The sequence below is a fragment of the Pagrus major genome, chromosome 17, assembly GCF_040436345.1.
Source record: "Pagrus major chromosome 17, Pma_NU_1.0".
Taxonomy (NCBI): domain Eukaryota; kingdom Metazoa; phylum Chordata; class Actinopteri; order Spariformes; family Sparidae; genus Pagrus; species Pagrus major.
In genome coordinates this window covers 21,294,670-21,534,359 of record NC_133231.1, presented here as the reverse complement: position 1 = coordinate 21,534,359, position 239,690 = coordinate 21,294,670, and the positions used below count along the sequence as shown (strand labels likewise).

General features: G+C 39.8%; 18 protein-coding genes across 22 annotated transcripts; 7 read left to right on the top strand and 11 right to left on the bottom strand.

The window, feature by feature from the left end:
• Positions 1-60,640: 60,640 nt before the first annotated feature.
• On the bottom strand, positions 60,641-64,363 carry LOC141011418 (uncharacterized). Its single transcript, XM_073484571.1, has 3 exons — positions 64,344-64,363; positions 63,481-63,950; positions 60,641-62,773 (listed from the first exon to the last, which is right to left on the bottom strand). The coding sequence occupies exons 2-3, from the start codon at positions 63,914-63,916 to the stop codon at positions 61,389-61,391; spliced, it is 1,821 nt and encodes a 606-aa protein (XP_073340672.1). The 5' UTR covers positions 63,917-63,950; positions 64,344-64,363; the 3' UTR covers positions 60,641-61,388.
• Positions 64,364-64,940: 577 nt separating this feature from the next.
• megf8 (multiple EGF-like-domains 8) lies at positions 64,941-87,576 on the bottom strand. Of its 2 annotated transcripts, XM_073484745.1 has the most exons (44): positions 87,230-87,576; positions 86,348-86,537; positions 86,086-86,249; positions 85,784-85,993; positions 85,438-85,618; positions 85,074-85,162; positions 84,528-84,741; positions 84,234-84,417; positions 83,670-83,815; positions 83,467-83,577; positions 83,212-83,363; positions 82,122-82,223; positions 81,824-81,971; positions 81,279-81,442; positions 80,690-80,893; positions 79,807-80,004; positions 79,369-79,629; positions 79,133-79,251; positions 78,890-79,021; positions 78,506-78,619; positions 78,029-78,112; positions 77,040-77,279; positions 76,707-76,891; positions 76,330-76,543; positions 75,099-75,339; positions 74,843-74,975; positions 74,491-74,741; positions 74,163-74,273; positions 73,950-74,068; positions 72,752-72,989; positions 72,490-72,661; positions 72,127-72,290; positions 71,910-72,045; positions 71,590-71,821; positions 71,359-71,485; positions 71,066-71,276; positions 70,710-70,924; positions 70,432-70,627; positions 70,151-70,319; positions 69,838-70,030; positions 69,585-69,755; positions 69,314-69,444; positions 68,417-68,549; positions 64,941-68,196 (listed from the first exon to the last, which is right to left on the bottom strand). In XM_073484745.1, exons 1-44 carry the CDS (start codon positions 87,251-87,253, stop codon positions 66,697-66,699), a joined length of 8,673 nt encoding a protein of 2,890 aa, XP_073340846.1. In that variant the 5' UTR covers positions 87,254-87,576; the 3' UTR covers positions 64,941-66,696. The 2 variants fall into 2 exon arrangements, with proteins under 2 accessions (XP_073340846.1, XP_073340845.1); XM_073484744.1 differs by having other exon boundaries at positions 71,910-72,290.
• Positions 87,577-88,668: 1,092 nt separating this feature from the next.
• On the bottom strand, positions 88,669-92,821 carry LOC141011569 (multiple epidermal growth factor-like domains protein 8). The gene is made up of 12 exons (XM_073484746.1): positions 92,523-92,821; positions 91,817-91,942; positions 91,597-91,715; positions 91,278-91,482; positions 91,015-91,186; positions 90,652-90,815; positions 90,435-90,570; positions 90,115-90,346; positions 89,893-90,019; positions 89,599-89,809; positions 89,243-89,457; positions 88,669-89,154 (listed from the first exon to the last, which is right to left on the bottom strand). The coding sequence occupies exons 2-12, from the start codon at positions 91,928-91,930 to the stop codon at positions 89,047-89,049; spliced, it is 1,803 nt and encodes a 600-aa protein (XP_073340847.1). The 5' UTR covers positions 91,931-91,942; positions 92,523-92,821; the 3' UTR covers positions 88,669-89,046.
• Positions 92,822-93,569: 748 nt separating this feature from the next.
• trim35-28 (tripartite motif containing 35-28) lies at positions 93,570-99,056 on the bottom strand. The gene is made up of 6 exons (XM_073486018.1): positions 98,403-99,056; positions 96,961-97,056; positions 96,587-96,817; positions 96,477-96,499; positions 95,655-95,773; positions 93,570-95,471 (listed from the first exon to the last, which is right to left on the bottom strand). The coding sequence occupies exons 1-6, from the start codon at positions 98,823-98,825 to the stop codon at positions 94,936-94,938; spliced, it is 1,428 nt and encodes a 475-aa protein (XP_073342119.1). The 5' UTR covers positions 98,826-99,056; the 3' UTR covers positions 93,570-94,935.
• A 10,922-nt stretch (positions 99,057-109,978) lies between these two features.
• Positions 109,979-112,682, top strand: cxcr3.1 (chemokine (C-X-C motif) receptor 3, tandem duplicate 1). The gene is made up of 3 exons (XM_073485981.1): positions 109,979-110,045; positions 110,935-111,330; positions 111,433-112,682. Exons 2-3 carry the CDS (start codon positions 110,944-110,946, stop codon positions 112,180-112,182), a joined length of 1,137 nt encoding a protein of 378 aa, XP_073342082.1. The 5' UTR covers positions 109,979-110,045; positions 110,935-110,943; the 3' UTR covers positions 112,183-112,682.
• A 1,410-nt stretch (positions 112,683-114,092) lies between these two features.
• Positions 114,093-118,665, bottom strand: LOC141012487 (C-X-C chemokine receptor type 3-like). Its single transcript, XM_073485982.1, has 3 exons — positions 118,144-118,665; positions 117,128-117,478; positions 114,093-116,785 (listed from the first exon to the last, which is right to left on the bottom strand). The coding sequence occupies exons 1-3, from the start codon at positions 118,144-118,146 to the stop codon at positions 116,066-116,068; spliced, it is 1,074 nt and encodes a 357-aa protein (XP_073342083.1). The 5' UTR covers positions 118,147-118,665; the 3' UTR covers positions 114,093-116,065.
• A 3,163-nt stretch (positions 118,666-121,828) lies between these two features.
• On the bottom strand, positions 121,829-126,155 carry cxcr3.2 (chemokine (C-X-C motif) receptor 3, tandem duplicate 2). 2 transcript variants are annotated; one of them, XM_073484527.1, is made up of 3 exons: positions 125,662-126,155; positions 124,778-124,855; positions 121,829-124,475 (listed from the first exon to the last, which is right to left on the bottom strand). In XM_073484527.1, the coding sequence occupies exons 2-3, from the start codon at positions 124,811-124,813 to the stop codon at positions 123,378-123,380; spliced, it is 1,134 nt and encodes a 377-aa protein (XP_073340628.1). In that variant the 5' UTR covers positions 124,814-124,855; positions 125,662-126,155; the 3' UTR covers positions 121,829-123,377. The 2 variants fall into 2 exon arrangements, with proteins under 2 accessions (XP_073340628.1, XP_073340629.1); XM_073484528.1 differs by lacking the exon at positions 125,662-126,155 and having other exon boundaries at positions 124,778-125,478.
• Positions 126,156-130,428: 4,273 nt separating this feature from the next.
• Positions 130,429-131,027, top strand: cnfn (cornifelin). The gene is made up of 3 exons (XM_073484751.1): positions 130,429-130,552; positions 130,640-130,776; positions 130,938-131,027. Exons 1-3 carry the CDS (start codon positions 130,429-130,431, stop codon positions 131,025-131,027), a joined length of 351 nt encoding a protein of 116 aa, XP_073340852.1.
• Positions 131,028-133,538: 2,511 nt separating this feature from the next.
• Positions 133,539-137,305, top strand: tlr21 (toll-like receptor 21). The gene has a single exon (XM_073486188.1). The coding sequence runs from the start codon at positions 133,606-133,608 to the stop codon at positions 136,543-136,545; it is 2,940 nt and encodes a 979-aa protein (XP_073342289.1). The 5' UTR covers positions 133,539-133,605; the 3' UTR covers positions 136,546-137,305.
• A 693-nt stretch (positions 137,306-137,998) lies between these two features.
• prr19 (proline rich 19) lies at positions 137,999-143,163 on the bottom strand. The gene is made up of 4 exons (XM_073485866.1): positions 143,027-143,163; positions 140,456-141,642; positions 139,217-139,356; positions 137,999-138,707 (listed from the first exon to the last, which is right to left on the bottom strand). Exons 1-4 carry the CDS (start codon positions 143,083-143,085, stop codon positions 138,066-138,068), a joined length of 2,028 nt encoding a protein of 675 aa, XP_073341967.1. The 5' UTR covers positions 143,086-143,163; the 3' UTR covers positions 137,999-138,065.
• pafah1b3 (platelet-activating factor acetylhydrolase, isoform Ib, gamma subunit) lies at positions 142,910-146,918 on the top strand. 3 transcript variants are annotated; one of them, XM_073485867.1, is made up of 6 exons: positions 142,910-143,166; positions 143,715-143,808; positions 144,313-144,402; positions 144,547-144,663; positions 144,834-144,956; positions 145,378-146,918. In XM_073485867.1, exons 2-6 carry the CDS (start codon positions 143,728-143,730, stop codon positions 145,636-145,638), a joined length of 672 nt encoding a protein of 223 aa, XP_073341968.1. In that variant the 5' UTR covers positions 142,910-143,166; positions 143,715-143,727; the 3' UTR covers positions 145,639-146,918. The 3 variants fall into 3 exon arrangements, with proteins under 3 accessions (XP_073341968.1, XP_073341969.1, XP_073341970.1); XM_073485868.1 differs by lacking the exon at positions 142,910-143,166 and adding an exon at positions 143,350-143,406; XM_073485869.1 differs by lacking the exon at positions 142,910-143,166 and having other exon boundaries at positions 143,423-143,808.
• Positions 146,919-149,319: 2,401 nt separating this feature from the next.
• Positions 149,320-155,833, bottom strand: LOC141012657 (cell adhesion molecule CEACAM5-like). The gene is made up of 8 exons (XM_073486184.1): positions 155,576-155,833; positions 154,623-154,898; positions 153,435-153,686; positions 153,042-153,317; positions 152,674-152,925; positions 151,233-151,520; positions 150,747-150,998; positions 149,320-150,022 (listed from the first exon to the last, which is right to left on the bottom strand). Exons 1-8 carry the CDS (start codon positions 155,817-155,819, stop codon positions 149,934-149,936), a joined length of 1,929 nt encoding a protein of 642 aa, XP_073342285.1. The 5' UTR covers positions 155,820-155,833; the 3' UTR covers positions 149,320-149,933.
• Positions 155,834-155,893: 60 nt separating this feature from the next.
• Positions 155,894-164,763, bottom strand: LOC141011478 (cell adhesion molecule CEACAM1-like). Its single transcript, XM_073484639.1, has 5 exons — positions 164,709-164,763; positions 164,283-164,591; positions 161,406-161,687; positions 161,045-161,311; positions 155,894-156,216 (listed from the first exon to the last, which is right to left on the bottom strand). The coding sequence occupies exons 1-5, from the start codon at positions 164,761-164,763 to the stop codon at positions 155,894-155,896; spliced, it is 1,236 nt and encodes a 411-aa protein (XP_073340740.1).
• A 1,940-nt stretch (positions 164,764-166,703) lies between these two features.
• On the bottom strand, positions 166,704-172,410 carry LOC141012531 (uncharacterized). Its single transcript, XM_073486038.1, has 5 exons — positions 172,289-172,410; positions 171,034-171,291; positions 169,358-169,648; positions 169,000-169,275; positions 166,704-168,888 (listed from the first exon to the last, which is right to left on the bottom strand). The coding sequence occupies exons 1-5, from the start codon at positions 172,338-172,340 to the stop codon at positions 168,797-168,799; spliced, it is 969 nt and encodes a 322-aa protein (XP_073342139.1). The 5' UTR covers positions 172,341-172,410; the 3' UTR covers positions 166,704-168,796.
• A 2,545-nt stretch (positions 172,411-174,955) lies between these two features.
• Positions 174,956-188,251, bottom strand: LOC141012530 (cell adhesion molecule CEACAM5-like). The gene is made up of 10 exons (XM_073486036.1): positions 188,236-188,251; positions 187,214-187,531; positions 185,643-185,921; positions 185,094-185,351; positions 183,255-183,527; positions 182,879-183,130; positions 181,858-181,975; positions 179,357-179,403; positions 179,202-179,239; positions 174,956-178,045 (listed from the first exon to the last, which is right to left on the bottom strand). The coding sequence occupies exons 2-10, from the start codon at positions 187,464-187,466 to the stop codon at positions 177,821-177,823; spliced, it is 1,743 nt and encodes a 580-aa protein (XP_073342137.1). The 5' UTR covers positions 187,467-187,531; positions 188,236-188,251; the 3' UTR covers positions 174,956-177,820.
• Positions 188,252-194,866: 6,615 nt separating this feature from the next.
• LOC141011441 (cell adhesion molecule CEACAM5-like) lies at positions 194,867-210,382 on the top strand. The gene is made up of 11 exons (XM_073484599.1): positions 194,867-194,946; positions 195,314-195,631; positions 196,805-197,083; positions 197,375-197,619; positions 204,268-204,286; positions 206,884-207,156; positions 208,164-208,430; positions 209,068-209,182; positions 209,866-209,906; positions 210,006-210,081; positions 210,181-210,382. Exons 1-10 carry the CDS (start codon positions 194,901-194,903, stop codon positions 210,062-210,064), a joined length of 1,662 nt encoding a protein of 553 aa, XP_073340700.1. The 5' UTR covers positions 194,867-194,900; the 3' UTR covers positions 210,065-210,081; positions 210,181-210,382.
• A 7,393-nt stretch (positions 210,383-217,775) lies between these two features.
• Positions 217,776-221,285, top strand: LOC141011477 (cell adhesion molecule CEACAM5-like). Its single transcript, XM_073484638.1, has 6 exons — positions 217,776-217,821; positions 218,485-218,805; positions 218,925-219,203; positions 219,332-219,595; positions 220,489-220,770; positions 220,978-221,285. The coding sequence occupies exons 1-6, from the start codon at positions 217,776-217,778 to the stop codon at positions 221,283-221,285; spliced, it is 1,500 nt and encodes a 499-aa protein (XP_073340739.1).
• A 918-nt stretch (positions 221,286-222,203) lies between these two features.
• On the top strand, positions 222,204-224,626 carry LOC141011475 (cell adhesion molecule CEACAM5-like). Its single transcript, XM_073484637.1, has 5 exons — positions 222,204-222,216; positions 222,375-222,653; positions 223,001-223,267; positions 223,348-223,626; positions 224,364-224,626. The coding sequence occupies exons 1-5, from the start codon at positions 222,204-222,206 to the stop codon at positions 224,624-224,626; spliced, it is 1,101 nt and encodes a 366-aa protein (XP_073340738.1).
• Positions 224,627-239,690: the final 15,064 nt, after the last annotated feature.

Sequence of the window (239,690 nt, the reverse complement as noted above, 5' to 3'; positions counted from 1 at the left end):
ATGATAAAATCTTTTTTTTTTAAATAAAAAAATAAAAAAATGAGCAATAATATCCGCAGCACAGATCCATCACGACATATTTCACACACACTCACTTCTGCAAACACAAACACAACTTTTCTCCTCGAGAAGAAAAACAAAACCAAACAAATCACACATTTCTGTTACAAAATAAAGATAAATATTATATGTAATAAAATGTCCAAAGAGGACAACATACCTCCGGTTTTTTATTCTCTGGAAGTGGCGTTAAAGCGCTCGCCGGCTGAAGTGCGACCAGTCTATCCACACGCATTCACTCTGACGGCGCAGCGAGCGAGCGACCGGAGAGGCAGCACTACTACCAACCTGAACCCGGGGAGGAGAGCAGAGGGAGGGGAGGGGAGGGGAGGAGGAGGAGGAGGGAGGAGAGGAGGTGTGCATCTCTCTCTCTCTCACACACACACTCTCTCTCTCTCTCTCTCCCTGTGAGTGTGTGTGTATGTGTGTGTAAGTAGTTAATTAGTAAATCCCCATTCGCTGTGCCTCGGGTCGGTTTGTTTTCCCCGGTCGACAAGCCGAGAGGAAAGAGAATTTGAAGTAGGATTCGACCCGTTTCCGCTCCTGTGTCTCATATATGAGGTGTGTGTGTGAGTGAGTGTGTATGCGGAGTGTGTGTTTTCTCCTTTCAGGGCTCTCTGCGCCGCCTCAAGAGGAGCCTCTCCATCCCATCCGTCTCACCTCTCGGCCACCAAGGAGTCAACTGTTCATCAACAATGTTGACCCCCGAAAAGTTGCTCAACTTGAGTCACACAGCAATTCCCACAAACAAACAATGAAAGTGGTCACTTGAAGGAGCTGCAGCTGGGATTCATTGTGCCTGACTGTGTTTTCTCTGAGAGAAAACCTCCAGCTAAACCCCCCCGAAGCTGGATTCAAGTCGGACACTGGAGGAATCACTGCTATTTCCTATCTTTACATGGAGTGTGAAGCCACAATATTTTCTTCTTCTTCCATGAATATAAAGGAAACCTCAAACGCCGCTCACTAAAGGTCGAGCTCTGCCTGTCAGTCTGGCTTTACTAGAAGAAGAAATTCACTGTTTTTATCAGCAATTTCCCTGCAGCGAAACCCACATCACGATGAAACACATTACCTTCAACTCAATAGCATCACTTCTATCAACCGTCTGCATAGATGAAATCACACACACACACACACACACACACACACACACACACACACACACACACACACACACACACACACACACACACACACACAGAGAGAGAGAGTGGGGGAGAGCATGCCCTGGCTCCCATGCCAGTAAATCGACCCTGCCCTTAACAAACTTTAATTATTTAATTGATCTCCAATCAGCAACTTAATAATCAATTAGGTAAACCTATGGAACTCACTTGAGCGCAGAGAGCCGGAGTCTATGACAAGGGAATCAAAAGGAGAGGAAAGGAAAGGAAAGGAAGAAGAACAGGATGCTGTGCTCTCTGCTGGTAGTTATGCTGATTTAGTCTGACAGTGGAATAAGGTCAAATTCTTGTATTGCTAACATCACATGTCCTCACGGCTACGGAGGTTAAGGGGTCACATCAAGTACGAAGTAGTTTTTTGGAGGCAAACATTTTTTGTTATGTCTTGGAGCGAGCAGAAGTAACATGGCAACAAGAAGTATTTTCACTGGGCTGACTGAAAAGAGAGCTGATATGATATTAGTCACCTTGTCATTTAGTCAAAAAAGTTGATTTTTCATTTAAATGCCAAAACACTTAATACATCACACACATCTTTTCAGCATGTCAGCTGTAAGGATTTACTGTTCCTTTCTGTCATTTTAAATAGATTATCCATGGGTTTGGGGCTGACTGTTGGCCAAAAACAGCAACTTGGTTATTTTTCGCTTCTTTTTAAAAATGCTTGAGGAACTAATCAAGAAAATAATCAGATTAGATTCCTCAGATATTGTTTTGTAGCAGTCGTGGCCGGGGGTAATGTTGTGGTATCTGTTCCACGTCCATTCCTGATGGCATTATGCACAGATGCAAGTTCGTAGTTGAAACTTCGTTCCAGGTGCATGACACCAAAAGTAAAACAAAATCTTGGCTGACCCGTCACAAAATCATGTTTCTTTGGCAAGTGTACACAGAATTGAACCCTCTTCAGGTCAGCCTCCGTGCATTATAAATGAAACAGAGGAGGAAAACAACACATGAGTAAAACAGACACCATTATATATTTTATTTTACGGCATAACTGCTATTGTTGTGTGCCCTGAGTTTACAAGTAGTTCAAGTGGGGTTCCATTGTACTTTTTCTAGTAGGAGTTCGGACATTTTCGAGTTTTGAGTTGTCTGAAAGGCATCATTTGTTTTGGTTCTAGTGCACTGAGTGGTTGCTGCACCAATATTGTTCAAATTCGGTTACTTGATAATGATTATCAGGCTACTTGGACTCACTAGCTTTTTTGTTTTGATCTCTAGATTATATGTTTATTTTCCCATTTTAACTTAGCTGCGGTGATAATGTTCTTCCACTCCTAAATGAATGTGGAGCACTGCATTATGAAAATAATTTTTAAAAAAGGTAACGCGCTCTTCAGTCTCTTGCATTTCTCATGTTTAACACAGTCCTATTTCAAACTAAAAGCTGGTATAAACTGTTGGGTGCCAAAGGAGAACGTATGGAGCAATGTTGGCTCAACATGGCCATGGTCACAGCCACAGCCATACATCACCACACACTCATGCACCTCTTTATCGCCCTCTAGTGTCGACTCATCTCAGGCTTCTCTTGCTGCTTGTTAAAACCTCCTGCTGACACTTTCCCAACTCCATACTCTGATTTTTGGCCTCAAATCTACAGAAAGCTACAACTGGAGAGTATTTGTTTGTGTGTATTTTATCTTTACTGTATGTCAAGCTTGTGTGTGTGGAGAGCAGGGAGTATCAGACACTCACACACTCAGCAGATGAAAGCTTTGCCAATACTGCGAATCCCCTGAGGGTCATGGCAATATTGATGTGACCACTGGTGTGTATATGTGTGTGTGCGTGTTGCCGGTGCATGTCAGTATTTGTACATGTATGCAGTGTCTGTTCCATGTGTGCATGTAACCTCTAAAATCTGAAAAGGGCAAAAAAAAAAAAAAAAAGCAGAAGCAGACGGACTGAAACATGCCAGTAACCTCTAACCACTGATCTCAGACCAGCTCAGTCTAACATCCACCGCGGGGTGTTTTTTTTCCCCCTTGCTGATCCCTGCTCAGCAGCTGGAGCGTCTGAGCCTCTGACACCTGGGAGGTATATGTGACAGAGTGGGGAGGCACTGGAAGAGGATGAATAACTGACCTATCACATCCACATTGACTGAGTTAATTAATATAAGTAGAGCAGGGGATTCTTAGCTCACTTTTCACTGTATGGATTTGCTGTCTCCTCACATTTGGTATGTTTTATGTCTATTCAATGCAAATCCAATGTGTTCTGTCCCGCGGCCCGATCATGACAGCTAATTTTGGTATGTGAGCTGTCCTGATAGGGCAGATTTTAATTGTGGCACAACACAGAGTCTCTGTGTGACTGATTGGTAGAAAATCTCATGTGAATGGATGTCAAAATGCAGCGGAGATAACTGTTAAAAGCCTCACATTGTATGCATTATATATTTCCGCTCAAGGCTACTGTATATTTCCTAGTTTCTGTGCATCTTTTAGATTTGATAAAGCTAAAATATGACGTTTTAAGAGAGTAGAGGAGGTTGCATGTCTGCAGGGAAATCAGGAGAGGGAAGCAAGAGAGGAGGGACAGCGAGGAAGGACAAGGAAATCCTCATAGACTCTTAGACTCTCTTATACATGCAAACACTTTCTTCTCCTTTGTGGGTGTGAAAGACAAGAGCAAGAGGGATAGAGGAGCACAAGGGGGGGAGATGACACAAGCAGGACAGACAGGAAGACAGGCAGAAGAAGGTGGGAAATGGAGAGAAAAGGAGGGGAAAGAGAGCAAGAAAGAGCTCCACTGCCTAGTCTTAATCTGAGCTGTTCTGATCAATAGCCCATTTCCCATTGTTGCCAGAGCTGTTCGATCGCTACACCACGGAATTAACACACCCACTTTAATCTAGGGGGAGAGGAGCGAGGGGAGGGGGAAGGGGAAAGGGGGAAGAAGGGGGTTAAGGGGGTGAGTGGGGAGCAGCTGTGGAGGCATTCTCAAATGAAATCAAATCTAATTGTTATCACTGTAGCCGCTGCACTTATTACCACCACTGTTACAATTATCCACCCACCATATAGCTCTTTTTTTCTCCCTCTCATACCTCGCGTCATGTGGTGTAAACTGGACGTAAATAATCCGAATTAGTGTTTATTTGTTTCATGTTGCCGGCTGTAGATTGGATTGGGTTGGGAGGTCGAGGGAGGGGGGAGGCGGCGGTGTGGCTCATTCCTCTGTGACAGGGAATGGGGTTTGTGGCCAGGTATATTGTGCCGGATACACTCCAACATCTGGGTGTCTCAATTCAGCTCGGCGGCGGCTGCCGTGAGACTGTTCCAGCAGTGAGATAATGCTGTTATGTTACAAGAATGTGTTCATGATCACGGTGTAACCTTATTAAATGTAGGAGCGTTTGTTCTGGTGGCAACAATCAGCCATTTTTTTTTTAATCTTAGATCACGTGTTTTCATGTGTAGCAACCTACAAACATGATTTGAAATGTTGGTTCACACAAATTACAAATATACATATTTTCACGTACCTCTAGTGGAACCTATGCAGATTTTTGTTTTATGTGGCCACAGTTTGAGATAAAATGTATCTGAGTCCACTCCAACACAATGGAGGTGAATGGAATTTCAACTGTGGTGCCCACGGCAATAAAAAGTGGAAGCTATAAAATTCAACATCAATGTATCTTTTTAGCCATGCTGTCGGCATTGCTCTTTGTTGTTTGGTCAGTCAACAACTTTGGTGTAGACTTATACATCAAAACAATTTTTGAATGGATAGCCAAGACATTTTGAACAGCTGTTCATGGTCACCATGGGATGAGGCTTTAGTGACTCTTTGAGTTTTCCTCTTGCACCTCCATGAGGTTGACATTTGTGTTTTTGAGTGAAACGTTTCAACAGCTACTTGATGGATTTCCATGAAATCTGTTAAATATATTAATATCCCTCCTCAGGATGAATTGTAATTACTTTGGTGATCCCTTGAAAGTCCAGTGAGTAGGATCTATCAGAATCTAGCGGTGTACCGCAATCCTTCGTCTCAATTCAAAATGCGTAAAAAAGCAAAAGGCCCTCTCCAGAGCAAGTTTTTGGATGGTCCGTTCTGGGGTACTGCAGTGACTTGGCGGTGCAACATGGCAGATTCAGTGGAAGAGGAAACACTTCTTAGCTTCAGGTGTTAATAACATAATTGTGAATATTATATTTTATTTCTGCCAAATGATCCCCTGAAAGCCAAAACAGTGGATCTTTAACTTTTTATCTGCAACATCATCAGGTCAACTGATTGTTAAGGACCAAATGTTTGCTAAACTAATGACATTTCCATTAGCTTCAGGTGTACTGTGTTTAGTGGTAAACAGCATGTTAGCATTAGCGTTTTTTTCAATGGTAACGGCAGCATTAAGCTTGAAGCACCACTGTGCTTAAGTACAACCACACTAGCATGACAGTAGATCCTTAGTCTGGCTAAATGAAATTTCTAATGCTGTGAGCATGAACATTCAACTTCCATTCACCTCCACCATATTGGAATGGAATGGCTTAAATTTCAGAGACAGATAATTTGGGCCAATAAAAACAAAATGTTTTACATCGCCAGATATGAGAGGTACGTCAGAAAATGTTTTGGGGTTCTTTTGTTGTTGTTTTTTTTACAGACTTAAATTATAGTCAATATTAAACTTGGAGATGGAGTTGTATGCGTCTGCAAACTGCTGACATGTTGAAAATTCACATTTACTTACATTTAAAATGTCAATTTTATGTTGTGAAAAAGCTGTGCTTAAGGTCCAGTTAGGTTTAGGCACAAAATCATTTCGTTAGAGTTGGGATTAGATCTTTTTTTTTTGCTTCAAATACCCAGTTCTCTCGTAGCAAACGCGTCTGTAAAATGTCCCGACGGTTGCCAAACCAGAAGTGAACGGCGGTCTCGAAGTGGTCGAGAACAGTGATCTCTTGCTGGGCAGCCATCTCACCTTGCCACCATCCCTTCAGTCTCCTGATGTGAAAGTCAGCTCATATACAAGTAATCAAAATGTAAAATGATTGTATCGTAGAATTGTTGATATGATACGTATAAATCGTTAAATGCCAAAATGTTTTTCGGGGGGTTTTCAAACACTATTGACACACTTTGGTATTCACACTTGAAACCGAAACTCACCTTATTAAGCAATATTGTATGTGCTTTATCATAAATAAATCATCAGCAGGTGTGACTTCTCTTTGAAAAGAAAGTCAGTAAAGACCATGGCATGTACAGTGATTACAGTTTGCCACTATCATTACACGAAATGTAATAAGCATCAGCTCAGCATCAGCTCAGAGAACAGACATAATTTCATATCATACAGAGTGCAGGCAATCTATTTGAAAATTGGTCACACCAGCTCCAGTGGCTGCCATTATATCTCTTTAGTCTTGAGACATAATGTAACATATAGTTCTTTAAGTGAGATACATGAAATGACATACATCATACATTACGTGCTGCTGTGAATAAAAGACCAAAGTCGTCTCCCCTTTCACAACAAAGCTTTCAAACATCCACTCTGCCATTACTAAAGTGAACACTTGTGCTTTCTCAGTACCAACACTTGAATCGAGCTGTTGAATATTATAATCTACAGCTTTGGGTGTTGCCAACGGAGTCTTTGCTTACTGCCTTCCACTGAGACAGCTTGAGGGGAAAACACAGCACAGAAGCTCTTCCCTGCCACCCGGGGCTATACCCAACTTTTCCTCCAATCCATTCTACTTACTCTAGTCCTTTTGAAGTAATTTCATAACAGAGCAATTTTCTCGTTAGCGTTTGGCTTTAATTGTGGGTAATTAAGCGTGCTCCAGCAGTAGAGAGAACGCTGTTCTGAGGACTGGGGGGAAATTAGCCGTAGTTCAGCTGTGAAATATGGGGTTAAGTGGGAGACGGTAGGGAGAGGAGAGAGCCGAGGAGGGTCAGCGACTCCAAAACAGGGGCACGCCGTCTTAAAGGAAAGCTGCTTTGGGTGGTGCGGAAGATGGGAAGGTAACAAAAAGAAAGTGGGGAGCACAAATAGGCAGTTTGAGCAAGGGAGACAATTCAAACAGAAGCTCAGCAGGGCTGAAGGAGGCACTGGGGAGTGCAAGAGAATAATGATGATTTGGAAGAGGAAGGAGAGAGTAATGAGTGGACACAAGCTCGGAAGCTTAAATTTGTACAAACACACTGCTTGCATGTCATCACACCGTAATGTGAGTATTTTATGCCTGATTGAGTACAATAACAAGAGCGCATGTAGGAATAAAATGGCGAAAAGGGGCACAGCTACATAGTCTGCCAAACACGCCAGTGGGTTGCTGTGGTAGTGGAAAACATGTATCACTAAGCAACAACAAACTCTTACAACGGCGACTTCTATAACTGCATGCTAAAACAATTTTTTGACGTATTGCTGGGTACGGCAATCCAATTGATCCTCCGTAGCAGACAGTTGGGCTACATCATCAGGAAGTGTCGAGATAGAATAGCATGCAAAGTGCAAAGTGAAACGTTTTTTGTCTCGTACACCATAGCCGTCCCTTCAACGGTTGCTGCTTAAAGTCCCTAATCTGAGTAATGCTACATGTCCACAGAGGTATTTTGATGCGAGGGCACGCAACGTTTCCAAGCATTTGATCAAAACAGGCTACACCCTCTGACAACAACGCAAACAATTAGTGGCTGTGTCTCACTGGACCAGCACCACAGAAGGGCCGCTGCCCTTTCTTTAATGTTACAAGAAATAGCTCAGCGAAATGTGTTTTTAAAGACATTTAGGCGAGAAAATTGCCTTGCAGTTGCTGAATCTGTCTTAATTTTAACTCAGCAACTAGGATGCCATGCGACTGCATAAAATAGCCAAATTTCCACTTTATTCGATTTAGGAGTGGGCAAATCGACGACCTGTCTCTCGAAATGCAACGCTACGCTACCAGAATGTATTGCCCGGCTGCTTACATAGCCAATGAATGGTAGTCGGGAAAATGACAGATTCTGTGGACACGTACCATAAGGCTGCAACTAACGATTATTTTGTTTTTTACAATTAATAGATTTGTGGTTTAGTCTATAAAATGTCAAAAAATCCAAAACCCAAAGACTCTTCATTTACTGTCATTAATGACAAAGAAAAGCAGTAAATCCTTGCAATTTAAGAAGCTGGAACCAGCAAATGTTTGACATTATGTGATAGTGCCGATTCATTTTCTTTCAATCAATTAATCGACTAATCAACTAACCGTTGCAGCTCTACTGAAAAACATTCAGCATAAAGAAAAAATCTGGGTTTGGCATGAGAAAAGATGTGTTTCTGACACTGTATTGGTATTTTACAGGAACAGTATTGCATGCTTCAACAAATATTACTGCAAACATCTTACTAACAGCTGTATCAAGTCAAAAATCCTGACAGAATCGTGCATTTTTGTCTATATGGTTTTACACGATGGACATCTTGGTACCAAAACGTTAATAAATGAAATACAAGTAATCAAGAGTGTGTTGACTTTGTTTCCTTCTCATTTCAGTAAATAAAACACGTGCATTTCACCTCTCGCCCCCTCGAAGCAACAGTCTGTGTATACAAGCAAAACCCAAGGGTGGCACTAACTGTCAGCAAGTGGATTATGGACTTTACACAGAGTGACCCTTGATTAAATGCAGCACCCTGCTGAATAGAGCCCCTGCCCTTCGCATCCATTAATGCTTTCATTTTAACCCCATAACAGCCATAAACGTCGCTGTGGCCATAAAGCAGATGAGGAATGATTGGAGCCATTGACTGTACTATCAAATGCTCAGTGGATTGGGGACATACTCCGTCAGGCCCTTTATGAGAGCGTCATCCCTCGGTGGAACCATCCCCGCTGACTATAATGAACCTGTTAAAGCCTCTATAAATATTGGCTCCCATGCTTAGCGATCGTTTGAATACCTCCGAAATAGAGCACAGTTTGCAAACAAGTGGCTGGGCGTCGGAGGTGGTGAAGCTAATACCTAATCAATGGAGGGACGCTCCCTTGCAGTGGGCCCTCACAGAGCCTTGATTCATACAGAGGGTGCGGATATAATGTGGTTTAGAATAAGCACAAAACTACCGTATTGATTAACACATTATCAGTGTCAATAGGAAAAGTTCTTTCAGGAGGAACTGCTGGAGTACCAGCCATGGAGGAAAAAAACATATCAAGACTGCAGTGGGAACTAAACATCTCCCTGCAGCTCCAGGGAGGAACTCAGACTTCAGAAGTCTCAGGCAGGGTCACTCTCCCCATGTAGGGTGCTGTTGTTACAGATTAGATGTAAGTCCAGGTTCTTCGACCACAGGAAATCCAACATTTCCCAGTTGACAAAAGGAAGACTCTCTCCATGAAGAAGGGAGATACTTAGCTTTACGATGTCTTAGTGAGGCTACTTTACTCATTCCAATTCCTTAAAGGAGAATAACACTGCATTTCAAGGTTGAACTATTGCCATTTTTACACCAAAATTAGCACGTATATGTGGGTTTTTTAAACTAAAATAGGCAAATAATGCCCTTCCCCATTACCAGGGGACAAGATTGCCTTTCTGTTGTCTTTCTGGTGTGTTGCGTTCGACGTCACAAACCCGCTGGAGAACAGGGGACAGTAGAAAGCAGCAGGGAGGCCAGTGACAATGTTGCAGTGGTTACTTGTTTTCAAACTCAACGCCGACTCGAGCGCTGCATAGATGGAGACAGATTTGGACAAGTATTTAGACGCCAACGTCCAGGACCTCAACGTGCATCATAGCATTACGCCAGTAAAGGGGATTGCCAATCGGAGCTAAAGCCGATAAACACCTGTGACTACTGGGAATGAATGCTGATTGTACCCTTTCCAACTGAAGCCAAAGGCAAGATGTTAGTGTGTGTTCGTGGGTTTTTCGTCCAGTGTCAAAGGGGTTTAAGTCTTTAAAAAATGTAGATAGATATTAACCATCACAGTCTGTGCCACAATGAGATACATGAGATGCTGTCAGCTTAGGTGTATGCTAAGATACAGTATATCCACCACTTTTGGCATCTAATGTAATTTTTTACTTGCTGTACGAAAGCAAACACTTAAGACGTAAACTGGGAAAAAAAGGATGTTTCTCTAGAATTTGTTGAATTGTTACAATTGTTGCATTGTAGATTAATGAAAAGTATTTAAGAAATGTAATAATTACAAAAGAAGCTGAATATGGTGCTTGACATTTCACTGCAGCTTTTGAAAAGGAAATGTTTCAGTTGAATCAGCCGAACACAGGCGGAAAAATAAATAAAGCTGTCCAAAATGTCTCAAAAGTACAATCCATCTATAAAGTTTTAAAGGATGTGCTAAAATTCACATGTATATTAACTCATGTGATGCAACTTTATAGTTGTGTTTAGTCACATTTGTCAGCATATTATCACAAAGATAAAAAGAAATACATGTATTTATTCTCTCATATCTTACTGGTGATTGATCATGATCTCCTTTTGGATGTAGCACTCGCAGCACTTTGTTCACATTATGTATTTTATTGTATCAAATGTATACTATCTAACAACCGCAGCAGTGCTGGACTGTCACCACCTGACATTTCTCATCAGTCATTTTTGTGTAACTGCATCGCTAAAACAGACACGGACGACGTTTGTCATTTCCTCGCACATTTAGAGTACAGTAATTTCATGTCGCACATTGGATTTTGATCTATAAATGAGAGGAACGGCTGGAGCCATCTCGGCTTTACAAGTGATGTTTTTGACCTTGTGTGACATGAACTTGAAATCAATGAAAAGGTCATGCTGAGAGGATCCAGAGGGGGCTTTTTTTTGGATGCCTTATATGTCAGAAGAGAGTGTGAGAAGCAGTTTTATACCTTTAATAATATTTTACAGAGCGCATCGGTGCAATATTCAATTTGTGCTGTAAAGGCAACGTCTGAGAATTTTGGTTTTGTGATAAAATGTAAAAAGCATTCATGTAAATGGCAGTGATCGTGGAAAACCACAATGAAACTAAACTGTTGAGATTCTTGATGGTGTAAAATATCTAAAGAGCAATCTCGGGGATCGTATCTGTATCCTAAAGTGACCTTGGCCTCTTGAGCACATTGGCTCGTTTTGAAACTGAAATCGTGAAGATAACATGAAGCTGGCAAAGATGTATAAAACCATGAGTTTACAAAGTCAGTCCACAGTTCTGTATCAAAGCCAACAGCTCTAGAGTATGTGTCTATCAGCTGGACATCAAAGATTAAAGTCTCACTTCTCTGCTCTTCTGTGTTTGGGAAGGAATTCTTCATAATCACAAAAAAACTGAGCAGACCACCCCGGACCACGAGAAGATGATGTTGAGATCTCGAAATGACTGAAATTCCCTTTTATCACAGCATCAACAAGTTAAGTTAATCCACATTTCTTGCTTTCTAGCTCAGCGATTTAAAATATGTGATAGAAAGCTGCACAATGACGACGAGCAACATTCCTGCTGGTAAAGCAACTCAAATATTCTTGTGGTTCAGCTGTAAGAATATGATTTACTGTTAATAATTAAGTCACTGGGAATTAAACTTCATGTTTAACTTAGCACAGGAGACTCTAGCTGAATGGTTGTGGTCACTTTAGTATTAAATCCACGAAATCAGAGTACAAACAGCTTACAAGACACCAAATATTGAACTATGACTTTGCGCAGGCGCATGTGCACGGATGTGGTTTTGGATAACTTTTGGGGAAGTGAATTCCCCAAGTTGGTGTTCCACTTCCCCGACCGCTCTTCTACTTTTTCATCCCACATTTGTCTGACATCAGCCCCTCTTCCCCTCCTCGGTCCCTGCAGCCGCAGTAGGATCTAAATCACAGATGCAACGCGCAAACACGTTTTCACATTACAGCAGAAACCTTTTAGGAATTTGTTGCCGATCCATTTGGAGAGAGACGTGCTGCGTACTGCGCGCTGTTCGACAACTCTCCGGCGCACGGACGTCCACAGCCCTCCATCAATCAATTTCTGCAGGAGGTGCGCGTGTTTTCCCGCTCTCCAAAGTGCATTATATTTCTCACGAGGATCTCATTTCTGACGCGTTTTCTCAATTATTAATGCCACTTGTCCGTAACAGAATAGGGAAGTAGGGTGCTTACCTTTACCGCTGCGCCTTCATTGACTTGACCAGCAGCTCCCACTTGGGTTGAATCCTGCCGACGTGCGCAGAGGACTGATGGTAATCTGAGCGATTTAACAGATCGGACCGCGCATCCTTCCTCCTGCATTGATGAGGAGTTACACTGGCATGATGTATGAGTCGTAATGTGGGGGGTTGGGGGGGGGAGTAAAAAAAAATCAAGATGAGAGAGATGAGGAAGCAGCGCGCAGGGCTAAAGCGAGAGAAAAGTTGTCCTCGGAGCAAGAAAAAGTTAAGAGGCACACACAAAAAAAGACTCCACCGCAACCGCCTACCGTCCGAAATTGGTGATGTAGTTTAACAAGAGGGATGGGACCAGAGGAGTCAAGCGAGGAGGCACAGGCAGGTGTTTGTGGGGGAGAGATCCGGGCGCAGGGAGGGATGAGAGCGCAGAGAGGAGAAGAAAGAGAGGGGGGGGAGGAAAAAAAGAGAGAAGCTGCCGAGGCTGAACCTCCACCTCACATCAGCCCGACCGCATTTAAGTTTCTATCAGCTGCAGACTGTGTTGCGCACGTGTTCCCGCGGACGTGAGACAGAAAATTGACCTGCACAGTGAAGAGACCCCGCGCGAGGAAAATATATGTAGACGGGTGGTGGCCAGAAAGCGGATCGATCGGGTTATAATTTTGTCCAAAGTCGAGGGAAAATAAAGTTCACGGAGGAATGAAATTTGAAAACAGATGGCGAATCCCGTCGCCCCTAAATAAGATTCGATCTTTGGGAATGGAGTGTAGATAATATTTGGTTGGACGTTTGATGAAAATGACGGATTTTTCATTTTGGACAGGTGGGGGGAGACGGAGTGAGGGGAGATAGAGAAGGGTGGGTGGGTGGGGGGGTTGACAGAGGGTGGATATGATGTGTCTAGGGACAGAAACTAAACTTGGGGAGAGGAGGACGCGGCGTTTTTCCCCCCTTCAGATTTCATCCAAGGATCTCATCCCCTTTCTCCATTTGCCCCGAGTGCGCACAGAAGAACCCCCCAACACCACCACCACCACCACCCCTACCACCCCTCCACACACACACACACACACGCACACACATATACACACCTCCCCTCACTTTCCTCCAGCTCACCCGGCAAAGAGAGAGGCGGCGGGTGGAAGGAGGAAAAGGAGAGAAAACAAGAATACCAAATAAATGAGAAATTTTCGTACAGGCCCCGCTTCCGTGCGTTCCATGCTAGCAATAACAATTAAATATCGACCGCTTTCCCGGCCGGAGAGAACCTGAGATACCCAGAGACTGCCAAGTACCGAGACCCCCCCACCACCACCCTCCTCCATCCCTCCCCATCTTCCACATATGCACTCACTCACTCACTCACTCTCCTCCTTTTCTCGTCATCCCCTCCCTATACACCTCTTTTCCTTCTAATCCAAGTCCATCAGGCCAATCTCTTCTAATTTGGTGTATCTCATTTCTCTTGATTCCATCCCACAACCCATTTCAGCTCCACTTTTATCATTGCTGATTTGGGGAGGGGTGTGTGTGTGTGTGGGTGAGGAGGGGTGTGTGTGGGTGAGGAGAGGTGGGGTGGTGGTGGCCTCTCGGACACACTCCCATTTTCTCTCAATGCAAGAGGACTTCCTCACACCATGCATGTTAGTTTATCAAAATCAATTATGGGATTGAGATTCACGTTTGCTTGAGCACACCGGCTACACTCTGACGAGCGGTGTGTCATTTACCCAGCACATCTGGGTGTCTGCTTTTCAACACAACATGCCTACAAAGGACGCTCATTGAAGCAACACTGTGTTGCTAAAGTGTGCTGTGTTTAAAAGGGAGCACAAATAAATGAGAGGAGTGTGCTGAAAAAAAGGATATTAACATCTGCTAACAGCTGCTGTAAGATCCAGTGATTCTGTGAGCGCTTCTAACTGGATTGTTTCCCCCTTATAGCACTGGTTTCTTTAATTGTGGATGACCTAGTGCACAGATAAAGGCTGCAGAAGCAGATCACAAGCAACCAAACTAAAGAAACATGTCTGATGGCATGTTTTTTTTAGGTTATATGATGTTTAAAGGATGAGCTCCCGTCAGATCCACTGCCTCCATGAAAACCTCTGTATTTCTTTTATGGCTTTAGTTTATAGTGGATGACTGAATTCCTGGCATTTTATTTGTAAAACCTTCCAGGATCACCGGAGAATATGGTGAGCTAAAAGATAAATGCGCACATGTATTACCAGACTACACTGTTAGCTTCTTTTTAACCTTTGGCAGGATTTTTCTGCAGGTAAGTGACTGCAACTTTTTTTTTTTTTTTTTGTGGCAGTTATCTCCAAACCTGTGTGGCTCCCTGTGCAATATGATGACCTATAATCTGGTGCTCTGGGAACAATGGAGTCTGGTGGGGGGGGATTCACACTTTCGACCCAAAGACAAACAGGTAGACTCCATTCCTTTGCAACAACCTCCTTTTGTTGATTGACAGGGCCCCTGGATTTGAGCAACTCGTGACAAGACTGCCAGAGGAGTGGCATTATGTTGGACTTATAAGTCCTGAGCACGCCAATGCCAACTTTCCAAACGAATTGCACAACTATCAAAAGTTTCTCCATCATTGTCGTTGTGTCTTCTCTCACTCCTCTTTATATTTTTTTCCGCCTCAGAACTTCTCTCTGCTCGCACCCAAGCCATTCAATTTCTATTTATTTCACCCTCCCTCTCCTCCTCAAGCCGCCCCCGCCCCCGCCACCGCCACCCAACACCTCCTCTCGGTCTCCCCTCATCCTCCCTCTCATCTCTCCTTTTTTTTCCACACCTCTCCGCATCTCCTCGCTCGCTATTAAAACCCATTCTTCCCCTGTTGTCGCCCTAATTCTCCTCCCTCCATCCCGCCGTCTTTTCCCTTTTTCCTTATATACTTCCCTCCACCTCGTTATCTCCCCCGTTTGACTTTAATTAGTTAATGCATTAATTATCTACGCCCCAATACCTGCACCATTAACATACCCTCTCCTCCCTGTGGCTCCCCTCTCTGCCTCACCCCGAGGCCTCTCTGGGCTGGAGATGTTGTATGGACACATGCGCGCACACGCACGGACACACAAAACCTCCTTTTTTTTTTTTTTACCCCATGCCTCTTTTTCACTCTATTTCTCACTCTTCCACTCTTTGCCCCCTACCTATTTCCCCCCCAAGTCATCTCTCTCCCCCCGTCTATCCCTCTTCTGCCCCCCATATACTCTCCTCTTTTTCTCTCTGTGCCTTGCAGTCGCCTCTGCCGGCTGGTCTCTCTCCCCGGCGACGGAATTATGAAAAATGCGCCCATCGACAGAGCGCCTCAGCTTCGATTAGCCGAGATGGGACATGACAGGCCGCGATCAATACTTATACCGTCCTATAACGTGTCAACTAATGAATCAATCTCGGCTAAATTTTCCATTTTTCAAAAGCCGACGCGAGAGACTGGAATATCCTCTTTTGTAAAGATATTATTATCGATTTCGTCGGCAATTTGACATCGGGGGTAGTTAATTCCACTCTAGAATAAAATTGAAAACACTTGAGATTGAAGTGAGAGAGGGAGAGAGAGAGAGGGAGAGGGAGGGAGGGTGGGGAGAGGGGAGGAGGGAGGGAGGGAGGCAAGGGCAGGCAGGAGGGGAGGGGGAGACGGCTGTTGACTTGATAAAAGAGAATGGGAAGATGGAAGGAAGGGGAAAAGGGGGTAGGAAGAAGAGATACTACTGGTGGCGTTGCAGCGACAGCAGCAGTCTGTCTATCTATCTATCTATCTATCTATCTATCTATCTATCTATCTATCTATCTATCTATCTAATCTCAGAGTAAACATAAAAAACAGAAGAATACTACATGTAGACATTTATGAGGGTGGACAAAATAACATGCACAGTACAATCTAAAAAAAACCTACAACATCTGTGAAGCTTATACTGCGTTACTTTTGTTGCAACTGTCTCACAGAGGCGTTGAATTAAATTGTTTTTCAGCTTCCTGTTTGGGATTATTTTGTCGTGCCCCTTAATTTGGATTAGAGATGCACAATGTGGAATTTATTCAGCTGATGACCTGTTCCTCATGGCCGATACCGATAAGACAATCGAGAATTTCACATATTCATCTTTCTAAAACGATCCTTTAGATAGATAAAATAACCGTTAACTAGCCACGCGGTAACATTACGTCACTACGGCTCTTTTTGACACTCCAAGGGCTGCAAAAAATTAAAGTAAATGACGTCCACTGTCTTGTGAAAGCGAGCAGTAGGCTAATGTTTCGACCTCATTGCTGAATAAGAGATTTAAATCACAAATCAGAGAGAAGGCTGATTGGTTCAACTCCTATTATGCGTTTAGGGTGGTGTAGTTTGTAGTCCTACCACACGGAAATCAGTTAGCATTTTTGTACATCCGGTTCCCTCGTCTCAAAGTCTGAGTTTTTTAAATTGGTTTTCGGTTAAATGCCTGAAATAAGGCCTGTCGTTACCACAGCCTTAAGATATTTATTTTCTTCTACGACATAAAATACATCATTAAATGTCCCACAATTTCGTTATATAACGATTATGCGTCTTAAAAATGGCAGCTGCTGACAAATGGCTAAATGACACTACAGACATTAAACGTCACACCAAACACGGAGACTCATCTACTCACTAATCCATCTTTACAGGCCAACGTTAGTTACAAACTATTCTAACTCGACCTTTACAACTTGTAGACTTAATTTAATTAACGCTTCAAAAATCACAAAAGTGGTGGTCATCTGTGAAGACTATCTTGCTGAACAAAACATGTAAGTATCATAAACTTGTGTCTGACACAGAGATTATTTTTGGCTACATTCAAAAATCCAATTCAAAACCGGGGCTAACTTCCGGGTTAGCCTACAAAAAAAGGTCATCGCTACACCACTCTATGCGGAGCTGTTTAGGATGCCAGCTAGGCTAGCTGACATGTTATAAACACCTGTGCTTATCACAATAATCAAAAATGTGAAAACACTACATACAGCAATGAACTGTAAACTATTAACAATTTATACAAAGTGAACTGTGCAGATGAAGTATTCTGCAAGTAGAGAGTTTTCTTCCTGTTCTTCTTCTTGTTTTTCTTCTTCTTCCCTGTGTTTATTGGCGGTACACAGACCAACTTTAAAAGGTGCATACTGCCACCTACTGCATCGAAGTGAAAGCAGTTTAGCTAAATATTATCTGCTCTGTTTATTCGCATTAAATGTATGAATGTCCCAATATCGTGCATCATTAATTTAGATAAACAGAATAAATGCAGCTTTTGTTGTTGAAATATTGGTGTGGTAAACTCTAGCCTGGATTTCTGTCATGAAAGTGGTGCTTTTACCACTGGTCTAGAACGTTAACGAAAAGCGAGAAGCTTGAAAATGTCCTCATTAGAACAGAAGTTACATTTCAGTGTTCAGCCGCGTGATTGTCTCTTAAACCGAAAGGAGGTTGGTGAAATAGAAATAGCCTGAGATAACTTTTACATCAAATGAACAAACCTTAAGTTATGACAACATCGCCGTCTGTGTTTCCTGTGCGCGTACGTGCACTTGCCTGAATGTGTGTGCGTCAGTAAGCGACGGAGAGAGAGAGAGAGAGGCAGAGAGTCAGCATGTGTGTCAGAGTGAAATATAGATGGAGGAGGCCGGTGTGTGTGAGGGTCAGCGAGGTGCAGTGTAACTGTCGACAATCACAGCCTTATTTACCTGTCAAAAACACTATCATCCCACACAGCCCCAGCCAAGCAATTTCTCCTGTCTCTTCCTCCCTCGCTCTCTTTCTCTCCCTCACCCTCTCTCTCTCTGACTCCAATTACAACCTAGAGGGCTATTTCTCTCCAGGACAAAAACACTCCCCACAAGCCCTCCCTCTCCTTTCCGATAGCCCCTTCTCCTCTCCCCGTCGTTTTCTACCCTTCCCTCTCTTTTTTCCCACTCTCACCCGTTCCTTTCCTCTGCTGAGAGTTGGAGAGTGGAAATGAACAAGCTGTAAACACACACCACTTATCACAGTGTATGCTGTTGTGTATTTGTTTTGGCGAAAGCCGGCGAGGTTGAAGGCTGTGGTATATGAGGCCAGAGGTGTGGGCTACTGTACCAGACGGAGAGACGTGAAATAAAGATGCACTGCAGGTTGAAAGGCAGTTTGATCAGTGCACTGTGGAGAACAAGTCTGGTGTTGTCTGCTCTCTTATACTACGCGTGAGGCCCCGCTGTCCTTAAAGGATGCTGCTGTCAATATTCTATATTTTTCTTATTACAACAAATCCCACATAAAAGACCACCAACTGTCAATGAAGAATAATTTTCTGTGTAGCCAAAGCCTGACATAGCTTTTTCATCTGTGCCATTGTGTTCCAGTAACACGCGAGAGAGAACAACGTGGTATCACAGCAGTCTGTGAAGTGTGCATACACACACACATTTTTTTAGTTTTCATGACTCTGACCACAACTATCCTCTGTGCATGCACCACATTTCTTTGACTGGATGACACACTACATTTATGAACCGCACTGGAGGGGCAGGGAAGTGGTCGGGGTGGACGGCTGGCCAGGACTTTCACACCAGAATCCTAGGTTCCCATCCAGTCTGTGGTTAGGTTTAAGAGCAGGAAAAGATCATCAATAAAAACAGTGTGTGAAATACTGATGAAATTTAATCTGTAGGATTTGTGTACATGGACAGGACTTTCTGATATTAAACTCATGCCATCCCAAAAAATAAAATCATGCTTTTAGATACATTTTGTTTCTATTCATGAACTGCTGTGATACAGGATTGGTGAGACACACCGCTGACACCACTGATCCCACCCCAGTGCCACAAATAATCACAAGAGCACCAAATGTGTATAAAACTTATACATTTTTAAATGACAAATCTAAGACTGTTCTGAGAAGTATGTCTTGACTGTTCTGCTCAATCAAAGGCAGTCGGTGCCTGATGTTAACACAGTATGTAATTTCTCCTGCTAGAGTTCTCCCAATCAAAACAATGAAAACAAAAGAAGCAGCTTGATGATGTTGCTTAGTAGCGTGGGGTCATGGGAGTTGCTGCCCTGATTGTTACAAATCACCATTGCCTGATGTGACTCAGGCAGTAATGTTTGAGGATGAAGTGATGTTTTAAAGTTTTATTCATGTCACGTTTACTCATGTTTGTCGACTTCCTGCTCCATTCTCTGACGCGTCATCTGATGTTTTTTCCTGGAAGTTATAGCGCCAGACGACCAAATAAACTCCATCTTTACCATGAATAAAATCACGGATTTCCCTGCGTTTGGACCTTATCATGCAGAAATGTTATATATTATATATGTTTAACACAGAAAAACAGTCACTGGGATGCCTATGGGTCAGTAAAAGAACATGCTCTCAGTTCAAAGAGTACAGTGATGAATACTTCTTCCCTTTAAAGTGATGTCTTATACATTTTGATTGATAAGACATTGGTTTGTTAAGTGAATTTTCCAGGATTTTGCCAGTACTTATCTCTCTATAAACTAACATATCAGACAGATTATTGAGTACGATGGCAGGCTGAATGACAGACAGTGACAGACTGGAACGACTGCTCTGGAAAGCCACTCAGAGGAATTTTTGCTGATGCACGGCTGTGGCGGATACTTGGGTGGCCTTTTATTTCCTGAACTGATTCTTGGTGCCTGTGACTGAAACATACACATGTCCACACACACACATGGAGACACACACTCAGCCTGATAGCAGTCTGCTGTCTGTCTTCGAGACTGGCTCTGTGAAAAGGCCATCTGACAAAGCCATTAACAGGGCGGTGTAATACCTGTGTCTGTAGCGAGCTGAGTGACACAAAAAGACATTTATGGGCACTGCCATGACAGGAGAAGCACTGTGACATCTGACTGACTGACTGACTGACTGGATTGCAAGCTGGCTGACAGATGAAGGCAGGCAGACACACCAACACCATCGAGACGGTGATGGAGACAAGAGACGGGACACGAATCATGTCAGAGAGCAAAGGAGGATTCACACGTTCTACAAGACTGTCTGATAGCTACGCAGGGGAATATGTCAGCATCATTTCACTCAGTGTATTGACACTTTAGCGCCAAAGTTTTTGAAATTGATCAAAAATGGGCCAAAATTTTAGACAACTAGGGTCAAGTTTGAGCACACAAGTTGTAAAGCTGATGGACCGCTGAGGGTTGTATCTTGAAATTTTCACCAAAAAATGAGTTTTTATCATCGGTAAGTGTAGCATCTGCTGTAAATTATGGGGAATTGAGATGTCATTTTTAGGATTTAGCCAGAGAATGAACACAAAAAACCACAAAGAGTAAAAGAGAAAAGAGTTATAGACAAAAAGACAAAGAGAAAGTAAGCGCAGAAATGTAAAGTGGGAGACAGAGACAAAGCGTGAGACCAAGAGAGAAAGAGAAGAATGATGTTGAATTGAGTGTGTGTGTGTGTGTCTGTGTGTGTGTGTGTGTGTGTGTGTGTTATAGTGTGTGCAGCAAGGGCAGCAGGCAGAGGCAGCTAAGCAGAACCAGCCAGCCCTCACAAACCAATCAGGCCTTCATTAGGCTGGGCGGGAGGGATCGATGGCCAGCCCGCATCAATTAAACAGCACCCGCACCACACTATATATACACACACACACATGCACCTATTCTATACACTGCCACCACATACATACACTATTCACACACACCTATTATGTTGCAGCAACACTAAACACACATGTATAGCATGCACAAATATACTAAAAACTAGCAGAATATAAGCGAAACACAAGAAAACTACATATAACTGCATGTTTTATTACCATAATATGTCCAAACTGAAAAAATATGATAAATAACTGTGCTCTTCTTCTTACACTGAACCCCACTCTCACTAATATGTGCGAAAGCCATAACATTTACTGCTCCTTTTGAAGCCAACAAATTAATTTCTCTAGCTTTTTCTTAATGCTCCTACAAGATAAAGGTTACTGGTGTTAATGAGGGCTCTCACAAATCCTGTAACTTGACAAGCAAATCAAATCACAGTCAAAAAGAATTCAAAATCATTAAAAAGAATTCCTGCCTTTGAAATAAAGAAAATACAAAAACATGTGGGCACTTTTAAAGGCATTCTTCAAACCGCAATCACACTGTAAACTGTCCAGTCGCTCTTTTCAACCCCGACATACACTCACAACATCGATAACACCCAATTACACACAAGCTCACACATGGTGGGCCTTGAAAACACACAATTACATGCGCTCCGGACACACTTTTTATTAACACTCAATTACACACACGCATAAATCACTGACGAGCCGTGCACCCGCGAGAGCGTAACTGGGGACCGCCGTGTGAGGGATGGATCATTTTCTTATTGCCATTGCCTTCATGAAAGGCCAAAAATTATTTAACAGGTACAGACAGAACAGGGTATGCTGCAGCTTGTTTCACAGTGGATAGACACTGTATGGCATGAGTGAGTCTGCAACCCTTAATATGTCCTTTTCTGTATAGTTAGTTCTTGGTTTTCAGAGGCACATGCAGAACCACTGATATCTAACAAGCAAGAGTCAGTCTCAAACACAATGCCAGTTAGTCAGATGTGTTTTCAGTGTCCGAGTACCAGAGTGCACTGTGCTGGAAGATCACCTTTCAGAAAACAATCCAAACAACAGCGTTATCTCACACCAAGAAAGTGTTTGGTTTCAATCTCTGGTGGAGTTTATTTGTTCTCCCCATGTTGCATCATGGGATTCGGGACTCGGTGCCACAATTTCCTCCAACGATTCAAAGGTATTAAGGTCAGGTGAAGAGAGTCCCTAAAACTGCCCATACAGACTCTCTATCAATAGTGCGACGCACGCTGACATAGATCAGGACGATTTAGTAAAATACATGATGAAACAAGAGATGCAAGTCACAATTTTTTCATCGATGATTAATCTGCCAATTATTTTCATGATCAATCAATAATTGTTTAGTCTATAAAATGTAAAAAAAAATGTGAAAAATCACAATTCCACAGAGCCCAAAGTGACGTCTTCAAATTGCTTCTTTTGTGCAACCAACAGTCCAAAACCACAAATACTTACATTTACTGGAACCGGCAAATGTTTGAAATTTTGGTTGAAAAATGAGTGAAAGGATTAATCGATAATCAAAATAGCTGGCTAATCGATGAACTGACTAATCGTTGCAGCTCTAATTGTATATGGCACAAACAACATGTATGATAGTCTGTGTATCCACTTCAGCGTGCCGTGATACACAGAATAAAATCTGATGTGTTGTATATTGTAGTGCATGATACTGAATGTGAAGCACTTTGAGACACAAACTTCAATCAAGCTGTTTACAACAGTATCAAAGGTCTGATCTGTAATCCATAGTAAACACAAGTGTAGCAACACCTCCGATATGTTTAGGTTTGCTTATATTTGTAAGCTTTGTATGTCTACATGTGTATCATCCTGTAAATGTGTCCTCTGCACAGTTTTTAAGTACTGTAATATGGGAGCTACTGAAAACTGGAGTCAAATGCAATGTTACGTGTTAACATTCTTGGCCAGCAAAGTTGATTCTGAATCTTTCTTTCAATTTCAAATGGATCAAAAGGTCATGAAATACATGGATAAACCACTGACTCTGAGTTTACAATGTTTTCTGACAGTCCAGTCAAAGGCCCAGTTCACCTGACTTATACAGACAGTCATGACGATCATGGGAGTACATCAACATCGCAGTCTTCTGTCTATTTTTCAACAAACCATAATAAGACAGGCCCCAAAAATCATCTCAGACCCAACTTATGCTCTTCACACTGAGTCTAAGCTACTTCTCTTAGCTTGAGCAATTGATAGATTACTGTATCTGTTGTTTTTCACTGATGTTTTGCTGTGACACTGAGATGTCCAAGCCCAATTTTCCTTTGGTATGATATGTATGATATATATGACATGATTTGTTGTTAATATCTTATCTTGATGATGATTTGTTTACATTAATGGTGTATGTACTGCAGAAAATAACCCCTATACTTACAATTATGAAAAACTGAAAACAATGGCAAAATGCAAATGTTGGGCTTTAAGGCAATGAAACAATGAAACAATGTAAAATTTGTAGCTGAGTATTACAGATGTCACCATCTAATATCAATAATGGATGACAAAATACAATTTTACAGACTGAAGTCATATTCAGTATGCACACATTATTTTTTTGTGAGATCTAAATAGTTTAAGCATTTTTACATAACAATATATCACCATTTAGGAAGAAATTTAAGATTTTCTCCAGGTGTAATAAAAACAAAAATCAATTATGAATATTGCGAAATTTTCTTCGTGTTGAATTTAAAACTGCTCAAGAAAAAGAAGCCTGGTTTATCTCAAATGCTTGCGTTCATAGTTTGAAACTTTAAACCACCGGGCAGAGATATAAGGTGTGACCGATGGACTGACACAAGTTTCCCCCTAAGTACCGGCTGCGCTGCGGCAAAAGCAGCGTGGTGAAAATATTCAAGTCCAAAATAAATGTGTCTGTATTGGGCGATTACCGGGCCACGCTTCCTGAGCCCCGCGCGTCACCTGCTCGCCGTGGCATTGACACGTCAGTCTCCCGCAGCTAACGCAATGTGACAGTGTTGAGATTATAATATCTGGCCCGTATTACCGGGCATTAACGCCATTACCGCGCCCCGCCCGCTCAGGTGGGCCACTCCGGGATTGAGGGAGAAGGAGAGGGAGAGAGATCAGGAAATTGAGAGAAGGCGGTGTGTAAAAGGAGGGAGGAGTGCGATGAGGTAGATGAATGAATTTGAGATAAATGGGAGACGCAGTTTAGCTCCAGTAAAAGGCCTGTACAGTTTTGGAGAGGGGGGTATAAACATCTGACAATCAAATGGGAAAGATGAGGCTGTTTCTGTCTGATTTTATGGCTTTTCAGGAGGATGCGTTCAAGGAGGAACTGGGGCTTATTGTGCTGTGGCATGTAAACCATCCACTGAATAATGATGATGAAATCTGCCATCCACATCACCAGAGTACAAGTGTGCACCCCTCATGACAAAGGAGCGGCTGCTGTGTGATATAATAACAAAGAAAAGGGGTAAGAGGGGGCAGCCCAATTGGATAAAGCTATTCTAATAATGAACAGCTGAACAAGCACCATCACTTCACATGATTTAATGTTTACACCGTGCCACGCCTGGTTTCATATCGCTTTCCCAGGGCCTTCATTTGTTTCACCCAAAAGAAAACACTTCTATTCCACAGCCTTGTTGTTTTAATTAGGGAAATTAATAAATAAGAATAAATTAATGTGGCCTCCTCGCCTCCTCCTGTACCCCCCAGAAGGGTGGCAGGCACCATCGCCTGCCTCCCTGCTCGCTCGCCTGCATGGGATGTATTTGCGTGCCATAATTAACGCTTAATAAGTAAGTGATTCATTATGATTAGCGTGCGGATTCGCCGTAATGGCCCCTCTCTGTGCTAGCAATCAACCTCACTCTGTTTATCCACACATAAGCCCCCCTGATCCATCTCTGTCTGCGCTCCCCCAATCTACATCTCCGCCACTGTGCTCCATTCCTCTGGTCCTGATGCGGGGCCATTTGTTGGGCTGCTGCTGGTGGATGCCTCTCTATCAATCTGAGTGTCATTAGGGAAGCTGAGGAGGAGGAAGGGGCCTCATTGTCATCAAAACTGGGGGGGAAAGTCATGAGACATGAGGATCGCTCATTTTGGAGAAGGAATTAATATGTTTTGCAAAGTTGGTGCTTCATGTGTCCAAGGATCACTCGTTATCACTCGTCAAATGAAGTATGCTGATGGGTGCTTAGAAGAAACCCCAAGAGTACGGGGATATTAATTCATTATTGTTGTAATTTTTGGGGTAGGGGGATGCTAAAGTACTGTGACTCTTGTAATGTGATAGAAACTCATTTAGTTAAAGTCTCTTGGGGGTGGTTTGTTTATTGTTTTGCATTCACTTATGCCCCCATGAGGGTGGTGTTAAATGCTCCAGCGGTGGAGTAATCCAAAAGAGCGACGCTTGGGATGACACCAGAGGCCTTTTTGACAGGAACCGCTGATGACGGAGAGAGTGGAGTGAGAGCTTTCTCAGAAAACAAACTAGTTATAAAGATGTGTGTTAACACCACGAGTTTAGTGAAATTATTCTGTGCCAGTAAACAGTTTTAGAATTCAAGCAATGGTGGCTGGTTGATGGATGAGGGAAAAAAACACATCTTCACTGGATAAGATTTTGAAAAACTATTTTATTATATTCATATTTTATATTTTTTATATTAAAAATGTTTTATGTTGACTTAAATCTTTGCCTATTGACTGTAGTTTTTAAGTTGTACATACACAGTTCGCTCCTCTTCAGTACAAGAAATAGGAGGTTGTTGGGTGCATGTTTCAGGGGACAGTGCGAAACTTCAAGGTTAGGTTCTGATATTGTTTCAAGTCTATCTAAATACGTTACTTTCAAGCCATATGTACACTAAAATCATCCCTCCTTTACATTCTGGCTGTGAAGAGTTCCCTGGCGCGACTCCAGCAGTGTAAAGACAAGGATATGCTTTCACAACGTGTTGTCCGACCACATCTGAAGCAAAGTGTTTGTTCCTGTTCCAAAGGGCCACACTTTAAGGCTATTGTTGAATTTTCAGTTTGGAAAGTTACAGAAATTGGCAGACACATTGCCCCCAATTCAGATGTCAGAAAGTTGTTGATGAGATCGAGAACAAAAAGAAAATCCATCATCCAAAGTTTAGCTGAAGCCGATGTGGGGCTGCAGCAATCTGAGTTGCTCATACCAAGTGGCTATCTCCTAAATGTAGTCTTTTTCATGTGTGTCCACAGACAGTGTTTCCTTGCTGAGCTTCAGTGGATGAACACTGTTGATTTCTTCCCTTACCTTTTACATTGGAGTTGCACTAAGATGCTTCACAGAACAGACAGGAGACACCAAAAACTCTTTTGAAGTACATATTGGCATGCAAGTATTGTTTAAGGGCAGACTTAGAAAAATGTGAAACTAGCCAAGACAATAACATTTTATTTATTTAGCTCGAAATCATAAATTTGACTCAGAGGCCTTCAGAATCTCTGTAGCATATGTCAACCTCAATCTTTAGATCCTCGATCCTCGAAAAGACAGCATCATTTTCAACAAATTCCCAACAATGACATTGGTTTATGTTAAAGTGACAAAGACAGCACTTTAGGAATTATATCTCTTTGTTACTCTGAAGAAAACAGCGTGAGATTGTTACAGATCCCCAAAAGGTTGGCCTTTGACGTGGGATCCTACTGCTCATTTCTGATTTCCTGCCAGTTGGGGTGTTTCATCTGAAAATGCTTATGTATTAATTCATGAGGGCAATTAGAAAAGATGTATTATGCTGTTAAATTTGGAGGAGTTGTTAGGATTTGGATAACCAGTCCTTAATTATTCAGATCTCATGCTGCTTTGTAGACACATACATGCAGGCAAACATGCAAGAATGTGCATACACCTGAAGATCAACTCAGTGAGCTTTCTCACCAACAACTCTGCTTGACAGCAGCTTGCTTGAGCCATTTTGCACCATGTGAGAAAGGTTTGCACTTTCTCTCCGCCCCCCACCCCCCATACCTCCTAGAATGTTCATTGCCCAGAAAATAATTTCTCTAGTCATTTCAGCGCCTTTGTGAGCGGCAATCAATTTCTCTTCTCTTCATGATGGTCCCGCGTGTGGGCACAGAAGTTTGACCTTCTCTAAAAGATCTATCAATTTATCCGTCCATCCTGCAACCTATCCATTAATGTTTTCATCTTCCCCTGTTGTCTTTTTTTTCTTCTCTCTGGCTGCTGACTGTTGGGTGGTAAAGTGGCTTTAAGCTTATGTGCTCTTCAAGACCTAGTGGGTGTCTGTTTGTGCAATTATACCTCAGTCCAAGAGCTGGACCAAAATCAGCCAGTGGAGAAAATGATGGTAATTTAGACTGAGGAGAATATGCACTTGAGACAAAGGGAAGGGAAGCCCATTTTAAGCATGGTGACGACTGTGAATTCTGGGAGGGGATGGGGTCGGGCTAAGGCTAAATGACATATCACATTACCAGCTAGGGGTCAACCAATTTCTCCCAATCTACTACCAGCATTTCTGCGCTAACGGCTCTGTTAAAAGCAAACCTATTGTTTATCTGTCTGTCTTTAAATTCCTCTTCTTTTTCTGCACCCACAATGCCACCTATATTCGTGTCCTCCAGGGGCAGGGGGCATTCATTTTTGGTTGTGAGTGAAAATGTCTGTACTGGTAATTGGATTACAGCAATATGTGTGTTGTCAGGCACTAAAAATAGTTTCTTATATAATTTGAACTCCTACAGAGTAACAGTTAATGAACTAGCTGAGGGGCCAACATGGTTAGCTGTTGTTTAGGCAATTTGTGAACTGAGCACTCTCTACTTTACTGTGACTCTGCATGTTACTTTATGCTGTAATTGGTATTTAGGTAACATACAGAGTGCTGAGATCACTCACTCTCAGTTCTGACATTTTGATAATTATTCATCACCATTACTGGACCTATAAAAGAGGGACTGCTAGTACGATATGGGTATCAAGGACCAATATTAAATTGGTCCTTGTTTGGTCAGTACCAATAAGTATTGATAAGCTCCTGGACAAACTGTGCTGCTATCGGTATTTATATAATGTTAATTCATTCCAACATACTGACATTTTCAAACTAGGCATTTACAGTTGCCATTGAGTAACTATGTGTTTACATTCTATACTCTGCTGAAACCTATTCTCCATTGCTAGACGGGGTAAAAAGACACAGGTAAAAACAGCATAATGTCACAGGGCTGTTGTCAAGTTTATTGTAAAAGATCTTAAAGTCTTTCACTACAGTGGTGTGCAGTTGGTTTACGTTATCGGGAGTTTACGACCTACACAAAATAACAGCCTACTAATGTTGATCATTGTTTTCCAAGACGTTGATTTCTCTTGCAATAGTTTTATATGTTGGGAGATATGTTGGGCACTTAATGTACAAGTATTATAACTGATTTCCACTGATTGATGAAAATGTAGACATGCAGAGTAATATAGACAATTGATGTATCGAGAATCATTGTACATTCGAATCACTGATAGGTGAATTGTAATCAAATCGTATCATGAGGCCAGTGAAGATTCACACCTCTACTTATTATGGGTATATCTCCTCCTGACAATATTACAAATGTCTACATTTGTTTTCTCTGGCTGAGAACATACTACCACTAAGAAATACTGACAAATTTATCAGTAGATGTATGTCATCTATGAGCACATAATGATGTAGTCTAAAAGGCTGCACCTTGCTTTCTGTGTCAGTCCCTCTGGGAGAGAGCTGACAACATAAGGAGGTTCCAGGCTCCGTGAGAGGGGTCGTGACCCCAGGAAGTAAAACCAGGTTAGGAAATAGTGACAACTGCCTCCTCTCTTCCTGTCTGGAACATAAATCCAGACAGATAAATGCTCCAGACCTGCATTAAAGAAGTTTGTTTTAGGCAGAGTCTGTGTAAGGTTCAAAAGAGACAAAATTGCGTTAATTGTTAAAGTGTTCCTCTCTTTATAATGCCGACGTAATCCTTTTAAACTGATGCTGTTTAATCTTTGCTTTTTGTCTCTGCTGGACTGTCAGCTAAAGAGAACTTTGGCTCTGCAGAGCTTCTCTCTATGGGCCTATTCTGCTGTATCCTCTACATCTCACTGATCCCTTTCTCTTTTCCTCTCTCTCCCCCCCCTAACCCTTTTCTCCTCTCGTCCCCTCCACCTACCCACAGCCTTTCCATTCTCATCTCTCTCCCTCACGTGTTTTCTCTTTCCCTCATTCACACTCCTCTCTCTGTCCCTTCCAATCTCTCTCCTCCTCTCGCTCCCCCTCTCTCTAGCTCGCAGGACAGTATTATATATTCCAGTCTCATGCTTTGCATGATTTGGGCAATAGATGAAGCCATATCCCTCTCTCCTCTTCGGGCTCTCCCCTCCCTCTCTCTCTCGCCTTGTTGTTTAATGTTTCAATTTGGAGGAAGCAAACATTCAATCAGACAGATTAACTGTTTAATGCATGTCATCAGTCAAACTGTCTACGAGAGGGGGGCCCCTCGGCCTGGCGCTGCCTCTCCCCCCCAACTGCCGCTACGTCCTTCTCACTCCCCTGCTCTCCACGCGCACACTGTCTACTCTCATATAGACAGGCCCATCCAGGCTCGAGCCGAGTCGCAGAGGCGTCTGTGCACACACACACACACACACAAACACATGCACACGAGTGGAAAAACACATATATTTACTCTTGCACACACACATCCACAAACACAGATATATACTTGAATTTGTGCATGTCTGGACACACAGTTGTACGCAGGATCATATACTCAAGACAGCCATATGCATGAAAAACCTCATTCTGAAAGCCATATAAATATAGTTTGAACAAAGAAGAGAATGCACTGGGACAGCCGCTACCAAAATAGAAAATGTGTGCCTGTTTCTAAGGTCCGCGGATTACATGAGACATTCCATGTAATTCCAATGCCACATATACTGATGTGCTAAAGGACACATCCTCTGATTCACTTACAACGATTGTGAAACTGTTTTACACAATTAAGTCATGCTCTCTTAACAGACAACACACATGCTCACACATACATTCTCTTTCTCCCTCACACACACACACACACACACACATCCCACAGGCCAGTGGATAGGGAAATCAAAGTGACACGGAGGTAGAGCAAGGGGGAGTGAGAGATTAGAGGAAATGAAAAGAGTAAAGAGGAAAGAGGGAAAGAGGGAATGGGAGGCTGAGCGTGCTGCAGATGGAGTAGACTGTAAAATAGGGAGCGACGCTCACACTGAGTTTATACATGATACTGTATGAATTCTCAATGAGGATGTACAGAATGACATTTATGATAACAGCCCAGAACATGATGGGGTTATCACGTCTACACGTCTACATGTCTATGGTAACGCTTTCTATAAAGCCCATATCTGTAATGCATTTTAACACATTATGAACATACTTATAATGCATTATAATGCACCTATAGCTGTATAATCATAGTTATAAGAATTTATGAATATGCATAATGCTTTACAGCAATGATCATAAGTCAATATGATGCCAGTGTCTTAAATGCATTAAAAACATACTCAAAATACATTTTACTGTGCCCATAATTACAATCTATCATAAATATTCAATGTTTTATAACAATAACCATACGGCACAAGCATTTTATGATGCAAAGTATCAATACTTCATAATTGCTGGTTATACTAAGGATCATAGTGTATTGAAATTATTATAGCTGTAATACATTTTACAACACATTATAATCATTATCATAATGTGATTATAATGTGATTATAAGTTACTGTAAGTGGCAATTGGGTGCTTGAAATAATGAAATCCCTGTGTTACAGGTAGATGTAATACATAACAAGCTGGTAACAACTTACTATATGTAGCCATTGTTTGCTTTAAGTAAAGTCGAACAAAAAAGATGAAGTTAATGCAGAAACAGCACACAAAACGTAAAATGTTTTTTTTTTTTACAAATGTATATAGATGTGGTGTGATAATGAGTTATGATTAATGTTATAACGCATTATACTCATGTTCATAATGCGTTATAATGCATTATATACATGGACTTCATAATGAGTGTTAACACTTAATACTGGACTGTAGATAGTGAGCTTTCAACATATCTATCTAACAATAATCCAAACATTATCAGCCTTATTAGCTTGCACATGTACACCTGAAACATAGTCAAGGACCAGTGTCAGCTACAACATAAATCTCTAATGCCCTGAAAAAATGTTCTACTCGTACATGAGCTCGACCCACTGGTTGTAACTGAAAAATAGGTTTAAGATAAACCTAATCAAAGGGCTCTGAAAGCTCAAAAAACTAAAAAGCAGTGTTTCCTCTCGGTTCATTCAGGAGCTGTGGACCACCATAACAAGGAACCATAACAAAAAAACCCCACTAAGAAGCATAAGACCCAATACACAGAAATAGCCCTTCAATCATGATCAAATACCTAAATATAAACTATAGTGCTGCAATCAATTGCAGCACAAGAACCAAACCTAAGACCAACAGGGATAGATGCAAAACAAACACCCCTGCCACTGCTACAAAACAATTACAGAAGAAACATTGAAAAGTCATTCAGATGTATTCAGTTGGTGATTTTATTAATTAATATAACAGTTTAGGGACCAAAAGTAACATCATGATAATATCATGAATAAATCGACATAAAATGGTTCCAATCATCATGATTAGATGAGTAAATAATTTTCATTATTACATGATTTATTTCACCTAGTCATATTTATTTGTTATATGTTCTTACTTGATGACCATTCTGTTTACCTTTTGATTAATATATTCTAAATTGTTACTATTATTACTATTATTACAGACATATGCCAGCTACAACTGCTGATTTTGCCTTTACCGCCGTCAGTGTGGTGTGCTGTCCTTTGATGTTATATTTGTGCCTGTATTGATTTTAACTTCGTCATTTTATTGGTTTTTAAAACACCTTGCCAAAAGAATGCAGTTGAAAGCTGGCTGACAAACACCGGCCAGTTTACAATTATACTGATTGATGTGCATTTCCCTAATAAACAAATGAAATAAAAAGATCAGAAATACTATAATATAATAAATTATAATTATATAATTAAAACATGTATATGCACTAAGTCAAGACTGAGAGTTAGGTGAAAGTGAAAGTTAAAGCTACATCCTTGAAAACCATAAAAAATTTAAAACATTTTGTCTCAACTTGGCCTTTTTTTCCCTCAAAGTTCACTCAAGTAAAAGAAGAGCTAGACATACGGATCGTTAAAAATAAAGAATTGTATGTGATGGCTGCAGATATCTGGACCATATAATAGTAGTGTTAACACTGTTCATGGGCTCATACACTGTAAAGCTTCACATGCCAAAAACCAAGAGCGCTCTACTAAAGTGTAACAACCTTATAGGGCTGCTGACCAGCCGCTTCACACACTGCCTCCCTCCATCATTTTCTTCTCCATCCCTCTTTGTTTTACTCTCCCTCTCATTCATTTTTATTTTATCTCCCGGTGCTGTGGAGCATCTCGTGTATCTCCCTCTCTCCCCCACTCTCTGACCACAGCGCAGAGGGTGGCCAAACCTGGTAAGTATTGACAGGGAGCTCCAGTGACACGGAGAGAGCCAGTCAATGCCCAGACACCCAGGGCAGGGGTCAATGACAAAAGGTAGGCCGCCTGGAAAGAGGGAGCTCGGGAGAGGAGGGAGAGAGACGAAGAAAGAGCAGGGGGAGGCAGTTGATAGATGGCGAGGCACAAGAGATATGCGGCGAGATAGTATAACTTTGAGGCAAGATAAATACAAGGTGAAAGAAAAAGAAGCACGGAGGAACAAAGACAGATGAAGACGAGAGAATAAATGATGAAACAGTGGTTTATATATTTCAAACAATACAATACTTAGTGATGTTTTGGCACTCAGCTAATGGTAAGGTAGAAGAGATCAGAGCCGTGGATCAAACTAATGTGAACAGTGGTTGAAAAACGTTAAAGGGACAGTTCACCCAAAAAATTTTAAATACATATTTAACTGTAATGCTAATCATCCATTTAGATTGTTTCGATGCGAGTTGCAGAGTTTTGATGATATCGGCCGTCAAGACACTGCCTTCTCTTGAATATAATGGAACTAGATGGCACTCAACAGCAATGTCCCTTTCCAGAAATTATGACTTGGATACTCAAGATAATCCACATACCTTGATGTGAGGAGTTCATGTAGGAACTAATTTTTTTTTTTTAAACTGAACACTCACAAACTGTATCACCGTATAATATTAATGGTATCCTCCTTGGTTGAGCTGTAACGTCAGCTAGTTTAGTCTATGAGTAGAGGCACGCTTCTCTTCTGGGTGGTGATAGGGTTTGCAGGTTGAAAGAAAATAGTTCCTATGGATTATATTGAGTCATAATTTCTGGAAAGAAACATTGTTGTTGAGTTTTAAAAGTACATTTTGGGTGCTTTGATCACCACAAGCTGAGTGCCATCTAGTTTAATTATTTTCGAGAGGAGGCAGACATCTGTACAGCCGATATCTCTAAATCTAGATGGATAAATAGCACTACAGGTAAGGTGATTTGGGGGTGAACTGTGCCTTTAAAACAAAGTAATAGTAGACAATCAGTTAAATTCTAAAAAGTGCGACTGGAAACTGGAGAAGGCAACATGGATGTTCAAGAGTGAGATTGACATGAACGTTCCTCTGAGACTGCGGATGGGACAAGTGAGATAGGACGCTAGACTAGGATTAACAGACCTGTACCAGCGCATGCACACACCCACACACACACACACAGAGGCACACAGCGTGCTTGTGTATTGACACAGAGAGAGAGTGTCAGTATGTATTGAACGGCGGGCGGTAAGTGAACCCTCCACTCCCGCCCATCCCCTCCTCCATCCCTCCTTCTCTCTATCGGATATCAGTCCCTTCTCCTCTAATCATTTCCTTCCTTTTGGCCCTCTCTTCTTTCTAATGCAATTATCCCTCATTCCTCCTTTCCTTCCTCTTTTGCTCGCCATCCCTCTGTTTCTACCACTTCCATCCTTCTCTTCCCATTGGTACTTTACTGTTTTACTTTGTAGGATTTTAGATTTTTTTTCATGCTCTGCCTTACAACACAGTGTCTACCATTGTCAGTTGTGCTTATTGTTCCTCCGTGTTTGCTCTTACCTGGCTCGCTCTCCTTTGTTTTGATCTTTAGTGATCAGTCTCCCGTAGCCTCGGTGTGTGACAAAAAGGTTCTCATTAATCAATATCACTCTCCAAATGTGATAACATTCTTCTCCGAGCCTCTGCAATATGGCGAAGAGAAACATACATAACACTTGTGAACAAATACAGGGGATGGGAAAAATAAGAACCACTTCATCATCAAAGACTCTAACAGTAGGTTATATTAGCTTGCCTGGCCATTAGTAGTATTTGCCAAGGCTATATAAGCTGTATTTGTGGGTCATATCCATTTCATTTCACCTTATGCTACCATTCCTATTTGTCGATTTGGCATATCTTGTTCAGATTTTCCTCTAAAGCAATTACATATTTTTGCTGTTTTGTCCAAAAATACACTTATAACACACACATTTTTTTTACATACGTACAAAAAACAATTCTCAGCTCTGTTAGTTGCCTCATGTTACTTTAAAAACTCACAGACAAGTGTTAATTGCCAGACTTGTTTTACAGCAGGAGATATCTGCTAATTGGCGTTGTATATAACATGATACACCTTTGTGGCAGTGTTTGTAATTGTGATCAAGTAATTTAAAGGTTGAAATGTATTCCGTAATTAGTTTATGCTACTTTGTCTGAATCCTGTAGTGTGTAAGCTCAGACAAAAGCCAAACATGCTGGAAATTAATAACTGCAAAAAAGTATCCTTTATACTTAAATTGCAGCTGTTGAAATTATTTTTGTCGCTGTCACACTGGTGAAAGTATTCTTTGCTTTGGTAAAAGTAACAATAATGCACAGTGAAAATACTCCACTAGTAGAAGTAGAAGTCCTGCATTCAAAACCTTACTGAAGTAAAATGATGTAAATGTTAACAGCAATTGTGTATACTTTAAAGGTCCACTTTGTAAGAAAGCTGATTTTTGAGTCTCATTCCCAACTCATTTTAGGTCACTCATTTTAAAAGTCACTAAACCAGTCACTAAAGCTCTCAGACAAATGCAGCGGAGTAAAAAGGATCAAATTTGCCTCTGAGATGTGGATGTGAAGTATACGGTTGCATAAAATAGAAATACTCAAGTATTATGTATGTCACAGTTCAGCTCTGCCTCACCACTCTGCACGTGCCTGCTTCAATCTGCCAATCAGACACACCCCTCTCATCAAGCCAACTCCACTCACCTGTGCTCTCTGCTCTGCTCTGGCTGCATTTAAGCTCCAGCTCCACTCTCACTCATTGCCAGATTGTTCTAGATGCTTGCACCAGACTCTCCAGCGATTTTCTGCCTGATCTCCCGGTTCCGACCCTGCTTGCCTCTGACTATCCTGCCTGACCGATCTCCTGGATATTACCTCAGCCTTCTGTCTTCGACCACGAGTTTCGCCTATCCCCTCTTGGTTACACACCTGCTCGGCTCTGCGGCTACACAGCCCACCACTGGACCTGTCTGCCTGCTAGGTAATCCACCTGTTGCCGGCTTTGCCTTCAGTCAGCAACACCAGACTCACTCCTTCACTGATCTCGCAGATCACTGTGAGCAAAGACTTTTCTCCTCATCACTGTATATACTGTTTAAGACTCCGGTGATAAATAAAAGTCATTACCGACTGATATCCTGTCTGCCTGTGCTGCTTTTGGGTCCTCACCATACCCGTGACAATGTAAGTATAATTAACTCAAAGTAAATGTATTTAGTTACATACCACCACTGCGCTTTTATTTGTGTGAACAGGTCTGTACATTACTCTAGATACATGTATCCATATTAATTCCCACATGTAATGGAGGGCTGTGTGTGACTGTTTTTGTAAAATGCACACAGACAGTAATCTTGTTTGACATGGTAGAAATTTTAAAAACTTTTTCCAGATAAAGAAGAGAGGGTCCCATTCAAGTCTTAATGAGTTTACTTAATCATGTCTCCAGTAGTACACAAAATGTTTTTGACCATCCAGCCTTCATCAGTGTGTACAGATGCAGGGATAAAATCTTTTTAAGGGTACCAGGTAAGTTACCAGATGAATGAATCACTATGACTTCACCCAGAATGGAATCACAGAAAGTTGTAGGTGAATATTATCATCACAATCACTAAATCATGACATTGTTAAAAAAAGATTGTATCCCTGTATTTGTACACACTGATGAAGGCCGGATGGCTTTAATGATGCATATTATGTTCATTTTCAAGTTCATATTTTCATTTTTGGTTTTTACCAGAATAGGTTTACCTGCTTAAATGCTAAAAAAGCATCAGTTTTCAGGCTCTGTCGTGTTTTCAGCTTCCAGTTAGCTTAAACTTTTACCGTGAATATAGGTATAAATTAGGCAAATGTGTGACATGGTGACGAAGTGTGATGTCAAGAAGTCACAGAATTAAAGACTGACGAGGCGTTTCAGGAGCAGTGTTTTCTGTGGGAGAGAAGAGCTTCCGGTCTTGCAGACATTTCAACTTTGATGACCTTTTACAAGCACAAGAACCAATATAACACACTGAAGGAAAGAAAATTGGTCTCCTTTAAAACGTTTTGTGTACGGCTGGACACAAGATTAAGTGAACTCATTAAAGGACATATTCCGGAGTGCAACCCTCTCTTCTTTTTCTGGAAAAAGTTTTTAAAATTTCTAGTGTCGAACCAGAATACTGCCTGTGTGCAGCTGAGTTTCTGCTCAGCTTCAATCTGTAATGCTGAAAACTACAAACCAAGCCAGAAATCTTGGTGTAGTCATGGACTCAGACCTGAATTTCAGCAGACACAATAAGGCAATTACAAAGTCAGCCTGCTATCACCTTAAGAATATATCAAGGCTTAAAGGACTTATGTCTCAGCAGGATTTGGAAAAACTTAACTGTAACGGTGTCTTTACAGGACTCTCTAAAAAATCCATCAGACAGCTGCAGCTGATTCAGAACGCTGCTGCTCGAGTCATAACAAGGACCAAAAAAGTAGATCACATCACTCCAGTTCTCAGATCTTTACACTGGCTTCCTGTCTGTCAAAGAATAGATTTCAAAATCCTGCTGTTGGTTTATAAGGCACTGAATGGTTTAGGGCCAAAATACATTTCTGATCTGCTGCTCCCAGAAAACTGCAGGTCCGCTCCAACTCTCACCTCTTTTAAATCAAGGCTGAAGACCTTTTTTTTGCCACTGCCTTTTATTGAAGCAAATTTAAGGCTTCGATCCGCACTGTGACTTTTATTCTTCAGTCTTGTTTCTTTTGAACCTATTTTACTTAGCTTACCTAGCTTATTTTCCTACTTCTTAACTTGTTTTAATGTTTGGTGATGTCTTCCTACTTGTTTTTAATGTATTTTCTTTTAATGTAATTGTATGCCGCTGTAAAGCACTTTCAGTTGCCTTGTGCCTGAATTGTGCTATATAAATAAACTTGCCTTACCTTGCATAATAATACAGTCACACACAGCCATCCATTATACGTGGGAATTAATATCATGAACGGGCAGTAAATACAACAGGGAAAAGCATTTGTGTAATATAGAAAGACGATGTCCTGCTCACACATTCTTTGTGGCCTCAGGCCATAATCCTGTCAACACTTTCCACTCACTGTGAAATGTCTGCAGGTTCCTTTGTTCTCAGGTGATGCATCTTCAGGCCCCATCATCTCACCTTCGCAGGGGTAGGAAGAAGCATGCCCCCTAAAGTGGGAGCAAGTGGAGACCTCATTGTTATTTCTGGATCTGCCCCAAATCCACCAACAGTGTCACCCTGCTAATGGCAATACTCTTTCAGATATATATTTATAGTTTAAACCAAAATTAAGGAGCGAGCCACGAGGCAGAATTCATCTGATTTAAATTAGATTACAACAAGAAGTGATAGAGTAGAGAGATGGAAAGATCACATCCTCTCCACAGTACAGTATCACAGTCTCTGCTGTGAATGCTAAAGGCACTTTTCGTCAGAGAGGTGGAGATTAGTTTGTCTCTCTGCTAATTCATCTTGACACCAACTCTGTCACACACAAACACACACACATTTGCCTGAACACCTGTTGTGGTCCAGCCCCAACTGCCATTACTAGTGAATCATGGTGGTGTGAATAGGTACCTCTCTACTCATCTGTACCACAACCAGTTTCCCAGTCCCTTCATCGGCAATATATCTCTACAAAGTGCACTAATTTGACACTCTCTCCTCGTGCAGAGTAACTCGGTTGCTGTTGTCTTCTGCAACACTTCATTTCTCCTGTTAAGTGCACGACATCACAGATAGGAATTCAAGCGGAGGAGGGGGGGAGGGCGATATTTCACAACATGAAGTGCATTGGCAGACAACCACCTTTCCTCGCAAATTTGCGAGCCTCGCTTCCTGCATGCCCCACGCCCGGTGCTCTGCCGGAAACAGATGGTTCCCGGAATGTCCTCGAGCAGAGTTCTGAAGAGCTGCGAGTAGCCCGAGAGGCGCGTGAAGGAGGAGGGGAGGAAGGGAGGGAGGGGCGCATGTTGTCTCTCCGACAAACTTCTGCCTCACTCTGTAGCTCTCTGTCTTCCTGCTCGATTAGGATACTTAATAATGGTTCAGTATAATTGTACTGTCAAGCAGGAGAGCTTCTGCAGCACTTAAAGCAGCTTAATTTCACTGTTATTTTACTCAATCAACGTTATCACAATGAGAAAGTACTATAGCAAAGCACAATTATGCTTATACAGACTGTATTGAAGCATGTCATGACACAAAATCCCCTGAGACTGGGTGACAAGTGAGAGTGTGCGCTTATTTGGGTGGTTGTTGATATGACAAAGCTTGGGAAGCCCTGTGCCAAACAACAGTGACCCCGTCAGGATGAATTGTAGTTTTTGGTTTGTTTATATTTGTTATTTTATTAACACATACTATCTAAATATACTATCTATTTTATTGACACATAAATCATGTAATTATGAATGGAGTTTGGTAGGCTCTTCATTGACTCAAAGTGAAGCTCAGGGTGATTCCAGCACCTTGGACAGCGAACATGTGTCCACTCTGGCCCCGGCACATTCAGCACCATAGACAGAGAAGTGAACACATCATGTTGCATCATGGTGACAAGCCAGCCAGTGATGATGCTGTGTGAGTGTGATGCACATAACTATGGGTATTTTTAATAGGTTCAAAGGTGAGGACATAAGAAGAGATGTATGATATAAAGGAACACAGTTAATTTGTACCCAAAAGTGATACTTGAGTAAAAGTAAAGATATCATGCTAAAATATTACTTTGGTAAAAGTGAAAGTTGCTCATATGAATAGTAATTGAGTAAAAGTATCCTTCATCTTAAAGTATCTGAAATTAAATGTATGTAAGTATCAAAAGTACAAGTAAAAGTACATTATATAAATATTTACGTGTATGTACTGTGTACTGTGGGGTGACTGATTATCATGCTTATATTGTATCCAATTTTCAACATTTTTCTGATCATTTTATCTCATGAATTCAAAATTTAAATCAGCTCAGATGCAGCCAATCTGAAAAGTAACAAGTAACTAAAGTTATTAAACAAAGGTAGTGGAGTAAAAGTACAATATTTGGCTCCCAAATGTTGTGGAGTGGAAGTGTAAGTAGCAGAAAATGGAAATACTAAAGCAAAGTACAAGTATCTCAAAATTGTACTTAAATACATTACTTGAGTAAATGTACTTAGTTATATTCCATAACTGCCTTTTAGCAGTAGTTAGTGGAGATAACTAGGTACGTTTTCTCAAGTTATCAACAAAAAAATATTAAAAAAAACAATTTTGTACTTGTACTTTACTTACTGTGTTTCCATTGTATGATACTTTATACTTTCAGAGGCAAATTGCACTACATGTATTTTTTAATAAATGTAGTGGATTGATATATTTCAAACTGAATATGTTATCATCTTAAATTATGAATCTGTCCAACAGTGTAAAGCAGTTAACATACAGTAAGTCCCACCATGACCAGCTAAAACACCAATGACAGCAATCCATCAATATAGTACACAATAAAATAAATTAATAATAAAAGGGCTATTCTACATCATGAGTACTTCTAATTCTGATACTTCATGTACATTTTGCTGATGATAGCTTAGTTTAGTTTATGTATTTGACATGGACATGCTGCAACATACAATCATGCATAAGCCCCAGAAAAGAAAAAGAAAAAGGAAAGAAAAGAAAAGAAAAGAAAAGAAAAAAGAAGAAGAAAAATACAAAACAGTTACAAATATGGTACAGTAATAGTTTCACACTTTAACATGCAGGACTTTTACTTATATCAGAGTATTTTTACAGCATGCTATTGCAACTTTTTCTTCAGTGCTTCGTCCACCATTGCATACATATTTCCCATAATATTTGGAATAACATAACCCCTAAAAGTAGCCTATAATTGAATTCAGCGAGAAAACAACAACAACTACGAAACCTTGGCCTGTATTTGAGCACCCATTAATGGACTGAAAGCATCCTCTCCAATTAGCCCGCTGTAATCCTCAGCTCATCCCTGTCTTACGCCCCACTTGTCCTACACCCGATACTTTGATCCAGACTCGGCGGCACCTGACGATCGGCCCTTTGTTATAGAGCACGCCGGGGCTAATCTCACTGACCCGGCGCAACCTTGACCACCCACTCCCCCCCCGGCCTTGGGCTTGGTTCATCGCCGCCCCGGACACACAACACTTCCCGGGAGAGAGGGAGAGAGAGCGAGCTCTTGATCGTTTCATCAAACGCGTCCCCGCTGCTGGATCATGTGCGCGCCGCCGAAAAACACCGCCCGCCCACTCGTCCCAGCAGCGGCAGCAGCAGCGGGGATAAGGGGGAAGTCGATGCAACAGCGCCAACACAGTCAATGATCCATAAACAGGAGCCAATAGGCGAGTGGGTAATGAGGGACTTCATTTGAACTTTATGTAAACAATGAGGAGCAATACTTGACGTGGAAAAGGGGGCAGATATGAAGGTTGCAACCTTGATGGATGGACATCTACAGCATGAAATGAATTAGTATTATGTCGGTGCCTTATTTGTTTATAAATGCAAGAACTGAATATATATATACATATAAAAAATAAGAATTCAATCTCAAGACAGATGCTTCTACTGAGAGTCCAAAGCGATAAAACACACGCACACGCACGCACGCACACACACACACACACACACACACACACAAACACTTAAACTCAAACAGAGAGAGAAAGAGAGGAGAGAGAAGCACCTTTCACCGCCCCCCCTCCTCTCCCCCTCTATCTCTCGTTTTCACCCCCCCACTCCTCCTCCCCCTTACTCCCCCACCGCCTCCTCCTCCTCCTCTCTCCTCTCTCTTTCTCTCAGGAAAAAAACGGCAAGGAGGCGCGACTCGCAGGGCCGCACATAGCTGATCAATATTCGATTTAGTTGCTAATTTAGGGCCTTTCTATAGCTGTCATCCCGTGATGTATGAGTCCTAACCCGAGGTCGCCGCGGAAAAGAAGAAGAAGAAAAAAAAAAAGAGAGAGAGAGAGAGAAAAAAAATCAAACACCAGTCAACTTTTCACTTAACAATAGAGCGACTTGAATATTATTTATGGGCGAAAGACCCACTTTATGGGTGAATTGCTCCTATCGCTGGTGGGATGATGAAGCGCCTTGTAAGTACATGCCACACAGGCTCTGACACCGGCGTAAACAGACGTGCAGGCAGGGGAGAAACATGTAAACACATGAGGAGGAGGAGGAGGAGGAGGGGGGAGAGCACGCTGCTTTTAAAATGGGCGCAAACCCGTGCAAAGAGGGGAAATATTCATATCAACAGACGTCAATATCTCGGTCTCTTGGAGTTCACAATGCAATTTGAACGCACACATTTGATTAATGGCGTTTGTGTGATAAAGAGACCCCTCCCCTCTCTCTCGCTCTCCACCCACGCACGAGCCACGGACACGCACGTGCACGCAGCCAAGTTTTGAGACGACACAAAAGATATCCTATTTGTCACGCGGACTAATATTATGTATTATGGGCCTAATTGTTTTTGCACATTGCTCCGCGCACCCATCAGATCTGAGCGCGGCTGCTTTATTTTGCCACTTAATGTCTTCCCGATCGATCACTGTTCTAAGGATGTTATCAATAATTTGAAAGCTTGATTAACTTCAACGTTTCCATAACAATCCCACCACGTTTATCCTCTCTCGAATTTTTAATTAACGCGTGCTTAATTAGTTCGAGATCGTTTGGGAGGAGTGAGATACTTTATTTTTAGGGGGGGAAGGAGGAGAGGGGGAGGAAATTAACATAAAAATCTCTGCTGATAAATTGATATATTATCAGGAAAGAAATGTTGTAGGAATTTCTAAGGCGGAACGAGTCATAAACAGACATCCATCAACATGAGACAGCTTGAGACAATGTATACGTCTTTGGCAGTATTTTTTAATTATTTAATGACTGCACTATTCTAATTTCTCCAGATAATGAGGGTGTACATTCTTTCTGCCTGAATCACTCATAGACAAAGAGACCGATTTATAACATGGAGCATAAACAGGAAACCAATTTCCCCAGGTGACAAAGTATTTTAAGGAGCAGTCAGCTTGGTAGCTGCATGTATTGTAAGGTCTTGAACTTGCTCAAACCAGTATCATCTTGCTTAATTGAAGTGTGAGATGCTGAAAAAGGGTGCATCTGTACAAATGTAGATCTTTCTCAAAATCCACTGAAATTGTTGAGATAAATTTCTGTATATTGTGGCGATTGATTCTTAAATGCAAGTAGTAGACTGCCATGTAAACCATTGAATGAATAAAAGGCATTTTAATTAGAGTGATTAGTTAAGGAATCAATGAGCTGGCACTAGCTGAGCTCACAGGGAGACCTGAGATCAGCTAATGGAGCAGACAAACACTAAAGTATGCTTTTACACCCCTGCTTTGACTCCATCTGTTATTGGCTGGTTTCTTTAATGCAATATACAAATTCTGGAAGTCACAAAAAGTGATCCTCAAAATGCACAATAAATGTGATCAGTAACAGATTCGATTCCTTTCTCTAACACATTTGACTAACAGATCATGCAGCTGCTTGTAAAGGAGCTTGATGTGTGATTCTCACTGAATTCAGATTTTTTATGCAGGCCATACATCACAGATCCAGTGTGTTTAGGAGTCTCTTTGCATATAAACTAGGATATGGGGAGTGGGAGTGTGTGTATTGGCTGCTGCCAGCTGCCATGCAGCCTCCAGGTTGTTTGGTGAAAGTGAGAGTGTGATTTCCCCAGACCCTGCTCTCCGGGGACGCCGGGCTCCCCCTGCCATCTCCCCAGAACCCCAACGGTTAAACGGACAGGTCATTGATGCACGCGTGCACACACACCCACACACACGCACGCACAACCTCCCTGCTTGCCTTTCAATCTCCTCTCCCTCGATGGGCCCCCACTGCCATATAAAGGCCACATTTCCCTGGTCATTACCGGCAAGTCACAGAGAATCTCTCACCTCACTGTATGCACGATAATCGGATCAAACCTGGAATTACCGTCATTAGAAATATTGCAGAAGGCGAATCATAAGGAAACGACCTCGTGAATAATAGCCTACGCTGCCAATGAGAGTTGTAATTGTAAATCTGATTCTACCCCTCAACCTCATGCTGTAATGAGCACCCGGCATTGTTTAAATGACTCAAATGAAATTGATGCCGATTCACCAAGCATGAATGACAGCTCATATGAAGATGTTTGCTGGGAATGAGATATGATGGGGGAGTATGTGTGAGTGTGCGCATATTTTGGTTGTGTGTGTCTGCATGTGCGGATGCTGGCGGCCCTTGAATGGGGTGTTTAACAGTGGTATTAATAATCTCCATGATCTATGAGCTCGTCTGGTGTCACTCAGCCATTAGAGACACAGTCTCTCTGTGTTCTCCACACCTCGTTTCCTCCCCCTCGCCCGTGTCGGCCCCCCAAAATAATTGTGTGTTAATGGCTGAGGAGGAGGGGTATGAGGGGGATTAGAGCCCGAGGAGGGAGGATAGAAGGATTATCGTGGGAGATGGGTCACTGTTAACAGAGGAGATGATTAGGTGTGATGACCGACCCTTCCAAGTCACAGAAACAGTGGAGGAGTTATGTCGACATAATTAAGGGACTAAAAGTGTGAAAGAATGGGAAGAAATGATGCAAAATAATCAAAAGCAGGAGGGGGAGAGACCTTTAACAAGATAGATGTGAGTGTGTGATAATGAGAGAGTAAAAGGTAATAGTTTGCTAGTATTCCTGTGAGAAGGCGAGCTCCAAAGCCAGGTGAGGCACCCTAAAGCCATTTACAGGTCCTAATCTGGGTGGAATGAGCCGTGAGAGGAAGAAGGAACTAAAGTACACTGACTAACAGGTCTCCCCTGACCCCTCTCCAACTCCCACTCTCCCACCTCTACTTTTCCTCTCCCTCGTTTCCTCTCTCCTTCCAACCCCGCTTTCCACCACTTCCATCTACAAAACAAAGTTGTCTGGCATTGACGGGACCCCAGAGGCTGTCAGCAAGGAAAAGGTGGGAGTCACCCTCAGCTGAGAGAAAGAGGCAAGAAAGCGAATGGGGGGGGAGAGAGAGAGAGAGAGAGAGAGAGAAAGAGAGAGAAAGGAAAGAGGGGGAGTGAGGAGATTGAAGCGTTTCTAATTTAAATAAACCCTTTGGCAGACTGAAACTGGCAGCGAGCTTCCCCTTTGCTTGCGAGGAAAGGGGGAGAAGAAAGGAAAAGGGGAAGAGAGGGAGGGCAAAAGGAAAGGAGAGATAGATAGATGGATATAGAGATGTCTCCATGCTGGTTTGCTTATCCGCATGGGAGAGTTAGAGGCCAGAGGATGGGGAATGGGGGAATATAGAGAGTGAAGTGGAATAAGATAGGGAGCTAGATGGAGGAGAAGGAGAGGGGACACAAATAATGGAGGAAAACACTGACAAGATACAGGGGTTAAAGGAGGAAAGAGCTTTGAAAGTTAGGTAATAGAGAACTGTGTGTGTGTGTGTGTGTGAATAGATAGAGGAGTTCATCCGTCCTCCACCTGTGTAAGAAGCACACAGGGGAGGGAGAGAGAAAGAAAGTAAAGCGGGGTCTCTCAGCAGTGGGTCCGATCAGTCTCATCTCATCAAAACTTGGCTGAAGTTTTTTGGATGGATCCCAGCTCCAATCTACCCGAGCCGCCACACTCTTCTCCGTCACACTGTCTCCCCCTGTCTGTCCCTTTGGCTCGTCACAGCAGCGGCCCTGCTCACCGGGCTATACACTCCTAATAGGCTGCCATGGAGAGAGGAGCCGCAGCAATACAGGGCTGTAATCTAAAGTCTCACTGCTGAACGCCAGAGGATGCCCATTTTGTTTGTCTGCTGGTTGTTATGTTGGATGGCTGAAGAGGTGACAACAGGCGAACCATACAGCTCGGAGATTCAGAGGGGAGAAGTTGCTCTTGAAAACACAGAAAAACTATGAAACAACAAAACACATGATCAGGGTTGTGTGGAGGGCAGACGGACAGAGTTGGCACATCATTGTGGAGATGGGTTGATTGACATTTCAAATCATGGAGGCATCAAACTAATAAAAGTGTAATTATATACAAGAGAGAATGGGTTTTGGTTTTAAACTGTCTTGATTTGTCTGAAGGTCATTTACAGCCTTTTTTACTTCCAACCACATCACTTAACATAATGTTTGATTAAGCACCACGCTCATATGCATATAGACTGGCTATTACAGGTATATCAACAACAGAATCAGCGCTTGACACGCCTGTTGACAAAAAATGACAAGATGCGATTACACAGTCTCTCGATTAAAGGTGCGTGCGTGTGCGTAAAGGCGCGACACGCATGCTGTGTATAGGCCCACAGGTAGGGGCAAAGCCTATAGGATGGATGGAGAGAGGGGAGAGGGAGAGAGAGGGGGAGGCTGGAGAGGGAGGTAGGAGGGTAGAGTGGGGGGGACTCCCGACCCCCTCCTTCAAACATACACACCGAGAACTGGCTCCGGCTCCGGCTTCGCTGGAGTGGAGAACCATAAATCTTCATATAGCGGCTGTTTTGATTAATGCAGCCGAGTCGAGCTAGGGGGCTGGACCTATCCCATTACGGCCTAATGGAAGATGGAGCGGCGCTGTCTCCACCACTAGGCCCCTGTCATTTGTTCCACTTTGCAGTCCATTTGGCCGAGAGACTACAAGCCACTCCATCAAAAATATTTTCAGAGTTAATTTCCGCCCGCTTAATTCGCCTTGATTCGGATTGCGTATCGAATGGCAGGATCGATTTTCGCCTGGCGTCTAAATTAAATAAAAGAGAGGGGGGTATACTTTAAGTCTGCGTTTTCTTTCTTTTCTCTTTTCCATTCCATTCTTCCACCTCTTTTCCAGACATCCTTTACCGTGGGCCTCATTCTTTTTTTTCCCTTTTTTCTTTTTACGATGCATCTCATTTCCTCCTTTTTCTCAGATTTTGATAGACCCATGTTTGCAGTGGAGGAGGAGGAGGAGGAGGAGGAGGAGGCACAAATCTGATTGTACTTACAGATGAAGGGAAACCTATTGAAAGAGGAGCTCAGGTGGATGGATTTATGGATTTGTCATAAATTGCAAACAGACTCGTAAAGACTTGGACATGAGGGAAACACCTTTTATGACAGGTAGGTTAAGAAAGAAAGAAAGAGAAAGAAAGAAAGAAAGAAAGAAAGAAAGAAAGAAAGAAAGAAAGAAAGACATAAAGAAAGAAAGAAAGAAAGAAAGAAAGAAAGAAAGAAAGAAAAGACAAAGATCCTATATCCTCACATGACAGCTCCACAATGTATAGATCCTGAAGAATACATTTGGAAAACATGGAGTGAAGAAGAATTGGACAGGCCTACACGGGGAAAGTGGGGTAAATTAGGGGCATCGGGGTATTGAGGGGGTGAAAAATAATAGGGGGGAAAGTACCAAAAAAGAAATGAAAAGAGGCAAAAAGCACAGTGACAAATTGGTCGAGTGTGTCGCGAATTCCCTTTTAGATTTAAAGCCGCGTGTAGCCTATCGTCATATCTTTCCAGAGTAATTTATTTTCTCATTTCTCTCTCTCTCCCCTCACTACCCCTCTCTCTCTCTCACTGTGTGTGAATTTATCTGGTAGTCACGTGGGAAGAGGAGGGGGGGAAAAAGTCAATAAAAGTCTCTGGCGACAACTGTTTCCCCCGTCGGTCTCTTGTCTCCTTCTTGCATTATCTCTCCTGCTTTGCTTTCTATTTGTTTATGCGCTGGAGCTGCTTTGCTCCTCCCCATTTCCTCCTCCATCGGCTCTGTTTCCTGTTTCGGATCCTCTCTCATATCATAGGACTACAAGCTATACCTACTCCTCTCCAGAGAGGCCTATTGATTTATTTCTCCCACTAACAGCAAGCCCCACGCTTTGAAATTACAAAATCAGGAAGCTGTAGGATCCATCACTTGTATCCAGCTCAGAAATGTTTCGATAAGCATCAGAAAAGTTCTCAGAGGCTTACAAGTTGGAGATGAAGGCCGGTGAGCTTCAGCCCGCAGACATGGAGGCACTTGTAGATTGCTCAAATCAACAAAGGAATTAAATTTGAATCAATTAGATTTTATTACACTCTCCCGAATCTATGAGTCCGTCTATAAAGCCCAACAGACCTGAAAAGACAATTAAGAAAGGAAGGAATTAAACAAGGGAGGATGATACAAGGGAGGTGCACTTTGGAGGACCTGATAGAGGAATAACTCCTGAAATATAGGCTCCACACTTGGTTTCTGCTCTAATTCAAAAGCCTATCCTTCACAGTCCAGGTGTGGGCAGATGCTGACCTGAAAGTACGGAAATCATTGGCGATATTTTGATATTTGACAATATAATTCTCGCCTCGCTAATCCTAACATTAAAAAAATGGGATATTGCTACCTTAGAGATCACAAAAAGTCATCATTTAAGCTAAAGTATATATTACCAGTTGTGATACTCTCAGTTGTGAAAGAAGTACCCAACAACAAACAAGTAGACCATCACAAGTAAAAGTCTTTCAAAGTTTTACTTGAGTAAAAGTGCAATATGAACTGAAAGTATCAAAAGTAAAAGTACTCATAATGCAGGCAGAATGGCTCCTGTCAGTGCTTTTTTCTTGTCAATGATTAGATTATTGTTGCTGATAAAGATGCAGCGATCTGTTTGCAATTAGCTGATATAAACACAATAACTGATACTGATAATACAACAACAAGGGGGACAATAAAGGCACATTTTCTAGATTAACCAGTTTATTTTCCCACAAGAAACAAATACTTAGACAGCCTTCATTGTTCATACATTTAAAAAATAATTCAACATTGCCAAACTTATGTACAACCGCAGCTTAATTTTTAAAATAAACGTATTTTTAAAGAACTGATCCCCTTTCAGAACCATGTTCCAAGTGACATCCTATGGTTATATTATCCTAGAATAATTAATTATCTCTTTTATTAGCCAATACTACATCAGCCACTTATATTTAGTGCAACCCCAATTACCAATGCACAAATGTATAAGCAGATTTTTGATGTTATAACTGGTCAAAGTGGAGTTAATTTGAGTTATATCATATCAGAACTAGATCGATATATCAGCTATAAACTGATATTAGCCTACTGTTGAGCCATATCAGTGTACAGTTCAACCAATCACAATTGCAGTAAAAAATGCTAAAGATATGTCAGAGGTAATTTAGAAACAGTGACAACAAGTTTGTCCACCAGAGAGGACTGACTTTAATAACTTTAATTTTTAACTATAAAATGTCCCACTCAGTGCATATCTGGGTTATAATGTTTAAATAAGACTAATTAAAGGGATCACAAATGCTTGTTTGTATAAAAAAGTAGACTGCTGGTAGATATATAATGAGCAGATTTGAAATTCTCTTATATCAATATTGTCCTCAAAAATCTTGTATCAGTTGCACTATATATTTAACTTGGAGCGATGCATAATATTCTATATGCTTAAATAGGAAATCTAAATACGCTAAGCACTTACTAACTACAGCCGAGGAGTTAAAAGTACAATATTTAGTATAGTAGAAAAAATTAAATTACATGAAAGAATAAGTACCTTAAAATTGTACTTGAGTAAATGTACTTTCCACATTAGAATAATAATTAACTAGTTACACATTTCCATACAGATATGTGAGGCAACAACTACGACACTATGTACAGCCGCTTGCGGCTCATGCTGCCGTCGAGCCGAAGGGGTTGATAAAATTGAAGGGTCTCTGTGCTCCTGGTATCCTTGGGGGGTTTACACTTCCACAGCAAACAGGACTGATGGCCGACCCACCCGGCAATATGACTTGTTCACTCAGCCCCTCCAACATCAGTGTCTCTATTTCAGTCGCCACATCTGTTATTGTCTGATTCTTAAGAAAAAAGTGGCTGAGCAGAGGATAATGAAATCAAAGCCCAACACACACACTTGAGAAGCCTCTGGTAAGAAACACACTGTGTCAATATTAATCTCTCTGACAGAAAGTCGAAATATGGCATCTGTCACACATCATCTTCCCTCTCTCCTGTCTTTCTGCCGAGTGGAAAAAGACGGAGAGGACGTGGTTTTGGTGGGAGTGAAGAGGGGGAAGTTGTTGGAAATTGAGGACATGGACCGGAAAGGGCAAAGGATTCTAGGATTTTCAAGAAATATTTTGTTTCTTTATGTCTCCTTTTGATGCAGCGTTCAAACCTTCAGTGAACGTATAAGTGATGGCATGTCAAGGGGGACTTCTAACAAAATATTTATGTTTGAAAATACTTGACAGAACGACACTGAACACAAGTAGAGATTAGTGTTTGGGCATATATCCGAGAACTGGAATAACACTATCAAAAGTATATAATAGCTCAAAGAATATAAGCTGCAGTTAATGTATTATTGCAGTTATGTCAATATTTGTTCGGGATTTCTTCGACGAGCACTCAAAAAAGCTGAACTGATTTGCTTGCCACTGGGGGTGAGCCAATAATCAATACATGGTAACTACTGTATGTATCTCTGTAATCAAATGCATCTTGTGCGACGCTGACGGCCGCAGCTTCAGTTTTGTCACTACCTCTAGAAGACGGCAAAGTCAGAAATCCAACAAATGAGCTTTAAATTGATCTGCTCCTTTCAAAAAAACATGTTATATTTTGGTGGAAATCTGTAAAATACAAAAACAATGGGGCTCAAACAGCTGAAAAAACATTAATGATTTATTTCATTGCAAGGGAGATGTATGCCTTTTATTTATTGTGAGGAAATCCGGTGCATTTGGCAGAAACTAGTCATTTTAAAACGCACATAATGAAAGGAGAGTCAGATAATATTCTATATTTTTTTTAAATTAATAAATGAAAAGACCCAAATCAACACTGCATTTATCGTACAAAACAATCATTGCCTCTGTTGCCAAATCCTGGAAGAATTTGTTCTTCTGTGCCATAGAGCTCCATTGTAGTACAAATCTATTTAATGCATAATATGTAATACCTGCTGCTTGGGTTCCCTCAATCAAAGAGTTCTTGTCTTCAATGCAGATGAAAATCTATCTGATGTGACTCAGGCAGAAAAAAAATTAAATGAAGTTGTGTTACATCACGTTTGCAAACTTTCTTCCTCACTCTCTGACGCGTCATCTGATGTTTCCCCAGAAGTTACAGAAACAAGCGACAAATGAAACGCAACATTACCTTGAGTAAAATCACAGATTTCTCTGAACATTCCTGGAAACGTTTGGGATAATTTAAGAACTCAACAAACTATGTAACAAAGGTCTAGTCATTTTTTAACATTTCATTGCAGGAATTTTACATATCATATCTTAAAAATCAAAGTCAATCCCAAATACACCAACTGAATGTCGTACGACTCTCACTAGAGCAGCAAATACGCAGCTGAAAACAGTCCCCAACAAATCCTCTTATTACTCTTGGTAGACTTTCGTTAACTAATAATTACAATTTGAGTCTTCAGTAGGACTGTATGGGCCTCAGGCAGAGAGAGGTTGGAAAGCGTTCAGACAGACTAAGGCTTGTTGGTTTGAGTCTTTTGGAGGATTTGTAATTCCACTCTTATACTCGAATAATGTAACATTTAATGGTAAATACAGTTCAGATAACTATTACATTTTCCAACCTTATGCCTAACCAGTATGTAAACTCTAATATGGATGATAATAAAATAAGTTTGCAGTAATAAAATATGACCTCCAGATCTGAGCACATGTCCTATAAGAGTGCATACTCAAGGTCAAAGTGTGAAAAGCAACAAGTTCAAGAGAGACATGAGCTTCCTGACTGTAGGGCAGCGAATCTAATGTTGCTCTCATAACAATATACTTAAAGGCAGGGATCGCAACATAAGATCTCATGGTGATGAGATATAAAATGTCCTCCGATATTTCATCCCATGCTTGAGGTTTCTCCTCCACATGCACATCCGCTATCTTTTATCCATCCCTCAATCATCCAGGACTCTCTCCCCCTTTTCAGCATGTTATCTTTTTCTCCCACTCATTTCACCCAGAACACTTTCCTTTCTTTCATCCTCTTTCCATCTCGCTTCCTATTCCTCCCACCTCTCTTCTTCCTCCCTCTCTCTGTCTTTTGGACATTTCTCTTAGTCCTTTCTATATCCCTCCACCCTGCCTCTCCACCCACTTTTCCCCCTCTTTCCTCTGTGATGAATGAGTCTGTCTGCTGGGTGCAGTTCATATTTACTGAGCAGGGGAGCGCACACTGTCAGTCTCTCTCGCCCTCCACATCTCTATCCCTCCACTAAAGAGACGGAGAGAGCAAGAGGTTACAGTGGGATGAGAGGAGGAGGGAGCCCGTGGTCAAGAGATCCACTCCAGGAGTCACCACGATAGCAGCTGGCTTGGTTGAGAACACATCAGTCTCGACCGGCATAGTTTCTCTGTGCTAGCATTAGAGGTGGTTGAGGGAGAGAGAAATCTTCCTTACCTCTTGACCAACCTGTCAATGTGGTGATACTAATAGGGAATAAACAGCGTCTTTCCATCCTTTTGTGTGTAACTCGGCAGCCCACTCTCAGCACTCAATGCAACACAATTTAATGGCGTTTTCTCTCTCCTTCCTTTGTGTGAGCCATGCTTTTAGGCACATTTGGACTTGAGAGGGAGAGAATGTAAGAGCCGCTACCAGCTGCAGCTTACCAAAGGCCCACAAAATACCCGGTTTCATCTACGCCCACACACACCAGTGTGTTGCGGGGAGTCAAACGGTGTGTTTTGACCCGTGTGTTGACCCCTTCATGAATAAGAGGAGTGGATGTGGGCCTGCCGGAGCCCAAAGGGACAGGCCAAGAGCCGCTGCAAAGCCCTGCAGAGCCACCATCTCTTCCCACACACTGACCTCCGAGGCCAGCCAACACCAAAACCACTGTAGCGTGACGACACCAGTGACACCGAGCGCCAACGCACAAAATGTGTTCCTCCGCCAAATTGACAAAATATAGACAGTAAATACAAGGAAAATTGGATAGCTCAAATTACATCACAAAAAGAAAATCCTCTCAACTGGACTTTTATAAGATTCAATTCGGGGTAATTTAATTCTCAGACTGAAACCTAAAACACAACCAACCGTCTGTCAAAGGGGGCAGATTGAAAATGCTTTTGCCATTTGGTGTTGGGACAGGGAAGGCTAAATAAATGTAGGGTCTTGTGTTTTATTTGTGGATGATTTGCAATAGATCGTAGTGTATCTATATCTGCGCGGATTAAACATAATGTCACTAAACATTCATATCATGTAGCTGGATGTCAGAATCTGAGGAGGAGAGGGAGAGTGAATCAGGGGAAAATAGGACCGGGAGAGGAAAAGAGTGGAATGCCGAAAAGAGGAAAAGAAAGCATCATGCCATAATCATCTGAATATTAGAGAAAATTGGATGCGGGAAAGGCGAAAATTGGATATGGGGAAGATTTCTGAGGAGGAGAGAAAAGCCTGAATGCATCAAATGTGGAAACAATGACCGGTATCAAACGGATGAAACAAATGTAGAGCCCCTCAGGATAAATCACTGCTGTAAAATATCCTTTAGGAGGATCTAAAAGCCATCGTCAGCAGACAAATGACAGGGTCAGAGGTCTGAGACAGGGAGCACTATCAGCTGGAACAACACTGTTTATGATGGAGGAGGAGAAGGCATGATGTTGCTTTACAATGGGACATAAAAAAATATTTTCTAGATGCAATCCTGACCACAGGCTTATTCCACATCATGGTTCTAACAAATCGCCCGAACTTCTGAGCGAGAGACATTTCCTGAGCTCGACTATTCCCTGAAGCATCCTTTCCACAGCTATCCATTTCCCCCTGGTGCCTCAAGAGAGGAACTACTGCTGTTCCACTGCGGCCTTTCAGGGAGGATTCATCTGCCGACTCATCTGCTCTGAAGCTGATGGAGGCCTCAAACTGTGATGTATCCGGCTATCACCCACCAGACGATGAGACGCACACACACTGCACAGAAAGGGTAAACAGTAACACCTTTATTTGTAAGGATGTATCCTCTGCTGCCTTGTGTTTGTGTGCTGCAGCGTCCCCCCACCGCCACCATCCTCCTCATCCCCGGATCATATTTGTCCATCTGCCTGCCACGCCGATGGAACATTCCAAAAACGGCTGCTGTGCAATCTATCTCAATTTTCCAAATCTATTAACTTTCTTTGTGTGGCCTGCCTCTCCTCGAGCCCGATCTTTAAAAACCGTGGTTGTTCAACAATTATGATAACTGCAACAGGGGGAATTAGAGAATCCACCCATTCATCTCTCTGCCCCTCCTCCGCACAGACATGACGCGGCTAAATGAAAAATGGACACGCTTTAAGAAGTATTGATTCCAGCTTTAAACAAAGGTACAGTCAATATTATTTACTACTAAATATATCTTTGTTATCTGTGCCGGAGTCGTAGTTACTGCTCTGTCCTCGTAATTGCGGACATAAAAATAATAGACCAATTCCCACTGAATTGACCGAGACAGGTTCGGTTGTGGCCCTTGTCCTAGTGATGCATATCCTGGGGGTAAATGAATGTGTGAGCAAGGTTTTCCTCTGATGACTGCCCCACTAGAGGTAGATATATATTCCGATCCAAACAGGAAATAAAATGCAAGAGACACAGTGATGTAAAAAAAAAAAAAAAATGGCAATGCATTTCAAAGGTAATCTGAAACACTGAAAATACCATTCATCTTCTTTCCATTGTTGTTTTTCATGCATTTTATTTCAGAAATTGTGTTTTCCTCCTCATAGAGTTTTGTCATACTATATATATAGTTTCAGATTTTTTTGGGAAGGTGTTTCTTTTGAGATATTTCCTAAGCCCCCTGGGGTTTCTTTCTTCATGTGGAAAATACAAGTTGTTGTTTTTTTTCAAGAATATATTTTGTTTTGTGTGCCACTTCTTTCTGGGGAATAACAGGCCTTTGAGTTTCTCGTGTTAGTCTGTTCATCTTTGTGCAGACACACTCAGACAACTACAATACGTACATTAAATATTTATTGGAATCTTCAGAATACAATTTTTCAAAGCTAAAAACTAGTAACAGCTGCAAAACTATCAATGACATTTTTTTTACATTCATTTACTTAATGTATCTTTAGTACCGGCAAGCTGGCCACCCTAACTCCATATTCGTACAACTTTTGATGGATACTCTGGCTATATTCAAATTTTTCCTTGCTGATGGAGCTCTTATCACATTCTGTACAACTAAAGCTTCCCCACATTGCAGATGGGTCTGTCTGTGTTTGCATTAAGATCCCCTTAAAGGATAAGTTCATCCAAAAATTAAAATTAAGTCAATATCTATTCACCCCCATCCCGATGGAAAGTCAGGTGAAGTTCTGTAGTTCAGAAAACATTTCTGGAGCTTTACAGCAAAATAACATTGCAGCGTTCTCAACAGCTGAAGTAGATGGGGACTTTTTTTAAGACGTAAAAAAAAAAAACAAGGAAAAATAATATGAAATGGCTCTATACAGCTCATCCGGCATCATCTTCAGAAGCCTCAAGATCCTAAATTGATTTGAAAAGATGGTTTTAAAGACACAATTTTTCAAAGCCTAAATCATGACTGTAGCTTCTAAGCTCAGAGCGTTAGAGAGCCCTTCTGTGCTCTGTGAACAGCGTTCTGTTTTTTTTTCCACATTTTAAAACAAGTCATCATCTACTTCAGGTTTTTAGGAGAATGCTGCAATGCTGTTTAGATGTGAAGCTCCAGAAATGTTTTGTTGAGTACAAATGAATGAATGCAAAGGCTTTCCACATTGAGGAGCAGGTGGAAGGTTTCTTACGTGTATGCATAAACATGTGTTTGTGAAAAATACTCATCTTAGAGGATTTTTTCTTTCACACCTCACACTCACGTGGCTGGAATCTTGCAAATATATTCCTATGTTTTTGGAGTAACTTCTGTCTGCCGAGGCCCTTCCACACTCGTTACAGGCAAGAGACTTCACCAGCATGTGCTTCCTCAGGCTTGTAAAAATTGTATCAATATCTTGCCACACTCCTGACATCTACTACAAGGGAATTTGGTGTTGCCTATTCAGTATGAGCAAATTTATTTTTGGTTTTCCTGCATGCACACTGATGAGACCTCCGTCCCCAGGACTTGTGGAAACTGTACAGTCCAAGCATTAACGGTTCCCCTTGAAGATGTGAACTCTGACAAAGATCCTGATTCAGCTCTTCAGATAATCAAAGCTGCATGCATACGCTGGGCACGTGTGGCGTTTCCTGGGCTGAGCAGAAGGATGAGTCTATTTGTAATGGACTGTGAGTTGCATCAAAGTGGCACGGCACTGAGGACAGTTACAGTAATATCTTGACTGATATCTAGAGGACACTTGTCTAACATTTCAACAATGATGATGATTGACATGCTGCTGCAGAAAGCCAGACTCAGTGAAGGAGATAGTGTAGTGCGGAGAAGGGCGAAACTCAGGATGTGAGAGACAGAAAGAGTGTACCAGTGAATAACTTGGTCTAGTGGAATTGACAGGATTTCAAAGGCAGATAATAATAAGTGAATATCTGGTAAAAGATCAAGTAGAGAACACATCCTCCATCCACACATATACACACTTGTAAATTTTGCCAAAAGCTACACAAACACCTTTCCTTTTATCAATGTTTTGATGGTCTCTTCAAGTTACATTATAATTCCTCACCCAGTAAACACATCTAACTGCACTGGAAAAATACAGTGTTATAAGGATATGTTGCATACTGATATGCTAGGACTTAAGTCAATAACCTGTAAGTGCCCATGATTCCGAAACCCCATGGTCCAAAAAATGCTCCATTGGACTGAAAGTCCATTTGTCTGACAGCCTTTTACCCCCCAAAACAAACACCCATTTCTCAAAAGTCCTATTGCTCCAGAAATAAACACTCTCCCTCCAGTTGTTAATTCAGTGACTGCCGGCTCTATCCATGGTGCTGAATTGGCTGGGCTTTGCTCTTAACCGATCATCCATCTGGCCTTACACTAACAACAACCCTAACTCTAATTCTAACCCGACACCAAGACATGAAGGGCAAAGAACTCTACGGCTTACTACTACCTAACACTACCGCCCTTATCAAAAAAGGGCGGAGCTGCTGACAGTGAAGACAGTGATGCTATAAACAACATGTTTTAAATCAAGATACCAGTGTTGAACTACTTCGGATTCTAAGCTGTAAGAAGACATCCATGAAAGGTTCAATAATCAATGAAAACAAAAATTGCATCCTCATAATAAATCTGTACAGGTCCGAGTAAGAAATCCATATTCTAATGAGTAAAAAATGTAACTTAAAAAACTAAATGAGGCAGCTATCTGCACTGAGGAGGATTAGTAAAAGATTAGATGTGAGGTGGCTTACTTGTGTTGCTCTCCACTGCCTCAGCGTGTGCTGTCTCCTCATAGTGTCCAGTTAAGCGTGGCTCCATCTCTCCCTTAACAAATGCCTCCAGGCCTTCAAATTCCCAATTCCCAAACTTTGTTACATGGCAGATTTCATGTGTCTCAGGGTCTGCTGGCTCCTCTTTGACTTGTTTACAGTTTACATCATTCCAGCTCATGCTCTACTGTTCATTTTTCAGCTCTACTCTACTAAGTGCAGTGCAGGTTTTACATCATCCTTGACCAGTTTTTGCAAACCTGATCACGTTAATGATGGTGTGTCCTTCACTGGAATTCTCTCTCACTCTCTTTTAAGGCCATCCTCATCCTGTTTAACAGACCTGGTTATGTTTTTAATAATTGTCCTTCATAGGTTTATAAGGTATTCTTTTTAGGTTTTCCTTCTGATTCAATTAATTTTGTTTTTCAGGGGAAATCACTCCACAGTAATCCTTTCATTTTAGATCACCATCTTCTCTTTTTGGCTGTTTGTCAACTATAGTTTTTACAGTTTGGTTTGTGTGGCGACCAGATGACTTTGGTAGCACATTAATCAGCTGGCTGAAGATATTTGTTCTTCATCCCCAGCATGGTTTCAGTCTTTTTAGCGACCTGGTTCCCTTTTGAGTGGATGGATCTTCATCTTACCTTCCACAGGAGTTCGCCCCTCTGTGTTTGAAGTGCTGAAGTCCTGTCTTGACCACCATATCTGCTGCTTTACTCTTCAGTGTGGAGGACATTATCTATAAAAAGGAAAGGCATTTGTGATCGTTTTTTGTGATGTTTTCATTTTCTAGCTAAATATACATCATATGATACAACATTTAATTGCGAGCATCAGTTAGGCACTCAGTCTGAGTCTCTGTCTGGGTCATTAACCTACCATCAGTTGAATAAAATTCAAACCAAATGTTATTTAGGTGTCCTCACATCATCTCTTCCTTTTTAAGTCTTGTAGAACATACCAACACGCCACTAGAGGTCTCTATCTAAGATTGTATCTTGCTGTATGCTTGCCTTAGAGGCCACAGAGTTTTTGTACTCTCTTACTTTTGCTGGGGTCATTTCAATGTTTCTAAAAGATTATGTCACCTGCATGCAGTCATGAAGGCTACTCTCCCACAAGTGTGAAGCAAATGTATCACTGTGTAACTAAAATGTGCCACTTACCAACAATTGATTTTAAATACAGAGAGAAGGTTATTGATTATATGACTAATTGAAGAGGCCAATTCACAGTAAACATGTGATGCATAACTACACAACTAGGACACACAAAAGGAACCTAGATTTGTTTGTCAATAAAGCATGTTAATTATATTTATATATATATATATATATATATAATATATATATATATATATATATATATATATATATATATATATATATATATATATATATATACATATATATATATATATATATAACTGAAAAACAGGAGTCAAATTCCTCGTATGACTACACATAGGCCTACTTGGTCATTAAAGCTGGTTAATTTTGTTAAAGCAGTTTCAAGTGGGTTGATTGAGAAGACAGTTTTAAGTTATATCTATTATGCTGTGGAAGGAGATGTTTGTCAGTTTGTGTAAAAGTCATGATGACAAAGTGAACTGATGTCAAAGAAGAAGTACTATTACATGACATGATGATTTGTCTTCCATTGAAAAAGCAAAGGGAAAACTGAGACCATTATCTAGCTACTGTTTTGTTGTTGTTGTTGTTGTTTGCTATCTGCTAGAGGATAGCAGAAGCTGAACTTACTTGTAAAGCAATGTATTTTGGCTTCCTTGAATTGGGTACGTTGGGCGGAGTGTAGAATAAAATGCACTTTTAAACTGAAGTTAAGTCTTGGCCTCAGTAACCACCATTTTCTGTACAACTTTTCCTTAGCCTTGTTCTAGCAGAGAAAGCTAAATGACACAGCAACAGCTTACGTTAGCGCTAGCTTGAGCCCCTGTTCGTCTCAGCTAAGTTACTGACAGCTAGGTGCTGACAGTTAGCCTGCTCGTGTCTGCCAGGTTAGCTATAAATGTTTAAACGTCTCCGCACCCAAAACTAATTCGTTTAAGGCTTTAAAAGACTTTAAAAGTTAAACGTTAACTGACTTTGTGACAACTCAAACTTTAACATCATTGCACCGGACTGAACTTATATTTTTAATGTATGGTCTGCACGTTTTAACTATTTGGCTGCCCCCCGCGGGCGGAGCTTCTGCGTTGAACGTGCGGCTAACGAAGGGTGATCCTCCCGCCGGGATACGCTGTGCCATGCATCAAAGCTCGCTCAGTTAACCGCAGTGAATTTAACTTATTTAACTTATTTACAGAGCTTTATTTATTTACATGAAAACACTCATAAACTTTTCAACTGTGGCTCTGGCAGTTTTGAAGACCCCAGCAATTACACTGTTGTAATTTTTAGGAAATGTCATACACATGTAGTCTGTCAGGAAGCTACTTACATGATACAACAATTTATGATGAGGTATCAAACAAATGATGATCAACAAAAGACCACATGGGAAAGTATCACAGTTGTTTACTTTAAAAAGGGGGGAAAAAAATCATAATCCAACATGTGTTTCATGAAGGAGACATTAACAGCAGCTCTTTTTACTTGAGTATCCAAGTTTTAATTTTCATTGTTCTCGAGCTTAATCTATTAACCCCACTCATAACTAGAGCACGACATATATGAATAATTTTGGCCGATACTGGCCTATCAGATTTAATCGGTGTATTTCAGATATGTTCTGATATGAGCACTTTTATAAGACATTATAATGCAGAAAAAAAAGATGCCTAGGGTAATTTACGATTATTATATTCCCAGTAAGTTTACTGTTTCAGTGCACTGATGTCATTTTGGACAGTAAAGTGTATTGTTAAACTGTGAAGTCACATATGTAACTTTGTCACAAGGATCTGATAGATATTTGAGGAATCATTGCAAAGGATGGGTGTATATCAGCCGATAAATCCATATCAGAAGTTTTTACTCCCAAATATTAAAATCAAGTAACTTTCAGTATCTTCTCATAAGAGCTGCTTCAGGTCTGACATGTAAAAAAAACAAACAAACTTTAATTTCATTTTTTATACGCTGAGAAATTACAAATAAATCTACCTTGTGTTTGCCAATTTTCTAGTTCAGTTTCTTGTGAAATATCCGCATTGTGGACATTTTATAATTTATGTTGACCTCTCCCAGTGACTTAACACAACATCACACAGTTTCCATGCATTCATCAAATAATTTATTACATTTTTACACACATTGACATTTTTCCCTGGGAAGAAAAAAAAAACAGTCTATCATTTAAATGTCCCACTGACTTCATACCAAATCCTCAAGTGTCCATTATAATAGTGTCTTGCAAAACCAGTTTAAACCTATACTGAAAAAACAAATCATACAAGGTCTGGGATAGTGCTGTAAAAAAAGTTCCATGCAGTGTCATGTCAGAGTCAATGCACCTTTACTAATAAGTTAAAACAGTCATATGAGTCAAGAGGGTTACATGTTCATATAAATAATTATATACAGATATGAGTTTTGACTTCACATTCATTAATAGATCTTGTAGTAGACAGTATGTAGCTCCTATATTTACTACTTTAAATCAGGCTAGCTTATTTACAGTCCTCTCAAGAAAGATCAACAACATTTTTACCTTTCTGCGAAAGCTGGAATTGTGAGATCACGTGATCATGTGATCCTACAAATCAGTCAGGTTTCAAGCTATGCGTTTGTGGTCGAACCGCACTGGTTGACCAATCAGCATCCTCTGAGGAACTACTGGCAGCTTTGGGCGTGGTTTAGGTATGAATATTTGTTTGAAAACAACAATGGCGGCGCCCCAAGACTGTTAGTGTAGATGCTGCTATAGCTTCAGTTATGTCAGAAATGGAAAGTATATTTCATTGAAAAAAGAGCAAATAATGGCACTGAGGGCTTTTCCTTAGTGGAAAAGATCTTTTTGCTCTTCTCCCAACTGGCTTTGGCAGTCAAGTTTGATTTACCAGCTGGCTCCGCTGGTTGTAGTGCTCTCCTACTGTTGATGTGATTGGGTGAGGTTACCCCATGACAGATAGTGACAGACAGATAGTTCTTCGAATCACTTGCCAAGAATTTCTTGAAAGTGCCTGTCCTTTTCCAAACAGTTTCCAAGGTCAACTTACTAGATCATTCTGTCCAACAAACCCTCGGGCTCGTCAGGTTAGCGACATTTAGCCACGTGTCCAGAAAGATGGTGAGATCGAGCAAACCTACGTAAACAGTTGGGGCAGGAATATGGCTTCTCCCCTGTGTGCGTTAACATATGAGTTTTCAGGTGGCCTGACAAGCGAAAGCTTTTACCACATTCTTGACATGTGTAAGGACGCAGGTTAGTGTGACTCCTTCTGTGTTTACCCAGGTCACCAGAGGAGGTGTAGCATCGGTGACACTCTGGACATTCAAAGGGCTTTTCCCCGGAGTGTATCCTCTTATGCTTCACCAGGTCGCCAGACTGAGTGAAACTCTTGTCGCATTCATTGCATTTGTAGGGTCTCTCACCAGTGTGGGTGCGTTGGTGGTTTCGCAGATGTGAAAGCCGAATGAACCGATTGCCGCAGACTGTGCAGTGGTAAGGCCTTTCTCCGGTGTGAGTCCGCAGGTGTATTTTCAAAGACCCAAGGTCTCCAATCTTCAGCCCACAGTCCCCACACTGGTGAGCTTTCTCTTTGGTGTGAGTTTTGGAGTGAACCCTCAGGTTTCTCTGAGTGTTAAAGTTCTTCCCGCACACATTGCAGTGGAAGGGTCTCTCATTGGAATGCGTCCTCAGATGGAGTTTCAGACTTGACTTGAATCCAAACTCCTTTCCACATTCAGAGCAAGAATATTCCTTCTTGCCAGAGTGTGTGGTTAAGTGGCTCCTGAGGTGGTGTGCTCTTATAAAGGCCTTCCCACACACCTGACATTTGTGCGGCTTCTCCCCTGTGTGTATTTTCATGTGTTGCCGCCAACCGCTGCGCTCCACAAACCTCCTGCCACAATCCCTGCAGACAAACGGACGATCACCTGTGTGGGTGCGCATGTGATCCTCCAGGCTTTGAGGTGTGCATAGTTTCTTGCCACATTCTGGACATTGTACACCCGTGTCCAGACAGATTGGCTTATCCTCAGGTTCTGTGTTATCTGGTTCATTACACAAATGAGGCCCTTGCCCCCAGGTAGCTTTGAAACTCTTCCCGCAGTCTGCACAGCTGAGGTGCCCTCCTCTGGTTACCACAGACATGTTGTGCCATCGCTGACAGTGATTCTTCAGATTCTTCAGGTACTGAAAGCTACGTGCACAGGTTGGGCAGGGGTGGAGACGGCGGGGAGGGGCAGAAGGGTGGGCCTCACGTACATGGAGCCTCAGGTGTACTTTGGACTTAAAGGTGCTGCTGCAGACGGTGCAGGTGTGTTTAGGGATGAGGTTTAGTGTGCTGCTTGAGAGGCATTTTTTCAGCTTGGCAAGATACTGTTTTTGATGGACCCACTTGACGTGCTTCTCCAAAAACTCCAAGTCAGTAAAGGAGACATTGCAGTGAGGACATGGGAAGAAGTCAGATGATGACTCTAAATAGGAGAGAAGGACAGAGGCAGAAAGAAGAGCACATTAAAAAAAAACAAGAATTTATACTGACAATCTCGAACATACTAATTTAAAAGATATAAGAAACAAAATAAGGATATTGTAGATAATAAAAATGCACTTTTCTAGGCTGGTATGATATCTAAACAAGGGCTGGGACTAATTATTGTTTTTATTACTGAATAATCTGTTGATTATTTTCACTGTTGTTTTGTCTACACAATTATATTGTCTATTTAAATTGCTATTTCTGTTGGACCAACAGTCCAAAACCCAAAGACTCTTCATATGTCATCATAAATGACAAAGTAAAGCAGCAAATCCTGACATATTATCAGTTAGAATCAGCAAATGTTTGACAATTGCCTGAAAAATGACTGAAATGATTAATCGACTATCACAATGATTGCCGTTACATTTTCTACCGACTGACTAACTGACTTATCCACTAATTGTTGCAGCTTTAATCCAAAATATTCACATCATATCGTCTGACACTGAGGGTAAGTAAAAATCCAGGTGCAATGCAGGTGTTTTATACATGCTTTTTTTTTTACTTGGAGCTCCCCCATACTTCAAACAATATGCTTTTAAAAGTCTGCTATCAGTGCAATCAAAAGAAACACAAATACGCAAATAAACACGAACAACAACACAGGGATTGTGTTTTTCCTTAACTCCTGCTCCCTACCTGTGCAGACCTCCTCGTTCCCCTCTGCCTCCTCGTTCTCCTCCGCCTCCTCTTCACTGTCTGCCTCCTCTTCTTTAATCCATGACTCTGACTCCTCCTTGACAGCAGCTTCAGTGAATTCATATTCTGACTGATGGTCAGAGTCACACTCCTCCTTTATGTGGGCCTGCTCATCTTGAATATCTGACGTGAGTGTCAAAGTGTCAGGTTTAGTGTCTAAGCAGCTTGATGGGTCTCCATTGTGCTCCTCACTTATCTCATGTGAATATGGTTCCTCCTTGATTTGGATGTCAAGACGGTCTCCATTCATGTGAACTTCATGTATGCCTCCCTCTTGTTCAGATTCAGTTTTAACTATGACCATATGCTCTTGTTGTTTCTCTTCTGTCTTTGCTTGGTTTCGCAAAGACTTCTTCTTGGCAGATTTCATCTTCATGTTGTCACCATTAGGATTGTGTCTCTTCAGTGTGCTGTGGAGCAGAGGGAAACATTATTGAGGTGAATGTCTTGAAAGGGAAAAACAGCTTCATACTAGTCAACTAAGGCAATATATGAACAAAAACAAGCGTCCATCTACTCCATTTTGGTCATCTCTCTGTTATCTATCGCATCAAAGCTACGCTACACCAACGGCAGCATTAGCCTAGCAGCAGTGCTACCACCGTGGCTAATTTACAGCACTTTTCGCGTAGTAATGCAGCTGTCAGTATAATTCGGCTTTTATCCGCCATGAAGAAAATACTCACTCACGTGTCAATTACACGATTTAAGACGCGCAGCTCTGGCTGCTTTTAAACATTTAAGCTAACGTTTCCTAACTGACTACATTAGTGTGCAGGGATAATAACACAGGAAGAGAGCACCTCACTTCCGGTGGTTTTGGCCAATCAGCTCGGATCGCTGACGCTTAGGTTACCGCCCACAATTCACTTAAAGTGACAGAACATCTTTGTATGTCTCAATAAAAAATAATTTCATATTCCCGACCTAATTACCTAACATAACATTAATTTAATAACTTAAATGTTCACATTATGGAAGTGTAATTTGTATTAACTTCCTAGTGAATGTGAACGTTTATTTACTAGGTGTCATCGCTTTAGCATTCAACCAGTCCACTAATTTGGTGAACAGACAAAAAATCACTAACTATTTAGATAATCTACTTATCATCAAAGTACTTTAAAAATATATTTATTTATGGACCAAACGATTAGTCTAGATAATGAAAATAATCATTAGTTGTGGCCCCAAACCATTTCCAGACTGAGATGCTGAAGAGAGTTACTTAAAAATACAGGTGCTAAATATCTGATGTGTTTCAAACATGCACTTTTTAAAGATAAAACATTCTAGTTTGTCATGTCTTTTTTTGTCCTTTAAAAATCAACTCATCAATCAATAATATTATTACTATAACAGTTGCATGACTTTCTCTTCTGTACAAAACACACTGACAATCATGTTCCACAGACTTTATTTCAGCCGACTCAGGACAGAGAATCTTGACGCAATCTTCTGTTCGACACTGTTCCCTTCTTTGAACGCAAGAAAAAAAAATTATGTACAAAAATAAAGTATGTTAAAAAAAACATACACAAAGATACAAGACAAAAAAAACAGTATTAATGCTTATTTGTGGAGGGCTGTTATAAATAGTGACAGTATTTATTTGAGCTTTCGTTTTGCTTAACTATGCTGTGAGTATTCGGTTCATGACAAAACCTCTCGTGATTTTGTTCATTTGATAAGAAGCCAGTAGCACCATTCTGAGTTCATCCATGACTGTGTGTGCCATCTGAGGCTGGACGACATCCACTCTTAGTGTTTCACATGAATAATGGGGCTTATTGCCTCCATGCAGTGCAAAAAGGAAAACAAAAAGAAAACAAAAAAAAATACAAACATCAACACCAACCAGTGAACAAGTAATTCAGTCTCATCGCTAATAAAAATGCTGTCAAGTCTTCCCCCAAATCTCTCACCAGGAGAACTTTCAAATGCAACTCTTCCCATTATCATCGTAATTTCAATAGAGTAACACTTTTCATAGTGTATTTTTCTTCCACATCCATTTTTTTTTCTAGCAAATTGTAGCTATGATTGGCTAATACAATCATCTAAGCAGGCGAGTTGCCCGAATAAAGCAGTCCAGCAAAACTAGCCAAACACCAACATACATTTCATGTCAACAAAATGTAATCAAATGATTCAAAAGGACACATAATTTCTTCATTTTCATGGACGAGCTCTGTTGTGTTTTACATTAATATAGGAACTGAAGACTAATATTGAAAACATTATCCTTCATTTTTTTTTTTTTTTTACAAAAACAACTCATGAAACAAAATGTAACATATGTTATTGTAATAACGTCCTCCTGGAGCTTCACCACACATTTCCAGTAACACAAATATTAAGTGTAAGCCAGTCGACTCACAGACAAGGCAAGAAGTGAAGGCAGATGAGCAGAGAAACAATATAATGTAACAGAGCAAGTGAATGAATATGCAAAAACATACTCAGGAGTCTGTTTAACATAAACACGTAGCTTAGAAGCCTGCCGTATATTGAGTTATAATCATAAATAAATCACTCATATCGACTTTGATATAAAAAAAAACCATCTCACAAGCAACTTTGACTTTGTTTCCTGCGCTGAGCTGACAATCAAAAGCTTGCACATTTTGCTGAACCAATTTAAGTCTTTTTTTTTGTTCTCATTGGCAATTTTGATTGTCACTTTTTGGGGTATAAAGCACATGTTGGTTGCAAAGAGAGCGGATGTAATTTTTTTTAACACCTCTGTTGGTCAATGAGAATCATTTTTATCTACTGTCCAGCTTCAGTCATTGTACGAGACTGACTTGTTGAGTGCGCTCATACCTCATTAGTGATCACAGACAGGATGCAACATTGTTCTGTTGATACGTATAGCAGTTGCAGTGCATTCTAGAGACAGCTGGCTTGGTCATGTGAAGCACTGATTTACAGTATAGCAATACATAATACAATAAAAGACACTTAATTCATTATACAGTGTATGTACAACTCTGTTCAAAATGCTCACGTTAACTGACTCTGTCATAACTCTTTCTTTTGGACTTTGCCTTGTGGCTTTTTCTTTCAAATATTTAATTTATTATATATCAAACACTTTACAGATTTATCCCACCTCTTTTATCCCTGGCCCATTTAATTTATATCTTTGATCCCCTACATTGCCATAGTGGTCAGGTGCTGATGCCCTAGCAGCCCCTTGCGCCCTCCGCCCGCCCCTGCATGCCCCCCTGCGTTGCCATGGCCACAGTATTCTTGTAGGTTCTGACGCAAAGTGACCAGTGCGGAGCCCAGACAGGCACGATTTGGAGCTAAGACACCCCCGGGCAGCTGGAAGAGGACAGTAGCCACCCCAGCCATGCCATCGTCTGTGGGCTCCAGGGTGATAGGCCCGACTTTAAAGGTTGAATAGGAAAAGCCCATGAGCTGAGAAAGGAAGGGGTCTGAGCGGCAAAAGTGCTGGTAGCCGCTGTACGTGGATGGGTGGTGATGGTGTGAGGCCGGGGTGCCAGCTGTGGTGCTGGCGTAGTGGTGGGTGTTCAAGTAGTGCAGCGGCAGATGCTGACCGCCGTTGCCCCCTCCACCCAGGGCGAGGTGATGGTGGTGGTGGGCTGTGGGTCCGGAGCCTGGGTCATGTTTGTAGGACACAGCTCCTGCCCTGCCCCTCTGGCCCACCACCACTCCTCCTAACTTGCTTGTGCGAGCATGAGCAAGCGATACAGTGCTGCCCCCGACCCCTCCACCGGTTGAAGGGAGGTAGATGAGCTGAGGCTCCTCTGGCTCAAGGTAAATGGTGAGTTTGGCAAAGGGCCTTGATGCCATCTTGGTCATCTCCTGGATGTGGCGACGCTGCTCCCGACGGAAGTCCAGGAATTGCTTGACCTTCCATAGGAGGACGCAGACAGACAGGAAAAGGAAAAAGCAGGAAAAGAAAACAGAGAAGAAGACAAAAAGATCGATGTGGGCTTGGTCCTGTCGCAGAAACAGCAGGCCCTGGGACTCTCCCTGTCTCTCGCCGGTTCCCACGCCTCTGAGAGCGATGTAGAAACGGCTGGATTTCAGGGAGTGCACCTCATGGGGGAAGGTTATGACCACGCGATCCCGAACACTGCGGACAATCAGCACTGTTTGTGGTTTCCACACAGTGATGTAAGAAATGAGTCCTTCAGCCCGCTCCTCTCTAATTTCTCTCTCTGCCCCCGGGGGTTTCGCTTGCAGCTGCAGTGGGTTGTGAGCGAGGACAGGGCCCCCGAGACTGGATGAGGCATTGGCAAACACCTTTATAGGGGACGGAGGTGAATCCTTATCTGCACCAGAGGCTGTCCCTCGACTCGCGGATTCCTCTTCAATCTTGATTGTGTGGATCCCTGTGTGCCGGTCCACATCCACGATGAAGGTGTCATGAGAGTTGGACACATACACCTCCACCTCACCAAAGGTAACATCAATGGTGACTCGGATGTCCACATTAGTGAACTTTGGCTGCGCAGCGAAGAACACGGTGCGTCCTTTGGGCAGGTTGCGAATGGTGGGATCATGGAAGCAGTTTGTCTGGGAGGTGGGGTCAAAGCAGCACTCGGTGTCCACGTTAAACTGACGGTAGCACTGACGCCCATTCACAGGTGTGCCATTGAAGGAATCTTTGCACTTGGCACACTAAATAGAAGAGCACAACAAATACAATTTGACCAAAACTCAGCAATAAATAGAACAAGGTCATAAACTTTTTTCTTAATTTTAAATTAAAATGTTATCAATGCAGAGAAAGAAGATCCAGGGAAATGTTGTGACTCAAGCCACTGTCAGGGTGTGTTAAGTCAACAGTTTGCAAAGTGAAAACCTTCCATATTTGAAATAATCTCTAGCATGTGCATACCTGCTGCCTGTAGCAGTCTTTCCTGTCACTCTGAGGGCTGCTGAGACAAGAGGAGGTCTCTGTGTTGTTTTGGCAGGGGCAACCGGTACCATCGTGTTCATTACACGTGTCTGCATGGCCATTACACTGACACCTGCAATTAAGAGGAGAAAATACAAACAAAAGAAAAATTCAAACACTGAAAGAGAAGCAAACTGAATGGCTAAAAAGGAGAAAATCTTTCAGTCTGTTTCTATCATAGACATTTTTACTGATGCCTTTGCATAGAATTGCCTCTGATGGCATGGTGCATTATAAAAAGAATCATCATTTAGTTGAACATCATGCAGTTATATAATGATGGTGATTGTGGGCACTGCTGAAAAATGCAGTATAAATGAGGTATTATCAGATCAGATTTTAAGCATTTTTCTGATTATCGGAATCATTTTTTACAAAAATAATTTAATAACCTGAATTTGCAAGTAAAGAGTAACACAAGTTATCAAGTCAATGTACTGGCGTAAAAAGGACAATATTTGCCTCCAAAGTAGGGTGGAGTGGAGGTATAACGTAGCAGAAACTGCATATACTCCAGTGCTACCAGTGCGCAAGTAAATTGTACTTACATACGGTCACTGGTAACTGTAATTTTTTAACCAATTGATTTTTGAAGATATTTTATTTTTAATGTATGTTTATCGGTCCCAAATATAAATATAAAATCGTTCTTCATGATAACTTATAAACGGTATTGGTCCTGAAAAAAAACAAATCAGTCATATCAGTCCAGAGTATAAATGTCTTTCAAAAGTATTTAAAAGCATTATATATATCTTATATATAACATATAAAGGCTTTGTAATGTTGGTCACAGCATGGGAATCAATTGACTGCTGAGCAGCAAACATTACTCACTTGTCACACTTCCCCTGCAGCAGGAAGTAGCCACTGAGGCAGCTCTCACACTTGTCCCCCACGCTGTTGTTCTGGCAGTTCACACACACAGCGTTCTCCTCTGTGGGACCCTCAGACACCCAATTCTGAATCTGAAAGTAGAAGAAAGAGAAACAGCCCCATTCAACTTAAAGAGTTGGAATAAAGACAGTGCTCACGATACAAGAGGAAGGGCACACAACTTGCTTTATACTGATAATCAGGGAAAGCCACAAAGATGGCAGATACTTACGCTGTTGGTGTCCAGAGGGAAGAGCCGGGGGTTCTCGAGGGCCTTCTTATGTTCATCTCGGGATAAACACACAGCGCTGTTTCCCCTGCAAAACTCCCGACATGGACGACAAGTGCCGCCCCCTTTGGCAGAGCCTACAAACAGAGGCTTACACTTCTCACAGTGCTTACCCTGCAATAGGGGAAAGAAGAAATCATCACCTCTGTGAACATGGGAAAACAGTATTTGTACATGTTTTAGTTTAAGTACTCACGATGGTGTTATTGTGGCACTGGAGGCAAACGTCTGGTTGGTTTACACCAGCGCAGTTGCTGTGTTTGTTGCAGCTGCACTGAGAGGAACAGTTATCCCCCACAAATCCAAAGTGACATTGGCACACTCCTGGTGACACGCACGTCCCGTTCACACAGCCTTGTGCACACACTGGCTCACACTGACCAGAAGCACTGTACAGGACAAAAAAGAAGAGGAAACCTGTCCAGTTACTATGAAGAGCAATACAGTAGTTTTTAATCTATGCTTGTGTATTCAGTGCCTGAGGCATTCATGCTGACTCTTGATCTTACCTGCTGAGTATGTAACCTTGTTTGCAGGTGCAGTGGTATCCCTGGGGTAGGTCGTGGCAGTCCTGGGTGCTGTTGCAGTGGTGATGGCCATTGGCACACTCATCCTCCTCCGGACAGTGGAGGAAAGACCAGCTGCTGTTTCTCAGGGGGCAAACGCCTTCACTCACACCTGGGACACAAGAATGAATTAGAAAAACAATTTTTGTGAAAAATGCAACACTGAACTGGTTACTTACTACAATGCTCAGCTTTTTGACTCATCAACTGAAGATATTTCTCACCATCAAGTCCTCCTTGCAGGCAGCGTCCAGCCCCGTTGCCGCCTCGAGCTGCACACCAACCACACTGAGGCCTGCCGATGCACTGGGAGCATTGGGTGAGCTGGGAGCACTGGGGAGAACAAGAGTCTCCCCCAGAGAGCAGGCGACCACATTGACCCGCCTCACATCGCAGAGGCACGAAAGACGGGCTCATGCACTAGAGGAAAGGGAGAGAAGTTAGCTGTATAATAAACATGATTTTAATGAATAGCAAAATAGGTCAAACAGGACAGTCTTACCTGCTGCAGAGCCATGCTCCACACACAGTGCTGCCAACCTCCATCGGAGCCTCTGGAGCCCAGGCAGAGGCTGCAGTTATGGAGACTGTGACAGGGTGGAGGGCATGGCATTGGGGGAGAAGACTCCACCTGCATGGGTGAGACGTTGAGGAGGGCGTAGCTGAAACAGGTCCAGTCATAGGTGGGGTTCACACTCAGGATGCGCCTCGTCTCACCTGGAGAAATCACAACACAGACAAGGAACACTTCATGAGAAATAACATATAAACATCTGCAGCTGTAGACCGAAAATAAATAAAAAGACCTTTGAGGAAATTGTGAATTTCCCCAAGGCTCTGTAACACTCTTGCCCGTACCTGTGCGCTTGAACTGGCGAGTCCACATGCATTTTCCGGAAGCAGTGCACTTGGGGCAGTCAGAAGCCTCACAGCTGGTCTCTGTGCAGTTGCTGGACAGGAAGATCTCTCTCTGGTTGATCCGACAGTCATGTTCAGACGTACAGCTAACAGAGCTGCTGATACAGGCACCCTCTGGACAGTTCGTGCACCACTTACACTGCAGAGCAGGCTGGGAAATTCAGTCAACAAACATTTAATTGTCTGAGAGTGGCTGTCTTTCTTTGTAATAGAATAAAAGTTTTGTATGTTACCTGTGATGGACTGGAGAATGTTTTGGGGTGTCGTGCAAGGCATTCGCTGCAGGTCTTCAGTCTGCGACACTGGTCTGGCTGACGAGGGGTCGGGGAACAGGGAGACTGACCATTAAAGCAGCCCATTCTGATTGAGAGGGAGGGATGTGTTTTATTTAGCAGCTGCAAATAACTTCAGATTCAAGATCAAGAACATAATTTATTTAGAGTTGCCTTCAGCCAATGTGTTACCTCTCAGCAGTATCAGAAGAAGCACAGGTTCCCCTACACCACACGCAGCTGCCTGTGGTGGTGTTGCAGGCCTCTGGTGTGGGCAGCAGGGCACAAGGGTCAGAAGGGACAGCCAGGGTTAGGAGTCTGCCCAGTGTGACACCATTGAAGCCTCCAGACAGGAAGAGACGGCCGCCCCAGCTCGTCATGGCAAGAGACACTGAACGGTTTACTGGATCTCCTACAGCTGACACTGAAGAAAAGAGATGGAAAGTGGTTAGATTATGGCATTGTGTAATCTGACCATAACTGAATCTGAAGAAAGACATTAAGATGGTCACCTGGTTGTATCCAGGTGTTACAGTTGATCTGGTACAGAGACACTGAGTTACTGTAGTCCTCTGCTTCTGTTCTCCCCCCAACAATGACCATGGTGTCTTTGATCATGGCTGCAGCGTGAAAGAAACGGGACAGGGGCTGCGAATCAAAGATAGATATGTTATCTTTATGCAGTGGGCTGATGGACAGTAAATGCTTGGCTTGACGTTGGCCTCTTACCTTATTGCCCTGCGAGGGCACCAGCAGGGACCAGGTGAGGTTGGGGTAGAACAGACTGTAGAGCTCACCCGAAGGCTCCACCGTCTCCACGTGGAAGCGGTAGCCTCCAAAGACGTAGATGGCATCAGTCTGCTCATGGTAGACGGCTGAGTGACCATATAAACCTGATTGAACGCATAAAACAAAGCAGGTTTAAGAACAAAATTTGCTGCATCTGTTGACATTTTTTTCAAAATGTAATGCTGAATTTCTTTGTGGGGTCAGACTATTTTTGTACTTTTATAAGAGGTGCATCAGTCAATAAGTTATTGATCAAATAAAACTATATTACAATGCATTAAAAAAACAAAGTGTCTCAAAAACCTGTAGGTGGTGTGCCAGTATGAGGGGCAATGGTCCAGTTTCCAGTGTGAGGGCTGAACTCCAGCAGATGGTGGTTGAAGCCGTTCTCTGGAGAGTAACCACCAATCAACAGCACAGAGGAGTCTCGGCGCACAGTTAAAGTGTGGCCAGCCACCGGGGGCAGCACTGAGCTCTGTTAGTGGTGGAGAGAAAATTTAATTTGCTAGAAGTAAAAAAAAAAAAACAACACTTTTTGTATTTCCAGGATAAATCTAACCCTTACCGTGTGTTCTCTCCAGACTAAACTGCTGAGATTGAGACTCCAGGTATCCATGGCAACACCATTTTGAGTGACACCGCCCACCACCAACATGAAGTTGTGACTGGCTCCGTGGTTTCCAGAGCCAGACTCGTGACTGGTCAGCAGTGAAGAGGCGTGGTGATAGCGAGGGCGAGGAGTCGAGCCCTCTTCCACAGAGCTTGTCAACATTTGGGTCCAACGGCGCTCGGAAATAGAATATCTAAAACAACCAAGGAAAAAACACTTCATTATATAAATTCAGATATATATATATATATATATATATATATATATATATATATATATATATATATATATATATATATATATATATGTATATATATATATATATATATATATATATATATATATATACACATATACATGTATATATATATATATATATATATATATACATACATACATACACACATACATATATATATACATACATACACACATACATATATATATATATACATACATACATACATACATACATACATATATATACATATATATATATATATGTATGTATATGTGTGTGTATACATATACACACACATATATACACTGGCTGGCCAAAAAAAGGCACCACCTGTATTTAACTAAGCAAATAGGTAAGAGCCTTCCATTGGATAATTACTGCAGTGATCAATATGTTTCAGCTGGCAACAAGTTATTTAACCCAAACTGATGCAGTGAGTAGATTCTTATTTTCTCAAGACATATCCTGTGGTCGTGGAAAATAAGTTACCCTGTTTCAGAAGGGTCAAATTATTGGCCTGCATCAAGCAAAGAAAACAACTAAGGAGATTGCTGAAACTACTAAAATTGGGTTAAGAACTGCCTAACGCATTACTAAAACCTGGAAGGATAGTGGTGGTGAACCATCATCTTTGAGGAAGAAATGTGGTGGGAAAAAAATCTTGAATGATTGTGATCAGAGATCACTTAAACGCTTGGTGAAATCAAATTGTAAAAGAAATCAACAGTAATACTCACTCATTGCATAAGCTCATCAAAACCATACCATGGCGAATGCGTGCTGTAATCAAAGCTAAAGGTGATCCAATGAAATATTTAAGTGCATGACTTTTTTTTTGGCCTGGCAGTGTACATACAAGATAATAACACCGAAAAGGTTTCATGACATTAATAATCACCAGGAAAGCCTTACCTGTAGACATTTCCCAGAATGCCCTCTGACAGAGAAAGTCCTCCATACATCCAGAGGTAGCCCTGTGGTCCAGACACCAGAGAGTGGCCCATCCTGTGGAGGAACCTGTGGGCCTGGTTCTGTGGAGGAACAACACATATGAATGTGTGTTTGTGTGAGCTGGAGTGTAAAATTGAAAAAGCGTGAAACATTTTCTGCGTATTAGGCCCTTACCACTGTCATTTGTGTGTCCAACAGTGTTTCCCAGACCAGGCTGTTGGAGTCTCGAGGAACAGAGCAGTCTGAGCCAGCCCAGCTCTCCGAGCACACACACACTCCCAGAGACTGAAACAAACAGAATATGCTGGTTAGCAATCTAGGAAAAAAATTTCTCTCATCTTTTAAAATAAAATTCTGTTCAGTTACTTTAATCTAATACTAAACAGTAACATTTTGACACATTTTCCATTAATGATTGATTCCTTGTCATTTACAGTCACAGAAATACATAATCCCTGTGCTCAAAGCTTGGAAAACAAAATCAAACTGTGACAGCTCTTACTATATTACAAGCCCCTCTTCCTTCTGTTGCTCCACAGTCCTGAGGGCATATTGGCCGGTCGCAGTGGGGTCCACCATATCCCTGAGGGCACTGACAGAGCCCCCCTTGGCACTGGGCTCCACCTGGACAAGCAGGTGACCCATCTTCTCCCTCATCTCTGCTCTGGTGACATCGCCGCACCCAGAAAGATGCGTTGAAGCCTTGAGGTTTGTTTGAGGAGACGTTGGCCTCAAAGTAGACAGAGATCACACCTGGTGGTAAAAGAGAAAGTGAAATATAGTGAAAGCGACATAATGAGTTTCAATTATGTGTTTAAATGCCTACTTTATTCAATGAATATATGGATGGATACCTGAGGTGGCCTCCACGGTGATAGGTTGAGCCCTTGTGGTGCCACAAAATGCCCCAATCAGGTTGTGATCTGAATGTACAACTCCATTACCCAGGAAACGAGGAAGGCCATCAAACACATAGACAAAGGAGCTCTGCAAAATAAAACAGAGAGAATGTAAAGAGACAGACAGACAGAGAGAACAACTGTTGATGCTACTACTCAGCTTTTCATTCGCATGTGTGCTTGTGTGTCATCAGGTCAAATTTGTACTCACTTTACAATGCGTATGAGAGTCTGGGTGTAGAGTGAGGGCTACAGGGGGACACAGCTGTCTGGGCAGACAAGGTGCCAGGTTCTCAGTCACTGACAGGACCCACAAACAATGAGAGAGTCCTCCCCTCCCTTCTGTGCCACTTCGCCACCCCAGGGAAGAGGAGAGAGGAATGGCAGAGGAGGAGGTGGGGGAGAGAAGCACAGAACGGCCCTGGCACTGACGGTAACATGTGCCATTGTTCCTGTTAGAAAGAGAAAAATGTCAGGATAGACACATTATGATGGAAAGATCTGGAAATACAAAAAATCAACCAAAGATAAGGCCACCGTTTTCACCCTTTTTTACTTTTATCAATATTTCATTATAATCTCCACTCCTTGATTTCGATTTGTTTTCTTTTTTTTGAAATCCTCTTTTTATTGAGTTATATCAAGGTCCATATAAACAATGTACTCATTCTCGTAGGACTTAATAGCCTTATCTTTCCTAGCCTTCTGTAAAACCCAGATGTAGCAGAAGGTAATAAAAGTGAGTTAGAATAGATAATACAGAAACAAATAAATACCAATAAAGTAAATAAAAATACAGGCATAAAAAAAACATAAGAACAGAGTGACCAGAATGTTTGGGTGTGCCTTTGTGGTACTCAAATGACTTTAAACTTGTCCTGATGCAGTCTAAGTAAGTCTTTCTATTCTAAATACATATAACATTTTCTAATGGCAGGGCACCAAATACAATGGTCTGTAAAACTTCATGAACCCTTATGCCAGGAAGAAATTAACAATGGGCAAGATCAGAATATAGGATAATGATTTTCTTCGGAGAGCCTGCTTCGCAGTCTCCAGCAATTGGCGGATTCGGTATAACGACTCCTCTAAACTGGAGTTGTGAAGTAGCTAATGAGGGTTTTCCAATAAAATGCTCTCCATAAAGCTGAAGTTTTCCATTGAAGCCCACATAAATTAATTTTCCTTTATACCTAGGTTTCCTCTCTTTTCCCTTTTTATTTAAGATACAATGAGCAACGATTTTGTTGACTGTAGACTCCTACAAAGTTTTGGGTTTAAAAAATAAGCCTCTATGAAAACTTTTAGTACAATTTCATCCAAGTACTTTTGTTAATTTAACCTTCATTATTTGCTCAATTTAATGGTTTTCATTCAGGTCAGACATAAAAGAAATAAAAAGTGTACATTACACTCAAGGTACACAGTTCAGATCTCCTTACCTGGGGTCTCCGTAGTAGCCAGGCAGGCAGGACTCACAGTGTGGTCCCTGAGTGTTGTGGGTGCAGTAGCACTGGCCTGTCTGGTTGTGACAGTATCCTCGGAGTGGGTCGCCGTGGCCGTTACACTCACAGGGCACACAGCCGCTGCCACCGGCCAGGGCTGAACCAAAGCTACCTGGACGGCAGTGCTCACAGTGGGGCCCTGTAGTCCAATCTGAAAGACCGAAAGAATGTCAGCAGAGCAAATTTCAACAAATGTAGTTTAGTTTTATGAACTGTATGATTCTAAGTCATAAAGGAGCTTGAGCCAGTATGATTTAATACAAAAGATGACAGAGAACAAGCCATTGATGTAAGGCATAATCTTAAGATCTCACCCTGGCATTCGTCACAGATCCCTGGTGCAGTAATACAGGTGGAGTGGAAGTTGCAGCCACAGTCGACATCACATTCAACACCACTGAGAACCAGAGTGGCCGGGTCGGACGTCCAGCCAAGGGAACATTCACACTCAAACCGTGGACTGCCACTGCACTGGCCCTCACGACACTCGTTGTAGCATCTGTGAGAGGGGAGAAATTATGTTTTGTTTTTTTCAGATTTACAAAAGAAATCCTGATGACTAAATGGTAAATGTAAAGAAGATTTTTAAGTGAAGAGAGCTGAAGTATGTATCAACAGAGCAACACAGTTTTCACTTAGGCGCTTACGTCTGGTTGCAGTGCAGCGTGCCGTCTCCTGTGTATCCTCTCTCACAGTGGCACTCATAGGAGGTGGGAGTGTTGATGCAGGTGGCAAACAGGTGACAGTTGTGGAGACCCAGCCTGCATTCCTCTACATCAGGGCAGGTGGGGTAGGACCAGATGGCATCTTTCTCTTCGACATCAAAGTCCTCCAGCTCCATCTCCATTTCCAGGGGTCGAGGTGGGGCCGAGGTCTGAGGCTCAGGGCTGGGGGAGCAGGACAAGGAGACGTGAAGTTGGACAGGCATACTATATCCATCTACTGTGTTATGACGTTATCAACATAAAGTCGGCAGTGTTATCTTAAGGGCTCAGTAAGAAAACCACCCAGGTATCAAACAAAATGCACTTAAAGAATATATAATTGTAATTTGGCTTTTAATTTGGGGTAACCCTGTTGCATCACTGCATTTATTCTTGTTATTGTATTGTGATATCATCAACCTGTAATTTTTATCCTGTTCTGTTAGGCACTTTGGGCTGCATCTTTGCATGAAAGGTGCTATACCAGTAAAGGTAATATTATTTTCTATTTTTAAGTGGATATAGCTGATAACATTGAAATGTTTTCTTTCAACATAGACTGGACAAAGTAGATTTTTATTCATTGCTAAGTCCCACAAATGTTTATTAAAAATTGTCCAACACACAATGTGAGGTTTCTTCGAAAAAGGGGTAAACATGAGAAACCTGTTAATATTTACTGATCTTTTTTTAATACTAATTTGTCCGTATTGGAATTGAAATAATCATATTGTGAAAAATAAGTTAAGGACCCTTAGCAAGGAAGGTGGACCACCACAAATAATTTGCAATCTGTGAGAAACATTCCACCCACAATATTCAAAGTATAAAATTATATCAATATCAAAAGCCCTCGTCTTATGACTAAAAGCCACATACTAACAGACAGTTTACTGCATCAAGTCATGAAAGTGTAATAAGAGATATCTTACTTTGCAGCCCGTGCTTCAGCCACAGCCACACTGCAGTTATACACCAAGGGATCGTCCATTCCTGCCCAGTCTCCCCTCAGACATCTGAAAAGATGGGTAGAAAATACATACATTAAATAAAATAAATAAATACAAGAAAATCACAATAAAAACAATAAAAGCTTTTAATAATCCAGTGGTTCACAAAGTGGGGTCTGAGACCAGGGTCCTTGGTTCCAAGGTGTCCCCAGCTAAAAGGGGAAAAATGTATTTTCACTATAATTCCATCCATAAGTAACACAATGGCATAATGTATGGTTATTTTGGTCTTGCCATTCATATACTTTCAGTCTAAAAGCAAAAATCTTATCAGACAGTGGTCCATTGTGTAATTTAAGAACCACTCATTTCTTCAGTCATTCAAATCTGGTGTGTTGCCTCTCTTATGTGCTTTCTCTGTACAATGTACTTGTATTGTTACATGTTTGCCAAACTTACTTTCCAATTGTGGGATTGTTGTAGTCACCACACCAGCCACACTGGAACGTCCGCAGGCAGTCTGTGCACGTGTTTATAGCTGAACACTGCTTACACTGGGGAACCGAATGAACACTGACAGAGGAGAGAATTAAGAATGAAAATATTAGATTATTATTCTCATTTGAATGACAAAATATACATAATTACACTCAGTTTTTTTATTTAGTCAGTTCTCTGTCTTATTTTTATTGTGAATGCAAATAAAGTAAAGTGAATGTATTACTGTATGTGTTCAAGTTGAAATCAGCAAAACTGACAGGATAGCAGTTAACTACAGTACAGTATATTTCATATCTCAGCTAAAAATTAAAGAAAGAAGTCTTAAAAATGTTCTTATTTTACCTGTCATACCAGTCCCTGCATTCTCCATAGGGGTATTTTGTGAGGTAGGCAGCAAAATAGAAGCAGGCCTGGGCTGACTCACACCATGCACACTGGCTGGAGTTAGAGAGGCACTCACCGCACGTCTTTCTCCTTTTGAAGACAAAAAGAGAGGGGAGGAGAACAAGGCTGAGATGTAGATTCTTGTTGGATTCATGTATGATCTGTAATTACCCATGTTAAAAATATAGTCTTCCAACTCACTGGTTGCAGACTTTAGGACACCCCCTTGAGTCACGTATGGATCCATCTAGTCTCCCCCGTCGACTGCATTGGTAGTCGCCTTTCTTGCTGGAGTTTATCTGCCACTCGCAATAAAGATCCTGCGGGCCAGAGTTAGCATTGCGTGAGTCAGGAATACAGCAGCTCTTAATTAAGCTATACAACATCAGCAGCACGGTGACACTCCATGTTAACACATTCTGTTGTTTGTGATGTACCTGAGTACAAGCGGAGCAGTCTCTGTACTCCTCACACAAGGTGCAATGCTGGGGTGCCAGCAGCAGATGGCGCTGACCTTCTCCTTTGCCTTCCCCCTTCTCTCCCTCAGGGCATGGCTCCAGATCTGGGCTGTCCCGCAGCAGGCAGCGTGACAAGGACGGGCACCAGCCACAAGACTGGTCTGATAGACAGGCCAGACAGGACATGTAGCTTGAGCAGGAACCAGAGCGGTAAGGCTCCAAGAACAGAAAGGAGATCTCCTAGATGGAGAATAAAAGAGGACACGAGGGGAAAGTTATTTGGTTTCTAATGAAGGAAACTCATTGTGCAGAAAAATGACAGAACGGAAAATGCACAGGAACACAAACTGCTTATGCAGGTCAAAGCTCTTTGCTTTTGTTGAGAAGCAAAGCAGGTTTAGCCATTCTAGTACTCACACTCCCTCCAGGCAATGTTCTGTTCCAGATCAGAGCCATCTCACTGGTCTGTCCTGACCCCGAGTTGTTAAGGTAGCCCTCAGCCTGAACAAGGTAATGGTTGCCCCTGGTCAGGTTAGAGAACAGTCGACTCCCATCTGTGCGAGCCAGCAGCTTCAACTCCTTCTCCTGCTGGGCTGCCCAACGTCCCACCACCTCCTGCTCCGACAGTTGAAAGATGCAGAGACAGTTCGAGAGAAAGAAAAAGTGGAGAAGAGTTAAGCAAAAATGTCAATCATAAAAGTAGTAAGTCACATTTTGTCTTGAAATGCTGATAGTTGGTGCTCTGAGAAAAATAGGAACTACCTAGTTGTCTTTGCTAGGGGGGAAGTTATCTGTTTTCAACTTTAATTTAACAACTGAGTTTTGAATTTTTTATACATTTTATGATTTTATTTAAACACCGGACATCTTAAATGTTCTTTTAGTTTAAGACCATAGACAAAAGTTCCTTACGTTAACTGTTTTGTTAAATAATTGATAACCCCTGTTTGTTTGCTGTTCAGAAAAATGATCTGATTCTTGATTCAAGCTTGTGAAAAACCCTAAAGAGGGTGTTTTGTTATCCGCTGCACCCCTACAATTAAGGTAGATGTCATGTATAGCAAACACAGACCTGTCCTGATTACTCCTGTGTGGATGCTTGCTTTCCAATACTCGCAAAGTTATTCCACAAGGGACCAACATTACTAAATTATGTCTAGTGAATATTATATTACAAGACCTCATCTAGAACAACTAATTCCGCCAATCATTTCCAATTTCAGATGAGAAATTTGTTTTAAAATGATTTATTAAATGAAAAAAAACACAACTTAAAGGCTTGACATGCACTTTCTCTCACCAGTTGGCTGGAGTTGGGACCTGACGCCATTCGAGCCTCAAAGTGGAGCCTCTGGATGCGAGCCCACATGGAGACAGTCTCGGTGGGAGCGGGTGCAGGCGGAGGGGCTCCCCACAACGGGTGGATGAAACCCCTGAACTGTAGGGCTACGTCCATTTCTGTGGTGGGGCTAAGGATGATGGTGGTGCTGCGGAGGATGGACACCTGGCAAAAGGGTGGTGAAGATGGAGGATAGTGGAGGATGGATGGAAGCGGAAACACATCAACAGAAGCACTATTCTCTACAAACTGCTTCACAAGTTTGACAAACTACTTGACAAAGGAATCTTCTCTGTGAGCCAATTGCAAAACGGACAGCGAACAAAGAGAATAAAACAAGAGAAGTGAGCATTGGGGCCAAGAGATTAAAAAGCCAAGAGCACAAGGCAGAAAAGGACAATAAAAAAGAAAGATTCAAGTTGGAGAAGTGCAGTGGAGTCTAAGTGTCACAGCAATGTTGGAGGAAGGAAGGAGGGATAAGTATAAGCAGAGAGGGAAGTAGTTACAACCACAACTAGCAAAGTTAGGACTTGAGATTTGGACTCCGTACCTTGTCAGGCTGGGAGTCGTTGCGGGGGTGCTGGAAGGTGAGCAGGTGCAGTCCCGGGACATAGTTCTCGGTGCGACAGGAGTGGAGGGAGGTTAGGAAAAGGGTACGCTCCCCCCACCAGCCGTACGCCCCTGAGATCTGGTCCACACGGCACGCACTTCGCTCTGTGAGACCGAGAGGGAGAGGTCAGCACACAAAGAACACATCTGACCTCTTAAAATCTCAAAATACAGCAGTTTTCTAAAGTGCACTACTGTACTGCAACGAGTCTGATCTGTGACTTTTGTGTGACGTGTGTTCAAAAAGAGTAAAACGACATGACCTTGCTGCACCAGAGGAAGTATGGGCTTGGACAGACGAGTCAAATCTAGGTCTGAGCAGCCTGTCCAATCTCAGCTGAGTGCAGTCAAGTCACTGTGCTCTATCTGTGACACGCGCCCAACATGAGTCTAGTCCCTCCCATGTCAACTCCCAACATCTTTCATTTTTCAGTCTGAGCCTGAGCCCTCCTCTTCTGCCCTCCTTCCTCCCTCCCTGGGTCTCACCTGACACTGGCAGGCAGGACTCGTTCTGAACACACCAGCCAAACTCCCCAGGGGCACGGGCCAGAGAAGCTGGGGTGCCACTGAACACCAGACAGGACTGGCAATCAGACAGGAAGCGAGCGAGGCCCAGGCAACCAGTACTGCCACACTGTGGACACAAAACAGGGGTCAAACGTTATAACCATAATCCTTACAGATATTCATACACACAAGTCAAAGTGAGCGAATGTATTGCGTGTATCACAATGTGGGAATAGATGTACTAACAACCACAAGGCTGTACAAAGTGAAGTGTTACCTGATTAGTGGGCTCGTACTCTCGACAGCGGCCTTCACACCAACTGCACTCTGGGTTCTTAAGGCACATACTTTCATCTAACGCCTCAGCACAAACAGCATCCTGGTGACGGAACACACACACACACACACACACACACACACACACACACACACACACACACACACACACAAAATGTAGTTATCCTACTTGCATTTCTTAAACACAACCTTTTTCATCCTTTCTCCTATAAGTCTTTTTACAGACATTCTATCACTGTTGATGGCAAATGTTTTCACCTAAAGCAATACATATTTCAGTCAGTGCAAGCTGAGTTCTCCTGCTGCAAAATCTGTTGTTCTTCCAGCTCCAGCATTGTCATTTGACTTGTACAGTGACGTTGGTGCCAAGAAGAACTACAGGCTATTTGAGAGGATGTTATAAACAAGGATACCTTTTACAGTGTTTTGGCTGACTCTGTTATTGAGTCATATTTATTCAAGCCAGAGTACAGCCAAAGCAATGCAGCAGGGAGAGGCCAAGACTGCAGCTGCATTAGCCGCACAAGAGGATCTGGCTATATCCTTAACCTGAGCTGCAAACAGGGACTAGTGCTGCCTTTGCTCAATTGCATTGATGGAAACTAATTAATTCACAAGCAATAAATTTCAGCGTGGGCAGCTTTTGTTGGACGCTGTCGCTGACGCATACCCCAAGAAAGCTTAAAAAGCATAAAATCTTTACTTTTCACTTGAACAGAGGTGTGCTGGTGACGTTCAAGATAAACTGGAAAAGACAACCAAGACCAGCATGGCTGACAGGGTAGATGGCCATTGGGAGAGTAATTATGTCACAAAACACTACATTTTGGCCAATAAAGTATTAGCTACAGGTCAGGGTACAACAAAGGTGTCAAAAGCTAGCGCCAAATGCATCTTGATACATATAGGCACTGCTGACATGGCACTGCGAGCGGGAAAACACTGAAATTGACTACATTAACCATCAACACTAATAGGACATCCACATAAAATACAAAAAAGATTCCCTTTAATTTGCCAGTCCAATGATATAACTTCTTGTTCTCTTGTTTAATGAAACTTTTACTCACCCTGTCACCTTGATCGCTACTGACGAACAGTGGAACTTTGTAAGCCACCAGGTCTCCACGGGCAACACCACTGTAACCCCCAGCAACCAGCAACACTCGTCCCTCCATCACAGCAGCAACATGTGAGTAACGCCCCCTCACAGAATCCCCATCTGAGAATAAATTCAAGTTTTGTAAGGACTGTAGGTGCACTAGTCCCAGAGGAGACGTATGGACTGTCTGTAAGAATTATGAAAGAAGTCCACAGGTACTCACTGAGTGACCATCTCTCCCCAGCAGACACCCACTGGTGACAGCCCAGATGGTAAAAGAAGATCTCCTCGTCGTAGCACTTCTCCTCTTGGTAGTGAATATGTACATTACCCCCTGGGAAAGAAAGGCAGGAAGAAAATAGATAAAAATACACAGGACTGCACCGATCAAAATGGATTATGTCTGCTTGTTTTTTCGATGCTTACCATAGACCACCATGTAGTTTCCGATGACGGTGGCTGAGTGGAAAGCTCTTTCTCTGGGGCCTGTTGCTGGGAAACGGGAACGAAAGGACGTCCAAAAGCGCCGGTCCACGTGGAACACATCGGTGTTGTTCACCCTCACACTAAACCTGAAAAAAATAAAAAGCGTAAAGTGTACTTTAAGTTTCGATAAAAGATGCTGTATATTTTTTATTTACTTGTTGGATTATTCTCAAAATGTTCTTTGGGTAACAACTTGTTTTATTATTTTGAATAATTTATTCTTTACATTTTTCTTAAGTGCTAAATTTAACACATTTTCCCACAGGAATTAGGTTTTATCTAATGTAATGGAACAAATCGATTACAATTCACGCTATTCACACAGGAATAGACAATAATATTACATCTGCAGTCCCCAAACAAATAGAGATACACTCAAGAGTCCATCAGCAATCTGTTCCTCTTTCTCATTAACAACCATAAATAGAGAAGTGTGCACAAAATGTTGACGCACATGAAACAGACTGTATTTTCTCTCACTCTTTCTACTGTACAGTTGTGTACCTGGCAGTTGTAGGCCTGTGACCTCCGTAGACCAACAGTGTCCTGGATGGGCTGTGAAAGACCATTGAGTGGCCAGCTGTGGCTGGTGGTTTCCCACCAGTGGGCTGAACAGTCTCCCACCGCCCAGAACCATGCAGGCCGAACCGATACAGAGAGGAGGAAAACATATCCTCCTCAGTGCGACCTGGGAAATAAGGAGAGAAAAGGAAAGATGCTGCTTAAGTACAGTTTAATTCTCAGTGGATAATTGTATGTATGCCAGACTGAAAGGTGCCGAAATAAAGTGAAACCCACCTCCAAATACATAGAGATAATTGTCAACTACAGCTGCAGCGTGATTGGCCAGTTTCGGAGCGCCATGTGAACTTGAAAACCCGAGCTGTTGCCAGTCATCTTGGAGCGGCCGGTACATCCAGACATCACTGGCCAGGGAGCCGTTGGCAAGCTCTCCTCCAAAGATAACCATATTACCCGTCCACTCTACTGCAGTGTGGGAGTGACGAGCAACCTGACAACATAAACGAGCCAAACATTGCAAGAAGGAAGTGAATAAAAAGAAATGTGAAGTAATAAAAGCACAGGAAGAGAGTTTTTTCTGTCTAATCGTGTTTCCTTTCATCCCTCTGACAAGAAATAAGGTTTCTCCAGCAACTCTAGCTATGTTGACAGGGTTTCTTTTAATACCTTGTCCCGATTAAATAAACCAGGTTTAGATGACATTTAAAGGATCAGGTTACTGCGGAAGGCTGGTAGTAGCCAACTTGCGTGCATGTAAACACAGTATATGAGATGCAAGAGCAGAAGGAAGCAAAATTGTGTGTTTTTCCTCAAACCACTTACAGGAGAGTGACCATAAGACCTGCTTTCCCACTGGTTGGATGTGAAGTTATATTTGATCAAGTCACCAAGAGCTCTGTTCAGGTCAAACCCTGGAGGACAAGAAGAAAAAAAAAAAATCAAACATACACTCATTAATGATCAAAAACATCAGATACGAGAGAGGAGAAGAGTCAATAAAGGGACTTCAGCTAAAACAAACACAGCAACATTGACGTTGGTTAAAATCTAACCAGTGTACAAGTTCATCTCAAGAGACATCTGCTGAAGAATAAAGGACCATTAATGTAAAACAAACGTGTTAACGAAGCAGGTAGAAGGTGTGTAAAACAACACCAGTGAAAAAATAAGAGGATGTCACTCTCACCGCCAAACAAGTACATGGCTCCAGTGGAGGACAGGTATACGCCAGCAGATCCCGTCCTGGGAGGTGTGTATGGGTTTCCCTCACTCACACGGCACCACTGCCCTGTCCCACTGTCATCATGGAAACCAAGCTCGCAGCTGTGACCCATGAAGCCTGGGTTACACAGACAGCGCTCTCCTTTCTGGGACAAAACAAGAGTATAGGAATAGCTTAGGACCAGTAATCAATGTTTCAAGAAAATGCACAAATGAAGTAATTAAAGCCCTTAAAGAAAAGGTGAGCGGATCTTTGGCTGAAGAATATTTACTTCATGTGTTCATTAACCCTCCCCTCTCTCCAGTCTTACCTTGTCACACTGGCCATTCACAGAACAAGCCTGGGAGCACAGAGGGGTTGTACAAGCTGCTCCTCCCCAACCCTGATGGCAGTGGCACTTTAATGTAGAGGGATCGCAGCGGCCATGACCACCGCAGGCTCCGGGGCACAACGAGAAGGTGTAGGTTGCGTTGAAGCCCAGGAGGTTGTAATTGGCATCGCTGAAGAGATGAAGCAGCATCTGGAAAAAGAAAATTAAATAAACAGACAAAAAGTTAAAATCTGCCATAGTTGGAATGCTTGAGTTTCTTTCATTGTGTCTTTATCGGTTACCTTGCCAGATTTGGCTTCGATGGGTTGAGGCAGGGTGTTTCCACTCAGACTGGCTAGGAGCGGGCTCTGGTAGGAGTCTCCATCATACACAAACAGGTAATCATAGGTACACTCTGTGTCCATGAAGGTGAAATTTAAGACAATGCGGTGACTGTTGCTGGGAGCTGGAAGATATAGAAAAGGTTGGAAACATGAGTCTAATTAACCGACAGTCTGTTGGCTGCAAGATACTTGTTTCGCGGTAAATATACCATCATTATACCTTTGATAAGCCACTCGCAGTTCCCATTGACAGAGTAGTTTCCTGGCCCATCTGTGACATAGCCTGGCGGTCCCCTCAACACCTGCCTGTGGCCCTTGCAGTCCCCCGCCTGGCACACAGGCGACTTGGCCAACAGCAGAACCACCAGGATGAAGAAGACAGGGAGGGGGGAGGCCATCACTGGCACCGCCTGGATGATGGAGAGCAAAAGGTGACAGGGAATCATTCGCTGCAGCAAAATGTGGACCAGCCTCCTAAAATATCGTTGGTTCCAGCACCACCAAGCATCTCTCACACAAGATGACTTGAAACTATGCATTCTGCCTGTAGAATAAAGAGGATTATTTCTATGGAAATACAATTTTCGTGTCACCCTTCCAGTCCCCTGTCTGTTTACACTGATCTTTCTGTTTTGCTGACTGATCTCTCTGCAAAATTCCAGTTTAAGAAAGCATGACTAGGAAAAAAACTGCAATGCCATTCAAGGTGCAGCATTAAACAGACGTAAAGGTGGCCACATCAGAATACTTGATGCACGTTACGAGACTTGAAAGGCTGTCTGTGGGCAAAACACAGTTTCTGATGGAGCTAACTACTGTTAGCCTCATGTACAGTAACGTTACCAGTGCAACAACCTCACAACAGTAATGCTACAAGGTTTTAACACATGTAGCTCGCGTTATACACAAAGTATAGTATACACTGCTACAGTGTTTATTAATCGCTTTTCTTGTCTCCAACTAGCTAAAGGATGAACCACCTGGTATCAGCAATAAGGAGCTATCATAACAAAGCTAACGTAGCTAAGCTAGCTAACCGAGTACCGTTAACAGCCAGAGGCCGCTGGCTGGCTGGTCTGCACATTTGCATGTTCCTACTCACCAGTTCCCGTCGCTTTGGCTTCATGGTAGTTTACATTTTCGGCGACCCTTTAACGCTAGCTACCACATGAGCCAACTTTTCGTTAGGGACTGCTCAAGACTGACAGCTAGCCGAATTAGCCAGCAGCTAATGCAGAGGACAGCGCCGACTACAACACGGTAGGGCTGCTAGCTAGCGGTAGCGGCTCAGCCAAATCCAGATGCGCAATCGTCAGTGGCTGCAAAATCTACCGGGGTAAGTCATTCTCGAGAGTAATTAATCATGTTATAATGACGGCCTTGTGTTTCTATAACTAGAGCGTTACACTAGTAGGAAATGCTGCCGGCTAACAACGCAACCTTTTAACAGTATCGACCCGATTCCTGCGGTCCATCTTGGGGACAGATGCCCGTTGTTTTGGTGTTTATGGCTGGCTAGCAGTAAACGGTGGTTGCCAACACAAAAGACAGCGCCGCGAGTGGCCTGACCCGCCACTGCCATCCAGTGGAGGCTGGAAACAACGTTTCAACATCTGTATATTAGTTTTATTTTAAATTTAAAAGGGACGATGCAGTGTAACATAGTTCAAATACAATGAATGTAACTGATGAACTGACAAGTACTGTACTCAAGTACGATTTTGAGGTACTTGTACTTTACTTGAGTATGTCCATTTTCTGCTACTTTATACTTCTACTCTAGTACATTTTGCAGGCAAATGTACTTTAACTCCACTACATTTATTTGTTAACTTTCGTAACTAGTTACTTTGCAGACTGTTATCTGAAATTGGATTTTTTTTTAAAAAACATTGATTCTGATAATCAGAAAAATGCTGAATATCAGATCTGATAATCAGTCGACCCATAGTATGCAGTATTTACATTTGCATGTAAATATACACTGCTCAAAATTAGTCAGGGATATTGGGATATGGGTGCATATATGCATGTGCATGAATAAGTCAAATTAAATGTGTCGCATTATTTTTGGGGACTAAAATATTCACAAAATAAAAATTCACAGAATCAACAATCAAGTGAAACACTAACATATAGTGTAGTGAGTAGTGTATTTAGCCTCTAATTTACTTGTACTTGAATACATTAATTGCCAGAGAATAGCTTGTGATACTCAAGTACATTTAATGTCAGATACTTTAAGACTACTCATAAAGGTAACTTTAACTTTAACAAAAGAAATACATCGAAACCAAAAATGTACATTTACTCAAGTAGTTTGGGTAGAATTACTATTTGAATAAATCAAAGATTAGCAACTTTTGGTAATGTTTGTTACACCAATCCTACACGTAATCTATTCATCTGTCAAGGCATCTTTTTCCCAATTAATTCCCATGAAATCTTGAATCAAATCTGTGCCAGAGGTGCAGCATTTTCTTCATTCATAATTAGCTAGCTTTCTTATTAATGAAACAAAACAATTTTGATTTTCACATACTTTATTAAGCAACTGTTCATATTGAGAGAACACATTCAGATTAGTGCATATACAGAATCAAAACAAAAGCCCAGTAGTCACTAATTCCACTTCCTCCAGCTAAGACACATCTAAAAAAATTTGGTCTTTATTGTCGTCTGCTGACAGCGAGAAAGTCTGTTATCACGTGACATGTTTATCAACAGCAAACATATTGAACAAACAAACACAAATTGCTCCAACCTTGGTACAGATTACCAGCCCTCAACATTCCCAACTCCCTCAGTGTGATTTAAGCTGGTTATATTATGCAGATAATATCCGATAGGCCTGGCATTATGTGCATCCAAAGTTATGGTGCTTGTGGGCACTGCCAAAACATACAGCATAAATGGCTTTTAACAACTTAAAGGCTTCTTACTGTTGCTCACGGAGTCCCGCCCAGAGAGCAGGCGACCACACTTACCCGCCTCACATCGCAGAGGCATGAAAGACGGGCTCATGCACTAGAGGAGAGGAAGAGAAGTTAGCTGTATAATAAACATGATTTTAACAAATAGCTCTCACAAATTAACTCAAACAGGACAGTCTTACCTGCTGCAGAGCCATGCTCCACACACAGTGCTGCCAACCTCCATCGGAGCCTCTGGAGCCCAGGCAAAGGCTGCAGTTATGGAGACTGTGGCAGGGTGGAGGGCATGGCATAGGGGGAGAAGACTCCACCTGCATGGGTGAGACGTTGAGGAGGGCGTAGCTGAAACAGGTCCAGTCATAGGTGGGGTTCACACTCAGGATGCGCCTCCTCTCACCTGGAGAAAGCACAACACAGACAAGGAACACTTCATGAGAAATAACATATAAACATCTGCAGCTGTAGACCGAAAATAAATAAAAAGACCTTTGAGGAAATTGTGAATTTCTCCAAGGCTCTGTAACACTCTTGCCCGTACCTGTGCGCTTGAACTGGCGAGTCCAAATGCATTTTCCGGAAGCAGTGCACTTGGGGCAGTCAGAAGCCTCACAGCTGGGCTCTGTGCAGTTGCTGGACAGGAAGATCTCTCTCTGGTTTATCCGACAGTCATGTTCAGACGTACAGCTAACAGAGCTGCTGATACAGGCGCCCTCTGGACAGTTCGTGCACCACTTACACTGCAGAGCAGGCTGGGGAATTCAGTCAACAAACATTTTAGTTGTCTGAGAGTGGCTGTCTTTCTTTGTATTAGAATAAAAGTTTTGTATGTTACCTGTGATGGACTGGAGGATATTTTGGGGTGTTGTGCCAGACATTCGCTGCAGGTCTTCAGTCTGCGACACTGGTCTGGCTGACGAGGGGTCGGGGAACAGGGAGACTGACCATTGAAGCAGCCCATTCTGATGAAGAGGGAGGGATGTGTTTTATTTAGCAGCTGCACGTAGCTTAAAATTAAAGATAATTCATTTAGAGTTGCCTTCAGCCAATGTGTTACCTCTCAGCAGTATCAGAAGAAGCACAGGTTCCCTTACACCACACGCAGCTGCCTGTGGTGGTGTTGCAGGCCTCTGGTGTGGGCAGCAGGGCACAAGGGTCAGAAGGGACAGCCAGGGTTAGGAGTCTGCCCAGTGTGACACCATTGAAGCCTCCAAACAGGAAGAGACGGCCGCCCCAGCTCGTCATGGCAAGAGACACTGAACGGTTTACTGGATCTCCTACAGCTGAGACTGAAGAAAAGAGATGGAAAGTGGTTAGATTATGGCATTGTGTAATCTGAACATAACTGAATCTGAAGAAAGACATTAAGATGGTCACCTGGTTGTATCCAGGTGTTACAGTTGATCTGGTACAGAGACACTGAGTTACTGTAGTCCTCTGCTTCTGTCCTCCCCCCAACAATGACCATGGTGTCTTTGATCATGGCTGCAGCGTGAAAGAAACGGGACAGGGGCTGCGAATCAAAGATAGATATGTTATCTTTATGCAGTGGGCTGATGGACAGTAAATGCTTGGCTTGACGTTGGCCTCTTACCTTATTGCCCCGCGAGGGCACCAGCAGGGACCAGGTGAGGGTGGGGTAGAACAGACTGTAGAGCTCACCCGAAGGCTCCACCGTCTCCACGTGGAAGCGGTAGCCTCCAAAGACGTAGATCGCATCAGTCTGCTCATGGTAGACGGCTGAGTGACCATATAAACCTGATTGAACGCATAAAACAAAGCAGGTTTAAGAACAAAATTTGCTGCATCTGTTGACAATTTTTTCAAAATGTAATGCTGAATTTCTCTGTGGGGTCAGACTATTGTTGTACTTTTATAAGAGGTGCATCAGTCAATAAGTTATTGATCAAATAAAACTATATTACAATGCATTAAAAAAACAAAGTGTCTCAAAAACCTGTAGGTGGTGTGCCAGTATGAGGGGCAATGGTCCAGTTTCCAGTGTGAGGGCTGAACTCCAGCAGATGGTGGTTGAAGCCGTTCTCTGGAGAGTAACCACCAATCAACAGCACAGAGGAGTCTCGGCGCACAGTTAAAGTGTGGCCAGCTACCAGGGGCAGCACTGAGCTCTGTTAGAGTTGGAGGGTAAATGTAATTTGCTAGAAGTAAAAAAAAAAAAAACAACACTTTTTGTATTTCCAGGATAAATCTAACCCTTACCGTGTGTTCTCTCCAGACTAAACTGCTGAGACTGAGACTCCAGGTATCCATGGCAACACCATTTTGAGTGACACCGCCCACCACCAACATGAAGTTGTGACTGGTCAGCAGTGAAGATGCGTGGTGATAGCGAGGGAGAGGAGTCGAGCCCTCTTCCACAGAGCTCGTCGACATTTGGGTCCAACGGCGCTTGGAAATAGAATATCTAAAACAACCAAGGACAAAACAATTTATTGTGCAAATACAGACATATATACATCCAGGATAATTAAAGCAAAAAAAGGTTTCATGACATTAATAATCCTCAGGAAAGCCCTACCTGTAGACATTTCCCAGAATGCCCTCTGACAGAGAAAACCCTCCATACATCCAGAGGTAGCCCTGTGGTCCAGACACCAGAGAGTGGCCCATCCTGTGGAGGAACTTGTGGTCCTGGTTCTGTGGAGGAACAACACATATGAATGTGTGTTTGTGTGAGCTGGAGTGTAAAATTGAAAAAGTGTGCAGATCGAAACATTTCCTGTGTGTTAGGCCCTTACCACTGTCATTTGTGTGTCCGGCAGTGTTTCCCAGACCAGGCTGCTGGAGTCTCCAGGAACAGAGCAGTACAGCAGGACCACCAGGATGAAGGAGACAGGAAGCGGGGAGGCCATCTCTGGTACTGCCTGAGTGATGGAGAGCAAAAGGTGACAGGGAGGTTGGTCCTAGCACTTAATCTATCAAGCAAGTCGTATAAAGAGGATTATTTCTATGGAAATACAATTTTCGTGTCACCCTTCCAGTCCCCTGTCTGTTTACACTGATCTTTCTGTTTTGCTGACTGATCTCTCTGCAAAATTCCAGTTTAAGAAAGCATGACTAAAAAAAAAAAACTTCAATGCCATTCAAGCTGCAGCATTAAACAGACGTAAAGGTGGCCACATCATAATGCTTGATGCACGTTACGAGACTTGAAAGGCTGTCTGTGGGCAAAACACAGTTTCTGATGGAGCTAACAACTGTTAGCCTCATGTACAGTAACGTTACCAGTGCAACAACCTCACAACAGTAATGCTACAAGGTTTTAACACATGTAGCTCGCGTTATACACTGCTACAGTGTTTATTAATCGCTTTTCTTGTCTCCAACTAGCTAAAGGATGAAAGGCTAAAGGCTATCATAACAAAGCTAACGTAGAAGGCTGCTAAGCTAGCTAACCAGAGGCCGCTGGCTGGCTGGTCTGCGTATTTGCATATTTCTACTCACCAGTTCTCGTCTCTGTGGTCAAAATCAAATCAACTGTATTTATACAGCCCCAAATCACAATCACACTGTGGGCTTTACAGTCTGTACTGTCCTTAGACCCTCGATTCGAGTGAGGAAAAACTTGCTATACTGAGAAAAAATAAAAACTTAACAGGGGGGGGGAGAAGATGAAGAAACTTCAGGAAGAGCCACAGAGGAGGGATCCCTCAACCAGGGCGGACAGACATGAAGCAGATGTCGCACGTACAGAAGAGAAAAACAAAATCACAGTTTACAACTTGCTTTGACAGAATATCTGTTGCAAATAAGTATATAATATAAAGTGTGTGGATCCAGGAGGACAGGAGTCCCACGACCTCCATGCCACCGTGGTGACCTGGAGGAGGAGGACAGGCCACACAAGATAATTAGCATTGAAAAAAAGAAAGTAGACATCAAAAAGGAAGAACAGGCATCGAAACTTTACAGGAGTACAGATATAAGGAGATAGTAAAACAGAGGAGAGCAGTGATCCATCCAGGGCCATAGCAAGGATTTTAGAAATACTGAGGTCATGCCCCCAACACTAATAGTTTATAGAGCATTTCATTGCTTGTTAACACTGAAATAACTATTAACTAAAGTTTGATTACTCAAAAATTTGCCATTTTTTATTATATATATAATTGTTTACTTTAATGATACGACAGATATTAGGATTAAGATATCAGGCCCAGAAAAAATACAGAGGACATGACCTCAGTGTCCTCAATGGCAGGTACGGCCCTGGATCCATCGGAGCCCAGGGTACGACGATCCTGAGCCATCAATATGTGCGGCAGAAATATAGTGTAGTGAGTAGTGTATTTAGCCTCTTATTTACTTTTACTTGTACTTGAGTACATTTATTGCCAGAGAATAACTTGTGATACTCAAGTACATTTAATGTCAGATACTTTAAGACTACTCATAAAGGTAACTTTCACTTTTACAAAAGAAATACATCAACACAGGGCAGGGTCACATTGACCCATGGAGGCAACAGGAGGCTTAATGAAACAAAAACAATTTTGATTTTCACAATTTAATGAGCAACTGTTCATATTTAGTGAACACATTCAGATTTGTGCATACACAGATTCAGAGCAGTAGTAGTAGTTTATACCAGGGGTGGGACAAATGTATCGATACACTGGTGCCATATACTTTATTGTTATTACAACATTTACACTAGAATGACGGCACACGTGGACATTGTCAAGTTAGAGTCAGTGTGTGTGATAAAGAGCCACTAAGCTAAGACTCTCTAAACGTTTTTATACATTGTCATCTCAGTTCATGTCAAATTCTGTGGATCTGACACCACACATTGTATTTTTCAGTTAGGAAAATATCGTGCTGTATCGTTACACGATTGTCTTGCGACGTGACGATTATTGCAGAATCACTGTATCCTGATACTGTCATCGTTGGAAATTTATCGTGAATTGTATCATTGAGAGTGACCCTGTTCCACCCTTAGTATATCCTACTGCAAAATATTGTCTTGCTGTGTTCAGCTGAGGGTGACCACTTCCTGGCCACACTTTTTTGTAGTGAGTGACGGACAGCAAGCAAATAAAATAATCTCAAATCTGACAAACCAGCACAGTTAACATTTTCGACCACAGTATTTGAGAATCAACAAAAAATCCTATAAAAGTAGTAAAACAATTTGTATCTAAAGCACATATTCCAAGCGTTAATCCATTCTTTTGATTTCTGATAGATTGGAAGATAACACGTATCTACTAACATTATCCCCAGTAGCCCAAAAGCAACTTAAATTATATTCACACTCATTTTCTAATTCCCTCCAGCACAATGCTAAATAAATAGAGCGCCTTAATTTATCTCTTCAATCTTTATCAGTTTTGTCTGCCAGCATCAGCCATGCAGCCACTTATTTTGGTGTCATTTTGGACTGGTCAGTCCTGCTTCCTCCAGCTAAGGCACATCTAAAAAAAAATGTGGTGTTCATTATCATCTGCTGACAGCCAGAAAGTCACTGCCTGCCTGCATGTTTCAAAGTTGTTTTCAAGCATCGATCTGCAAGTTTCATACCTGCCGTACTGTATACGCTTTAAGCCAGCCTCATAATTTACATTTTTTATTTTACTGAAACGTAATTTTTGAGAAGCGTTTAGTTGTTAGTAATTTAATTTTAGGACATTTATGTCACATTTGACATGTTTATCTATATTCTGATTAGATTTTTTTATTATTACCGTGATTGGATTTTAATCCTTTCTTAGATTTACTTAAATTCATTTTCATCCCAGTTTGACTGGTAAAGTTGAGTTTATCTTGCATGTAAAAAAGTGTGTTAGTTGAAAAAATATATATATATATATATTTTCAATCAACAGCAATCCCTCTGCAGTAAACTCGCCCATCATGAGGTGTGTACAGCTATTTTTCCTGGAGCCAGAATCATTGGCGTATTATGGAGCCCAGGGCCAAAAATAGGAAACATCTTCTCATCAAACTTGTGTGTTAAAGTAACCAGGTGCTTTGCCGTTCCCCCATCCCAAAACGACACCTCTCCCTTATCCATATTTAGCTTGATGCGGATCTTTTCAGGACGCTGCTGCACCTGCAGCTCTGTACGTTCAGGTGTAGAGGCGGTGTACACCCCTTTGCTCAGTCCTATCGACCAAACACCGCGGCTTGTAGAGAGCGTGAACTTCTTTTTACGGGTCACTGACTCTTTGCACACTCCCACAATCCACCTGGGGTTGTCACCAACAATGACATCCCATCGGTGTTTCCCAGCGGTGTAACCTTCAACACCCAGGACAAACACGCAGGGATCAAAGCGCTCCGGGTTGTCGGGGGCGGTCAGCCGCTCGGCGCTTTCCTTCACACTGGTCAGGTCAGCATTCAAGCTCAGCCAAGGAGAGGCTGAGTTCGGATTCAACACCACAGGATCTGCACGCACGAAAAGACAAGACGCAACTGTGTCATACCATTTGTTGAATATACTGACAAAGATTTTCAAGTCACACACAATGTTTATAGGCTTAAGAAGGCTGGTATTTTGTGCAAATATTCAAATCAGTTCCCCAAACCAAATCAACACTCCCATCCACTCCTAGAGTGTAATTTACTCACTATATTTGACGTGGGCCTGCATGTTCTTCCAGATCTTGTAGCTCAAAGCACCGACATGCTTTCCCATATTTAAAAGAGAGTCATCAGAAAGCCGTGGGTCCTCACGAGTCCACTGGGCTCTAGAGCAAAGATGGCAGCATTTAAAGTAACAAGAGAGAGGGGTGTCACAATTCTCCAAATCCACAATTTAAACTTTTTTTTCAGCACCGACGGCGATGCCATTGTTAGACTATTGAGTCTTGATTTGTGAAGATCAACAGAAAGGTTTACATTTTCAGATTCTTCATTAAAAAGATATCAAGTGTGAGATAACCACTTTATCTTTTGGCGGGGAAAAAACTGTAATGGCTATCACACTAAGGCCATGTGGTCAAATTTAAATAATACATATAACTTTAATAATAATATTTCCAAAAACCCTTTTTGCAACATCAAAATGTTGTTTTGTCTGGACATGCGCCAGATGGTAGGCGAGGTAGAGAGAGAAAAAAACACTGGGAGAATCACCGAACCTGCTTTTGATTTTGATAATTTAACTCTGATGCTCTGATTATCGTCTTGATGGATTTTGAATTTAGAATTAAAATCCTGACACCCCTTACAAGAAACATCTGTAAATCAACAAAACAGCAGAAACCTGGATAACACAGATCTTCATGAGAGCTAAATGGCCAAAATGTGCAACTGTGCAGTGCAAAGTGTGTTTGAAAAATACAACAATCATGGAAAATATATGGTGAAATGTACTTTCTGGCCTACGTTGAAGTGCATATTCAGTACACAATATCTGTGATTGCTTCTTGTACTGTGAGTTTTACTTACTTTCTTTTTAAATTCTGGAAATTCTAAAACACAAAAGAGAGTAAATTGAGATTAGTTCAGTGCAACTTTGAACAGTATTGATAAGTCGGGGACGAGCTGCCCTCTCTTACCTTCAGGAGGGGTAGGTCCTCGTTACCCATCTCTTTCTTCAGCGTGTCGATGAGCTCCTTCAGATTGACAACGTCCTTGTTTGTGTTGGCGATCAGCTCCTGTATGGCAGCAATCTTCTCCTCCTCCTCAGCCGCCAGGGCTTTTAGACGCAGAGCTTCTTCTGTCACGAGCGCCGTGTGCAGCCTCTCAAACTCTGCCTTGATCTGCTTCTCCGCCTGTCCGGCTTGATACTGCATTAAGCAAGAGAAAGACATTTTTCTCACGTTAAAGATATGTATTAAATAAAATCTGTGCAGCGTATGCGGTCTTTTTGCTCAGCATGGAGAGTTTCCTTTTTCTCACTGAACAATGTGAGATGTGACAGTAACTTTACCTTGATGTATTCCACTGCGTTGTTTAGTTTATGTGTCGTTTTCTTGTACGACTCCACTTTCTTCTCAAAAATCTGGACTTTGAAGCCCAGTTCCCTCTGCAGGGTGAAAAAACAGGAAATGAGCTCACCAAAAGCAAACGTCACATGATGTTTCAGAACAGTATTACGCCAGTATTATATTATTATCTATATTCTATAAACCTGTATTCACACTGGGTACTGGAAAGGACACAGTCATTAGACTGAGCCATACCTCACAGCAGGCTTATGCAATTATTTTTTTAAGAAGGGCCAGATTTGAAGGGTCCGCACTTCAACATTCCCAGTGACTGATCTGTAAAGCTCTGAATTTAAATGTGTTTTCGTTCTCCACGTTGCTTATGACACATTATAGTAACAAAAAGGACAAGAAAAGAATGCAGCTCTTTAATGTTAGAAGTAGGTTGTTATTGTGATTCTCATGAATGTCCTCTGCTTAAACAGCCTGGGTGAAAACCTTTTAATGAAATGTGAGTATCTTGTGCTTAGCAACAGATACAACTAATGAATGAGCTACTAACCTAAAAAAATGATCAAAGGGCCACAATGAGGTTGTTAAAGCGCTGCGCAGTTACATTGTGTTTGTCTTACTGTCCTGTCCTGTTCTAGTGTATCTACAGTCTCTGTCTCTTGCACTACTCCGTTATGCTCACGTTCAGTTGAGGACCTTATGTGTTGTAGTGTCTTCTGTGGCAACAAAGGCCTCTGGGAGAAACCATTTCTTTACAAATGTATTCTTGTATATAGATGAGTTGATAATAAAGATGGTCCGAGTCTTCACTAATGTTATTAGACTCCTGTACTTTTGCTGCTACGGGTCAAAGTCCAAAAATACCTGCTGTAAATGGCCTTGAAATAACTGATATCAACTACAGAGTTATAATAAACCCATTGGATCTGTGTAGTAAATCAATAATAATATCAGAACATATTATTTTGTGAAATTATAATTAAGTGTTTGTTAGAGTTTGAGAAGACTTTATACTTTTACTCAACTATTATTTTAATACCAGTGGCTTTACTTGTAACTGAGTAATATTTCAGTAATGTAACTGCACTCGATACTGATTGTAACTGGTAATAATAATTTTATAATACTGTGACACCATGAAAATCTCACAGTTCTAGTACACTTATTTTTAGTTTTATTTTCAAACCTGATGATTTTATGACTATGACTCTCTTATTTTGGTGCTGTAATGTGGATCTTAGTTTCTTACAAATAAAAAATATAGTTTGTGTGCATCTACAATAATCCCAATTAGCCAACAGCAGTTGAAATAAAGTTGTTGATTCTTCCCTGGTGTTTACCTGAAGCCAAGTGCCATCAAGGAAATATTATTTTTTAAGGAAATAAATGCTTTGGCACAACACCAGGTGGACAACAGGTGAGATCAGCTTACCTTACACACCGGCGCTCCATCTCTCAGGGAAAGCAGCCTGTGTGTGTTGTGCAGAGTGACACAGTCCACACACACAGGCTCCTCGTCCTTCTCACAGTACAGCTCCAGAGGCTTCAGGTGCAGGTTACAGCAGTCCTCACCGGCACCTTCTGGTTTCGGCCTCGTGCTTGCAGTTTTCAGGTAGGTCTCAGAGGCGTCTTTGAGCGCACGGTTGGCGATGACCTGCGCTTCCTCAAAAACCTCCCTGCACAAGGCACACCTCTTATTGTACTGCATACTCTTCTCATGACACTCCCGACAGAAGCTGTGGGTGCAGGGCAGCAGTACGGGGTCCCTGAAGATGCCCTGACACACGGGGCAGGTGAGGTCCTTCTGGAGGGGCTCACGCTCCTCCGGCATGTCTTCATCCATACCGTCAGCCATGGCTCCACACGGGCCCTGTTTACTTTCGTTTTTGGCAAAACGACAAACTGAGAAAAAATACGCGCTTCCCTGGCTGTGTGTGATATGTCGAGGCTTCACCAGTTTACTTACGCTTACAAAAGACGAAAAAAAAGTTTCAGAGACAGGCTGAGAGAGGAGGAAAACACACAAACTGTGTGGTCACAAGTTCGTTTCGGAGCAGCACTGAAGGGCTGAGTCCTTTTCCGTGTTTCAGCGACAGACAGGAAAACTGATCTGGGTTTATACAACACCACCCTCTAGTGGATCTGGAGGCTGTGACAGAAATATGATTAGTTCATCATGTGGACGTGAGTCAAAGTGTTAAAGGGGCACTCTGTTTGAAGCTGGAAAGGTGGCAGGGTCCGCCACATTTAAACAAAGTAAAACAATATGAAACTGTTGTTGTTCTTTAAGGTCAGTTTGTTTTTATTCAGTCATGAAAACAAAGAGAGTTTGTTTATTTAGTTTGTTTTGGCATTAAAAAAAATCAGTCAATAATGATATTTCTCTTCTGATTAAAAATTCTTCCCCCAAAACTACATAGTGCGCTTTTTAATATTACTGCTGCTTTAATGTCTATGTTGCATTTTGCTGTTGTTGATGTTTACGTTCAAGCTAATTTTGAACCACACAATATATTGCTGGGTAGTTTAATCTACAGTGCATTACATCCTGTAAGATCATCATGTTTATCTTAAAAGCGTGTTTTCTCAACCCATGAAAGAACACTTAATCTTTGTTCGTAAAAAAAAACAAAACAAATCACATTAAAAATCACAACATTTGGAAATATATGGTTTTCACATGAGAGCAAGGATAAAAAAACTTGAATCTAAAAAGTAACTAGCTAAAGCTGTCAGACAAATGTAGTGGGGTAGAAAGTACAATATTTCCCTCTGAGAAGTAGTGGAGTATAAAGTTGTATAAAATGGAAACACTTCAATTGAGTACAAATACCTTGAATTTGTACTTTAGTATAGTACTAGAGTAAATTTATTTAGTTACATTTCTTCACTATGGAGGTGTGCACAACCCCCCCAAAACTAAACTAAAATAATAATAATAAAATTACAGTCATATTTCAGTATAAAAGTAAAGATATCATGGTTAAATATTACTTTGGTAAAAGTGGAAGTCACTCATCATACAAATAGGACTTGAGTAAAAGTCTAAAAGTATCTGATTTTAGATGTAGTATCAAAAGTAGAAGTAAATTATACATATATATGTATGCATATAAAAGATACATCGATTATCGTCTCGGCCGATTACTAGATCCAGTGTTCAGCATTTTTCTGATTATTAGAATCAGTGTTTTTTTGTTTGTTTTTTTTACCTGATGATAAAATAAGTTAATTAAAATATGCACTCATTTGAAAAGTGACTAGTATCGAAAGTTATTAAATTAATTGAGTAAAAAGTGCAATAGTTGCTGTTTTCATTTGGCAGGATGCTGTTAAAAAACAAGCCATTTTTCAAAGATGTAATCAAAAATCATCAATCAACTAATCCTCAACAGTGACTTATTTTTTCGAAACATTTTGGTAATTTGATTACATTATTAAACTTACTAAATACATGTATTCTGTTACTACCCAACCCTGGTCACAATGATGTATAAACAAACAAAGGCCTCGACAGGTGCTTGGCCTCCCGTATAGAGACACGCTTCACTCTACACACCAACAGTTTCCCACATACCATGACAGTACTCAGACACACCATGACACGAACATAAACATGAGTCTGAACTTGACAGTTTCATTTTTGCCCACACAGGACAGACCATGCCAGCTTGCACTCCTGCTGGTCTGAGATAACACAACAGTTGCTGTATCACTGTGCTGCATCATGAGAGAGTAAAGACAACTCTCTGTCTTCCTCTTTCAGCAGAGCAGACTGAATGAGGGCACCAACTGGATTCTCAGGGGCTTCTTGAAGATTAAGAAGTTTAGGTTGACTTGTGTTAGTTATTTTCATCTGTGTTGCAGCCCATGTAGGAACGTTTTTTCTGCATTTTGGACAGAGGGCAATTAGTTTTCTTTTTAGATTTTTTGGGTGGGTGTCATCTTTTAGTATCCTTCGGGCTCTGTGCAGACATCTCACTTCACCGATGTCTCTGATGCTCTGTAGATGGTTACCAGTGATGTTCTAGTCAGTTTTAATCACCCGCTGTAGAGCCTTCCTGTCCTGGGCTGTGCACGAATCATGCAAGTTTGTGATGTTTCCAGTCAGGATGCTTTCTATTGCTTCTCTGTAAAAGTTGACCAGAATCTTGATTCAGAACTAAGCCTTCCTAAGTTTCTATAGGAAGTAAAACCTTGTCTGGTGGTAATGTTACATTTTAAGTATATGGTGTATAGAAGCACAGGTTCAAAACCTTTCTGTTATCAGTCTCACTTCTCTTTGCAGTGGCTGCTTAGACTTTAGATATTATGCGTGTCAAATTACTGGCACATCACAACTCCTTAAACCTCCATATATTATTTGACAAACAAAAATGTAAGCTACGGGTTAACCCTATCCCTAAAAAAATAGATAAAAGATCAGTTCATGCTGCAAGTATATCCAGCAGGTGGAGCTAGAGTGCTAATATGAGACATAGTTACTATGGGGTCATCTTTTGCCCTGCTATAGTAACACAGCAAAATACAAACCACATGGTCAATGTGTTACCACGACATCATGTGTAATAGAGGTGAGCTCTTTGTTTGTGTGTCTGTCCTTTTGTTCTTTGCAACCACAAGCTCAGAATCAGTGCATGGCCTTTACCTTGGTCTACATTTGTGCTTGCTACCTGGAGCCATCACAGGTGGGCATGAAGGAGGGTGTTGTTTCCATATGTGTTTGTTAATATTATATACTAAAACTCAGACATCCTGATATACTGTAAAGGCCTGAAAAGGGATATTTTGGTCTTTATTTTCCTTGTGTTCTGTGGGTTTGTATATTAAAGATGAATGTGTAGCAGGTGTTCAAAAACAGTTCATCACATTTAAACCACAACAGGAAGGTGCAATGTTATTTGAGTGTTGTATGGGTTGCTGTGCCCCTCTCTAACCAGACAGATACCCCTGCATGGTACTCAAAGTGTCTGTACACTTTGATTTCACTTTGACAGCAGGATTGGACTTTCCACTGGTGCAGCTCCAATATGTAGCAATAGCAGCACATTATAATAAGTTTGACTAAATCAAAATATTAAGTTTATTCCTGTCACAAAGCGGGGAATTTTGTGTACTGTCAGCACAAAATGTATTTTAAAAAAGCTACATTTCAGTCATCTTTTGCCTACTAAGTCAAAAATCGGTATTTTTGTCACTTATTTTTGAGGAACTATGCATGCTTCATTGTAAAATATAAAAGGTGACAAAATGGTTGCTGAGCGTAACAGCAGTAAATGTCACACAGGAAATCCACAAGGGTGCTAAAGGCTCTTTTGGCATACAAGTGAAGACATACCACTGCAAAAATCAAATGTCTTCGTGGGAGTCTGGCCCTTTCTTGGGGCTTTACAGCAGGGGATGTTTTGTGGTCTTGGCGCGGCTGGTTTGAAACTTTCGGGCAAACATTTCACGAATTAACCAAAGTGACATTGGCAGTGATGATTCAGTGACTATGAGATGCTGATCTGACAGTTTTCAATATCCGGGGTGGCTATCCCTTTAAAACCTTTCGGTGTGTTAGGCCATAGATCAGTGTTACAATATAAAATCAAAGGTAGTATCACGACCGAGCTCATGGCTGGACAAAGAAGGAGAAACCACTCATGAATTGTACTTAAAAATGATTTTATTGTTCAGCCACAAACACTGTAACTCGAGAACAATGTGCTTAAATACCACAACAGCGGCCACCAACATAGAAACTCCTCTACTGTATCCTGTCCATCCTTAAATCTCTGCAGCCTTGGAATCAAAGGAAGCATCGTAAAAAAAACTAGATCATAGTGGGTATAAGCAGAGATATAAAGTCCAGCCCAGTTGCAAGAATAAATGTTGCAGCTGTACGTTTCTGCAAACCACAGATACGTTAAATCTGTATGCTTCAGACGTTTCTTATCAACATTTCTATAATACGGGTCTTATCATGTTCTGATGACATGTATATGAGCTAACTGTCATGTCAGCAGGGGATTGAGGTGGCATAATAGCTATGGTGAGACAGCTAAACTAAACTAAAACAGGAAAACACATGACACAATGAAAACTAGGGCTGGAAAGCAAGACACTAAGGTACTGAGAGAGGAGAACAGACACTAGAGGATAAAACAACGAGAAACAGGTGACAGGACTCAAGCTAATTGCACAGACGGCAGGACACCGAAGGCAAGGAATGAGTTGATCTGAAACGAGACAAGAAATGAGTATTTTACAATAAAACAGGAAACAAAACCTAAGAAACGAGACAGGATGTGGTACAGGACACTTCCTACTTTAAAGCGAAGCAAAACAATATAGAGACAAAGTGTTTAAAGCCATATCTGTGCTTTGCGGACACATGGCTATATGGCTAACGAACATAAAACCAAAGGGATCTTATGAAAATGTGCATTAACCGAGGCAAAACATTTTAAAAATAAAAAATCTGTAAAAACTTCTGGCACTGTGCTTATACAACAACTTCCAAGAACTTCTGAACGAAGATTCATGGAGTTATTTTATATCTACATTCAGGTCCATAAATATTGGGACATCGACACAATTTTCTTCTTTTTGACTCTATGCACCACTACAATGGATTTGAAATGAAACTAACGAGATGTGCTTTAACTGCAGACTTTCAGCTTTAATTTGAGGGTATTTACATCCAAATCAGGTGAACGGTGTAGGAATTACAACAGTTTCTATATGTGCCTCCCACTTTTTAGGGGACCAAAAGTAATGGGACAATTGACTCAAAAGCTATGTCATGGACAGGTGTGGGCTATTCCTTCGTTATGTCATCATCAATTAAGCAGGTAAAAGGTCTGGAGTTGATTCCAGGCGTGACATTTGCATTTGGAATCTGTCGCTGTTACCTCTCAATATGAGATCCAAGGAGCTGTCTCTGTCAGTGAAGCAAGCCATCATTAGGCTGAAAAATCAAAACAAACCCATCAGAGAAATAGCAAAAACATTAGGTGTGGCCAAATCAACTGTTTGGAACATTCTTAAAAAGAAAGAATGCACCGGTGAGCTCAGCAACACCAGAAAGACCTGGAAGACCACAGAAAACAACTGTGGTGGACTACAGAAGAATTCTTTCCCGCAAGAAAAACCCCTTCATAACAGTTGGCCAGATCAACAACACTCTCCAGGAGGTAGGTGTTTCAAAGTCAACAATCAAAAGAAGACTTCACCAGAGTGAATACAGGGGGTTCACCACAAGATGTAAACTATTGGTGAGCCTCAAGAACAGGAAGACCAGATTAGAATTTGCCAAACAACACCTAAAAAAGCCTTTACAGTTCTGGAAGAACATCCTATGGACAGATGAGACCAAGATCAACTTGTACCACAGTGATGGGAAGAGAAGAGTGTGGAGAAGGAAAGGAACTGCTCATGATCCAAAACATACCACCTCATCAGTGAAGCATGATGGTGGTAGTGTCATGGCGTGGGCATGTATGGCTGCCAATGGAACTGGTTCCCCTGTATTTATTGATGATGTAACTGCTGACAAAAGCAGCAGGATGAATTCTGAAGTGTTTCGAGCAATATTATCTGCTCATATTCAGCCAAATGCTTCAGAACTCATTGGACGGCGCTTCACAGTTCAGATGGACAATGACCCAAAGCATACTGCAAAAGCAACCAAAGAGTTTTTTAAGGCAAATAAGTGGAATGTTATGCAATGGCCAAGTCAATCACCTGACCTGAATTCGATTGAGCATGCATTTCACTTTCTGAAGACCAAACTGAAGGGAAAATGCCCCAAGAACAAGCAGGAACTGAAGACCGTTGCCGTAGAGGCCTGGCAGGGCATCACCAGGGATGAAACCCAGCGTCTGGTGATGTCTATGCCTTCCAGACTTCAGGCTGTAATTGACTGCAAAGGATTTGCAACCAAGCATTAAACATTGAAAGTTTGATTTATGATTGTTTAGTTTGTCCCATTACTTTTGGTCCCTTAAAAAGTGGGAGGCACATATAGAAACTGTTGTAATTCCTGCACCGTTCACCTGATTTGGATGTAAATACCCTCAAATTAAAGCTGAAAGTCTGCAGTTAAAGCACATCTTGTTCGTTTGACTGTAGTTATATTAGCTATATTACATATGTTATAGGTTCACATTTTGTCCAGAACCTTAATGTTTAGGGAGATGGTGGGGTTCTGTCGGCCGCTCCATGATGTATGGAGAACAGACAGCAATAATTCCACAATATTCTCAGGAAGTGACATACACCTGTAATACCTGCTTGTCAGAATGGGGAAACTGAAATGAGAAAGATTTTTTTCTTATGAAAGAATACAATAAAGAATGCCATTTAAGATATGAAAGAAGGGGATGAAAAATATTGGCTTAAATGGGGAAGGTATCTTCATTTATTTGTTTATTTATTTATTTATTTATTTTATTATTTGGTCAGGTCAAGTCCAGGTACCAGTTCTCCTTCTGGCCACTGCACAGGTGCCCTTGAGAAAGACACTGAGGTGCTTAGATGCTGACTATGGCAGCGACATGTCTATGGGTCCTGTGTGTGTGTGTGCACGTGTGTGTATTTAAGGCATATGAGAGTAATGACTCACAACGATAAAGTTTAAAAAAATTTCCCCTGTGTCGGATTAATAAAGTACTTTCTCATAAGTGCACAGGATGAAGGGCAAAGTGGAAGCACATAAATCATAAATAGCCTGCTTTACAGTGGATTTATTTATGTTGTTGTATTTGTTTTCTTAATTTAATCTCTACGAAGTCACATTATTGATAATTGAATTATTGTTTACTCCCCTTGTTTTTGTTTACACATGGAGGGGAGGGAACACTGGAGAAGGACAGTGTTTGTAAACTGGACTGTTGTTCTTTTTGTTGTTGTTTTTTTATATTGAAAAATAAAAACTGAAAGTAATTTAAAAAACTAACTTTACAGACTGAGCCTTCAGGCAGCTACTGATAGCGAGTGGTATTTATTTATATCAAGCTGCAACACACTCACTAGAAGAGATGTTACCTAACCTGATCTGAAACCAGAATCCATACTGTCAAAAGGATTTCTCTCAGAGATTTAAGATATGAACCCCGTCCTTTTTCTTTCTGTTTGCCAGAAAGCTTGTAACAACCAGATTTTATGTCAGGACTCAAACATTTCAACGCACTACTACCGTCTCTTGACAGGGCCTTCAGTGTGTTATGGTTCAAATGTTAGTGGCACACTAACCTCCAATGTGGTGACATCAACCACCACGATTCATACCAGAAACTGCAAAAAGGAGGAGGGGTTCAAACTGAGAGGCACAGGAAACCACTTTTGCAGGTGTTCACACAGCAGTGAAGGGGAAATCTCAAGCTGCTCTGATATTTTGTCTCTTTACTGACGTTCATTAACAGAAAATAATTAATCTTCCAAAAGTAATTTCATCTTCATCTTACATCAATGTGATCTGTCCCACCACAATCATTACAGGAAGTAGAAGAAAGGGCACTACACTGTCTGATATGATCAGTTGCCATTCACACATAGTAACGTGACAACCAACACTATAGTACAACAGAATAGGAATCAAAACTACTTTTTTGGTATTCTTGTTCTTCCACTTCCCCTGAATCACATGTTGCCATAGTTTCATACTTTAAAACAAAACCTAAATGTAGGCGCACACTGGCAACATAACAAACACACTGGAAAGATTTTCTATCGACGAAAGACTAAAATAACTAAAATAAATAGTGTGGTGCCAATAGTGACACACATACACTTTAGCAGGTGGTGATGAAAATTTAAAACCCTTTTCTTGTGTAACACTTAGCTACACTGTAGCTGAGACAGGAAAGGCCTATGACTGTGGGTTTTGCTGGTTTTAAAGTCATCAAAGAAGAAACAGAACACGTCAGTGGCTACTGGACCACATTGAGGCTGTTGACATTCCATACCGCTTTATGCTTTCAAGTAATGAATCATCCTTCTCCAAACATCTGAAAACTTTAATGTCTCTTGAGAGTTTTAGTAAGTACATTTTAACCCTGAAAGTCCAACACACAGCATTTCACAGCTCAAACATACATCATGCATGCTGTCATCAGTTTATGCAAAATGATTAGAGTAAATGTTAATCACATTTTCCGTTTCCGGCAGTGTTTTTTCTAATGTCGTGGGTTGAAAATGTCACTATACTTTGCGCTTCATGGCCAGATGCTTGCACTTCCATCAGCATCTCTAACCACAAGAAATGCATCAAGACTGCAGAACAAGACAGGAAAGAAAAGGTGTGAAAAAAACAGGAAAACAAAATAAAACCTTTCCCCTGGCAATAGGAGGGAGGGGAAACAGACAAGACACTTCAAGCCCCATTCTGTTGCAGGTCTCATGTTTGCACGGTTGAGCAATGCCAAAAAAAAGAGGTGTGATAACATCTTGAGGTTTTTCTTGAGGAGAAGAGAGCTAATCTATGAGACGGTTTCTGAAAATGATTTAGGGAGAGATTTGACACTGATAAAAGGTGTATAAATAGCATCAGAGGTTTTGAAATTCATTCAATTTACTTTTACATTCAGTGTTTTGAGATAAAATACGTTGTGTGAACATATCGAGTACATTTGCATCCTCAAAGAATATTCAAATGCTTTAGGACTACTAGACTAACCCCACAGGATCCTTTTCATATAAAACCAAAGAGCTGAAGCAAAAACAGGAAGAAGTTCATTCATTATTTTCATTCATTCTGTTTCAGCAGTATAGTCTAATAACAAGTTTACTGTTTGTCATAGGTGCGAGCACATACTGTTCCAGTACATCTTTTTTCCGTCACCACAAGAACAAACCTCTGGTGAACAGCATGACCACACTGCTCACTGCTCTATATGCACAATCAAAGGAAACAAAACATGCAATCTTACAATTTTCACTTATCTCTGTCTTTCTAATGGTGAGACACAAAATGAGATGAGCTCTTGCATTTAATAACTTTAATCTGTATTTCTTACAAATATACTTGGATAGTGGTTTCATGCAATAAATTCTGGTTTACTTTCATGTGTATAGAGTATATTACTGATTTAGATTTTAGGTGCATCACTTATGATCCTTTAAAGAAACATCATGTAGAAATTGGCATTTTGTGCTGTTTGGCAGTGCGGTTATTTCACTTATTTAGTAAAATAAATGTAATCAAACAAAAAACAAATAGGTTTATAAAAGCTTATTTATGTATTTATTTCTTCTCAATATAAAACACCACTCCAATCACTTTTAAACAGCGAAATACTGACAGCCAGACTAAAAAAGAAAATTAACTTAAAACACATACAAATCATCCGAGTCATCATGTCTCAAGTCCAGGCCGAGTCTCAAGTGATTTATTTTCTGTAAAACAACGACTTGAGTTTACAACTCTGCTAAATTTGAAATTCAGAAATATAATTAATTCAATGACAGCTCTATTGACTGTAACATTTAAAACACATTAGCATGCCAGCATGGTGTGAGCACACACATGAATTAATTAAAAACTGAAACTAAAAAAGAGAGATCATTCATGCGTCAAATCTCTTCAAATGGCTGGCTCTTCGTGATGGCTGGTTAGACACCACATTAGACATGTGGTCACTAAAGGAAGTTAAAGATCATTTCTGGAAAACATAGGCAGCCTGAAAGTCAAATCCGTCACATACACCTGAGAGTGCACGCAGTTGTTCAGTGAATGTAGATGAAACTGATAAGTGAAGAAGTGTTAATCATCAGCTTCTTTAGAAAAAGTACCAGCCTACTCATGCAGTGCAATGTTTTATGCACTTTTCACTGACTCATATCTTTACATTGATTTAAAGCCCCTTTCTAACATCGGAGCAGAGCACGGCTTGGAGTGTCTGAGTTAGTTTAACAAACAAACAGGTTTGTAGTCCCTTTATGCTAATCACAAAACAGAAATTAAACAGATGGATTAATAAAATAATATATATATAGTATAATATTTTTTTTATTGGAGAAAGGAGGATAAGTTTAGGATTCTTACAGCCTGGGGAAATAAGCTGCTCTGTAGTCTAGTGGTACAGCAGTGGATACTTCTGTATCACTTGCCACCAGATACATCTGCATCAGTCACTACCGGATACTTTTGCATCACTCGCCAGCCTCACCACGGATACTTCTGCATCACTCGCCAGCGGATACTTTTGTATCACTCACCACGGATATTTCTGCATCACTCGCCAGCGGATACTTCTGTGTCATTTGCCACTGGACACTTCCGCATCACTTGCCAGGAGGTTCCTCTGTATCACTTGCCACTGGATACATCTGCATCACTTTCCAGTGGATACTTCTGTATCACTCACCACAGTTACTTCTGTGTCATTTGCCACTGGACACTTCTGCATCACTTGCCAGGAGGTTCCTCTGTATCACTCACCACTGGATACATCTGCATCACTCGCCAGTGGATACTTCTGCATCACTCGCCAGCGGATACTTCTGTATCACTCGCCAGCGGATACTTCTGCATCACTCGCCAGCAGATACTTCTGTATCACTCTCCACTGGATACTTCTGTGTTGCTTGCCGGATGACAGCATGGTGAACAGGCCGTGGCTCGAGTGGTTATCATGTTCTAGTATCCTTCAGGCTCTGCAGTGGCACCTCACCTCACCAATATCACTGATAATTGGTAGTTGGGTACCAATGTTTGATTCAGTGATTCATTCAGTGTTTCAATGAATGTAGCGAAACAAGAATGATTAAAAATTATGTGTCAACATAAAACTCAATTATCAAACTCATATTTAAAGAGAATAAAATGTAAATAGGAATATAAACATGAGGTTTAAATTGCAGGAGCTCTCTCTAAAAGGTAAGTCTCCCTAAATTTACCCTTACAAGACAAACTGGTTGTGCTGCTTTCACAGTAAAATGATGTACATTTTCATACTTCATGCGTGGTGGGAGGTTTTCATTGTTGTCTTCTGCTTCCTCTGTGACAGCTCTTTAGATACTGTTACTGGCAACAGTGGGTCATTAGGCAGAGTTCATCGTAACTGACGACAATATCAGAGGATTAAACGTGGTATGTTTTTACCTTAAGCCTTATTCTTTTGATGATGCATACATTATTATTTAGTTTTGAATACACATGCATATCTCAACAGCTTTTGTACCTCTTTGTGCACGTTTTGTGTGTGTGACCTTATTAACTAATCTAATTAGGTAATAACTAAAGCTAAATTGATGAACCTAAATTGAGCTTTGAACATCTGCTATTTCATTTGCATCGTTGTTCACCCTTTTTGCTGTTTGTTCTGAAACCCATAGTTCACGCTAGGGACCAAAGTGTTTTAGACTCTGATGTGGTCAGTAGCTTGACAGCGTGTCATTCAGTAAAACGTTGTCACATTATGTGAAGGATCAAGCAATGAGACAATGATGGAGCTACAGTCAACTGTTTTTAAAGTTAAAAAATCTGGCTATTGAATCATTTACTGTTACCAAATGATAATGTATGCAGAAATATAAAGATGCCAGTAATGCTAGTATTTATATCTTAGTGCTTCTTCTATCTATATAAAAAGGGAACTGAGATCCTTACGATTCACACATTTAGTCATTTAGTTCATCTGGCAACAAATTCACTTATGTTCGGGATTAAGATCTTTCTCTTCTGATTAAAATGTCTTCCCCTAAACTACATAGTGCACCGTTAAATTGAATAATATTTGAGCAGCATTTTAAGTTGTCCAGAGAATTTCACAGTTCAGTCCATATACTGAAATATGCATCTGCTTTAATGTCATTAAAGACTGTCGGTGTGTAATATATAGATAGATTGATAGATTGATAGAAGGTTAGATAGATAGATGGATATAGATTTGTTTAAAGCTACACAGCACCACCTTGTGGTTCGAAACAGACTACACAGGTCAAATGCTCAAACCAAATGTCCTTTTCTTCTTGTGCAGAGTTCACTGATGGCCAACAGTTTTTCATTTTCCCCGGATGACCTTATCGGTTTGGATGATTTATACGACAATGAGTCTGGTGAATACTTGCCTGACGATTGCTGTGATCGGGGTGATATATGCGACCTGGCAGAGGGCATGCTTTTCGAGGCCATGTTCATCCCAGTTCTGTACTCGATGGCCTTTGTTGTGGGTGTCCTGGGGAACGGGCTCCTGCTGGGAGTTCTGTTTCAGAGCAGGAGGACTTGGAGTGTGACAGACACCTTCATCCTCCATCTGGGTGTGGCAGATGTCCTGCTGCTGGTGACGCTGCCCCTATGGGCTGCACAGGCCCGTCAAGCTCATGGATGGAACTTTGGCACCCCTCTGTGCAAGATCACTGGCGCTGTTTTTACGGTAATAACAGTACATAATAGTATAATAATAGTAAATACGAGTAAATATAATAAGTGGTTGGTTTTTTCACTTATCTTTGGCTGATTTCTTTGTACCTTTCAGATCAACTTCTACTGTGGGATCTTCCTCCTGGCCTGTATCAGTCTGGACCGCTACCTGTCCATCGTCCACGCCACCCAGATGTACTCCCGCAGAAACCCCTGGGTTGTTCACATCAGCTGCTTGGCAGTGTGGCTCTTCTCCCTGTTCCTCTCCATCCCTGACTGGATCTTTTTGGAGGCTCTGACGGATGAAAGAAGGCTAAAAACAGAGTGTGTTCCCAACTACTTAAAGTTTGATAATCTGCCAGATGATGCACTCGAGGTCAGTAGGTCGGTGCATGACTGGCGGCTGGCGTCACGCCTCCTCTACCACATAGTGGGCTTCCTGCTGCCTTCAGCTGTCCTGATCTTCTGCTACTCCTGCATCCTGCGGCAGCTGCGGTGCGGCTCCCAGGGCCTCCAGAAGCAGAAGGCTTTCAGGGTCATCGTGGCCGTGGTGGCGGTTTTCTTTCTCTGCTGGACGCCGTACAACATCACCCTCATGGTGGACACACTTAATTCTGGCAGCAACAACGAGACCTGTGGAGTCAGATCATCTCTGGAGAAAGCCAGGCTAATCACCTCCTCCATAGGTTACCTCCACTGCAGCCTCAATCCCATCCTGTACGCCTTTGTGGGCGTGAAGTTCCGGCGTCAGCTCATGAACATCCTGAGGTCACTGGGCTGCAAGATGAAGACAATCCACCAAACCAGCAGGAGGAGCTCCATTTGGTCCGAGTCTGGTGACACCTCCAACTCCATTGCAGTCTGAGAGAGAGATACAAACCTGAACATGCTTTCAAACTGACTTTAACTGACATGAAGACAGAGACATGTACAGCTGAGTGTGGAATACGTTTCTGTACATTTCCTGTGTAATATAAGCTGAAACAGGCTATGCCTTCTTTCAATTTCCTGTATTTCACAGTGCATTTTTAGGCCTAGATGAACATTAACATGACCACCGGGCAAATAACTTTGCCTGTCTGAGCCTTTAGGTCATACACCTGTAGATGTAGGCAGCAGATCTATTTTTCTTGTATAGCAGAAATAAAATATTATCTTTTTCTGACTCCAAGACAGAACTTTACCATAAATGAATCAGGGCAACATGTAGTATTATGTAGTGTTTTATTACTTATTTTTACTTATTTACTTATTACTTGTTATTATTTGCCATTCAACTGTTACATTACATATTTTACATTACATTTTTACAGTATATTGAATTATATTTTTGTGTATTGAATAAATAAAATTCTATTTTCTGAACCATTAACGTGTGATTTCAACATTTCAGTACTGCAACAGGGTTAAAAGGACAATTTAAAGGACCCCATCGGCAGAATAAATGATGACATTGTACATTTCTGCCAACCAAGGATATGTATTCAATTCATGTGGTGATGCTGTGCTTAAGGTCTGGTTAAGGTACAAAAAAGACTTGGTAAGGATAAGAAAAAGATCACTTTTTGTCATCCAAACATGAAAATTAGGTCATTATCTTGTCTGCCCCATGCCGATGGAATGTCTGGTGAAGTTTCACGGTCCACAAATCCATTTCTGGAGCTTTACGGCAAAACAGTGTTGCAGCATTCTCCTAAACAACTGAAGTAGATGGGGACTTGTTTTAAAATGTAAAAAAAAACACAGAAAGGAAAACATAAAATGGCTCCAGACAGCCCTGATATCCCAATTTGACTCGAAAAAAGACATTATTTACACCCTTGACGCATGGTAGAGCAGCTATAGTGAAGATTTTGGCTTGAAAAAGGGAGCAAACATTGTCTTGTCAAACTTGTCTTGTCAAATTGTCTTGTAATTTGAGATCTCGGGGCTTCCAGAGACTTGGATTACACTGGACAAGCTGTATAGAATCATATTGTGTTTCTTTTTACTTTACTTTTTTAACATTTTAAAACAAATCCCCATCTACGTCAGCTGTTTAGGATATGCTTCATTGCTGTTTTGCTGTGACGCTCCAGAAATGTTTTGTAAACTAGGAAACTTCACCTGACATTCCATCTGCATGGGGCTGAGTAGATAAGGACTGAAATTTCATTTTTTGGCTAACTTATCCTTTAAAATACCCGATTTTGGTGCCACAAAGACGGCTGGAAAATGTACAATGGTTGCTAAACTCACCCAGTTTTGATGGTGGTCTCTAAATGATCAGCATAAAGTTAGCTGATATACAAGGAACAACCTATAAATTCATCAGTGGTTTGCAGAAACTTACAGTGCCAACATTATATTCTGGCAACTGCGTTCCTTTAAAGGGCAATTCTGATATTTTTTATACTAAGTGTCTTAACATTTTCCTGTTTGTAGGCAAAAACAAACAGTCCTGCCAGAACAGAGGAGGCTTCAGAGAGAATGGTGTGTGTGAAGCGTCACCATTTTTTTAAAATGCCTAGAAAGTTCTTGGTTTGATGTTAGTGAGAAAAGCTGTTCCATAGAAATCTGTTCATCTGTATTATGAGTCTACGTCTTTCCTGTTTACAAAAGCCTGATTGCACACTCACCAGGTCCAAAACGTAAATGTCCATGTCATGCAGCTTCGACTGTTCGCAAGAAGCCAGTCAAGATGCCATGGCTGGAGTTTATCTCATGCGCCTATTATGTGTTTCTCTTACTGTAAAATCCGCTGTAACAATTTGATCTTGACTCTCTTTTATTTTACTGTAATTTTAATCTGTATTGATTGCTAAACAGCTAAACAGCTTGATTGCTAAAAATATTTTTGACATTTTCTTTTCTATAAAGCAAGGGACACGGTCATAAAAGTACACACTGTAATGAACATTGTGCTTCAGATGTCACATGAAATCTCAGAATTCATTCAAATTTTAGCAGAAGTGAGATGATGCAACATCCATTTCTATTCTCTCTTCTCTTTCTGGATGTATAGTGCACGAGACATTTTGATATATTAACTTTATTTTTCATGTAATGTACTTGTCCGAGCATATATAGTTGAGATAAGGTGATTACACACAGGATCAAAAACTACAAACCCACATGTAGCAGTTTCAGTGGAAATATCTGACATCTTTTTGACAGGAAATCGAAACAAAGTGACAAAAAGCTGCCGCACATCCTCAGACATGCGGTTTTGGCAGATGATAATTCATGTGACAGGCAAACATTTGACAAGAGCAGGGTGGAGGAGGTGATAAGCGATCATCTCACAAACAGCGTCATTTCAGCAACAACCAGTTGACCTTAAACAGCTTCTTCATGAAGCAGCAGCTCTACTGGTTCAGTCACTGCAAAAGACAGAAAAACCGAGCAACAGGTTCACAAACTCTCCCACAGCTCTTCTTAGTTCACAGCTCGGTTGGAGGAAATAACTCTTTTATTTACTGCAACACATACTTCTAACTATAACCAGTAGTGCTATAAACGTGACATGTTGCTGCTGCTACATTCAACCAACCTTTTTCAGTTTAGACCACATTTTTCAACAGTCTTCAGCTCTGTACGAACTTCAACACCATTCTAGTTTAGGGGAAAGAGGAAGCAAAAGAAGTGGCCTGACAGGGGGGAGACAGTTTCCTTCTTGTGTGAAATTACTGTACATGGAGTTATTAAAAGATTTGTGAAAGGAAACTTTATTTCAGGTTGCATTTTTATGTGCTCACGAAAATTAAACCAGGTATGTCTGGCAGGCCACAACCTGCACGGCAGCTTGGAGGGGAAACCACAGGATTAATGCTCAGCACAAAATGAGATTGTGAATGTGATCTGTTAGATAGATTTTATCTTCTCTAACTCCTCTTCTTTCCTTCATCTGCCACCTACACTCTTCTTTCCTGTCTTTGCACAAAGCAGGCCACTGTTCTCTCGTCACCAAACAAAAAGACAAGTCTTCAGCGCAAACAGAAAAAGGCAGCAGCAACAGAGCGCTTTTTTTCCGCCCTCTTCCTCCTCCTCTGTCTTGCTCACTGTCACCTGACTGATGACATCACCACCCATATATGTCATCCTGTGTCATATACAGTCCACGCAGCCATGTTGCAACAATGAACTGAGAAAGAAAGAAAAAAAGGCCGTGGGATTCACCGACAGGACATTCCCTCACTTGACTGTGGTCACAAGGGACATCCACTGCGCAATCGTGGAATTCACAGTCTTTACTGCCTGAAGATAACATGACAAATCAAAAGTGAAAGCTTGTGATATGTTATCAGCCATAAAGTTATGCAGTGTGTTAATGGAAGAAGACAAAGTAACAGCTTATATTTCTTGACATTACAAACATTATGCCATGAGCTTTATGATGGTTGTGGAACAGCTGAAAACAATATTTTTTACTTCATATAAAATAACAGTTTGATTTAAATAAAATAATAACACAATTTTAAAAAAATGTTTACACTTGAATAAAAACTGATTTGGAGTGACAAGCTAAAAGTGTGCTACAGTGATTACAAAATAAAAGTACAACATGATGTCACCATGACGTGGCTCTGAAACCTTCACATTTTAGTGCAATGTGACGGAGTCATTCTTTTATAAATATCTATTTCTATTATTAGACAGAACTTAGTCCTTTACCCCTCGAACTCATGACATGACCTCACACTGAATTTCCCTCAGGGGTTGGGACATTACTGAGGTCACTTCTGAGTCACAGGAGGTCATTTTTGTTATCAGCACTGAGTTGACTGCACCTGATGGTCAACACTCATCGGCTCGCTCTCTCCCACCTCATGATTTTGGTCAGGCAGGACTTCCTCACCCACACCCAACTCCCACAGTGAGCCCACAGATTTGGCTGGAGCACATCTCAGCAGGGCCAAAATCCGTTTCCTGAAGTTTTGGCACAGCCCGAGATAGAGCAGAGGCCTGAGGCAGGCATGAACGCAGCCAAACACAGATGTGACCGTCAGAGCTGTCCTCAGGGAACTTTCAGGAGTTCCATCATCAGCTTCCTTCGAGCTGCGCCTGACTGTGTCCACAATGAGTGTGATGTTGTATGGCATCCAGCAGAGGAAGAAGACCCCCACCAGGTGGAGGATGACCATGACGGCCCTCTGCTTCTGGAGGCCTTTAGAGCTGCGCTGCAGACGTAGCAGTATAAAGGAGCAGCAGATGATGAGGGCGGCTGCAGGCAGCAGGAAGCCCAGTGTGTGGTGGCCCAGGCGTGACACAAAGTATTTATGAACACACATTTTCTCATGATCTTTTTTGCCCACAGTGAAAATCGAGTCAGCGATGGAGAGGATCAGGGAGCCGAGCCAGACCAGAAAGCAGCTGATATGAGCTAACCTGGGCCTCTTCTGGGAGTACAGCTGGGTGGCGTGGATGACGGACAGGTAGCAATCCAGGCTGATGCAAACCAGCATAAATATCCCACAGTAGAAGTTGATCTGCGAAAAAGAAAAGGAAAGCTGTGATCTAGTGTAAGACAAGGAATCTCAGGCCGTCTTTATGACATTAGTTTCACTTCTGCCCTACTCTGACCCCCTCCTTTTGCCTTTTCCCAGAAATGCAGAGACGCCTAGAGAAATGTGGATTTAGGATGTGGATGTCGGGGGAGTATATTTGCTCAATAACAGTTTTAATAAATACAATGACCCTTCCAAGAATCTTGTTTAAGCAGGAACAAATGGCCTTCAGCCAAACACAATCACTCCAAAAACAACTTTCTCACGTCTTGACTGAGAGGACCACCCTTTCCCTGCCTGTTCTAAACACCATTCAGTACTTACATTAAAAACAGCTCCACTAATTTTGCACAGAAAATCGTTGAAGCACCATTCACAGCGTTGATCTGCCTGTGCAGCCCAGATGGGCAGCGTCACCAGCAGCAGCAGGACGTCTGCGACACTCAGGTGGAGGATGAAGGTGTCTGACATACTCCAGGATCGCCTGTTCTGAGCCAGAACGGCCAGGAGCAGTCCATTCCCCAGCAGACCTATAACCATCTGCACTGAGTACAGAACTGGCATCAACACCCATGCGATGGCTCTTGTCTCATCGTCTTCATACACATAGTCCTCATCGTAGTCGATGGTTCCATTTTCGCGAAATATTCCATCGAGGTCCACTTCCATGTTCATCTACCGTGGAGACAAAAACACAGTGAGAGATGAGAAATGATGAGAAAAGCTCCTCAGACTCTGGATGCACCAGCTTATATAGTGTCCTCTCTGGGTGAAGTCTTGAAAATCTCCCTTTGGAAAGCCCAGCTGAGGGTTTATAAACACACTCACACATAACTCACATGCTCTAATGTCACTGGATGAGGCAACAGTGGAGTAGGTTGAAACGGAAAGCACAGTTCCCCTTGGCCATCCTCACACACACACACACACACACACACACACACACACACACCTCCTTCCAACACACTCACACATACTTAAAAAAAATTAAACCATTTTAGCACGGTGGCTGCGAATTATTATCACTTTTACTGTTGGTTGTGCAAGTCATGTAACGAAACCACAAGTGCTGGAAGGTGTAAAGATAAGGCTCATTTGTAAGTAGAGTGCGCACATAAACATGAAACATGGGCCTACCGAAGGATCTGTATAGAAGAAGGAAACAGAAAGGAAGAAGCTGGGCTAATTATACTGCAACAATGGCTATAACTGCAATTACGCAGCAAGTCTCTAGGTTATTACACTGTTATAACAGCCAAAATAAAGGCTTTCATAATAGCCAAAATAAAGGGTTTTATAAGACAAAGACAAATCTAACACTGAGAGGTTTGCACACTTACCATGAAGGGCTTCAGCCGCAGATTTAGAGGACAATATGCGCCCTGTGCGCGCGCTGTACACCGATGATACTAAATTAGGACAAACAGCAACCTGCACTTCACACCGTGGTCAACAGCTTCGGACGAGTAACTACCGCCTCTGCTGTTTAAGGAGGGAGGACGGAAGATCCTCTGCAGCTGTCCGGCCGAAACACGCACACAAACTTTCTCCAGGTTTGCGCGCAAACTTTAAGTATCGCCGAAGCTCAGATGAAAGCCGGATGGCATGTTTAAATGGGCTCACGGGCTGAGGGTGAATCCGCAAAAACAAAAACCGCCCGGGCAGCAGAAGAATCTGAGAAACAGACGAGGGAAGAAGCTGCGCGTCACCAGATGGAAGTTTTCACAACACGGACGCACTCCGCGCTCAGACTGTAATCTATTACATGTACAGAGTGGACTCGCGCGCACTTTAATGACTTCTCCGCTGGACTGTTGTGGTTCACCAAATGTCAATCCTTCTCGCACATTGTCATTTGTGCATATCTGCCAGCTCAGACGAAAAACCGCGTCGCCCGATCGATGGTTTTTCAAAATAAAATGCGTCATAAGCTTCACTGCGGCGTCTAGAATTACAAAGCCAAGGAAAAGAGGTTGAAACATAGACAGCGACTTTCGGTTTACGGTGAAAAGTGTGAAATGTGATCAAAAATGCACCTTCTGTCTGACATTAAGCATAATTGCGGGAAATAGTTGCTTTATTTTGAAAGATAAATTGCCCAACTTCCGCCTACCCTCCTGACTTGACGCTGCTGTGTTCACACGGAGTGCTGGAGACAAAGCCGGCGAATAAAACGCTGCGCATGGAGGCACTTTCCACCAGATGGAGCTGTTGTGTTTGTGTGTCCAAACTGAACAATAGAAAGAACCAGAGGCCTGCTCCAGCCTGCAGGTTGTCAAGATCCTCACCCTCACCCTGTTGATACATTTCACGTTTGTTTAACATTCATATTGGACCATTTTGGGTTAGGGTTAGGGTTAGGGGGTTATGGTTAGGGTTAGGGGGTTAGGGTTAGGGGGTTAGGGTTAGGGGGTTAGGGTTAGGGTTAGGGGGTTATGGTTAGGGTTAGGGGGTTAGGGTTAGGGGGTTAGGGTTAGGGGGTTATGGTTAGGGTTAGGGGTTAGGGTTAGGGGGTTAGGGTTAGGGTTAGGGGGTTATGGTTAGGGTTAGGCGGTTAGGGTTAGGGTTAGGGGGTTATGGTTAGGGTTAGGGGGTTAGGGTTAGGGTTAGGGGGTTATGGTTAGGGTTAGGGGGTTAGGGTTAGGGTTAGGGGGTTAGGGTTAGGGGGTTAGGGTTAGGGTTAGGGTTAGGGGGTTAGGGTTAGGGGTTAGGGTTAGGGTTAGGGGGTTATGGTTAGGGTTAGGGGGTTAGGGTTAGGGGGTTAGGGTTATGGTTAGGGTTAGGGGGTTAGGGTTAGGGTTAGGGTTAGGGGGTTATGGTTAGGGTTAGGCGGTTAGGGTTAGGGTTAGGGGGTTATGGTTAGGGTTAGGGGGTTAGGGTTAGGGTTAGGGGGTTAGGGTTAGGGGGTTAGGGTTAGGGTTAGGGTTAGGGGGTTAGGGTTAGGGGTTAGGGTTAGTTACATTTTTTTTTTCATCCCACTGTCATTACAGCATACAATCATGCTGTTATCAGGCTTCCATTCTGTGGTCCTGGACAAGTTTGTGTAATGCCTTTACTATTTTTCACTAGATAGGGCAATTTACCTGTATTTTGCCCCATAGGTCAAATACATGCAATTCCCCTTGTTTCCTATAGGGGGCTTTTCCTCATTATAAAACTTAAAAGGTGCAGTCTGTAGTTTTGGTGAAGAAATGTTAATCAGAAGAGAAAGATCTTCATTGACTGATATTTTTTTAATGCCTAAACAAAAGAAATAAATAATAATGACTGAATAAACAAACTGACCTTAAAGGACAACACAGTTTCATGCTGTTTTACTTTGTTTATATTTGGCGGACCCTGCCACCTTTCTAGCTTCAAGCAGTGTTCTGAGGACCTTATTTTCCTCTGGAGGAGCTTGTTTATTCACTTATGGAAAAAACATTTTAAGAAAATTATATTGTTACCTCATTAATATTGTAAATATTAAAATTCTTAGTTAGAATTTATTCTCCAAAACCTACAAAGTGCCCCTTAAAGGTCCAATTTGTATAGTAGCTGATTTTTTAGTCTCATTCGCAGCTCGTCACATACTGACGCTCTGGGTTGGTGGCTGGGTCAAACTTTTAACCCAGGGTGTCAGTATCTGACAAGTTGGGAATGAAACTTAATCGTCAACTATCTTTTAAATTGGACCTTTAAGTAGGACTTTGAATGTATCACTTGTAATGCAATATATTTAGATTATTGTACGTCTCACAAAAAAAGCTCAGGGTGTAGTCGGGTTTCTATTTTAGAAACAACTGCTTTTTTTATTTTAGAGCAAGGAAAACATTAATTCAAGTGCCATTTTTTATCAGTTATTGAATGTGGTGACATTTTACACTGGTAAATGCATGAAAATTAATCTTCTTTGAACATGTTGGATTCAGTGTATCATGCTGAATTGCAGTTTGTCTGTGACTCAGGTTTTCACACACATCACTGCAGCTTGTATGAGGAAGTCGGTTGCTCTTCTATGACGATCATAAATTGGAACATTGGTACATTTTTCTTTAGAAGGCCATGTTGCATGAGCTGCCTCCTTATTTGTGATCTCTACTGACCCCTCAACCTTCAGTCATGTGAAGAAATTATGCATGTTGTTTCTCAAACCTGCATTGTGTCTCTATTGAAAGTGCTTTTGAGGTTTTTGCACCTTCGTTGATACAGAAACATGTTAAACTTTATTACCTACTACGTATGGAATATTATAAAAAAAATAGACTTTAGGATTATTTGAACACTGGATGCACATGTCCTGTTACTGAACACTGATAAATTCATTGTCTTGATGTAATTTGCTGATTGTTTCAAGTCACTTTTTCCACTATGTGAAACTTTTTATGCTGCTGTCTTGGTCAGGACTCTGTTGTAAAAGAGATTCTGAGTCTCAGTGGGAATATTCCTGGAAAAAAAAGGCTAAATAAAAAGAAAACAAAAAGAATCTATAACCTCTTTGACCACTGCTTCTTCTGTTCTAGATCCTTTCATTTGACAAATGGATTCAGGGCTGATTTAATATTTTAATTAAAAAAAACATATGATCAGTTTAAAAAGAACAAAATATTGTTCTTCAATCCTGGTATTTGGGTCCCTCTGCCCTGCATGTTTTAGATGGTTCACTGCCCCAACACACCTGATTCAAATGATCAGCTCTTCATCAAGCTCATTTGAATCAGGTTTGTTTAGGCAGAGAAACAGGGTATGTTTCCACCACAGTATCACTGACTAGATCTGACCTGAGTACTCTAACTGACTGTGGTCTTTGGTTTTGAATTTCTTCAAACATGAATGATAGTATGTCGTCTTTCCAGTATAACACTGTCAGTTTGTAGCTCCAGACTAAACTTCCTTTTCCATCATGAGATTGCATTAAGGTGGCAGCTGCATGTTGTGCTGGATGAAAACATTAGTGAGAACTTGATACGTTGATGAATTTATAAACACGACACCATATTTTTACTCGAAAATATTTATTATTAAAAAAAAGATTTGGTTTTACACAATATTAAATGAGACATGCTCTCTTATTTCCTGTTTTACTGCACACAGTTCACTTTCGAAGCACGCAGCTCATAGAACAGCTGCAAATGGATCATGAAAAAAAGGCAGGCAAAATGAGAAATTCAACATGTACAGCTTTTCAACATATATACACATATTTTCATTGTTTTCGTAAGAAGAAACTTGTTCTTACTACAAATTATCTGGGTTTAGATTATAATTTGCTGAGAGTCAGGATGTAAGATAAGGCCTACTACGCCTACATCTTAGCTGCTGAACAAGCTTTTCTGGAAATATGAAGAAATCTACGTTTCACAAGATTTGACCTATAGACACAAGAAGCAATGTGTTTTCACAAAAAGGGTAATGACGGCATCAGCATGTGGCGTTTTGGTGCACCACCACCACCCACTTAAGGACTTTATTACAGTGAAAAGAAACAACAATAAAACAATGAGTTAGAAGCTGCAGCACCAACATTAATATTTTAAAGCACCAGTGGTTAAATACATCACAGATAGAAACATCTTCCTGCTGAGAACGTTTTGTCCTGGGATACACGATATGGATTTTTTTAGCCGATTCTGACGGCTGATACCGATAAAATAACCGATAATATCACATTTTTGGATATTAATAGGAATTTGTGCGCAAAAGTGTATGATTAAATATTCCATAGCTCTGTTAATATTTGTTGTGTTGAAACTGTTCAAACTGAACCCTTGTGGAACAGGTCCTGCAAACTGCAGTCGTGGTGTCTTCTTATGAAACTGCAAAAATACGTCCACACCTGTGACAACATGTTTGGCTCTAGCGTCTACACTCAGACTCAACAGACTTTGAGGCTCCTTCCTGGTAAGTCTGCTAGGGTTGAGGGCTGTCCCCCCCGTCAAACCATCAGGTGCATGAGGGCTCCCTCGCAGACATTTGGAGCCCTCTATAGCCACTTTCTGTAAATCTGCATTTCTGCAGGGAATTACCCACCGTTCACAGCATTGTAATGTTAAACATAGGGTTACCATGGGCTACCAGAGGAAGCCCAGATGATGGCGCTCTCGAGTATCTGAATATTTATTTAGAATTTCCTCCTGGAAGTGATGCTCAAAAAAGTAAAAGCTTTTGAAATATTAAAACTTCTTCCCTGAAACCTCTGACTGAAGAGGTTCCATTTGTGTATACATTGCGTATGTATAAGCAATATGCTTGTATATATTGTCCTGTATTTATTTTTTATTTTTATTATTACTTATTTTAAAACGCAAAAACAAAAGAGTTAAGGCCTTTCTACACAGGTGCAGCAGTTTTACTGCATGAGTGCGACCATAGCTTGGGCTTCTTCTTCCTCTTCTGTGTTTATCCAACTTTAAAGGTGCATACCGCCACCTACTGTCTTGGAGTGTATAGATGCAGCTTTAATTAATTTTACTGATATCGATGAATAGCACATAATGTAAATTTCCCAATCGTGCATCCCTAGTTTAGTCTTAATTAAACTGAACTTATATATTTTTTTATTTCTTCCTCTTTATTCCCGTCTCTCTGAACAGTTTCACACCATGACAGAATAGGATGTGTTCTCGATCTCTGCAGAGCTGAAAGATCCAGTGGATTTCCTGAGCCTCCTCCTGCTCCACCCCTCCCTCGCCAGCATCCCCCTCTGTCCCAGCAGCCCCTTGCACATTCTGGCCAGCTCCCTCCTGAACTTCACCCCGACAAAGCCGTACAGCACTGGGTTCAGGGCGCAGTGCGACAGCCCCACGCTCTCAGTGATCACATGCCCGATGTCCACCACACGGCCAAACTGGCAGCCTCCAGTCACCACGCCAAGCTTTTCCAGACTATCTGCCAGCTGGAAGCCGTTGAACGGCGCCCAGCAGATGACAAACACGGACACTAAGGAGATGATGAGGCGGAGAGACTTGCGCTTTTGGCGACGAGTGGCATTGCAGAGAGACCTGAAGATGCGGATGTAGCAGTAGAGCATGACCAGCAGGGGGAGCACAAAACCCAGAATCACACTGACGAGCTGCAGCCCCACCAGCCACTGTGTGGAGTTCTCAGTGAACCACACCTGGCACAGGTGCGCCGAATGATGGCCTATAGTGTCCGGCTTCACTACTTGTTTGAATGTAATGTCCACCACGCTCAGGCCAAGGCAGCACACCCAGATGAGGGCGCACGCAACCTGGGCATGGCAGGTTTTGCGCTTCCAGCTGGAGCTGACGGCGTGAACGATGGCCAGGTACCGGTCGAAGCTGATGCAGGCCAGGAAAAGGATTCCACTGTAGCGGTTCAGGGAGAAGAGGGCACCGGAGAGCTTGCAAACAGCCAGGCCGAACACCCACTCGTGAGCCCACTGCACGGCGAACAGAGGCAGGGTGAAGGCCAGCAGGAGGTCAGAAATGGCCAGGTGAAGGAGGAAGGTGTCCGTCAGAGAGAAGGCGCAGGCTCCCCCGCTCTGTGAGTTTCGGTAGCGTCGGATCACACAAAGCACCAACACGTTGCCCACGACGGCCAGGACGAACACCAGGCTGTACACAACTGGAGAGTACATCTGTGCAAAACTGTAGATGTCCTCCTGCAAGCATGGTTTTGCATGAGTCTTGCTCTGGTCAGCGGGCACGGTGTAATTTTCATAGTCATAGAACTAGTGACAAGAGAGATGGGTTATTATTATTTTTTAAAAAGTGTGTTTTACAGCATTCATAGACTCTGTAACGTGGAAACCAATCATTGACTGTATTATTTTAATCTACTCGAGCCTCAGTTACAGCAGATTTTAAACAGGAAGATTGTAAAATTTGCAAAACACCATATAAGATGTGTTTCAGTATTCTATTTTGATCAGATAACAGTTGAGTAACTCTAAATATCTGTTCCAACAATGTTTTGTGGAAATAATGTGCAAAGAAAGAAGTCTCAGTTAGGGTTGTAAGAATATCCACTCACCCAGTAATCATCCATGGTTGGGGTCACTTGATCCATATTTTTGTTTTTCAATCAAGGAGGCAGCTGAACACCTGAAACCTTCAAACAGTCAAGACAGCACACTCGTGAACACATGAAAGATGCTCCTCACAGCCCCACATATGCCACACTCCTCCAGATGAAAGAAAGAAGAAGTTATATTTTCAGGAACTGAATCTGTGCAGATTATAGACTGCTGCAAACAGAGCTATAGTGGGAACAGATGACTGTCAGGGAAATTGTGACATTTTTTAAAAACGTGGCTACAGGCATCTATGAAGCTACGTCAGACAGACAGACAGACAGACAGTGAGACAGACAGACAGTGAGACAGTGCATGACTGGATTGCTGTATATGGAAACATGTTCTATTTTCTATCGTCTGGATTATGCATCCACATCTACACCAGATCAAAGTTAACTTTTATCCAAAGTTTTTTTCTTTTTTCTTTTAAATATCATGACATCAAAAGGGAACAAAATTTTATGGGAATTAACTTTCAAAACAACTCCACACAAACAGAGAAGTGAAAGTGCTTGGTTGACAGGAATTTCGCATTTTCTCCACTATGTTGTTCTTTCTTTTCTTGTTTTGACACATTAAGTATTAAACCCAGACTATGTTGTAGGAACTTGTGGAAAACTTTCAGTAACATTTAAATTATTTATACTACAAAATACTTGTTTCTGTTTCTGTTTTTAATTTAATTTAATTTAATTTTATTGTTTAACTCCAGCACCTTTGCAAAGCTTTGTTCAAGTGAGGTTGAGCTCTTTTTATGCACAGATGCCAAATGAAACAAATTAGTTCACAATAATAAAAATAATCTAGTTTCACTGTAAATCAAAAGAAGAACACGACTTACTTGCTCTCTGAGAGTCTTGTAAAGATGATAGGGTGCAAACCAATGTGCCGATGAAGGATGTCCTGAACACATATGTGATTGGGAAAAAAAGAGCACAGCAGGAAATGAAATCACTTTTTCATCTATGTGGTTTAAAGTATCAGACTCTTTGGGGCCAACAGATACATATATAACCCACGATAGAGAAACTTCGGCTAAAACTGATACCTAAATGGCACCTGCAAGAATGCACCATGTAGTAAGATCAAATACATTTAAACTCTAAATGAACTGGTCAAAATGATGACAGTGACGTGACTCCTTCCTGCAGATGCCTGATATGAGCAAACATTAATTTAAGTAGAGACAACGACCTGAAACTGATATCCCGTCAGCATTGCTCTTTTGTTTGCCACAAAAGTTTGCAGGGGGTTTAGGGTGCTATTTGGTGGTTGGTGGTTTTAAAACAAACCCAGCTCAGGAGCACTCAAATGCTGATGGAGAGATAAACTACAGGGATGAGTCACAGAGACATTTTTTTCTTTCCTACCACACATTAGACCAGAGAGAGATAGAGAGATAGAGAGACAGAATGGGCAGAGTGTGATGTGCAAAATCCCCTTTCAGTAAAACTCTATGGTTTCTTTTAAAACAAGAATGTGTTAAGTGTGTGAGGAACTGAACACTTTTGCGGTTACTTCTGTCTGTCCGAGGGTCTTCTGGTAAACTCTATTGTTGCGCAACACCAGCAATGATTTGCTTCCTTCTGCCAAACACCACAGAAGCATTATGTTAAAGTTAGTTATATGTACTGAATGTCTGCACGTAACCTGTTGATGAGCGGAAAGCAGACTGTTCCTGCTCTTCTGGCTTCTCTAAGCTGCTTATTTAAGAAAAAGACCACAACATGTGTCTGGTGCCATAACAACACACTGCTATGCGTCACTATATATTTTTTTAAAAACTTGGATTATCTCCGGCTCTATGTTGTGACCTAGAGACCAATATGAAACCCTAGTGCTGCAAGAAAGTATGTACACACCACTAGAAGCCAGAGTCTGATATTTGTGAGTTTAAAAATATCTAATAAAGACGTATCAGCATTGTGACCAAGATTCATACCAAGCAGGACTTTATGCAGTGTAAAAATCAATCTAAGGCTTTTAAATCTTTACAGTAACTTTGGTATGGTTACTTTCCTTTTTATAGTCTTTTAGATGCATTTTAAATCTGTAACTATTTGTTTGCTTTTGCTTTTTGTTATCATTTACTTTTAAAAAGTAATTTCAACATTTTCTTAATGACTTAGTTCAATGCATTTTTATGTCTCTGTAAAGCACTTTGCCTTGCCTAGAGTCTGAATGGTGCTATATAAACTTGCCTTGCTTCTTCAGTGCTCTCTGGTGGGCAAACTATGTCACGACACTTTCTAAATCAAACTGTTTGGCCTTTATTTCTTGTTACTTATTGGCTAGGCAATGATGGAATGTAACCAAGTACAATTTTGAAGTACTTGTACTTTACTTGAGTATATCCATTTTTGAATGTACAATATCATAACTTACATAACTGCATTTATTTGACAACTTTACCTACTAGTTACTTTGCTGATTGCATGCCCCATCAGAGCGAAAGTGGTCCACTTTTAAATGAATATACTTTTTTTTAATTCAGAAATCAATTTTAAAGAAACAACACTGATTACAACAATCTGCCAGGCTGATAACCTTTTGACCCGTAGTATACAGCATCATCAGCTTCTATTACTTTAGTAAATTTATTGTCAGGAAACTACTTTATTCTTAAATGTATCTAATATCAGATACTTTAAGATACTATATCTGTGAAACTTTAACCTTCTAATCAGCTGCCTTAATAACACGTTGTTCAACAGCTGTTTTCCAAAGGAATGTTTTTCTTTCAGTCAACTGAGGAATTCCAATCTAATTCTTGCTATACTCAACTTGCTCACATAATGGAAAAGGTCTGATTAGGGGTTACGGTTTTGCAGATTTCAACCAAGCCCTGTTTAGAAACCTGATCACAGTGCGATAAAAGTCAAAAATATTTGAAAAATGCACAACCATGTACATCTGAGAGGTTAATTGCAGGGAAAGAGTCACAGCAGAGCACAACAATGCTGTTATCCATCTTGTGTTGCCAGGTGTTTTTGTATTCTGAGTTTGGTTTATAATCCCACTGCAGTTTGTAATATCAAACTTGGACCACGATTTAAAGCCACACCTCAGTGACCTACTTAGATGGGCTTCTTAATTTCCATGTATCAGGTTAAAAAATGTTCAGAAATATCTTCCTGTCTAAAATAAGTTCCTGTGAGATGTAAGAAGACGTAATGCCTGACCATGACATGATAAAGTGGTGACTATGCATGTCATTTCTATAACCACAGTCTCATCATTATGCCCATTTATAAACTGTACATAATGAGCTCATTAATTAATTTCCTCAAATATAGATTTTTCTTTTTTTTAAACTTTATTAGAGCACATTACATAGAAAAATATTGAAGTGCCTTTGCCACAATCAGGGCTTACAAACTAAAGGGTGAAAAAATACAAGAAATTACTGTACAGCAGTGTCATTCCACCATATCAGGAAATAATTCATGTTTATTATGTTAAACAGGTTAAGCATGAATAACAAGAACTACCATGTAGCGGTTATATGCCTGCACTTGAATAAAGGTAAAAAAATAAGTTTAAGACTTCAAGTACCATTTGTAGGGGTGACTTTTACCAAATTTCAGCACTATAATTATGTTTTTTGCTTTATACAACACTGCTGCTGACACACCTTTATCAATTTATCTGCATTAAGCTGAAAACTGCGATATATCAACCCGGCTAATTTATCGGTCAAGACACTATATCTGTGAAACTTTAACCTTCTAATCAGCTGCCTTAATAACACGTTGTTCAAAAGCTGTTTTCCAAAGGAATTTTTTTCTTTCAGTCAACTGAGAAAATCCAATCTAATTCTTGCTATACTCAACTTGCTCAGATAATGGAAAAGGTCTTGTTAGGGGTTACACTTTTGCAGATTTCAACCAAGCCCTGTTTAGAAACCTGATCACAGTGCGATAAAAGTCAAAAATATTTGAAAAATGCACAACCATGTACATCTGAGAGGTTAATTGTAAGCTGCCCTTTAAGAAGTTGTGAAATTAAAAGAAACAAGAAGTGTTCTTGAGATACTGCTTTAGCAATATGCAACGTCACAGTGACCTTGACCTTTGACCTGCAAAATTTAATCAGTTCATCCTTTAGGCCAACTAGACCTATGTACCAAATTTGAAGAAATTCGCTTGAGGCATTTTTGAGATTTTGTGTTCATGAAACGTGAGGTTGCAACCTTAAGTTTTGGGATTGAAGAGTGGATTTATCTTCACTCCTGTTTATCAACCTGACTGCAGCGGCAATCTGCAGAGTTCACCTACTTTGTCAGGTGTTTATTTACTGTTATGTTGACTTCTGACTGGAGCTGGCGGGAAATCTACTTCAACATAACATTACAGAGAGGAGAAGGTAAATAAAAGAGAGAACCGGAGTCTCTGGTGAGTGCTGAGTTTCGTGAAAGGTATCATACGGCTAATGTACAGTAAAGTAATCTGGCTGTTTGAGGAGGATAAAAATTGCAAGAGTAACGTGAATAAATACAAATGGCTTTGTTGGTTTTAATGATACCATTAAAACAACCACCACTGCTCATTAAAATCTATCTGACATGACTAATGTTTTGATGTTTAGTCCCGTTACTGACTTCCCTAGCAGCAGGAGCTCTAATGAAACGCACCGTTATTTTGAGTAAATGTGTGGATTTCTCTGGGGTTGAACATTGTTGGAAACATTTGGGATAATGTAAGGACACGACTTTACGAAATATATAATAAAGGTCAAGCCATTTTCAGACATTTTAATGCAGAATTCCTACATATTATGTCTTTGTAACCACCAGGCACCAGGAAGGAAGGGCACGCAGCAGCTGTCCCCGTTGTCCTGAGCCACCTTACAGGCCAGGATACATGGGACGAACGATGCACAAAGACCTGCAGGTGACACACGTATTGTTAAATTAATTTCACATTTCACACTATGTTTAACATGATCCTCACATGTGTTGAGAAGTGGTCACCATGTGAACATCTGGACATACAAATTCAAGTATGTACCAATGTCAACAGATATATTGCAGTCCAAGAGTACAAACCCTTTCTGACCTCAGCTCGGGTTTATTCATGAGGGCCACTGCTCATTCTTTCCTCATATTTTCGCATTCATAGAGTTGGGCCCACAGTGTGTACACACACCACACCTACCAATATGCACTATATGCCTACTTTGTTCTTCAATTACTATACGGTGATAAAAGCTCTCGTCATGTTAGGTGCACCCTTTTGAAAGCAGTGAAACGCCCCTAAACTAAATATTTTAGTTTTGTCTTTACAATGCCCGTTGTTTGCCATTTCATATCAGCATAGAAACTGGGCTTCAGTGTACCGCTGATGTCACACTGGGTATAAGAGCTGCGGTTCTGCCTTTGGCCTCCTGTTTGTGGATTAAGCCTGTGACCGTCTCCAACATCAGACCACCTTTTTCAGCAGCCACAGACAAACATCAGAAGGTGAGACCTAGTGAGCTGAGATACAGCGTTTCCTTATATTATAGCATCATGACTAAGTACAACTCCCTGGTTATTAAGACAGATCATGGAAATGAACCAATATGATCTGTTCTTCCTCCTTATATTCCTTTTCCTGTGCTTGCAGCAATGGCGTTCCAGTCAAATGTGATCAGCTCGCAGCCTCAGGTCTCCGTCACACAGTACACCGTCTCCTCAGGAATGTCAGACTGGAGTTCAAATGTGTGTGACTGCTGTGACGACTGCGGCATCTGTAAGTGTGTTTACGTGTGTTTGAGGAAGCAAGCAGAACTCAGCCAACAGTGTGAAATGAATTTAACAATACGTGTGTCACCTGCAGGTCTTTGTGCATCGTTCGTCCCATGTATCCTGGCCTGTAAGGTGGCTCAGGACAACGGGGACAGCTGCTGCGTGCCCTTCCTTCCTGGTGCCATGATTGCTTTAAGGACAAGCATGCGCGGCAGATACCACATTGGTGTAAGTGTCCTAAAGTTGTCTAAACACTGGTTAGAACAGAAAAACAATAAAGCTGATTTTGTATTGAAAATAGTATGATATTTTATGGTAACTGTGAAATGCAGAGACCAGGTGTTTGACCATGGGGATTTTATTTTTACTGTGCTTGTGCCTCTTCCCAGGGCTCGGTGTGCGACGATTGGGTAGTCATGGCCTGCCTGCCTTTGTGTGGACTGTGCCAGATGGCACGGGAGCAGAAGATGAGAGGATAAACGGAAGGAATGCTGAATCTAATTTTCAAATAACAAAGATGAGAATTTACATTCTTTGGCCCGAACACCATTTCTGTTTCACATTCAAATTTGAAATTTAATGGCATGACCATAATTAAGTACTTTTTGCCAAAGGATGGAGATCAAGGTTTACAATGTAAGAATAAGAGCCTGATAATCAGACTGAATTGCTGTTTTTGTTTCACTTATTATTCTATAATATTATAGCCTATTATATACTACTACAACTATATACTCTATATGTTTAAAAATCAGAAATGTGAGAAGCGATTCAGAAAATTAAATTTTGACTCACTGTGATGGGATTGTCTTTAAACAACAAACCAGTGAAGACAAGAAGAACGAAATGCTGATATTTACAGAGACAGTGGCTTTTCCGTTAAATTAAATCAGAAACTTGATAGAGTTATTATTACGTCACATTATTTATTTTGGACTGCAATTACTCCTGAATCCTGCTCTTCTTGCATGCAATGTCAGTCAATAATGTATATCATGTATTCATCTTGTATTCTGTCATAGGAATATTTATTTATGTCCTATTAACTAATGTATATTCATTCAAGCAACAGTATTTCAATAAAACCTCTTGGAATGACCATGCGTGTTTTGGGCTTTTTCATGACCTATTTGCAGTAACTGAATATAGAAGGAAATGAATGGGTTTGACCCAGCTTCCTCTTTCTGAGTTATTGTGTGTCTAAGATACAAGATGTACTCTGTACACGATGCTGTCTGAAGAAGCACGGTGACGTGAATGACATTCATTTGAACAGGTAAGGCTGTCATGGCAAAATAATGTCAACTGAATATTAACTGCAAAATATATATTACCATATTTAGCATGCTTGTATTTTTCTGATCAGACCAGTGTCAGAGAGACTGTGTGAAAGATTTTATGAAAATGACTTCTCACAGGGTATATATTGTTGTTTTCCATTTTTTAGACTAAAATTACCTGGATTAAGTTGAAACGTAGGAAATGAGAAAATGCTTGTGACAGAGAATGTAAAAGGATCGTTTCGGAAGTCTCCCTCACTGTGCTGATGCCGCTATGACTCACACAGGGATTACCACATAATGTTGCCATAATTTAGTCAGCTAAACGTCTCTACTGTTGTTGCACATTTCTGCAACGGTTAACTCAGTGCAGGCCAAACCTTTTTCTGTTTTTCTAACAATTTCAACCCTTTCATGGCATGATTTTAACAAGATACGATTAGGAAAATCATTGCAGTGCAAGAGTAGAAAGATACTAAAAAAAAGAAAAGACTCAAAATAAATAATATTAAATAGGATAGAAATACTATATACAATAGATGGATCTCTGTGGACATTTACATGTGCAGTGTTCATGTAAATGTGCAATGTTCCTGAGGTAAACATACAGTATATACTCTCAGGCAGACTGTTTGTATATACATGTGCAATATCTGTCATTTTAACTAAGTGGTGAATGATTTGAGTCTTACTGGATTAGCAGGTGCTGTGGTGTTGAGCAGTCTGATGGCTGATGGTATGAAAGAGCCCCCCGTGCGCTTTGAGGCACGTGGATTTAATCAATTGAAAAAAATGTCAGGACGACGAACATGAGTGAAAAGGGATATGAAAACATCACAAGAGGAACTCAGTTATCCCACTTCATGATTCAGATTTCTCTGGAAACAAAACTACCTCAGGACTACAGGATGCTTTGACCTGAGACTAATACACAAACCTGGTGAAACCTGGTTTGGTTCTTTCAACACTATTATAAAAACAGGACCAGTTTAATTTTAAAGCACTTCATAAATAAAAAATTTTAAAAAATGGCTGTATTTGATAAACGTTTAAACATTTATTTTTATCAAGTAGTGCTTCGGGTTGTATAGAGCCAACTTACAGTATATATCTGCCTATCACAGATGTATCGGTATTGGTGTGTATATGTTGCCCGATATGCACCGCTATTAAAACTCTGCAGATAAAGATGCTCGGGGTAATTCAAAATTGCTAAATTCCCTGTGAAATTTACTGTTTCTGGACACTTATCTAATTTTGGACAGATAGTTTTTTATTAATTGTAAAAATATGCTCTCTCCATTACATATCTTTGTGTTTCATAACCACATTTTGAGGATCATTGCAAAAAACGTGTGTATATCGTCTGATATATCAATACTGGAGTTTTTTACTTCCTAATATCAGCAAAGAAAGTAAATGTTAGAAATGTTTTTTTTTATTTTTCTAATTCTATATATATCCACCTATGATTATCAATTCCATATATAATTTAAGGTATGAAAACAGGACTCACGTATACAATACAAGTGCTGATATGGTTATTGTGGTAGCAGTCATGTATTAGTTTAGTTCTGCTTAGAAAGTAGGAAGCCAGGTTTGAACTTTTGTAACTTCAAACATGTGATTTGTGAATAGTCGTGCTCTCTGTCCTCAGATTCAACTGATGAAAAACCCCGGGACATTATTAGCAGACATTTGCAGCATATTCAAATCAACGAAGATGCTAATGAAAGAGGTTTAAAGAACAGCTTCTCTGGACTGCAACAAGAGAAAAATGGGAAGTCTAACTCATCTGTTGTTGTCAGTGACAATCGCCCTTGGTGCTGTTGAACTTATCAGCGGCTACAGCTTTCAAAACTGCATTGAAGTCCCATTCTCCCATGGAAAAAGTTTCAAGTGCATTCGTCGAAAGAGCAAGAACATGTCGGCTCTAATACAAGACCTGCCGCCATCTGCCATCAATCTCACCATCACCATTAATCCTGTGAGGCACGTTCCCAAGAAGAGCTTTGTCCATCTACCAAACCTTCAACACCTCAGAATAGATCATAATAACTTGACGACCGTTGACCAATTTGCTTTCCAAGAACTGAATCATCTCAAGTCTCTAAATATGTCCTTTAACAGCATATCAGAGCTCAACCCTTCTGTGTTTAAGGACCTGGGCAACCTCACCTTTCTCTCGCTGACAAAAAACAGTCTAAAGCAGCTCCCTGAGGGCATTTTCTCCAATGTTCTCAATCTCAGAACTTTAATCATGAGGCAAAACTTTCTGATGAATTTCTCAGGGATTGCTGTGTCTGTGTCACATCTAAAACACCTGACCATGCTAGATCTTTGCTTTAACAATTTCACTTCTCTTAACCACTCAAACGTGTCACTACCCGAATCCCTTACTACGTTATACATATGCCGAAATAATCTGCTTACATTGGAATGTAAACATTCGTTTTTCAGGTTCATCCAGGTGCTAGATTTGTCATACAATTCTGTTCTCCCTGCGAAGGCTTTTCAAGGAGTGGATTTAAGCCATATCAACTATCTGCGTTTGCGTTCAAGTGTCAAGATAGTAGAGTTTTTAAACATCAGCAACATCCGTGTAAATCATGTTGATTTCTCAGGCACAAGTCTAAAAAATGACACCCTACTCATTGAGCTATGCAGATTATTGAGAAAGGTGAAATGGATTAAAAATTTGAATCTGGATAGTAATGGGATTAGGAATCTAACAAATCACACACTGCACTACTGTCCTGAAATCACAGGGGCTTTGAATCTATCACGCAACAACCTAAAAAGCATAGGTTGTCTCAAGTTTCTCCGGAGGCACACACATATAAAAGGCGTCAGTGTAGAGCATAACCATCTCACCTCCCTCCCGTCCTGTAAAAAACATTCGGTTTATTTCAACGATCTGGAAGAGCTGAGCTATCGTTACAACCGCATCCTCTCAGTCAACTCTTATGCTTTCTATCATACACCAAATCTCAAGATGCTAAAACTTAACATAAACACGATTGCATTTCTCGATCGTAAAGCTCTCAAAGGGCTACAAAGGCTCGAGACACTTCGTCTGGACAATAACCTCTTAACAGATTTGTACAATAACACCTTTGAAGATCTTTTCAACCTGCAAACTCTTAACCTGCGCAACAATCGTATTGCTGTCATTTTTAATGGGACCTTCCTCAGTCTCAGGAATCTGACTATACTGGACCTAGGAGGTAACAAGATCACTCATATTCAGCCATCTGGCCTTGATGGTCTGAAAAGTCTGTCCAAATTCTATCTAGATGGAAACAATCTCAAGGAGATTGACGCTTCCTTCCATAGTGTATTTCAAGACACACTAACAACGCTGGATTTACAACGCAATCAGTTTTGCTTCCTCCAAGAGGACATCTCCTATTCACCATTTATGAATCTCAGCCAACTCAGTGATCTCAAATTGGATGGGCAGCAGCCTCATGGCCTCTATATTTTACCCCGCAATTTATTCCGTGGCCTCCACTCACTGAAATCTCTGTATCTCACCAACAATGAGATCTCTAATCTTTCTCCTGATGTCTTCAATGATCTGACGGGTTTAAAATTCCTCACACTCGATAACTGCTGTGTTGGGGTGGCACAACTACAACCAGGAGTCTTTAAAAATCTAAGAAATTTGACCAAATTGGCTTTAGAAAACATGAGAATGCAGAACTTTTCGGAAGAGGTTTTTAGGAATCTCACACAGTTAAGCCAACTGCAGCTCAACCACAATGCGATACAGAGCATTACTGTCCATGCACTAGAAAGTTTACCTAAACTCAGCTACCTTGACATCCGTGGTTCTTCTTTAAGCTGCACTTGCAAGAACACCTTGCTGAAAAACTGGACAGTGAATAACACAAAGGTCCAGGTGGTCTATCTCTACAATCTGCCGTGCCCACACGATCCAAAACAAAAATTCTACAACTTTGATACCAAAGTTTGTTACATAGATCTAGGAGAGTACCTGTTCCTTAGCACAGCACTTGTGATCTTTCTGTTCACAGTCATTCCTTTACTTTATGTCAAGCTCTACTGGAAAATGAAGTACAGCTACTATGTTTTCCGCTCCTGGTTTGGTGAGAAGTGGCGCAGACTCAGAGAGGAGGAGGAAAATTGCAAATACGATGCATTCCTTTCCTATAATTCCTCTGATGAACAGTGGGTCATGGAACAGTTGCTGCCCAACCTGGAGGGAAATGGATCGTCTTTTAAACTTTGCCTGCATCACAGGGACTTCGAGCCAGGACGTTATATTGTGGACAACATCGTCTCTGCTGTTTATGGCAGCCGTAAAACTATTTGTGTGGTGAGCAGGAATTTCTTAAGAAGTGAATGGTGTTCTCTGGAAATCCAACTGGCCAGCTACAGATTGTTCGATGAGCTCCGGGATGTTCTCCTGCTGGTGTTTCTGGAGCCAATCTCTGAGAGGCAGCTGTCGTCCTATCACCGCATGAGGAAAGTGATGTTGAAAAAGACTTATCTGCAGTGGCCTGGCCCAGACTGCACTGACCCAACGCAGGCCCAAGAACTGTTTTGGAATCAGCTACGTAGGGCAATAAGAACAGGGAGCAGACTTGAAACTGAAGAAGATTACACGAGTGAAGGTCGTGCAACTGAAGGCAATGACAGTGAACATTGTGAGACTTATACATCAGATGAAAACTTCTATGCGCTACCTTAAAGAGATTTGACATTTTATATAGGTTTGCTGAGGCAAACCTCTCAGTATGTTAAATAAGTAATCATACTCTCTGCTCTGGGGAAAGGGTCATGGATATACGGTGTAAATTTGTAGTGTTGTAGTGTGTTGCCATGTAAGACTTATAACATCATTTATACAAGCATGAATCAGAAATGTAATTTAATATCTTATGCTCAGTTTAATTGTGTATTTAGTGATGCTTGATATTTCATCTCTCTATTGCACAACTGTACAAATGTGTTTCCTTGCATTTAAATGTAGCCCACATACACAACAAAAGATCAAATAGCTTTCACAATCGCACACGCTTGGCTAAAAATTCTTGGTCTGTAAAGAATTTCCCATTATAGCACCTGTGTTAATGAAGATACTGCACTTGTTAATATACAGTTCTGCATATTAAAAAAAATGCTCCAAGGATGCAAATGATACATAATTGTGCGTTTCTATATGTCAGCAGAAATGGGACAAAATTATAAATGTTAGCTTGCGGCAGTTATTGCTATTACTTTTCAAGGGGCATTATGGTATTTTAAACCAGAGCACAATATTAAATATTTTAATGTGTAAATGACTGATACGGAAAATAGTTTTGGAATCGGTTCAGTAGATTGCCTGACCCGGCAGCCTCTAAACAGTAATTTTATCATTATAATACTTCATCCAGAGTCCACAGAAACCAAATAAAACTCACCAAAACCTTCTTGCTTCATCTTTCCGCTGCCCAAAATACAACCAACTCTGGTTTGGTCAAAATAAACCTTCAATTCAACACATTAGATTTGAAACTATTCTGACTCTACATGCCATCCCTCTGACTCCTCTACTGCTATTTTTACTTCTAGCTCGGTGGATTAAGGGTTTGTTTGGACCAAACCAGAGTTGGTGATTGTTGGAACAGTAGAAAGATGAATCAAAATTGTTGAAGAATGAGTATTATTTTGTTTCTGTCGACTCTGATTTGAAGTGTGTTTTATGATAATAAAATTACTATTTCTGTAAATGGAATCTGGTGGATTTGGCAAGGGCGATGAAGCAGCTGTACCTGGTTAAACAAACAAGGATGTACTCTATAACAAGAAGGTCTGTCTCAGAAGATATCCTTTCCGTAATGTTGTAGACACCAAGAAAAACAATTAGAGCCTGTCAGTGGCAAAAATAAACACTTTTAGGTAACTCACTTTGAGGATCAAAGTTGCCCTCAAGGAATATGTTACAGCCAGTGCAGTCTATGTCGTGACAGCTGAGGTGATCTAATTGACCGATTCCAAAACTTTTTAAAAACCCATTAGACGTTTCCACACCAAAATATGTAAACATATTTCTAAACAAAGTTTTTAAAATACCAGAACTACCCTTTAATACAGTGTTTTCAATAAAATATGGGCACACAACACATATCTTTGCTAACTGTGAAGAAAAAGTCTTGATGCTGTGAATTAAGAGTATTGTATTTTTAACGAAAGACATGTTCACAGTCTGCAGAGCTTCACCACACATTAGTACAGTCTCATAGGAGGGAAGGACCAGTGCTCAGGGCTCGGCAAAGAAGAAAGGGGAGGTGCTGGGTCTCTGTCAAGCATGTGCGATGGGGGGTAATGCATCATGTCAGTGTGGTGGGGCCTGAGGGGAAGGCAAGCTGGAGGATGACTGAACTGGCTGAAAGGCTGGAAGTGGTTGAGCTGCTGAGGATGGTAAGTTTGGGCAGAGAAGGAGGGAGCAAAAGAGTATCGGTCGATTTCAAATGGGTCTTGGTCCGGGGGAAAGTACACTGGGTCTGCTAAACGTCTATCTTGTAGCTGTGCTTGATAAGGAATGAAAGGCTGGGTGTTGGTGTCACTGTACTGAAACCTGCCACTCCTCCCTGCAGCCACTCTGGTGTGGTTCATAAAGCTGTTTTCAAATGAACCAAACACAACAGGCTCTTTGGTCTGCGGCCTGTCGATTCTGTCTTCCCAGCACTGAGATTCTGAGGCTTTTTCCCTCCAGCATGAGGTGGAAGAGGGAGCGAACAAATGATCAGTGGCTGAAACTCCAGAGGGCTCAAAGTCCATGCAGAACTGAGGAGAGCGAGAAGGTCTGAGGATATCATCCGAAAGGCCTACAGAAGTCTCCCCAGGGCTTGTCAACCATTCAGCAGTCTTCACACGAAAACCAGAAAACATTTTAGTAAAAATGAGTAACGAAATCATAAATTATCTAAGGATTACTGAAGGAAGGATAACAGGTAGGCCAAATGTGAAATTAACTTAAAGCTACAACAAGGACCTTCCATTTTTTGTTGATTCTAGCGGCCGCTTTAGATAACAAAGTGGACCTAGGTATGAAACAAAGTAAACTTCAAAAAGTAAACTTTGTTTCAGTGCCGCACCTTCTTTGTAGCTACTTTCCCCAGCCTGAGAGACTCCTCAATTCATTCTCAGAACCTAATTTTATGATTTATCCAACCCAGATATCTGACCCGATGACAGGCATTAAGAGTAACTAGAATTATTATACAGAAATAGCCAATCTTCTTGCTGATGGTCTTGTTTGCTTATGTAGGTCATATAGAGGGATCAGTATTAAATTTGGGCTGTTACATAACCAGTTACAAGTTCCTTGTTGTATGTTTACGTAAGAGAGCAGCAGAGTAAACTTGACTTCTTACCTGTCTGAGGTTGTGGTGTAGCTGTGGACTGGACTTACAGTTAAAATGCCTACTTCTCATCTGTTTGAAAGATGTGGTTTTGTGCTTGTCAAAACGTGGCTGACTGCCATTGTCTGCTTGAAATGCTGTTGGGAATGCACCTGAAAAGAAGGATATATAACTGAACAGCTGCCCACAAACTGTGATGTATGCAGTGCTTACTACTGCTTTTTTGAAAACAAGAAATGTATTTTATGAATCCATGTAGCTGTGCTTAGCATTCTGTCAAAAGCCACTTTAAAAAGGACAAGTTCACCATTTTCCAAGTCTGTCTTAAAACAGTACTCTGGTGTGCATATGTACATTAGGCTTGCCGCGTTGTCGACATTTTCTCACTAGCTCATTAGCTTGAGACCTCACTGGTCTTAATCGGTACACCAGGCATTTTTACCTGAAAAGACGCTCATTATCTGTAGAGCGCCATGTTAATTTACTGCTTATGCAGACAGAACATTTCCTACTGTTGCTGCAACACATTGAAAGCATTTAACAGTGGATCAGTTTGAAATATGTCAGAGAGTTGTTTTATACAGTCTGTGGGAATACAAATCCTACAAAAAGTGAACAAATCCTCTGCCATCATTGTGTCGATCAACTCTCCTCACTCTGTCCTGTGACTCTGCTGCTGGCACTGAAGAGCAGAGGAGTGTGTAACTGTAATGTACGTCGTCTGATTAAGTATTGGTTAAAAAGCAGAACGATGGCAAGTAATATAATTGGTGTATCCCTGAACACCGGCTAACACCTAATGTACATGCAAACATTATTCCTTGTGTTCATACAGGTCATTAAGAGATCCCTTCCTAATGTGCTTTAAATGTGCTGTAAGTAATGAGGGACAAAATCCACAGTCCTGGATTTGTACAAATTGTATTCCAAATGAAGGAATCTTTAAATGGCCAGTATGAACCGGAGAAATGATTACAGTGAGTAATATCTGTTTCACCTGACTATTGTTTGCAGACAGACTTCAAAAACTGTGAAACTATCCCTAAAATCACCGTGATAGCACTTATGTCACTGATCTTGGTACTATGCAGTGGGCCCAATTTCTGTTTGTATCGTGCATGCACATGAGGACATCACTGACAGCTGGTGGTGATAATACGCAAAAATAAACGCAGTAATGCTCCAACAGAATGGAAGAAGGAGGAAGACTGCAAGCTAGTAAACACAGATATAAACAATGAATGTGCCTACCTGTGGGAAAGAGCTCATTTTCATCTACCATGGTTGGCTGCTGATCCTGGACCTCCTTTGCGGGATTAGCACCAAAGCTGAGGCATCGCTGCACCTTGAGGAGGTTCCCCTTAAGATGGGGTCCATGCCTCTCCTGTAGAGCTTTCAGCAGCGCCTCCCTGCACTCAGTCACCAGGCTTCTCCCTGTCAGAAGAGGGAACTGCAGGCAATCACACAAACTCGCTGCCACTGCACTGACAGACTTAAATACACTGTCTGGATCGAGTCTTCTGTGCTGTATGTCGAAGCTGTCGGCAGTGGGGGAGCTGGAGAGCTGAACTGGGCTTTGGCAGACATGATGAGCTTGTGTTTGGTGGACAGGAGACTCCGAGTTCTTTGGTGTGTGCTCCAGAGTGGAAACCATGTGTCCCTCTTCCTTCTTGTTCAGGGCATTCACATTTTCTGTGTTAACAGTGGGAGCCAGCTGTTTAGATGAGTTGATGGTTTTAAAACTTCCAGATGAAATACCAAGTTTTTGCTTTGGTCTCTGCCCTGGTGTAAGATCTGATCCCTGACTGAATTTCTTCTCTTTCTCCAGGCAATCATCATTGGCCTTCGTTGCCGGGCCTGCTTTATTTTCAGATGGCATAACCTCACCAGTATCAGCACCCAACAAATCATTAGTGGAGAGAGGAGAAGGAATGTGAGATGTTAAAGATGGGTTTGAATCTTTCTTCTGCTTACTTAACAGGCGTTCAATGTCGATAGATTTCACTTCATGGTTGAATAAGCCTTGGTGTCCTATCAGTCGACTGTCTGTGATGATACTGGGCTCCTGTGAAGTAGGGACGACATTTGGAAATCGTGCATCTCTCCTTGAAGGACAATAAGAGCTACTATGACAGCAGTTATGTCGATGCACCATGTCTTTGCTGGTTTGGCGACGGCAGTGATGGTGATATGATTTGAACTTTGAGGCTTCTTTCCCACCACCTCTCATCTGACTCCTCTCCTTGCGGCTCTTCAGTCGCTTCATTTTGTGCTGCCCATCCGTCGTACTATGAGGGTTGAAACATTTGCAGTCTGCAGTGGATGTGTTCACTGAACAACAGTTTTTATCTGTTGTTTTTAACTGCCTGTTGAAAACATTTAAGGGCTTTCCTTTGTCTGGTAGAGTCCCGCAAATGCGGCTCATATTGCACTGGATTCTGTAGAAAGATAACTGTGGTTAGTCATATGTAAGTGAGATGATAGGAAACAGAAAAAAGAGAGTTGGATAACCTCTACAGCAGTCCTATTCAACCACTTCTTTAGTAGGGCCAAATTTTAAAAAGTGCAGTTCCCAAGGGGGAGACTTTTACATCCTCTATGTCTGACCTGTAAAACTTGTTAAAACAATGCACTTTTTATTTTTTTTCTCAGCTTTGTATATAAGTTTTTACGATTGTAAAATAAACGTTATATATACAAATGGGAAGGAGTAGGCTGTCATAAATTCCCTCTGCTTAAACAGCATGGGTTCAAACTTTTAAATGAAAAAAAGTCTTTTTGTGCTTAGCAACAGACATAACTAACACATGGGCCAATTAGTCAGTTTGTTTATTTAGTTCGTTTATGCATAAAATTCAGTCAATGAAAATCTTTCTCTTCTGATTAAAATTCCTTGGCCAAAACTACATAATGCACCTTTAACAAAATGATCAAAGGGCTGGAATGAGATTGCTCAAGGGCCGCATTCGGACCACAGACCACCAGTTGAATAGGTCTGCTCTACAGGATGCTGTTGAACCTCAATGACCTCAACTCTATGATTAGATTATCAAGAAAAATACTAACATTTCAATGGCAATGGCTGAATCTACATGTCAATCATCTGGGCTTGCGACTTTGATCATACAGATGGTGATGTTTTATCAGTGCATGCCAAATTTATTTTTCTCAACAGTTCATGACAATTTGAACATTGGGAATTCATGCAAGATAGTGCAATCTCTGCTGTGGATAGTTTAGCAGAGACAGACAATGGTTGAATGTACACTGAAACACTCATTTTACATGACTATTATTATGCTTATGTTATATTCATATAAAACAATCCACTTAGTATCACAATATTGATGGTGGTCTGATTTACTTCTCAGCTGATTAAAAACCAACCTGTATACAGGCCCATTTTCACCCAGTGTGCCTCGATTATATCAGAGTGGGCTGAAAATTAAACAAACAAATATACAGCTTCCAAATATTATCAGGGCTTTTCTCTCAGCCCTCCTTAAAGACTAAAAACAACCACATGTTGTAGGACTGTGACAACATCCAAGCAAATGCGCCCCCTGCGGTTAGAGACAAGTGACATTTGGATTCAGGATTACTGGCTGTTGGCTACTAGCTTGTTAGGCTGTTAGCCAACAGGTGACCTTAACGTCAACCACCAGGTGCACTTTAACTTCAAGCACACGTGTTTGGAGTTATTCAGCTGCAACTGCAACGAAACATGGTCACTAAGCTTAACTTTAAGCACGTGTCATGCGAGACAAACAAAAGAAACAATTTTAAAGAAACCCAAAATCATTATTTGTCAACTTGGCTTACCGTAATTGTCCGCAGTCGCGTCTTTGCTGCATGTAAAATGTGTCGTTGCTCGGCAACATGACGCAGACGTGATTATCTGCGCAGCACCAACGCTCACGAACACCGCAGAGCGGGACGAATCCACTTACACAGACGAGGGGGTAAAACTGTCTAATCTTTTATATTATTTTTCACTTAAACAATGATCCATTGTCATATTCTTCATATGATTGCTTCTTAAATTCACCGTTAAACACATAGTTTCAATAAAATATCGGTCGATTCTAAAAATACAGGAAAACCGATCACTTGTTCCCCATGGAGAAAAATGGTACTTGCAACTACAGTGAAAATTTACTTCCTGAAGCTGAATTGGGAGATGACGATTTTTTGATTTTATGGTAGCCTATGTTTAGTTATATCTCTAAATGTAGCCGCTCTACAAAGCTAAACCTTTTTCTCCTTTTGTACATTGTATACTTGCATGGTTCAACGTTAAATAGCAATCTGTGTTACAAGTGTGTGACCGGTATCTCTCAGTTAGACTATACATCTATGTTGTGTTTCAGCAAGTAAGCTAGCTACTGTGGCTAATTTCTCCAACCACCTTGGGTTAAGCTGGCAATTATAGCTATTGGCGGTTGACTTATTGGTTTGTTTTCGTTGTTAAAAGTACCAAATAGCCTACGTGACTGCTTTCCCAACACAGATAGAGCCAAGTCATGAGTGCAGACGACTTAAACCCAGCCGCCACACCCACTCCCTGTGAAGACATCCAAGGAGATGGACGATGGATGTCTATGGTGTGTGAAATAACCTCATTATTTTGAGTTTTCTGTGACTTGTTTCCCGGGTTTTACATAGCTAAAGCATAACAGCAGCCATGCATTGTCAAGTTTTCAAGGTCTGCATTGTCTCTAATATTACTTATTTTTAATTTAAGTGAACAAAGCAGATTAATAATTAATTAATTAATTGTCATTTATTTTGATGGCATATAACTGTACAGACAGTCATAATCCGGATAGATCATTCTTTGAATGATATTTTTTGTAGTTGTTTTTCCATCAGATTTACATGGGAATATGCACAGATCTGTGATTCACTAATAAAATCTTTTTAAATCTACTATTCAAGCTCATATCTCACAATTCACATGTTTAATAATATATGAAAAACAAAGGGCACTTTTTTCAATGTGTTTCTCATGTAAACACACCTTCAAGAATAGCATGTGATGCTGCGTTTTGTGGGATGCTTAATACTTTATAAAAACAAAGTTAATCTTTTCCTTTTCCTCTTTATAGCACAACCGCTTTGTGTCTGACAGCAAAGACAAAGAACCTGAAGTCCTGTTTGTAGGAGACTCTCTTGTTCAGCTCATGCACCAGTTTGGGGTAAAACATAGATCACACACTTTCCTACGTCGAATTGTGTCCACAGTGTTTGATATCTAGTCTTGTACTCATAAAAATCCATGCACATCTTCAAATTCTGTGACCTTATGACTCAACATGTGGACACTTTGTTGTTCTCTGCAGATATGGCGACAGCTGTTCTCTCCTCTCCATGCCCTCAATTTTGGGGTGGGTGGTGATGCAACACAACATGTGCTGTGGAGACTGAGCAACGGTGAACTGGATAACATCAGCCCAAAGGTCCAAATCACAGCCAAAAATAGAGAACACGATCATGCTTGTTTATTCACACAGTAGACTTATTGTTCTTAACTCTGTGATAAAATCCAAATTCCAGGTACAGTATAATGACCCAGAACTATCAATGACATGTGTCCAGTCATGAATTCCTTTCTCTTTTGTTGCTGTAGGTCGTAGTGCTGTGGATAGGCACTAACAATCACGGTCACACCGCTGAACAGATCTGTGAAGGTATCATGGCTATTGTCCAAGTCATCAAGAACAAGCTGCCCCAAGCCCGGACACTCATACTTGTAGGTTTTTCTCTGATGTATTCTTTGATATGATTGCTTGCATGTCTGTCTGGAAATGATAAATGAAGTTCATACAACCATTAAACTACATAGTGATGTCACCCCTATTAGTTCAATCTCCGCTCTGTGTGGTAAGGTAAACAAGAGACATTTGAACTCAGTGTAGGAGTTTGTTGAAAAGGGATTTAGATTGTGTGTGAATGTTTTGGCGGTATGCCACTTTTCACACTCCATTTAAAAAGGCTTTACTTGTTTGGAAGAGAGCTGAGAGTGAACTGAATGTGAACTTGCTATGTGCTTGGTTGAGTTTCAACTGACGTGGGTGAGTAGGTAATGTCTGAACTCCCTTTTTCATTTTGTTTTTAGAAATATTACAAAAATACTAAGTAACATCAGTCACATCCATAAATCTGTTTTCTAGGGTATTCTGCCCAGGGGTAAATCGCCAAACCCTCTGCGGGAGCGTAACGCCAAGGTGAACAAACTGGTCCAGGAGGCCGTGTCGTCCCTCCCCCATGCCTCTTTCCTCAATGTGGACCCAGGTTTCGTCCACTCCAATGGTAGCATCTCCCATCAGGACATGTATGATTACCTTCATCTGACTCCTCAGGGCTACCAGGCTGTGTGCGACCCACTGCACGCCCATCTCAAGTCCATGCTAGATAAGCCTGCTGAGAACTGAGCAGCCATGGTGCGAACTTACACTACCACAGTGGTCCTCATCCCTGTGCCCAGAGAGCATCTCACTCAGCTTATTAACTCCTTAAATAATGGATAGAATCAATTTAAGAGCTAAGAGCTGCTCACGTTATTTGTGTAAGTCCTCTTAATGGCCAGGGTTGGTGACCACTGTTACAGACAATGGGACCATAAAGTCTTTTGTGTTTATGATACAGTCAGAAATTAAATGTGCAGTGCTATAGAGAGACAAAGTCTTGCCTCAATTCCCGGTAAGAATCCGTTCCACTAGCCTTTGGCTCTTACATTTGATTATTTGATTTCTCTGCCACATAATACAGGTGACGAATATGATGAGGAGAACTCGCTATCTATCATCCATGAGAGTAACTACATGTGATAGGATGACACTAGAAGACAGTTATATATAAATAAATCCAGATGTGCAGCAGTTATGAATAAAACGTTTAAAAAGATGCAGCATTTTTTTACTCTCTTGCTGTAGGTCAAAACATTATTTGCTGCACCCATTAAACAAGTTATTTATAACTGTGCTCCAGATGTCATCCCTTCAGCTCTCATGGGACTGTCATGCCTAATTTACCTTGGAATATGAACAGATATCTGCTTTTTTCCAACACCGTCTATGACAAAATACACTGTCCGTCTGAGGTTACATGAACAGGAAGTCCCTGGAAAAGGTTGAAAGACTGGTGCTTTAGTCACCAGAATATGTTTGGTAAAAAAAATTGAGATACTAGAACTGTCCTTACCGGGAAATTGCTGTGATTTGTCATTTTGGTTTCTCAGTTTCACCAAGTTCCACAAGTTACATTTACTTGGCGATAGCTTTATTTTCTCTGTTGTGATGTCTTATGTTTTTTGTAAATGTTAATTTGAACAACCAAATGTTTTTGATTGACCAATGCTGTCCGTTTGCTTTTTATCCTGTCACATCGTCGTCTCATTATTGTCCTGTACCTTTTCGCTTCACCTACTGTAACAGCAGCACTTCTTGACATGACAAGCTGTGTTTTGTTGCAAACATAAATCTTTTCAAGTTTTTTGTGAAGTTGTACACATGTATCCAAAGTTGCTTGTGCTTCAAGTTTAATCTCATCTGCAACATAATGGCCCGTCAGACCTACTAAAAAGGCTTTACTTCACACTAAAATGCTTCTGAGACTCTTGGATAAGGATTGTGCTCCAGAACTTGAATTATGCCTCCGGATGGCTGATTGTGTAAGTGATGAAAGAATGCATTAAATACGAAAAACAAGACGCTATCAGTGTCCTTTAGTTGATTGATCTGATCATATCAGTGCTGATACAGAGTCTGAGGCATTGATAGCCACTGATGCAGTGATTCATTTTTATGCCTCAAGACTGATCACTTACCCGGTTCGCCAAGAGTACACATACACATATTAGGCCTGGAAGAGATTTATTGCTTTTGGTTGACTGGTTTTGTTCCTTTCTCACAGAAGTGGAGAGGTTCATTTCTGTAACTTGAGGAGGGTGGACAAGTCTTGCTTTGCTCTAGGCCTGTGCCCAGCTTTGTTAAGATCAGTACAAGACAGATACTTTTTCCAGCATTCTTCACACAATACAATACCTCATACTTACCATTTTGGCTGATTATAGCAAGCATGATCTTACATGTGACAGTGTTGAGACGACTGACATTTAGCACCCATAATTGTGATTGATTGTAAGCCTGGAAGGAATTTATTATTTACAACATGCATTGGAAATGAAACATAAGCAGGGAGTTCAATGAGCATTAATATCCTTTTTATATCTCAGTTTCCTTGCATGTTTAATGAGTGTAAAAGTATACTGAAGACATACTTGATGTCAGGTTTAATGAGTAAGAAAAAGGATAAAGGGCAAATGTGTATGTGACACATTTAACCATTCAAAGTAAAATCATAATAACTAGACTGTGAGAAAAGTTTCAACTTGAGACTTAAAAACATGGGACCATATGGCATTCAAAGGCTCTCATGCATGTCATGTGGGTCCCTCACTTTCTCACAACAATGATCCATTACTCAAATCCACAACCAGGTATTTTGGCAAAGGTCTATATTTCTTATAATTCACATCCACCCACTGTAAAGGTGCTAGTTGGGCAAGGCATGCTCCATAAAACTGAGTCAACAACGGCCTTAGTTTCAGATGTCAACACCATCCTTTATAAGGAGGCTCAACAACAGCCATTTTACTCCCTCACTGGGACTGAAGTTAGTGTGCATGCAGGACTTCATTCCCTGGACTTATTGTTTTGTACAACATGGGATCAAGAATGTTTTTGCTGCTGGTTCTTGGACTGCTTATTTTTACCGATCACAGCCAAGGTATTGTAAACTTTATCCAAATAAGATGATTTTTTTTTGTAAGTTTACATCTTGTGTTTTATTCTGTGATTTTCTTTTCAAAGGTCTTCCTGAGACCCATGAGCAATCCTTGATTGCCAACACATTCACTGATGGTACGTGAGATTATTGTTTAAAAACTAATTTTCACAAGATCGGTGCATCAATATTTATCAAGTTTTTTTAACATTAAGGGGCACTTTGTAACTTTTTCTCAACCTTTATTCTTGAACTGTAGGACCTCTAGACGGACAATTGGCTCTTCTTTTAACTCAAAAATATACGCCTGTTTTTCTCTAATATTTACACATATGACTTTCAAGTATGTTCGGGAAGTTTAAGACTTGATTTTTAAACCCTTCACTTCTCCTCTAGTTGGACAGAATTAGGATTAAATTGGCCTTAAACTCCCGTAGGCTGAGCCTGGCCCGAGCTCTTGCAAACTTTAAACTTTAAAAAATTGCATAGTGCACCTTTAATTTAATCTAAATCTTCATCTTCATCTTGTTGTTATTCCTTTATTTTTATGTTTAAAATATCAATTGTTTTCTAGCCCCTGACACTGGAAAACCACTGACTGTTGCAAATGCAATCAACACTCCAAGACAGCACAACAGACTGTGCAACTGTAAAGGTGAAAGCAGCATTATTAAAGTTATGCAGTAAACAAATTACACATTCGGTTAGCGTCTACTCAGATTATATGTAAGATGAGCCTCAGTATTGGCAGAGTGCATCATCCTCAGCCATTCTGCTCTTTTGTCTCGGTGTATTTGGGTCACCCAGGAAAGGAAAGAGAGACGGCGAGTCCACGCTGCCTTTGTCAGGAGTCTGCCAGACGCAAAAACAAGCTTCAGAAATGTGAGTGGATTCATAATATGATGAAGTTAAGCAACCAGTAAAAAGTGAGATAAGAAAAGGACTCCTTGAAAGTGTTATAGTGATATTGATTTTAAAAATACTTTGGAAAGAAAACTCAATCTGTTTTTTTCTTCTAACCCTATTGCTTCACCTGTCTCGATTTCTTCAAACCCAAAGTGAAAAGATGGTGCCAGAGGAAAGAAAACAAGAATCTGAAGATATGCAGAAAGGGCAGGAATGTCGTCTCCAGTGTCCCCCTATGAACAACACTGAGAAGGACTCATAATATATGTGTGATGTTCATGCAGTAATCACTGTAATACATATTCCTTTGTATACACGATATATTTCTTATTAAAGAGCAAATGTTTTGCAAAAAAAAGTTGTCACGAATTAGCACAAAGACAGTGTATCCTCCTCAATAAAGTCCCAACAAAATTGATTGTGTTGATTTTTTATTGATTAACAAAAAAAATACCATAAATCAAAGCATGATAAGACTTATGTTTACTTACAGTTCTAATATTATCACACACAAAAGAAAAAGTACAGGTGATCAGAATGAAGAATTGCAATTAATAGCAAAAGAGTATGAAGGTATTTCGAAAGAATACAGTTGCATTGTTTCCTCTTGTTAAACTTTGGAAATATTTCTTATTAAGGGCCTAAACAACAGCCACCACAGTAACTACTTTTACTTGCTAATAATGATAAGATTTAACATAAAAAACTAAACAGGTAGTGCAATCATAATAATTATAATGACATTTGTCCCTCCAATGTCAGTGTACATGTGACTATTCAGTATTGCACATAAATCTCATCTCATCTCAAATGTAATTCAATTAAAGGAAATATCAAACAAAAACTGAAATCAAAGACTGTCGCACTTCAACATTCACATTCTTCTTTGCCTTTCCAGTAAAACACACAAGAATTGTTAACACGGCATCAAAATATTGACTATACAGTCCCTTCCCTTTTATTTTACACTAAGATTATTGACTGGAGAGGGAGCAAGAGGCATTTCAGCCACACTGGATCTCTCAGTGAAGAGGACTCAGTCGAACAGCACAGTGGCCGACAAAGCAAACAGACCCATCAACATCAGACTGCCTTGGGATGGGATGTGGAGGGCGGAGGCATGACCTGAGAGGGAGAGAGAGATGGAAATAAAGACCGATAAAGAAACATGTCTGTTGTTCTTAAGTGAGAAGAAAGTTACATTTAGTAGGCAACAATATGAGATATCTTTAATTTTATGGCAGTTATTCTGGGTAGAGATTCAACAATAAGTCGATTAATCGATTAGTTGGTCGAAAGAAAAAATTAATTGCCAAATGTTTAGAAAATTGATAAATTTCTCAAGCAAAAATGTAAAAAAAAAAATGCTTGTTCTAGCTTCTTAAATGTAAAAATTTGCTGATTTTCTTGAAGAGACTTTGGGTTTTGGATGGTGGGTTGGACAAAAGAAGCAATTTGAAGACATGACTGCAGGCTCTGAGAAATTATGACAAGAATGTTTCACAGTTTTTTGACATTTTATAGACTAAATGATTGTGAAAATTATCCCCTTAATCAATAATAAATAATTCTTAGACTCAGCCCATTGTCGGCAAAATTATTTATGAGGATGTAGTTCAAATATTCCACTGTATAAAGCCAACAATTACTTTTCCAAAACAAATCAAACAAAAGAAATACTAATTTTGAAATGATCCTATTCAAGTTTTGCATCGTATTTCAACCATATTTTGCTTGTGAGCTCATCTGATATCACACACTTTTTTGAAGACCATTAAAGAACCTATTATGGAGATTCTGTAGTGACCGCGTCAACAATAAGGAGAGAGGAGGAGTAAGGCTCACTCACCGAAAGTGAATGCTTTGGTCTTGTACATGGTGATATTGGTCACAGGGTTCCTAGCCTTACATGTGTAGTTCCATTCACTGCCTTTCTGCGGAATGAAAGTGATTTCCGAGCCAGTCGTTTCAGGTAAAGACTTATTGTTAACGAACCAGTAGAAATCACATTCTGGCCGTGAATCAGCATAGCATTTCAGAGACACCAAGGAGCCAACTATTAATGACTCTGGACCCAAGATTTTCACACTCAGAGGGCCATCTGCAGACAGACAGAGACAGAAATGGTCAGAAAAAATGATGAGTATTGTGGCACACATCTATCTATCTATCTATCTATCTATCTATCTATCTATCTATATATATATATATATATATATATATATATTTATATATATATATGTACTGTATATGCACTGAATTCTTAAAAACGAGTAACAATGAACTGAATGAGTTTGAAATAAAAACACCCTCCATTGTTTCCTACAACACTCACAGTTCACCAGCAGCATGTACGGGGGGCTACCAAGCACGGCAGCTTTATTGATGGCAACACATTTATACGTTCCGTCATTGTAGAGTGTCACTGGAGTGAGGTGCAGCGTGTTGTTTTGAATGTGGTAGGACATGTTTGCTTTCTCCATGGAAGTGTTCATGTTGAGGTACATGTTGTCCTTCATCCAGGAGATCTTGTCGTAAGGCCCAGTGACCTCACAAGTGAGAGTGAAGTTTTCATTGTTTATTGGGATTGTGTTGTTTCGGATCATCACTGACGTTATAGCCTCTGTGGACACAAAACATAGTAGAAATTAGTATTTGGTCATTTATACAGTCAAGCTGCATACATGTTAAACTTGAGTAGTGATGTGCGATACCACTGCTGTCGCCAATAGTAATACAATACCAATACAGATATAGATTAAACCTGTTATCTTTTCCGGAAATTGATGTAAAATTATCCTAAAACACCTGTCCCAGTCTAGCCCAATACATATTCAAGGCTGTTGTTGAACCATTTGGAGTACAGGCATGGGTTTGGGCTCTTTTGAAAGGTTACAGTCTGAATAGTCAGAAGCTTTGTAATTGCATTGCTCTACAGGAATTTGAACTGAATATCTCGCCTGAATTTTTTAATGCAAAGCTAAGCCTGCAGATGACCTTGAACTGGCCCTATTAGCTGGAGAGCACAATGGGTCCACATTATAAAGCCTTACATGGTCTAAGTTCAACAATCACTGAAAATGAACACTTAACACAAACACAAACACAATTGTTTTTCTAAGGAAATATCCAGATGCCTGGTAAAAAGAAAGTGCTGTTTTTGTGACCTCAAAATACCCCTGCTTGAGAGTTGCATTAAGCTTTAAGTAATAAGAGAGCAAAGAGCAAAATGCATACAATTATATAAACATAATCATAATTTCAAAGTTTTGGCGTTAGAAAACCCATTTAAACTATATATTGCTGGTTTTGAATATATATGATGCTCTATCTATATGATCTATAATCAAATGGCTGTTGTATATGTGGCTCAGGAGAGAAGGGAGGGAACAAAGGGATGGAGAGATGGTAGTGGCACCTTTCTTCTCCTCTCCTTCAGGCTGCCGCTGCATTACCTCATCATATTCTGTACTGTCATCACATTTAAGATGCTTAACAAGGCTTGTGGTGTTGCCATGGTACCTCAAAGTCTTCCCATACACATACACATCACATACAGAGTCGCCTCTGCGCTGAGAACTGAAAAAGCTCCACACTTAACGCATTTATAGAGACGTAGTTAGCATAGAGTTGATAGAGTAGTTACTTTGTAATGTGTCCCTCTTGAGATCTCAATCTTTTACTATGTAAATTGATCTTAGAAGAGTAACGTTTGGGATAGGATGTATCTATATTTCTCTATCAATCTGCACAATGCTATACTTGAGTTTTCTTACCAATGACCGTGAGCATCTTGGAGTTTGAGCTGTTCTTCCCGGTCACATAATTGGAGGCCATACAGGTGTATACCCCACTCATATTTAAAGACAAGGGGCCAAGTGTAAGCATTGAAGTATTGGCCACCTCGGAGCCATTGATCCACCAGCTGAAATGACTGGGGGGCATCGACTTGGCAGAGCAGTTGAAGACAGCGGTTCGTCCTGTCTCGGCATAAGCTGGCCCATAAATGATGGGTGTTTCTGGTCCAACTGCAACAGCAAAGGACACGGTAGTGTGTATTTATTCCAATAACTTAGGATGATGTACACTTTAAAATTCTCTGTTTAAAATATTCAGTGACATAAATCCTTTAAAAATTACTCACAGTTCACCAGGAGCTTGTAAGGAGGACTGGTCATGTTCCCAACGGCATTAATAGCCTTACACTGGTAGTATCCAGTATCACTGTACTCCAGTGGTTTGAAGGTGACTGTCTTGTTATGCATGGAGAAAACAGTTGTGCCATCTTCATGCAGCGGCTCATAATTTTTCATCCAGTACACATGGTCAGCAGGTCCGGTCACATTGCATGTTAGATTATAGTAATTACCTTCTATGGCAGGATTCATGGGTGCTTCTAACTGTACATCTGTGATAGGATCTGAGAACAAAGCAAAAATCCACAACAGTTATTTAAATCCCTCCTGATCCACCTTTCCAGTTTGTACACAGGAGACACTATTTGATAAAAACTTAAAAGTAGCCATCCAAGTCTCACCAACAACAGTAAGCATCGTGTACGCAGTGCTGTTCATGCCAGTGACGTTGTTGGAGGCCATGCAGACGTATTTCCCGCTCATGTCTTTGGTAAGAGGAGGTGTGTAATACTTCGACATATTGGCCACTACAGAACCATTGAAGAACCATTTGTAGGTGCTGGGAGGGTGTGAGGCTGAGTGGCAGCTGAGTGTGACATTGTCTCCTGTCTTTGCTGCATTTGGACCCATGATAGTTGGCATATACGGTCCATCTAAACACAAGGAAATTACCTTAAACCACCTTCATTGAAAACGTGTTCACATGACTGTCAACACATTCATACAATGCAGAAAAGTACATTAATGAAGATAACCTTTGGATAACCTGAGACCAACAATGTGATATTTAGTTCATTTTAGTTAGTGCTGAAGCCTCATGTGATTCCTCCTTAGTTAATGATTGCCTCTATCCCCATCACATCTTTTTATGTCAGACATTTAAGATCAAGAATACATTTATAATGTTTCTGCTTTTTGTGTATGCAACCTGGTATCCCCCCAAAGCGTGTAATGGACCTACAACATATGAAAAATCCTTGTTGACTTTCAAAATAAAGGTACCAAAACTACTCAGGTTTAGACACTGAAATTACAACACTGATTATTGGTTTAGCAATAATCAGTTTCTCAGGTGAAAGTCCTGTGTTTGACCTTCCAATCCACCCTGACATTCTTGCTTTGTAGACTGTATTTGTCTTTTACTCCTGTCATTACCGCCCCCTGCTGGTACTGCACTTTCATACACCCATGTGCTTTTAATGCCAGGTGAGGCAATCCATGACACTCACACACCAGCCTCTTGTGGATCGCTGGGTCTATTACATGCCTTGGTGTGAGACTGAGCTGATGAATCCACATCAGACCTATCCAACTGGCAACCTGGGGCCAGTGCATAAACAACCTACGATTAAAAAGGTGCCTTGTTTTTTCCTGTACTTGTGTATATACAATGTTTGTTTTTGTTTTGTTTTTTAATTGTGAAAAATAAGTGCAAAAATCCATTTGTTTGCACTTATCTTTTTTTTTTTTTTTTTTTAATCTGGCCCTTCTGAAAAAGTCGTGGAATGGGCCTAATCTACAGTATTTGATGTGCAAAATATGTCATAACCAGAGAAAAGAAAGAGAGAAGGAGAGATTCAAATACTTACAGTTGACTTCCACCATGAAGGGGCTGCTGGTCATGTTGCTCACATAATTAAAAGCCTGGCACTTATAATATCCATTATCTGACTTTTGGACTGGGTCGAGAGTCAGTGTCTTGTTTCCATTGCTGAAGTCTGTTGTATTGTCGGCATAAATAAGATTACCGTTCTTCCACCACTGAATTCTGTCCACAGATCCAACCACCTCACAATGCATGGTGAACGACTCGTGAAGTATCGCTGGTCCACCTGTGTGATTCACCACGACTGATGCAAGTGGGTCTAAAGGACGAGAAAGGTAATTGAGTAATTTACATTCACACATGTGAGTTGAGTGAAAATGGCAAATGTGACTGTAAAATTAGTTGCTGACATTTTGAGAAATATACTTGCTTTTTTGAAAGTTAGATGGGAAGATCAATACCACTCTCATATCGTTCAGTTATATGTGTATGAAGCTACAGCCAGTAGCCAGTTAGCTTAGCTTAGCATAAAGATTGGAAACAGCTAGCCTGACTCACCCTGACGGTAACAAAGCACACTAGCACCTCTAAATCTCACTTATTACTACATTATATCTCATGTCAACATTTCAGGAAGTCACTGTGCCCAGACAGGAAATAGTCTGCCACATAATCCCTACAAAACCACATCTTTGTTTTTACACTCACACGCACAAAATTTAGCATATTAATTAATGAGCTTTAGAGGTGGATTTTGTTTTCTTTGGACAGAGCCAGGCTAGATCTTTTTCCTGGATTCCAGTCTTAATGCTAAGCTAAACTAACCAGTTGCAGGCTGGTGGTAGCAATCCTCCAATCTAAGGCTTAGCAAGACAGCAAATAAGCCTATTCTCCAAAATGTGAAATAATTTCTTTAAAATAGTGTGTCTTTGCAGAGATAATAATATAAAAGAAGCACAAAAATAAATCTCCAAAATACTTCAAATCCAACCTTACCCAAAACCCTGATCATTGCACTTGTGCTGGCGAATCTGGATGTGACTGTGTTGTGAAGTAGGCATTGGTAATTTCCTGAGTTCTTCTCTACAACTCTCTCTAGTTTTAGCTGTGGGCCAGAATGATTTAGGTACACCCCATCAAACATCCACTGGATCTTCGCTGAAGGTTTGGACTCAGCTGAGCATGTCAGCGTGATGTTAGTTCCTGTTCTGTGGATGTACGTCATGGGCATGATCGTCATTGTTACGTTACTTGGACCAACTGGTGAAGCAACAAGAGAGAAATTGTGTTAGGAGGTTGTACGACTGGATTTTGTTAATACTGTTGGCTGAGACCGTTGTCTTGTGAAAACTCACAGCTGATGTTCAGAAGTACAGGGGCGCTGATATCATGGCTGATACCGTTGGACACATTGCACTTAAACGGCCCTTCGTCATAGTGGGTCACCATGGCCATAGTGAGGGTGGAGCCGCCGTTGCTGAACTGCACTCCTCCCCCTGCTGTGACCGCAGAGCTGCCATTCATCCAAACATAAGACAGGGACGTGCCCTTGGACACAGAGCACATGAGAACTGCTGTGTCATTGAACTCCACCAGGTTGGTTGCGGTTGCTCTCAAAGTTACGTTTGAAATAGGCACTGCAAAGAAGGAAAAAAGACATGCCATTTGTCATGCACTTGAAAGAGCTGATTGCAGGTGACAAACAATGTAATAATAGGTGCAGGTGGAAACGTGACCCATATGGACTGAACTGAAGTTTGATTCAAGCCAAAATGTGTATTAGCCTTACTTGATGACAGTTGATTTGATAATTTGTGGTCCAAACTGAAATAAGCCAATAAACCATAACATTTCATCCTGTACCATCATCTGATCAAAATTTTACTTTGCCCGGTATTTTAGAAGAGTAATATTAAAAATCGATGACATCTCCATCAGCCTCAATTGTACTAAGAAGGTGAACTTGCAAAACACCAGAATTGTCTTTGTCAGCATGACAGCATATTGACTGAAAAATATGGTAATAAGAAATACTTAGAAAAGCATTTAGTTACCAGTATTTAAGTACCATATTGCCTGAGTTCAGCCTCAGAGGGCCACTAGATGAACCCGCTAAGTCTTGTTTTACACTGTACTTCTGTTCAAGTGACTAATAACCAGTGGTGCACTGCACTGATTGTATAATTCTGGTGATGACAATGTTTAAATTAGCAATTTGACCGATAGTTGATGCAGATACAGATTTAGTTAATTGTTGTTTGTTTTGTTTTAGTTATTTATTCCCCCTTTTGTGCCAGAAACAACAAAAACAACAACAAAAAACCCCAACAACTTAATTATATAAAGATAACAGAACTATTTGAAAGTAATTTAGCCCTTCATTAAATTATCTTTGAAAGAGCACAAATTCGATCATACAAATTGATGAAACAACTTTTAATATAAACTTTTTTAACATAAAAAAAACCTCAGGATTGTAATATGTACAATATTAATGGGGTAATAATACAAAATCAGAAATATTTATTTTTTCCCTAACTGAATAAACAAGTTGTTCTCAGAGGAAAATAAGGTCCCCAGAACACTGTTTGAAGCTAGAAAGGTAAAGTAAAGTAAAACATGATGAAATAGTGTTTTCCTTTAGGGTCAGTTTGTTTATTCAGTTTATTCAGTCATGAAAACTCAGAGAGTTTGTTTATTTAGTTTGTTTAGGCATAAGAAAAAGTCAGTCAATGAAGATCTTTCTCTTCTGATTTTTTCTTCTTCACCAACACTACATAGTGCACCTTTAATCATAAGAACTTCTCAGGCAGGGGTGTCACGAGGCAATAGCACATTAATATGCCAGTTCAAAATTGATATGACTCATCAGATTTGCCAATCGGTGAGTGACACGTTATTTGCCGCTACGTCAACAGCAGTCAACAAGGTGATTGTTGGCTGATATCAATGTTTGGTCGATATATCGGTGCATCCCTACTAATAATGTATGTGACAGTAGCGACAGTTACTGCAACAGATGCATTATGTTTAAATATGTTAATGTATGTTTGATGATGTAAATTTGTGAAAAATGAGTCAAAAGAGTGTTTTATCAAATCAAAAATGTTCAGCCAAAATGCCCTATTTATATAATTTGAAGATTGAAACTGAGACTTAAAGCTAACTTGAAGTGCGACTGTCCAAAGTCAAGGTGACCGTAATGGCTACTTACTCCCACACAGCTCTGTTCTTTTGTCTTGCAAATCAACACTTGAGGTTGAGTATGGAGTATGCAAATACTATCCGCTGATAGATTGCATTTTTTTTGAATGGCTGAATGAGTATTCATGCTTAAAAATGTAATGAGCTTTGTTTAATATACATTTATAGAATGTAAGACAGTATATGAGGGAGTGAGTGCACATGGGAAGTTATAAAGTGATCCTTACCTTGGACTGACAGTGTCAAATTAGCACGAAACAAATTGATTGCCTCCAATATGTACATTCCAGAGTCATCCACCTGTAGTGACCTTATAGTCAGTGATGAAGTGGTTTGATTGAATGTCACCCTGTCACTCCAATCCTTAGTTATTATCCCATTTCCAGAGACTATAAACACAATGATGCCCCTGTCAGCCGACAACCATATTCCTGTAGTGACATTGGTCTGGCTGTAAAGTGTGACATTGCTGCCCACTGGTAAGGGGTTCTCCGAAGCGTGTATACTCTGGCTATGTGCAGGAGCTAGAAACAGAAAGCAAGGAGCAGACAATATTCAGTCATCCCTAATCAAACATTGCTGAATTATTGGTCATAGTACATAAAAAAAAAAACATTTTTTTTTTTTATCATTCAAATTTACAAACTCTCTCAGGCTCTCATTTTCTGAACTGAGGATTATTATCATAAAAAATAGAAAATACAAATGAATTTCAGCTAAAAATAATTCAACCTTACCTGTTTTAAAGGTAATCGTGGCCAGGATTAGAACAAACACCAGTCGAGACTCCATTACAATCTTTTCTCTTCTCCTTTCGGTGGGAACTTTCCTGTCAGCTAAATATGCTTGTCTCTGGCTGTGATAAAATCAAATCTGGCCATATAATATGGTCACAACCGCCTTCTGATCAGCAAATATTTGCTCTACATCAGTCCAGCGTTCTGTTCTCATGTAAATGCTTACGCCTAGTCTTCCATCATCATTCTACCTCACTGCCCTGGCCACACCTTGTTTTGCCCTGCTCTACCAGAGATTGTACAGGTACACAGCAAGGAGTGTCCATTTACTGTAAACCTCAGTCACTCTGCACCTTTTCACCAAACAGAGGAGGGGATGGAGATATTTATGAGTGCACTATATGAATTGGCAGAGTAACAAGAGCGAGAACCAGTTTCGGTGTAGTCTTAAACTCTTGATAAATGTTTCTGAGCAGTGTCCTACTCAACACATTTTCCCATAATGCAGGTGGTGTAAACATTGGAAAATGGGGTAAAGACTGCTTACATAAAGGGAAACTTACACGGTAAAAAAAGAAATCATGGAATCAACTAATCTTTTCTCACGACTGAACATGAATATTTAAGTTTATGATATTTCAAGTTGTTAAATAAAATTGAAACATCTAGTTTTTATTTTCAGACCACTTCTTATACGAAACTACCACACTTTATACTTATCAACACGAGTTCATTCAACTCATTAAAGCAAGTGTCTAAAGAAATATGATCAGCATATTAGCAGACTTCCCAGCATGCATTGTTTGAAAGTTAAAACTCTTCTGAGACTCTTCTTTTTCATAGTTTGAATAAAAGATATGTGATAGAAATATGCTGTGTATGCTTAATACATTGTGAGATAAGTTGTTTACTTTTACAATAATGAAAAAGTTTCTAACCATCATAAAGATTAGCGTTGAATTCAGTCACACAACAGTTGAAAGGCTGGGTTGCTAAGCTAGAAAATTATATGGGAAACTCAATTGTGAGTTACATGTACTAACTAGAGGAACCTATGGACTGTAAGTACAGCTGAATTATTATTAGGTTTACATGACTAGAAGAATGTATTTATTTTGAATACTCAAGAAATTGCCTCAACCTGTCTTTTCAAATTTTCATCATACTGAAATAATTACAGCAGTTCAGGTATATTTCATAAATGCAACACAATACACAAATGGCCAACAAAGACGTAATAGTACAAAACTGTAAGAGCCTATGCAGTATTTATTGTATTTACAGACAAAGGTTGTAAAATTAATTTACCTGTACTTGATTTTTGCACATTGTGTGTTTGAGGTATGTGGGTGTGGTTGTGTATTCCTGCTCACTTTGTGTACTCCTTATCAGCCTTTCAATTCATTGTTTGATGAGTGAACATATTACAACATACTTGGTCAAATAAAAGATGACTTGACATCAGTAATGTTAATCAGATTTGCTTGTAATAATATTTTTTTTTTTCCCATAATTTAATTGTTGAATCACAAAACAAAAAACATTTCAAGACACACAGTAATGATTTTGAATGCTGTATTGGTTCACTGTGCAAGATTTATGTCGTTGCAGTTGTCATGGACTGAATGAGCCACCAGCATCTGTGAAAGAAAAGCAGTTAGTCATTAGTTAGTCAAGTTACTGTGTTTGTCTTCACAGTATTTAATTTTCTCACACAAAAGTGCTCTTATTCATACTGTACATTCCTTTTCCTTCAAAACATATTTAGTGAATCACATTAGTTGTGCATACACCTGATAGGAGACGGACAGGAGTCTATGAATTGCAGGGTTGACTCATTTGGCATTGATTAATCAATCAAAATTTTATTATGAAATTTTAAGAAATTCACTGGTTCCAGCCTGTTAATGGTCTTCAATGATAATAAGCGGGTTTCGATTTTGGACAAAATGTCTTTCAACTTACATTAAATCAGAATCTGTCATGATTTTTTAGACCAAACTATTAAGCGGCACTATGTTGTAAGTAAGTTGCAGTATTTAATGTCGTCTTACTTCTGTTTCCAGACTACACATAACCTCACTGACCCGCAGATCCAAACTATGTGAACAAACCAAAAGAATGATACAGTCAACTAGTTGGCTGTGCTGATTTGACTAATTACTTCATGTCGCTCTTACTTGTGATGTATTGCAAACAATGCAACAAGGTGAATGAGGAGCTTGTGTCAAAAAACGATCTATATTCATTGTGTTGTCATGGTGCAAATGGAGAAACTGTAATTCAAGTCTGGCTATAGTCTAGAGGGCATTTCAAAACTGAGAAAAAAGATCGTAGTATAGATATTCTTAAACTTGCCTTTTAGAAGAGGCGTCCAAACAATAATAGCAGAGACAGGAGCCACACACTGACTGCCTGGTGTTCTGATCCTGACTCTGCGGAAACAAAGCAAAGTAAAGATGAAGTTGGGAACAGATGGAGAAATATGGTATGGAGGTTGATGTCAAAATACAAACAAACTCACTTGATATCATGATGTTTGTGGTGATGTTGCTGTTCATGTTGGTGTGATTGTTGAAGGCCAGACAGGAATATGGACCGCTCTGGTCCTCACTGACATTGAACAGCTCCAACAGTGGACCTGTGGTGTTCACAAGCTCTCCTCTGACAGCCCACTGGAGCAGAGCTGGAGGATTGGACTGAGCTGAACAGAACATGGTCAGATTGGATCCGGGTGAAAAGGAAGTCGTGTTGTTTCCATTCACTGTTAGGGCCATGTTATCCGGACCATCTGAGAAAGAGACGAGGAGAGGCATGCAGCATTTCAGAGCTCTGATAGTGAGACTGGACAATTATAGTACATGGGAGGGAAAAAAATGACTCACAGCTGATGGTGAGGTTTAATGCATCACTGGTGCCATTACTGACAGGATTGAACACACGGCACATGAAGGGTCCCCGGTCATAGCGGGTCGCGTTGACTAGAGTGAGAGTGGAGTTTCCGTCTGTGAGCTGAACTCTGTCACTGGCTGTTATCTCAGAGCTGCCGTTCATCCAGAGGAAAGACAGAGAGGATCCAGAGGAGACGGAGCACTTGACGACTGCTGAACTGTTGAACTCCATCAGGTTGGTTTCATTCACACTCAACATCACATTTGAAATGGTCTCTGTGGGAGACAAGCGGAAGAGACAAGGTTCAAGATGTGTCAACATACGTTACACTGTGAGGATTTGTTGTAGGCAAGCAATGGAGGAACAGCATCCATACAAACACTATAAGTCAGTGCTAAATAGGCCTGTATTCTGTTGCCACTTTGTTAGGTACACCTGTACAATCTAATGCCCTCTAAGATAATATCTATCTGCACAAAGCTCATAATCTTAAGTGCTTGTTCACACTGTTTGTTCCTGAGGACATAGTTGAAGGTAGTGTTGGAGTACATTATGTTAAGAATTGTTTCTAAGTCCCTTGTCCTTTCCATTTACATACACGAAGAGCACAGGGTATTAACACCTCTCAATATACTTTAGAACATTACATACATCAAAAAGTGAAGATTTTTACCTCTGCCAAGGAGGGTTTAGATCCAGGAATTGTTTCTCTCTTTCTTTAACACATCAAGAAAGAGACATTTTTGTTCATTTCTCAGGGAAATGATGCACGGATGGAAAGAAAGGCATATTTAGGTGGCTGGTATCTATGAGTGAGTACTCATAGTTGACTTTACTTTAAGAACAACTTACAACTTAGAATTATTAGTCTACTTTACTTGGTAATTAAATTTTCCTCCAGCACCACTGTGACCCTGAAAAGGATAAGCGGTTACAGATGATGGATGGATGGGTGGCAGTTATTTTTTTGGGTACTTTTCATTGGGTACTAATTAAGCTCTTTCAAGGATTATTAATGATCACTAAAGCATTAAAAATATTTTATTGCCCATTAAAAAAGGTATTTGTTATGACTTATAAACTCTGTAAAAAGACTGCTTTATAGAAAGTGGTATAACTCCAAGTGCAATGAAATGAAATATTTACAGTATTTAAGTTACCTTATCATGTGAGATAAAAATGCAAAACATGGTACACAACATACTGATGTAACACAACATACTGATGTAACTCTAGATAGATTTGGTTTTAGATTTATTGACCCAGCATAAACAGGCTTGGTGGAAACTGAGGGAACCGACAGAGTGACCAGATAAAGGTGACAGACACAGAAACTGTCCAGACGTCATGTAAGCAAAAGGGCGACAAAACCAAAACACAACCAGGCTCTCACAGCAAACAGAGAGCGCCAGTATTTAAGTTTGCTGTTGTCAGTCCAGATGTCACGAGGCAGGGACACGCATTTCTTTAAGAGCTTTCTGAACACTGTACAGAGATCCACGTTCTTCATTATAAAAGGGAACCTGTTCCAGTAAAAAGGGAAGTGTAAACATTTAATCAGCACATTTTTCACTGCCTCTCCCATGGTCATTGCAATGAGTTGCAAAAGATTCTGTACTGATAATGTTCACAGTTTCTTTTATACCTCCATATATTTATTTTTATGTTCTAATCACGTTTGATGTAATACTTCTTGTTTTAGCTTACTTGTTTGGCTGTTGTCCTCATTTGCCCTTAAGATGTACACTTGTCCTGTTTTTGTTGTCTCTGTCTACACCACTTATTTTATTACATTTTCTGTGTGTCTCTATAATTGATTTCTTTGTTGTCTCTACATTATTGTACAAATTTACATTTCTGGGTTAATCAGGTTCAATAGAGTATGTGACATTAGCAGGACAATCTTTAAATTCAAAGATTTGTAAAATATGTTTAGGGAATAGGTGTATTTGGATTAAAAGAGAAACTATACAACATTAAGTGATCCATCTCATAAAGCATATTTACCCAACAATACCCGCAGCCTCCTTCAGAGCACTAATCCAACTGGAGGTCAGTAATAGGGATAAATATGAAGCAGGAAATAAAGAATGATAAAGGGTTCACCAGATGAAATGTCCTTGAAGGAGATATTCAATCTGAAAATCTGCAAATAGTACTGCTAACAAAACTGCTTTTGCTTAATATATAAAAGTTTGCATCTGATGACCAGTTTGATATAAAAAAAGGCTTCATATTTCTTCACATATCAATTCATGTGTGAAGTAACTGTGCATTTACTTTACTTATTAATTAACTAATGATCTAAGTGTGAACAGTGTTGCATAAAGTACCCATATTTTGGGAAAAGTAAAGATTGTGGTAAAATATTACTTTGGTAAAAGTAACTAAGAAAGTCACCCATGTGAATAGTACTTGAGTAAAAGTCCTTAAGTATCTGATATTAACTGAAACAGAAAAAATTAACAGAAAATGGAAATACTCAAAGTACCTCAAAATTGTACTAAAGTACTGTACGTGAATAAATGTACCTAGTTACATTCCATCAGTGTGAGCTGATCATATGAAGTCATCAGAACTTCATTTGTTAATGATGAGTAACAGGAATCATGAGTCATGCCTAAGCTAACCCTAACCCTAAATATATGATAGGTACACGTATTATAAAGTACCAGTACAACTCGAACCAGGAATATTTTAACTATTTTAAACGTATCAAGAGAATAAGTTGTTGTGACTGTTAAAGTTCTGATAAAAACACCTCTCAAGTGAACAGTTTATGAGCTGGTTTCTAAGAGGCTATGAAGTCTTCATTGGATGAACTATTGAATACTTCCAACCTTGATTATCAACTGTTTGTCCAATCTTACCCACAACAGTGATGGAGGCATTGGCCTGAAGCTGGGGGTCACTGCCCCGCACTACGTAGACACCTGAGTCTGCCACCTTGACGGAGCTCAAGGTCAGAGCTCCAGTGAGGACGTTGACCGACGCCCTGCCAGTGTGACTGGGGAAAACTGCCTGCTGGTCTCCGATCCAGGTGAGGATGACGGACTCTCCCACTGCCCAGCTTCCACTTTGGATAGCCGTAGAAGGAGACAGAGACAGTGTCATATTGCTGCCGGCTATAGCTGGATTGATGGAGGGCTGGACCTCCACAGCACTGGAGGCCAAAACACCTGAAGAAGAAAGCAATGTTTATTATTTAGTGGAAAATAAATGATACAACAGATCTTTAGTCTTTTATAACAGCATAATTAAGTTATCACAAATCCATCAACTTCAGCAGAGCCTACCTTGTATTAAAGCCAGCAGTACAATAGCAGAGGTTCCCACTCTTTTCTTCTCCATGGTGTGTCGATGCTCTGAGGATGTCCTCACTATTTCCCCTCTATTATATTACACATGCATCCAGCCCCCTACCATAAATACCTGCAGTGGCAACCCAAGTTCTTATCTGCAGGTGTTTCTGGTTATTTGGTGGTCACTCTTGTCAAACTTACAAACAGTGCATTGTACTTTTCGTTTACTATCTTGAGTTCTGTCAATGGCCAATGACAAATTATGACAGAAGGTATGTGAGGAAGGATTGGGGAGTAGGGGGGTTGTGGGCGGTATAATCTATAATCTTTTTTCTTTTTTATTGTTGAATTATAAAAATGTTTGGGGGGGCTTGTGTTGTTTTCCTCTTCATCAGTGTCCTGTCTAATCCTTTTCTTATTTGGTTAGGTTAAAATTCAGGGCTGTTTATAGTCTTCCCACTTCAACTCCTGAAAGTTTCGGTGTAAACATGTGACACTTTCGACTCTTTTTTTTCTGTCTCTCTGTCTGAGGGTGTGTGCGTCTAACACAAGGACTTCATATGAGCTCCACTCCATTTTCTTCAGCAGCTTTGTGTTGTAAATGTTCACTGACAATGTCTTTCTGTTCTGCTCTGTGTACTAAATCTTAAAAGCAGGCATAACAAGAAGAACCACATGACAGAGCAGCATTTTATTCAGTATTTTCATAATTCAATCGGTGCACCTGCTGACTTTTCCAGCCTTACACGTAGAGTAGGTAAACTATTATACCTTTCACAATACCACTCAGCAAATACCTGTGGCATTATTTGAGCTGTGGTGGTGCAAAGTTCAGTATCTGAGCACACCTGTGTTTTGCACCTGACACACAGGGCGGTGAGACTGATGACTTGGCTGCCTTATTGGTAGAGCATGAGGGTGAGTAGGCGGACAGAGGTCAGATATTATTGAATTGAGTGTGTGTGGTCCTTTTTTTTTGTTTTAACTATTGCGAAAACTGTAAGTGCAATAAGTCTTGATCAGCCAACATTAGCTGGTCTGTCTGTTCAGATGTCTGAGGTATATAACATGATGGAGTCTTGTCATCATCCTACATATAGTCTTATTAAACAAAGCCATAATTTTGATTTATGCTGTTTTGAATATATGTCATATGCAAAATTCTGTTGCAAATGTGGATGCAAATGTTTTGTGTGGCTTCATGAAAATCAAAATGTACACGAGAGACATGACATATGAGAACAAAAATATTAAAATAATACTAATGTTAATAAAACATACATACTGGAATAACCTAATATACTATTTTTTTAAATGATTGAAATTCCACTGAACGATCATAACAACATCAACTCATTTCTGGTGTCTGGCCTGAACTCCATGAATGTCAAGAGGCAGGAAGCTGCTGGATGCCCTCATGATTTACTCTTCGTAATCCAACACCCTGACCAGAAGAACCACATTTCCCATCAGAAGAGCAAAATCATCCTTCTGTTCTCGGCAGTGATGGCGATACACACTGATGCGGGCCTGAGTTTGTCCTCACAACACTTTGTTCTTGTTATTGTTAAAATGTGTAACTACTTTGAAAGATGCCGATATGGGTACTTGGGTGGCATGACTAATCAGAATCTGCTGCTTTAATGCTTTCAGGTCAAACTATGTCTCATCTGAAACTTAGAAGTGTATAATCTGTATGATATTTTGTATAATTTAGGCATATGTTAATGTTTATTTATTGATTTGACAGGAAGTGATTTTATTGATTATAATAGAGATGTTTGTTGTTGGTTTGATGTTTCTGCATCTTTGCTGTTGTCATTTACATTAATTAAGACAATGGAACTGGAAGTCTTTGGACAATACTATTGTATTGAGTTATTGTATCAAACAAACTAAATTAAACTAAACTGCATTCAATATTTATATGAGGGAGATACATTATAACACATACAGCGCAGTAAAAGAAAAAGCTCAACAAGGCCATTCGTTTTAATCACTGCTTATTTAAATGAGAGCACAGCACCTCCCTTAGGAGTGGAAACAGCATGACATGCCCAAAACTGAAAAGACAAGAAAACTTAACCAAAAGCAGTTTTGTTGTCAATCCAAAAATAATCTAGGACTCCAAGTTTACAGTATTTTAGCCTTTAATAAATGAATTTAAAGCATATGAGGCTACTCACTGACTCATTAATTGTCTTCATCAACAGGGGCCACCAAACTCTCTCTTGATTGACCACAGATCTGAACATAATCAACAAATAAGTAATGATCTAGTATTATAGTTTAAGATAAGGTACAAATTAATTGATCCTGGGGAAAATTCACAAGCAATTCAGCAGCATAAAAATGGTTATTACCTTGTCATTTACCAGCAGCAACATGAGAACAATGTGTATATTAATGCATCAATAATTAAAACTTTTACTTTTACTTTCACTAAAATTTTGAATACAGATCAGAGTATTCCTTCACTGTGGTGCTGCTACTTTAATCTGAGTTAAAGCTCTCATTATTTCTTTGACCATTGATTAACGAAGACCATGTAGCAGCTGTCCTTGTATTGTTTACAACAAAATCAACAATGGTTAACATATAGATTGCATTGATGAAGCCCAAATCTATAACGTTTCTTTGTTTTGTTTGCATAAACAGTAACATTTTTGCTTCCTCATTCCAACTAAACCACACAACTGAAACTATGAAGTAGGTGAGATAACATACAGAAAAAAGGACAAAAGGAAAAAGCAGACAGGTAACACTATTACTTCACATATGGGAACTAGAAAGGAGAACACACCGGAGGGCCTCTGTCTCCCTCATCTGTTTGCTCTGTGAGATTCTCTTATCTTTCTTATTTGTTCAGTTTCAGTCAGGTAAGACGGACATTGACGACTCACCACCCGCATGGGCTTTAAAAACACATCACTATAAATGAGTCAGTTATTTTTGAGATAGAGGTTGACTTCTCAAAGGCCCTCTTTTCAGCATGCGAGTGAATCAGTAACACGACCAGGTCAGAGGTCAAACAGTGTGTCATGATGCTAAATACATTTATGTGAAGGAGGAGGAGGAGAAACCAAGGAAAGACATCATTATGGACAAACTGTTCAGAATTAACATGTAACATATAAAAGAGATAATGTACTTTAATAATACAGAATTTCAGCAAACTTAAAAAAAACTTCTCCTGTGTATTTGTATAAACCAGATGTGGTTTAGACAGTGACCTCTAGTGGCAGTAAGAGAGGAAGTCAGACGAAGGCCTGTAAAGAGCGAGAGAGTCCACTTCAGGAGGAGGCTGGGGACGGATGGTCATGTCACGCAAACACAGGACTTCCACCCAGGAGACCACTATGTTCAGTGTGAGTTATTATAACTTACCAATGTATTGATCTTACGCCATGTACATAACATAACTACGGTATGCAACGGAGGTATGTTCGTAACTGAAGTTGCATAAGTAACGTAGTTATCTTAACCCAAACCACAATGTTTTCTTAAACCTCACCTGGTAGTTTTCTTGCCTAAACCTAATCACATTGTTTTGGAAATGGTGATATACATCGTTGTGGGTGATCTAGAAGTCTCTAAGCAAATAGGCAGTGCATCGTGTCAGCATTTTTTCATTGCATTTTCACTGTAGTGTATTCTGACAGTGTTAGTGCAGCATATTTGCTCTATTTTTAAAGTATTCAGACTATTTGGGGTTTTATATGCACTTCAAGGCAGATAATGCCGAAGAAAACTAAAGAAGTAATACCAGCTACATGAAAAATAAATACGCCATAAATATTGTTTTTATAAGTTATTGTGTAACAATTCTCCTGGCATTACATAACATGTATTTTAAACTCATTAACAGATTTTTATGTTCTCTAATATTTAGAAAATAAATAAAGCTGGAGTCACCAAAGATTTACTGCTCATCTTCTTCTTTTGTTTCACAGATTTTGTCAATCAACACTTTTGATGAACAGGACAATTTAAGGTGTCTTTCGTGTGTGATGAAGATAAAAGACAAAAGGAAATTAATACATTCACAAAGGACAAATGAAACATTGAAAAGGTTAACAATTCTAAGAATCAAAAAGCATCAACAGTCCCAGGCCGAGGATCACTGCAAGAAGTCCACTGAGCTTCCCTGCCTCTGATCCAGAGCCAAGAGTACCTGTATAAAGGCAAAGATGACAGGATAAATCAAGCAGCTAGACTTAACATGAAATGTGACAATGGTGTGATAAAGCAGACACAAGAGCAAATTCTCAAGACGTATCAATACCTTTAACTTCTACCATCTTGGTGGCCTCAGCTGACCGTCCACCTGCTGCATTTTCTGCAACGCAGGTGAAGTTCTGGAAAGTGCCGGGTATGGATGGAGTCCACTTGAGCTCATTTTCATGGACTGACAGGTAGGTTCCAATGGGGAAACCTGTCCTGAACGGCCATCTGACAGTACAATCCACATATAAGGTGCAGCTGGTCAAGCAGGTGAATTTACTCAATCTGCCAGGGAACACAGTGTCAGGTCCGCTGATGCTGACGTTCCATGGATCGACTAAAAAGGATGAGAAAGTTTTATAAGTATGAACTCTTCTGCCTTTCTTCCTTAAACTATACTCCACTTCATGAATACTTACAGCTGAGTAGATATCCGAGGCTAAAAACTCTTGTCTGCTGCAGTGTAGGCACAGAAGTCTCACACTGGTAGAATCCAGCATCAGAGGGCAGCAGTGAGTCAAAGTGAAGTGAGGTGCTTTGCAGCAGCTGCATATCTTCCCGCAGGGTCACTTTCTGTCCGTCTTTGTACCAGACCACCTGGTGTGATGGGCCTGAGAGGTGAAAGGATGTAGCATCATGGCAGACCAGATCCAGTGACTTGTTGAGAGATGGGACAGTGTTTGTTGGACTGATTTGCACAGACACTCGATCTGCAACAAAGGACAAGGAGCATGGTTTAGACCTGCTCAATTTGGAAAGTGTCATGAGATGACGTTTGTTGTGAATTGGCGCTATACAAATAAAGATTGACTGATTGACACCAGATAGAGAGGATTTCCTAATCATGGGGGAAAAAACTAGCTCACACAATCTCAAATATGTTTTACTCAAACTCTGCATCTTGTGCATTTCATAAGGGGTTCAGTAATATTTTGATATCTTAACATCCTTAACTTAAAGTGGAGACCTCAACATTTAGTTCAATAACCCTTCGAAACAAAAATGTCGCAGTTTAGGTACAAATACATAAGCATAATTGAAATTTCCTATCAAATTTAAAGTACTCGTTCTGCAGAAAAATATGACTAAAGGGGTGAGGTAGTAACAGACAGGACCACCATTGGGGGTAACACCTGGTCAGTTGTCCCGGGTCCTGGGTCATAAGGGGCCCCATACTTAGCTAGGGGGGCCTTTGGAGATCATCTTGTTCTGGCCATGAGCAAGACAAGTGGCCCTTGTAATGGATTACTGTACATGTGACCTGGACTTTGTAACCAGACTGCAGCAACCAAAACTTACAGAAAAGAAACAGCATCCAGCAAGTTAAAGAATACATACACCTGTGGTTTGTGCCAGTACTGTTTTAACAAGGGTAAGTTGATTCGAAGAACTGTGAATTTGCATTTCATTTGCATTGCCAATGTTTTGAGATGTTTTGAGATATATATGAATATTTGTTGGAACAATTTTTTTCTATTTTTCTGGGTTATTAATTTAAGGTGCAGTATTTTCAAGGTTTAAATGAATTGAACAGTAATCCAAATTTACTGCAATTAAATTAGCAATTAATTTGTATTTAGTAATTTACTACATTGCAATTGCATTGCATTGTAATCTGACTCAAACCTGTGGACATAATTTTACATGATACATAAATTGTTAATACAGATGCATGAATGTGCAAGTAGCTTATTATGGTGGAGCTATTTTTTAACTACTTTTCATAGTGGTATAGGTATTTTAGTTGAGTGGGTCAGGCCCCTTGAAAGGGTTGCAGGAAAATTCTGCTTCACAAATCAATATTCATTTTTTGGACTTTGGACTGAATCTTTACTTATTATGTTAAAGTTTAGAGGGAGGTCACGATTTGGTGGAAACTGCTCATAGCTAATATACATCTGGAGCATTACAAGGACTAACTAGAGACTGTTTTTGTGAGTGTGACATGTCAAAAGGTTGGGAACAAAGGTCTAATCTTTAACCATGTCTTTAACCTGGAGCATAAGTATAAAGTAGCATTACATGCATACATACAACAACTTAATTATATTCCACCACTACATACCTGGTACAGAAATTAACCTGCTATACTTACTCTTAATTTCTACAACGGAGGTCATAGTGCTGGAGACCCCTGTTTCTGGATTGAGTACATTACACTGTAGTTCCACTGTACTGTCCAGTCCATCTGGTGTCCAGGACAATGTGCTCCCGTTGACTGTGCGGCCCAGAAAGGACCAGGTGTAGGTGCAGTTTGGGAGGCAATAAGAGGAACAGGTGAAAGTGGTTCTGAAACCAGCCGTTACTGGACCGGTCCAGGTAATCTGCTCCCAGGCCCCTAAACATGGTACACCTGAGAGAGAGAGGAGTCAGTTCAGCCGTATCAGATAACATATGATGTACTGTTTAGTTTTAAATTCATTTTCATTCTATTGACATATAAAAAGTTATTTCTCTGGCTGAGCGAACAAAACCTGCATAATAAAGCCTCTATCAGTTCTGTTTTCATTATGTCAGTCTGTTGATTCCTTTTTTACTGCGGTATGTAGGCTACATTGACAGTCATATCGTTGTTTTTTGACCCTGAAAATGAAAAATCCTGCTCATCTAAACATATTCTAACTAAATCAGAATCAGAATCAGAATTTCTTTACTTGTCCCGCAAATGGGGAAATTTCTTTGTTATGTTACTTTGTTTCTTTGTTTTGTCTGTTTCTTTTGTTGTCTCTTTGTAAAGAGAAGCATCTCCTCCCATCATTGTTTAACGCATACTAACAAATGGAATAGGAAAATCTTCTTATATCTTATCATATCTTATCTTGTAAATGCTAATTTACGTTACACAGATGTGTTTAGCATTTTTTGTAATATTGTATGTTTGTTATATTTTGTCACTGCAGAAGTAATACAAGGCAGAAAATATGTAGAACACACTGTTTGCTAACAGGCCTTTGTTTTTTCAGCTTTTTCAGCTTATTACTTCTTAATTTATTTTCAATATTTCTTATAATTTTTGACGAGTAATAAGGCGTCTCACAGGCCTCGTTCAAAAATAAAAGTATTCTTTTTGAATCACAGCATTGTATCAAGTCTAATCAGAACTTTAATACATCAGTGAGCATTAAAATCATTATATACAGTGAGGTTTTTTTAGCAGCATCAAAAACTAAACAATTTTCACAGAGGATAATGTTTTTCAGCCTCTTACCATCTTATCACCAGCTTTGTTAATATAACAATAAAGCCTCTAATTGCTCATATATACAGGATCATTCAACATTTCAGTCACATCAGTCACTGAACTTGTAGCCTATGTAGAAATCATCAGTTACTAAATGAGGGGCTCTTACCCATCAGCGTCACCAGTAAAGCACAGTAAAGATTCTTCCAGTAAGGTGTCATAGTGAAGTCTCACGTAAATATCTTCACTGTAGATTTAATCAAGAGCTGCAGTTCCTTTTTATTTGTATACAGACTATGAGTTAGAGGCAGGAAGTTTTCTTCCAAACCTACAAATACATGATTAATTTCAGCAACTCCTAAATTTCACAACGTCATTGCTGGAGTTTACCTGATGATGAAATCAATGCAGTCTTTAAGCAACTGAAGTCAGTGAAGAAATTGCAGTTGCAAAGTCTCGTTAGTCTTTGTTATATTTTGCAAGTTGTGACAGGATGTGTCAGTGGTTTTTTTTATTTCCTCATCAGTGGCGACAGTCATGGCCGGAGGCATTATGTTTTCAGGTTGTCCGTACTTCTGTCTGTCCCATTCTGGTGAACGCAATATCTCAAGAACGAATGTGGGACAAATGTCCACTTGGACTCAAGGATGAACTGATTGGATTTTGGAGGCCAAAGGTCAAAGGTCAAGGTCACTGTGACCTCATGGCGTCTCATTCTAGTAAATGCCATATTTCAAGAACGCATTGAGGGAATTCCTTCAAATATCAAAATTGTTGGCCGAAGGTCAAAGGTCAAGGTCACTGTGACATCACAAAACACCTTTTTGGCCATTACTCAAGGATTCATATAATAAGTCCAATAAAAAGTGCAATACAATTTGACATATGGGCGTCCAAAAGGATAAAATGATGACGTTATGACATTGTATAGCCAAAAAGTCAAAGGTCAACTTCACTGTGACATTATAATATTCTGCAAAAAATGTTCTGGCCATCATTCAACGCCACAGCTCTGGAAAAGCAACTTGACTAATGCGATAACAACCACGATGCGGTAATTCTATGTCCTTGTTCTTGTCTGTGAACATGGATCAGTCAAGTCAGGAAACTAAACTAATGACATGATCCAAATCAATGTCAACAAAGCAACAAAACAACTACAACAACGATAACAAGACAACAATGTCGCAGAGAAGGAGGAAGGGGACACAGTGCTGTTTTTCATGTCACAGCCCCCATGCAAATGATTCAAAACAGGTGGAGGGATAAAGAGACAGATACTGTATATGGTTAAACAAGATGGATGCTGTAGGCATGGAGAACGGGAGGGCATACTGTCAGCGCTGAATATACAGGGAATTATCTGTGACTTGTAGGTCTATAAAGGATCTTATAATATCCTGGAGCTCCCTTGAATCTTGGTCAGGACTCTGAAGATGGAGGCTCAAAAGGGGGAGGAAGTTCTGGAGAGATTTGTCAGCATGAAACACAAGATGGCACTGTCTCATGGGAGTTTGTCATTACTTGTTGTTCCCTCCTCTTTTAAAGTAACATGCAGAGGAAGTGACCTGAAATGTTTTATGACTACAATGACCTGTTACACCAGCCTGTGTCCCTCAGGCCTTAATGATAAATCGGCTTTACAGTGTATTATCTGTTCCTTAAATCTTTCACAACATTACAATGTGCTCCTACTTTTTTCTATTTCCTGCTCAGGTCACTAAACTGATTCTGATGTCATAAGGGCGTTTCTTTCAATAATGATGAGTTTTTATTACAGTTACAAGTTCGTTATCGCATGTGATGGATGAGTCATCCTCTTCCAAGTTAAGACCAGCCATTAAATACGGTCTGTGTTTACACAGGTGGGGGTTTTCTGGTGAAAGGCTTGTTCAAGGCATGTGTGACAACTAATCTGTTTAAATTCTTAAAAGAGTCTTCCTAAAACATTAAAGATCACAGAGGATAGTTTCCATATGTTATGGCTTTTGTTCGTTCACACCCTCCCTGTGTTTTTAGTGCTCTGTTATTTTATCTGACTATATTGCTGTGACAACATTAGGTTGGTACAGCAATACAGTGAACTTTGAATTTATTGCTGTAATTTAGATGCCGTGTCATTCTTGGAAATGGGTTAGTTTTGCATACTATTTACCTACAACTCCTTCCTCACCCTCTCTCTTCTTTTTATGATGATGTTAATGATCACAATGCTTTTTTAAAGATATCTTTTTCTAGTTTCTCTTCATATTTTCCTCTTAAATACACACTTTGTCAAGTAAGCAAGCATAAAGGTAACTTTTAACAGTTTAAACTGCTAATGAGTAATTATTATTGTTGATAATTAGTAAAAAAAAGTCCTATCCTGCAGTACGTCAGACTGTTTCTCTGTGGTAGAAGACAGATCAATATCTATTTTGTACTTCCTCCTGCATTTATGGTTCCCTATTGACTTTAGATAGATAAATAATCCACATCCTTATCTGACTTTTTGCATGGTTACGATGAAATGAACTATAAACTCTGTAAACATGAAAGCAAAGACACAAACAAGCTATTGTAGAATCAGACCCTGTGAGCTCAATCCACCACTGCACTGTAAATCTGAATGTTATCAGTTCATAAACTGGTCTTTATATTTGGAGTGGGAGTTACAAATAGTTTTTGATTCTAGTTAAACTAAACTACTGATTAAGTCAATACTTATTAATATCTTTTGAAATCTTTTAATTACCCATAAATCAAAACGTGGAGTTAATAAAACTCAAAACCATTTACCTACTAACATAAAGGTTAAGAATTCTGTGTCACTAAAGTAAGACATGCTCTACAAATGTTAGTTAATGAAAAAATAGTTTATTCTTCTGAAAGCAATCAAATTCTTACAAATGCAATACATACAACCTGAGAGTTACTTTTCACTGGAGTATTTCTTTGGTTAAAACAGTCAAACATTAATCACACATTCAGTCTGGAGTGTCATGCGACAGTTAAAGTAAATGCTTGTTCAGGTTGAACAGTTACACAAAAAAAACTATCATTATACAACACAATTCACTATGAAACATGATTCTCTTTACATACCATGAATTTCTCTTTAATTAAGTCCTGAAAGCTTACTTTATTTCAAGCAATTTTGAGATATTATTAATTGATTAATGAGTGAATGAACTACAATATATTACCATCTTTTAATTGATTATCTGCAAAGTTGAAGCGTTTTTTAAGTGATGAAGTATATGCAAGTTGATTCAGTTTGAGCAATACACTCATGCAGGTTTATAATATATCAGTTCTATTTGTATTCAGCATATGCAGTTTATTCCATGTGTGAAACATATTGTTTTATTTACACAATATTAACAATATTTACTTTATACAATAATGTAGATCTTAATCTTGATAAAAAACCTTGTAAAATCAAGACAAAAAAATTTAAAAAGCCAATCCAGGGGTTCAACCCAAACATGGGGCTTACTGATGGATAAGTGAATGGGTTGTTATATATTAAGCTATTTATTAATGGATTATATGCATGGTTTAATGAGTTTTTAAGGGGGAAAACCCTACTGACCAAAAAGCATAAAAGCCATCCTTGAATTTTCATCTTGGTTGAAAAATTCATTCTAAGGTAGAAATTAAGGGGTCTTTTTTATGTTCTACAACACTTTTAACCCACTGAAAATACCATCATATATCACAATCCAATCATTTATCTATTAATTATACCCCTAAATGCTTTCATTTCATCAATATTGATGGATGAATTGATGGAATTTAAGATAACATTTTCAGGATTTTCGTTTCCCACCTTGGATGAAACATTAAGGCATGAAGGTGTGGATTGTTTCAGTTCTGTCAGTGCAGGTGAATTTAACTGTGAATAACTCACAGACTGATCTTTACCAATGAGTAACTAATGGGGGAAGGAACACTCAGATTCATTAACTCGAGTTGGGAGACTTCATTCTCTTTGTGGCATTTGTTCTGAATCACTCACTGTTTCAAAAAGATTTAAAAAAAAAAAAAAAAGTAAAACAGAACCTGCTGTCTGATTCAACAAAATGTTCTGTATATACTGTATCACCCTGATGCCTAACCCCAGTGATCAGACATCATTAACAGTTGATTCTTACATTGCTGGCCTGCAGTCTGATAAAAGCAGATGGCCAAGTTAATGTGGACAAATGGCTGTCTGCCTTCACTCTTCAAAAAGATCTCTACAGCTGAGAAGGACACTCGTCAATACAATACAAAGGAATAACTTTACATCTGAGTAAGGCAACTATATTCAATACTTTAAAACGATGCATCAAATGACATATGAAAGGAGTCGGCTCACTGGTTGGCTGTCCGGCCCATAGCTTTCCTGTTTTGGTAGAGAAGGTGGCCAGAAGCTATTTACAGTGAAATGAATTTAGACTAACAGTGCACTTCCTGTTCTGCACCAAACAGTAGGTTGTTACAGTCACAAGATGATGACTTTGGCAAGACTTTCTTGTTTTTTTTTTTGGTTGTTAAAATGTTCAGTGTGTTGAGGTTCAGAAAATCTGAGGTTACACTCCTGTTTTGTCTTATTAGTGCAAGCATACTGCATTTAAGGCCTGAGGATAATGGTACAACACATAAAGCATATCTGGCAACAGTTTTGATAAAAATGTTCTTGTGCACTGCTCAGGTGTGTTTTTAGCAATGCAAATGTGCTTCTGTTTTACACCCCCGCTGTTTCTCTTATTTGAATGAGTTCCCGTTGAGGCTGACAGAGAGAGAGCAGCTGTCACATGACAACTTTTACTGACATTTACTGTAAACTTGACCTGAATTACTCTGATCGTCACTTGCAGGAAAAGATAGTAGATATAAGGTCACAGTTTCCGCATGCCTGTTACACGGACTTTAAGACTTAAGGCTTTTATTGCACGTGAAGATATCCATCAAATACCTATTGCACACCTCCTGGAGATTGCTTTAGCTTTGGCTATCAGCTATGGTTTCTTCTGTTTCAAGCGGAGACTTAAGGCTTTTATTTGTACTCTATAGCATTTTGATTGTTTTGTCTGCAGACCCCCCCTTTGCAGGATAATAAAGTTGAACTTCATTATGGAATTACATTTTAAAAGTGTGTATCTCTATTAATCTTTCCACTGCTCCTTTGGACCGACAGATTGCGAGGTCATATGAGTTCATTACCAAATCAAATTTAACAAGCTCTGTTGATGTCAGGAGTATCCATGACCTGAAAAACACCATCCATTAAGATGTAAAATAAATATAAGACTCAATCCATAACTTACAAGCTGCTAACTGAAATAACACAGTATACATATGGAGTCAAATATGATACCAAACCAGTGTCAAGGCTCAAGCAAACAACTGAATCACATACAGAGAACATTTCTGCTCAGATATGTGCACTTTCCATTGACTGTAGACACACAAACAAAGGCATAGGGAAGCTATAATATGTCATATATGCAAACTAACTGAGAAACATCATGCCTTCTGACCTCATTCATAGCAATAATTTCATCAACTAGTTGATTATTAACCTCTGCTAAAGTGCTTTGACTACGTAAACTCAGGTCAAAATTCGTCTGGAACTGAGAGGGAAGTGAAGGGAAGGTTTCTCAAACACATGTCATGTCTGCTGATTCTGGCCTCCAGTCTACACTGACCTCATGATCCACCACATCTAATGCAATCAGTTCTTCTTAACCTGAGCGTAAACATTCACACCATAGCCACCAGGCTGAGGAGCTGGCCGCTTCAAACGCTGCATGTGGTCATCGTACGTAGGAGGTGTTGATCCTGCAGCAGAACTGTTCGCTTTCACCTCAGCGTAGTCTGAAGTCTCATTCTGTGACCCCAGCTGGACTCTCCCCCCATTTCTGTTCCGATGAAACGTGACATCTGCGTAGTTCAGCTCCTAGAAAAGACAAAGGGACATTAGGTGACCGTTTTGATTAAAAATAAATGGAGTCTAATCATCTCTATTTAAATTTATATAAAATCTACCTAACTATTCTGTGGGACCAAAGGATAAATTTGTGCGGAAAAAAAAGAAAAAGAAAAATCAGTCTTTATCTATTCCCCCTCATGACAACGGAAAGTCTGGTGAAGTTTCGTAGTCCACAAAACATTTCTGGAGCTTCACAACAAAGAAGTGTTGCAGTATTCTCACAAAGAACTAAAGTAGATGGGGACTTTGAAAATGTAAAAATGTCTGAGCAAGGTACATGCATTTGACCATGCATCGAGGGTTAATAACATCTTGTTAAATCAATATTGGATCTTGAGGCTTCTGGAGACTTGGATGCCAGATAAGCTGTATGGAGCCATTTTTCCCCTTTGTTTTTATTACGTTTTAAAACAAATCTCCATCTACATAAGTCGTTAAGAAGAATGCTGAAACACTGTTTTGCTGTGAAGCTTCAGAGATGTTTTGTGGGCTAAGAAACCTGACTTTCCATCTACGTGGAGGTGAGTAGATAATGACTTAATTCTAATTTTTGGGTGCACTTTTCCTTTAAGACACATATACTGCACACGTCGACTCCATTAAGTCAACTGAATATCTTCTTCCTGGTTCAAAGTCTGATTGAGCACAGTGGTACACGCTGGTCATGAGTCTGATAGATGTGAGGAGAAAGCCTCTGAAACAACCTATGTAAACAGACCCTTATCACAGACTGGCCACTAAAATGAAATGGGCTGAGGATTACAGCCTCTGAACATGGAGCCACAAGGGCGCCACATAACAAGGCACATTTTTTACTTAAATATAACTTTGTGTCTGGATCATTAAATATATCCTGATATGTTTATTCCATACACATTATTGCTCACCAATATCTCATGACTTATATGAATAATCCATCATCATTGTATTCACATGTATTCAGATACAAATGTGAATGAAAGCACAGTTATACTGCAATTTGTCTGAGCAATATGGCCACACATTTTGGTGGGAGATATGAGGAGTGTGGCATATAAACTTTTTTCCTGACGACCTGCTTAACCCGATTCCTATGACTTCCTCTTGTTTCTTGAGTGCATGAAAACACACTGATGACTTTTACCTGACTTGCTGAGTATCCTGTGTTGATCTGGCCGTCACCTGCTTTAAAACATGAGAAATAAACAATGCTTAGACGACTTCAATAAAAAGAGTAAATAATACTGGCTGAATACAAAACTACACACACACACACACACACACTTCTAATACACTTACCCCTTGTGGTCGCTGTGTTGCTGTTAGAGAATGTCATCGGCTGTTTTCTGTTTACAGAGGTAATGGGTCATTAGTATGTAAATTAAACATTAGACATTATTATCCAACGACATAATAATAAAAGCAGAAAGTATACTCAGTACCCTGGTTTACACTTTAAAGGTCATATTGATAACATTTTTATGTGGACAAGTTATTTTTAAAAATATTAATGATAACATTATTATGACTGTGAATCAATAATTTAAAAATGTCAGGTTCAAAATGTTTGTTTTGTTTATCTCTGTGTAAGAATTCTTACGGTTGGTTCCGGCTTCTAACGAGGTTTGTGAGCCGATAGTACAACACTGTTGGTATCATGTGGTATTTGTGTTTTCACAGCTATCAACAGTCTTGGTAGTTGCCAAAAATGTAAAAAAAAATATGAAAATACCTGGTTTTTCTGTGTTGTGCGGCCCATAGAGCGTGCTCACTAGAGACTTAGACCGGCCGAGCCGCTAACTTTCAGTTTAGCGCCCGGCTAAATTGAATGGGGATGAAATTATTTAATCGTTCGGCTCTTCTAGACTTTCCAAATTTTATTGGACAGAATGGCCCAAATTCTGATTTTGCGGGGGTATGTATCTACTGTTGTACAGGCACTTCTCTCACAAAGTTAGTTTATAGGAAAAAGTCTTTCTGGGTCGCAGTCGGAACGTGACGATGTAATTACACAGTTTGACAACTACGAAAACTGGCTTCACAGCCTGGCACTTGTACGGCCCTAACATTAGCTAGTGCAGCGGTTCTCAAAGTGTGGGGCGCGCCCCACTGGTGGGGAATAGAGACGTGACAGGTGGGGCGCGACAAACGGGAGGAAATTTTCCTTTTTATGCCTATTTTTATCAATGCCTTTCTTTAATGACAACAAAGATCATATCAATAGTCACTGTTCCTGTCGCCGCGGTGGTAAGCGCGGCCCGCTAGCTTGATAGCTGCGTCTGGGACTCCCGAGTGTAGCCAGGTCTCAGTGATTATAATCACACAACTCTCCTGGACGAGTGACCATGTTGATAAGCGAAATCGTAGTTCATCCATTTTGTTGTTAAGAGACCTGACGTTGGCAACGAAGAGGCTGGGGAGCGGTGGTCTCCTGGGATTCCTCTTTAGTCGAGCAAGAGTGCCACCCTGGCAGCCCCGCTTCTGCTTGCGCTCCCTCCGCAGGCTCCGCCGCCTGCCACTCAGTATGATCATCCACGGAGGCCCCGATGGTCTGGCTATCTCCGCTGGTATCCGGTGACTATGTGGGAAAGTATCCATATCGGGTAGTTGTTGTTGCGTGATCCCGATTTGTAATAGGGATTCACGACTGTACTGTATTAAGTTTGATCTACCTGAGCGAAATTCCCAGAGTGCGATCAGAACAACAACAAACATTTATACTCCGCCAGCAGATGATATTGTGGATGTATCTCTCAAATGCATACCGAAGACCATTCTGTCGGCTTCTCTCTGATATCACCAAACAGTTTTTCCAGAAATTTGTCGTAATTTCCTTTGGAATATCTCTTATTGATATCACTGAAAACTCCATATTTCTTATGGTAGGAGCGAAAGCTTGACAGACATAGCAACAGTAACTAAGGGGGGCGGGGCTTAGCGAACGGTCAATTGTAGAGGAACAAACTTTCGCGCGGATGTTAAGCTTGGCGTAATTCATTAGCATTGTGTTGGGGCGATGGGGGCAGGTGGGGCTTGAAAATTCCCCCTTGTCCAAAGTGGGGGATGACCGAAAAAGTTTGAGAACCACTGAGCTAGTGTAAGCATGGGTAATGTTAGCTACCTAGTGTTACCAACTTTAGTTAGTTAAACAGGCAACCACTTCAGTGTTGTAACGCGAATGCAATGAAAGGGGGGAGATGGAATGTCACATATACTGGTTGAATGTTATCAATAACACCTTAAAGTAAGCTGCTTCTGATTAAAATATCACTTTTCAAAATGTCATACAAACTCAGAAACTACAAAAGTAGAGCCTGACAACACCACAAGTCATTAGGCCTTAAATCATCATAGACATTAAATATTTTTAATGTCTATGATGCATTTTTAATAGTTACACCGAACAACGACAAAAAGTTAGACTGTCAAGTTGTACAGTGTCAAGGTGCAATTTCACTGAGTTTAGGCTTAGAACTAAATAGAGAATATATATTGAGTCACAAGCAAAAGAAGGACCTAGGTGAGTGACCCTTTGTTGAACATCAACCTTCAGTACGTTGAGTCAACAAAGTTCTTTCACAACATTAACCATTTTTCTATCAGCTCTCCTCCTGTGCTGTGTAGTAACTCTTCTGTGGTTTCATCACTTCCTCCTACATGCAGCAACTCTTGTATTTAAGCCACTTCAACTTATGACCTCCTTCACTCACACCTGGTAATACTGAGCCATTAGATTTACCATAATTGTGACTGAATCTTAATAATGAAAAATGGCTTCCTGGTTACATCTTTGTACTTACTTTCTTTTATAGATGTAGTACACTATACCCCCAACAGCTGCTCCAATGACGACCAAACACGCGATTACGATTCCAGCGATGCAACCAGCCGAACAGCCTGATGAGTTGCCTTGGATGACTTAAAAAAAAGGGCGATAAGAACTTGATTTTAACAACATTATGTAAACAGGAGCTTTACATACATAGCATAACAAAACTTTTCCCTTTATATGATTTCACAGCTGGCCAGTTATAAATACCTATTTCTTTATGTTATGAGTAAGGCCTTGATATTTCCTTTGGCTGGAGAAACTTTCTGTTTGGCAGATCGATGTTGATGCAGCATGTTGCTTTAACAAACATCATCATATATTTATGCTTTGCTTAAAGGGGAACTACATAGATTTTACAGGTCAAACAAAGTTTGATTACGGGTCTTGGGAATTACTGTCGCCATATACTACCGCTGCATGATAAATTGCAAAGTGACCATGTCAAAAGGTGTCTCCACGACCACAAATGTAAGCCAGTGGGGGAGTCAGCCCCCTACTTCCGGCCTTCCTCGGGCCAGGCCCATCTTCAAATTTGGCCCTCATTTTGCTCCTTTTTAATTAAACACCTGTAAAGTTTCATGACTGCCTCTTGGAGATAGTGAACTTATTGATGTGACAAATATGTCCACAGACAGGCAGACATACACCCAGGACGAGAGAGACATACAGACAGACAGGACAGAGATTAATGGAAATGGAATGTAGTGATCCACAACTTAAAATTAATTTAAACCAAGTCTGTAGTGTGGGGGGCCACTGGACCCTTTTTGTTACTTCCTACCACCCTAGTTCTGGCCCCCTTGCTCAGACTTCATTTTGATCTCAACTGCACACCTGTAAAGTTTTGTGACTGTATCTCGCACGGTTGTGACGTTATCGGAGTGGCATAAACCCTTTTCACTCAAAACTGGTTTTGTGGAACACATTTTACCATGATGACACACACACACACAGATTCACAAAACTCCAGCCGCGACATCTTCAGCTACCTGTTACAGTCACTTGATGCACCGCTGATGATGTTCTCCCAGTTATTTTGTTCGTGGCGTGACAGGTGTAGTTGCCACTGTCAGAAAGTTCCTTGATGACTTTAGTGAACACAGAAGAACTGTGTATCTCTATCCCATTCAGTGTCCAGGTGTAACTAGCAGATGGTTCAGACTCAGCAGTGCAGGTTAATGTTAAGGTCTGTCCAGAATCTATCTCGCTTAGACCTGTGATTCCAACATTTTCAGGTCCATCTGAAAAACAGACATTTGTACAGTTCTTACAGCAGCACAAATGACGATGCATATATTGTGGTCCGTTATTTTTGGCATGTATAATCTAGAACAGTAAATGTTCACTGTGCAGTTTGTTACCTACAGTTAATAACCATGTTGTATGTAGCGCCACCACTGCTGAAAGGATTGCTGATGTTACAGGAATATTCTCCATTGTCTGCTGTATTCAGACTTTTAAATGACAAAACTTTGTTCCCATCGTGAAGTGTTATGTTGTCAGTCAGGGCCAGATTTGAGTCATTCTTCATCCACATTCTGGTAAAGACAGAGCCAGCAGCAGCATCACAGGTTAAGTTGACAGAGTTCCCCTCAATCGGCGGGTTTGTTGGAGTGACAGAAGCACCTGATATACTCTCTGTTGGGCAAAAGATCACGAAGTTTGTGTAAAAAATATGAAAACAGGAACAAAAGTAAGTTTAAAAATTCCAGTTTTGAGCAACCTTTAACTCAGACATCTACTTGAGTGGAGCATCTGACTTAACAAGATAGTTTGTAAGTTCACAGGCTGTGTGATGGAGAAAAAAACTGTTTCATTAAAACTACAAGATTCTTTAACAACAGACTCAAAATAGTCAACCGTTACAACACTCATGGCTTCTTTATGCCTTTTTAATGTGCTTTCCATCTGATCAAATGTCATTGTTTCAAAGTTTTCACCACAGGTCTTAGTGGAGTATAAAGTCTTTAAACCAGCATCAACCGATTACTCGGCCACTTAAAGACAGAATAAGCTGTAAACACAACATTGACACTTAATCTCAGTTTAAGGTCATATTGCAATCTTCAGCCCGTTGGCACACTTGGCACTGACCATGAAAATCAGTGCTATAAAAAGGCAGAGTTATATACCTAGTTGTATTGTTAAGTAGACAGGTTTTGTTACTTATTGATCTAGTAGAAAGGATGCTGTTTTTGAACCATCTCATGACCCATCGGTAAGAGGAAACACATTTCAGCGAGGGAACAGACTTTGACACAACACTGGCGCGCTCTCCATTGAATAAATACCCTTTTGTTCAATCTTTTTTTTACCTCAGTTTCTATCAATCGCCCTCTTCTCCTTCTTTGCCTCAGCAAGCTTCTTTTTCTTTAGTGTAGCTTCTACAGTTACCTCATGCCCCTGGTATTCTAATTGAGATTTTTATTTATGAATATCAACTATTCTGTAAAAATATTAAACTTGTTTCAGTACAATAAATGCCTCCTGTTGATTGTTCCTGCTTGAGGAAGCCATAGGGTCATCACAAGACTACTTGTAACTACTGTACCACAGAAGCACTTTTGAGTAATTTGCCAAGTGTGTTTATGTCTGTCTTTCTGTCTGTGGACAGATTTTTGTCAGTGCCATAACATCAGAACTGTGCTAGATGCAGTCATGAAACTTTGCAGGTGTGCAGCTGAGATCAAAATAAAGGCAGAGTTCAATGATGGTTGTGGGAGTGTGGTCCAAGAGAGAGGGCCAGAAGTAGGGGGATGCCTCCCTCATATTTTACGCCATTGGCCCACATTTAATTTGATGCAATCATGAAACTTGACAGGTGTGTAGAGTATAATACTTTGATTGTTTATATAGTACTTTTTGAAACACACAGTGACAAAGTGCAACACATTAAGGATAAAGTGCACATGTCAAATCCCAATGTACAAACAGATATACATTCATACATCACACATAACAACATATATTCAGACACAACCATAAGCATGATGCACAGACAGACAGAATTTATAAAAGAAAAACTACCTACAGAAATTAGTTTTTAGCAGTCCTAATGGTATAATGAAGTAATGACTATTGAGTACTGATGGGCCAGAATGTCAACATGTTGACTGGTGTTGCGGCTGGTGTGATCCCATCACAAGACTGTCACTAATTTTATTCCACATTTGTTTGTTCAAAAAAACGTTTATTCAAACTTACCCAACACAGTTACAGCCAAAGGTGAAGATGTGTCATATCTCAGAGTTTTCTGGTTAAACGCCTGACAGCTGTAGTTTCCACTCTCACTAATCTGAAAGGTGATCTCTGATCCAGTATGGGACAACTTGTTCCCATTCAGAAACCAGTAAAACAGGGCAGAGGGTTTGGAAACAGCTGAGCAGGACATGTTGATTTCTGACCCTTCCTTATAGCATTCTTGCGGTGGAGATAGTTTGATGGTTACATTTTCAGGGCCGTCTGAATGTAGAGAAGAAAACACCAGCAAAAAATTAATCTGACTGTAAAATGATTCGGTTGACACTGTGCTGTAGATTACAGTGATACTGTACTGGATTAAATTTGGTTGAAAATGTGTTTCTTAGATTTTGAACAAACCACAGGGGAACAAAAAAATGTCAAAACCAACAAGCAAACAAACAAATAAAAAATCAAGGCCACTCCTCACCGAGTTGTGACAATAATCTAAACTCTCTCTGATGTTTTCAGCAGTTCTCAGATAAAGTAATGAGAATGTAGTTAATGACTCACAGTTGATGGGGAGGTTTACTGGATCACTGGTACCATTCTTTACTGGATTGGACACATGACACCTGAATCGTCCCTGGTCAGAGCGGGTCACATTGACTATAGTGAGAGTGGCGCCTCCATCAGTGAGCTGAAATCTGTCACTTTCTGTAACTACAGAGGTGCCGTCCAGCCAGAGGAAAGAGAGAGGGCATCCAGAGGCGGAGCAGGACAGACTGACGGAGCTGTTGAACTCCACCAAGTCTTTGCTGCTGGGAGTTACTATTACATTGGAGACTGGCCCTGTGGGTGGAAAATAAAAGGGTTTTATAATTTGCCACCACATAACAAAGGTACAGAACAGGGATGCTGAGTATTTGTGGCTGCACCTTGACATTTTGCACATTTTACACCGCCATTACAAAAAACCAACATTTTCTCACTTATTATCTGATGACGATGATACACAGAACAAAAAGGTTATTTGGGGTGTTCACCAAATGCTTTGCACATCATAGTGAAGTTCAGCTACAGATTTTGTTGATACTGTGTCAAACTTACATTGACTTGGTAGGCTTACATTTGGTGGTTATGCTTTAAAATCAATGTTCAATATAATGCAGTCCAAGTTCACACCAATTAATATGTAGGACCTTAAACCTTAATATTCTGACAAAGTCTCAACAAGAGCTTAATATGATGATCAGATTAATGTAGGTAGGACAGTTGTACCAAAATTCATGTGTCTATGCAGTACACCTAAAAAGCTGCAAACTCAGTGTATCCATTGTATTGTATAAATCTGATTATGATTTACCTTAATTACCTGTGCTCAGTGATGACTGAGCAAATTCTATTGCTGATGAGAATGTGAGATGCAGTTGAAGGCTTTGAATAATTAGTATAATTTCAGAGAAGTATAAATGAAAAATAAACGAGAGATTCCTTTTTTAGTTCTTTGTCAAAGCAGAGAATCTGTGAGAGCTCTGTATATTTGTACAAATTTAGGAACCTTAAAAACATGGTCCTAAACCTTAACTAGGCTTATCTCTTTATAATAACATTGAATGCTCATTATTTAATGTGCAACAATTAAAGGGGAAGTTTAAAAACAAATATTGATAGATATTATTTGCATCATCTGGACACTGTGTGGGTGTGATTTGGTCAGATTTCATGGACAATGTTGAAAAAAATAAACAAATCAGAATTTGATTGAAATATCGCTAAATATTGATTGGTAGACAGAAAATGCATGTATTATAGTATGTTGCACCGCCTATTCCTAACCTAATGCACAACTTCAGACCAAAGAGAAGAAAAAATCTGTCATGTGAAATAACCAGAAGTGTGTGAACTAGGACCAGATCACTTATGAATCTCAATGAGAAAACAGGTTTTCAGAGCCTTTTAAATATAAGTATTTCTGTTTGTTTTGTCTCAGTCTTCATTGTTATGATATTATAACAAAATAGATAAACAAAATAGATATTTTGTGAAACACCGAACACCAAAACACAATTATTGGAACACAAACAATATATATTTATGCATTCAGCACTGAAAAAGATCCAACATTAGAAACATTTGCTCACCATCAACTTTCAGTGTGGTGGATCCTACTAGTTGTGCTCCTGTCTGTGGTAAAATGACAACTGTGTATTCTCCACTGTCATCACAAGTCAGATTCCTGAGCTCCAGAGATCCAGTAGATATGAAGAGGGTGATCCTGCCTTCATACTCTGGTCCAGTTGTGTTTTCGCCTCTAAAGGTGATAATATTTCTCCCCCGAGATGACCAAGCAATAGTAAAAGGTTTTTCTGATGGAGTCGGTGTTATGGTGAACATCACTGTCTCTCCCAAAGCTGCATTCAGAGGACCGTCTGGCAACACACCAGTTCCTTGGGTTAAACCTGCAACACACAGTTACAGGTCTGAGAAGAACTCTATTAAGTTGAGTACATTGCAAAATGGTCCTCCTGGACAATCTCTTTAAACACAATCAAAAACTCAAAAACAATAAGTACACCGTTGAGAGCTTGACATGGATTAGACAGGCTCATGAGTCATTTCATAGGCTAAGTAGTTGTCATCTTCTGCATAACACATTCATATGGATGTCTATTTATTGAAAAGTGGCAGCAAACAATAATGAAATTGTGGTTCAATCATAAGCATTTGAAGCAGATGACACGTACGGCCAGTAGCTTCTTTAAAACCATTTTAAGGAAATTAAGCCTAACAAAGTGACAAGAGATCAGATCAATCAGACCAGACAACCAAGATTGTACGCAGCTATCACGTTATTAATTTATATGATTTTTATTAAAAAGATAAAAAAATAAAAAAATAATGAAAAAAGAAAGAAAAAATCGATATCGTAGAGGACACGCAACGGGTCTGCTAGCTTTAAAGAAATGCTTCGTTTCACCAATTTATGAGGTAAAGTTATTGTTATTCGTTGCAGGTGCGGTCATAAACGCATGGATAGTATCCTGCACGTCAAGATCTTGAGGTTTGCTCCTTGATCCTTAGCTAAACTCTTTTCCAACAGCTTTTTAACAAGTCAACCAAGTGACTAAAGTGAAGAAAGCGTAATTAAAACAACATTTCTTACCTGTAAACGCCACAGATACAACACAAAGTAAAGGTAATATCTCCATTGAGCTCTCTCTGTAAGATGTAAACAGCTGAGAGAAGGTCAACCTTCAAACTGTGACTTTCCTGATAAATGACAGCCTCAGGAGTCCGGCAGCTGTTATAACATGGCTCAGTAAACACAGTTACTTGTGTTCAGGCTGTATGATAAGATAAACCCACTAAAGGCGGAAGACGTCGCCCTCTTGTGGTGTAATTATGTTTGCACGGGCATATCCATGGATAATAAAGACAGTGTATAATACTATGGTAGAAGTTATCCCACAGGTAAAAGGTGATACTGATTGAGTAACAGTCTTACATAAAGTACCCAAAAGTCATACTTGAGTAAAAATAAAGACGTCGTGTTAAATATTACTTTGTTAAAAGAGAAAGTCACACATACAAATAGTACTTGTAAGTAAGTCTTAAAATATCTGATATAAAATTGATTAAATAGAAAGAAGAGCTTAGTATCAAAGGTACAAGTAAAAGTAAACTATACATATATTGACATGTATGTAAATATTGTATACAGTGGATTGACCGATTACTGTTGTGACCAATTATCTTTTCTTTGTTTTATTATTGAATAATTCGATAAAATACACTTATTTAAAGTGCACTCATGTGTCTCTGATGCAGCATGCAATCAGAAAGCTAATTGTTAATTAAAGTCATCAAATAAATGCAGTGAGTAAAAAGTACAATATTTGCCTCCAAAATGTAGTGGAGTGGAAGTATAAAGAAACAAAAATTGGAAATACTCAAACTGTACTTAAGTACAGTACCTGAGTAAATGTACACTCCATCACTGTTTAGTAAACAAGGTATATTTGATTGGTAACCTGTATTAAACTATAAGTTCTATAAACAAAAGCAAGGGGATGTCCCACTAGTTCTGTGTAGCCATGAACATTATTTTTAACATTTCCAAATACACCAAATGTGTCAGGAGTGTGGTGTGTGGTGAGGTCATAAAAACCTGGAGTCTTCAGTTAAGAGCTGGATCAAGATTATACATATGTGATTCTGTAAATAAGATTTCCCAATCTCATAGCCAATTAAAGGAGAATTTTTATTAGTGCATTAATGCATTAGTGAATGCTTTAATTAATGGGTTGACACCATAAATAAACAAACATCTAGTTTCTTAAAATAGATTCAGCTTTTAGTGCATTGGTGAATTTTGTATTGACCAGGACTTTGCGTCCATGACCAAGTAGAAGAAGAATGGTGACTAAATAAAGATGACTCAATAATTCACCCCAATAGTCCACCCCACTTTATCCATCATTTTAATAATAATAAGAGTGTACAGCCATGCTGGCAGCACTATGGGGCTTAATTCTAGCGCTACAAGCTCAAATGCTCACCAGAACAGTGCCAACATACTGTTCACCTGATGATGGTAATTCATGACAAGTTAGGGGACCATCAAAGTTACTACAATTCATCATGAAGGTCTGGTAAAAGATCTTTGTAATATGTTCAGTGGTATCTAATTGTTGAACTGAATTGACATGTCATTCAAGACTGCACATTTCAACCTCCCAAAAAAAATAAGAGGATCACCAAAATCATTATATTATGACACATCATGTGGGAACAGGGTATATTTGTAAAAATCTTGTGATATTTCGATCAGGAGAGACAAGTGACTGAAGTAAAGACAAGTTTATTACAACAGATGACGTGTGATTCAGACTTCCTGACTGAACTTTCACTAGAGCTGCATTTCACAGATTAGTAAAAAGTTTGGCCTGCTGGTGGCACTAGAGGAAAAGTCAGGAAGTTACAATTCATTGCCTGACGATGACGATGGGAAAACCCCCATTGCACAGTACTTCCTTCTACTACCGTCTTGTATTCCAATCAGTATTTGTTATGTACAGTACATTTTAACTGCATCAAATATTGAACATATTGGAGACTGCAGAGTCAGCATTACAGCTGGAAAACAACTGACGACAGGAATACCCAGACTGGAAATACAAATCACATGTTGGTGTATCAGTATGTCAACACTGAAATTCATAAAGTTATTACAATAAATAATTCCTATGATAGAATGCAAAACAATATAAAAGTTGTATTTTAAAGAAGCATGAATCTTTTAGGAAGCATGAATTTCTACGAATATAACAAAGTTTCATCTGGTCTTGGAGAGCCAAGACCAGATGAAACTTTGGGGACTATCATTAAGCTAATATCTATTCTTAATAGTCTATATAATAATGGTATTATAAATCCTCATTATTTGTAACAACTGATGAAAATTCACAATAATCCAGCATGACCAGTCACAGTGTTGTGGATACGAGGCCTACAAAGATATAAAAGTTAATGAGTAACAGACGCTTAATATAAGTGTTTTACTGTCCTCTCTGGTGAAAAGCTCAAGCCTTTTCATATCTGACTCCACCCAGCATCAATGATGGGTCAGGCCTGAAGTGTATTTTGTTGACCTGTAACAACTAGTAAACAAGAATTTTTGTTTGGATTTGTCAAATTTTTCTTATGGATTATGTCAAAGGTGCTTTCAAACATACAGTATCAACTGATGAGACTACAAAGGCACTACAGTTCTTCTTCTGACACCTCGGCAAATTAAGCGATTTATCAATGATACTGTCTAATAAATATTGGTGGATAAATACCAATGCATGATGATTTTCCAAATTTGAAGAACTCACCTCCAGGGGTAGTTTGGTTACACATTACGTGAGCCTAATTAATATAAACTTACCTGTCTTAATTGCATTATAAAGTTGTATTTTTATGAAAGTTTCAATTTGTCATGGATAGTGAAATTTAAGAGCAAAGTGAGATTAAACTCAATATTCATGAAACTGTCAACTAAACCCACACAATGTGAGGGCCATGGGCTCTAGAAAAAGACTAATGTTCAAACTTTGACCTGTGTGGCCAGAAAGCCTCATCAACATATATCATTATATTTTTTCATGAGGAATAAGCTTGAGGCTTCCTCTTTTTCGACATGAGTTTTCTTTGGGCCTCATGAGAACATGTTGACAACACTTTATACTGTAAACCAAAAAAATCACAAATAACAGGTCTGTGTATATTTCTCACTTCCCCTTGATGGTCTAAATAACACTCTGCTGTCTTTTCCGTCACTACTGACGTTATCAGATATTAATTTATTTTTTCACTGTGTGAGAACATAGACATGTGGCGTGAGAGCAGGTCAAATGCATCAGTCTCACACGGTCAATGTGTGACCTGCCAGCCCTGATGTACTGTTCAAAATGTGCCCCACACGTTCCACTGCAGTAAGGGAAATATCTATTTTCCTTCAAAGAGATTTAATATTAAAGTAAACACAGATCCTCATAATTATTTCATTTTCTTAATGAGGGACACACATTTTGGGGAGTATATTAACAAGCATTACCGTAAACTGTATATACACTGTATCATCTCATCAAAACACAGTGCCAACACACAAAAATGAGGAGAGGCTAGATAAAATAACTCTGAGTGAGGACAGTCAGACACTTGTCATGTTACAGTATATACATGATTCAGGGAGCATTAGTTTTAACCCCTTACAAGCAAAAACTCTTCTCAAGTTCCTTTCTATATATTTACTCACTCCACCCTCAGCGCTCAGTTACTTTTGTTCCTGTTCTCACATTTTTCACACAAACCTCAAAATCATGTGTGCCATGAAATCAAAAAAATATTTAACCTGCTGTAACCTGGTAGTTACACCTGGTCACTGAATGGGACAGAGAAAGATATTCACTAAAGTCACCACTGAACTTTCTGAGTGTGGCAACTACACCTGTCAAGCTATGAATTATATAACTATGTTTTATGCAGATTTTGTTGCTAGGCTTAGATATTTTGATCAACCCACAGTATTATAGCCTTGATTTTATATTTTGAAGAATAGCAGACTTTCTATAAATTTTTCTTATACATTCATTCCACCAGCAAAATGTGGCAGATTTCTTCTATTATGAGACTACAATGACTCCTCTCGAGGTCTCTTGTTTGGCATTAAAAGAGTAAAATTAAACATTGCACTTCTCCTCATCATAGACGATGAGAGTTAATGCAGAAGAGTCACAGAAATCTTCATATTTATTCCCTGAGACCTGTAAACAGACTGTTGTGTAAAATCTATGCAGTTCCAGCGTTACACCATAAGTGTATGATAGCATATTTGTTAAAATAGCACGGTGCATTAGCATCGATTTGCCAAAAAGGAATTTTCTTAAGCCAAAGGAGAGATCAAGGCCTTGCTCTTAACATAAAACAAAAAGGTATTTATCGATGGTTGGCTGTGAAATTACATAAAGGGAGAAGTTACTGTATGCTTTGTATCCACAGGTATGATGAGACAGTTCCTGTTTACATAATGTTGTAAAATTCATGTTTTTATTTCTTTTTCTATTTAAGCCATCTCCGAGAAAACATCAAGCTGTTCATCTGGTTGCATCGCTGGAATAGTAATTGCATGTTTGGTCGTCTGTGCAGCAGCTGCTGGTGGAGGGTACTACCTTTACAATAGGCAGTAAGGTATAACATAAATAGCTTTAAGGTATAACCACAATGTATGTCTATAAATTTAAATGTAAAAATAGATTTAAAGAAAACATCAAAGGCCTCTTCTGATCAAAATAAAAAAATGTGACACCTAAAAATGCTCCTCTTTTCGTACACTGAGGGGTTTTACCATAATTCCACATAAGGGCACAGTTTCGGGGTCACTTTTTGTGTCATAGTATCTTGATATCTTGATCATGTCTCACGTGAGCATAATGTGTGCTGAGACAAGTGTAAGCCTACTGTCAGTGTCACAATGTGTAGTTACTTATTGCACCACAGTTACTGTCTGGCTGTCAGCTGATATCCTGTGTGGTTCAGAAGCAGGGGCTCTAACGTCTGTTTCACCCGCAGTCATCTTCCCTTGTGTTCTGGTTTCCTCAACCTGAGAGAGCGTGGGACGGCAGTTTTTCTCAGTTACAAAAATCAGTTCCCTTTTTTGTGCCTGTCTGAGTAAGAAGCACCGGTAGAATGCACTCTTGACCTTTTTCCTCTCCCAACAAGAGAAATGGAAACAAAAAACAGCAAAGATTCACAGTTTGCTTGTTGTTTATAAGAAAACATTTTTCAAACCCAAAACAAGGAGCTAAAATAGAATAAAAAGCTCTGTAGAGCTGCAGGATTGGGTGATAATAATTTGAGGTTTTACACTATAAGCCCTGTTACATTGAGTGTATTGTTAATAAAAAAGATCTTTATTTAAAACATATGTACACAAGCTTGTATCGCATCTAAACAGTTGAGTTACATTTCTTGTTACTTGTTGCTATTACTATACAGAGATGCATGTGTTTTGCTTTTAATTCTGATGTTGATGCAATGAAATTGCTCTTGTAGTTTTATACATTTTTTGTACTATGTGTTTTTCTATAATGTAATCTAATTTTATCTTTATTCTCCTGGTGTCTTATTGTATTCAACCTCAATGATGAAAATGGAAAAATATTTGGTTGAAATAAGACATTGTGCAAATAGAATAATACTGTTGTTTATGCCATGTGGTTTTAACAGCAATTGAATATGTAACATTCAATCATTCAGTCATTTAAATACAATGGCCACACACTGGTAACTGTTTATATGAGATTTAAAGTGTACTTTTTCAATAAGACTGTATACACAAGTGTATCCTCATTCTTTACTTGAATTTACAGTTTTTGTTCCTATTGACTTGCAAAATAAACACAATAAATCCAACAATAATGACACGTTAATGGTTAAATAAAGTGAATTTCAACAACTAGCTGACAACATATTGTGGTCACGATTGCTACTCAAGGCCAATAGAGAGACTTTTGTAACTTGCAAGACTGTTTATTCCAATGACAAAGAAACAACAACAAAAAAAACAACAACATCTCATTCGAGTCTCAATCACCTCCACCTGTCCCGGTGAACTTATTCGTTCCTGTACCCAAACACCACCCAGTGTTCAAAAAGGAGCATTACAACACATAAACAAATCATCCATACATACTGTATGTAAATCATCAGACTTTAACAGTGCTCTTTATACATGTAGTAGTGATTTCATGAATCTTGTCCTACTTTATGCTGAAGAATTATCTAAGTGCTGTTCTGCAAAATGTCTGAATAATGAGATAAATTCTTTATGCCAAAGGCTGCAGTATGCTGCCCTCTGGTGGTCTTTACGTGATTTACTAAGCAGTATATCTTCCTGGATATTAACTCCCCCTGAGACTGTAGTGTATGGAATGAGAAACACTTCGAGACACAAGGGGATGAAAGTTTGCCTGAAACAATAGGCCGGAAATACCTGCAATCAGTTTTCAGTCTGTTATTAAATCAGACATGAAAATACAGAGCAAATTCACAGTAAGTCCGCTACGAATGTTTCACTGTTCAGTACCGGTATTATTAATGATTATCAAGCCTGTTGATCATTGATCAGAGTTATGATGATGGGTAAGTCCCTAGTGCACAGTGCTTCCCCGTACTACCATTATATACTGAAATTAGGATCCATTATGCGGAAACTAGAAAAGGGACAGTGAAGAAGTGTGATCCCTTTTCTTTCTTCTCATACTTGATGGTACTGCAGATTAAATGGAAAAAGCTGTGATACACTTCATCATCCTGGGAGTCATCTCAGGTGAGCTTTTATCACTTGATACAGCAGAAAATCTTTATTCACTTATTTCTCAAAATGTAATCATCAATAATTGATGGCAGAAAACGGACAATGTAGGGCCTTCTCTGTTATTGTGAGCTAAATGTTCTTTCAGTGAGATGAAACTAATTTTCATAATGTGATGGACGCTTAGCAGCTTTTCTTCTTTCTTTTTTTTTGAAAACCTGAACACGTCAGCTATTTCAGCTGGTTAGCAAGTTGACAATCAGCTTAGCTTTATTCAGAGGTTTTGTGTCATTGTGGTTGTGATTAAGGATATTGTCCCAGTGCTTCATTTTGTAAAACACTCAAATTATTGGAGTTCTCAGACCTGTGACTTTGGTTCCAGGTTTAACCAAAGGAGCTGGTGTGTTGCCAGACGGTCCTCTGAATGCAGCTGTGGGAGAGACAGTGATGTTCACCATAACACCGACTCCATCAGAAAAACCTTTTACTATTGCTTGGACATTTCGGGACAGAAATATTATCACCTTTAGAGGCGAAAACACAACTGGACCAGAGTATGAAGGCAGGATCACCCTCTTCATATCTACTGGATCTCTGGAGCTCAGGAATCTGACTTGTGATGACAGTGGAGAATACACAGTTGTCATTTTACCACAGACAGGAGCACAAATAGTAGGATCCACCACACTGAAAGTTGAGGGTGAGCAAATGTTTCTAATGTTGGATCTTTTTCAGTGCTGAATGCATAAATATATATTGTTTGTGTTCCAATAATTGTGTTTTGGTATTCGGTGTTTCACAAAATATCGACATACAGTCTAAAATAGACTTCAGAGTATGTTATTACATGACATCATAACAATGAATACTAAAAACCTGTTTTCTCATTGAGATTAATAAGTGATCGTGTCGAACCATTTTTCTGCTAAAGTTCACACACTTCTGGTTATTTCACATGACAGCTTTTTATTTATTTTTTTGTATTTTCTGTCCTCTTCTGCTCTTCTCTTTGGTCTGAAGTTGTGCATTAAGTGTCCAGATGATGCAAATAATATCTAACAATATTTGTTTTTAAACGTTCACTTTAATTGTTGCATATTAAATAATGAGCATTCAATGTTATTATAAAGAGATAAACCTAGTTAAGGTTTAGGACCATGTTTTCTGGTTCCTAAATTTGAACAAATATACGGAGCTCTCACAGATTCTCTGCTTTGACAAAGAACTAAAAAATGAATCTCTTATTTATTTTTCATTTATACTTCTCTGAAATTATACTAATTATTCAAAGCCTTCAACTGCATCTCACATTCTCATCAGCAGATAGAATTTGCTCAGTCATCACTGAGCACAGGTGATTAAGGTAAATCATAATCAGATTATACAATACAATGGATACACTGAGTTTGCAGCTTTTTAGGTGTACTGCATAGACAAATGAATTCTGGTACAACTGTCCTACCTACATTAATCTGATCATCATATTAAGCTCTTGTTGAGACTGTGTCAGAATGTTAAGGTTTAAGGTCCTACATATTAACTGGTGTCAACTTGGACTGCATTATATTGAACATTGATTTTAAAGTGCAACCACCAAATGTAAGCCTACCGAGTCAATGTAAGTTTGACACAGTATCAACAAAATCTGTAGCTGAACTTCTCTATGATGTACAAAGCATTTTGTGACCTTTCAAATACCCTTTTTGTTCTGTGTATCATCATCATCAAATAATAAGTGAGAACATGTTGTTTTTTTGTAATGGCAGGAGCTGGTGTAAAATGTCAAGGTGCAGCCACAAATACTCAGCATCCCTGTTCTGTACCTTTGTTATGTGGTGGCAAATTATAAAACCCTTTTGTTTTCCACCCACAGGGCCAGTCTCCAATGTAATGGTAACTCCCAGCAGCAAAGACTTGGTGGAGTTCAACAGCTCCGTCAGTCTGTCCTGCTCCGCCTCTGGATGCACTCTCTCTTTCCTCTGGCTGGATGGCACCTCTGTAGTTACAGAAAGTGACAGATTTCAGCTCACTGATGGAGGCGCCACTCTCACTATAGTCAATGTGACCCGCTCTGACCAGGGACGATTCAGGTGTCATGTGTCCAATCCAGTAAAGAATGGTACCAGTGATCCAGTAAACCTCTCCATCAGCTGTGAGTCATTAACTACATTCTCATTACTTTATCTGACAACTCGTGAAAACATCAGAGAGAGTTTAGATTATTGTCACAACTCTGTGAGGAGTGGCCTTGATTTTTTATTTGTTTGTTTGCTTGTTTGTTTTGTATCTTTTTTGTTCCCCTGTGGTTTGTTCAAAATCTAAGAAACACATTTTCAATCAAATTTATTCCAGTACAGTATCACTGTAATCTAGAGCACAGTGTCAACCAAATCATTTTATAGTCAGATTAATTTTTTGCTGGTGTTTTCTTCTCTACATTCAGACGGCCCTGAAAATGTAACCTTCAAACTATCTCCATCACAAGAATACTATGAGGAAGGGTCAGAAATCACCCTGTCCTGCTCAGCTGTTTCCAAACCCTCTGCCCTGTTTTACTGGTTTCTGAATGGGATCAAGTTGTCCCATACTGGATCAGAGATTAACATTCGGATAAATGAGAGTGGAAACTACAGCTGTCAGGCGTTTAACCAGAAAACTCTGAGATATGACACATCTTCACCTTTGGCTGTAACAGTGTTGGGTAAGTTTGAATAAATGTTTTTTTGAACAAACAAATGTGGAATAAAATTAGTGACAGTCTTGTGATGGGATCACACCAGCTGCAACGCCAGTCAACATGTTGACATTCTGGCCCATCAGTACTCAGTAGTCATTTATACCATTAGTACTGAATTTGTAGAACTCACCTCCAGGGGCAGTGTGGTTGCATGTTATTGTTGAGTCAAATCAATATAACCTTACCTGTTGTAAGTTTATTAAAAGTAATTTTTTTATTGATGTTTTAATTTGTCAAAGATGTGAATTTGAAGAGCAAAGTGTGGCAAAACTCAACTTTCCTGACAGGTGCTTTTTGATATTGTAGCTGTATGTGTGTGCACCTTTGTCGAAGCCTGATGTTCAGACTTTGTCCTGCGTGCGTGTTCAACAAATATAATTATATTTTTCATGAGGAAGTGGCTTTGAGGCTTCCTCTTTTATGATGTGAGATTTGTTTGTGTAGCATGAGAATGGGTTGACTGTCATGATTTTTCAAGTCTCAGTTCAATCAGTCAGTCTTGTGGAGTATTTACATGCAAGGCCTTCAAATATGTGATCCATATTGTTTATGTATCTACTGCACATTATCATTATCATACTGTAAAGGCTAAACTCTTCATTACTTCATCCAGGCCCCAAGAGCTAATACAAACCTTCAAAGTCAATCATGAATGCTCATCATGTTGTTATTAATACTGTGTGTGATTCATCCCAAGACTCAACTTTACTTTTTAAAAAATATTTATTAAGCTGACACTTTTATGCAAAGCTACTTACAATAAGTGCATCCAACCATGTGGAGACAACCCCCAAATAAGCTGAACTGCTTTGAGTGCTACATTTTGAAATAAGAGACAGACTGTTTGTACAGATGAGTTAGTTTGAGTTTCTGCTGTCCTGACATTAATGCAAAATATGAGACAATGATTGTTACATATAAATAATATGTTAATGAAAATTATTTGTAATAAATACAATATCTTTATAGTTGAGGGGTACCAGTATCGAAAATTATGTCACATGTACCACTCATGATTAAATTCATGATCTTTTGCCCAACAGAGAGCATATCAGGTGCTTCTGTCACACCAACAAACCCAGGGCCGCCCCTGGCCAAATTGGGGCCCTAAGCAGAATTTTATTTTGAGCCCCCCCCCCCATTACAAAATGACTGTATCATGAAAGGCCATTTAGGTTTACAACCTTTATTACTAGGAACAAATCAAATGAACAGCCTCTTTCAACAATGGAACAAGCCTTTTACAGATGCAGGCTGCTTCAGTAGACATGGTGCTTGATGGCCCTTGTGACGTACTGGGCGCTGGCTCCGTGTCACCCTTAGTAACAAACTTAAGCATTGACCCTGTTATGACAAGAAATCCATCATACAAGCAGATTATTAAGATTTGTTTTGGTCTTAATGGTAAATTACACAATGAAATTAATGTAAACACTAGCCTCACAAAGATTAAAATTAATGCAAATAATAATTATATTCATTATGATTTGATTTTATTATACTATTTTAATCCCACAAGGCGGCGCCCAATGAGCATTGTTAGGGGTCGGTGCCTTGCTCAAGGGTACCTCGGCAATGCCCAGGATGTGAACTAGTATTCTCCATTACTAGTTCACATCATACTTTTTTTTTTTTTTTTGTCCGAGCGGGACTTGAACCGGCCACATCTGAGCCCCCAAGCCAAGTCAATTTAATCTCCAGTCCAGAATTATCCTCTCTTCTGTCTCATGATTAGCAGGCTAGCAGCTGGGGTGTTCCTCCTCTTGTTTTGACTTTGTCTTTCTTTTGCTTTCTCCCGATTCATATTGCCGTTTGGAGGCCATCTCTCCACCTGCATCCAACTGCCTGTCGGCGCATCTGACCGCTGATTGGTCAGATGCTGCGTGCTGTCAATCATTGCGCCAACGTGTGCGGTGTCAGATTACTCGTTTTTTTTTTCTCTCTCCTGCCTCGGGCTGACTTGGTGCTCTACGCGCGCCTCACGGCAGCGATGCGCATCCTTTGCGCATTTGCAGAGAATGTGTCCCCTTGCGCAAAATGGGGCCCCCCATGGATCGTGGGGCCCTACGCACAGCGCGTGTTCTGCGTGTAGGGAGGGGCGGCGCTGAACAAACCCGCCGATTGAGGGGAACTCTGTCAACTTAACCTGTGATGCTGCTGCTGGCTCTGTCTTTACCAGACTGTGGAAGAAGGATGGCTCAGATCTGGCCCTGATTGACAACATAACACTTCACGATGGGAACAAAGTTTTGTCATTTAAGAGTCTGAATAAAGCAGACAACGGAGAATATTCCTGTAACATCAGCAATCCTGTCAGCAGTGTTGAAGCTACATACAACATGGTTATTAACTGTAGGTAACAAACTGCACAGTGAACATTTACTGTTCTAGATTATACATGCCAAAAATATATGCATCGTCATAAGAACTGTACAAATGTCTGTTTTTCAGATGGACCAGAAAATATTCAAATCACAGGTCCAAGCAGGATAGATTCTGAACAGACCTTAACATTAACCTGCACTGCTGAGTCCGAACCATCTGCTAGTTACACCTGGACACTGAATGGGACAGAGATACACAGTTCTTGTAAAGATTAGCAGGCTTCGTAAAGATTTTTCCTACAGACCCATTCCACCAGCAGATTTATTTGAAGCTTATGAGTCAACATTAGCTTGAAATTCAAGACTCTGTGTAATTGCCCTTAAAGATATCATATGTAGGAATTCTGCATTAATACTGAATATCTAAAAACGACGAGACCTTTATTATATATTTTGTTGAACTGTGTACTTACATTGTCATGTTTCCAACAATGTTCAAACCCAGAGAAATCCACAATTTATTTTACACAAGCTTACACACAATGGTGTGTTTTGTTTGGTCGCGGTGTCAGAAAAGATGAAATCTAAGTAATTAAGTCTTTAAAACTTTACCTAATTGGCTTACATTTGTACTTGAATCACGTCAGAGAGATTGTTTAATGGTGTGTTCACCACCAGTGAAGCAAGTTTAACCACAGGATTATTTGTGTTTGTTTGCTTTACACATGCAGTGTTTATCTGCCCCGAACAGTCAGATTACTTTAGGAGTTGGAGTAACTTGGGGAGTAACGGAATACATGTTAATAATATAATACTAATATATATATAATAATAACTAGGACACAAAAAGAAAAAGGTAACTATTCTGGTAAAGTTCTGGTTGTTATCCTGCATTCTGTGTCATTTCCCCACTGTACTGGATTCTAAGGTTGAAAAGGGATTTTTCATATTTTGCGTAAAACATAATGGAGTAACTAAAAAAGATACAAACAACTAAATAAAAAGCCAGAACCACTCATTAATAAGGTGTGACAATAATTAAATAGGTATTTATAACTGGCAATGGAATCACATAAAGAGGGTCTAAGGACAGAGGATGTTGTTCACTGTATAGATTTTGATTTGATAAAGGAAGAAGTTATTGTATGCTTTGTATCAACAGGTATGACTAAACAGTTCCTGTTTACAGAATGTTGTAAAAAATCATGCTTTTTTTTTAAGCCATCCCGGGCAAAACATCAGGCTGTGCGGCTGGTTGCATTGCTGGAATAGTAATTGCATGTTTGGTCATCCTTGGAGGAGCTGCTGGTGGAGGGTACTACATCTATAAAAAAAAGTAAGTAGAGAGATATAACCATGAAGCCATTTTGTTTTTATTAAGAATCTCAAGTTAGGAGATTCTTAATAATTAATAATTAATCTATCTCAGGTTCGGACTCTAATTCAATAGTTACTTAATAGAAAATATATTAATCTGTTGAGCACATTAATTATTTTTCTGTTGTCAAAAATACACAAAAGGTTCAAGAATTGTGTTTGTTGTATTGCATTATTACTACATTGATTAATACAAGAAAACAATCTAATATTAAAATGTTGAAATTTCACATTTAATCGTATTTACAAATGACCCAAACACAACGTATGTCACTGTTTTAATTTTGAGTAGCATGATGGGTGCTGACCACATTATTGCTTTATTTTTAGAATCAACAACAAAGCTCCGACACAATCTGGTCAGAAAGGTTAGTATTTACTTGATCCGACTATCTTGCAGAATGTCATATATACATATAATATATGTGTGTATATATATATCAATTTTACATGAGAATAATCAGATGTTATAATTGTTTTGCCTAGAAGTAGAAGAACATGTGTATGAGGACACTTCTATGGTGTATGAGAACATTTAAATCAACTCTTTGTTTCCGTTTTAAGGTAAGTTTTTAACTCATTATTCTGATTTAGAGAAAAATCAACTCATTATTCTGATTTAGAGAAAAGGTATGAAGTATAAATGAAGATTAATATAATATAAATAATGAAATTAATCTTAGTTTGAATCTATTAAAAGTACTATAGGCCCACTATTACTGTTCACTCAGTGTAGCAGACAGTTAATCAAAATAGCAGCTCTTGAATCACTCGTAATCCTTGTTTGTCCTGCAGGTGATCACACAATAAAAAAAAACCTTCATCTGCACCAAGAAAAGAAGAAACACTGATGTGTTTAGAATTTAAACTATTTCTCTGCTAAATTTGGGTTGTCCAGTCAAATTCAAGTGTAACAGAATTACTAAAATAGCCATGTTATGTTTAGACACCCAGCAATATAAGTGGTGTTAATTAATTGACTTTTAGAGGGTTTATCAAGTCAAGCCAATTTTATTTATATAGCCATATATAGCAGATTATACAGATCACAATGACAATTGTTCAGATATATAGATTACAAAATACTATATGTGAAGACAAAAAAAGGAAATTATCAGCTGGAGGTGTCCCAAAGTGGCATGTGAGCCATGTAACCTTCTCTCCACCATGGTGACCTGGAAGAGGACAGGCCAAACAAAGATTAGCAAAAAGAATCAGATTATGTAAATTTTTTGTTGACAAAAGCACAAAAACATAAATGAGCAATGATGCATAAGGGGGCCCTTAGAAGGCAATGATCAGGATCAAGCCACTGTGTGTGGCCCTGACTGGCAGGAGAGAAAGATTCCTGGGCGGCCAATAGTCCAGCAGAGAGGAGCCTGAGTGAAAAGAGAGGACAAGGAGGAGAAAGAAGTTTGAGGGTGTAGAGTGGTTGGTTTTGTGCTATTCAACCAATCACAAGTACTGCTGTGGGGCTCAAGTTTTGAGGACTGTTACTTATCAGCTAGGTTGTTTGAAGGTTTATGCGCATTGTAACAGCGTACCAAGAGTCAGCGCCGCCCCTCCCTACACGCAGAACACGCGCTGTGCGTAGGGCCCCACGATCCATGGGGGGCCCCATTTTGCGCAAGGGGACACATTCTCTGCAAATGCGCAAAGGATGCGCATCGCTGCCGTGAGGCGCGCGTAGAGCACCAAGTCAGCCCGAGGCAGGAGAGAGAAAAAAAAAAGAGTAATCTGACACCGCACACGTTGGCGCAATGATTGACAGCACGCAGCATCTGACCAATCAGCGGTCAGATGCGCCGACAGGCAGTTGGATGCAGGTGGAGAGATGGCCTCCAAACGGCAATATGAATCGGGAGAAAGCAAAAGAAAGACAAAGTCAAAACAAGAGGAGGAACACCCCAGCTGCTAGCCTGCTAATCATGAGACAGAAGAGAGGATAATTCTGGACTGGAGATTAAATTGACTTGGCTTGGGGGCTCAGATGTGGCCGGTTCAAGTCCCGCTCGGACAAAAAAAAAAAAAAAAGTATGATGTGAACTAGTAATGGAGAATACTAGTTCACATCCTGGGCATTGCCGAGGTACCCTTGAGCAAGGCACCGACCCCTAACAATGCTCATTGGGCGCCGCCTTGTGGGATTAAAATAGTATAATAAAATCAAATCATAATGAATATAATTATTATTTGCATTAATTTTAATCTTTGTGAGGCTAGTGTTTACATTAATTTCATTGTGTAATTTACCATTAAGACCAAAACAAATCTTTATAATCTGCTTGTATGATGGATTTCTTGTCATAACAGGGTCAATGCTTAAGTTTGTTACTAAGGGTGACACGGAGCCAGCGCCCAGTACGTCACAAGGGCCATCAAGCACCATGTCTACTGAAGCAGCCTGCATCTGTAAAAGGCTTGTTCCATTGTTGAAAGAGGCTGTTCATTTGATTTGTTCCTAGTAATAAAGGTTGTAAACCTAAATGGCCTTTCATGATACAGTCATTTTGTAATGGGGGGGGGGGGCTCAAAATAAAATTCTGCTTAGGGCCCCAATTTGGCCAGGGGCGGCCCTGCCAAGAGTACTAGAAAGACCCGGGGTTTCACCAGAACTAAGCCGAGGAGGAGAATGAATGCCTGCTCCTCTTTCTAAGCACTGGAGCTGAGGAGGTTTTACCAAAATGTAACATAAAGGCACAATGTTTCATACATATAAATATCTATTTCGCCACAAACAAGCATCTGGTTCATCACATGGTTGTTTATGAGATACATTTCTTCAAACTCGAGATAAAAAGCTTTGTAGATTCGCAGGGTTGGCTGATAATATAGTAAATTGTTTCATTTAATGTATTGTTAATATAAAATATATTCATATGAAAATATGTACACTAGCTTTTTTTGCACCATAACAGTTGAGTTAAAAAAACATTTCCTGTTCTACTTTTACAACACAGTGGTGACATAATGGTGATGACATTTGAAGCATTGAAATGTCTGTTTTATATGTGTTTTGTGTACTGTAATGGAGAAATATTTGGTTGGAATAAGACATTAAATTAAGCCCTGAATATTAATGTTGTATGTACCATGTGATGCTAACAGCAATTGAATATGTAACTGTTGTTTAAATGATGTCAAAACACTGGCAACTGTGGATATGAGATTTTAAAGTGTATAGTAATTCAATAAAGCTGTATATACAAGTATATCCTATTATTGTGTGTGCTTGAGTTGATACATTTGATTTCCACTCATGTATTAGCAAAAGACATGGTGCACTATGACTCCAGCCACAAACACATGGATAGTAGGCATCAATATCTTGAGGTTTGCTCATGATCTTTACCTGAACTCCTAATAACTCTTATAACTTTTCAACAAAGTTTTAAAGAAAAGAAAAGAAAAGAAAATCTTCATTGATTTATCTCAGTTACCTACATGTTGAGTTACAACTTGTCTGCATGATGAGAGAAACACACTGCAAGACGTTGCCCTCTTGTGGTGTAAATGTGTTTGTATTAGCTTATTGATGGGTAATGATATGGCTAAAATACCTCTGTACCATATGTTTCACACAGTATATGACTTAAGCACAGTCAGCACAGAAAATATTGCTGATTAATCCAATTAATTGTGAACAATGATTGTGTCATCAGGAGCCTGATCTCTCTGAAGCCATTGCTATTTGGACTTAAAAAAAATATATCACTCCTTCCCAAGTGTTGCTCCATGACTACATTGTTAATGATCAACAAGATGGACTTTGTGGCTAATTAGATTGACACTGCACAGTACTTCCTTATACAACCTTCATACACTGAAATCAGCATTCACTATTCTTGAATTAGTAAAGGGACGGTGAAGTAGTGTGAGCCTCTTTTTTTGTGATACTTGATACTGGAGATGAAATGGAAAAGGCTGTGATACAGTTCATCATCCTGGGAGTCATCTCAGGTAAGCTCTTATTATTTGATATGACAGATAAAAGCGAATATTAATTAATTTATATTCTAGAACCCTGCCTTACAGTTTTACTTTGGGATAGTTTGTTTTACTGAAAATAACTCCTCTTTTGCTTTTAGTAATATCAATGCAGAGACACATTAGTGCAGTGTGAATGGAGATATATTTGATGGTACCTTGTTAAACAGTGGAAATGTGCTCCTGTTTTCTATTTCAATTTAATTTCTATTCAATGAGTTCAAGATGACATTTAGTATAATGTAACACCTAAGCTTAGAAACTTGACAACCAGCTTCAGAGGTTTTGTTTAATTGTGGTTGTGATTAAGGATATTGTCCTAGTGGCCCATTTTGAAATGTACTCCAATTATTAGAGCTCTTCTCAGACCTGTGACTTTGGTTCCAGGTTTAACCAAAGGAGCTGGTGTGTTGCCAGGCGGTCCTCTGAATGCAGCTGTGGGAGGGACAGTGATGTTCAGCACAACACTGACTCCACCAGAAACACCCTTTACATCTATTGGTTGGAGATTTGGGAGCAGATCTATTATCAGCTTTAGTGGTGGAAACTCAACTGCACCAGAGTATGAAGGCAGGATCACCCTCTTCATATCTACTGGATCTCTGGAGCTCAGGAATCTGACTCTTAATGACAGTGGAGAATACAATGTTACCATTCAGTCACAGGGAGGATTTCCAAAGGAAGGATCCACCAAACTGGAAGTTTATGGTGAGTAAATATTTCATATGTTGTACCTCTTTCAGTGCTGAATGGAGAAGATTAATAATAACAGTTGAACAAGAAATTCATATTATTGGTTATCAAACTTTTTGAACTTTATCAATTCTTGATAAAATAGGAGAATACAGAGTTAACATTACAGCTGGAAAACCACTGAAGGCATCACCCAGACTGGAAATACTTTCATATGAAACCTCCAATACCAATGAATCATATTTGGTGTCTAAATGTGACATATTTGAAAATCCCAAACATCTCAGGTGAAACATACTTCAGAGTGTTATTACAAATCATAATATTAAATTAGTTGTATTTTAAAGAGCAAAGCTGTAATCTAATAAACTCTCTAGATGAAACTTTGAGGACTATCATAAAGTTAATCACATTATCAAAGAAGTCCACATTATTTGTAACAAGTGATGGAAATGTTTAATAACTTAGCATGAACAGTGATAGTGTTGTGGATATAAGGCCTACCAAATGTAAAAGTTAATGAGTAACTAAGCTAAGCTAAACAGAAGCTAAATATGGGAGTTTAACTTCCCCTTCTGTTGAAAGTTTAACCCCTTTTTCATCTTGGATCACACCCATCATCTCTAATCAGGTCAGGTTAAATGTGCTTTGCTTGACCTGTCATAACACCAAACAGTGTTAAAGAATAGGTTCACAGTTCAATTAAAATCAAATGTCTTAAAACAATAGTCTGGACTCACATGAACATTCAAACAGGACTTTTTTTATATACATTTATTTTGTTATGTTATGGCAAATATAAAACACTCTGTTTGTTTTCTTTCACAGTGCCAGTCCACAATGTAACGGTAACTCCCAGCAGCACAGACTTGGTGGAGTTCAACAGCTCCATCAGTCTGTCCTGCTACGCCTCTGGATCCTCTATCTCTTTCCTCTGGCTGAACGGCACCTCTGAAGTTACAGCAAGTGACAGATTTCAGCTCACTGATGGAAACTCCACTCTCACTATAGCCAATGTGACCCGCTATGACCAGGGACCATTCAGGTGTCATGTGTTCAATCCAGTAAGCACTGCTACCAGTGATCCAGTAACCCTCTCCATCAGCTGTGAGTTAACTTGCATGCTCGGTACTTCAGAATCAGAATCAGAATCAGAAACAGATTTATTGCCAACGGGGATTTTACACCAACGAGGAATTTGTCTTGGTGAATAAGGTGCATACATTACAGACAATAAACAATAAACAAACAGTGACAATAACATATACAATATAAACAATATAAACAAGCAAACAGAGGCAAAAAGTGTGGGATGACTGATAAATAAAGACGGAAGATAAAATATAAAAGATAATAAAAATAAAAGAGATACAAATTCTCCATTATTGTAATGCAAAGATCCAAGGGCGGTGGTGGGTTTGAGTGCCAGAGTGCAAGAGACAGTGTCAGTGACAGTGTCAGTGGGGGTGGGGGTCCTGGGACTTGTTAAGGATCCCAACTGCAGAGGGGAAGAAACTGTTCATGTGGCGGGAGGTTTTGGTCCTGATGGACCGCAGCCTTCTGCCAGAGGGGAGAGTGTCAAAAAGTCTGCGACCGGGATGGGAGGGGTCGCCCACAATCCTACCTGCACGCCTCAGAACCCTGGAGCTGTGCAGGTCCTGAAGGGAGTGCAGCCAGTCACCTTCTCAGCAGAGCGTATGATAAGCTGTAGTCTGCTCTTGTCCTTAGCAATGGCAGCAGCGTACCAGATGGTGACGGTGACTTAAACTGACAACATCTGCATGTAAACATCAGACAGAGCTTAGATAATTGTCACAGCTTCTGACGGATTGGCTCTGCTTAGTTTTTTTTGTTTGGTTGCTTATTTGTTTTTTGTTTCCCAGTGTTATAACTTAATAATTTTACAGTCATTTAGAAAGTTTTAATTGCAGTGCTGTTCTATTGCATAACATTGGGAATAAGTTTCTTTTTTTCGATATAATAATATAGTTGTGTATACTAATCAGTATGAATGTCTCACGATGTGTAAAGCTGCATCCCATGTGTCTTTAATTTTCATGCAATTTTATAACATGTTGGGTTTTTTTTTTTGTTATTGTTATGTCTACATGTAGACGGCCCAGGAAATGTCATCTTGATGCTATCTCCATCACAAGAAGACTACGTAGAAGGTTCAAACATCACTCTGTCCTGCTCAGCTGTCTCCAGACCCTCTGCCCTGTTTTACTGGCTTCTAAATGGAGACTACCTGTCTGATATTGGACCAGAGCTCAAACTGGTGAACATTCAGATGAATCAGAGTGGAAACTATGGCTGTCAGGCCTTTAACAACAAAACTCTGAGATATGAAACATCTCAGTCATTAGTTGTTTCTGTAATGGGTAAGTTGCAATTAATGGGTTGAGTGTATGTAGTAGTGTCATGAGTCAGTAAGTTGGGCATTTACAGGAAGTGTCCACCTGCATAATCTGTATCAGCTAGGTGTAAACTTAAATTGGTGTGCTGTGATATAAATTAACAAAAAAAAAGAAAAAGAAAGAAATTTGAAAAAGACAGCAAAAAACATTTCTTGTGTAACATTTGGGACGCACTGTACACAAGCACCAAATGACAGACAAAGTGGTCTATGGTGAACATAGTGGAATATTTTGCAGCTGAAGATACTTTTCTCAGTAGTTGATGATATTGGGATTACATTCATCAGGTTTCAAGAAACTGGTCCATTACTCCAGATGTACTCTCTGTGCAACCTAAAAAGTAAACTGTTTGATTGAAATTTGCTATAGGAACTTTAGCGTTAATATTGTGTTTACAGCTTGTTTTACTAATTTAAGTGGCTAAAAAAACAGAAAGCACATTACATGGCAAAGATCAAAAGTCTTGTAACTGTCAACTGTTTTGAGTCAGCTGAAATTACATAAAGGGACAAATTATTGTACGTTTTGTATCCACAGGTATTATGAGACAGTTCCTGTTTGGATAATGTTGTAAAATTGTTCTTATCCCCCTTTTTTCAAGCCATCCCAGACGAAACACCAGGCTGTGCGGCTGGTTGCATCGCTGGAATAGTAATCGCATGTTTGGTCGTCTGTGCAGCAGCTGCTGGTGGAGGGTACTACATCTTTAGAAAAAAGTAAGAGACCTATAACCAGGAAGCCATTTCCTTATTATCAAATATCAATCACAGTCATGGTAACTGTAACAGCTCAGTATTAACAGGTTTGGACCAAAAAGCACAACTCAGAGTCCTGGCAGTTATGTTAAAAGTTTAGTTTTGGCCATCGTCAGAAAGAAGTCAATACCCAACAGGCAAGAAAAGTAGACAAATGTTTCCAGTTAGGGATCAGGCTAAGGAGCAGATGTTAAGAAGCAGGCAGAATGGCCCATTTAAAGGTGTGTAGGTGGGCGCAGAAGGTCAAGTGAGGTGAAGGGCCCAACAAGGGCTGCTGCAGGGCATGTTAGGATCTGAAATCACATGAGAGTTAGTACATGGCAAGGGAAAAGAATAGATGGAAAACGTGGAACTAGAATTAGGGTGATGTGACAGTAGAAAATTGTTTAATCAACCTTCAAAAAGTCACTTGCCTTTGTGTTGCTTTTGCTAGAGTGTTGCAATGTATTATATACTGCTATGGTCCTAAGCCTGATTTGAAAAATAGCCTTCACAGTGAACAGTAAACAATCTTCAGAAATGTCCTTTATGATCGCATTTATGTTGCAAACAAAATACAAACACAACATGTGTTACTGTTTGATTTTTGTATAGCATCTGAACACATGACCACATTATAACAATGCTTTATGTCTAATGTTTAGAACCAACAACAAAGCTCCGCCACCCCAAACTCAGAAACAAGGTCAGTATGTACCTGATGTTACTTCTATCATATGACCACACAGACAGAATATAGAATAAACTACTGAATGTATTCAACCTTTTTTCCCCTTTTGCCTAGAAGTAGAAGAACCTGTGTATGAGGACATTTCAATGGTGTATGACACCATATTAAATTAGTGTGCTTTCCCTTTAAGGTAAGTTTGTTACTGTTCTCAGTTAAAGAAGCACCAAGAGTTTGTTTTTTCTACTATTACTCTTTACTTTAATCTCTTGTTTCTGTCTGTGTCCTGCAGGTGATCAGAAAGATTAACAGACCAGCAAAATCGCAGAACACAAAATACAAAATCGCAGAATACACAGGCCACGTTTCACATCCTACATCTGTGTGAGGCAGTGACAGGAGGGGCCTGAGTGAAAAGAGAAGAGAAGGATGAATAACTAGAGTGACATACAGCTTGGCAGTTTGAGGGAAACAGGAACAACAAACGACAGAAGTTAGAGAAGTGCTGTGTTTATCAGGAGTTTACAGTTTACACAAGCCTTTATTACACCTTAACAGTTGAGTTTGAACATTTCTTAGTCTGCTTTTGCTAAACAGTGATAGATATGTTTGCATTTAATTCTGATTTCTGAATTTTACAGTCTATACCTGATCTAAAGTGTATATACTTATGTTCTCCTGGTCTCTTATTGTGTCAAACTTCAACACTGAAAATGTAAAAATATTTGGTTGAAATAAGACACTTTACAAAAATGATGCATAGAAAACACTGGTAACTGTTAAAATGAGGTTTATCCCATCATTTTTTACTTGAAATTACTCATTTACTTGCAAAAAACCCCAAAACAATAAATAAAAACAATAATGAAATTGCCTTTGAAGTTTACTCTTGTTTTTTTATTTAACTTTATGGACAAATGGAAACTTATTGTGGTGACTATTGCTACTAAAGGATTGCTGGTCAAAGTTTTTTTGGACATGTGTTTTCTGTATAGATTACTTTTGTAACTTGTAAGACTGTTTATTCTAACAATACAACAAAAACAACAGGCCAGTCCTTATCACCTCCACCTGTCCTGGTGCGCTCACCTATATTCCTTCCTGTACTTAAACACCACCCAGTGTTCAAAAAAGACAATTACAACAAATAAACAAATAACCCATTCATATGTAATTGCTGCAACTAAAATCATCAGACTTTGACAGTCCTCGTTGTAGGTGTTCAAGAGCAGTTGGGATTTCATGAATCTTATCCTAATTAATTTAGAAAATGTATCTAAGAGCTCTGCTAAATGTCTGAACTATGAGATAAATCCTTCATGCAGAGCAACTGCTTGCCAAAAGCTGTAGTATGCTGCCCTCCTGTGGTTTAACTGTAGTTTATCTGGCAAGATGGACCTTTTTAATCATTAAATGGACATTTCAGAGGTATGATAGGAAAGTTTCCATTGCACAGTACTTACCTTTACTATTATTAATATGGGACTGCATTTGTCAGATCAGCCTGTTTTGTCTAATTAAGCCATCATTGGTCCATGTTTGGTAGCATTAGGCTTGCTGTCTATTGTATTATTTGGTAGAAAGGGTAAAATAGCATCTAATTAATAGATTTTGGATCTGATATGGTCTTGTTTTTGATTTCTTATTATTCTTGTTTTTTTTTACATTTTATTTTTGTATTGATTTAAATTGTTTTTATTATCCTTATTGCAGCTGACATGTTTTTTCTCCTTTAATGTAAAGCATTGTATACCTTTATGAACTTTTTTTGAAAAGTGCCAAATAAATAAAGTTATTAATTTATTAATTTGTTAATTGTGCCATTACACAACAAATACATAATAGTGTGGACACATGACAAAACCTGGACATTACCTGGCAAAATTCTAAAACAACAAGACAACTAATTATAGTACTACAAAGAATGTTAGCACTGACTGACAAAGTTAATATAATTATTATTATTAGTAGTAGTACTATAAACATGATTATATTAACATTGTAACTGTGCATTAGCATGCAGATGTTAGCATTTAGCTCAAAGCACTGCTTAATACATGAATAAATAAACCTAGACCTGAAGTTTTGTTTTCAAATCAAATCAGGTTAATGGTCACACACACAATCAAACAATGTACAGTGAAGTCTTTTCTCTGCATTCAACCCACTCTTGCAGTAGCAGCAGTGGGACCAACTCCAGCTCAAAGCCAGCCCCTTGATCAAGGGCACTGAGAGGAGAATTAACCTTAGTACATGTGACACTGTGCTATCCAATGTTTTATCAGCCTGTTATGTAAGTTTGGTGAGCCACAATTACAAAGGGTTAAGAGAGGTAATAATTAAGCACATCGAGCCTGTGGACCTCTTGATGGCGTGTTTCATTTATTGCTGATAATCTCAGGGACACTTATTCCATTGTTGCTCCAACACAGACGGCAGAGGGTCAGATAACTTCAGAAGGGGACCAAACTGAGTTATACACCATGAACTACACATTTCTCAGGTCAACCATCCTTGTGTTCCTCTCCTCAGGTAAGAAATGTAATAGGAGTGATGTTCAAATTCATCATCTACAGAACTGCAGGTTGGTTAACTCTGTTCACATTTCAGCAGGTGTTTGCCATGGAGCCGGTATCCTCACTGTTGACTCGATTCGCAGAGCAGCAGGTGAAAGTGTGACCTTTACAACATCTGTAACACCGACCGCTGAACCGTTTCTGGCGCTGACTTGGAGCTTCAATGGTGTCACCAACGTGGTAACCTCTACCAGTGTAGATGTAGTGGGGCAAGGTTATGAGAACAGGATCAGCCTGGATAGGTCGACTGGATCTCTGGTGCTGCGAAACCTGACTGAAAAAGACAGCGGAGAGTATGAATTAATCATCATCCCATACGGAGCACCGCAGATTCAAGGAACTGCAAAACTGGTGGTGCTGAGTGAGTAAGATTTATTCTTTTGAAGCTGTATTTAACGTTAGGAGAGAGTTTAAAGGTGCAATTTGTAAGACAGAGGTAAGGTAGGTGATTCTTGGGTTGGTGGCCAGCCCGACCAACCAACCCAAAGCATCAGTATTTGACAAACTTGGACTATCTTTCTCCAGTCATTTTCTTTAGAATGCTTGTGTACTCCAAATACTATATCAGCTACTATTTACAATGCCTTCTTATTTGATACATAATCACAATTCTTGGGTCAAGTTTCTTATAATTTTTCATTCATGTTTTTGTGCACAGCCAAAGTGTCAATACTCCCGACAGCCTGCCCCGCAGAAGACTTAATCGAAGGAAAAACCTCGGTGAACCTCACTTGCAATGCCAGTGGTGTCGTTTCTACCAGAGTGTGGATGAAAGATGGCCAACCCCTTGCTTCTGGACTGAGATTCAGCTTTCACGATGGCAACAGAGTGTTGTCCATCAGCCCCGTGGACAGGAAAGACACCGGAGAGTTTCTTTGTAACGTCAGCAATGATTTCAGCTTTGATACAGCCAAATGCAACCTACAAGTCTATTGTAAGTACTTTCAATTGTACCACAGAACGTTTATTAACATCTACATGTCACCTTTAAAACCTTATAAGAAGGTTTTTTCTTTACTCTCATCATCATAAAATACTGTGTAAATGATCTTCCTCTTCATCTTCTTCCTTCCAGATGGACCAGACAGACCAGAAATCGTTCAGACACCAATAGGAGCAGAACTTGAGGAGAGTGTCATTCTCAGGTGCTCTGCCGACTCCCTCCCAAAGGCGGATTATGTCTGGACGTTCAATAACAAGAGGACACATGGGCCCATGCACTACATCCATGAGATGGAATGGTGGCACCTGGGGAAGTACACCTGCACCGCCAGTAATGCCGTCACTGGTCTCGAGGCCTCTGTGTTCCACACACTGACTGGTATTTGAGCTCTCTTTCAAATATCTCTTGTTTTAATGCTGATGTATGATTGAAAGTAATGGATAAAAAAAAAACAGAGTAATGTGTTTTTCTTCTGATCCAGACTCCTCTACTTTCATCAGTGGTTCTATGTCCATGATGGTTTGCACTGTCCTGACCTCGGTGGGTCTCATGTTGGTCTAAAGACTGCATTTTCTCTCTGGAGATCATTTTGATCAATTATTGTGTTTGCTTCAGATAATTTGTATGTATTGTTGCTGTGTCCCTTTAAACTCACATAAAATTAAGCTGTGAATGATAAATATGATAGAATGACATCTAGAGGTCCTTCACATTTATTTTTGTCCCTGCAGTATTTTTTACAATGTTCTGTACTACACTGGCATTCATTACTGTGTGTAATGACTAATAGCTGTCTCAGTTCCTTTTATTATATATTAAGGCAATCAATTATTTCTGTAATGTTGCCTCATATCCACGAGACAAGAACAATTTGTCCTCACAGCAGCTTTGGTCTCATGACAGTTTCAGCTTTAATAAATCAATCTTGACACTACTTAACATTTCAGGTGTTGTATAACTGACCTGATATACTTGTTCTTGTGTCAAATGTATGATAAAGTGTTTAATGTTCTTTAACGCTGACTGAATCCTGATTGCATCTTATCAAACTGTCCCCATAATAAACTTTTATTAAAACTCTATATCAGATTCTGTAGTGTTAATGAACACCATCATGTACTGTCCATTCAGTCCTCTTTTTTCCACAAGGGTGCACCCAAGTGCTGGCACGAACTTCCCGGCAGTACTATACTCTAAACTCTTGCCATGATCAAAGTGGATGTAAAAATGAATACAAAAAAGGCCAGGGCCAACTAGTGCTCAAGAATAGAAAATTGAAACTGGAGCAACAGTGTTTAAGAGCTCAAGAGCAGTAGATTTAAATACAAGTGGGCAGAAATCAGTTGCTTAATCCTCTATTAAAACATGACTTTTAAAGAATACATTTGGGTTTGCACAGAGTCCTGGACTAAATTTGTTCTGGATCTGGTGTAAGTGAGATTAGTGCATCTAGCAATTGGTCTTGTAGTTAGTCAATTGGTCAAATAGTATTACTCTTGGATGACTACTTAAGTCTTTTTTAAATTCTGCTCTTTTTATATTGTTTTCTTCTTCCTAACAACAGGCAGTGCCATGGTATTTTCATTGTGATGTTGATTTTCACAGTAGTACAATGACAAGTATCTTGACTCTTTAGCAGTGAGGCCTCCCGCAAAGGACTTAATGCAAGACTTGAAACTCTACAAGCAGACAAAAAAATCATAATTTGGTGGAATTAGACAAGTAAAAGCGTTCGACAGGACAGAATAAGCATAGGAATTTAATCTATGCAATCCACATTCCTCACCAGCATCAATTTGATAGGGATTATGTCTTTAGTCCACATTCCTCACCAGCATCAATTTGATAGGGATTATGTCTTTAGTCAAAAGTAGTTCCAGTGGAAACTGTTCAGAATTAAAGCTGTGGATGATCAGGTTTAACTGTTGAGTCTGTAAAGCTGCGCCTGTATTTAAGTCGTTAGAATATGTTGTTATTATTATTGTTTCAGAATTTTAAGAATAAGTTAAAATGCTCATATTAAAAAAAATGACCCCAAGAAATGCAGCAAAGTATGTATGTGTTATGTTATACTATTCACAGCTTTTTTAGATGGGCCAAATCTGAAAAAGTTTTTTCAATTTTTTTTTTTTTTCTTCCATTCCCTATGTCTGACCCCATGAAAGCTTTAAATTTAAACCTGTTGTAGCAATGCACTTTTTCCTCTGCTTTATTAGTTTACTATACTGTATATAACACATATAAACATATACAAAGGTACAGGAAAAAATATACAATGCACTTTTTTAATCTTTGAAGGATTTTGTCAGTTTGAGTCTTGTAAATTCCACTAATTAAAAAGCTGAGGTCAAAGTTTTGTTGTTGTTGTTGTTTTGTTTTGTTTTTGCTTAGCAACAGATCTAACTAATGAATGGGCTAATTAGCTGCCGAAAAAATGATCAAAGGGCTGCAATGAGGTTGTTAAAAGGCGGCATTCAGCGGCCATGGAATAGGTCTGCTGTAAATGATCAAACACTGGAACCATTCAGGACACCCAACACCTACAATACAGTACACATTATTTTCCAGTCACACTTAATTGTATAATATCGAAACAAAACCTCCATAATTTTAAGAATGTAAACAGTTTCACAATAGAAACAGTTATTAAAGAAAGAAAAGTTAACTGAAACCCTAATGAAAAGTTTTTAATTTCCAAGTTGTCTGGGAGACAGTTGTTTAGCATCAACTTAAAAAGATATGATCTGCAGTATGTACTCATGCTCTAGAGAATCTTAACAGCATTATATTTTATGTTCAGCAACTGTTTTTGCATTACTTTATTTAGACAACTTTTCTGCTTCTGTATTTCTTCTCTCCGGCAGAACTAACATTTATTATTTCCGTAATCTGCCTGCCACGACTGTTTTTCTTTTCTTTTTTATGACATAATGACTATTGAGTGCTTATCAAATTATAGCCATTATAAAGTTTTATTAAAGCTGGAAAAGCTGATTTGCACAGGCTCAAATGATCTATTGTACTGCTGTTGTGTAATGTACTCTATGATAAACATTTTGTGTGAAATTAAAACATCTGGCTGCTACTATTCCTGCTTCTTTGTGTTTTTTTCTATGCTTGTATAATCACCAAATGTGTATATGTGCTTAACAGTTGTCATACCTGTAATTCCATATATGTTATCAGTGTGTTGCACTTGTGCTACGATCATAAACATTGATGACAGCGAGAAATCTCCCAAAATGGGGGAGGGATGTATATATTGTATACAGGTAAAGCCATTCAAGCTGTCCATGTCACTAATAAATAAACTACTTAAACATCTAATAACAACCATAGCAATAGCACAGCATTTACAGCATGTGATTGTATTACTATTATCACACTGAGTGCACTGTGTTGTAAATGCATCATATCAGTGTAATATATTGTGTGGGCTGCAACACACAGTAAAAATCTGACTACGTGAGAAAATGTCAGAGAGCAGGAATATTTCATGTCATCAGCATTAATATTCAGCCGTGATAATTCTTGATGTATTTTAATAAACATAACCATACATAAAATAAAAGACGAGGACCAATGAAAACTATTTTCTTTGTCACTACCTCAATATGCACAGGAACTATGCTTTATCAAGAAGGGATTTATTGTAGGATTGATTTTAAAATAATATTAATAATAATAAATTAGTCTTGCATTTGTGTCCAATACTAATGACAACATAAACAGTAGATTTACAGATTTATTTTACAGCTAAAGTATACAAATGACCTGACATTACCTCTCCTCTGCATGGTTTGTCAGAAATAACTGCTTGTCTCAAAGCTCAGAGACTGTAGCAATAACTGATGCTGTTGTTAAAAGCAAAAGTGATGAAAGATTAACCAATAACAGAGATTTCATACATTTGCAGCACCTTATGAGCACTGACAAAAATTAGAGTAAGACTATTATAAAATGATTAATCAAAAATAATGTGGTGTTGCATGTGACGATACGTCTTTTTTGTCTTGTTGCTCTGTGTTCATGAAAGTAAGTGAAGTGTAGTTCATGTTAAACACTTTATTTCACTTTAAGGTTTTTAAAGCTACTTTTGCTTAATTAGTTCGACAACAACTATTGCCAGTCTGTCCTGGATGATTGATATGAATGTACCTGAAGTTAACTAATCAGATAAGAATAATAACTTCTCTCATTATCTGTATGGCTATTGATCATTGGTAATTGTCCAGAGAGAGGCACCACGAAAGTAGTAAAGGTTGTAACAGGTGAAGAAGCCCATGATCCCTCCCCTCAATCACTAACTGTAGCTACAGCACCTCCTCTCTGAAAACACTTTCTACATTCCTAGAGACTGCAGGAGAAATGGAAACATCTGTGATTCTGTTGATCATCCTGGGAGCCATCTCAGGTGAGCTTTCACCAACAACACACAACTCTTCCATCACGGTTATTCAGATTATAAATGTAAAAAAAGCTGACATTGAATTTTATTTTAAGAATGTAGATCTTTGCAGTTTAATATGAAAAAAGGTTTCATATCAGTTTTTCTCTTCAGCTGTGACCAAAGTCTCGGTGTAACAGTATCATATTATTATTAATTCAAAAATTAGTTGATTACTGAGCAGTGATTTATTTTTGATAATCAAAACATCATTAGTATAGCCTTGATTTTGATTTTAATAATCCTCTCAATGTCAGTTTAAATGTGAGGACTCCCGGGAGGGCAGTACTCTCATGACCTTTGTTATAAAACCTTTTTCTTGTAAAATTGACGCCTGGGATTACAAAGATAAGCTTTGCCAGCTAATCATTCTTATACTTAAATCACAATCTTGTATCAGTCAGTGCTTTGGTGTATACATGTGTGTACAATGTGTTGTAAAAAGTTTTGTTCGCACTTGCAGAGTAGAGGTAACACCTCTCTGAGCCTGATAGTTTCGAAGGCTGCATTTGTTAAACGATTGTTTCTTGTGTATTCAAATATTTCTTCAATTGATTACATTCTACCAGTCATCGAGTGTATTGCCAACTTGGTTTCCGTCACATTTATCCAAACGTCTGTCTCCTCCAGGTTTAAGCCATGGAGATGGCGTGCTACCAGACAGTCTTACTGCAGTTGTTGGAGAGACAGTGACGTTCACCACAACAGTGACTCCACCAGAAACACCATTCCTGGTAGTGACCTGGAGTTTTTCTAATGTTAATATAATAATGTCCCAGATTGGTATAAACATAACGGACCCAGAGTATACAGACAGGATCACCCTCTTCACCTCCACTGGATCTCTGGAGCTCAGGAATCTGACTGTTAGTGACAGTGGCGAATACACAGTCACCATTATATCAAATGCTGGAGAAGCGCGGAAAGGAAACTGCAGACTGGTTGTTCAATGTAAGTTGTTAAATCACTTTCTCCCCCTTGAATTAAAAACATACAGAAAACCTTGTCAAGTGATTTGTGCAATCTTCCATTTGCAACTCCTAGTAATTGTTGTTTATTTCAACCCACAGTGCCAGTCTCTAACGTAGTAGTAACTACCAGCAACACAGACTTGGTGGAGCTCAGCGGCCCTGTCAGTCTGTCTTGCTCCGCCTCTGGATCCTCCCCTTCTTTCCTCTGGCTGAACAGCAGCTCTGAAGTTACAGCAAGTGACAGAGTTCAGCTCACTGATGGAGGCGCCACTCTCACTATAGTCAATGTGACCCGCTATGACCAGGGACCATTCAGGTGTCATGTGTTCAATCTTGTCAGTAATGACACCAGTGATCCAGTGAGCCTCTCCATCAACTGTAAGTTACTAAATTTAATCCTCAGGTGATGAATGTTCCTTCAGATCCCTTTTTTTTCCTCACGTTACAAACCTTTTATTGGTGACTATTGTTTTCCTGTCCTCTTTCCATTATACCACACACTGCAGATGGTCCAGAAAATATTCATTTGACATCTCCATCACAAGAATACTACACAGAAGGGTCAAACATCAGCCTGTCCTGCTCAGCTGTCTCCAGACCGGCTGCTCTGTTTCACTGGTTTCTGAATGGAGACCTGCTGTCTGACACTGGACCAGAGCTCAGACTGGTGAACATTCAGATGAGTCAGAGTGGAAACTACAGCTGTCAGGCCTTTAACAACAAAACTATCAGATCTGAAACATCTCAGCCCTCAGCTGTAACTGTGTTGGGTAAGTTGAAGTGAAACCTTTTACAGGCATATTCAATAAGATGGCTTTTTAATGTTAACAGAAGAAAATTCAAATCTTTACGATACTTATCAAATATCAAATTCTAGACCTCTCACCTGATGTATTTTAGCTCATTATGAATAAGTTCACGTGGATTTAAATGACTACTTGAGCACCACTGTAGGGGCAGTAACGTGTAACAGTAATGTGATTACTATTTTCAGTGACAGGTAGAGTGAGGGAGTTGGTGTAATGCATTCTTGTGCCCACCTGTGGGAACTTTAAAGTCAAATTCGTTAATGCCATTCATTTACTTCCTTTTTCTTCCTTTTTTTTACTTCCTGCATTTAAATGCATCACAGATGTCAATATTGTTTGATGACTTCAAATCGAACAAAATAAACCGCAGGATAACTGTAGTTGTTTTGTTTATAATAATAGCATTGTTTGATTAGTCTAGATATTTGCCTTTTTTCGATTTAATTTCAATAATATTTTCTTTTGCTAGTTATTTGTTTAGTTTGATTACTGGCTGGTTTAGCATATTTAGTGTTTGCATAACCACTATTTTGTTTGTTTTTGCATGGACAATGGACTTGTTTTTGCCTTCTTTTTGCCTGCAAATTTGATTTAGATTTTTTTTTCTTTTTAACAAATGGCCACTGACTAAACTATTATCATTGGTCTTTTAAAGATGATAGATACTTGTTGATATAACTTATATATGTATTAATATTTGATATCAGTGCCATCACATAATTTCATGCAGCTTATCTCTCATGCATTATCATACAATGACCTAATTTTGAAAGTGTAAACTAAGTCAAAGCTCTTCAGGGTTAGGAATATTGTCAAAAGTACAAAATGATAATCAGTACTTTTTCATCCCACAGCTCCAGTATCCAATGTGAAGGTGAATGCCAGCACCACAGACATTTTTGAGTTCAGCAACAGCTCCGTCAGTCTGTCCTGCTCCTCCTCTGGATCATCTCCCTCTTTCCTCTGGCTGAACAGCAGCTCTGAGGTTACACAAAGTGACAGAGTTCAGCTCACTGATGGAAACTCCACTCTCACTATAGTCAATGTGACCCGCTATGACCAGGGACCATTTATGTGTCATGTGTTCAATCTTGTGAGCACTGGAACCAGTGATCCAGTAAACCTCTCCATCTTCTGTGAGCAACTAACCTGCATGTTCATCTCACAACATATGAGTAGTTTAAATTGTCCAGCTTGATGATTGACAGTGAGTCATTAAGCTTTGTGTCATATACACCCTTTGCCTCACACTATAAACATTATTTATTTGTTATGTTCTTTTTGTGGCAGTTTTCTCCCCACATTTTATTGGTGACCATATCTTTTTATGTTTCTTGCCACAGTTGGCCCAGAAAATATAAATCTGACGTTGTCTCCATCACAAGAATACTATGACGAAGGGTCAGACATCAGCCTGATCTGCTCAACTGACTCGGGACCTGCTGCCCAGGTTCACTGGTTTCTGGATGGAGACCTGCTGCCTGATATTGGACCAGAGCTCAGACTGGTGAACATTCATATGAGTGAGAGTGGAAACTACAGCTGTCAGGCCTTTAACGACAAAACTATGAGAAATCAAACATCGCAGTCTGTAGCTGTCTCTGTACTAAAATGTAAGTTGGATGACACACTTTTTGTTGCTAAAGGCTAAAACAGCAGCTAGCACATATTGCAGGCTTTTAGTGTCCACAGTGTCTCTTTGAAGGTTAGAGGTTTTTGATAAGATGATTTTTTAGAGTTTGAAAAGAAATCACCTTATGAAACAACCTGCAATTTACAGTGCAGTGTCGTTGTATGAATCAGGTACCAATATAAATAAGACTATGGGAAAGATTGGAACAACAAGTAAATAAATTATACCTGAAGTTCTCTTGTAAATACTGGTTATTTCAAAGGTAATAGTAATTATTTACAGTAATGATATACTTGACTCAATCCAACCTAATTAAACTTTATTTATATTACACTTTTCATACAAATGTGCAGCTCAAAGTGCCACACATAGCAAAAGTGAAAGACCGAAATAAACAACAATAGATGAAACTATATAAAATTGCAACAGCAAAACAATAAAACATTAAAGATGATTAATAAAATAATATGATTAAATGATTACAACTTAAAAACTATGACTATTGAAAGGTTTTTGCAAAAGGGGACCCAGTGAAAGACAGTGAGGCAGGCAAGCTTTCTTAACAAAGTCGGAATCCAAAAAATGTAATTGAAGGCAATAAAAAGGCAGGTGATGAAAGGCTACAGGAGCACATGAATGCAGCATAATTAACAAATGAAACACAGGTGAGCAAAGAAATCAGGGCGGGAAAAAGACAAAGACAGGAACTGTACATGTGTGTATCAAACGTGATACACAAGGGGAGCCTTTCAATGTAAAACAGGAAATCACACCTTTCATCCAAATTAAATTGCTACAAAGGGTGTTTAGCAAGGTCACTGATTTCTCTCCCAGTACTGTACCCCAAAAAGACCAGTATTTACTGAATTCAATACTAAATTGAGCATAATGTATTTCTCATTCAAGTGGTTTCTTCCTTTGTACCTACACTTCACAATGGCAGGAATCAGTACGTATCTTATTGGTACCTAATTCATACAACACAATTAAACTGTAAATAGTAAACTGTTTTCCAAAGTGTTGCCCACTGTTGCTCTGGTAGTTTAATGGGTCAAAAAATGATTCCTTAGTGACTGTTAAATATGTTTTGTTTTTTTCTACCCATAGCGGAAGTCTCCAATGTTGTGATAACACCCAACACCACAGACCTGTCAGAGCTGGGATGCTCCGTCAGTCTCTCCTGCTCTGCCTCTGGATCTTACCTGTCTTTCTTCTGGCTGAACGATAGCTCTGAGGTTACAGCCAGCAAGAGAGTTCAGCTCACCGACGGGGGCGCCATTCTCTCTATAATTAATGTGACCCGTTACGACCAGGGGCCATTCGTGTGTCATGTGTTCAATAATTTCAGTAATTACACCAGCGATCCAGTGAAACTCTCCATCAGCTGTGAGTTACAGGGCGTACCTGCATAATCAGTCTTTAATGTTACAGCATCTTCATGCGAATGCTAGGTAGACCATTAAATTTGCAGGTTGATTCATGATTATTACAGCCATCTTGTCAGCAGTGGTTTCATCTAAATTACTTGTTATTGTGCTCCTTGCTGTTTGATTGTTGCAGCATTTGACTCGTACTGAGTAAATGACAGCTGTATTTAGTTTAATGATGCAGTTCGGCATTTAAAAAACAGTAATGACGCCTCCACACTGAGACAAGCTGAATGCAACATGCAGCTTTTCTCAAGCTACTATTCTTTTATCGGTGACCATGCTGTTTTATGTCTTTTTCCCCAGTTGGCCCAGAAAATATTCATTTGAAGCTGTCTCCGTCACATGAACACTATGAGGAAGGATCAAACATCAACCTGTCCTGCTCAGCTGACTCCAGACCCTCTGCCCAGTTTCACTGGTTTCTGAATGGGGACCTGCTGTCTGATACTGGACCAGAGCTCAGACTGGTGAACATTCAGATGAGTCAGAGTGGAAACTACAGCTGTCAGGCCTTTAACAACAAAACTATGAGAAATCAAACAGCTCAGCCTGCAGTCATCTCTGTACTGGGTACGTTAGAATAGGTTTAGTTAAATGGTTTAACATTTGAATAATTGCTGCTAACCTCTTTTTTTCTATTTCACCCACAGCACCAGTCTCCAGGGTGGTGGTGGCTGCAAACAACACACACCTCTTTGAGTTCAGCAGCTCCGTCAGTCTGTCCTGCTCCTCCTCTGGATCCTCTCTCTCTTTCCTCTGGCTGAACGGCAGCACTGAGGTTACACAAAGTTACAGAGTTCAGCTCACTGATGGAGGCGCCACTCTCACTATAATTAAAGTGACCCGGTATGACCAGGGACCGTTCAGGTGCAACGTGTCCAATGGTGTCAGTGGTGAAATCAGCCAGCCGGTCTATCTTTTCATCCAATGTGAGTTTAAGGAAACAAGACAAATCAGTCTCCATATACAAATTGAAAGACCATAAAAGTGAATTGTTTAATTATAACTATTTTGAACTTCACCTATAGTTCTAAACATCAGAGTGCTATGGACTGTGTGTGGGTAATAACTGGTGAAACACTACACATGAATCGGGTACAAGTTTTTACTAATACGTATCACTAGTATTGAGACAATTATTGCATTATCTAATGAAATATGAGCTAACTTTCATATATTAATATAGAACAAAAATCTATACTTTGGATAAAGCAAGGTTAAAAATTCTTGTCTCATTTTGTTGATATATTATAGTCGAAGGTTTTTACAGAGGTGTCTCTTTTATCACTCCATAAATCAGAAAATCCTGCAGTTAAAAATCAATTTTCACCTTTTTCGTTAAAATAAAATGTTACATAAATCAGGGTTGGAAAACATTAGTTTCACTGAGGCAACCTGAATTTCCTTCCAGGCAGCACTACCTGAAAGGCTCAAGGAACCAAAGTTCCTGAAGTTTATTGAGTGCTTAGCTTTTTGATAGTGAATCAGAGTTAAAAATACCTCATGCAGCACTGCAAAGGCAAAGGCCCACAATGAGCTTTGTAACAATAAGTCCAAAAGCCAAGAATGTAATACTAATCTCTCAAAACAAGTAAGTAAGTGGGAATTCTCGACAACAAAACGCAACCTTAAGTTCAGACAATCTGTGTCTTTGTTTGTGTTCCAGATGGACCTGACAACGTGGCCATCAAAGGACCTAAATCCACACATGTTGGAGATTTCACCATGCTTTACTGCTCCACCATGTCTGTACCATCAGCAACCTTCACTTGGCTGTTTAATGGAAACCCAACTAGTTTTCATGAGGATGTGTACATCCTACCGTCCGTCACAGACTCTGACAGTGGGACGTACACCTGCACTGCTGTGAACACTGTGACAGGGCAGAATCGAACAGTGAACCATGAGCTGACTGTGATAGGTATGTGACAAAAAAGAAAAGAAAAGCTGACAGAGAAAAGTATTAATATTAATGAGATGTGTGTTTTGGATGAGAAAACATTAATTTTGGATTAATTGTTTTTTTTCTGATTTCTCAGACTGTGACTGCTCAGCTGTTGTGGTGACAGCTACTATCATAACAGCTGCATGTTGCCTTGTGATTGCAGCAGTGTGTGGAATAATTGCATATTGTCTAATAAGGAGGAAAAGGTAAGCAACTTGTGATTTCTGTTGAAAAAGGTCCATAGTGACAACTATTATGTTACATACAAGTGTATATATGCACAAAATTTCATAAATGTCATTGCAATGCTGCCACAGGAAATATCCGTATTTATAATTAACTTAACATAACAAAGTAAATATCGTAAAAAAAAAAGTACTTAATTGAAAGATACATTTGGTCATGATAGCTATAGCCTAACTAATGGAAGGTTAACTGGATTAGTGAAATGCTGCTCAAGACCCCGGCTTGAGTTTCATAGTTGATTTTATATAGATTGAAAATGTTATTATGTGTTGAGCAAAATTTATGGCAGTTTTTTTTAGGTTTTGCATTGAACTGCATTATATCGATACACGTTTTTTTAAAACTGAGTGATTGATATGTTGGAGCAACATATTTGAAACGACTTTCAACTACAGCCTCAGAAATTAGTCTAAAATTCAATTAAAACTTCTTTAACACTGAGACGACACCAATTAAATATCATGTTATTGTGTTCTCGTATTGGACTGAATTATAACTCTTATGCAACGGTAATATATTTTCAATAAATGAAGAACTAATATATTAATATTCTAGCTTTTTTTCATCATTTGTGTCAAATAAACAGTGTTATGACAATATTTTCACCTTATAATTACATATTACACTGATACATAACCAGCACAAGCTTATGTTTAACACTAGTTTCATCTTCATGTGTAGAAATATATATTTCATAATGTACTAGCAATGTATTATTTAATTTATCAAAGTATATATTCAATATTTATCAACAAATACACAAATTATTGCTATTTCTTTCCATATTGAAAAAACATTACCATTTTCCAAAAATATATTATCTCGCAATATATCCAAAATATATTTTAACTAATTGATTTTTTTATACATATCTGTGTATATTATTTTTGAAGCAAAGTTACAATATATTGGTATGCATGGTCAAATGTGAACTTAACATGTAGTTTTCAGTATATTACATAATATTTCTCAGTAGATGTTAATATTTGTTATATCATTATTTATATTTGGTTGCTCTGTAAGGGAATGCACAACGGTTTCTATTTTTCTGGTCACTCAGCACATACAAGACTCAAACAGACATTAATTAATGTTCTAATTGATGCTGGTTAATTAACTTCTTCAAGATTCGTATGCCTCAGCTATTTTTCCATTTAACATTAACTTCTGAGCCATGAGAGTTTTTAATGCCTCACTGAAGTTAACACATTTCTATAAAGTGGAAATTTCAGGAAGCTGGTTTAAATAATAGTTTGAATTTTGCATAACATCTGGCTGGTCACATTTTAACAATGCCTCACTTTTATGTTTTTCAGAGTCAACAGCATTTATCCAGCACATCAGAAAGGTGAGTAAGTTCAAGTCTTATCTTGTCTTATTGTATAAAGCGATGACGATGGAATGACTTATTTCTCAATCATAAGAGTGCCATAATAGTGATAATGAATCATGAGATTTAACAATTGCTCTTTTAACCCCCTAGAAAAATTAAGTGTGAAGCAGAGAAATTCAGACATTTATAAGATCTCACGGACAGCACAGAGCAACTTGTCTAGCTTTGAAGGTGAGTTGAGTGTGACTGAACAAAATGGAGAAGCATCCATATGTGTTTTCTTTGAGTTTTCATACCTGTCTGTTCTGTGGTCTTACTTAATCAATATATTGACTGCGTGCCACAAACAACAACTCATGTATTTTCAGTTGCAGTCTTTCTGTATTTTTAGTTGCTCCCTCTTCATCTTTTGTTGTTCAGATTTGCTCAGAAATGACACCTTGCTTTAGTTCAACAACACTGTAGGCGTGCTGCTGTTTATCAAAACTCTGAATCCTCTTTATAATCATTTGTTAACTTTTCCTCCCGCAGCATAAACAATCAAAAGAAGCCTTCCGCAGTTTTGAAGATCAACGATCTCAAAGAAAAAAATAAGTGTTATTGTTTTTTAATGTATTTATTCAAACCAACCATTTTATGTCTTCTTCAGATTATTGTTCATTCTGCTGAGTTTGATGTTAGATGCAGAGTTAATGTCTGATGGTTGTGCAATAATTGGTTTGAAGTAAATACCTATGTATATGTTATACATTACAATAGCTGTAAATAATTCAGATAATAATTGTTATTTATTTAAGTGAATACTGAATAAAGTAATTGAGCATGTCTTTTATTATACATGTCATGTAAATATGTGTTTATTCAATAAACAAGTTATCCGAAGTGTCACCTTCCTCTGTCACAAAGACTGGGTCAAAAGATGTTATTATTTAAGATGACTATAACAAGCTAATACAATAGAAAACATGAGAGTTTTACCACATGCAGCCACATTCACCTGTTATCTGCCCCATCTTTGGGTGGCGTGTCAAGCCACTGGTATAACATCCTTCACCACAATTAGAACAACAACACTCCAATATAGACAACAGTAGCTCTTAGTTCATTTTTATGAACATCTCTGCAGATGCAGATAATATAAAGCTGCAAACTGTCTGCACTGTGAGGCTGTAATCAGGCTCCATGGTGGTTCTCTTGGCTAAACACTAACATCAGCATGCTAACAATAACAATGCCAAATTGCGTATGTTTAGCATGTTTACATGTTCACCATCTTTGAGTTGTAAAAGGATAAAAACATTTAAAAAGTCTCGGCTTTTTAGATCTTTCAACTAGGTTGACCTGCTGTGACCTCGACAGAGTGTAGCTACTGCCGAGTCTTATCTGTCAGTTGTTAAATGAGTTAATATTTTACAGCTCAGAAAAGCCACTGTTTTACACTCATAAAATCCTCGATGTTTACTCAACTATACCGCCTGACTGACATGAGCCAAATCAGAAAACATTAAAGTAACACAATGTTAATGTGCCACCTCTCTGAATAGATATGTGTGTCGACTTACATTTATGTTGTCTGTTAGATGCGTAGTCTCTGTTGTTTCATATCTGCTGCTTGTGTGTTTTATCATTTGATGAAAGCAGATAGAAAGGTGGAAGGCAGACTCAGTGGTGCCGACATGCACATGCAACAAATGCTGTAATACTGTACAATCATTAGAAGATATTTACATGCTCTGTGATGTTCCTTGCGCGCCTATGAGATCACAGAGGGCCGCCATAAATAAGTGTTAATCTAGGTTACTGTAGAGACAACATACAGTGTGTAATGTGTGACTGCAGGCTTCATTCTCTCTACAAACACAAAACATGCAGCTGTTGTATGTGTTGTCCTTTGAGTCCTTGACATCAGGAGCTGTGAAGGGATGAAAATGGCAGGTAAATAAACAAATAAAAAATGTGACAAAACTAGTTTATAACATGAGAGTGAAAAGATCTTCACAGGTAGCTTTGACTGAGTTTTGTTTCAAGTTTCAAATGATCAAAAACCGTATTCCAGGTTTTTATCTCTATAATGTTCTTTGTGCACTTCAGATTTATTGTAGTTTTTGTATTTTTCGTTAGATTGTATTTTATTTATAGCTCTTTTTTTATATTCAGTTTAGTTTCTGTTCGCTTCCAGAAAAGGTTTGCTCATTTCAATTTAGTTTTTAGTTAGTTTTTTCTTTTTCACTAAGTATACTACATGTATATTGCATTGGGGGTATCTGTTGCTTTCACAACACTTTGTGGAAACAACTGACTTACAGTCATGTAGATATCCCAGTTTTAATAAACATAAGCACAAAAGCCTCTTCATGCTTGTTGTACTAACAAATCTGAGCAAGTAAAGACTAAAAACATTTCCTTTATATTTCTATTTTATTCCATTACGTTTTGTGGGTACATCATTTCAGTTAGTTTTCATTTTTTTCTAAAGTCTAGGAGCATTTTTGTTTATTCTATTTAATGTTTTGTTTTTAGTTTACTTTTAGTAGCCTTGGTGTTGCGTTGCGCAGCGTTGTTTTATTTATTTTATTCCATTGTGTTCTCTCTTTTCTGTAAACGATTACTTTTCCTTTGTTTTGTTGCATTTGCAGATACGTTTTCCCATGCACCTGTTTGTATCTGTCTAGAAAAAAACAGGTCACTGTGGAGGACAACACATTTAAAACCTTTTCTTTTGTATCAAACTCACTGAGATCAGCTGGCCTGAGAACAATGTGAACTTCCTCCTTGTCCTTGGCCTGGTCTGTCCGAACATTGTGGATTAATGATTACAGGTGTAATAGTGATAGCTTAATAATGATAAAGAAGATAAGATTTCACCTGAGTGCAGGTCAGCTGCTAAAGATGCTCCATGACTTCCATTGTGTTTGACCAGATCAGCCTGACACGTCTGTTTAAGGGTCAGATACATAACCTCAGTAATAAATAACAGACAAAGTCCATTTATTTTTTCTACACAACAGGTATCATAAAATGTTTATAATAGACATAAATTATGAACTCAGGGACATTTGTCTATTGAGTCCAGCAACAAGGCCGGTGGTGTCATGATTTTCCACCTGAACCTACACAAAGCACTGGCAGTTTTTTCAACATTCATCTGTATTTGGTGTCAATTACAAATACAACTTTGAATGAACATTTTCTTTAGATTTTACAATATCTAATAAGATATTTCTATCTCCTTTAAAACACTTAAATACAACCAATTTCTTTTAGTCTAATTGTTTAAATGCCATTCCTGTTATAATAGAGACTAATATCACACTTTTTGAGTGTTTGAGAAGAAAGTACAGAGAGAGGTCAGATAGCAACACCAACATGTGAAACATGAATTATGACATGATTTTCTTTTCAAGGCCGTTTGAGAGGAGAAAGCCTGATGCTGGTGCTCTGACGCAACAATTGAGCAGACGTGTCAGTTTACATCTTTTTACCTTTAAGATTACACGAGGCAGAAGACAGGGGAAGAGGACAGGTCATCAGTTCACCAGTTGATAAAAAACACTGATATTGATTTATATTGCCAGATGAGTCACCGACCAATCTGACATGGGAATGTGTACAGAATCACACTGAAATTTAAAAGATTAACAAAACAGATCGTATTTTTTATTTTTTTGTTAAAACATCTTCAAGCGGGAATAAACGGGCAAAGTGCTGCAGTGTTTCAAATTCTAGCACACTGAGAACTGCATGTGTAATAATAATTACTTTTATTTGTAGAGCACTTTCCAAAATCCACATTATAAAGTGCTTCAAAAAGGCATCAAACTAAAACATATAAGTCATACAATCATCTGGTTTTAAAGAAACCTGGTAACAACAGGGAACAGATGCAAGAAACAAAACAAACAGAAAACAAACAGAAAACATTAGAACAGATTAAAGAAACAAAACAAACATTTAAATTCAAGTAGAATAAGGAAAGGCTGTGGGATAAAAATATGTTTTAAGAAGGGACGCATCTGAATATTTAAACCAAACCACAAGCGAAATTTTAAAGAGTAAGACAAATCAGGGTAACGAATCATCAACATTGCATGACTGTCCATCCTGGGAGATGGATCTGTCCTCAGTTGCTCTTCCTGAGGTCTTTTGGGCAGAACAATTTTTGAATCAAAGGTATAGCCTAATGAGAGAAGGTGTTGTATGCTGCACAGATCTTAAACCCCCTTTATGATTTGTGATATTACATAATTAAAATTGCTTTCACTTGACAATAAAATGCTTCTGATAGAGAGGTCATTGATTTGTTTACAGTGCTATCAAATAAATACGGCCAAATCTATAGAGGAGGACAAATGCTAATGAAATTAAAAGTGAATCCAACATGATAAACAGCAAAGTGGTAAAAACATGATAAACTGTTTCATATCAAAACAGCATATCTTTCTGTTCTCACCCATGATCACCCATGATTGTTATATGAGCTTCAAAGATAAGATTAGTTTAGTACATTGAATGAGATAAAACATTATATGATCCTCTGGAGAATTTGGCATCATTAATATATTATTAACTCTGCTGGATGAGGCTGTCACATGTGCAGTTAGTGGATAAGTGTATCGGAGCAGCTTGGTGTGGATTGTCTGACAAACTTTTATATTTTTGGTTTTAAACTTCATCTTCAGTTAAAGACATCAAAGAAAGCCCATCTAGTTAGGTGTAGGTATGGACACACAGTACAATATACTGTGTGCACACATGCGACCTCAAAATTCAGCTGCAGTCTAGAGAAGCATTCCTCATCATTTCAGTAATGGTCAAACTCACATTTGGAAAGCTGCCTTGGAAAATGAGATAAGGTGAGGCTTTAATGACTCGAATGGAAAAAGTAACTCAGCACAGAAGTGGTCAAATCACCCACAGTTAAGGGCAGTTAACCCAGTTTGCTGAGGCTTTAAGGAAGTTAAATGAAGTTTTACTTTATGGAAAAATATGACCTTATCAAGTGTGAGCATTGTGAAAGCAATCCAGAATCCAGAACATTTTTAATTTTAACTGTGTGGCTCAAGGGAACGTCGGTCCTCCAAGAGACCTCCTGAAATATCTCAGCAACTATTGGGTGGATTGCCACGACAAGTTGAGCTGAGCTGAAATCAGTACAATCAATAAATATAACTATATAAAAAAAAGTTAAATAATGCTGAACAGTTTTTATTTAGCTTCGTCTTTTGTCACATATCAAAAACCCAAAAATAATCAGGAGGTTAACTGATAATGGAAAAGAACACTTAGTTTGTTTATCATAAAACAAAAAACTGAACACTGAACGCTATTTCTCTCTGTGAATGCTGTGGAAGGAAAAACGTTTGTACTGAAGGAAAAAGTATGATTTCAACAATATATGTAGTTGTATTATCTTGTCTTTTAATCCTATCAAATATAAAAGAATACTGCAAGAACTTGTAGTACTGAAGTAAATGATATTTTTAATGTCATGGTGGTAGTAGCGATGGTAATTTATTTCAGTCATTATTAACAGTTTTCCAAAATGAATGAACATAGAATCAAATAGGTAATGATAAGGCATTAAATTAATACTAAAACACAAAGGGAAATGAAAGAATAAACGACGGTGTAAATCAAATCAAGTCAATTTTATTTCCACAGCCCAAAATCACAATCACAGTGCCTCAGTGGGCTTTACGATCTGTACAATGAATGACATCCTCTGTCCTTAGACCCTCATGTAGGCTGAAGCTTTAGCTTATTGTACTTATACCTTTCTTACATACAATATTATTGTATATATAATTATATTATTATTCTAATTGACACTACATTTACTTAGCAACCAGAATCATACAGTACAATCAATTTCTTTCATGACAGTCCATATTAGGACAAAGTCACAGGAAGGACAGTAAGGAGTGCATTTTTAATGGAGAACTACTGACGTAGTTATTCTATTAAGAAAAGGGGTTTGGTTTTAAACGTAAAGGGTGTCTGTCTGTTAAAGCGTTTACATTACAACAGACTACGTACTGTGAAATATTTACAGACTTGGAAATTAGCCAACGAATCCATTCAGAGCTCATAAACATTTACAGAGATGTAGCATGACTACATATGTTAAGAATGCATTTTGTATCACATAAAACTTTGGTTTCTGTATTAAACTGGAGTTGTGAAAACCTGGAGAAGTATTGAATAAAGGTCATCAAAAGAAAGTTGTAAAGAGTCAGTAAATATGTTTTTCTCTATACTGTAGATATAGAGACATTTTATGTATCTGTACCTGGTAAAATCTTTTATTCCTGGGATGTCAGAAGTTAAATCTTGATGTAATTTGCTGATTGTTTTAAGTCAGTCGCTTGTTTCTTGTGTGCAGTTTTTTTTAAAAATTTTGGTTGTTTAAAGAAGTTGTTCCTTTATGTGAAACTTTTATTGCTGCTGTCTTGGTCAGGACTAAATTAAAAATCTGAATCTCAATGGCAATATATTCCTGGTAAAATTAAGGTTAATAAAATAAAATAAAAAATAAAATGTGATGCATTGTGAGATGATTTAACAGAACAGGTATTAAGAAAGAAAATAATTCCATTTTATGTACATTTTATGTAAGCTAAATCTTTTTTTTTTTACTTTTGCATCTTCAGTGAACAAACCAAAAAATCTTACAACTTCGGGTCACCAATAGAAACTTTTATTTAACATTTTATGACGAAAAACATGAAAACCACTTCTGGTGTTGTCTTATCAAACACTCAGCACCTGATGAGCCACATTACCGCCAACACTCCCAGCATACAGTGAGACAACATAGGTAAAGTAACATCATATTTACACTGAGAGAGCCACTTGCTAAAGCAAACTGTATCTGTCGGTGACACATCCATGACTGACGTTTCACCTCCCATATTGTACATTCACATGTCAAGAACAGTAGACAAATGTTTTTTCAATATAAAATTCAGTCTCTTTGCAGACACTGAAGCTGAGACCTGTTTGTAAAGCTGTCTGAAGGAGGTTAAGTGTCTCTTGGACGTCTTTGATCCTCCTCCTCGAGGAATGCTACGGCTCACTGCTGCTTAAGAGACCCAAAACCACTCACTGAGGAGCTCATAAAACTGATGCACAACACGCCTTCACCGCCGTGACTCAGACGTTATGCAATATAGTCTAATACGTTTATATTATTTTTAAATTGATTTACTAATGGTTGAATGTTGATGATCTACCAGTTTATGAATCTTCAGCTCACTTGAACTTGACTCTTGTCCTGAAGCTGATGTCCAGGAAGACCTGATTCAACCTGACTTTAGGACAAACATCTGCTTCTAAATCGATGCATAAATAATAAATAGTTCATCTTGATGTTATACTTTAATTTTGAATGATATTGTATGTTTTCAGTCTCTGTAGTTTAACATCAAAGGTGCACTATGTAGTTTTGGGTAAGGCATTTTAATCTGAAGAGAAAGATCTTCACTGACTTATTTTATTTATGTTAAAACAAACTAAATAAAGAAACTTGTTTTTCGAACTGAATAAACTAAATAAACAAACTGACCCTAAAGGACAACACAATTTCATGCTGTTTTATTCTGTTTGTATGTGGCGTACCCTGCCACCTTTCTAGCTTCAAACAGTGTTCTGTGGACCTTGTTTTCCTCTGAGAACAGCTTGTTATTTAGTCACAGAAAAAAATGAATATTTATGAGTTTGTATTATGATCTTATTATTTTGTGAATGCTAAAGTTCTGAGTTTGAAATTCTTCTCCAGAACTACATGTTGCCCCTTTAAGATAAGACTGAGTTGTAATTCAAGACAAGAGAAGTAAACAAACATCTTCAGACCAGTGAACAGACTGAAGATGGTCAAAATATTGTGTTTCCATGCCTGTTTTGATCAAGTCTGGAAAAGCAAAGTTTACAGACATCAGCCACAACGTGCTTCAGATTCATAGAAATAAGATCAAATAAATAAAAAGAGATACAATCGCAAATAAAATACACAAGTGGAATAGATGTATGACACAAGTTAAAATAAAAAATTAACATATGTTACTAACTGGAAAGTACTAAGAATGTGTCTGAGATGAGTTATAGATATGAAGCTGATCAACGCAACCAGTCTGATGCAATTACCTTCATACTTTATGCGTAAAACACAAATCAAGTTCAGTTCTGGAGGAGAGGCAGGCTGATCAAATACTCTAGTGGTTTAAATTTTGGTAGATGTTAATTATAATCAACCTAATTTGAGGCAACAGTCATTAATTGATGGTTGATTAAATGTTAAGTAATTACATGACCTTATAAATCCGCCAAATTATGCATTGATTTCAGCATTAGAGCTTTCTTTTTTTTGTCATGCACTGTCTTCATTTTTTTATTTATTCCTTTTTAAGTGGGAAACAATCTTACAATTCACTATAAGAGTTGCTGTGTTGATGGGGCCTGTCAGGACACGATCATTAGCAAAGTCATTGCATATAAAGTTTTTGCTTCAGTGACTTTCTAGATTATTGTGAAAAATATTGTTGTGTTCTGAGGACATGGCTGTAGATCTTAAAGAAGGCCTGAGGGCTGAAATTTTGTCTGTACATAAGATTAATGCATATGGAGCCAGAGTGTACGACACATTTTTCCAGTCTATCTCCAGTGATCAGCACCTCACAACAACAAGGGCAAACGTATAACTTGTTTAAAGCTAAATGGTTACAAGGATCATGTCAAAGTTTAGCTTAAAGACATGAGATTCTTCTTTGTTCAGACAAAGTTAGGACACAGAATTTTTGTTCCTTAAATACAACTGGCTAGTATTTGTCTGATCAAAGGACATTTCTACAAAAACAAATTAGTGCAAGTCTGGGTTACTCCTGACTGAACATATACCCACAGGCATTTCAAAGTATGTACACAGTGGCAGCATAAACAGTGTTTGTGCTTTTCATTACTGAGTGGGGGGCTGGAGCTGTGCAGTGGGTGTGGGGATGATAAAAGAGCAGGAGCACCACAGCTCTCCTAGTTTTCATTTCAGGGAGTGTGAGACGATGTCACACGAGTCATTATTCACCATGGAGATGCTCAGGACTGCTGTTGGTTTGGTGCTTGTTTTATCAGGTAGATTAAATTCAAATATTTAATGAGCTACATCGTGAATGCTTTGTTGTATCAATAACAAAGATTAATCATTTTCAGGCCACACTGGACTCAAAGAGGTTTAACAGTGTTGTTCTTCATTTTCTATTTAATCAGGCATGTGTGTAGGTGAGGGTATCTTACCCACGGGACCCCTGAGTGGAGCCGTGGGGGGCAAAGTGAAGTTCGCCACCACCCTCACACCCTCAGAGAAGCCATTCCTCTCCGTCAGCTGGAGCTTCAAAGGGAGCAACATCATCACCTCCACCAGCGTCAACGTCACTGAGCCCGGACATGCGAACAGGATCTCGCTAGACCGAGCCACAGGGTCCTTGGAGCTCAGGAACCTGGTGCCCGAGGACGGCGGAGAGTACGCTGTCACCATCATACCAGACGGAGGGCTGCAGAAACAGGGGAGGATCACACTGAATGTGTATGGTGGGTTTAACTTTTCAAATATCTGATGAGAAGCGACCTTACGGCCATTTAAAATAAAGGGTGGGGAGTTCTGTCTTTAAAGGTCATTGTACTGGTATGCATGGATATACAGTACACTGATTTAGTACAGAAATCTGAATTTAAATCTACATCTCTTCATATCAGGGTTTATAAAATTACATTAAAATTAGATGTGAGAAAATATTTAGTTAACTGAAATAAAAAGTGAAAACTAGACTTAAGAAAAATTTAAACTGCTACTTTGGGGGGACCCAAACATTTGGTTCCGGTTTGCCTCTCCTCTGTAGCTTCTCTTAAGACTAGTGAGAAAAAAATAATTAGAGAAAGAACTCAAAGATTGGTAGTAAATCAGTTCAATCATAACAGTGCTAAATATTTGATATACAAACTAAATAAGAAAGAAAGAAAGAAAGAAAGAAAGAGTCAGCTCATTGACACTCTTTGTGTTCTGCCAGTGCCGATAACTGGAGCAACCATCAGCAGCCCAGCTGCCATCTTGATAGAAGACAAAAGCTCCACCAATCTCAGCTGCGAGGCCTCCGGCTCCATCAGCACCAGAGAGTGGATGAAGGACGGCCAACCTCTCCATCCGAGTGGCACAGTCAGCTTCTCCTTGGACAACAGGATCGTCTTCTTACGACCTGTTCACAGCTCCAACCACGGCACCTACCAGTGTCGAGTCAGCAACCCAGTCAGCACCATGACTGTGGCCCATAATCTCACTGTGAACTGTGAGTTCTGCTCAGTGTAGACCATGGACACTCACTGTAAAATCAAAGAAAAGAAACTAGCTCCTTCAAGTCTTAACATGGTGTATCTCTTTTCTCTGTGCAGTTGGACCTCATAACATGTCAATTATTGGGCCGTCAGCAGCAGCACCAGGCCAGAGAGTGACACTGCAGTGCACAGCGGACTCTGTCCCTCCAGCAAACTTCAGCTGGACGTTCAACGGCAATGAGACACATGTTAATAACTCCTTGTATGTTATCGAGAGGTTAGATGAAGACAACATTGGGAATTACACCTGCACTGCCAGTAACATGATGACCACGTGGGAAAACTCCACAGTTCTGAACCTGAGAGGTGAGAGTCCTTAATATGTCAACAAAAATAAATGTTTATGTATTGTTCTTAACTGTCATGGTTATTTTTAAAATGGCAGTGCAAGGGGTGATAAGTGTTGTCTTCTTTCCCTTATGAAGCGTCCTGCGCTGCTCCCTGCTGGTCGTTTTTAGTGCTGCTGATCAGTGCGCTGACTCTGAGAGGGTTAATGTAAGAAGAAGTGGCAGGTGAGAGTCATAACTTCTAAGATATTATCCCTTATTGTTCGTTTTTTACTTTATCTTTTCATTTTTTTTCCGTATCTTCAGATAAAACTACGTTCTTTGAAAATTTGAGATTCTTCCTTCGCCTCACTGAGGACCCTGAATGTCAACCAGAATGTGCGACACATGAAATGTTATTTTGTCTCAAGAGACCTTGATGCAACAGGTTGTCATTCCTGAGGCAAAAAGGAAACTCTCACATTGCATAACAATCATCTTTCTTTTTAATGAAAAAGACTTTTTAAAATATATTTGAAAATAATCACACAGAAGATATATGTTATATAATTCCATTATTTCTTAAATATTTATGTCCAAAACTTTATTGTTCATATGAGCACCTGCTGGATTTATTATTCACATTTATTGTGTATTATTTTTGCATGTATGCAGACATACGAGTGTAGTGTTTATGTTTTTTTTGGTTGATTGTGTTTTTGATTTCTTTGCTGCCATAATATGTAGATTTTATTGGTTTTAACTCTATTTTTCATCAATGTTTGCCTTGAATAGCACCTTGTAACACTGGTTTTAAAAGGTGATTTATTAATAAAGTTTGTCATTATCATTATTATTATTATTATAAATCAACATTTGTGTGTCGACATTAACTACCACACGTATTAATCCAACATGTTCCTGCTGATCACTGGATCTTGGATTTATGTTTTCTGTCCCTGCTCACAGATAAACCAGAACACTGTGTGCACATGCTTGTGGGTTCCTTGCATCACAATTTGTGTGTTTAAAATTGTGTGTGTTATTATATGCAGGCCTGACAGTTCCAAGTCATTCATCATTTTTTTTTTTTTTTGCTGCTATATCAGACTGTATGAAGGCATATGCACATCTTATTATTCGTGTTGAATGATCCATGAATAATCACATAATTAGCTCAGTAATATGTGATTATCTTGCTGAAGAAATGATTGTCTCAGTGTTTTACAAGATTCAGCATTTACTTTGTGAACGTTCTGTGGCCTGTTAAGGCATTCAGCAATATTTTCTTTACTGAGTCTGTTTATAACTTATTTACTTACATTTTAACAAAAATGTAGCCCAGATTTATCTAGTGTCAGGCCTGTAAGTACTATTATTTCCATATGAAATGTAGTGAAGTAGTAAGGAACTTTAAACTGGTTATTTGGTTAGATAAACTAAACTATTTTTCATGGTGGAGCACTGAAAATGAATTGAGACGGCTCTGTAGTCTGGTAGTGTGGTACGGCACTAAAACAAATGTGACTTGTTTAACCATTCTCATATTAAAGTTATTGATTTTACATAGTCACCAATAAATACAGTACGTTATTGTCATGCATCCTGCAGACAAAAGATAAATAGTTTTAAAAAATATGTCGCCTCTTTCACTCACTTTCAGACACAATGCATACGCAGACGGATCAAACTCTTTACCACAGGAAGCAGTGGTGCTCATACCACTTATGTCCACAGGGGCCGCCAGAATCCGCCAGAGGCCGCCAAAGAATTTAAGTCTTTGTAGCGACTTTAAATTATATAACTTGGAAATGCTTTAGTACTTCAACACTGTGCTTAGAGTAAGCACAATGCTTGAGTAAAATATACTTGACCCCCACACTCATAACAGCACAGAAGCCACTGAAGTTCACTGATTTTACTTTGACTTTTCAAGGTCTGAGAACCTTCATCAACAAGATCTGTCTGCTGTAACATCCTCCAGAGCAGCTATATTTATGAGATAATATGCACTGATACAGTCAGCAGTGTAACACATTCCTGATCTACAAAACTCTCCATTTACAGTGTTGTACATTTTGTGCTTTTGCGTGCTTTGACTTGGAGGAATGTAACTCAGGATGCAGAGCTGGGCCTGTTGCACTTGTTATTCTTGTCTTGCCCTGTAGACCAGTCATTTACATGCAGGCAACAAGCTGAGTTCGACCAACTGAAACAGACAAAGCTTTGCATCCCCGACCTGATTACCCTGTTGAACACCTGGGGCTAATTCAGCTGGGGACTTTGATTGGTGGAGATAATTATGCATCACTTTTCTGAGATGAAGCTCCCTTCAGGAGGCTTGACACAAGGTCACTGGTGCGAGGCTTCAAGATTAATGCACTGTTCTGCTTTGTTTCTCCACACTGCTATCGTCCAGCATCTTAACTGAAACTGTCGAGCAAGGTGAGCTTTGACTGACAGCCTGAGAACACGTGGGGGTAAAAAAATCTGTGCAAAGTGTCACAACAGCTTTCTACTTTGGTCTGTAGATTGTGTGTCCTGTAACACAACATTTAGACCATCATGTGAGGATAAAACTCTGACACTAAAACTATCAAGGCAATGAAATATAATTATCTTTCACAAGATTAAATATATAATGTGGTGGGGTATATTCCCCCAGTAAAGAGCAAGGTGTAGTGCTGGTGAATGCAACCTTGACTCAACTCCTCCCCCAACAAATTCCCTAATCAGGGCCAAGCTATAAGGCACCTGTGTGCCATTGTCTCTACTGTGGCTGTCCATGTGAGGAATCCCTGTTTGCCCCTTACCTGAGCGTTTTCTGTG

What these genes read in the sequence shown, in the direction of transcription:
- LOC141011418 (XM_073484571.1), bottom strand. Translation starts at nt 63,916, where the DNA reads ATGAAGATGAAATCTGCCAAGAAGAAGTCTTTGCGAAACCAAGCAAAG. An exon ending in GAACGAGGAGGTCTGCACAG is followed by an intron (nt 62,774 to 63,480) that starts GTAGGGAGCAGG and finishes TCTCCTATTTAG; the next exon opens with AGTCATCATCTGACTTCTTC.
- megf8 (XM_073484744.1), bottom strand. Translation starts at nt 87,253, where the DNA reads ATGAAGCCAAAGCGACGGGAACTG. An exon ending in TACTGGCACACCACCTACAG is followed by an intron (nt 72,291 to 72,489) that starts GTTTTTGAGACA and finishes GCGTTCAATCAG; the next exon opens with GTTTATATGGTCACTCAGCC. An exon ending in CAAGGTTACATACTCAGCAG is followed by an intron (nt 70,031 to 70,150) that starts GTAAGATCAAGA and finishes TGTCCTGTACAG; the next exon opens with TGCTTCTGGTCAGTGTGAGC.
- LOC141011569 (XM_073484746.1), bottom strand. Translation starts at nt 91,930, where the DNA reads ATGGCCTCCCCGCTTCCTGTCTCCTTCATCCTGGTGGTCCTGCTGTAC. An exon ending in CGGACACACAAATGACAGTG is followed by an intron (nt 91,716 to 91,816) that starts GTAAGGGCCTAA and finishes GTTCCTCCACAG; the next exon opens with AACCAGGACCACAAGTTCCT. An exon ending in GGAGCATGGCTCTGCAGCAG is followed by an intron (nt 89,155 to 89,242) that starts GTAAGACTGTCC and finishes CCTCTCCTCTAG; the next exon opens with TGCATGAGCCCGTCTTTCAT.
- trim35-28 (XM_073486018.1), bottom strand. Translation starts at nt 98,825, where the DNA reads ATGGCTGACGGTATGGATGAAGACATGCCGGAGGAGCGTGAGCCCCTC. An exon ending in ATGGAGCGCCGGTGTGTAAG is followed by an intron (nt 97,057 to 98,402) that starts GTAAGCTGATCT and finishes TTCACCCTGCAG; the next exon opens with AGGGAACTGGGCTTCAAAGT. An exon ending in GCAGGCCCACGTCAAATATA is followed by an intron (nt 95,472 to 95,654) that starts GTGAGTAAATTA and finishes TCGTGCGTGCAG; the next exon opens with ATCCTGTGGTGTTGAATCCG.
- cxcr3.1 (XM_073485981.1), top strand. Translation starts at nt 110,944, where the DNA reads ATGGCCAACAGTTTTTCATTTTCCCCGGATGACCTTATCGGTTTGGAT. An exon ending in TCACTGGCGCTGTTTTTACG is followed by an intron (nt 111,331 to 111,432) that starts GTAATAACAGTA and finishes TGTACCTTTCAG; the next exon opens with ATCAACTTCTACTGTGGGAT.
- LOC141012487 (XM_073485982.1), bottom strand. An exon ending in TTAGTGGAGCTGTTTTTAAT is followed by an intron (nt 116,786 to 117,127) that starts GTAAGTACTGAA and finishes TCTTTTTCGCAG; the next exon opens with ATCAACTTCTACTGTGGGAT.
- cxcr3.2 (XM_073484527.1), bottom strand. Translation starts at nt 124,813, where the DNA reads ATGGATCAAGTGACCCCAACCATGGATGATTACTGG. An exon ending in CAACCATGGATGATTACTGG is followed by an intron (nt 124,476 to 124,777) that starts GTGAGTGGATAT and finishes TCTTGTCACTAG; the next exon opens with TTCTATGACTATGAAAATTA.
- cnfn (XM_073484751.1), top strand. Translation starts at nt 130,429, where the DNA reads ATGGCGTTCCAGTCAAATGTGATCAGCTCGCAGCCTCAGGTCTCCGTC. An exon ending in CTGTGACGACTGCGGCATCT is followed by an intron (nt 130,553 to 130,639) that starts GTAAGTGTGTTT and finishes TGTCACCTGCAG; the next exon opens with GTCTTTGTGCATCGTTCGTC. An exon ending in GCGGCAGATACCACATTGGT is followed by an intron (nt 130,777 to 130,937) that starts GTAAGTGTCCTA and finishes GCCTCTTCCCAG; the next exon opens with GGCTCGGTGTGCGACGATTG.
- tlr21 (XM_073486188.1), top strand. Translation starts at nt 133,606, where the DNA reads ATGGGAAGTCTAACTCATCTGTTGTTGTCAGTGACAATCGCCCTTGGT.
- prr19 (XM_073485866.1), bottom strand. Translation starts at nt 143,085, where the DNA reads ATGTTGCCGAGCAACGACACATTTTACATGCAGCAAAGACGCGACTGC. An exon ending in AAATGAGCTCTTTCCCACAG is followed by an intron (nt 139,357 to 140,455) that starts GTAGGCACATTC and finishes CCTTCTTTTCAG; the next exon opens with GTGCATTCCCAACAGCATTT. An exon ending in TACACCACAACCTCAGACAG is followed by an intron (nt 138,708 to 139,216) that starts GTAAGAAGTCAA and finishes TTTCGTGTGAAG; the next exon opens with ACTGCTGAATGGTTGACAAG.
- pafah1b3 (XM_073485867.1), top strand. Translation starts at nt 143,728, where the DNA reads ATGAGTGCAGACGACTTAAACCCAGCCGCCACACCCACTCCCTGTGAA. An exon ending in ATGGACGATGGATGTCTATG is followed by an intron (nt 143,809 to 144,312) that starts GTGTGTGAAATA and finishes TCCTCTTTATAG; the next exon opens with CACAACCGCTTTGTGTCTGA. An exon ending in AGCTCATGCACCAGTTTGGG is followed by an intron (nt 144,403 to 144,546) that starts GTAAAACATAGA and finishes TGTTCTCTGCAG; the next exon opens with ATATGGCGACAGCTGTTCTC.
- LOC141012657 (XM_073486184.1), bottom strand. Translation starts at nt 155,819, where the DNA reads ATGACGATCATGCCCATGACGTACATCCACAGAACAGGAACTAACATC. An exon ending in TGCAATGATCAGGGTTTTGG is followed by an intron (nt 154,899 to 155,575) that starts GTAAGGTTGGAT and finishes CTCGTCCTTTAG; the next exon opens with ACCCACTTGCATCAGTCGTG. An exon ending in GTACATGCTGCTGGTGAACT is followed by an intron (nt 150,999 to 151,232) that starts GTGAGTGTTGTA and finishes GTCTGTCTGCAG; the next exon opens with ATGGCCCTCTGAGTGTGAAA.
- LOC141011478 (XM_073484639.1), bottom strand. Translation starts at nt 164,763, where the DNA reads ATGGAGAAGAAAAGAGTGGGAACCTCTGCTATTGTACTGCTGGCTTTA. An exon ending in TGCCTCCATCACTGTTGTGG is followed by an intron (nt 161,688 to 164,282) that starts GTAAGATTGGAC and finishes TGTCTCCCACAG; the next exon opens with AGACCATTTCAAATGTGATG. An exon ending in ATTAAACCTCACCATCAGCT is followed by an intron (nt 161,312 to 161,405) that starts GTGAGTCATTTT and finishes TCTCTTTCTCAG; the next exon opens with ATGGTCCGGATAACATGGCC.
- LOC141012531 (XM_073486038.1), bottom strand. Translation starts at nt 172,340, where the DNA reads ATGACACCTTACTGGAAGAATCTTTACTGTGCTTTACTGGTGACGCTG. An exon ending in TTTACTGGTGACGCTGATGG is followed by an intron (nt 171,292 to 172,288) that starts GTAAGAGCCCCT and finishes TCTCTCTCTCAG; the next exon opens with GTGTACCATGTTTAGGGGCC. An exon ending in CCTCGGATATCTACTCAGCT is followed by an intron (nt 169,276 to 169,357) that starts GTAAGTATTCAT and finishes CATCCTTTTTAG; the next exon opens with TCGATCCATGGAACGTCAGC.
- LOC141012530 (XM_073486036.1), bottom strand. Translation starts at nt 187,466, where the DNA reads ATGTTCACCATAACACCGACTCCATCAGAAAAACCTTTTACTATTGCT. An exon ending in AGTAAACCTCCCCATCAACT is followed by an intron (nt 185,352 to 185,642) that starts GTGAGTCATTAA and finishes CTCTACATTCAG; the next exon opens with ACGGCCCTGAAAATGTAACC. An exon ending in ATACAACATGGTTATTAACT is followed by an intron (nt 183,131 to 183,254) that starts GTAGGTAACAAA and finishes TCTGTTTTTCAG; the next exon opens with ATGGACCTGAAAATGTTGGA.
- LOC141011441 (XM_073484599.1), top strand. Translation starts at nt 194,901, where the DNA reads ATGGAAAAAGCTGTGATACACTTCATCATCCTGGGAGTCATCTCAG. An exon ending in ATTAGTTGTTTCTGTAATGG is followed by an intron (nt 208,431 to 209,067) that starts GTAAGTTGCAAT and finishes CCTTTTTTCAAG; the next exon opens with CCATCCCAGACGAAACACCA. An exon ending in ACCCCAAACTCAGAAACAAG is followed by an intron (nt 209,907 to 210,005) that starts GTCAGTATGTAC and finishes CCTTTTGCCTAG; the next exon opens with AAGTAGAAGAACCTGTGTAT.
- LOC141011477 (XM_073484638.1), top strand. Translation starts at nt 217,776, where the DNA reads ATGGAAACATCTGTGATTCTGTTGATCATCCTGGGAGCCATCTCAG. An exon ending in CATCCTGGGAGCCATCTCAG is followed by an intron (nt 217,822 to 218,484) that starts GTGAGCTTTCAC and finishes TGTCTCCTCCAG; the next exon opens with GTTTAAGCCATGGAGATGGC. An exon ending in AGTAAACCTCTCCATCTTCT is followed by an intron (nt 220,771 to 220,977) that starts GTGAGCAACTAA and finishes TTCTTGCCACAG; the next exon opens with TTGGCCCAGAAAATATAAAT.
- LOC141011475 (XM_073484637.1), top strand. An exon ending in AGTGAAACTCTCCATCAGCT is followed by an intron (nt 222,654 to 223,000) that starts GTGAGTTACAGG and finishes CTTTTTCCCCAG; the next exon opens with TTGGCCCAGAAAATATTCAT. An exon ending in TGCAGTCATCTCTGTACTGG is followed by an intron (nt 223,268 to 223,347) that starts GTACGTTAGAAT and finishes TTTCACCCACAG; the next exon opens with CACCAGTCTCCAGGGTGGTG.